This window comes from Mesoplodon bidens (genome assembly GCF_964165515.1).
Source record: "Mesoplodon bidens genome assembly, chromosome: 14".
Lineage (NCBI taxonomy): Eukaryota > Metazoa > Chordata > Mammalia > Artiodactyla > Ziphiidae > Mesoplodon > Mesoplodon bidens.
The window spans coordinates 82,103,785-82,369,659 of NC_138170.1; the positions used below are offsets into that span (position 1 = coordinate 82,103,785).

A 265,875-nucleotide genomic window follows, 5' to 3' on the forward strand; every position below is an offset into this window, starting at 1 on the left:
AGTTGAAAACTAATTCAGGGCCCCCTCAGTTAACAATTACTCGGATCATTTCAGACCCGTCTAAGGAAAAATTAAGAGGAAGGAAGAGACCCAAATATACATGTTGGGAAATAAGGAGAAAATGCTAAGGTGATTCTTTTCAGCTCTACTATTTTAAGATCTCAGATTTTGCTTTACTGACTAATGAAAGGAAAAAGTCAAACTGAATAACAGGAAATGACATATTACGAAATAGACATATAAAATTTAATCCCTTTGGTTTAACATACATCTTCAATTGTACAATTAAAAACAAGACAAAATCGATCCCATAAAACAAAATATAAAATATTGTTTATATGACCCGTGTCCCATAATATCTTATCTTAGAAAACCAGCAATTTAGTTCACATACTTCATTAGAATATTTTAATATAAGAATGTAACTATCAACCCTACTTATACAAATAACCTACCTCCCTGAGCCTAAAGGTACCTGCGATTTTAGTTCCATTACAAAATTACATTTTTTAGGATTTTTATGTATTTCAACTTGCGTACAAAATGTTCCCCTGCCATAGTAACACAGTCTCATAAATTCATGAATGCTTTCTAGGACTGTTAGCATACTAGACAACCAAAGCTTGAAGGTTCTGGAACATGATAAAACAGAAGTCATTTCTCCTAACAGGAAGATCAGGAAGAACTCCGTCTTGAGTTGTGTCCCGGTTCACAGTAACCACAGTACGTGTTCCGATTACTGTGTTTATTCCCTCTGTCAGGTCCACCTGACTGATAACTAGCAGACACAGCAGTCATGAGCTGCAGCAGTGTTTTTTCCTTTACTTCATTTGTTAATCAGTGCTGACATCCACATAATAACATTTGCAAGCGCAAACAGAATCTCTGTCGTTTGGGAAGGTTTTGCTATGCTACCGAATGACTGCTGTGTTTGGGAAAACGCAAAGAAAGCGTCGGAGTGGGTTCCACTAAGCGCAGTATGCTATCTGCTGGGTGTAGGTGATCGAAAATAACTTATCCTCTTGTCTCAAGAAAGTCTTTAAGGTAGCCCTTATCACATCTCTTCACTATATGTACACGGACACCACATGTATATATTATCTATTTATATAAGACAGGTATGTACACATTTACAGACACGGGCCTTCAAGACGTATTGCACTTACATACACGCAGCTTTAGCTTTGATGGACGCACACTGTAACCGTTTAAGTTCTTCATGAGAGAGGCAGTTGATATGTTCAAGAGAGTTGCAAAGGAAGACTTCGGTAACTTGCCCTATTGGAGTAAACATTTACTGGGGAATGAGAGGCCGAGGGAGAAAGGGCGCACCTGGTCCTCCTGGGGTGCCGTGCCCATAACCTGAGACAGTCATAGTTACGCCAAGTCTGACGTGCACTAGTGAGCAGGCCCACTAGCACTGAAGAGACAATATTTTTATAAATAACGTAGCAGATACCTTAAGGTTCCCAGGTAATCTAGTAAATCTTGGAACAAAGTTTTCACTTTTAATGCTAAGTATTTATATCAGAAAATTCAAACATCGTGGTACATGCTTTCTCTGTCATCTGAAAAACGCCAATGCAATATAGTCAATGCTATCTCCAAGCCAAATGCGGCACCATCTCCAACTGGAAAGGAACCCCTTCCACTGACATCCACCCACATTTGGAAGGTGGCTGACCGGGGAACCTACGGCTTGCCAACCCAAAGGCCCACGTGACAGCTTCCCTGAGCTCGCTGGGAGTCGTGGGCCAGGGCGCCCTCAGATCTCGGTGAGCGTGAGTTTGTACAGCCCCCCGGCCTCTTCCATCTGCAGCTGGAAGGTGTCTTCGTTGGAGTAATGCTTCACGATGTTGTCGTCCATGTTCACCAGGATCCTGCAAGGGGGGGGCCAAGACAGACCCGCTCAGTCCTGCCCGCTCTGCCGTCAGGCCCGGCCGTCACCGTCAGCTCTGCCGCTTACTGGCTAGGAGGCGGGAGGCAAACTGCTGAAACCTCCCCATGCCTCCATTTCCATATCTACGAAATGAGTATAACAGCAGTGCCCACCTTGTAAGATTATGGTAGGGATTAAACGAGGGACTCAGGTGAAACACTTACCATGCAGGGCATGTGCTAGAGAAAACACACCAGCCTTGTTATTGTTATTATTTCAGCATGTAGTAATCATTCAATAAACAGCATTTATTATAATGAACAAAGTAAGTCTACAGAGGAGCACTTCACTGGTCCAGCTTTCGAAAGCACATCAGTAAGGTTAACCTACATGATCTGAAGCCAGAGCTCCCTGACAGGTCATCTTCCCTTTCACTTAATTACCCTCAAAGTTTAGCTGACCCACTATCAAGTCCAACCGTTCCCACTAGGCCCATCTAGGAAATTCCATGTGCTTTAGAATTAAGCCAAAAAATTCTTATTCTATACCCTGCTTACGCATGCCAAACAGCACAGACGCTTAAGTAAAACAATACTAAAAATATTAACTTCTGGACAAAGAAGCAATATTCTGCGATTGAAAACATGATCAAGGGCAGGAGGATGGAGTGGGAAGGGCAAAGGTTTTGCAGTCGGTCAAAACAGAGCTTGAGTCACGGCCTCGGCACTAACTCACCACCTGCTCTTGGACAAGCCTCTCAGGCTCTCTGGGCCTCGGCTGCCTCGTCTAAAAACTATGAGTAGTAGCACCTGTCTTAGGGTAACATGAGAATTAAATAACACACGAAGTGCCCAGTCCAGTGCCTGACTCACGACAGGGCTCAATAAATGGCGTAGCGATTGTTGTCATCCTTAGTAAATTTCATCACGTGTTCTGGAATTTGGAGCCACTGCACTGCAGCCAAGCATGGGAAGAACAAAGACTCTACTTGAAAAAAACCCACAAAAATGTCCTGGAAAAGTAAATCAACTTTATGGGATAATTTAGTAAGAAAAAATACATTCTTGCATCAATGCTTCTATAACTGGTTCTTGACCGGGCACAAATGCACGTGAATAACATGAATGCTGTAAAATATGAGCACTATTTAGAGGTACTAAGTACGCCAGTCACTGCTCACCCTTTTTTACACTTCTTGAATATTTTCCCAATCTTGTCTTGGGGAACATCATATTTGTCTGAGATCTGAAAGAGTAAAAGAAAAATAATCGCAAAATGCTGTTTTCATGGCTTGAACAAACAAACAATATATATATTAATATAGTGGTACAGACACTCGACTTTCCATTTCTCCCAAATGCACATGCAAAGACCCAGATGAGAGCCCGTCTGTATCCTGGGGAGGGGTGTTATATGCCTTTGGAGAAAGCTGGAATCAGGTGTTTGTTATTTCTCGCGAGATTACAGATGTCGTAAGTCTATTATATGGCCACAGTTTTTTTTAAATTAATACCTCACAGAGCAGTTTGACATTTCTAGAGAAACGGAGCGTAAAGTACAGAGCTGCTCACTGCCCCCCACACCAGTGAGCTAGCTGCACGTGGTTGTGTGTGGTTGAGCCGACACTGTGGCGACTCAGTCGCCATTAGGAACTGAAGTCCACCATCCACTCGGGTTCCCTCTCTGAGCTGTACGTCCATGGGTTTTGACAAGCGTACAGTGACACACATCCATCTTGTCACAGGTACTTTAAGCAGCACACAAAGCCCTCGCTTTGGAGTCAGACACACCTAAGCGGGATCGGTTCTGACTCACCTTCCACTGGCAGGTGACCTTTCTAACCCTCAGCCTCCTCTTTATCTCACCTCGCCCACCCCAGGACTGCTGTGGGATTAAAACGTGTCCAGCAAAAGCAGGAGTTCATTTGGGGTACAGAATTATGAGAAGGAAAGAAACAATTTAACATCCCACAGCCCAGAAGGAACACCAAGGCCCTGATCACAGCAAGGCCTGCACCTCTGCCAGGGCTGCCCAGAGCCTCTCCAGAGGGCAGCGAGGCTCCGGCCAAGGTGTGGCCCCTCCTCCCTTCATGACCAATGGGCGGTCCACACAGTGTGATGAAATCAGTACGGTACAAACTTTGGGGGTTTTCCTCTCAGGGCACAGGTGCAATCTGTACATGAAGGGGATGGATTACTACAGGACAAACAGCTGATTCAGTTGAGATCAAACGCTTTATCTGCACTGCTGTCCAGACCACTCCCACACTGGGGTCACTGCCCACCCAGCCTCAATCCGAAGAGCACAGCTCCAGGGGGCCCTGAAAATGGGGCCGCAGAAGACCAACCTTCAGATCACTTTCAATCTAACAAAAACATACATTTCAAACCAAATCCAAGCTCCCATCATACAAACAAGTTCATTTCTTTTCTGTACCACTGGAGAGTAATTCTTTGTATATTTATGTGATCCCCGCCCAGGAGATGGAAGACTGTAATGAATTCCTCGTGAGCTGTGAACAAGGTATATTCGGCATAGTCAGTCTCTTTTTCCTATTCTCCTCTCCCCATAATCAAGAGTTTGTGTGATTCTTAAGAAGGGCCGTCAGAAGACAAGGTAAGCCAGAGGGACCCAGGAGAAATCGCAGGAAGCAGAGGGCTACGGGTGGCAGGCACGGGCTAAGAGCCGCTGTGAACGCCGAGCTCCCTGAGGGGCTGAGCGATAGCGCCCCCAGCCTCTGTCCCGCTGCCCTGCTTTAGTTTTCTCCATCGCATTTATCAGTACCTGGCAGATTACACAGTAATGTCTTCGTTTACATCATTGTCTCTGTCTTCCTAACTAGAATCTAAGCTCCATTTGGCACTGTCACGTACCCTTCTAACTCCAGGGCCCAGAACGGTGCCTGGCACAAAGCAGGCCCTTAACAAATGTTTCTTAAATGAATCCAACACACTGCAGTAGTCAGGGGTTGGGGGGGGGCGGCGGGAGAAACCTATCTCCAGCCCAGTTATGGGCGTGCTTTGAGCTCAAAGATCCCGATGGTTTACAGGGGGCCGAGGTTGATAAATATCAAGACACAGTGCTGATTCCCTGAATTTCCCCCTGGGGCAAAGCCAAAATCAGCATGGCACGCTTCTCACATCAGCATGGCACCCTTCTCACATCTCTCTCTGATGTCTTAAGGGCAGGCTGGGGTCAGTTTGCTGTGGGCCCTTTGCTGAGATCCTGCAGGAGGGGTGTGGTCGTCTCTGGTCACACGTCTACATTTTCATGAACAGGCTCTGAGTAAGATCTCGACACAAGTTCGGTCAGGCCCCAGATCAGGAGTTTCAAAGGCAGACCCAGGAGCCACTGTTTTATGCGTGAAGTTTGTAAGATTTTATTCACTAGAATTAACTTTTGCCGGCTTCTAAGTAGTTTAAGTGGCAATCTCCCTTTAACCAAGTCTATGAAGATTAAACTATTCCATAGGTCATCACAAATTCACTCAATTCAGAGGATCAGACATGGCTGAGTGATTACTATCTACCAACCAGTGCACTGGGTGCAGCGGTCGGAGGTGGGGACAGCCCTGCAGCCGCTGAGGACCCTGGGACGTGGGGAAAAACGTGGCACGTGCTGCGGCCACAGCCAGGGCGCTGGGACTCAGGAAAGGCTTCAGTACCACACACAAATCCAGATGGTCTGGTAAGATTTGTTCCAATCAAATTCTATGTAAGTTTGTTTTTACTTTTTAAAGAGGACCACAGAGTTCCTCTTACTTACAGCTTCCATCAGGCCTTTCAAAGACGGAGTCTTGAGCATCAGGGCATCGAAGACTTCTTCCGACTCCTTTCGCACATAGAGCAGCACTGACCCCCAATCGGAAATAAGGAGGGAAAAAGAAAAACACACTTCATTGACAGGAGCAAAATAAGAAAAAAGACCGTGGGCATTGGTTAAAATAAAAGGAGACGTCCACATCAAGGACAGCAAACATGAACCGATATAAAATCTGTCTTAAGGAACGCAGCTTTCAGCTTCTTTTAACTCTGCTGGAAGTCCCGGCTCAAGCCAGGAGCTGGTCTGATGGAGGAACACTCAAGGAGGTCAACACTGATGAGATTTGTTTGAGCAATGTATGCTTTTGACAAATTCAGAGCTCACTTCCCACTGAAAACTCCCACTAGGAAATGTAAACCAACACACCTCGCTTTGGTTCTTCTATCCGGCTCAGCTTAGCGGGAGGAGGGATCACAAAATCGTCTTCTGAGCCATAAGGCCCCCTTTTCAAGTTAGACCTGCAGGTGATCCGAAGTATGCAATTAGTGACTTCACCTTAAATCACTTGCAGAAACAAAAGGAGTCTGGGGGTGTATCGCTGAATCTTAGATTTAAAATGACCTTCGTTCCCTACCTGGTCCAGCTTCCTTATTTCGTGGATGAAAATCTGAGGCCCAAGGAAAGATGCCAAGTGAACCAGGCTAGCACTACGGAATGGCAGAGCTGGGACTACACTCAGGCACCTGCCAGACACCCCGGCTGCTCTTAACACAGCTCAAGCTGCCGGTGCGGGAACGCAGTTTCTTTTCAGGAAAACACTTATGAAGGAGGTGGGGTCTGAGACGTACAGGAAGGTGGTAACAGAGGAGAGGGTGTGTCAAAAAAGGGAGGAAGTGTGAGCAGGAAAATGCAAAGCCAGGCTGGCTGAAACAGAATGTTCCAGAAGAAGATAAATCTAATCTGGAAAATCTTGATCATTCAGCTCTGAGGAATTCTAGATTTTATGTTGCAGTTATCAGGGAATCTGAAAGTTCTGTGAGACAAGAATGCTGTAATCAGTGTGTGGTAGAGATCGGAGGGGACTCCAGGACGTACAAGCAGAAGAACCGGTTGGAGGACTTTGGAGACGGTAGCATAGAACTCCAAAGGGTTAAAATACAGCAGTGTCAGCGGAAATAAAAAGGGGAAATGTTTACAGTATGTTTGGAGAAAGAAGTGAAAAGATCAGAGTGACTGGCTTTCAAAGTCACAAGTTACGCGGTGTTCGATGTTGTGAGGTTCAGAGTAGGTGAGCAAGAAAATAGCAAAACAAACTGAAAATGAACTAAGTGCTTTGCTTCTGAGTAGAGTCATCACTTCAAGAATAGGCCCTTAAAATCCTCCGTCTCAGCTTCCAGCACATAACAGGCCTCCAACGAAAGCACCTGCAGGATTTACGTCTGAGAACACAATGAGTTAAAGAGGCAGAGAGAAGGCCTGTGGCCAATTCGGGTGGGCACGGGGAGCCAGGGTGGCCCAGAGAGGGGGACTGGACCCTCAACACGGTAGAGTGCTGAGCGGGAGGGCTGCTGGTGTGGGCCAAGGAGGGTGCCCCCAAGTGCGGGGAGCAGCAACACCTCAACAGCAACAAGCACACCCAGAGGCCTCCTCTGGGTTTCTAAAGCCCAGTCTCCACAAGGAACCAGGGTTTCTTAGAGAAGAGGCTGACTTGAGGGCCGGAGAAGGGAAAACGCAAGTACCTGGAACACACTCTGTCTGCAAGTGAGGAAGTGCTCGAGCAGTGAGGACAGGAGGGTCGTGTCAAAGGGATCCAGGAGCAAGCTTGAGGGACCCCGTGGCCCCCGGATAATGTGAGCAGAAACCGCGAGTCCATACTGATATAAACATGTAAATGAAGAAATGAAAAGTGGGGCAAGGAATGAGATATTTACAAAGCTACAAAGCACCTCCCCTCAAAACACTTACTACAAAAGGAGAAGAGTAACTCCACAGTGAGAAGCCTGGTAGACACCGCCTGAATCAAGCGATCAGAGCAAACGTCACCAGCCGCGGGGTGCACTGAAAGCGTGTGCCCCCGACAGGACACACTGAGAGCAGGGCCTTGTCTGTGACGTTCCCGCCAAGACGCACCATCTACCCCGACCAAGAAGAAACGAAGGACAGACCCAGACAGAGGGATGTCGTACAAAACAACGGGTCTGTAACCTTCAGAAGTATCAGCTCAGGAAAGTCAAGGAGAGACTGAGGCCATTCCAGATTGAAGGAGATTAAGGAGACAGGACAACTAAGTACACTGTGGGAGTCTGAACTGGACCTTTCCTTGCCATAAAGGGTATCACTGGAACAACTGGCAAAGCCTGGATGGGAACATGGACCGGCCGGTACTAAGGTCTCAATGTCAATATCCTGACTTCTTTACGCAGCAGAACATCCTCATTTGTGGAAACACACACCAAAGTATTTAGGAATGGTGGATGGGTCCCTGGGTCCGCAACTTACTCTCAAATGGCTCAGGAAAAAATGCGTTCTTTGTAGTATAATTATTCTATACGTTTGAGATTGTTTCAAAATAAAAAGAATTTGCTAAAACAAAACATAAATCTTACCCTTCACCCTCCAATTCTTCTGAGGCAATGGGAAGGACCTAAGACCAAAAAAAAAAAAAAAAAAGGTTGCTTTTCAAGAATATGCTAAAATACTTTAGACCTTAAATGAATTATTCCTAAAATGAAAATAATTTTGAATGTGACCAATCTCATACAAAATCCTCTAGCCTTATTTTTCAATGCCCAGATTCTTGGGGATGTCTTGAACTCCTCTAACTCAGGGGTTGGCAAACTACAGCCCACGAGACAAGCCTGGCCCCGTGCCTGCTTATTGTTGGCACACGGCCACACCCATTCATGGCGCAGCGTTTACGGTGCTTCTGACCCCACAGTGGCACAGCTGAGTGGTCACAACAGAGACCGTCTGACCCCCAAAAGCCTACAATGTTTATTATTTGACCCTTAACAGCACAAGACTGCTGACCCCTGCTCACCCCAAAGCTTCTCATTAGAAACTGAAGACGCTGGCAGTGACTTTCCTGCAGAATTCTGAAAACTCATCTGTCTGTAGGAATCTGTGTACAAAGCGCATGGCAGATGTCTCTGGGGTATTTCTCTGAGCTCAGCTCGGCAGGCACGCTCCACTCCACCCACGTCCTACCTCCACTGAGTTTCTGCTCCAAGCAAAGCTGACTGCGTATTTGTTAAATTTCACATTAGTCGCCAAAACACAGCCGAACATGTGCCAATGATGATCCCCTAACTTAAACCGTAGAGAGAGCCCTCAGATGTTCTTTACCCCATTAAGGATCCCACCCCAGGCATTCATCTGGCTTTTCCCTCCTGTCCAGACCCATGTAAGTTAAATTCACAGGATCACAGACTCAAACTCCAAATTCTGTTACTATTCCAGTATCCTTTAAATGAGCTAAGATACAAAGAGATAAATTCACACAGAATTAACTTGCCGGGTCTTGCACTGTGGTTCCACCAACAATGCTTACACACACTTGACTGCAGGGACATCATGTTGCCCAAACCGAACACTCCAAAGAGCTGACACCTAACACTGGCCTGACCTCACGAAGTTTTGGCTTCTGTTTGCCATGAACGATGCCAAAGACTTTCTTTCTGTGGAGTGTCACTTCCTTGCAGCCACCCTGGGATCCTGGTTACCTACGTGAGCGCCCCGCTGAAGGTTGGCGAAGTGCACGTCAGGAATGAAGAGGACGGGCTGCGTGTCGAGATCAATGAAGGGCTTGAAAACCGTGATATCCATTCGTTTGTGAGAGGGAAGCAGTGGTACTTTGACATCAGAAACTTAAAAAAAAAAAAAAAGAGGACACCACAGTCAACAGCTTACATACGCAGACTGGATGCAGGCCAGAGAGCATTTTCCTCACTGTTTAAGAAACTTAAATTGTAGAAGAATATCGAATACAGGTCACGCTGCCTGAACTGAGAAAAATTGCAGGTTATGTGAAGGAACAGGTTGTTTGTATTTGCACTAAAATCAACTGCACATCTTATTAAAATCAGGAGAGAAAAAGCCATCTTCAAGCACACACAGACACACACAACCAGAAGATCCAGAACAGAGGCAAAGCATGTTTAGTTTCTGCCTGAAAGGCTAAAACTTATGATTGTATAAACATAATTTGGAAGTAATTTCACCCTAGCTCTCCTCATTAGATAGTTTGTTCCTACAGCGATGTACGCTTGAATTCAGAACACGAACCCCAACTTCAGACCTTCATCTTCAGAACCGAGCCTCAGGGAGGCTGAGAGTCAGCATGACTATCTAACTCTTATTAACCGAATTACAGACTCCATCATCCCCCACCCTGCGGGGCCTACTGACGAGCTTTCCTAGCCAGTTAGCTGCTCTCTGAAGTGACGTCGTGAGGCTGCAGCGTGACGCCAGCGAGAGAGCCCTGACTGTTGCACTCAGGCCACGTCTGCTGGGCGCCAGCCACGAAGAGAACAGGTGCGGCCGCCCACATACTGTGGATGAAGCGCTGCCCGCTTGCTTTTTTTTTTTTCCTTTTAGCTGAAAGCTACAGGATTTTGTGAACATGAACGCTGGTCACATTAAAAGGGAAAAAGAAAAAAAGCTTTCCCAGTGCCATGTCCAAACAGAAGCCCTACAGATTCTGCAAATGTCAGAATACTCAACATAAGACCACCACACTCATTTGGAATGAAGACAACATGAATTCCAAAGGGTGTTATTTCTTAAAAACCTAGACAAGTTCCAATTTCATCATGAGCTATTCGGGCGGACTGTGTGTTATTTTTCAGGACTGGAGCCAGCAACCTGAAGCAGAACTGACAGCCAAAATCGTCTGAACTCTGGAGAAACTCAGGAATCCTTCCTGCAGTTCCCCAGAAAATGACTTAGTTCAGCCCTCATCTGTCCTTGTACCTGGTTAAAGGAAGCAAAGCTACCACCTCACAGCAGTAAAAAATATCCACTACTCTATCTTCTGCTTGAAACCTTCAAGTCACTGTTCTGAATGGAAAAGGTCTAAAATGCTTGGTGAAAACACTTCTACTTACAGGCATTCAACTGGGAGCTGGGGTCAGTACACTTGCCTTTTCTTTTGCTTTGTTTTCGTTCTTCATCCCTGATTTTCCGTTCAGCTCCCTAGGTCAAGAGAAGACAAGACATGGTTCTGTTTATCTGATCCTCTTGAAAATATTTAACTCTTCTCCTGACCTATGGGGGGAAAATATCTCCTCTTTGGAAATGAGCTGCATTGCTTATTATACTCATGAAGCTTATCACAGTAGTTTCCTCCAAAAAGCCCACTCTTAAAACTATTTTTAACTATATGAAATCACAGGAAAACACTTATTTAAAAAACAAACAAATAGGGGCTTCCCTGGTGGCGCAGTGGTTGAGAGTCCGCCTGCCGATGCAGGGGACACGGGTTCGTGCCCCGGTCCGGGAAGATCCCACATGCCATGGAGCGGCTGGGCCCGTGAGCCATGGCCGCTGAGCCTGCACGTCCGGAGCCTGTGCTCCGCAACGGGAGAGGCCACAACAGTGAGAGGCCCGCATACCGCAAAAAGAAAAAAAAAAAAAAAAAACAAATAGAGCAAAATTCCCCTCGACAATGGACGTGGCCAGGTTAAATGGAAAGTTAAGAAAATCCATTGATGTACCACACACTGGCTTCAAAGACACAAGTGACTTTTCTTGTTGTCTATTAACAAGAAAATGAAAGAAAAAACACAAGTTAACCCTGCTTTGAGTGTACTTTCCTGTATGGGCAATGTGGTCACTGAAAACTGTGATTTTGTCCAAGGACTTGGCATCTACTAAGTGACAGAGAGGACCAACTGTGACTCAGAAAAGCAAACATTTAACTAGAAAGCTGCAGTCACCTAAAAGAGAAAAAGTATGCTCCCAGGCCTACAAAGAGGACACATGTACACCGTGCGCTCCAACCACATAGAGGACGGCAGTGCCACACAGCGGAACCCACAGGCCTGTTAGTCACAAGCACGACCTGAAAGTAAGCAAGCAAGTGCAATAAAAACAAAACTATCCTTTAGTCGTTTTGCTCGACCCACTGGCATTTTTTCTGGATGACGTAGATTTCTTGACAAAGTTATTCAGGTATGAACTTACTTGACTTAAGGTGACTGACTTTTCTGTAAATAAATTCCCTAATAGCAAAGAGAGGCAGTAAAAGTCATCCCACTGATTTTAGCACGACTGTACAACAAAACCACATTTTAAAATACGGAATACAAAACCCCCTTCTGCCTTTTAGAAGGTGTTGCTCCACTAACGTACCAGTAAACATACAACCTGCTTATCAACATTGCTACGCGATACTGAGGCAAACATCGCCTCCCTGACGGAGGAGGACAGGCAGAGATCACCCGTCTCCTCGAGTCGCCGACGGGAGCTGGTCGGTATCTCTCAGGCCCTTCTGACAGTCTAACAATAACTTCATGTAGATGGTAAGTTATATTCCCTAAAACGAAGTTTTACAAAATAGGACACTTTCCTCCTTATTTATCAGCTACATCTACAAAGAATGAGAAGGGGCTTTTGCTTCCACTCAAGATTTACCCTCTGCTCAGAAACAACTGACAGAATGGCAAAGTGCATGAAACAAGGATTCTGAAGGCCCCAGCCACCGCCAGGCAACAAAGAAGAGCAATTCCCTAGAAACGGGAAACCAGCGAGGCCAGACCCCCAGGTGCTGAGCACCCTCCAGAGTTTCCAGGCTGCGGCCCAGGGAGGGATGTCTGGGGGTCTCCACGAGCCAGATTCCTCAGAATGAGAAGGCAGAGGCGAAGCAGAGAGGTCAAGGCAGCAGGCAAAGTGGCAAAGAGGAAAGCTGGGAGAGAAAGAACCCTGGATGTCTTCAGAGGGCCCCACACACTCAGCAGAGCACCGAGAGCGCACGGTGTGAGGAAGCCACCCGCAGCCGGGGAGCAGAAAACATCTGAAAAGACTAGGCCTGGGCCAGAAGCAGTGCCTGATCCCAGCGATCAGACTGGAAAAACGGATAATTCACGGGCACTGGGTAGAAGAGTCAGGAAGAGCTCGCCTCAGCCGTGGGGAAGAACGGCCTGACACTGAGCACTGCTCCAGACCCGCCCAGCAGACCGGAACTGGGAGACCTGGGGAGATCAGCCTGTTTCCAAGGAACTTCACTAGATCTCAGGACAAGGCTCAAGAAGATCCACAGGATGACAGAAACAACCAGCATCCAACAAGGTAAAACTCACACGCCTGGTGTCCAGTGAGATGCCAGGCATGCAGGGAGGCAGGAGACCAAGAGTGAGGAAGACGATCAAACCACTGAAACAACCCAGAACTGACACGGAAATTAGACATGAACACAGTTACCGGAGCCTCAGGCCACGTGTTCAAAAGCCAGTGGACGGCTTCCCTGGTGGCACAGTGGTTAAGAATCCGCCTGCCGGTGCAGGGGACACGGGTGCAAGCCCTGGCCCGGGAAGATCCCACATGCCGCGGAGCAACTAAGCCCGTGCGCTACAACTACTGAGCCTGTGCTCCAGAGCCCGCCAGCTACAACTACTGAGCCCGCATGCTGCAACTACTGAAGCCCGCGTGCCTAGATTCCGTGCTCCACAACAAGAGAAGCCACCACAATGAGAAGCCTGCGCACCGCAAAGCAGAGTAGCCCCCGCTTGCTGCAACTAGAGAAAGCCCGTGCGCAGCAACAAAGATCCAACGCAGCCAAAACAAACAAACAAACAAACAAACAAATAAATGAAACAGCAGATGTCAGAAAAAATTTTAAACGGATAAAAACTTTAATTTCTCCCTAGATTTAAAAAAAAAGAACATGGAGATTGCAATAGTTTGTCTTTTGGCTAAAAAGAAGAATGTGGTATGAAGGAAAGAGATGTGACTTCAGGTCAGAAATCCCTGCGCTACAGCAGATGTAACTTGTCATCTGTAAAATGCAGCACATGTTAAAGCACTGCGGTGGGTAGACTAATGCCCCTCAGAGCTGTCCACGTCTGAACCCTAGAACCTGTGACTCTGTCAGCTTACACAGCAAAGGAGAAGGAGGCTGCTCCCCAGCTGACTTTAAGACAGGAAGAGTATCCTGGGGCACCTGCGTGAGCCCAATCTAATCACAAGGGTCCACAACAGCAGGAGAGCCAGAGGAGCACGTGTGAGGACGGCTCTGAAGATGGAAGGGGCCATGAGCCAAGGAATGCGGGCGGCCTCTGGAAAGCAGAAAAGCAAGGAAACAGGTTCTCCCCTAGAGACTCCAGAAAGGAATCAGTCTTCCAACACCTTGATTTTAGCCCAGTAAGGCTTGGGTCAGACTTCTGACCTACAGAACCGTAAGATGATGGATGTGTGTAGTTTTGAGCCACTAAGTTTGTGGTAATTTGTTAACAGCAGCAGAGAACTAACACACCTAGCACATTATCAGGCACGTGGCCGGTACTTGGTAAACATCGCTGAGCCTGGGTGTTTGAGGGAGTCCTCTGGGCCTGGAGGGCCTCAGGCTCATCCACGTAGGGCCGCATGCTTGCTCTGTGCACCCAGAACACAGGCCAGGATACCAGACCCCTGATGGCAAATACACTGCCAGTTTCCTTCTAAAAATCTTAATAACAGAGAGGTTTTAATGGGATGAAAAGAGGAGACTGGCAAAAGCAATACAGCCCGATATTTCTGAGTGGGAAAAGTCAGTCTTCTTCAATCTTAGTTCAGCAGATGGCTCCGCCCCATTCTTGAGGATACCACTGTCTCCAAACCCCAAACCAGCGTGGGCCTACAGCTTCTCTCTGGATTTAATCCAGCTGAGCCCCCCGCTCTGCACCTGGCAAAAGTGCACATCTCTTCTCCAGAAAAAAGGGCGTCACACCAGAGAAAAGAAATGACACTGACATCATTTGGGCCTGTGCTCTCTCCTCCTGCCTACCTGCTGCTGTCAAGAACAATCTGCAGCTCATTTTCTCCTGCCTTAGTGAGCTGGCTGACCACTTGCCAAACAGCCTGGAGGGAGGTGAGCCAGGGATAACACACGCGCAGAGTCCTCAGACCCAGAGCTCAGGAAGAGCTCCAACACCGCAGCCATGGCCTGCAGGTCCCCGTAAGCTGAGGGGCCACCAAGGATTGGTTGCAGCTGGCATGAGTCCCTGTGTGCCACCCTATCAGACACGCCTGGCAAAATGTGCTCATCGACCCTTCCAGTTTTTCAGTCAAAAGGAGATTATTTTTCTCCCCTATATAATGTGATTTTGCGCGGCTAAAACATGCATTGCTTATTTAAAATAAGCTATCTTGTATTATCAGCAATACATTCTTATTGAACTTAAACAGCTCCTCGTCTTGTCCTGTGAGGAAGGGTGCCCCCTGCACACTGTATTCTAAGTGTCCCTGCCGAGTCGGCAGCCTTACCTTGTCACAGAAGACTTTTATCTGGCAGTACGCCCGATGCACAGGCTTGTTGCTGCGGTTGTTATAGCTATAGGTGTCGATCTGAATGTTGAGAGGCAGCCCCTTCACACCTTTCTGAGATGAGAAATCTGTGCTTAAGCAGTTCACGGAGATGAAAACCTGCAAAGCGAAGAAAAGGTTCTGTAAGCACCAGGCACTGACGGTCAACCTTTGCACAGCTTGTAAAAACAGTAATGTCACTGAACCTGTCCAAATATGTTCTAAATGAGAGCTCAGCTTCTTGGTTCAAAGATTTTTTAAAGAGGCAACAAAGGGTTTACTTTAAAATCACCGTTGGTCGTAAGAATGCAGACCTTAAAGGGAAAAAACAGACAGCAGCTTTGACCCCCTGCCAATTCTCCCCCACAACACTTATTTAGTATCATACGGTGGGGCTGAGGCTGGTTGTCTTTCTTGATGTCATTTTTGAATGTTCCAAATGGTATACGTTCTCTTTGCAGCTGTTTTAGAGCTTGCAACAAACTCTTTGGGGATCCCCCTGTCTTTATATCTATACCACCTCCTAGGATGACCTGTAACATCTATGTCCAAATATTCTGGAATTTAGGCAACCGTTCCTTAGAGAGACCCAGGTGAACCTTGTCCAGATCACGAACACGCTCGGTTCCCCCCACCCCCCTCCCCCGCCGCCCCGCCCCCTATTTGTGATCCTGGATTTTAACCTCTCCACACACCTGGTCACAGGTGTTTTTGAGCTCCCTGTCAATGCTGTAGTTGTAGAATTTATTTCTGATGCATGGGCACCACACAGTGGGTATTATTGGCATTACAGGTCTCAAAACCGCTTGGCGCATTTTAAAGACCCTAGGCCCGTACTCTGGATTCCTGCCAGACCTGCGTGAGGTGACAACTCTGTAGCCCGAACAACCAAAAAGAGACCCGCCACCGTCGTGCGGGGTGCGGCTGGCTGAAGCAAGACCCGAGAGGGAGGGAGACGTGTCCGTTAGCAGAGGGGGGAAGCCCTGTAAGACGGTAAGATAAGAGAGCACGGAGTGGGGACAGGGGGTAAGGAGAAGAGAATTATAGCCACGGGACAAAGAACACTCTCCAGAAGCTGTGCAAAATGTCGAACCAGGGCTTCTATTCTTGCTCTCGTCTATATACTGTTTTTAAGTAGGAAGAGACCAAAACATCCTAAAAAGACTGACAACTTGTCCAAATCAACAGACTGATGAGAAGTCGCCCCTCACTCGCCCCTCCACTCAGCCCTGTCCGCCCTCCAGCGCGGCCCGGCCTCCCCTCTGTCCTTGTCCCTCCTCCTGCTCCTGTCCCCTCCTGTCGCAGGCCGGTCCCCTCCACAGCTCCTCTCTGCTGCTCTCCATCTAAAGGTCCGCCTCAAGGCCCTGCTCCCAGACTGTCTGCATTCAGCCCGCTCTGTGACACGGAGCCAACAGCTGTGCTGGGCATGCACCTCACACACCGGCCTGGTGTGGTGTCCTCAGCACAGCCTGGAGGGCCTGTTATCCTCTGTTTACAGGTGAGGCCTGGAGAGACCCTTTAAACTGCCCCCAGGGTAGAAAGCAAAGGGCTGGGATTCACATAAAAGACTTTCCCCTTCACTCCTGGCTGCCTCTGTTTCCCAAACCAACTGCTTATCCTATAGACAAATCACTTGGCTTTCCTTTACTACCTGGAATGGTTTGCCATTTTTATATGTGTATGTTTTATGTCCCTGACTAGATCGTAAATACTCAGCAGGCTGGGTCCATTTCTCCACTTGACACGGTTCCTGATCTAGGACTGCCTTATCTTACCTATGATTTTTTCTTTTCATTTAAGTAATTTTCAGCAAATAAGCAAATTGCTCTCATGTTTTAAATACATAAATCTAGATATGTAGGCAAAAGTGGCACACATGAATTTCAAATCCACTACAGAAACTTAGTGCTTTGACTTTATATCTTTTCCTATACGTTTTTAAAAAACCGTTTCATATATAATCCATAAATCAAAGTTAAAAAGATAGTCTATGGAATAGATGAAAGGACAAACAGAAAGGCAGACAGAAAGACAATAGTTCACGCAAACAACTGAGTACATAAAGTAAACCAAACCACCACATTTTTCATTTTACAACTAAATGGAAAATCTGAAATTTTCTCCATCATTCCAGGCCACCCGGCTCGATTCCTAACTCAAAAACAGATGCCTGGGAAAGTTACACTTTACCCTCAACAATTCCAGGAAGTCTTTGACCCAAAGTGATGTTCCCTTTACAAGAAGATTTCACGGTAATCCAACCTAAAACCTAACCTGCCCTTGCTTCCCAGTGTCAAGTTTCTATTCAAAGCAGAAAAATAAGCAGGAGCCAGATCCCAGGATCAGTATAAACATGCAGCCTTCAGAAAGACATTACTCTCACTGTTATGATCACTTACAATTGCTTTCTTTTTATTCATGATCACTTACAACTGCTTTCTTATGGACATGCTTCTCCTATTTTCATATCAACTCTTTCTAAACCTGGCGGTGTTCTAAATGTGTCAGAGAGCTTTGTGACCGCCTGGAGGGGTGGGATGCGGAGGGTGGGAGGGAGGGAGATGCATGAGGGAAGGGATGTGGGAACAGATGTATATGTATGACTGATTCACTTTGTTATAAAGCAGAAACTAATAAAAAAAATACTATTGCAAAAAAAAAAAGAGAGAGACAAATAAACTGACACCAAGCATTGTAAATGGATGACCACAACAAAAGCAACAATGATTGCAATTACCAAACATGAAACACACTCATACTATGTCATAATATTGACATTCAGTCCAGTAATCCTCCACTGTAACAGCTCCTTTACTTTGCAGTAAAATTGATTTGTATATTTAAAAAAAAAATGTGTCAGAGAAAGTGTACGGCGTCCCTAACTCAGCATTAAAAAAGTGCCACCTTCTCTAGATAAACACATAAACATACCAGTAAACAGTGAACGGGCTGTGCGGTATCTAGGCCAGGGACACGAGGTACAGAACAGTGGGCTGAAGCCCTGCAGGAGAAAAATGGGGGTGGCACAAGAACAAGCTGACAGTCACAGGGACAGCTGGCCCCGAGGGGGACACGCACGCCGTGTTTAAGCCTCACCCAAAGGCTGGCAAGGGTGCAAGATGCCTTATATATGTTCTAGCAAGAGGTAACGTGGTCAACAGGAAAGGCTTTGGTCTGAACATCAAAACGCCTAAGTTGTGGTCCCAGCTCTGTCACTAACTGTGCAGTGACGTGGGCAAGGGTCCCCCACTGTCAAACACAGGCTTGGATTAGACAACGATCTCTAGATGACTTTCAACTGCAGTCCCAGCATATTTACACTGAAAGACGATGAATCCTATATCCCTACTCTGTATTTCTAGTGACAATAATTTTGTGTAATACGTTGATCAATCACTTTTTACAAATCATGTTCTTTTAAGAGTACCATGTGAAGCTGCCACTTAAAGTTATCATACTAGCTACCTGTATAAAATTAAGACTCTTACAAAGCAGTGGTTCTCGAAATGTGGCCGGAGCATAATCCTGCCTGGGAGCACGCCTACAGTTCCTGCTCCCACGCCCGGGGTGGGTTTCGGGCTCGAGAACTGTCTTATGTCCCCCCTGGGTAATTCTCGTGATCAGCCGGGATAAAAACCACTGCTGTCAAGTAATTAATCTTCTATGTACTTACACACTTTGAGCGATAAAAGATCTCCTTTGGCTCCAAAACTCTGAGGTTATTAAAACGAGTCCCAATATGTGGTTTCCTTTCTTGAAAGAGTTCCGATGTGCTTAAATGTATTTATATGTATCCCATCAGGTTGTTTTTAATTAAAAAAATTTTTTTACAGAGGTACAGCCCTATCAAATAAGAATAATATTCATTTAATCAAAGGAAAGATACAGATGAAAGCATCTGCTCAACTTTGCTATTCAATAAGGTCGTGTAAATTCTCAAGAACTCCTACTTTAGAAGACAGAGACCAGAAAAAAACCTATTAAAAACCTGTCAGACTTTACTTCTTATGTTTATCCCTCATGTGACGTTTGATTTTCACGGGGATTGACGTGTATGGATGAACTGTGTGTTCGGGCGTGAGACTGGCCGGTGGCGTCGTGCCCACGGAGGACAGGTACAACGTGCAAGCAGCCCTTCCTGTTCCTGGGGCCTGGTACACAGCACACGCTCAGCTCACAGGTTTTTAGCAAGAGGAGGAAGATGCCGAGGGTGCAGTGAACAAACACGACCAAGAAGTACAATGCAGACACCTAAAGCGGCTTTCACGTATTTATCTAAACCAGCAGTGGGTTACCTTTTTCTGCAAAAGGGCCTGATAAGAGTTTTCGCCTTTGTGGGCCCCATGCGACCACCCAACTCTGCAGTAACGGTGTGAAAGCCGCCAGAGACGATACGTGTACAGATGCGGGTAGCGATATCTTGAAAAATCTTTATTCACATAAACAGGCCCCTGGCTGGCCAGGGCCTGAGAGCTGCAGTTTGCTGACCCCCCGAGCCACACCATTCTCTAAGCTGCTGGGATAGTAATTGATCCTTACGACATCACAATGTGGTAAAAACAGCGAGGAAGCACCACCTCTCTTTTTGTAATTCAGTACTTCCACGTTCCCCGCAGGTGACCTCCTGAGAAGATACCCGCTATGGACTTCCCCTTAGTGTGACCTTCACCCACACACCCACACTCTTGATCAATGCAGCCCACGCTCGTGGACGGACTACACTAAGTTCTGCTGGAGAAGCTCAGTCAGTGTCTGTGAATCTTTATTTAGGAAGGTGACAATCTTTAATCAGCAGCACCCAAAACAGGGAGAGAGCAAGTGCAGGAACACAAGGCAGAGCTGTGCTCTGGGTCCTGGGGCGGCAACATGGTGGATGTGTTCTGTTCCTCACAGCGTTAACACCTGGGGTGGGCTCTACCTTGGGTGACTTGGCCTTGACTTGGCCTTGGACAACAGGCCAAGTCACCCAAGTCTGGATAAAACAAATGTTCAGACCATACTCATTGTGCAGAGAAATATTTTCTATAATGAGATTACAGAAAAACTCCAATATCACCTACAGAAGGTGGGAAAGAGGTGAAAAGGAAGATGGATTATTGCACATCCAGCTCCTCTTCTATAAAATACACGCATGTGTGCAGCACACACACAGACACACACACAGACACACTTAAAACGCCCTATTTCTGAAGTCTGAGAGTAGGCTGAAAGATACACAACCTTCCTTCTCTAGAAGGACATAAATAAAGATCTTTAAGAACTCAAGTAATGACCTTTTCTCTGTTTTCATACTTCCTTGCCACTTATTTGGAGGAAAAGTTTGATTTTATTCAAATAATTGGAACATAAATCTCAAAAGATGAGCAACTAATGTTCCCATCTAAAATCACTAGAGAGAAAAAAAAAACTAACCACAAAAAACCCTGCTAAACAGGTGGAAAGATGCTCAGCAAGATTCCTCTTTAAGTGTCCAGCCCATTTTTCTAAGACAGTTCCTCATTCTTGGCCGAGAATTCATGCACTTAGAACTTCTCAAAAAATTTAATTTTGTTTTCATGCACTTAGAATTTTTCAAAAGATTTAATCTTGTTTTCAAACCTCAGTTTGAAAATGAGAAAAAAACAACAGAATAAAGATTTACATTATCAAAGGAGTAACTTGTATAGATATTTTCATTCCAAATGTTTATAAGCACAGAACCAACAAGAAATCAGATCTTGAACTAATTCATGATGATTTTTCCAGGAAGCATTATGGCAGCTGCACAATACTGTTCACTAGCCAGCTGCTGTGTCCACTGTTACTCCTCAAATGGAAAGAAAAGGAGAAGAAAGACACAGGGAACTAATCTGCTCAAAACACAGGTCACAATCAGCAGTTCATTTCCCAGTCGGTAGAGTGAAAGCAACTGAGATCAAATGTTATAAACCCCCAACTCTCCTGTTCTTTGGGGGCTTTACCATCAATTCCACAAACCAAGGCACAATTCCAGAAAACTTATGGACTCTCTAGTCTAAAGGGAGTAGTCAGATGTATGAGCTTTGACAAGTGAGTTTCATTTGTTGGGAGATATTCTAGAAATAATTTTTCACCCACCTAATTCACAGAAAGAAAGCATTAACAAAGCACTTGGAATTCATCAGGAAGAAGTTTCAAAAATTATAAGCAGGTGAGTCAGAAGCTAAATGATGAAACTGACTCACTTAAATACACTAGGATAATTTTCATAAACAAAAAGGCTGCTCCTTTTCAAAAAGTTACCACAACAGTAATACTCATTCTATATTATTATTCCTGTACAGGAACCTGAGAGCCAAATAATATAGTTTTAATTTTTTTTCCCACTGAGAGATTTAGGTGGAATTTTACACGTTATTATAACATTGCTTCTAAAATGGTGAAAATCATTTCCTTTGACTTCCATAACATGGTTTTCTCAATGAGTGGAATAAAAAATTTCAAAATGTGAACCTTTAGATTCACTAAGAACATTATATGAACCACTCTTATGACAGCTTGGATAAAGTTTTCTTTTTAATTAAGTTTTTTTAAGGGATAAAGTTTTCATTTGAAGGGCTCTGATTTTTACACTACAATAGAGTAACAAAGCGTAATGCTCGTAAGAGTGAGAGGTCACAGGAGTTCAGCCACATAATGCCACCTCAGTGACCGGGACAACTAAGTCATTAACAAGCTGCAGTGCTTCTCCAGAGTCTGAAAGAAGGGACCCAAATTCTTAAGGCCTTCCAAAACCCAGCTCCAAACTCCCATTCTAGTTTCACACCTCCTTTACAGGAATTTTTACACACACTTTGGGGATCTTTATTTTCTCTGCCCCTCAATTTAAAGTAACTTTTATTCCATTCTCTACTGACATCTCTCTTATAAATAAAGACCTAGTAACAACTGATAGAACTTCTCTGAGATGCGGTTCCCTAACTACCCCAAAAGAATTACAACCCTGTTTTACTATCTATCACACTGTGATAAGTAGCCTTGCCCCCAGCACCCTGTGGCCCTACTGTGAGCTTCTATTTCAGGCCAAGGGCCTGGTATCCACACCCCCGTCACCTCTACTGAACACCTGGTCACTCTGTCACACTGTGATTATAAGTGCTCTAAGCCCCTTGATGGCAGGAATTACGTGTGACCCATTTTAAACATCTCTTCCAGTGCTTAGTATATTTTGTGTATTCTCCTAATGCCTGCTACTACTAAATGGGACTGAGTTAAAAGCTGGTAACGAGAGATAGAAAAACCACAGGTATATAAAAATCCAGCTATTATCTCCGAATCTTAATTTAACAAGCTTCAAATCCTCACAAAACTTTAAATACACACAACAGTGCTCCCCCCCCGCCAAAAAAACAAATGAAAAGACTTGACAAAAAAAAAAGAGCTAATGTAAATTTACATAAATTAACCCTTCTTTCTTCCAGCCTCTAGGAGAGGGCCCTTTAAACAGTAAAATGGCTACAAATCAGGAAAAGAAATGAAAAAAGAGAGACTGCTTCCCTGACATTAGGCAATCACCAAACACCAGTATCACCACAGAATCTTAATCACTTATTCTTACTCAACAATTTTCAGTGGCTCACCACTGCCTATGTAATAGACTAAATTCCTTAGCAGTCAAATGCCGTATGTGATGCAATCCGCCTTTCCAGCCATATTTTCCACCACCGAGAGCAGTACCTCTCAGATGTGAATAATACATGTATCCTTTTTAAAAGAGAAAAAAAAGTTCCTCAACCCCTAAAAACATATCCAATCCTAGTCTGAGAAATATGACTCTATTCAAATAGCTACATAATGTTTGATCACACAGCACCCTAAGAATTCACCTGGCCTTTATCTAGCTCAAACCTAACACCTAAGCACAAACACTAGCACTGCATCCTCCTGGCAGCAATTGGCACCAGAATATACTTGTGATTTTAAAAGTCTAATCACTGAATTGAAAATGCAAAGAAATTCCAACCCCAATATACTTGGTCCACAGACTCCAAGGGTTTGAGACAACTGATTTACAGGGAGACGTCCAAGGTCCTCACTAGGGCACCACAGGGCCTTCAGGATCTGGTCCCTACCTCCCCTCCGCCCACTTGCCTTGGATGTCCAGCCCCGATCTGAGCTCTGTACTCACACACATCAAGTTTATAGGCTCATTCTGGGCTCTGAATGCTCAGCTAGTTCTTATTATCCGTTATGACTCACTCAGGTGTCACCCTTGAGGAACCTTCTCTGATCTTCCTATTCCAAGGTAAGTTCTATTCCTTCGTGTTTACTTTTATCACTGTAAGTAATAGAGTGGCAATCTTCTCCACTAAATTTTGCATTTCTTGAGAACTGGGCCACGTCCCACCCACCTTTACATTCCCCAGGCCTCCTTGCAGTGCCTGGCCAATAAGAAATACACTTCCACTGAATGAATGACCCCAAATTCATAAACTCCAGCCAAATAAAACTACATGCTGCTATGATCTTTGAGTTACATTTACTGTACTCCTGCAATGTACTGACTCTTTGGCCCTCAAAACAACCTATGAAATTGGTTCTGCTCTGACCCCATTTCACAGATGAAGTTTAGAGGTTAGGTAACTTGCTGCCCAAGTTCACAGGTTATTTATGATCACATCCGTCCTCCAAGCAGATCTGAACACCTAGGTCAACCTAGGTCATCTTGGTAGAACCTAGGATACCAAGCAGCTCTTTTTTTTTTTTTTTTTTTTTTTTTGCGGTACTTGGGCCTCTCACTGTTGTGGCCTCTCCCGTTGCGGAGCACAGGCTCCGGACGCGCAGGCTCAGCGTCCATGGCTCACGGGCCCAGCCGCTCCGTGGCATGTGGGATCTTCCTGGACTGGGGTACGAACCCGTGTCCCCTGCATCGGCAGGCGGACTCTCAACCACTGCGCCACCAGGGAAGCCCCCAAGCAGCTCTTTATACATACTGGACATTAAATAAATATCTGTTGAATGAATAATTAAACTGACTCTATATACCCCCTCAATTTGGAAAAGATTATGGAATTTAGAGGCTCACTGATGTATATATAGAGACAGACAGGTAAGTTCTAGGGCAGAGATAAATTCACATAGGGAGCCACGAGGTAATTTTCTACTGCATCTATTCACTTTTATACTTTAAAACATTATCTACAGTGACCATCTTTCCATTACAGAAACTACAGGTATACCTAACAGTCTGTAGTTGATAACTAAGCATGTTATCCCTTCATTGTAGCTTTGTGTCATATTGACAGGTGTGGTAACATCTACAACTTTCTTGCAAAATTAGAGTGCTGCAGCAGACAAATCCCAGTGTTGCTTCCTGCACTGCAATGTCTGGGCCTCAGTGTGTCACAGCACCTCTGCAGACTAAGTAAGCTGTTCCAGGTGCCTCGTTTCCACCTCAATTCACAACAGCTACTCTGTGGGGGAAAAATAAGGAAGAAAAAAGGGCCCATCAAATAGCCTTTGCAAAAATATTCTGCAGCTACAATCTCTCAAAGCATGGTGCCCAGTGCCATCTCTTCCATAAAGCCTTTGACTCCCTTAGCTGAAAGCACCCCTTTGCCCTGGAAATCTAAAGAGCATTTTAAAACCTCCCTTATGACCTGTATCATCACTCAGAGAGTGTCACCTCTTTTGAGGACAGGCTTTCTGCTTGCATCGTCTTTTACTCCCTCCCTCATTGCCTGCAGAAAGAAGCACAGTGAATAATTTGCTGAATGAATGAACGTACAGCTGAGAAAGTCAACTCTCTGCAGCATGACTTCTAGCCAGTCCTTCCACACAGGAGCAACTGATAACTACCCTGCAGAGAATTTCCTGGAAGGATGTTAGACATGAGTTAAATTGATCAATAATGACTGAAAAAAGTTTTCAAGGGAGAATGGTGTTTTGCTCTTTTAAGTCAGATTATATACAACAGACTTTTGGAAAAGTGTCAGCCTACAGAGCTGAGAGTGTGCCTGATTCCCCTGTGTCAAAATTACATGTGTGCACCGTGTATTACGGTGCACATTCAGATAGTTCAAGTGAGTTCTAACTGCTTGGTAAATATACGCAAGAAAAGAGAAAAGATCTAATAGAAGGAAGAAAAGGAAAAAGGAAAATGGACTGATTTAACTATGGAAGACACTTCACAAAGCTGATAACTGAAAAATGTTTTATGTCCCAAGAATGCACTTATCCTTGCTGTGTTCCCTGGAAACATTGACCTTTAACATGAGCATCACATGGTTCAGAATCTGGCTACTCAACACCTTTTAATTCAAGAGAGACAGTGTCCAACTATGGCTGAAGTTCAGGCTCTGAAGATACAGACACACGGTACACAGATGACAAAGGCAAAACCAGGACCCACGCCTCCTGCTCCAAATCTGTGCTCTTGAAACCACAATGACACAATGAAGCACAGAAAGCTTGAAGACGAACCTAACGGAAAAACTGTTCAGTGAAGTAGGGGAAAAAATGACCCCAAAATGGCTGTGAGCAGAAGGTCCCTTGTTGCTCAGGAGGCATGAGGTCAAGGTCCTGTACCCCAGATCACGTGGGGGAGTCTACGCCAAGCCAAGTCCCTCTGTGACTTCCTAACGCGCAAGGGACTTAGAGATGGCTCGGCCCCGTCAGACAGTGGCAGCCGTCACGGGCACCATCCCCGCTGCCTCTGGGAGCCTTTATCATTCTAACCCATTCTAGTATTAAAATTCAACTTAGGGCTTCCCTGGTGGCGCAGTGGTTGAGAGTCCGCCTGCCAATGCAGGGGACACGGGTTCGTGCCCTGGTCTGGGAAGATCCCACATGCCGCGGAGCGGCTGGGCCCATGAGCCATGGCCGCTGAGCCTGCGCATCTGGAGCCTGTGCTCCTCAACGGGAGAGGCCACAACAGTGAGAGGCCCACGTACTGCAAAAAAAAAAAAAAAAAAAAAAAAGTAAAAAAAAAAAATTCAACTTAGTCAAATAAAGAGATCACATTCCTAACCTCATTCCTGGGATGTAACTGATCTGCTAAGTTGAAAGCAGAAGCCCTAGAACGAGTTTTCATTTAACTCTCTTCCATATCAGCCAAAAAGATCACTCTAAAATATTTCTCAGTAGCTTTTCTTAGAAACCTCCTGATAAATGAAATTACAATATGAGCCCAATAACATAGTTTATTCTCACCAAATCCAACAGTGCTAATTAGAATACAATCACCATTTTCCCAATGTGCGTATATGAAGTTATGCCGGTTGAAACCAATGGAGTGGGAAACAGTTTAAAGGAAGAAATCAAGGTCCAATTCTAAAGTCTAATCAGACAGGAACACTTATTGAGCATTATACAGCAGACACAATCTTTTCTGTTGTTGTTGTCTTTCTTTTTTTTTTTTTTTCAGTACACGGGCCTCTCACTGTTGTGGCCTCTCCCGTTGCGGAGCACAGGATCTGGGCGCGCAGGCTCAGCGGCCATGGCTCACGGGCCCAGCCGCTCTGTGGCACGTGGGATGTTCCCGGACCGGGGCACGAACCCGCGTCCCCTGCATCGGCAGGCGGACTCTCAACCACTGCGCCACCAGGGAAGCCCAGCAGACACAATCTTAATCAACATTCCCTCCCCGCCAACCAAAAAAACCCCAAACCAAACAAAGGCTGATTATCTTAGTTCTGTATGAGCCTTGTCGCTCCCCTACTTTCTCCCGATGTGCAGGTCTAATTAGTTAATTAAGCCCCAGAAGGTATCAGAGACTGAGTTATAAACTCAGAAGCAGGATCCAGCTCCACTACTGATTCACCAGCTAATCCTAGGAAAGTCACACTTCCCCACTATTCTCATGACATGAGGTGAGTAAAACATCCCACTACGGAATAACGTCAGCACGAACGAAAAGCCTTCGCACGTGCCGCTAGTATTTGTGTCCTTTCGCAGACCATCAAACAACCATCAAGAGAAAAGAACTGGAAGGCTGGGGCAGCGAGGAAGGGGTGTGGGAAGAGCAAAGCACTAACGTGCAGTCTTCTCACATGGACTTGGCACGGGGCGTTTCCCCAAAGACAAAACAAGGATCCAGTCATCACCCTTACTGTTGCCACAGTGTTGCCTTCCCACGCCGCCCACACGGCAGCTTTAGTTCCTGCAGGGATTGCAGAGAGCCGGGGAAAAGCCCCAGAGAGAGAAAAAAAAGAGAGAGGGAGAAACGTTCCGGAGGCACCTGCGGCCCATCTTCCCTCTGTCAATATCCCACAAGCAGGGCCTGGTGAACTTAAGGACACTTGCCAGATACAGTGATCGGGCACCTGTTGTCCCACATTAGTAGAACATTTGTTTGAAATACGCAAATCTGGATGCAGGTGTGACACAAGGCAAACACAAGCCACATTCCAGCATCTCTAGGCACAGAGGAGGGCAGGGGAGCAGACAGGTCATAAGGGAAGACTTGGCAGGAAGCTGACTTCCAATCAAAGTCTCTAATTAGATACTGTGAACTTTAAAAAGCTAAAGAAAAAGTCCCTGAGTAATTAACGTAGAGTTCACTTATATTTACTACCAGATTTGGAGTCTCGGACGAAGAAGATCTGCCATATAAAAAACCCCTGAACTCCCAGACCCTGCATTGCCCTGAAATCTCTACTCCAGGTAAATTCAGTTATGACTAAAAATGTCTGGGCTGAGTCAAAGCCCTCTGGTTTAGCTTACAAGTAGCCAAACTGGTCGACATGACAGATTTAGAAAACCACTCGAGATGGAATTTCCAGGAAGGACCCAGGAACAGGAGGGTTAATGTGACAAAGTGTCAAAGAGAAAAAGCTCTAGAGAGGACCTCATTGTTTCGTGACATGGGCAGGGTGGAGGATGGGGAAAAACCTGACCTCTCCCCCACCAAAAAAAGGACTGAACAACAAGTTCAAGTGACGGCACTTTTCTAGTGGCTGACCAGACACGGTGCCTCAAATCCGTTTCACAAGACGCAAGTTTCACTACTAAACCGAGGCTTTCTTCAGCTGCCACGTGTCCCCCTTGTCCAACCAGAAACATCGTGACTTGGCCCTCACCCTCAGGTGTGTGCAGTGATAAATGTGTGCTTTGGTTACCTGCAGGTTCTGAAGGTCCACCGGATTCAGGACGGACCTCTTGCCCAGACACTAGGGTAGCACGTGAAACACATTGCAGCCAAAGCCCAATGACGCTCACTTTAAAAGAGAAACCTCCCTCATAATCAGACCCAGAGCAGGTTCTTCAAAGTCAGCTTTCCAATTGCCAAGTGAAGAGTTTATTCTGTATCAGCTAATGAAAAGCATTCTCCACACATTTCCAATCAAGAAAAATTTCTTGTCACTTCCAATACTGATCAAACCACAACTCTAAAGATTATTCATTCCCCATAAAGGAATGTGGCTTATCTTTCTGGCACCAAAAATTTTATTTTTTACCTTAATAAATATGTATTTTCCAACTGCATGGAAGGACACCCCTGGAGTTGAAAGAATGTCAGTTAAGAAGCCTCCTCGGCTACCCTGAGTTTCTCTAGGGTCTAAGGACAGGACACACGGAGAGTCTAGCCTGCACCTGTCTGGACTCTGAAAGTCTCTTACCTTTGTTTGTTTGTTTATTTATTTTGGCTGCTCTGGGTCTTGCGGCATGCGGACCTTTTAGCTGCGGCATGCAGACTTTTTAGTTGCGGCATGCGGACTTCTGAGTTGCGGCATGCAGACTTTTTAGTTGTGACATGCGGACTCTTAGTTGTGGCATGCATGAGGGATCTAGTTTCCTGCCGAGGGATCAAACCCGGGCCCCCTGCGTTGGGAGCTCAGAGTCTTACCTACTGGGCCACCAGGGAAGTCCCTTATCTTTGTTTTAAAAGTAACAATGCTTCCTGGCTTCCTTTTCTAGTTAGGCCAGGGAGGATACACTTTTGTTTTAAATCTCCTGCCTACATTTAATTGCAATTGCAAGTAAGACGTTTGACTCACCTCTCCCCCCTCCCTCCCATTCACACTGGAAATGTAAAGTTGAGAAACAAACCGAACCTGTCCCTGCTTAATGCAACCAAACTGGCTGACACCTTATTTTACTGGAGCACGTGACAGATGCTTCAGCAGAATGGAATCCCTATAAAACGCCAGCAATACGCTCAGTCCAAACAAATTAAAACTTACTCTCACAATGAATTCCAAGTATTATGCTTAGACAAAACAACAAACTGTTATTAAACTCATAAACCTGTATCCCACAGCACACACACAAAGTCTTAAATTCAAGTTACCAGCAGGGTTCCACCCCTCTGACAGAATGAACTCCGGGAGCCTCAATAATCCTCGGCAGGAACCCCATACACTTTTGCTGAGTCAGGAGACAAAAGGGAAAGATACCAGGGCTCCAGCCGGACCCAGGCCCGCCGTGCTCAAGCCTCTCAGTGCTCCAGACAGGCTCTGCATTCTACTTTAATCCTCTTTCTTTTGTAACACGAGCCTCTCCACGACAGAAAACATTTGGCTCCAAAGGACAATCCTGCAGAATGCTTTGGAGTTCCTCCTTAGAGCTGACAGATTCATAATTAAAAGTAAAAGCACAAAGTGCTCTCTCACTGAGGGTTTTCTCCCTCTGGGGAAGGGGATGCTCTGATTTTCTCCTCTCCCTTCTCTGCAGGCCAAGGCACCACGCTGAAGGTGAAACATGCGAAGGAAGTGAACCATGAAGAGATGCACGGGCTGTTGCAATGGGCTCTGTCCCGCCAGAGATACGATCCTGCCACAAGGACAAGGTGCAGTTCCCTCTGCCCGTGAGGACGCTCATCACACCTGGTCCGGAGTGCCTCCTTCTGTGGGTCTGATGAAGACATCGGGAAGCACCGGCTTCCAGCATGGCACGGTGGGACAACTCCCGAGTCTTCAGGTTGTTTTAAGCCACGGGTACAAAATCCAGCATAAAGAAACTCAGACTCCACACCTATTCCTTGTCTGACACTGCTCACTCCAGGTGGAGCTTTAGTGCGTGTCTGACGGCAAGCTCTTTTCTGCTACTATTTAAAACACGAAATGTATGAATGGTAGCTGCACCCCAATCCACCTTCTAGTAAGGATTAGAAGTCAACTCTGGGAAAAACATGTTAGATATTTTGTATCCCTGGGGTTTCATTACATCTTTAAAAGGTCTGCTTCGTACTCATGGAGATCATAGCCACATACAGATGATCAAAGCAATCTTGAGCTCTGCTTTCAACTGCAGAGCCCATTTCCCATATTGTCTAGTTAAGTATAACCACGTTCTATACCATCAAGAGATACCCCTTCCTGTGAGTGCCCCCCTGGATGCCAGGGCTCCCTCAGAGCTGGCTGGCTCAATGTTCACTCGATTCCATACAGAGGTTTCTTGGTTTATGATTTCCTCTCCTTTGTAGGTAAACATCACTCATCCCACAATCAACATAAACTGTTTCCTTGTAGCAAAAGTGGTCTACTTACCCCGGGAATTTATATTAGTGAATCCATAATGCTGCTCTATTAATAAGAATGCTGGGGCTTCCCTGGTGGCGCAGTGGTTGAGAGTCCGCCTGCCGATGCAGGGGACACGGGTTCGTGCCCCGGTCCGGGAAGATCCCACATACCACGGAGCGGCTGGGCCCGTGAGCCATGGCCGCTGAGCCTGCGTGTCCGGAGCCTGTGCTCCGCAAGGGGAGAGGCCACAACGGTGAGAGGCCCGCGTACCGCAAAAAAAAAAAAAAAAAAAAGAATGCTGACACTTTTAAGTATTCCCCCGTCAGGAACACCTTCTGTCCATTACAAGGTGTAGATTCTTACCTCCTCAGGTGATCTCATTTGGATGACCAAGCAGCAAACATCTTCCCACCTGGAGGACTAAGTACTTTCTCACGGGTACTGAGCAGGCAGCAGTGACACGTTAAGTGCGAACACAGAGAAGGCACCTCAGCACACACAGTGCCTGGCATAAAACCGGCATTCAAAGAAGTTAATTCTCTCTGCCTAACTTCCTTTTCCTCTGTTGATTTTAGATCTTCAGGCTTCATATCACCATCCAAGTCTCAAAGCTCTTGTAAACTCTTAGATTTACAATCCAAGCAAAAACGTATACCCTAGTCCACTATGTGCAGCACATCTAGAGTTACTCAGTTGCTTGTGGAAATACTGAAACTGGTGCAGGACAGATAACCCCAACTTATAAATTATCTGTGTCTCCAAAGTTCATTTGCAAAGTTTCTTCTCCTTAGAAACATGATGTTATATTTAGGATCTCAGGCCACAAACGCCTACTTAACACACAATACATCTGAACTACAATACCAGTGTTTCTGCCGGGATGGAGCACAGTACCAGGGACATAGCAAGCACTTGGATATTTGTTGGGTAAAGTTACGAATTCCTGCGACTGGGGGCAAGGTGCACAGCTGGCCTTGGATGAAATCTTTACGTAGTCTAAGTCTGTGTTTAGCTTCCTCCCACCTTCCTGATGTCTCCCCACGCCCAACAATTTCCTAATCCTCTCTTCCGCAAGTGACCAGTGCCCTCCTATCTTACAAACTGTAAACTTCAGCATCTCACCAGAGCACCATATTTTAATGTTTCAAAGGGAACCGCTTCTTCTCCCTGCCAAAACTACCTCAAGCAGCTGATCTCAGCCATAAATCAGGAGGGAAGAAATCTGATTAAGTTATTTCTCAATGAAATGTGAATGTCAGATAAACTATAATTTGTGTAGATATTTCTGACTCTTAAAAAGATGCCTGACCACCGAAACAAATCTAATTTTGTGTGGAGTACAGAAAAATGAATGAAATAGGTCTATACAGTAGAGAGATCAGGGCCGCCAGGGGGGATTGCTTCTAAGATATTTCTGCTTTTCAAAGCAACTTCCTTCTCCCCTGCTGCTTTGAAGTCTAATAACTTCTTTTTTAAACAAGCTTCATAACTTCTTCAAGTCTCCATGGTAACAGCAAGTATATGATTATGCTGGTAATGGAGTGTGTACAGGGACAGGATAAGATGAGTCTAGCTTGGACAGTGCTTTTCCCAAACTAGAACCTAAGCCAAGGTGTTCAAGATTCAACCTGACACATCCTAAAAACAATCACCTCCAAAGAGCAGCAGAAGCTACAGAGAAGATTCTCATGTTGACCCTGGGCTGGAATTCTGGTTTTACTCCTCCTGGCTTGGCCAAAAGGGTATATTAGATATCTTTAATAAGTGGGGGGGGAGAAGGGAATGCCACATGTCTCCAAGAAACGCTATGTTTGTGGGGGAGAATGAACTGGAATTAAGAATCAACAAATGCGTCCTAAATTAGAACAAGAAAGTGGGTTGCTTTCAAAAAAAGAAGTAAAAAAAATCTATACAGGATTCTGCATGTATATCTATTCATTCTAGTTGCCCTGGGGCATCAATTACTTTCAGTGTGAAAACAGAAAACATCAACTTGGCCAGGGAAAGCAAAATATCTACGGACTTAATTTCAACACACGCTTGAAGCTGATGCCTGATATCAGCTTCAAAAGGCAGCAGCCTCATTAAGAAATGACCCGAGCCCCATCTGGGGGCTGCCAAAGGCTTAAAAAATCAAGTCAGTGCTGGGGGTCTGGAAAGGAGAATGAACTGAATTTACCTACATCAGTGAACAATGCTATTAAGGCTACTTAGGACATGCCTCCGACAATACTTCTCTTTAATACAAACAAGCTGAAGGCCTTCAGAGTAAAACCAGCCATTATCCCTACCCCTCATCTGGACTTTCATTACTCCCACCCTGAAGAGTGACACATCAAACAGACAAAGCACCCTGCCCACACGCAGGGCCCTTCCGCCAAGATCTCCATGTACCCCGACAAGTGCTTATTAGTCCTGACGACACCCCAGCAAAGAAGAGAGCTGACCACTGTGGCCTTTTTATGCTCCTAGGCGGAAAGAGGGGGAAAACTGAGCCAGTGAATCAAGGGACCAATCCAAGGTCACAGGTAGGTCAGGAAAATGAACTCAGGACTTCGATGCGCTTGATCAGCTCCTCCACAATTTCTCCATCAGCCCCTAATGGCAAAGAGGACAAATTTCCCTAGCTTGATTTAAGGACAGAAGCACCCGGGGGGCACATGGCCAACTCTTCTTATAGACTTCTTGCACGTTGAGTCCTATTATGATATTTAATTTCAGAATAACTGTAACAACAATTGTATAAAACGAAATGTTTACTTTTCCTTCTACTAGCTTCTCTGTAGTGAATTCACTCTTTAATCAAGCACCAAACTCTGGACTAAGCAGCCCAAAGACGTTTGCATAGGATGGAGGTGGTCAGTAGGAAAACTTTAAGGCAATTACAGCAACTTAAGCTTCCTAACAGACTGGCAGACCCCGCTTACTATATCCTGCACTCTTAAGACACACTTTTGCCTTAGACACCACAACCATAGTAAGAAAGGAAAGTAATTATAATACAAAGTTAACATGGGTCTCAAGAATCCAGTTATATGATTTTTAATAGCAAGGCTAGGTGGGAAAAAATTAAATTCTACAATACTTAGCACCTAACTCAGTGTCTTATTCCATAATTGCTACAATTCTTGTTGAATAAATAAAAGAGAAAACAGAAGAAAGGTTGAGAAAGGACAGGAAGGTGATGGTAACTTTGTACCTGGTCCCTGATATACGAAAGTATTCCTACAACTGCAACCAACAGTAAAGATCAGTCTGACCTGAGCAACTGCCTGAAATTAATGTTTCTATTGTGTTGCCTGAGCTCCAAATTTTAAACTAAGGCAAAAAAAAAAAAAATACCAGAGTGCTAATAATTTAGTGAAGAGACGGGTTCTACTAAAAGGGAAGAAGGCTGTAGGAAAGGCAGCAATGACTGAAAAATCTGCTTAATTTTTCTTAAAAGGCACCAAAACTTCCAAATACAGTTCTCCAAATGACCATCTGAACTGGAGGCAACTCTTCACTTGTCAAAGCCCAAGAGAGAAGAACCGTAAGCAAGTTGTATTCCCAGGGTAGTGACACAAGACGGAGCACTATGACAACCTGTACTCGAGGGCCTTTCTGGAGAAACGACGCCAGCTTCACAGGCCCTGCTCCAATCACCCTTACTACACACCTGGAGGAGGGAAGAGACAGGAACTGATTCCACTCCGCAAAGGAGGAAACGGAGCCCAGAATGAGAAGTCAGACTCGAGGCCAGACAGTGGCTGCCGGCCCTGCTCCGGGAGAAGAGAACAGACAGGGGAGATGGGCGGTTCTGTAACATCTGGGAAAGTGCCATACGTCCAGAACATGTGAACCAATGAAAAGACAGAAAGTGAGAACCCGCTGGCTGAGGAATAGGACACAGGGATGGGCTGAGGAGGGGGCCTGTTTCTTCTCCCGGAGTCCTGTCCTGCTTCAAGCCCCCCATGACCATGGCTGTGACCTGCCTTCCTAGCCTCGCTTGTTCTCCCCACTCCTTAGCAAAGGAGTGAAAACAAGTAAAACTGTAAAAAAAAAAAAAAAAAAAAAAAAAAAAAAAAAAATCGGTTGTCAAATCACTAAGCTCCTCCCACTCCTCCTCAAAGAGCCGGTCAACACAGGAGTCCCTGAACTTTGTTACCTACCTTTGCTTCGTCATTAATGTCCCAAGTGAAAGAAATGGCATTATACGCAATCTCCTCAATGTTACTGATGGTGTTGAAGCTTTCTTTGTAGTCAGCTGTACGAGGGATGAGAAAGAAAGTCGTGGTCTCTAGTTTCCAACGTGAGATTACGGCAGTTCAATGTAAGACTCGGCTTTTAATATTATCACTGCTGGATACTTTAAGAACATTTTGTTGGGTTGAAAGAAGTTCAAAAAAGGAAGAAAAAGAATCACAGGATTTTTGTAATGGAGGCAAGCTTAGACATATTTAAATTGATCCCATTTTGTCCGAATTAGGACACTTAGGTCTAAAAAGTTTAAATAACTGTCCCGAGGCCACAAAACTAGTCCAGAGAATCAAGACTGGAACTCAGTTCTTTTCATTCTTCTGAAAGAGAACATGAATATTACCACAGGCAAAGAAAAGAAGTAACACAAAGATTAAGAGCCATCTTGCAATACAGACAGTGGTTTTACATGAAAATTATATACATGGCAAGAACACGGGTTTTCACAAAGCTCCCTGACTAAATGTGGATTTGCACAGGTCTGCTGCTACAGTCCAGGTGATGAATCTCTGGGTCTACGTACAGACAGAAGAGACCTCCGATGCAGCTCAGCATGGAACTAGGGAAGGGTGTGTATGTTGCTGCACATCATCAGTATTTTCTTTAACTTGGTGATTTTTTTCCCTCCACCTGATTATCATCTCCAAATAATCAGAATCTCTTAAAGAAGACATTACCCCTCAAAAAATGTGTAGACTGAAAAGCAGGACACTCTCACACGAGCTGGCTCTATAGCTCCTGGCCCCAGTGTCACAGGGAAAGCCACCACATGGGGCATATGTCCTCATGAAGGAAGTAACGTTAAGAGCACCGGTTCCAGGAGGCCAAGGACAATGTCTGGAACAGACCAGTAGCTGGCATAAAAATTCAAATGCATGCGGCAGGAAGCTGATCACTGCCAAAAATAACTGGATTTAGAAAACTGGATGCTTGCACCTCTGGGAATAAAAGCAGGCTCCGGAGCCACTTACCTATGTCAATGCATCTTTGTTTAGCCGTGTGCTGCCGCGAGTGCCAGTACTTCCAGTGCCTTAACTGATCTTCCCTGCTTTTGTCCTCGGCAAAAACCACCATGATCACACTCTGTGAAAGAGAATGCACCACAACGTAAAGACACAAAGGCGGGAGTATCTTTTGGAAAACTTAGTTCTCGATTTTGCGGTGAATTCAAACCGCAATTTTAGACCTTAATTTAGATCTGCCTCAGACCTGGAACTAGTGAGCTCTGACCAGCTTTCCCAGAGACGAGAACTGAGAGCAGGACTCACTCGGACTTTGCTGATGGGGTGGTGGATGCCCTCGTTGCTGCTCACTTCCTTCAAGGTGACAGGATAGAACTGGCCTTTGTTCAGGTACGTCATGGTGCTATCTCCCGGCTTCTGTCGGAGTGATTTTGAGGCTTCTAGGGTATATTCAAAGTTGTTCCTAGAAAACAAAAAAACTCACAGATCTCTAATTCACTCTCCTTGAAGCTTCTTAAATGCTTGAGCTCAAACTTGACATGCTTCAGTGTGGATATATGCAGAGAGCAGATGACTAGAAACATCCAACTGACCATGTCATGCTATAAATAGATAGCATTTGCTGCTTTTTCCAAAGTAAATATAATCTTAAGCAACCCAGAAATTCTCAGATCTCTCAGATGTGGGACTGCTAAATGCCTACTAGAAAATCTGTTAAGTGATGCTAACAAATTAGACGTTTGGAGGCAAAGGATATTAATGGTATGAATGAGTGAAAAGCGCTCCAGAAGGAACTCTCACAAGACACGCTACCAACGTGGTATTTACCCAGCAAAGGCTGCAAACAGGAGGCTGGGAGGCCTCTGACTAAATGTGATTTGGCCTGCCAGCACTTTTTTGTTGTTTTTGCTTATAACCTAAATGTACTCAGATGGCACTCCACGGTTGTCCACATTTTCTTTTATCTTATAGCACCACATATATATTCCCCTGAAGTTGTTTAATAACCTTGTTGGGCCAGGGGTTGGCAAATTACTCCTATTTTTATACATAAAGTTTTATTGGAATGTAGCCACGCCCTTTGTTTACACATTATGGCTTCAGTGACAGAGCTGGGCAAAGCTGGTCAGTTGCGACAGAGGCTGTACGGCCCACAAAGCCTAAAATATTTACTATCTGATCCTTTACAGAAAAAGTTTGTTGACCTCTATCCTAGATCCTGAAGGCATTTGAGTTTGTGACTCCTGTACCTTGAGGCAGGTCTATAAGGCAGTCTCAATTCCCATAAAATCCTAGACTTTTAAATAGAACTTCTTTTTTAAAATACAGCACACATAAAAATGCATAAAATGAAATTACACTCCTAAAAAAACTAAAGATGTTTATATATAACTTGGAAAATATTGATATTTCCGGAGTAAGATGCAATTTTGTGACGTATAAAAGAGGTCGTCAGCCCAGTAAACAGTTGACTTCATTTATTTTATCATTAGTGAGACTAATAAAAATATAAAAGCCTTTATCCACCTGATGTTATTCCTAAATTCTCACAGAATTATACACTTTTGGAAACAGAAGGGACCTCAGATCTAATATAATCCCTTCACCTCTTCTCTGAGATTCCATTCTACCACCACTACTACTACCATCATATAAAGAAACCGAAGGAAAGAAAAAGCACCAACACCAAGAATTAGGGAAACATGAAACACAGTTCAGAGTGCAAAATTGAATGCACTAAAGCAAATGTCCTCCAGCAAAGATGTCACCACACTAACTGCAAGAAAGTAAAGTTGAAAGCTGCGAAAGCCACCTCTGATTTTCCAAGATCAAATTAACAAAAAGGAAGTAAGTCGTACAAGCTGAAAGTTAAAAATCAAATTAAAAGACAACTATTACCCAGAAACACTGTCAAAAACATAGTCCTCTGAATTCATGCCAGGCATCCGCAGACTGAGATCCGAGGGGAAGAAAACCTGAAATATCAACGTGATAAGCCACAACGATGTAATTGGTTATCAGGCTCACTAAAATCCAACGTCTGGTACAGCATCAGAGTATGTGGCTTACAGCAACCCACCACTCTTTCAAAATTTGTCTGAAACAAAAATTTTAACTCTACAAAAAATTTTAGAAGAAAATTAAAAAGAAAAAAACATCCATTTATACATCCCTTGATTAAATTAAGACAATTTACATAAGTGCTCCCACAAAGCGCTTCCTTCTTCTCTTTTCCCATCTTTCCCACACATCCCAATTCGGTCCAAACTCTGGAATGTGCAACCGAAATCTCATGACTTTTAGGAGTCAGCTCTATTGCTGCACCAAGTTAAGATACAGTATCAAGTCGGCACCGTGGCTCGATGGGTCGGTGCACTTTCCCAGGAAAGGTTACTATTCTCCTCACTCCGTAAGTGGAGGCGGATGCTCCTTTCCCCCATAGGTCATTAAATACAGGTCCAAACGTCCTCAGCCCCTAACTTTCACTCGAGTGACGTGTTCATCACCACGGAGCCCTCAGAAGTACTTGGAATTAATTGGTAAATGTCACACAATGCACTTGTCATCAAGCTCCACCCGCCTCCCCAACAATGTACCAAGCAAGAAACACTAAGCAAATATATGATAAATCATTTTATATGAAGACCAGTTGCGGGGAGCTTGTTTTGGTCTAGGACAAAAGCCGAAAACAGACTGTGTGTCTATGTCTGCTGTCCGTCCACGGAAGATTATGTATGCGGCTCTCCTTCTCATCCTCCAGCAAATCACTTTGCTGAAATCATAATTGTTAACTCAGCTGCTTGTAAGATTAGCCATGTGCCGTTGATAATAATTTCTGGTTTTATAGGTTTAGTTTACAAATTATACCCATGGACCTTTTCTCTTTAAGAAAAAAAGAAAAACAACTCTTTTGTTCCCAATCCACTGACTTCAGGCTGAGTTTCAAGCTTACATAACAAGGAAGAGGTGGAACCCAATACTTATACAAACACACAGCGTCTTAGGAAGATGCTTTCATTTCCTGTACCTCCTGAACGCCTTCCTTGAAGGTCTCTGAGAAGGTAGAGTCTGGAGTACGCCTTTGAGCGTTTGCGGGTTGAGCACCAGAGCTGAACTGGTCAGCATTCAGGTTCCGGTCGAAAACCACCACACGCTCTGTGGGCTCAGGATGATACACTGCTGGGGGGATCCCCACAGCAAAGCCGTGGTGCTGGGTCTCCGTCTTGATGGAGTGGGTAGGCATCGCTGCTATGGAGACAGTGACTGTGGTGTCAGGAGCTGTCAGATGGCCCCTCTTGTCGATGCCCAGCTGGTTGCCATGGGGAAGGACAATGTTAAATGGCACATTTTTCAGCACTTGCACTCTGTTTTCTCCAGCAGAAATGAGGGGCTGCTCAGTCACGTTTGATATGCTATTTCTTTAAGAAAAGAAAAGAAAACTGTGTTTTCAAACTCAGTGCTGATACAGTTCCTTGACAAATTTTTATTTTCCTAATGGCACTGGGCTACTGGGTCCCAGGCAATAATAATAATATACTTGGTAGAAACCAAATAAACAGGAAATGGCACAACAGCCCATTACCAGAGAAAGGAAAAAAAATGCTTTATAGTTACAGGTCAAGTAAAATCCAAAAGTATTGAGTAAAATTTCATTTGAAATGCTGAGAACTCAGAGCTTTCCTCTACTATATTTTATTTCCAATAATCCTAATAAAATGATCCTATTGTACTAGAAGCCTGAAGCTACAAACGTGATTAACTGGAGCAGTATAGGCTGGTGGTTAAAGTACAGACTCTGCAGTCAGACAATGTAGATTCAAAATCTCTCAGTCACTACGTGCTCATCTATAAAATGGGGATAATGATGGTACGTATCCTCACAAGGTGGTGATGAGGATGAGACAAGAATACACTGAAATGCATGTAACGATGCCTGACACACAAGGGCTCAGCAAGTGTGAGGTACTGGTCCCCAACCACCACTTCTCCCAGTACTAGACTCACTTGCTTTCCCGTTCACCAAAAAAAAAAAAAAAACACCACCCTATGATTACATCGTACCAGCAGATATATTCGTACAAATTACTTTTGGCTTAATAAATATCCTGGGCAACATAAGATGATTTTTAGTTTAGAGTAAAATTGATACATTTTCAAAGCCCCCTCAAACCATATAGGCTGATACCTTTAAGGGAAAAAAGCTATTCGGCAACTTTGCACATTTCATCAATAAAATATTCAAACCTTAAAACATAAGTTCACTCCCAAGACTGTCTTAAAGAAATTTCTTTAGAGGAAAAGGAAAAAGCTATTTAGAAAGCTGTTCATTAAGGCTCCGTAATAGCAAAAATCAGATACAGCCTTAATGTTAAGGATAGCTAGGGTCTGCCTTAAAATACTCTAGCAAAAATAAATAAAATTAAAAAATTAATTAATTAGAAAGTTGGAGAAGAGGGAAGAGTAGATCAAAAAGGAGAAAGTAAGTTGAAGCTGAGTACCTACTGGCTTATACTATTTCTCTACTTTTGTTACGTTTGAAAGTGCCTACAACAAAAATTAAAAAATAAAAGCCATAAGCCCTTTTCCAAATTATGAAGATTAAAACAGCAATATGGAAAATATTTATGAAATATACTGAGTAGAAGAAAATCCTATCTGTGAACATAATCACAGCCCCATAAAATGCGCCTGCACGCCCAAACGGCAAACAACTAAACTGTGAGCACAGGGGGATTCTGAGTGATCATTCTTTCTTCAAAAATGTTTTATTCTTTTATTACTAATAGAACACAGGGCAACTTAAAAGGCACATTTAACTTTTTTTCTTCATGGCTGTAAAGTCAAGCCTTAATTTGAATTTCTGAAAGTTTTAACCTAAAAGATTTCAAAAATAACCTCAACAGGAGTTTGGAATACAGCTGAACGTACTTTATTAAATTTTACTCAGTTAGGCAGTTATTCAAGATCATTGATACTTATTTTTTTTAATGGACCCCCACCATTGCCTTAAGCCACATCCTTCTTAAGAGAACCTAAAAGACAAATAAGCAAACAGTGCACTCACGTGATTACTAAAAACATCCCTTTGGGTGAGGAGAAAGTTATTGTTTTGTTTTCTAGAAAAGGCAACTACACCTAAAGAAACGGGTGACTTCTCAGCAATAGAATCATAATTAGTAAGAGGCAAATCAGTAATGAAATCTGAATTCAGAAATTAAGAGTCCAACTTACCCATCTCTTCCACTAGCGCCTGTTCATTTAAACAAACTTTTGCTTTACTTTCACAGAAACCTGGCATTTTCGAGTGTACTGTTTTATGCTCTACATTAAACATTACCTTTTGCTATGATCTGGCTCTGGGTGCTCAACATCTGGCTTTGCTGTTGATGACCTTCTCTCTCGTGGAACCTGAGATATTAAACACACATGACAACAATTTAGTTCTTACTCATGAAGTAGAGATACGGTCCTTACTTTTCAGTAAGCTCAACCATTCACACGTCTACTGATGCCTACCGAACCCCAGGCTCTGAGGACGCACGATGAATAAGACAGTATCTGCCCTCAAGGAGGTGACAATCTGGTCACCGGGTTGATATGTAAAAACCAACTTTTATTTAGTTGTCAAACAAGTTCAGAATATCCAAAATTTACTTTGTCATGGAGTTTGGGTTTTATCTATTAAAAGAAATGCCTCTGGTCTGGTTCTACCCATTTATCTACATAATGTAATAAAGAAGCTACTGAAAACACAACTGGGCTCTTTCAACATCCTCCCTGCTCTTCTCTGCTACCCTTCCTTTCAGATCAAACGCAAAATCAAAAGGATCAGCCAAAAGGATCAGCCATATTAACAGTTCACTCCAAGGTCCAAATGTTGGCTCCAAATGGTAAATTTCTTTAGATACGTTGGGATTCACGCTGTCTGTTACCCAAAGGACAAATCAAACTCTGCTGGGTCTATTCCTTTTGTGATTCTGCTCCTCTTTGCATAGCAAAGACAGCGGGCAAACATTACTGCAGACATCAACCCAGCTGAGACTTATTCCCAACGTGTACTCCAACACCGCTAAGACGTTTGAAACTGGTTTTCAAGGTGAACGTAGAAATTCTATTCCTACATTCTTATTCTACCCTTAAAGACAAAATAAATTATTGTTTCACGTATTAACAACATGCTTTTAAAGCTTTACCAAAGTTATGATATAAAAATGACTGATAGTTACACCCAAAGAATTGAAACAAATAAGTCAGTTTATTTAAAAAGGAAAATAAATAACCCTACAGCTATTGCAGGAAGGCTGACATACAGTACTACTAAGATTGCCACCCTTAATGGACAGACATGAGGATTTATCTCCTCCTAAGACGTAAAATACTTTTAGGATGACCCTTTATTTAAAATACACACACATACAACCACTGCAATTAGTGTTATTACATAGGTCTTTCTGGCACTAAACTTGTTGGGTTTCTCCCATTCTCAAAAGTTTCAATTAAAAATATGTAACTTCAAACTTCATAATTAATACTTAAGAAACTTATGGTTTTACACTGAGTCAATAAAACAAGCCATAAGAAGAACAGATAATATAAGTACTACTTCAAAGGAACCCTTTGTGGCACACGTCCCAGGCAAGGGTTTCTTCTAGCATCCTTGGTTACTGTGCAAGTTTCCATTCATATTTAAGGGAAAAAAACTTACCTCAGACCTCAAACACAAGCTGGACACATGGCCTCATACCAGAAAACAATTAAATCAATTAAATCTTTTGTTTAGGTCACCCCCCCCATTTTGATAATCAAACTATCTTCTTTGTTTTTTACCCTCTGCATTTTTTGTATTCAGAGAAGAATACAGTGTCAGAATGTAACAGAGGGCAGGCAACTGGTGAATCTGGGTGAGAGTATCTGGGAGTTAATTATCTTGTTATTCTAAGTTTTCTATAGGTTTGAACGTTTCAAAAACAAAGAGATGGTAAAAATAAGCTGTAATATATAGCCATTCCTGGGCTGTACCTTACAGTTCATATATATACGGGCTATGGGTCAGAGAGAAGAATGCCAGAGTGAACCCAGCAAGCAGAGCCTGTCCCCCACAGGACAGCAAGGCACACTGAGTGGGGGGGCTAGGGCACAACCTGAAACCCTGGCTGCAACACGTACTAGTTGTGTGACCTGAGAATCTTATTTTTATCATCTGCAAAACAGGGATAATAGCACGTATTTTCCAGGGTTGCTGGAGGGATGAGAAATCACATTCATTCTGGTAACGTTGGCTAGCACAATACAGGTAATCAGTAAGTGGTAGTAGTATTATTAGGATAATGATGATGGTACAGATCAGGGGTGTCATCTCCAGATATGAACACCATGTAAAACTCCAGGCGGAGAACAGGCTGTGCTTAATTAAGACTAATCCAAATTTCTAGGAACAGGCAACAAAATATATCCTGACCTTAGAACTAGAAAGTCCAAGGCTAGAAAATACGGGTTTTGTTTTTTTCATGAATCCCACAATCAAATCAAATCAAATCAAATCAAATGCTCTGTAATATCATTTAGGGAAAAGGAAACCACTCTGACTACATAGGACTAGAGGTTAGAGCACAGGTCAATGAACCAATGTCCACTCTTGATGGCACTAAGAACTACCTTTGGAAAAATGATCAATCTCATTAAGGCACAGGTAACATCTTCTTTTATGGGAGCTTCACCTTTCAGATAGAGCCAGAACAGCTGGCTACTTTACACATTTTAAAAATGACCCGTTGATTCTATGATTGTAGATTTTCAGCTTTGAACCACAGTAAGTCAAAGTACTCATTAAACTACTTATAGCCACTACAGAAGCAACCTGCATTACATTCTACCAGCAAATTACTGTTTTATATGCTGTTGAATCAAGTGTGCCTTGGACTGATGTCAGGGCTTTTAAACAGCAGGCAACCCCACCTTGTAGTAGTCATAGAGCAAGCCCAGCGCAGCTGCACTGTCTTCATCTCCATTGATGCTCATCATCGCTTTGGTGGCTGCGGTGAGAGGGTTTTCCAGGAAAGACTTCCAGGCTTCATCCTCACTAGTGTAGGAACGACGCTGTGGATAAAGTGCTTCATTCTGAAGAACCAACACTGGCCGTTTGCTTAGGAGAAATTTTTTTAAAAAGAAAAAAAAAAATATATATATATATATATATATATCTCACATCTTTTTCTACTGCAAGTCATCATAAGCTAATTTTTAAAAAGGCAAACAACCAACTCCTTGATGGTCCAATAAAATAGTCCATTGTTTCATCAATGACCCTAGTAAAGTTAAATTAAGACAAGATCAGAAGACAACCCACTTAAATGCAGCCCAATGGGTCACCCAGTAAGATATAAGGTATTTAGGCAGCCAGGGAACCTGCAGTTAACCTGCACATGGAACCCAGGACGCACTACCTGGCACAAAAAAACCCCAAAAGCAAAAGTCAAAAACCCACTCCAAGAAAATGTCAGGCTATGCAAACACTTTACAAAAACAAACACAAGGACAAAGTAAGGCAAAACAGAACATTCACTCTCTTCAGACATATACATCCAGGACTGTACCCTCTTAAACAGAGTATATATGGTTCAATCACCACGCTGGTATATGATATCTCCCTCTTTCTCCCAGTGATGCCATGCCTTAAAAACTACAAACAAAGGGGGGAGGAGGAGAAGACGGAAAGAAAAAGGGCTACTTGGTTTAATCCTCGGGGGTATAAAAGAGAGTTAGAATATTCTACTGATTACCAGCAGATTGAGCATGGAATGTGGCCAAAGGGGACTGTAAATCAATAAGGAGGCACAATTCTCTGGCATGGGAGTTAACTGTTTGTCGTAGAGATAAACACTTACGAATCTACAACAATAAATGCAGCCACTGAACAAAAAGAGGTTCTTAAGGAAATAAGTGGGGAAATCAGTTTTTAAAAATCTTTACTGGTTTTTCATACTGGGCAAGAACTGTTCCACTTTAACACTGTAGTTCGGTGGGAAAAATCCAGAAAAATCAACGGAGAACTTAGTAGAGTCTTATAGAAGATTTAACTTAAAAGATTAAAGCAAACATTACTGATTCCAAAAACTTGAAATGTAAACAGCCTCAGTAACTGTTCAGTTGGTTCTGTTCAGTAAGTCAATAAAGAGAAGTGGAACACTACCTCCAGCAAAATCAAGCAGTTTTTTTTTTAAGAAAAGCTTTTTAAATATTCAGAGCTACTCTGAATTATCACCATCCTAACAAAGCAAATTAAAGGATCAGTTCTCATTGCAACACACAAATGAAATATGTAAATTGCCTAAAGGTGACCTACCTACTCTAAAAGTGAATGTAGAAAGATTGATTATCTTCTCAAGTAATCAACAAGGTTAGGGTTTGGCAGTCACCCAGGCCCTTTAAAAACAGATACAGATTCAGAAAAAGGAGAACATCTTTGAAAAAAAGGGGGAAAAAAATCCTACAACTTAATGTATCCTCAGTCAAAACTGTCTTATTTCAAAGCCAGTGTTTTTACTCCTAAAGTCCTAGGAGCTCACATTTGGTAGGAAAAGTTTTGAGGTGGTATACTATTTTAGCACAAACACGATGGGCTGTTCAAAGCACATGGTTGGTTTACAAATGAAGACTTTCCACAAATCTCAAATTAAAAAAAAATTATGTAATATATAAAGGGGCATTCCCTGTGCCATCAGGAGGACAGAACAGCTACTGAACCAGTGGTAGCTTGGGGGTGATTTGGTGTCCTACGCTATTATTAATAGTGTAAGAGCTACTTCCAGAAGATTAAGACAGCACTTGGCTCATTCAATTCCCATAATGCTAGTTTTTCAGCCTCCCTTCTTCTCCCACCCCCATCCCAACTCTGCACAAGCAACAGAAAATAAATATTTTTTTGCCACTGGTTTTGTTTGTGATCACCCTGAAGGTGTCTTACATTTCCAAACTGTGCCTAAGGCCAAAATTGGAGCTCTGGAAATATGCCTTATCTAAACTATAAGTCAAGAAATAAACACGAAACCAGCTGCCTTTTTTAGTCTACTTCCTCATGACAGTCAGGCTGTTGTTAGTCCCTAAAGCCTCATCACTGCCCTCTCCCTGAGTCTTAAACCCTTCATCAATGATCTCTGGAAGACTTCTGAAATACAGTTCAAGCAATAACTTATCTGCATATTCTACACCACAAGATTAACTGAAATTTAAGTTATTCATACATAATAACATCTAAACCTCTCATCCACAAGAAGAGCACCCTTAAACAAAGTGATTCTCAGCAAATAATTATAAAGCTGGGAGAGTTACCCCTCTGCTCTGGACTTACTGATCTCAAATACACTGACTGGTCTGGTGCGATTTACTTGGGGTTTTTTGGGGTTTTTCTGTTTCTTCTCTTTTTTGGAGCAATTTTATATTTACAGAAAGGCTGCAAAGAAAATACGGAACTGTCCCTCACCCAGTGTCTCTTAATGTTAGCGTCTTACATTATCGCCTCACATTTGTGAAAATATTTCTTTAATCACGATCGCCAAAAAGCACGTTAGTAAGCACAGTGCTTTCTAGTCTACCATCCTGATTTCAAAGTTCCATCCTCTTGATATTTCTGAGCATTGCTAGTTGCAATAATCTGTAATTACCATCAGTGAGGCAAGTGGGAAAAAAAACTCCTGCAACAAATTTCTCAAGCAGGGAAAAGAAAATGCCAGGACACCCGGAGCACTTCCACTTTCCCCTCAATTTCTCCTTTCGGAAGTTCTAGCAGCCTGGCCGAATGACACGGCTGAGCGACAGAGATTACCTGAGAAGCTCTCCCTTTCCAGCCGCGGAGCGCGTCCCAAAGAGCTCCACTGTCCCCCCTGAGCGAAAACGCCCCGGTGGGGACACGGGGCCGCCGGCGGGCAGAGCCCCAGCCCGCGAGCGGGGCGTTCCGAAGCTCCCGAGGCGCACCCGGGCCACCGGAGAGCAGCAGCGGGGCGCGCCCGTGGGGTGGTCCCCCAGACCAGGACGCGGAGGCCGGGAGTGGCGGTTCCTCTCCGGAGTCAAGGCCCCCAAGGCAAGGGTCCCCTCAGGGGTCTTCGGGGGAACAAAGGCGGCCGGGGGTGCGGACAGGCAGACGCCGCGGCGGAGAAGTAGGCGGACGGCGAGACGCGCGCCGCCCGCCCTCCCAGCCTGGCACCCCCGCCTCCTCGCCCGGCCTCGCACCGGCGCCCCCCGCCCGCCCGCCAGACCTCGCACCCGCCCCGGCCCTCGCCTCGCCCGCCCGCCCGCACCTGCCTCGCGGCAGGTGCGGCCGGCCGGCCGGGCAACAGGGGCCCGGCCGCACGGCCGGACTCGCCCGCCGGCGCCCTCACTCACTTGTCGTACTCCTGTGTCATCGTGCTCGCTCGCCGCTGCCGGGCCGCAGAACTGGACTTTCGGGTTGGGACAGTACACCCGATCCGGGGGGAGGAGGAGGTGGCGGCGGCGGCGGCGGCAGATCCAGAGCGGCGGCCCCGACGGGCTGGGTTCGCTTTTCTCGCTTTGAGCCGGCTCCGCGCGGGCAGCGAGCACAGGGCGCCCGGGCTCGGCCTCCTATTGGCTGGCGGCGCGCCGGCACGGGGCTGGGCCTCGGGGCCGGGAGCCTGGCGGCGCTGCCTGATTGGCCAGCGCGCCGGGGCGCCGGGGAGGGGCCGAAGGGAGGCAACGGGGCCGAGCGGCGCGGGCGGGGGCCCGCCGCTCCGCGTGGCCGCGTCAGTGTGGCGCGCCCGGCGCTCGTGGCCTCCCTCCTGTCCGGACTGGCAAAGCCGCGAGGCTCCCAGTGCGCACCTGCAGCCCCTCGGCGGTCTTCCGCGCTCCCACGGCAGGGCGGCCAGGCGCTGCGTCCCCGCTCTGCGCCACGGTCACGGCCCTCGGCCGCCCACCCGCGGGACGGGCCGTGCCCTGGCGCCGCCTTCCCGGGCGCTGGGCGCTCTTCCTTCCCCGCCCGCCCGCCCACCCAAACCACCCGCTGCTCCACTGATGGAGCTTCCCCACCCGGCGGCTGTGCCCCCCCACCGGTGCCCGTGGTCCGCCGCTCGGCTGCCTCGGGCACCTTCCCGCCTGGGCGCTGTGGAGCGCCCCGCCCTCCTCGTGCCCCCGCTCACCCTTACTTACAAGGCTCTGGCTTTTACCCGAGGAAGCTCAGATGTCTCCCTGCTCGTCTTGCCCACCGACACTGTCTGGCTTTAGAACCCCCTGTTCATCCACTTCAGATTGTCCCCTATGTCACTGGAAGACTGCCACAGTCTCCTAACCCGTTGTCTCCCCCGCCCCCGGTGCGGCCAGCGTGGGTGCCCGTGGCGTGGTCGCCCCAGCCTCGCGGGAGCCGCCTCCGTCCCAAGTGCCTGCCCCTCCCCTCTCCTGGGCCCCACCTCTCTGGACGACCCCACCGGTCCCGAACTTCCATCTCTGCCTACGTCTTAGCCTTCTGGGAACCACATCCCGACTTCACCCGCCACCCTGCACTCTCCTCCCCGACTGCCGCCCCTCCCGGCACCCCTAAAGCCGTCTCACTCCTCTCACCAGCCAACTTCCATGCATTTCCGCCCTTACTTATTCCTGGCCGCAGTTGTCCTCCCTGAGCCGAAGCTCCCTTCTCCAGGGTCTGCTCTTCATTCAACAAATATTCTATGCCAGGCACTGTTCTAGATGCTGGGGATACTGCAGTGAAAAGAGGGGACGAAATTTCCTGCCTTCTTCCAGCATCCTTCTTGCTGTAACAGACGGTAGACAAAATAAATTGTATGATATGTTAGAAAGTGGCCACTGCAGGAGAGAAATAAAGCAGAGCAGGCAGCTGGGGAGCAGGCGGTGGCCTCGGATTTGAAGACTTGAAGGAGGTGAGGCCTTCAGGAGGTGGGGGAGGGGTGGTCCAGGCAGAGCCTCAGCCCTGGGGAAGGTGGGGACGCCCGGTGGACAGCAGGAGCCCAGAAGGGCTGGAGAACAGAAGGACAAGGGAGGTAATGGGGGCAGGGGACACTCCCTGTGGGGCTTAGGTGCCCTTGTACAGTCTTTGGCATCTACCGAGTGAGATGAAGCATTGGAAGTTTTGGAGTAGGGCAGTGACATGACCTCACTCCTGTTTGAAAGTAAATAAGCTGGCTGTTGGGTGGTAGGGGACAAATGTGGGAGCAGGGAGACCAGGCCAAAGATACTAGTCGCTTGGCTTAGGGTGGTAGGGTGGAGTGGTGAGAGGTGGTCAAATTCTGGATCTATTCTGGAGGTAAAACCAACAGGATTTCCTGAAAATCGGATATAGGGTGTGAGAGAAAAAACAGAGAGTCAAGGACTACAAGGTTTTCAGCTGAAAACTGAAAAGAATGCTTGGCCATCATTGAGATGGGGAAGACTGCAGGCAGAGAAGGTCTGGAGGAGGTCGGGGTTTCATTTTGGTCATGTTCATTTCAAGGTTTTTATTAGAGATCCAAGTAGATGTATCAGCAGATGGTTTGATATGAGCCTGGAGTCCTGGGAGAAGTCTGGTTTGAAATGACCTCCAGGAATCATCAGCACAGAGATGGTATTGAGAGCCTGGAGATGGGATGCATCTCTGTGGCAGAGAGAGAGGAAAGAATGGGACCAACACTGGAGGAAAAGGAAGCCAGGAGGAAGGGTGGTCAGCCAGGTCCTGTGCTGCCAGGAGGCTAAGGAAGATGAGCATTTAGCAGCATGGAGGCCATTAGGGCCTTTTTTCAGCACCAGCTGGTCCCTCATCCACTCCCACCAACTTCCTGCTGCCTGTTCTCTAGGCCTCTTGGGACCTAACCCGGCAACCACAGACGCTTCTCACCATCAGGCCCTTCTGCCGTTTCCAGTTTCTGTCCTCTAGCCCTGGGTACCACGCTGGAGCCAGGGAGTCTGTTCTTTTTTATTCTTCACTATCTTGTTTAAATAAATTATATTTTTAAAGTGGGCTAACTTAAAAAAATTAAGTAAATAATAGTACAGGTGGTCCCCAGATATGGTGCAAATCGGCAGAGTTGTGACACAGACGTGACTCAAGTTGGGAAACAATGTCTCTTTACCTCATCCTTCCCTCTTCTTCCTCTAATCTGTCTCCAGATGTGGCCAGAGTGACCTTTATCAAGCACAAATTTTAGATCGTGTCACCTTTTACGCTCAGGATAAAGTCCAGACGCCTTAGCGTGAGTGTGACTGAACAGCTCCGCCCACGCTTTTGCAATTCTGCTCCTGCCCCTGCTCTGCTCTGCTAAGGACACTCCCTGCCCCCCAGCCCCTGCTCCCCCTCTTCCTGCTTGGCAAACTCCACTCAAGCGTCCAGGCTGGGCTAGGACCCCCTCCCCTTCCTCCAGCTGTCCTCCCCGGCCTTCTAGGCTGGGTTAAGTGGCCCACGTGCACCCACGGTACTTGTGCATCACCCCATCACCACACTTACCACATTCTGTTTGTAATACTCGATTTTCTGTTTGCTTCTGTCTCCACCATAAGTGGGAGCTTTTCAAGAGAGGGCAGGGACTGTACTGCTTTCATTTTACTGTCCCCAGCCTCCTGGTATTCACATAGAAGCTGTCCAGGAAGTGTTCACTGGATGGGTACATTCCTCTGCAGGCATCTCTTCTGGCCCTCAGCCTCTTCCCATCTGGACCACATCGGGGATTGGCTTAAATGACTTTCCTATTGCAGAAGACGCATGACCTCGTGCTTCAGTCCCACTGCCTGATACGCGATAGGCACAAAATAAATATGGGATGAATGAATAAATATCAAACCATAAATCCAAAAACAAGAACAGTAAAGGCCCGAGGTTATTAGAACTTAGATGTACTAATAAAAAACATTGGGTCTATTTTGTAAATCTGAGTATTGGCTTATTTAGTTTGTCTCCAAGAGCTCTCTAAAATAGAAGTTAAAATACATATCTATGAGCTGTTGGCAATACCTTCCTTATTTTAAATATTTTTACTACTCTTAAAATTATAAAAATAATACATGCTTATAGTAAAAAAAGGAGAAGGAAATGTAAGCAATACAGAGGGTTTAGAGCATGGAGTTGCTCCCTCTTCCCTCCTGTCCCTCTCCCCAGAGATAACCACTGTTACCAGTTTTCGTAGAACTTTCCAGATATTTCATATGCATCCACAAACATACATGTTTTATTTTCTTATACAGTGGGATGCATACTGTGCCCAGTCCTCCTCAGCTTGCTTGCTTTCACTTACTATAGGGTCTTGCACATTTTCCATGTCAGCACCTATACATCTACTGCACCTTAAAAATGGCTGCATATTATTTCTTCGTATGGATGTATGATAACTAGACCCTATGAGTAAGCAATCCATGTTTTTTTTTAATTAACAATTCTTTTTTAAATTTTATTTATTTTTGGCTGCGTTGGGTCTTCGTTGCTGCATGCAGACCTTCTCTAGTTGCCGCGAGCAGGGGCTACTCTTTGTCGCGGTACGTGGGCTTCTCATTGTGGTGGCTTCTCTTGCTGCAGAGCACAGGGTCTAGGTGCGTGGGCTTCAGTTGTTGTGGCACACAGGCTCAGTAGTTGTGGCTCGCAGGCTTTAGTGCACAGGTTCAGTAGTTGTGGCGCATGGGCTTGGTTGCTCCGCGGCACGTGGGATCTTCTCGGACCAGGGATTGAGCCCGTGTCCCCTGCATTGGCAGGTGAATTCTTAACCACTGCGCCACCAGGGAAGCCCCTGGGTCCTTTTTTTCTTAAGAGAAGGAGGATCTTTGAGGTAACTTCCCAAGTCATGGGCTTCAGAATAGGAAACGAATTTTGGGCCCCTCTCCCGTAGGAGACCACCTGGTTTTAACAGACTTGTGGAAGTAAAGAGGTGGACCGGGAGGTGGATTGGGAGAGTCACAGACCTGTGTTCTAGTCCAAGTTCTACTGACCTGCTGGTGACCTCAGTAGAGTCACTTCTCTTTGGGCCTCTGGAAAAGGATGAGGTTGGACAGGTCATCTGGTCCCTTCCAGCTCCAGTGTCCCCCAACTCTAAGAATGGTTGCTAAGAATAGTTCTGATCTTAGCTACCCACAGTTTACAGACTGCAGTCCAAGCTCCTAAGCCTGGCATTCAAGTTCCTTCCCAATTTGGCCCCAACCTACAGTTCCAGATTTATGTCCCAGTTAAAAGCCCCCAGTGCCCTGGACCCCATCACAGAGTTCCCTGAATACATCCTGCAATTTCAGGCCCCGGGTTTCCTGTGCTGTTCCTTCTCTCCACCTCACCACCCCTGTCCTGCATCGTCTTTCAAGGCCAACTTCCAATGCCATCTCCTCCAGGAACCCTTCCCATCCCCCAGCTCCTCAGCTACCCCTGAATAACCACTCATCACGAGCATCTGTGCCTTTTAGTTAATTCAGTTTTGCATGAGTTTGAGGGGATGACTTTAAGTGCATAAGATCTGGATTCAAATCTCAGATCTGCCTCCTGTTTTTACTTTAAGCAGTCTACTTCACTGCCAGTCCCCAGTTTTCTCAACTGTAAAATGAGGAAAACAGTATCAAGTTTTGCAGAGTTACAAAGGATAATGCAGTTACAGAATCTCATGCAATGCCTGGCTCAAAGGCCCTGAATGGTTGGCTTCCATCTTCTTTAGAGACCAGCAGGGCAGGAACCCTGTCCCATCCATCCAAGCACTTGTTTGTTGGCCATGCGACCTAACTGTAGCCTGACCAGCCATGTGCAGGGCTTGTCACAGGCAGGGACCTCACCCTGAAACAGCCCATATTGAAGGGCACAGCCTCCATGCCTGACATCCAAGAATCTGTACCAGCCAGTTCACCAGAGCCATTGTGTCTCACCCCGTTTGCCAGTGCCTCCTGTGAGATGAAAGTCATCCACGCCGGACAAATGGGGTGTGGAAGGGAGGGTGCGGAATCTCCACCCTTGCCTCCCAGCTCTGTGATTTAGGAGATTCTGGAACCTCTGAGCCTCAGTTTCCTCAACTGGAGACTATGAGAGATCCCTATCACCAAGGGCTGATAGGTTTGTTTTGTTTCATGAAAAGTGTTTCAAACAATGCCAGACCTATTAGAACTCAATAAACATTAAATGTTCCATCTCCCCATTTCCCTCACTGTAGTATAAGCTGCTTAAGGAACAGAAACTATATGTCATATTTTTAAAAATCCCTCATCATCTAGCGTGGGGATGAGCCCATTACAGAGGACCAACGATTGTTGTTTTTCAGGATGGTAATGACACAACCTCCTGCAGGTAGCTGGTGCTCAAAGCGATCACGTACCTGGGTCACCTGATTCTTAAAGCAACCCTACGAGGTAGAGAGGGTTACGCCCATCTTGTAGATGGAGAAACGAGGTCCAGAGAGATCAAACAATATTTTCAAAGTCTCATAGCCAGTAAATTCGGGACATGAACCCAGGCATCTCGTGTCCAAATCCCACACTTTCCCTCTAGGTTGTGGTGCTGCTGCTATGTGAGTATTTCTGCCCGATATTCTGGGGTTTCGCCTGTGGCCCCGTCATAAAACAGCCTGGACACTTCAAAGGTGGCAGGGCCATGGCTGGGGCTCCTTGTGACAACTTCTGGCTTGGGAGATGGTGTTCGATTGTTCTCTAGGTTGATTCCCAAGCACTGACTCTCCACGTTGTGGTCTCCACACACTCTCTTTTCCAGTGTCTTCAGTGGCTTTGCTGCAAACGTGCTTTTGCTCTTGGAGACTCTGCCCCTAACCCCCTTGGCCACCTGTTGGGCCAGGATGACTGTGGTCTCAGGTGAGTCTCGTCCAATACCTGGCCCTCCATCCGGACTCTCTCCCTGTCTCTGAATGGAGGCAGAAGGAGCCATGTCAGGTTGGGTGTCACCCTCCTTCTGACAACTAAAACCCAGATATCTCACATTCTTTCTTATGGCTTCACTGTAGATCAGTCATTCCAGTGAAGGCTCAACAGTTGCAACAGGAAACCTCTCTTGCCTGTGACTAACGCGGAATGAGGTGGAGCCATGATGCTTCCTGCCAGTTCAAGAAAACGCCACAGGCAGCGGGGCTGGGAGGCCCTGGCTCTGCTTGCTGGCTCGCATTTGCATATTTTACTCTTCGAAGAAAAGGTGTCTAGTGGTAAAACGTCTTCAACTATAAAATAATATCCATGTAAAGCTGTAGCATCTCATCAAATTTTAATACAAGAGATATTAATCTCATAGGTAGGAAACAGGGAAAGGGATAGTCACTTGCCCAAAGTTGACGTTTCATGAACTCGGTTTTTATGTGTAGATACACTCACTTTTGTGTATCTTTTCTACACCATGAGACTATCAATCCCAGTATCTGGAATTTTGATGTACATCTGTTGGTGGTAATTAGAGAAAGGAAGATTCAGAGATTGAGAAAAGGAGAAGGGAAAAATCAGGAGAACTTTGCGACAAGCATCAAGAAAGAAGGAGAAGTAGAAATCAGAATTGTTTTCCATGAGGGGAAAGGGACTGGTGTGTGTTTGGTCTGAAATGATCGTGGGCATCACTATGGTTGTATTACTTGGGAATTGGGAGACAATTGAGCATTACTTACTTAGGTATCCTTCAATCCTTTTAATAAAAGTTCCTCAAAGTGTCACCAAACTCCATGGGACTCTACTCTGGGGTCACTGTGGGGATCAGCAGATGAGGACACCAGCTCTGAGAAAAGAAATCAGAGGCTCTAACAAGTAGATGGAGGACCAGGCAAAGCACAAAAAAATGCTTTTTAGTATACATATGATCCTTAGGAAAGCAAAACCGATGTACAGGCATCTCACTGAAAATGTGTAGAAGAGAAATCCTGCAAAGTTTCTAATGAGCTATGGTGGTAAGTGGAAATTAATTGTATAAACCTCATTATCACCAATTAGATGTGTAAAATCTCCTAAATATGCTTCTTCTATGGCATGTTACCTATATCATTTTATCTTTGTGAACTCTATTTTTCATATAAGGTCTCAAGTGTCTTAACCTCAAAATCTCCCACCCAGCCCCAGGTGTATAGGTACATACTCCACTCACTGTCTGGCAGTCAAATTGCTCCATCTGGAGACCAAGCCATGTTAGCACGAATGTTGTAAATGCCCTAATGAGACGTGTGCTCTATGCATTGGGAAGGATGGATTCTGCCTGGGAGCCGAGGTGGGGAAAGTGGAGGAGATGGCATTTGAGCAGGGTCATCCAGGAGGAATAAAGGTTCTCCTGAGACAAGGGCAGACACGCCTGACACAGAATACAGCACGAGAAAGGTGCCGAGTGTGAGGGTTCAGGAGCCCCTTGCCCGAGATGGAGGGAGAAGGGGCAAGACGTGGGACAGGGAAAGTTGTGTGGGAGCCACACTGTAGTGGACCCCAGGCCACCCCATTGGGTTGCAGGCAGCAGGGAGCCATCAAAGGGTTTTGAGCCTCAAAGTGCTATTAGATCTATTTTTGGAAAATAACTGACAGAGGAATGAGAAATGTTTGGAAAGGTGAGAGGTTTTGCAACCTACCAGGAGGAAGGAGATGAGGGCCCGAGGTGGGCGGTAACTGTGTCGACGGAAGACTGGACACTAGCCAGAGAGAAACTCGGTGGTGGACCTACCAGGGCTGAGTGACGGATGAGACGTTGGCGGTGACAGGTAGCGAGGGCTGGCGACATATATCTTGGGTGGTTAGCCAGTGGAGCTGTGACTGAGACCGGAGCACAAAGGACAAACAGGCTTGGGGAGGAGGCTGGGAGGAGGGGGTTGGTGAGGAGACACTCTTCTCACATATGCTAATGTTTCCTTGTTTGGAGTAGCATTGCGGTTCCTTAGATGCCAAACTGACATCACCAGGGGTTGAGGTCTTCCAGAGATAGCTCTGTAAGTTGGTAAAGCCCACGGATTCTGGAGCTAGGCTACCTGGGATCGGAATGTCTCAATGTCCTTATTTGTAAAATAATACAGTACCACCTCATCCGAGATGATGAAAGGATTAAAAGAGGCGATTTGGGTCAAGTGCTTAGGACAGTGCCTGGCACATTCTGAGTACTGTATAGAGAGTGGATGAGGCCACAGGCAGACTGTGGGCAAAAGTCATGTCCATTTCTTTCCCGCTTCTGTCTTAAAAGTACTTCAGTTTGATTCCAAACCAACATTTGGAAGGCAGACAACTAAGTTCATTCATTAAGTAGTGATCATTGCACTGTGGTAACTGATAAGAAAGTAGGAAGCTTTTTGTAATTTTCCTTTTTTTATCATCATTACTTTCATCAAAGACATTTATTAAACAAACACTGGATGTAGGGTTCTATATGGAGCCATGAGAAATGGCCCCCAGTCTCCAACTTCCTGCCTAGTTAGGACACCAGGACACACGCTGAATCAGGCTATACTAAATGCCAAAAACAGGAGGCGCTGTGGGTGCAGAGGAACTGAAAGAACGGAGCTCCCCTTGATGTCTTTTCAGACAGAGGGACGACTGAAGTAGGCTGGGGTCGGGGAGGTGGAGGCAGGTGGGGGGGGTAGTCCCTACCCTCTGCGCCTGGGGATGGGCGGTGGGGTGCCAGGGGATAAAATGCAGACTCTGAGTCCAACCCACCCACTCTGATCCTCAGGCAGTGGTGAGGAGGGGGCAGGCAGGGGAGCCCCGTCTTGATCAGACGCAGATCCCTGGGCTGCACTTTGAGAAAGACGTTGTGGCTAGATGGGCGTGGCGAGGGGCTGGCCCCTGCCTGAGGGCCCCAGCAGGCTGACTGCTTAGGGTGCCAGGGACCCGAAGCAGAGACCTTGCCAGGGAGACTTTTATTTCTGGTGTGAATTTCTAAGAAGAGAAAGGTGAAAGTCAGTAAACATGTTTTATAACATTTTCTTATCCTCTAACATGGTAAAGCACACATTTTTCCTACTTTAACTTTGGGAGTTTTAAAATCCAGAGACCATCTTTTTCATTTTAGGTAATGTTTAACTTAATCACTTAATCTGAATTAACGTGGACAACAGTGGTGACAAAAGATAATTACATTTAAGTGGTATTCTAACTTAAAAATTCCTTTGGGAATATCTGTGAGTCACCCTGTTCAACTCAAATATCCATAAAACATGTACCTTACATGTTTTATGGATATTTGATATTCGATAATTGTTCCAGAAGGAAATCATTGCTGCAGAGGGCAAAAGGCCAAGTCAGCTAAAATAGCAGGTTCTTAATTTATAGTCAATAAAGGACTCTTTTGTAAGTTCTTCTCAAGTCATAGTGTATTATCAGGTAAGTCTGGCACTGAAGTCACTTTATGCTTAAATACTTCACAAGGGAACATACACTAAGGGCTTCTTTTTTTTTTTTTTTTTTTGCGGTATGCGGGCCTCTCACTGTTGTGGCCTCTCCCGTTGCGGAGCACAGGCTCTGGACGCGCAGGCTCAGCGGCCATGGCTCACGGGCCCAGCCGCTCCGCGGCATGTGGGATCTTCCCGGACCGGGGCACGAACCCGTGTCCCCTGCATCGGCAGGCGGACTCTCAACCACTGCGCAATCAGGGAAGCCCTAAGGGCTTCTTGAAAACATTTTGTGAGACAATACTGTGTGAACTTACTCGGCTTTCAAGGATGCAAAGGCATTTTAAATTTTAAAAAGTCACCGGCTAAATACTCAAGATAAAAATACACACTTTTAAACACTTTTAGCTATCTGCAATATTTAATAACTCAACAGAATTTTATAGCCACCATACTTTGGAAATTCTATTCAAGGTTTTCCTTGAGACTCGGAAGTAATGCTTCTTCTTTCCTTCTAAGCAGTATAGCTCTCTGTGTCAACACAGGGTGGAATTAGTACTTCTTTTTTCCCCCTAGGTGGCTTTGTGCCAATGGAGGGGGGAAAAGTCCCAAAGAGATAACAAAGGACCATAGACACTCTGCAGGTCAGTGTTCGGCCTCCTTCCTTTGGGCTATAGAAGTGCCACTTCTGAGTGGCAGTGACAGGTCTGCTGCTTCCCGGCCAGAGGGAAATGCTACCTACCCTTCAGGTGAGATAAGGCTCCTGCCCTGGGAACAATCATTATGTTCCCATAACAATGTTGATTGATCCCAGGCAAGAGAAGCCAAAGCTGGCAGGTAGGAGACACTCCCATTCCTTTTAAGTCTAACACAGAATCTCACACTGCCTAAAGAAACCTGCATTTTTTGAAGGATTAAAAAACAAAAAACCCCAAACCAACAGAACTATGTTCAACATGTATGAGCTATTCCTGTAGACTAATGAACTGTTTGGGACACTGTTCTGTATTCTCGTGGGAAAAGACGCTCATTGTATTTTCACCGGATTTAAATTTTTAAAGAAAAATTTTAACACGTTTAAAGTTTTTGCTTTAATCTACTGTGATGAAACCTTTAATTGCTGTAGTTGTAGATGGATAGATTTATCTAAATACATCAAATGAGAAACCGTGTAAAATGTTCAATAAGTAGATAGGTGCTTAATGAGTGTGTTTCACAGCTGCACTTTCCGAGATGTTTTGATGATCTAAGACAACTAAAAATACGAAATTTAACTCAATTTCAGCACATGCATGCTATCTTTGCATGGCCATGAGCTTAGACTGATCATTGAGAGACATAAAACAATTTGAAGATGTTTTTTCCCAGAAGTATCTGCTGTATTCTATTTTCACCCCCTAGAAGTATCTGATTTCACACTATTACAATGGTTACTGGATCTGAGACCATGTGAAATCCTACTTGGTTCTACTTCCCTTTAGAGTGGTCCCCTAAATTGTAAAATTATGTTTCACTGCAGTGGTAAGCAATTTAATTAAAAACAAACAAAACTAAATGAGATTTATGCATAAAAGAGATTCCATCCAAATCAACAAGTATCACAGGTCACTCTAGTGGCAAAATAATTTATTAGTTCCCCTGAAAGGGGAATCAATTTGAAAAGATTTGATTTCTGCTTCTGGCAGGGGCAGCCTGCCCAGGAATCCAGTTCCTCCACGCCCGAGCCTTCCAGGGGTGTAGGTCTCTTCCCCGTCAATGCTCCTTTTAGGCTCTATTTGTACATCCATTATGGCACTTTGCCTACTTCTGCCTTATTTCATAATCATGTTCCTTTGCAGTTTAGAAATAGCTGAGGCAAGTATTTAGGCAGAAAAGGCTTGAGGAGACCACCTACAGGGTGCCCTGTGCCAACGCAGGTGGGCTGATGGCAGCACAGAAGGAATGGCTGCCCAGCCTACTAAGGTGCCCTGAGGGTTGAAAGGACCCAGAAGTAGCTCCCAGCGAGGATATGGAAGGCGGCTGTTGGAGCTGAGGGCCCCTGCCACGTGGACAGCCCTGAGGCCAGTGGTTCTCACACTATAATACGAAATTTAACTCAATTTCAGCACATGCATGCTATCTTTGCATGGCCATGAGCTTAGCCCTCCAGGTGTATCAGAATCACCTGGAGCGCTTGTTAGCAAATTCAACTCTTTACTCAACTGAAGTACCATGGCACTTCAAATCATGGTGTTGATTCCATAAAATTCATATTCAAATAATTTTCCAGTTCAGATCTTTGGAGAGTAATGTTTTAAGTTATAGAAAGACATGCTTCTTATATACTCCCCCCAGTCCCACCCCTGAGCAGTGTTGTCGCTTGTTTCAATAGTTCGTCTCTTTTTATAGCTAAGTAGTATTCCCTTGTATGGATATACACCACATCCATTCACCTGTTGATGGCCATTTGGGTTGTTGACTTTTTTTGGTGACCTCAAATAAAGTTGCTAAGAATATCTGTGTACAGGTCTTTGTGTGGAAAATGCTTTTATTTTTCCTGGGTAGACACCTAGTAGTGGAATGGCTGGATCATATAGTAGATATATTTTTCACTTTTCAGAAACTACCAACCTGTTTTCTAAAATGGTTGTACCATTTTACATTCCCATCAGCAGTTGGGAGCACCAGTTGCTCCAAATCCTTGCCAACACTTACTATGGGCAGTCTTCTAAAATTTAAGCCATTCCACTGTGTGTGTAGTGGTATCTCCTTCTGGTTTTCACTTACTTTTTCCTAATAACTAATGATGTTGAGCATCTTTCAAGGGCTTATTTGTTCTCCATGTATTTTCTTTGGTGAAGTGTCGGCTCAAATCTTCTGCCCATTTTTAATTGGGTTGTTTGCTTTCTTATTATTGAATTGTAAGAATTATTTATACAGGTACAAGCCCTTTGTCAGGGCTTGTTTTTGGCAAACGATTTTTTTGCAAATATTTTCCCCCAGCCAGTGGTTTAAATTTTCATTTTCATAAGTGTCCTTTGAAGAGCAAAGCTTTCTCAAAAAGAGATAGATAACCTGAATAACCCTATAGATATTAAACAAACTGAATTTATAGTTGAAAACCTTCCCACAAAGAAAACTTTCCCAATCCAGACCCAGATAAGCTTCACTTCACTATCTGCTAACAAGTTCCATACACTTAAAAATATTGAGACAGATTGCTCAAAGCTATAGTTTTCAGCACCCACAAACTGAAAAAAAATAAGGTTTTGCATGCATTTCAACCTTACGAGTTACATTTAAGCCTAATAAAGAAGTGTTACTTCTCTGAGTGAGTGTGCTCACATCTGAAAACTACTCAACCACAGGAAAAGCTTATCCACCTACTGCCTGGAAGGGAAGAGGGGGATTACTGCAACAGTAATGGCATGCACTGAGCACCTCCTATATAAAAGGAAGAACCCAACACAGATGCTTCTGGAAAACAAACAAGAAGAGAAGGGGATGCTTCATAACTCATTCTGTGATTATAGCATTACTCTGATACCAAAACTGGATAAAGAAATCACAAGAAAAGAAAGCTACAGAACAACTTTCCTTATGAACATGGATGTGAAATTTCTTAACAAAATTTCAGCAAATTAAATTCAACAGTACTTTCAAAGGATAATAGATCATGACTAAGTGGGGTTTATCCTAGGAATCTAAGGTTGGTTTAACATTTGTAACTCAGTGTAAACTACCATATTAACTGGCTAAAAAAGAAAAACCTGCATCTCATAGATGCAAGAAAAGCATTTGAAAAAAAAATCAACATCAATTCCTGACCAAAACCTCTCAGCAAACTAAGGTAGGTGGGAACTTGCCCAACTTCCTGAAGAGCATCTATGAAAAGCTTTTCTCTCTATACTAACTGCCTAGGAGACCCCATCTAGTCTCACTGTTTTAAAATATTACTTATATGCTGATGATTCCTATATTGAAGAACTGAAGCTGATCCTTTTGACATAGGTTGGATCACATCTTTCTTTTGCTCAAAAATGTCCAGTGGCTTCCTGTGACACACTTGGGACAAAAGCCAAAGCCCTTATCATGGCCTTGAAGGCAACCTCTTCCAAGCCATCTGTTACCTCTCTCCCCTTCAACCCCAAAACTCCAGCTGACCCAAACGATTTGCTATTCCCTGAATCCATCAAGCATACTCCTGCCTCAGAGCCTTGGCGTGTTTCCTCTGCCTGGAATGATCTTCCTCTGGATGGCTACATGGCTTGCTCCCTTGATTGTACTTCATACAGGTTGGTCTCAGCTCAAATGTCACCTCCCCAGAGGGTCCTCCATCAATTACTTTTTACAAAATGGCCCACCTGATCACTTACCCTTTACTTTTTCTTCATTGCACTTCATTACCCCAAATATTATTTAATTGTGGACTATTTGTCCCTGCCCAATTAGAATAGATGATCTTTAAAGGCCTTGTTCAGTCCTGTACCTCCAGGGTCTAGCATGTACCTGGAACATACAGAAGTTGCTCAGTAAGTGTTTATTGCATGAATAAATGAACTATGAATCAGAATGCCTCATTTTCCAATATCCTCACCAGGTATTATAAACCTTTATAATCTTTGCCAATCTAATATGTGGGAAATAATATCTCCATAATTTGTATTAATATGAGTGAGGTTGAGTATCCTATCATGTTTTTTAGCTTGGTCTTTGTTGTTGTTTTTTTTTTTTTCAGAAAGCTATCTTTTCATATCCCTTGTTTGGCTTATCTTTTTCCTACTGCTTTGCAAGTGGCATTGATACATTAAAGGAATTATTCCTTTGTCCATCATATACTACAAATATATTTTCCCAGTTTGTCATTTGCCTTTGACTTTGTAGTCACATTATCAATCTTTTCCTTTTGGTTTCTGGTTTTGAGACATCTTAGAAAGTCCTTCCCCGATCCAAGATCATCACAGCATTCACACTTGTTTTCTTCTAATACTTTACATATGTATATATAAAAGATTATAATGTTTAGATCTTTGATCCATCTGGGATTTATTCTGGGATATAAAGAGTTAAGGAAGTGATCTAGTTTAAAAAGAAAATTTAGCTTTAAAATACAATGAATACAAATTCCTGGATACCATTTACACATTATTATTTTAACAATGAGAACATTCATAATTTAAAAAATAAATTCAAACAAATTTCATCTGTTTTCTAATATACATTTTAAAAATTTATTTATTTATTTATTTATTTATTTATTTGCGGTACGCGGGCCTCTCACTGTTGTGGTCTCTCCCGTTGCGGAGCACAGGCTCCGGACGCGCAGGCTCAGCATCCATGGCTCACGGGCCCAGCCGCTCTGCGGCATGTGGGATCTTCCCAGAACCGGGGCACGAACCCGCGTCCCCTGCATCGGCAGGCGGACTCTCAACCACTGCGCCACCAGGGAAGCCCCTCTAATATACATTTTAATAAGTGGTTTGATATATATATTTCTATGAATGTACATGCTTGCAACAAAATTCTATTTTTCACCAGTCTCTGTAATGTTATATTACAATTTGACATTACTGTCACTATTAAAATATTTTCCCCAGAAAGTTTCCATTTCATTTTTCTCAACATTTTCTTGCTTTCCTGGATCTTGAAGATTTCTTTTTTGTTGTACTGTATTTTGCTTTAAAAAGTCTCTTTTCTATTAAGCTCACTTCTTCATGGAGAAGGGAGGTCTTTATTCTTAGCAAGAAGGAGAAGAGATTTAGTATAAACTGATAACTCAGAGAAAAATTCGATTCTTCATAGGTTGTCACATGCTTACAATAGCTAGAAGGGGAAGAAAAAGGAAGACACTACATTTAAAGGTCTTTCAGAAACGTATGCATCCATCCCTTGAACATCCCCCAAATAACTTTAAAAAGATGTATGGTTAGGCTTAAAATAGTACTCTGAGCTGGAAGAAAACAGAACAATTTGGAAGGAATCCTAAATTTTATAAAGAAAAAAGATTTCAGCACTGTCCCTGGCCACCATGAAATGGGACACAGGTGGTACAGAGCCAGGTCTCATGACTTCTTCCATTCCAGGTGGGCCCCCCTCTTCTTACCATGGTCAAGGCAAACAAAAGCAGACAGGGAGAGATTCTGGACATATTTTAAAACAAATGGAAGAAAAAAAGTAATCCCCAACTCCCATCCAAAAGAAGACACCAGGCTTAATAATGTATGTTGCAATTCTGTATGAATTATAGAAAGAAGAGTTTACAAAGCAATTTTGCTTATTTTAAAGTAGTAGAACCTGAATCTGATCAAATCTCTCACTACCATCAAATCTCTAAAACACTAATTAAAACTGCTAACTAACTCTATCAATCTCTAACTCTATCAAGGTATAAGCAGGGGGACAGGAGAACACCTTAAGTGGTATCATGGGCTGTAATCAGTAAAATCTAGACTATGGGAAACTGTACAGGACACATGACCTGGATTACTCAATAAGTAAACTGCAAGGGGGAAAAAAGAAGAGATAAAGGGGGAATTTATGAATTAAAGCACTTAAGGGATATCTCTACCACCTGCAGTGTATGGACTTTATTTGGATTCCGAGTTATTTTAAAAATTACGTGACAGGGCTTCCCTGGTGGCGCGGTGGTTGGGAGTCCGCCTGCCGATGCAGGGGATACGGGTTCGTGCCCCGGTCCAGGAAGATCCCACATGCCACGGAGCGGCTGGGCCCGTGAGCCATGGCTGCTGAGCCTGCGCGTCCGGAGCCTGTGCTCCACAACGGGAGAGGCCACAACAGTGAGAGGCCCGCGTACCACAAAAAAAAAAAAAAAAAAAAATTACGTGACAATCGGGAAAATCTAGACGTTGGCTGCATGTTTGATGAGATTAAGAAATTACTATTAGTTTTTTATGTCTGATTAATGGCATCATGGTTTTATTTTAGAAAATTACAATGTATGGGATTTTCTTCCAAATAATCTGGGAGCAGAGCGGTGAAGGAGTTGGGGCATGGGGGAAGCAAGTCTAGCCATGTAGACAACTGCTGACGTGGGGTGGCTACGGGTACAGGGGCGTTCAGGATACTGTGCTCTCTACTTCTGAGTGCAACTGAAATTTTCCATGAGAAAAAGTTGTCAAAAACAAGTGAACAGTACAGAGAGGATATAAACGTATAGATACTATGATTTATATAACATATATGGCCCTAAATTCCTGAAGGAATGTTTCTATTTGCACCACAAAGTTTGCCACCCATCAGTTGTGACTATGGGTAACTACTCTTGGTTCTTTCATCTGTAAAATAGGAAAAAATAACAGTACCACCTCATAGGATGGAAAAGAGGATTGCATGAGAATATATATGAAGCACTTAACCAATGGTTGGCACATAGTAAGGGCTCAAAAATGTTCACTTTCCCTACATTCCTTTAAAATTGATTTTTAAATTTTCACTTAAAATCTTAAGCCTATTTTAGTAATACACAAAAAAGCTAATACCCTACTATGTTCACTAGTAGGAAATTTAAAAGCCTCAACTGTTTGTGCATTGACTGGTTTAATGGAAATCAAATATAAGTCATTTATGGTGCCCTCTTGCTTTTCTTTTTTTCTAATTTTTAATTTTAACTATATTAAGAGAGATTCTTTCAGACAAAATATTACCAACAAAAATATTGTTCTCTTGCCTAGGGACCATAAGGAAAACTCTATTTTTACAACAGAAAGCTAAAAAAAGGTATACGAAGTATCTGCTGCAGTAAGACTTTTTATTTCTAAGTTGAATCAATAACAATATCTTTTAAGGATTACATTCCTTATCATAAACTCAGAAAGTTTAAATTTTCCTAAAGTTTTAAGTGATAAAACCAAATATAATATATAATCATTTAAATTCATCAAGATTGTTGGCTCCGCCTCAGAGAAGAAGGATAAACACCTTCGAGTATCTGAAGTGCTCTTGCAGCCTCTCTCTGCTTAGTTCTCGAGGCCTGAGTGTTCTCAAAATTATTTTATAGTACAATGTTTGTCTCTTCTGAACCCGCAAAAATGAGTCCTTCTGTGTAACAAAATTCTCCATGTAGCTGAAGATCTGCTCTCTTAAGCATCAAAACATTTCATTGTGACCATTTTGGATGGAAATCTTTTAAAACTGAGTTATACATTATTTGGTTATTATTAAGCAAGGTATATTCAGCATGTTTGTTAAAGCCTTTACAATCATATTGTGACAACCTGTCCACTTTTATTGTGGAAATATTAGAAAAGACAGGTAAGGAAAACAAATCTAGAAAGGATGCACACAATTTGGGCACACGCTCTGTGTTAAAGCTGAGACATGGTCTGGTTTATTTAGTTCTGTGGAGCTATTGTGTGTCATGAATGAACTTCAGACCACTGTAATTTGAGTTCTTTTGTCTGCTTCTGCTTCTGATGCTGGTTCCTCTATTGTTTGTCAAATGAATATCATTTATATTTGCTGTCAAGACGCTTATCAGCAGACACCTCTCAGTCTCCTGCCTACTCTGTTTCTTTTGATGATGAGGAATTTGGAAATCAGACAACTCAGCCTGACAGAACACACCTCCAGGCAGAGTGAGCAGGCTCCGAGTGAGCTTTCTGAGAAAAGTGTATAAGCTTTAGTCATGGACTTAGTGACCTTTTTGTAGGTTAGCTGAACCCTTTTTTGCTTACTCTGTGGTTCTAGGCTATGGTCTAAATAGGCAAGGTGATTCAACGGATGATTTTGGCGCATAAAATCATGGGATCATAAAATTATTCGTCTACATGGTTTGGTGTTTAGCCTTGTAATTCCTACAGAGAAAAATATCTTGGTTGTTTCATCTCCGACTATACCAAGGTCTATTTGTAACTAACTATCTTTAATTACAGTATTAAACCCATGAGGAACATCCAAAAGTCCACTGATCGTGCGATGTGAAAAGTGTAGGGTACAGGCTCCCCTCTAACTTCCCCAGGCTGACTCTGCAGACAGAACAGCACCAGCACGCCACGTCCTGACTTCCCGGTCCTGTGTGTGGGCCCCTGTAGCGGGACAGGACTACAGGCTTTTCTCCACCTCTCGACGAAACCTTAAATCTTTTTTTTTTTTTTTGCGGTACGCGGGCCTCTCACTGTTGTGGCCTCTCCTGTAGCAGAGCACAGGCTCCGGACGCGCAGGCTCAGCGGCCATGGCTCACGGGCCCAGCCGCTCCGCGGCACGCGGGATCCTCCGGGACCGGGGCACGAACCCGTGTCCTCTGTATCGGCAGGCAGACTCTCAACCAGCGCGCCACCAGGGAAGCCCGAAACCTTAAATCTTAAAAAGCCATTGCACTGACTGCTCAAAGGCCTGTATCACCCCAGATGCGGAGCTGACCGGAGGTTGGGATTCTGGCCCTTCGTGGTTGCTGTTAAGACAGTTATACTCCTTAACCAGTCTAGACTCAGCTAAAGTTTTTTTGAGCAGTAAATTTTAATACAGATAACTTCCTTTCATTATCTTCTACTGTATTTTCTACATTTTATTTATCTTGACTGATACTCAACTCAGGAAGTTAAACTCTTCAACAGAAAACTAGTTTTGTTTAAAAAAATGACCATAGTTATCATTTATCGAGTATTTACTATGTGACAGACACCATACATTTCATTTAATTCTCATGAAAACCCTATGAGGCAGCTTCTATTTTCGATTCATTCATTCAACAAATACTTGGTGAGCACCTACTATGTGCTACGCACTGTCCCAGTCTCTGAGAGTTTTCATTAAATAAGACAGAGTCCCTGAACTCAAGGACGTGACATTCTAGTGTGTGTATAATAATATAAATAAATATATAATAATGTAATAAATATATAATAATATGTTATATATATATAATAATATAATACATTCAATAGTGACAAAAGCTATAAGAAAAAGAGATAGGCAGGGGGGTTAGAGAGTGATGAGCTGTGTGTGGGTGTGAGGGCGGAGCTGTGATATTTTAGACAGGATGGCTAAGAAAGGCCTCTCCGAGGAAGTGAAATTCGAACAAAAACCTGAAAGAAGTGAGCCCCTGTAGACACATGGCGGAAGAGCATTCCAGGCTGAAGGTACAACACGTGCCAAGGCCTGCGCGGGGAGTGTGGCTGGCAAGCTCCAGGAGCGGCCAGGAGGCCGGTGTGAACCTGGGTGGCGAGCACGGCAAGCGGAGGAGTGGGGAGGGCAGAGAAGAGCGGGGCTGGCCGGCCCCACGGGGTTTCCTGACTTTACTCTGAATGAGATGGGAGCTGCTGGAGGTTTTGAGAAGGGGAGGGGGGTCAGTACCATACCCTGCTTTTACAATCAGGGCAAACAGAGCCGTAGAGATGGTAGATAACCTGCCCACATGAGTGAGCGGCAGGGCTGGGATATGAACAGCTGGATTCACGAGCACGTCCTCTTAACTATGGGAATGTGCCTTACAGACAATTCCTATGTCAATGTGGGAATGAGATTAGTATAAAAATATAAGGTTACAATCAGAAAAGTCTTTATAATCTAAAACTTCGCCCAGCTTTATTGAGATATTACTGACATACAATGTATGTGAGTTTAAGGAGTCCGACATGATGGTTTGACACGTGTGTATTGTGAAATGATTATCACCGTGAGGTTAGTCAACACCCCCATCCCTTAAACAATACTCAGTGTGTAATTCTGAGTGTCCTGATTCTAATTCCAACAAATAACTTATCTGGCTCTTACTACAACAAACTCCTTTAAATTATACATGGCCTTTTTTTAGTTAGAAAAGAATACTACTTCAGGCCAAACTAGAAGTTTCATCATGTTTTTTATCCTGTTCTAAGAGCATCACATACCTTTTACAGAATTTCTGAGTACTCAGCCAATAGAGGGAATTCTTGGTCATCAGTGACTGGCCTTTCTGCTTTAGGACTCCCTGGAGGCTATGCCCATGGAAACAAGTTCTATCACTGCCCTCTTCGGTCCAGCTGAACTGAAAACTTGAAGGGCTTTTTTTTTCAACAGTTGGTGTTGAATCAACCAGTGTGCTAAATTGTTTTTGTAGACTCACGACCATTTCTGGAAATGAAGGAAAAAAGAAAAGGAATAAAATAAAAATGAATGTTAAATCACGAATAAAGTCTGTAGTTTACTTGATAGTAATGTACCAATGTTAGTTTCTTAGTTTTGACAAATGCACCATGGCGATATAAGAGCATAACAGTAGGGGAAACTGACAGTGGATGAGGGATGTCAAGGAACTACTTAAAAAGGCTTTAAAAAGGTGAATTTTATGTTATGTATATTTTACCACAATTAAAAAGAAAAAAAAGAATGAACAAAAAAACCTAAAGGCAGTTCTCCAGATAAAGAGTTCTGAAAACCATAGATATATGGCATTTCAGATTTTGGTGGAAACTTAAGCTCTGTTTTGAATAATGCAATGTTCCTGAAATAAATAGATAAGATTCCTATGGACATTTCTTGCAGAGGATGATGTCTCTTTGGATGTGCATTGGAACACTTCCTAAAGAAGTGAAGAAAGTACATATGCTTTTACTTTTCAAGTTAAGATACTTAGCTTTTCTACAACTGTGTTGTTACTGGGCGTTAACAAGAGGAAACGCAGCTCACCCCTTCTTTTATATACCACTGATCTGTCAATCGCTGAGTGGTAGAGTGGCTTTTCACTTTTCCACAGATACCTGTACAAGGTAGAAAAACATTTGGAGCAGGATGGAGAATAAATGGACCTCAACACATTTCAAAGAAGTTTCTCTAAAGCAGTGTCTGAAATTCGTGATACCCCGTGTAATAGCTCTGACTTAGAATGACCTACTGACACATGTCTATATAGAGCTCATGACCTAGGAGTAGGCAAGTAGCACTGAAGGAGGCAGCAAGGCCACAGAAAGATAGGCTCCTCCCCAGAGTCTCCCAGATGCCATAAGATCCCAAAGAAATGATTAATTACATCAAAATGCAGAAACAGCTTCCCTTACCACAGAATTCCCTTGCTGTCTGTTCTCATAAAGTGGAGCCACCTAAGAAATAACTGTTCCTCCCTGTCTTTGGTCAAATGCCCCTCTGCTGAGGATGAAGTTAGTGGTACTTCTGATTCTGATAACCTGTACAAAGTTAACTGTAAGTGCCCACCTTCTGAGGTAGAGGTGTAATCATGGTTAACAGGTGATGGTCTTCCTGAAAATTATGGGTGAACTAAATTTTAATGAACCATGTCACATTTAAAATATTCAGAGAGCTTCTCATTTGTGATTCTTTCAAATATCTTTTTGTTATTTATTTTATCAAATAATAAGTGACAACATACTCAAGATAAAAAATCTCTTAATAATAAAGAAGTTCCCTAAACAGTCTAATCCCACGCCCTAGATAAACCCACTGTTAAAAATTCCTTGTGAATACCTAATCTAGATAGATTTTCTTATGTATTTATAATAAACGCCCATACAGGTGGCAATTATGCTATAGTCAAGGAGGCACTCTTACTTCCTTGGGGTCATATGCCCAGAAGATGGGATAAGTGGGCAATCTAAAATGATAATACTGTTTAGATAGTCCTTCTTTAAAAATTTACTTTACTTTGTTTACCTCTTCCCAAAACTACAAAAGCTACAAAAAACACAGGTCCACTACAAAGTCCTAACATTTTCTCCAGAATGCCACAAAGCCCTGTATGCTTTGTTTGTCCAGTCTCCCCACGTGATTTGTTTCCCCACTGTTAGAAATTAAGGTATAATTTACATGAGGTAAAACTGACCCTGTTCAGTGTACAGTTCCACTAGTTTGGATAAACACATACAGTTGTGTAACCACCACGATTAATCTACAGAACAGTTCCACACTCCAAAAATCTCTCATGCCTCTTGAGAGTCAACCCCCTCCATACCCACAACTGAAGTTGATCTCAGACAACCACTGATCTGTTTTTTGTCCCTATAGTTTAGCCTTTTCCAGAATGTCATATAAATGAAATTAGACCATATGTAACCTTTTGAGTCTTTCATTAGCATACTGTATTTAGGATTCATTCATATTTCTGGATGTATCAGAAGTTTGTTCCTTTTTATTGCTGAATAGTATTCCATTTTACAGATATGCTACTGTTTATCTGTTTACCAGCTGAAGGGCATCTGGGTTGTTGCCAGTTTTTGGCCACTGCGAATGAAGTATATATATCTACATATATTCATATATAGATTTTTGTGTGAACTTAATCTTTTGCCCATTTAAAAACCTGAATTGTTTTCTTACTGTATGAGAATTCTTCATATATTCTAGATGCAAATCTTTTATCAGATATGTGATTTACACATATTTTCTCCCAGCCTGTAGCTTCTCTTAACAGGGTCTTTTGAAGAACAGAAATTCTTTCTTCTGATGAAGTCTAATTTATCTTTTTTTTTCTTTTATGAATCATGCTTTTGGTATCATATCTAAGAAAATTTTTGCCTGACCTAAAAGGCTGCAAAGATTTTCGGCAAGTGCTTTGAAATTTTCCTCCATGTTCTTCTCAACATCTCCATAGAACTGGAAGTCATCCAAGCAGTCTCTAAAGGGGTTTTTAGGCTTTCAACTACTGTTTATTAGTGTTTTTCATAATCCCATGCATAGGGACCCATGCTTAGTAACTTCTATCTGACAATATGGAAGATGATGTCCAGAAGAATAGAGAGGAAAATTAGAAACTTATGTCAACAATGGAGGTGGGGTTGGGTAAACCAGGTAATCAGCGCGCACTGGGGCTCTGTGCCCACACGTCAGTCAGCAGTGACTTACATAAGTTACCTCGCTCAGCCCAAAGCACATACTCTATGAAGCATCTTGGTAATGGATCCCCTGGACAAGCTCCTCCCTGGGGCCTGGTGTCTGTCTGGAGAATGCCATTTTGAAACTAGACGTACTTTCTTTGGTCACTAAATTCTCCCTTAAAGTAGCTAAAAGTCAGGAAGTCTTAGATGTGCAAGTGATTGTAGCACTGCAACATGAGTTTGGGCTCTAATAGCTATGTCTGAAGTGTAAGCTGTTGCCCAGTTTGAGTTCATGAATGCCTATTTGCTACTGAGACGCCCAAGTGGCATGGCCCCTGAATACCTAGCCTCGCAGTATCGGTCAAGACAACCCCAGCTGGCCCCCAAAAATGAAGGTCCAATGGCTGATTCTCCAGAACAACCTAAAAACACAGGATAACCTTCTGTTCTTGCTGCTACTCTTATACCTGCTGAGATCCAATGACTTCTCCAACAAGGACGAGGAAGGGCCCACCCAGTTCCCCGGGTGCCGGCGGCTTTCATTAGAAGTTCACCTCCCACCTCCTCTCCATCATTATCCAACCTGAACAGGAAGAAACTGCTCACCTTCTCCCCTTTTTGGCAAGGATCCTCTCTCCCACAGCACTTTATTCATCCCTGTAAGTCTGTTTCTCTGTTTAAAAGCTCTCCTAAATTTAGAGGAAAAATAATCTAATTCTACCGGCAGAAACTGAAATTTAGTTCTTAGTTAAAGAGTATAAAGCAGGCATTACTAGCCCTATTTTGTTGATGAGGAAACTGGAGCTGAATGAATTATCATTTTAACTAATTTGAGGAACACTGACTTTTCTCAAGAGATATAAAATTACTTGATCAAATGAGTACTACTGTAAATTTACATAAAATAGAGAGATGTTAACTTTTTCTTCAGTCTCACAGAGACTCCAAGTTCTAAGAATAGATATAAAACCGTTCAAATCAGAGATCTATAGCAATGTACCCTATATTACATAAGATAGTGTCTCTGAAAATTTATGAGCTAACTATGTTTTAGTGCACTGAGGCTAAGAACTTAAGTCATTTGCCCACAGTCAAACAGCTGGCTGTAACACAATCAGGATTCAAGCCCCGCACTGTCTGTCTCTAACGCTAGGCTCTTTCCACTCTACCACAATGGACCCACATCAGAATGAGAGCTCAAAGTCAAACAGTGAGACTGACTGAATTAAGTATACTACTGTCTTTCTGCTTTCCTTTGTTTTGATTTTTATAGGGAACTTTATTTGGGGGGAACATTCCAATTACATATGTCACAGGTTGACATTTGTAATCTTTGTAATATTGGGAAGCACAGGTGGGAAATGATCCACTCTGAGAAAGGAAAGAGGGAGGAATATCAGAAATGCAGGAGAGTCATGCGAACCATAAAAAGTTGATGACTAAGTACAATATGGTACCTGGATTGGATCCTGGATCAGAAGGAGGACATTAATAAAAAAGGACATTATTAGTTTAGTTAATAGTAATAGAAAGAAGAAAAAAGTTAATTTGGATAGATGGGTCAATAGTTCTAGAAAAAATGTCACAGTGCTGGTGAGTCTAAACTGATGAAACTTCAGCTTTCAGATGTAAAGTAACAGACTTGAAAATAAAGTAGGTAAATCTAAAACTAGAAGAGATAACATACTTTGCCCTGGCTTCCTCCCATTTTTGTTTTTTTTCATCAATAGCTTTCTTCATAACTTGGTACCATTTTCTGAAATCAAACCATGGCTTATCTGAAAGAAACGAAATCCATGATTATTAACCAAATATGTCACATTATTATAACACACACTGTTCCTCTGAGTCTCCACTCACTGATGTGACTCAGCATTTATATACCAGCCCTTGGAGATTACAGAGGGAGGTGCTGCTGTATCCAAGCTCTAACACAACTGCTGAGCGACCTGCCCTCACTCCCTTCTCTGAGTCCCTACCTGTACTGTGGCCCTAACTAAATTATACCAAAACCAAAAATGTCTGCTTCTCCTAGATTTGACTATTATCCCCCTGAGAATAGAAGACATATTTTGTTTATGTAGAAGACTACACAATCAGGCCTCTTCCTCCTGACCCAAATCCCAGCACAGTGCCTGGCACAGGGCGGTGCTCCAGTATGCCTAGGAATACATGAATTAAGGAACAAACGGTGGCTGTATGTGTGCAATGGCACCAGGCTTCTAGTTTCATCAGCTCCTATTTCTGTTCTTCCTAAGCCTAATCCAAATCCAAAGACTCTAGAGATAAGTAAGAAAGTAGATTGCATTGGACAGGTGGAGTGAGTGTGTGTTCAAGATGTCAAGGTGAGATAGACAACAGAATTGAATACATAGTCGAGCCTAAAACTACACTCCTCACTCTTTTATTCAATCCATGTGGGGAGATGGGAAGAGTAGGGAGGAAAAAAATGAAATTAAAGGTAAAGCAGGAAAGAGGCTTAGAGAGTGAGGAAGTTTGAAGAAAGGAAGGCTGACAGAAGGAAGATGGCTGAGTGAAAGGCTGAATTTTTTATATATTCTCTAATGAAGATAGTCTACCTTCAATGTCTAGTTAAAAATCTTTCAACTGGCCAATATAATCATTACTTATGGCCTTGTAGGCCACAGAGCAACAGAGCCACAGAGGACAGGCAACTACCAGAAGAGCTACAAGGAAGAAGGAAAACTATAACAATGAATAGAACACAAGGTTCTTTGACCTTAACTGAGTCGTAACTTCTTAAACTCCTCATCAGTGATGTGGGAAGGCAGGGGACAGTGGACAGTTAGGGAGCAGAGAGAATGGGGACCACAATCCCTGCCCTGCTGACACTGTAGGTTTATTTTGAGGGTCACAGGAAGATAATATGTCAAAGCATCCTTTACTCTAAATGTCTACACAGTCTATGAAGGCCCTTTAACGTCAGAAAACATCTTGTCCAACCTTTTACTCTATGTAGGAGCCAACATGAAGCAATGTGCAGAAAGAAGCATGCTGCACATATTCGGGAAAGAACACACAAACTAACTGCCACCATTAAATCTAAGCTCCTGAAACCAATGAACATATATGTGGAATCTTAAAAAACAAGTCAAACTCATAGAAATAGAGTAAAAAAGTGGCTGCCAGGGGCTGAGGGGTGCAGGAAAGAGGGCGAGATTGGTACAAGGAGACAAACTTTCAGCTATAAGATGAATAAGCTCTAATGTAAAACATGGTGACTATAGTTGGTAATACTGTATTGTATACCTGAAATGCACTAAGAGAGAATGTAAATATTCTCACACATACAAAACGGTAAATATGAGAGGTGATGGATGTGTTAATTGACTTCATGGGAATCCTTTCACAATGCAAACACATCATACTGCTACAATGTACACTTTAAATATCTTACAAGTTTATATGTCAATTATACCTCAAAAAAGCTGAAATTAAAAATAAAACAATGAACATAAATCCTAGTGAGAACATTAAGAAACTGGAATTGAATGTAAGAATTCATGCATTTACCACACTTTATTAAGTGGATATTAGTCCAGTCACTCTGCTAGATATTAAAGATACATTTAAAAAAAAGTAAAAAAGATATGGCCCCTCCCTCTAGAAGCTTGCAATCTACCTACTTGTCTGCCTGTCTGTCATTTACACAGCAGTCACTATGCGGCAGATACTCCAGGCACTTTACAAATACTGGCGGCCTAACAGGGATAGACATGCTTAGTCCGCTAGTTACGATTCAGTGTTTTAAACAACTAAGAGAAGTCTGGACAGGAGTGGCTGTGGCAGGGTCATCGGTTCTGGTTTGGGAAGAGGTGGGCTGGGGAGTGGGTGTGAAGAGAGGCTGAAGAGGGCATTTATGTTGCATCTTGAAGCATGAAGGTGGACTTGCCAGGGATAGAAGGAGTTAGGGGGTGAGAAGGAAGGAACACTTCAGGTAGAAGGACCAATGTGAGCAAAGGTTGAGGCACTGGAATAGACGGTACACTCACAGTGCTGCCAGGAAGTTCACGGTCTAGTATGGCTAGTGAGTAGGAGCTGGGAACTAAAAAGCAGGCTGGCCTTTACACACAGTAGGAAGTCACTGAGGTTTTTTAGTAGCCTTGAGATATAATTAAATAATTATACATATAAAACATTCTGGTACAAGGTACAATTTGTATATATGTATATGTATATGTGTATGTGTGTATTTCTCAAAGTTTCTTCGCTGTATTTATTGTATCTTTTAATCCACCATTTACAATCACTTTGAATTTGATTCATAAAAAAAGTAAGTACCTTCTTCATTCTTTTCATTATGTTTCTCAGCAATATTAGACAAAGACCTGGAGATACAAATAAACAAATCAATTTATTTAGAAATCATTTATTGGAAGACAGTTAAATTTTGAATTCTTCTGAAGGAAACGTATAGAACAGTACTTGAAACTGATGCCAACTTTTAATGGAGAAGCTATCACTGAAACAGGGAAGGAGACACTATAAATACTGCCACTCTTTGTTGGCATTTTAAGACTCTTTTACTTTCCAAAATAATCTTTGAAGACACGTAGTGCCAGAAGCCTAAAGGTATACAGATGAAGTGCTAACTGACCCTTTAGGATTTGTGTATGATGATTTAAAACTCAGGCATCAGTAGAGCCGTGAGAAACATGTGTGTCCACCTAAGAATAGGAAGAAAACATGATCCAAACAACCTACTAAGGGAAAATGAGATCTCTCACAACTAGCTGAGTCAAAATGTTACATAAGAAGTAACTGTTGCTACTAGTCAATGTTCTATTAACACCTGAGAGTCTCTATTTTCTACTGAGATGTAGCATATGGATTCCTTTACCCTGAAGAATTAGGTAAAAACAATACAATTGTTTCCTCATAAAATCGACATACACTTACCATTCTAAATTGTCATCCAGTAAAAAGAGCAGTTTCAATACCACTACAATGACAGCTACAGCTTGTACATCATATTTAACAGTTTTTGCCTTTTTAGCTATAGGATCAAATGTTAGAAAATCCACTTCTCCCATTCCAGTCATTTTTACCACGTGGCAGGTCAAATCATGCATTTCATCTGTTGAAGAATAAAACAGTAAAATGTGAATTAAATTCTCCGGCTAACTAGACTACACTAATGTGTATATCTATGAGATAAGCTTATCTTAAAATATGATACTATGCTAGAACTCTGAGACATACATTTTGTAAATAAAATAAACCAAGAAATGATATTTGTATAGAAAAATGAACGGTTGAATGCTAGCAAGGAGTATCTTCTCCTATTTTCACTTCCCCAAACATCTGTTATTTATAGGATACATCTTGCCACCTAATGCACAGCCACACATCGTTTTTCTATTGTTTCATCCATGTTTCTTGTCTGTGTTTCGACAGCAATTTGCATTTAGCTGAAACTGACTCTCCTGTAAGACCAAGAGCTTCTCTAAAAACGCACACTCACTCACCAGCAGGAAGCCTGGCTAGCACACTGGAAGCCTGATGTGCATCTCACTAGCTGCACTGCTTTCCCAAAGAAACTATATGCTCAGCACAGACTGCATCTATTATTCAAGGCTGAATAATGTGGGACTTGGAGCCAGAAAATCTACGGCCTATGTATTTAGGTTTTCTAATCATTAGCTTTGTGACTCCAAATTAGAGTCACCTAACCTCAGTTTCTTAATTTGTAAAATGGGTTATGGTGAGGATAAACATTCAATAAGATAGCACAAGTGAACATATTTTGAAAGCTCTAAATTACTAAGCAAATTTCTTTACTCACTAATTTAAGTACCTAGGATGTACCATATTCTATTTTAATTAAATTCAAGTAGAATGGCTATTATTTATAAAAGCATAATAAATTGTATTGTACTGAATCTCCTACATGCATTCAGTCATTATATCCTATTGATTCTATTCTCTTAATGTAGTATACAATACTTTAATTTTATAATAGTATATATAATATTACACACAGCATATATATTACCATATATAGTATATAGTATTATATATAGTACATATTATTATATAGAGAATTATTACTATAAAGAATGGCATTTATTGAAAAATGTCTCCCCTATTTATTTAAAATTAATTATCTTGAAACTGTTTCTCTTATGCCAAAAGTACAGAGTAATAAAAAAGCAAGTGGAAGACATTATGAGGAAGGACGCCAGGACAGCAGAGAAAAACTAAGCAGTACAGGACGCTGAACTGAGCATTATGTGGAAAGAACACCAGCTCTGGAATGGGACGGCTGGGTTGAAGTACGCACTCAGCCATCTACCAGCCAGGCGTCGCTCAGCTTGCCCATGTTTCATCTGTAAATGAGAATACCCACCTGCCCCCGCTTCCCACCCTCACAAATGAGGTAACATAGATGGAGGCACTTTGGAAACTCTCTAATAAAGTTCCCCACAAATTATATACTGATTGTGAAAGCTGCCAGAAGTTCTCTCTGGCAGGCTCCTCAGTCCCAGTATGAGGGACAATACTAAGAAATGTGTTTGGAGTTCACTCAAAGCCATCAAAGAGGCAGTGCTTACTCAGTAAGAGTGTGTGTGACATGCTTGCTAAAACCTTTCTCCCGAGTTCAGAGACGACACTGTCATACGTAAAGGCACTGAGGAGGGGCATTTGTTGCCCCAGTGTGCTTAAAACCACTTTTAGCTTTCCGGGAAAGGGCCAAATACACAGGTTTCCTCTTTTTGATCAACAGCACCATAGAACTGATGGTACTGTAGACAGCAAACTTTAGATTTTGAAAATGGCAACATTCTAGAGGTCTTCTTATAATCTTACGGGTGCTTTGTCAATCAATGACACATGTTACAATATAAATCCTAAGGTGTAAGGACTTCCCTGGTGGTGCAGTGGTTAAGAATCCGCCTGCCAATGCAGGGGGCATGGGTTCGAGCCCTGGTCTGGGAAGATCCCGCATGCCGTGGAGCAGCTAAGCCTGTGCGCCACAACTACTGAGCCTGCGCTCTAGAGTCCGTGAGCCACAACTACTGAGCCCACGAGCCACAACTACTGAAGCACATGTGCCTAGAGCCCGTGCTCCGCAACAAGAGAAGCCACTGCAATGAGAAGCCCACACACGGCAATGAAGAATAGCCCCTACTCGCCGCAACTAGAGAAAGCCCGCGAGCAGCAACAAAGACCCAATGCAGCCAAAATAAATTAACTAATTAATGAAAAAAACAAAATCCTAAGGTGCAGGGACTATTACATGTTAGTCTGTTGATCTATTTTGTGTGTTGTTTCCCCCCCACAATTAAGTAATACAAACTCAGTACAGGACATTTACAAGATACATAAAGGTAGAAGAAAGGAAAAAAGGCATTGCCATAGCTTAGAAATAGCACTTCAATATTTTGGTATATTTATTTCTAATATTTTAATGAATATTTTAATTTTATGTAGCTATGCTTATATATAATTTTATAATTTGGCCCATTTCATTTTTTATTATAACAAACATTTGCCATGTTTTATATACTCTTCACAAACATGATTTTAAAAGCTGCATAATGTTCCACTGAATATACATAACATTGTTTACTTAAACATTACCTTTCTGTTGGATATTTATTTCTAATTTTTCAGTATAAATAAGCAGGTCAATAACATTTGTGTATAATTTTTTTTTCTATATTTCAAATTATTTCTATTGAACAGTTTGTGAGAAGTAAAATTTCTCTATCCTGGTTCTTTTTAATACAGTCTCCAAAAAGGCACTTAAACATATCAGATGCTAGTAGTGTCTCTCTGACTATTATAATGGTTTTAATTCTACTTGTTACTCTCAGGAAGAGTTAGGTAAGAAATAGTATTAAATCACACACACTGGTCAGAAAATACTGCCACCCTCATCTCTGTCCAACAGCAACTACGTGAGCTACACACTTTCCATAACCCAGCCCGTGTCAGTTACGTGTTGGTAATTCCTTGTATTCCTTCCATATCTTAGCATTCCCATTATAAGCTCAGGATTTTGGAGTATATGAGAGAACACAGGAGCTTTCCATATTTTGAAAGAACCATCAAAAAAGTAAATGAAAAAACCAAAATCCAAAACAATAATCTGATTTATGTAACATGCCAAGGCGCAGAAATCAGACTTTACAAATTCTGGAATCTTTTTTTAAAAAATTAATTAACTTATTTATTTTTGGCTGCTACGTTGGGTCTTCCTTGCTGCGCACGGCATTTCTCTAGTTGCGGTGAGCGGGGGTTACTCTTTGTTGCAGTGCGCAGGCTCCTTATTGCGGTGGCTTCTCTGTTGTGGAGCACGGGCTCTAGGCACGCGGGCTCAGTAGTTGTGGCATGCAGGCTCAGTAGTTGTGGCGCATGGGCTCTAGAGCACAGGCTCAGTAGTTGTGGGGCAAGGGCCCAGTTGCTCCGCAGCATGTGGGATCTTCCCGGACCAGGGATAGAACCTGTGTCCCCTGCATTGGCAAGTGGATTCTTAACCACTGCACCACCAGGGAAGTCCCCAAATTCTGGAATCTTAATCAAATAGCTGGTGACTTCTGAAATCTTAACCAGAGACGTACATTCCTTAGCTTAATAAATGATGTATTTGGGGCTTCCCTGGTGGCGCAGTGGTTGAGAGTCCGCCTGCCGATGCAGGGGGCACAGGTTCGTGCCCCGGTCCGGGAAGATCCCACATGCTGTGGAGCGGCTGGGCCCGTGAGCCATGGCCACTGAGCCTACGTGTCCGGAGCCTGTGCTCCGCAACGGGAGAGGCCACAGCAGTGAGAGGCCCGTGTACTGAAAAAAAAAAAAAAAAAAAGACGTATTTGAAAAGTTTAAATTACTTTTTTCCTTTTCAAAAAAAATTTTAAAAGTACAGACTTAATATTTACATTTGCATATATATGTTACGCCAATTTATGTTTATGTTTATAGTTAAAATTATACCATACATACAGTTTTACATATTGCTTTTTTCATATAACATATGTATTTTCCTCCCCTATTAAAAATACATTCAATCACATTTTTTATATTGCTTAAGCAATAATATAGTCACATCATGTTTGTATTTTCTGTTAAGAATAGAAATCCTGAATTTCTCACATTTCTAGTTTAGCAAGAAATTCAGGAATGGATTCCATCGGCAGATTCCATTCGGGTTACCTGTATCTTGGTATAATGTGAACAACAGCTAGTAAGGCTGTCTTCACATTCTGTGTTTCATCCTACCAGACTTGGAACTCAATTTCTTTTAGGGACTGGAAATAGCAATATATTAGCAAACAACAAAAATGTTACCATAGATTAACTTCTGGGATTTTTTTTTTTAATTTTTTTAAAAATTTATTTATTTTTGCTGTGTTGGGTCTTCGTTTCTGTGCGAGGGCTTTCTCTAGTTGTGGCAAGTGGGGGCCACTCTTCACCACGGTGCGCGGGCCTCTCACTATCGCGGCCTCTCTTGTTGCGGAGCACAGGCTCCAGACGCGCAGGCTCAGCAGTTGTGGCTCACGGGCCTAGTTGCTCCGCGGCATGTGGGATTTTCCCAGACCAGGGCTCGAACCCGTGTCCCCTGCATTGGCAGGCAGATTCTCAACCACTGTGCCACCAGGGAAGCCCCTGGGATTTTTAAAATTAGAATTCTTTATGTAATAATTATGCTTCATGCAAATGAAGAAGTGCTGCTTTTCTGGGGGGAGTGGGTGCCTAGGTAATTAATAACTTATACTGAAACATGTGTTACTTTACTTGTATTCAGCAAACTTACTGTAAAAACCGAACATATTCTCTCAAACTTATCCCTCACACCAAAATAGAACTCATTATTTCTGAAGTGTCCTTTTACCCATTTTAAATGGTCCAAAATATTTTAAGAAAGGATTTTAAAATTAAGCTTCATGTTACTATGGACCCCGTCAGGTGACTCTAATAGTCTCTGATTTGAGAAGATGCAATATATTGTTCATAATAATTTAGTAAGTCAAAGCTTGCTCATTATATACATCACTCACTTACCAGGGAGATTGACTTCCATCAAGTATTTCATACACAAGATGTTTGGATGAAGATAGCAGTCTTCAGTTATGTCTGGAAAACGTGGCAAATCTAAAAATATGGCAACTTCAATTATTTTTTTATAGATATCTTCATAGTTAGGCCAAGACTGGAATGAAAAAGATAGTCAAGGTAGCAATTTTTGCAACACAAATTATTTTAAAAACTACTTTCTGATTTTAAAAGTAATATGGGGACTTCCCTGGTGGCACAGTAGTTAAGAAGCTGCCTGCCAATGAAGGGGACATGGGTTCGAGCCCTGGTCTGGGAAGATCCCACATGCCGCGGAGCAACTAAGCCTGTGTGCCACAACGACTGAGCCTGAGCTCTAGAGCCCGTAAGCCACAACTACTGAGCCCGAGTGCCACAGCTACTAAGTCTGTGTGCCTGGAGCCCATGCTCTGCAATAAGAGAAGCCACCGTAATAAGAAGCCCATGTACCACAACGAAGAGTAGCCCTCGCTCACCACAACTAGAGAAAGCCCATGCGCAGCAACAATGACCCAACGCAGCCAAAAAATAAAATAAATTTAAAAAAAAGTTTTTTAAGTAAAAAACAACAAAAAAATAAAAGTAATATGTATTCATTGAATAAAATTTGGAATGTAGAGAAAAGCACTAAGGGGAAACGCCCATAAATCCCAAATTTCCTCACCAAGCAGTTTTAAACAGTAATAGTGGTAAATTAAAATCTATCTGGCTCATAAAACTCTTACTGGCCTTACCCATGGTATAGTGAAATCATTACTTCTTGCCAATCATGGAAGAACCTGGTATACAGCTGCAACCCAACTGGAGTTACAATGTCGTCATAATCACTCCAAAGCACGACTTCCCTCTCACCCTCCTTCACCGGCACCCTCTCACCAATCTTCAAATTCACAGCTAACAGATTTAGCTCAGTGTTACATAATATTCACATGCTTCTATGCGAGAGATGACACCAGGGTTTAAGTCTAATAGATAAAAATGTGCAATTCAATCTTCTATTTTCCCACATTAAGAGCCTATAAGAGTGTCTTATAGAATTCAGGAAAATCTATGAGCTAATATTAATAAATTAATTCTCTTCACTTTAAGATCACCCTTGTAGTTTATTGGGTATGCTACTTATATTTCTGCAATTTCCAAACATTCTTCTTATTAATACTATATATAATTTTTCCTCATTTACTCATCCACTCACATAAAAATATTAAATTTAGAGTCTATTCTATGCAAGATACTTTGGGAAATATAAAGATGAATAAAGTGATCTCTTCAAGGAGTTTATACTCTAGAAAAGGGATCAGGGTACAAAAATAACTATAGAATAAGATAGAAAGTTTTCGAGTACTACAAGCAAGATTTTTTTTTTAAGGCTTATGGGATTTCAGAAAAACTAACATTTCTGATACGGCAGGACCCCATTAAAACTAGGCCTAAATACAAACATTCTGAAACCTGTTTGGCAGTATCTGTTAAAGTTGAGTGTGGACATATTCTACAGCAAAGCAGCTCTAGCTACATATACCCAACAGAAATGTGCATGCAGTCCATGAAAAGACATGCACTAGAATATTCATAACACTATTTGTGAAAGTCCCAAGCTAGAAACTACCCAAATGCCATCAGCAATAGAGTAAGTACAAGAATAACTACCTAGTAAATTTTGATACAGTCTCACAGTGGAACATTATACAGCAAACAAATGAATGCTCTACATGCAACAGTATGAATGAATCTTCAAAACATAATGTTAAAAGAAGCCAGATGCAAAAGAGAATGACTCCATGTATGTAAAGTACAAAACTTAGCAACTCAGCACCGAACTTCTAGTCCATACGGTTAGAAGTCAGGAGAGTGATTGATTACTCTTGGAGTCGTGGAGGTAATGACTGCAAGTGAGCATAAGGGTGGAGCTCCTAGGGTGCTAAGGTTGTTTCCTGATCTCGGGGCTGGTTCAGGTTATGAAAATTCATCAGGTTGGGTACATGTGTGATATGTTCACTTTTCTGTAGGTATGCCTAGTTAAAAAAAAAAAGTGGTAAGAGAGAAAGATAATATCAGTTCAATAAACTATTTTGTGTAACAGAATCACTTCATACATCGCCTTGTAGGAGAAATAATCTAACTGGCAAATTCAGAGTTGGAAAGACCTTTGAAAGTATATGGTCTAACTTTACAAAATCCCCAGCAGGTATATGTCTAGCCCTTCTTATAAATCTCCAGTGATGGGAACTCAATACCTTCCCTGAAGGTAGTCTATTCCATTTTTAATGGGTTTAATCATTAAAAAGTTCTTCCTTATTCTAAGCAAAAATCTGTTTCCCAACAATTTGTGCCAATAATACCATTATGTCATGTCTTGCCCATTTTCTAAATGTGTGAAGGTGTTTGGAAGCCAACTGAAGGAATGAGTATTTCTCTGTTAAATGTTTCTTTGGTACATTCAGCTCATATGCAATTATAAAGCACAAGGAAATGCTTTATAATGGTACAAGAGTATGCTTATAGGGACTTCCCTGGTGGTTCAGTGGTTAAGAATCCATCTTGCAATGCAGGGGAAGCTGGTTCGATCCCTGGTCTGGGAACTAAGATCCAGCACGCCACGGAGCAACTACGTCTACGTGCCACAACTCGAGAGCCTGCACGCCGCAACTAATGAGCCTGTGCACTGCAACAAAAGATCCCGCATGCCACAACTAAGACCCGATGCAGCCAATAAATAAATAAATATTTTTAAAAAAGAGTATGCTTATAGAAAACAATCAAAGCGTTAACTATGCCTGATTTTACTTTGCCTGAGGTTACAACCTTTTTTGTATTGTATTTATTTTGATACCACTATTTCAATGTCTAAACTCAAGTTTTATGAGAAAAAAAAGGCTTTCAATTAGCTATATTATTAGCATATGATTAATCTGTAGCTGAAGAATACAAAGTAAATTTCTGTCAATCCAAAATAGCAATGTGGCCTTTCAAGTCTTTTTTTAAATGTTGAGATACAGTAATTCTACCTGTACACTAAAATACTATTAATTGTATTCTAATCTGTGAAATTAAAAGAGAAAAAAGGAAAACATATATTCTCAGTGACTTTTGGCAAAAGCTTTTTTCTTTATAAAATTAACTTATTTAGACATCTGCTGCATTTTGCACAAAATCTGAAGCATCTTTTCAAGTTAAAACAATTAACATTACTGACAAGATTTATGGCAACCCTAATCCTTTCAAATAATGGAGGTAGGAGATGAAATTAAGTACTTTTATCTGCAAACAAAACAAACACTAGAGCAGTGAATGTTCCCCTTTGAAAAATAACCATCTCAAAAACCCAATTTAATGGATGATAAATTCATGACAAGTAATTGCAAGGTCATTAATGAAAAGGAATCTGGTAAGCTAAAAATACTTAATATATGTATAAAACATCCACAATAACATACGCTCCCTTCCGCCTCCAACACCACTTGAAGTGGTGGCCCAATTGTCCCTACAGGGCTGGCTATGGACTAACCTCCCTAGACATCTGCTCCTATTCCAACCAAGGCAGGCCACTCTTGAACCACTAGCTCAGCAAAGTATCCAACCTTGGGCAGAAGGCTGGGAGTACTGTTACACAGCATCGTTTTAGAGAATATGATCACAGTGTCACATTTTTCTTTCTGTCCCATTGTCCTTAGCCTGGAGAGGTGAATCAGGCTCTAATTTTGACAAGATTGCAAAACATGGACATATAATAATTACAGTGAACATTTAATGACTGCGTTAGAATAGTCTTACTTTGACTTTTAGAAAATGCATGCATGTACAGAACACACCCAAGGAAAGGGTCTCAGAGAAGCTGCTGGGTCTTTGTATTTTCATTTGGCATGGGGAATCTCTGATTTATTAAGTAGAATAAGAGGACTACCAGAATCCTGTTTAAAACTTTGCATATTTAGTTAAGGTATAATAGCACTTTGTTTTATACTGGTCTTTGGTAATCTGTTAATTAGTGTTTTTTTTTTTTCTTTTTTTTTTTTTTTGCGGTACGCGGGCCTCTCACTGTTGTGGCCTCTCCCGTTGCGGAGCACAGGCTCCGGACGCGCAGGCTCAGCAGCCACGGCTCACGGGCCTAGCCGGTCCGCGGCATGTGGGATCTTCCAGGACCGGGGCACGAACCCGTGTCCCCTGCATTGGCAGGCGGACTCTCAACCACTGCGCCACCAAGGAAGCCCTAATTAGTCTACTTTTTACCTCAAATTTTTTGTAGAATAAGATGTAATAACAAAAGAATGACAGAGGCAGAGATAAGAAAACTAGTCTGTACTGCTCAAAGCACCATTACTATCAGTACCACTTGCAAGATGCTTGCATAAAATATTCCTAGATCCCACACCAGACTTAATAAATCCATCCCTAACACTAGGACTAAGAGTCTGTAGTTTAAACAAGCTCTTCACAATATTCTTGTGCGAAAAATAAAATAAAATAAAATAAAACGAAGTGGCTCTCAACCTCATTTTTCTTGTAGCCTGGAAGGGACCCTCAGATGGTTTTACTTCACAAGCTTGATAAGAGAAGCACACCCACGAATTCCAGTGATGGTTAAGACGTTGTGGGAAGCCAGGAACAAAAGAACACATCAGCTGCTTTCTATTCATGCTGCCTGGCAGTAGTAATTCTGGGAGGGAGTGGGAGTGAGGGAAACTGAGAACACCTGTTATCATTACACTCGCCTTAATTTCCCTCAGGTCGATTTCAAACCTGTTAGATTATTACTCTAACAAAGCTTGCACAAACAATCCCAAGAGCTACACACGGCCTACAGAGCAAGATGGTGAAAAAATCTAGAGTTTGAAGACTCAGAGTGTTATCAAAACTTGATCCAACAAGACAGTCATTTGGAGAGGCTGAAAGAGTGACTGACAGCTCTGGAGGAGTCTTTTTCTTCCTTCAACCAACGGGCCCTAGTTTCACAAAGGGTGTAAGATTGCTCCAAGGCAAACTGAATCATCATGGCAAAGTGCCACGCAGTGGGTCTGGCTGAACCAGCATTACATCTTTTCTTTTTACTCATTCAGAGAGGATGCTGTTGATCAACATTCAAAATACTGGAGATGTACTTTGGAATGAATTTCCAGTTTCCTCTTTATTACTTCTTGCTGAGTCTAGTGAGGGATGATGAAATGACTAATTCTTGAGAGGATGTAGAATTACTGTCAAGGACCATGGTGGAATAACATGTATGTTACATATTAACTGTTAAGAAATTGGTCTGTGGGTTTTAAAATACATAAAAATAAAGAAATTCAAGGCTGAAAAGATAGAAGTATCCCTACTGTGTGTTAAGCCATCGGCAGAATAAATTCTATCTGTAATAGAGATAAGTGTGTCTAGGTCCAACCTTGGTTCAAGCAGCAATTTGACTATTTGGTACTCCATATGGAGATGGTATCCCTGAAAAAGAATAGATTTTTAGTGTATTCTACCAGATGACCTGAAAGATTTTTGCTAGAAGTAACTGATGCTTCAAATCAGCACCACACTTCAGAAACTTGACTCAAAAATAAAGCAGCAGAAGAGGCGGAGCCAGAAAAAGGAGGAGGAGGTTATCTTTAAATTGAAACATGGACCTCCCTCGTGGTGCAGCGGCTCAGAATCCTCCTGTCAATGCAGGGGACATGGGTTCGAGCCCTGGTCCGGGAAGGTCCCACATGTCACGGAGCAACTAAACCCATGTGCCACAACTACTGAGCCTGTGCTCTAGAGCCCAGGAGCCACAACTACTGAGCCCGCTCACTGCAACAAAGAGTAGCCCCCGCTCTCCGCAACTAGAGAAAGCCCGCATGCAGCAACCAAGACCCAACACAGCTAAATAAATGAATTAAATAAATAAATAAATTTATTTTAAAAAATAAATTAAATAAATACGGAAAATGAAACAGCTACCTACCAGGAGTTGGGAATCACAACTCAGAAAAAGGAGATGGTTGGAAATACTAAAACTTAATTTGCACACCTGTCTCCTCTCCTGAACTTTGCTCTCAAGTCAGGGTGATGGCAGGAAGACTCAAACTCTTATGGCCCGCTTGTCAGAAGAAACAAACCACATCAATACTCTGTACTCTGTATTCCATTACCCTATGTTTTAAAGTGAGTTTTGTCAGATTTGTTGTTAGTGGGACAGAGGGGCCCACTTAATTAACAGAACAATTTAATGGAAAGAAACAGTTCACACAGGATCAAGGTTTAAGGGTCGTTAAAGCTTTTTTCCCCCTTCCCTTTGATTTGTTTTTAAGGTGTGCTCAACTTTCTGGAATAACAAAACCAAAACCAAACCAAACACAGAAGAAAAACAGTCCTCAGCAGCCCACACACACAAAACCCCACTGGCATTATCTTCATCACCATCTCCTAGAACAATTGCACCCTTTTTCATTTCTGGTGGAGGTACAGCTGCTGAAGAAGCCAAGACTTAGTAGAGAAAGCTAAGACATGGAAGGAGGAAAGAAAATGCTGCCTTTGTTAATGAAAAGCTGTTTCCACTTAAAAGTTTCAACATACTATGGAATAGTGAATGCGCTTTTGTAAGCAAAGGCAAAGCATACAATGAAGAAAAGCTGCCTGTCAATTAAGTAAACAGTCATTTGAAGACATCCCAAAACTTCTCCATTTTTCTTGAAAAAGTCGGGGAGGGGAGGAAGGGAATATGGACTACTACTAGACATGGCTGAGGATGCGTCTACAAGGTATAGTAAATATGACACATAGGGCTTCTAGAGTGCTATAGATTTATTTAATTATAATACTAAGAAATCACAAGGCTAATATGTTTTTTAAAAGACCACAAGGCTATAATAAATTGTTCTAGCATGCATTAAAAATGGAGTGCTTGGGAAAGCACTTTATTGAATTTCACAAATATTCCAGTGAGTTTATTTTCCCTCATGAAGCAATGCCTTGAGACAGGTAAGGACAAGCTAGAGTTTCTGTTACACAACAGCAGGCTCTTGTGATAAACCTGATTACAATACCCTGTCAGAGGTGAACTTCCTGCTTTGCTGTTAAAAAAAAAAGAAGTACAGTGCCTCACCCTTATTCTTAGTGTTGTTTTGAAGCAAAGATTCAGCTGAGAAAAAGCTAATGCTACATGCACCTGTTAACCCAAACTTAAAACAAGACTTCCCATTGCAAAGGAAAATTAACAAGGAATAAAAATGTCAGAAGAAATGACAAAGCACTGTAATATATTATTCACGGAGGAAGGATAAAATGAATTCCACATGCATTATGATTCACAAAACAATTCAATTCGCATTTTTAGTCTGCTAGAATTATCTTAATGGCTGTAAATCTATCAGCAGTAGCAAAAAATACTTTTTTATATTCAAAGTCTAATCTTCTGGAAGTTTGTGGTGAATACATTATTTTATGTGAAATACAGTCTTGGTCCTGGGGATGAGGTCATTTCAGAAACATGCTGTCGACTTGCACAGACCAAGATAAACCTTATGAATAAATACGAATTTATGAACTGATGACCAACTGAACAGGAGGCAGTTATTTGTTTTGGCCCCAGGATCAGAGCTGGGAAAAACCTGAGTCCTCCTTCTTAAGATGTGCCTGTCCTCCAAATATTCTGCTGACTGTGGAATACTTATGTTCAAGTTTCACATATCTGTACTAAAGCAGATTAAAAGCTGTTATCCAAAAGAGTAGACAATCCCCAAATAATTTTGATTTGATTTTGGCAGGGTTACGTGATTATTTTTGTAGCAGGCTAATCTTTGTCATTATTCAGCTTTCCTTAGATGAGTATAAAACTTGGTTCTCATTCCTCCTCTTGGGAAGCAGAGGTAGGGGGAGAACTGGGCTGAGCATGCTGGGTACTAGGGGTGGGTATTGGCAAGGGATCAAACTAAATCACAGATAATTCACATGAAATCACTGGTTTCACTTAGAAAACATGAGGCATGATTCTCCTAAAACAAGTATCATCAATGTAGCCTCAAACATACATTTTCTGACTAGAGTAATTTACTATTGGTTTCAGTATATTGGTGAACAGTACAAATAACTGGTAAGATTATTTATCTCACACACTGGTTTTCATGAGTGATACTGACACACCCATAACTCAGTTTTTTAAATGTCCTTGCTTATAAGCAGAAGTTATATCCCTTACACATTTACCACTAAAATATCAGTGGAATGCTTTTTAATTTTTTCAATCAAATGCCACTATTTAATAGCCTCTGGGTATATTATATAATAAATACAAAAGAAGCAGCCTGGATGTTTACTACTTAGGTGGAAAAAAATCCCCAACAAATCTATTTGAAATCTTCTCTAAATAAAGTATTTAAACTAATTCTGTTTTTCAGCTATTTCAAATCATTTAACCAATAAACACAGAGCTCTTACCATGTATACATAATTATTATATATTAGGTCTTATGTATGATAAAATAGAAGCATTACACATGATTCCTACTCTCAAAGAGTAGTTAGGGATGCAAGAAATATACAAACAAACCCGACTGTCACACCTGCCAGTGTGCTCCTTCTCTAGTCCTCCCTCTGTGCCTCCCCCGCCAGAGGTAACTAGTATCCTGAATTTTGCTTACCATAAACTTATTTTTTTTTAAAGTTTTATCATGCACATAAATATATTTATATAAATATATTTAGCTTAACTTCTTTTGTGAGCTTAACAAAAATGATATCATACTGTATGTAGCTTCCTAAGTCTTGCCTTTTACACTCAACAGAATGTTTCTTAGAGTCATTCCTGTTGCTTGTGGCTGTAGTTGATTCATTTTCATAGTTGTTTAATATACCATGTCTGATTATGTCACATTTTATCCGTTTTCCTGGATAGACATTCAGATTGTTTTCAGTTTTGTTGTTTTGTTTTTTCATTACCTAGCTGCCTTCTTTAGCCTTGAATCCCCAAACACAAAACTCCATCAATAGAAAACTAGTCAGGTAAATTGTGGCATATCTATACTGTGCAGCTCCTAGAAAAATAAAAAGTTAATAAGTAAATTGCAGTTATATAAGAGAATATCCCTACTCTTAGAAAATATTTAGGGATGATGGGCCATGATAAATGTAACTTACCCTCAATGATTCAGAAATAGAATTACATAGATAGATACATAGATAGATACATAGATAGGGAAGAACAGCACAAAGGATAAAATAAAATATTAACAAGAGTTGAGTCTGGGTAAAGGATATATTTTTATTTTTGCAGCTTTTCTATAAATCTAAAATTATTCCAAAATAAAAAGTTTATTGAAAAAAAAGCTCTCTAAGATACAAGTGAAAAAGGTAAAGTGCAATAGTTACTGTTACCAAGACATAATCTCATAGATTTTTATGCTTATACTTTCTATCAAAATCTCTACAAGAAATCACTCCCCTATTTTACATACCCCGTCCCCTCAACTCAAGATTAATTTAAAAATAGTCAACAAGAGATTATTACTAGGCAAGTATTTCATAACACTCAGCTAAAAAGCATCTGAATATTGACTCTATTTCTAAATGTCTAAAAATGAGTATTTAGAACAATTCTGTTTCTGCCCTTAAAGGATTAACTACTATGGGAAACTACTACGGGAATTGACTTCCCATGATAAACACAGAACTGGAAAAAATATATGAAACAACAGTTTTAGGCATCGGATAACAGGAAGCACAGGACTATACAATCGCTGAGAGAAGAGAAACAAATGGCCCCAGATTACTGCCTGGAGGCAGTCTCCAAGCTGTACTGCAGGGAGCAGGGAGTGAAACAGGGCCCAGTGGTCTTGCTGAGTTAAGCAGAGAGAGATTAGAGTTCCTGGAAGCTGAGGTGGCTATAATTTGCAGGCAGAGTACCAATGAGGATAAAACTGCAGAGAGAGAGCTCTGGAGGTCTGCAAAGGGGTCCTCTCAAGTCTTTGGCTGAGTACCAATCTGTGCATGTGTGAGAAAAAACCCGAGGCCAGGGGAGAAAAAAAAATCATTGGATTTTTCCAATGAATCCAAACAATTCTCAGAGTTTGCATAAGGCACCAGCTGGAGTGGAGAGACTTCATAATACTGGGGGCTCTGGGTAGAGTCTTCCAAAGTGACATGCCTTAGTAGTGGGGCTTCCTTAGTCTCACAATATAGGCTCTGGAACAGCCATTAAAAAAACAAGCTTCTAAATGATCAAACTGATATCTAAGTTACCTAATCATACACCAGAACAAAAATCCAGTATTCAGCAACACAAAATTCACACTGTCTGCATCCAATCAAAATTACCAGGAATGCAAAGCAGGAAAATATGGCACATAATCAGGAGATAAATCAATCAACAGAAACAGACCCAGAAATAACAGAGAGAACAGAATTAGTAGACGATAACCTTAAAGCAACTACTGTAAATATTGTCAATAAACTGGAGGATGTAAAAGAAAACATAAACATAATGAAGGAAACGAAAAAGATAAGACTAAAATGGAACTTCTAGAAATGAAAAATACAGAATCTGAAATGAAAAAATTACTAGATGGGTTTAACAGCGAATTAAGACATTCAAGAAGTAAAGATCAGTGAATCTGAAGATATCATCGTAGAAACTATCCAAAACAAAACACACTGAGGAAAAGAAAAAGAACAGAAGCCTTAGTGAGCTGTGGTCTAACATGTAGTTGGAAGGAAGGAAGGAGAGAAGGAAGGAAGGGAAGAGAAAGGAAGAGAAGAGAAGAGAAATCAGACAGTCCTGTAGAAAGAAACATTTTTAAAGTGCTGAAGGAAAAAAGTACAAACCCAGAATTCTATACTAGTGAAAATGTTTTTTCAAAAATGAAGGCAAAACAAAGTCATTTTTAGACCAAAAAGTGCCAGAAGAATTCACTGCCAACATATCTGTACTATAAGAAATGTTACAGGACATTTTTAGACAGGAAGAGTGCCAGAAATGGCAAAATGTGGGTAAATATGAAGTAGTTCTTCTCATTTTAATTTCTTAAAAAGATAAACAACTTTTTAAAGCAAAAATAATTCCGACGCATTGTGGAATATCTAACAGGTAAAGATAAAATGTTTAACACTAAGGGACAGGAGGAGGGAAGTGGAAATATATATATTCTTGTAAGGGTCTTACACTATAGATGTACTGGTATATTATTGAGGCAGACTGTGGTACGTTAAAGATGAATTTTATAAACTCTAGAACAACCTCTTAAAAAAATAGAGGTATGGTTAATAAATCAATAGTAGAGATAAAATGGAATCATAAAAAAATCTTAATTCAAAAAAAGCAGGAAAAGAAGAAACAAGAAATTAAGACTAGATGGCACAAATAATAGTAAGATGGTAGAAAAACAGAACAAAAGATCATACAATGAGTAAAAGGCCTAAAGCACTGTAGTTCCAAGTCTGAGACTACCACCTGCATGACCTTGGCAAATCATTCTACCTGTCTGAGGTGTTTACTCACATGTAAAATTGGGAAGATGGTGAACCATACTCATGCAGGGGTTTAGTAAGGATCATAAATGTCTCCTGAATTAAACTGAAAACAACGTGAAGGTAGTGAAGGTTAGGAAAGCCTATGAAAATAATTCCTTAAGTGGGTAAATGGAGGATAATATTTAATATATATTTAGTACACTGAAAACCTTCTGATGAAGAGCACAGGGAAAATAACCTTTGAGTACTATAAATAGTGATAAAGACTCATAATTAAAAGGACAGAAGCGCTGCCATTGGAGACATCTGAAAAGAGATCTAAAAGAAGACTAACACAAGCAAAGGACTTAAGATAGTGCCTCTTGAGGGACTTCCCTGGTGGACCAGTGGTAAAGAATCCACCTTCCAGTGCAGGGGATGCGGGTCTGATCCCTGTTCAGTGAACTAAGATCCCACATGCTGCGGGGAAACTAAACCCATGTGCTGCAACTACTGAGCTCATGCACCTCAACTAGAGAGCCCACGTGCCGCAAACTACAGAGCCCACACACCCTGGAGCCTGTGCCACAACTAGAGAGAGAAAACCCACACACCACAATTAGAGAGAAGACTGCACGCTGCAACGAAAGATCCCGCATGCCTCAATGAAGATCCTACGTGCCACAACTAAGACCTGACGCAGCCAAAAATTTAAAAATAAATAAATAAATAAATTAAAAAAATATATGCCTCTTGAAACAACATAATAACTTTCATCTCTTCTCTCCAAAGCAACATAGTGTGCAAATAACAACAAAAAATACTGTTTTTTAAATTTGGAATTACCTAAAGGTCTCTATATAAAACTTTTAGTCTCAACAATACACCTATTTGCAATGCACACACCTAACATTATAGCTGTATTTTGAGGATTGCGTAACCTAAAGGGTTAGATGTAGCCACATAAGGAAAACAAAAAATAATAATTCTACTCTTCATTAAATTATGACTAATGTCCATATTTCAACAGAACAAAAACTAGATGACATTTTTAAAACTCCAACACCAAATAAGTCAGGAGAGGAATATAAATCACCAAATTACTCTTGTGTCTTATAAGTGACTACAAAGTAAAAAGAAAATAACATACCTCTATAGCAAAGATTCCTTTGTCACGCCCATATAATTTCATCTCTTCTGGAAAATGCTGAAAAGCATTTATATAAGGAATATGTTCCTCTTCAACGAATCTATATTTTTAAAAAGAGTTCCAATAAAAGATATGTACTGATTTGGCAAAGTAAACAAAAGAGGTAAAAATGTATTTCAAAGACAAGGTAAGAATCAGTTGAGTATACTGTATATCCTACATATATGTAAGGATAATTAATCTGAAAATATCTATTATTCTCTGTACCCTTGTGTGGAGAAAACATTTAGTTGATTAATAATCTCGTAAGTTTCTGCCCCAATAGACAAAATATTTCTAAAAAGTGTGTTTATCTTATTTGTCAATTTACCACCAGGCTTGCAGACATGGCATTCCTTCCTCCTATCCCTAGCTCCTCTCACATGATTAGCTCCTACTCATCTCTTAAATCACTTATTCAGCGAGATCTTCCTTGATCCCTGTTTTCCTTGTTTGAATACCTCCTTGCCCACCATTCGGTCTCCAGTACCTATGACAGTGCACGGTAGGTGCCTGTCACTGGAAGAACCATTAAACAAAGGAACATTTGTTCACCACTCCATCTCAATGTCTGGTACATAGGAGCTGATCAAATATTTTGAGTAAATTATTGAGTTTGAAGAAATTAGCACGTATATATAAACAAACACTCATACATACTTATTTACAATTCATTCATTCGCTCAACAGCAATTTATTGAGTACTATATACCCAACACTATTCTAGGCTGGGGGATACAGCAGTGAACAAAACAGTAAAATATTCTTGTTCCCATGGAGTTTACATTCTAGTGAAAAGAGAAAGATGACGAAACAAATAAGTGAAATTTATAGTATGTCAGATAGGAAAAAACAGTAAGAAGAAAAATAAAGTAGAGAAGAATAGAGAAAGAGGGATGGGCACAGACTAACAGCATCCCATATACCCCTCCTAACCAACAAACCACTACTCCAGGCACATGCCCTGGAAACAGTCTCTACTTATAATATTATACTTTTCAAAAGTTTCAATCTGTGACAGACTGGAAATTTAACAAATTGGCTCTTCATTACAGGTAATTTAAGAAGCACTGCATTAGAGGAAAGTTGTGTCTGCCTGTAAAACATATCCTGAACCCCTTCACCTCGTTCCATTTCTATTACCACCACCCTCACCCAAGCCACTACCCTCTTGCTTTAAGTATAGAAAAGATCACCTGGTCTCCCTGCTTCCACCTGTGCCTGCCTAGAATCCACTTTCCTCACAGGTGCCTGAGTGATCTTGAAAACATTGGTCAGATTATGTGTCTCCTGCTAAAATCTTTACTATCACCCTTAAAGCCAGACTCCCAGTGGGAATGGGGTTTCCTTTTGGAGTGATGAATATATCCTGGAAATAGAGGTAATGGTTGCACAACCTTGTGAATATACTGAAAACCACTGACTTGTACACTTTAAAAGGGCGAGTTGTACTGTATATGGACTATACCTCCAAAAAAAAAAAGATCCAAACTCCTAACTTGGCTTACAGAGACCTCCATCCGGCCGCTGTTTATTATCTCCCTGTCCTCATCTTCCTGCTCCTCCTCCACGTTCTTACTCCCATCACTTTAGCTTCCTCGGCTCCTTGATCACACAGAGCCTGAAACTGCTTTAGAGCCTGGCACTAGCAGCCTCCCTCTACCTGGGACGCGTGTACTTCAGACGTTCAGCTGCTGGTTCTATTTTCAGCCAGAGTGCAGCTGAAACTCCGCCTTCTCAGGGAGGCCTTCCCTACTAACCCGTCTACTCTCTATCATATCAACCTACTTCAGTCTTCTGAACAGCACTTCACTGTCCGATCGGGTTTGATTTGTGTATTTGCACATCTGTTTCCTCCTCTAAAACTGCACGAGAGCAGGGACTTGATCTGTATATGGTTCACAACTGTATTTCAGGCGTCTAGACTCTAGAACACCACCTGTGTATAGTAGGTATTCAATGAATGTTTGTGGAACAAATACATGTTGGCTATTTTTATTTATTATTATTGTTATTGTTAGGTAGGTAGGGTTCTTTAAAGGCTCTCTAAGGGTTATGAGTTTATCCTAAGGACTACGGATGCTGCTAAAGGATTTAAACAGGGAAGGGACATGCAGGATCAGTATAAAATGTATGGGTATTGGGGCCAGGCTAATAATGTATTCCCTTCAAATCAATGTTCTTTAAGTAGTTTTTCAATAGTAGTTCTCAAACTTTAGCATCCATTACAATCCCCTGGAGGGCTTATTAAAACAGAGACTACCAGGCCCTGTCCCCAGAGTTTCTGATTCAGAAGGTTAGAATGGGTCCAAGAATTTACATTTCTAACAAATCACCGGGTGATGCTGATGCTGTTGTTCGCGGGACTACACTTTGAGAAGAACCTGTGACTTAGAGCTCTTTTCTAAGAAAAGCAGAGAAAGGGGATCAGTGGTGAAGTCTCTTCTCCTATTGCTCCAAGCAGTTAAACTGGGTCCCAAATTCGTATGTCCCACAGAGCAAAATAAAAGCCCTCCAGCTAACTAGATCTAATCTCCTCGAAGGGAATTCCCCTCGGAGGGGGAAGGGAGGGAAGAGGGAGGAAAGGAAAGAGGGAGACAGAGGGGTGGGGAGAGAGGCAGAAGGAGAGGGGGGAGAGAGAGACAGACAGACAGACAAAGGTGCAGGATCTTACCCCATCCTTCCAACCACACACAATATTCTCCCTGAGAGGAATTTTCGGGCAAACATTACTTTCTCCATCTTGTGAGATTTCTAGGAGAGTTGCGTTACCCCCTTACAGACGGCCCTGCGCAGGATGGCTAACCCTGTTATCCAGCTCCAGTGACATGATTAGACTGCTGTTTCTATTATGATCCCTCTGGTTTTCAGGAGGAAATGGACAGGGGTGGCACAAGACTCACTTGGAAGGCTGCTAAGTAACCCACGTGAAGATAGAGGGAATCGGGGAAAAATCGTTGGAGAGTTATTTTGGAAGTATAATTGAGAGGACATAATGATTAACTCTACGTAGAGAGAGGAAAGAGTCAAGGATGAGCCTCAGGTGGCTTATGGGATGCAACGTGGTGCAGGTATTTACGAAGAAAAGAAACACTAGAGGAGGAGCTGGACTGAGGAGAAAGATGAGGAAGGAGTGTCCAGAAGGCAGGTGAATATATGAATATATGGGTCTGGCCCTCAGTAGACAAGTCTGGGCTGGAAATCCAGATTTGGGAATCATCATCATATAGATGGTAATTAAAGCCTGGGGAAAGGATGAGATCACCCAATGAGGGCATACAGAACAAGATGAGGTTTCTATTTATTTACTTATTTATTTTATTTTTTGGCTGTGTTGGGTCTTCACTGCTGTGCATGGGCTTTCTCTAGTTGTGGTGAGTGGCGGCTACTCTTCGTTGCAGTGTGCAGGTTTCTCATTGTCGCGGCTTCTCTTGTTGCAGAGCACGGGCTCTAGGCACGCAGGCTTCAGGAGCTGTGGCACGTGGGCTCAGTAGTTGTGGCTTGCGGGCTTTAGAGCTCAGGCTCAGTAGTTGTGGCATGTGGGCTTAGTTGCTCTGTGGCATGTGGGATCTTCCTGGGCCAGGGCTCGAACCCATGTCCCTTGCACTGGCAGGCAGATTCCTAACCACTGTGCACCAGGGAAGCCCCAAGGTTTTTAGCTTAACAGTAAAATTCACTGAATCATGGACTCTCTGCATGTACTGCTTTTTGTGTTTTCTTTTAAACATCTTTATTGGAGTATAATTGCTTTACAATGGTATGTTAGTTTCTGCTGTGTAACAAAGTGAATCAGCTATACTAACACTTATAACCCCATACCCCCTCCCTCTTGCATCTCCTTCCCACCCTCCCTATCTCACCCCTCCAGGCGGTCACAAAGCACGAGCTGATCTCCCTGTGCTATGCGGCTGCTTCCCACTAGCTATCTATTTTACGTTTGGTAGTGTATATATGTCCATGCCACTCTCTCACTTCGTCCCAGCTTACCCTTCCCCCTCCCCATGTCCTCAAGTCCACTCTCTAGGTCTGCGTCTTAATTCCTCTCCAGCCCCTAGGTTCTTCAGAACCTTTTTTTTTTTATATTCCATATATATGTGTTAGCATACAGTATTTGTTTTTCTCTTTCTGACTTACTTCACTCTGTATGACAGACTCTAGGTCCATCCACCTCACTACAAATAACTCAATTTCGTTTGTTTTTATGACTGAATAATAGTCCATTGTATATATGTGCCACATCTTCCTTATCCATTCATCTGTCTATGGACACTAAGGTTGCTTCCATGTCCTGTGGTCAGCAATGAACATTGTGGTACATGACTCTTTTTGTTTGTTTGTTTGTTTTTTTAAAGATCTAGTCATCTGTCCATTATTCTTCATTTCTACTTTTTTCAAAAATTTTATTTATTTATTTATTTTATTTATTTTTTGGCTGTGTTGGGTCTTCGTTTCTGTGCAAGGGCTTTCTCTAGTTGCAGCAAGTGGGGTCCACGCTTCATCGTGGTGCGCGGGCCTCTCACTATCGCGGCCTCTCTTGTTGGGAGCACAGCCTCCAGACGCGCAGGCTCAGTAGTTGTGGCTCATGGGCCTAGTTGCTCCATGGCATGTGGGATCTTCCCAGACCAGGGCCCGAACCCGTGTCCCCTGCATTGGCAGGCAGATTCTCAACCACTGCACCACCAGGGAAGCCCCACGTGACTCTTTTTGAATTATGGTTTTCTCAGGGTGTAAGACCAGTAGTGGGACTGCTGTGTCATATGGTAGCTCTGTTTTTAGTTTTTTAAGGAACCTCCATACTGTTATCCATAGTGGCTGTATCAATTTACTTTCCCACCAACAGCGCAGGAGGGTTCCCATTTCTCCATACCCTATCCAGCATTTACTGTTTGTAGATTTTTTGATGATGGCCATTCTGACTGGTGTGAGGTGATACCTCATTGTAGTTTTGATTTGTATTTCTCTAATGATTAGTGATGTTGAGCATCCTTTCATGTGTTTGTTGGCTATCTGTATATCTTCTTTGGAGAAATGTCTATTTAGGTCTTCTGCCCATTTTTGGACTGGGTTGTTTGTTTTTTTGATACTGAGCTGCATAAGCTGCTTGTATATTTTGGAGATTAATCCTTTGTCAGTTGCTTCATTTGCAAATATTTTCTCTCATTCTGAGGGTTGTCTTTTCTTCTTGTTTATGGTTTCCTTTGCTGTGCAAAATCTTATAAGTTTCATTAGGTCCCATTTGTTTATTTTTGTTTTTATTTCCATTTCTCTAGGGGGTGGGTCAGAAAGGATCTTGCTGTGATGTATGTCAAAGAGTGTTCTGCCTATGTTTTCCTCTAAGGGTTTTATAGTGTCTGGCCTTATATTTAGGTCTTTAATCCATTTTGAGTTTATTTTTGTGTATGGTGTTAGGGAGTGTTCTAATTTCATTCTTTTACATGTAGCTGTCCAGTTTTCCCAGCACCACTTATTGAAGAGGCTGTCTTTTCTCCATTGTATATTCTTTTTTTTTTTTTTTTTTTTTGCGGTATGCAGGCCTCTCACTGTTGTGGCCTCTCCCGTTGCAGAGCACAGGCTCCGGATGCACAGGTCCCGCGGCCATGACTCACGGGCCCAGCTGCTCCGCGGCATGTGAGATCCTCCTGGACCGGGGCACGAACCCGTGTCCCCTCCATCGGCAGGAGGACTCTCAACCACTGCGCCACCAGGGAAGCCCTCCATTGTATATTCTTGCCTCCTTTATCAAAGATAAGGTGACCATATGTGTGTGGGTTTATCTCTGGGCTTTCTATCCTGTTCCATTGATCTATATTTCTGTTTTTGTGCCAGTACCATACTGTCTTGATTACTGTAGCTTTGTAGTATAGTCTGAAGTCTGGGAGCCTGATTCCTTCAGCTCCATTTTTCTTTCTCAAGACTGCTTTGGCTATTTGGGGTCTTTTGTGTTTCCATGGAAATTGTGAATTTTTTTGTTCTAGTTCTGGGAAAAATGCCGTTGGTAGTTTGATAGGGATTGCACTGAATCTGTAGATTGCTTTGGGTAGTATAATCATTTCCACAATGTTGATTCTTCCAATCCAAGAACATGGTATATCTCTCCATCTGTTTGTATCATCTTTAATTTCTTTCATCAGTGTCTTATAGTTTTCTGCATACAGGTCTTTTGTCTCCTTAGGTAGGTTTATTCCTAGGTATTTTATTCTTTTTGTTGCAATGCTAAATGGGAGTGTTTCCTTAATTTCTCTTTCAGACTTTTCATCATTAGTGTATAGGAATGCAAGAGATTTCTGTGCATTAATTTTGTATCCTGCTACTTTACCAAATTCATTGACTAGCTCCAGTAGTTTTCTGGTAGCATCTTTAGGATTCTCTATGTATAGTATCATGTCATCTGCAAACAGTGAGTTTTACTTCTTCTTTTCCGATTTGGATTCCTTTTATTTCTTTTTCTTCTCTGACTGCTGTGGCTAAAACTTCCAAAACTATGTTGAATAATAGTGGTGAGAGTGGTCAACCTTGTCTTGTTCCTGATCTTAGTAGAAATGGTTTCAGTTTTTCACCACTGAGAACACTGTTGGCTGTGGGTTTGTCATATATGGCCTTTATTATGTTGAGATAAGTTCCCTCTATGCCTACTTTCTGGAGTGTTTTTATCATAAATGGGTGTTGAATTCTGGTTTCATTTTCATTGCTTGTGATTGGTCTGTTTATATTTTCTATTTCTTCCTGGTTCAGTCTCAGAAGGTTGTGCTTTTCTAAGAATGTGTCCATTTCTTCCAGGTTGTCCATTTCATTGGCATACAGTTGCCTGTAGTAATCTCTCACGGTCCTTTGTATTTCTGCAGCGTCAGTTGTTACTTCTCCTTTTTCATTTCTAATTCTATTGATTGGAGTCTTCTCCCTTTTTTTCTTGATGAGTCTGGCTAATGGTTTATCAATTTTGTTTATCTTCTCAAAGAACCAGCTTTTAGTTTTATTGACCTTTGCTATCATTTCCTTCATTTCTTTTTCAGTTATTTCTGATCTGAGCTTTATGGTTTCTTTCCTTCTGCTAACTTTGGGTTTTGTTTGTTCTTCTTTCTCTAATTGCTTTAGGTGTAAGGTTAGGTTGTTTGAGATTTTTCTTGTTTCTTGAGGTAGGACTGTACTGCTATAAACTTCCCTCTGAGAACTGCTTTTGCTGCATCTCATAGGTTTTGGGTCGTTGCATTTTCATTGTCATTTGTTTCTAGGTATTGTTTGATTTCCTCTTTGATTTCGTCACTGATCTCTTGGTTATTTAGTAGTGTATTGTTTGGCCTTCATGTGTTTGTATTTTTTACAGTTTTTTTCATGTAATTGATATCTAGTCTCATAGCGCTGTGGTTGAAAAGATACTTGATACAACTTCAGTTTTCTTAAATTTATCAAGGCTTGATGTGCGACCCAAGACATGATCTATCCTGGAGAATGTTCCATGAGCATTTGAGAAGAAAGTGTATTCTGTTGTTTTTGGACGGAATGTCCTGTAAATATCAATTAAGTCCATCTTGTTTCATGTATCATTTAAAGCTTGTGTTTCCTTATTTATTTTCATTGTGGATGATCTGTCCATTGGTTAAAGTCCCCTACTATGACTGTGTAACTGTGAATTTCCCCTTTTATGGCTGTTAGCATTTGCCTTATGCATTGAGGTGCTCCTATGTTGGGTGCATAAGTATTTACAATTGTTATACTTCTTCTTGGATTGATCCCTTTATCATTATGTAGTGTCCTTCTTTGTGTCTTGTAATAGTCTTTATTTTAAAGTCTATTTTGTCTGATATGAGAATTGCTACTCCAGCTTTCTTTTGATTTCCATTTGCATGGAATATCTTTTTCCATCCCCTCACTTTCAGTCTGTATGTGTCCCTAGGTCTGAAGTGGGTCTCTTGCAGACAGCATATATACGGGTCTTGTTTTTGTATCCATTCAGCCAGTCTATGTCTTTTGGTTGGAGCATATTTACATTTAAGGTAGTTATCGATATGTATGTTCCTATTACCATTAATTGTTTTGGGTTTGTTATTGTAAGTCTTTCCCTTGTGTTTCCTGCCTAGAGACGTTCCATTACCATTTGTTGTAAAGCTGGTTTGGTGGTGCTGAATTCTCTTAACTTTTGTTTGTCTGTAAAGGTTTTAATTTCTCTGTCGAATCTGAATGAGATCCTTGCTGGGTAGAGTAATCTTGGTTACAGGTTTTTCCCTTTCATCACTTTAAATATGTCCTGCCACTCCCTTCTGGCTTGCAAAGTTTCTGCTGAAAGATCAGCTCTTAACCATATGGGGATTCCCCTGTATGTAATTTGTTGCTTTCCCTTGCTGCTTTTAGTATTTTTTCTCTGTATTTAATTTTTGACAGTTTGAGTAATGTGTCTTGGCGTGTTTCTCCTTGGATTTATCCTGTATGGGACTCTCTGTGCTTCCTGGACTTGACTGACTATTTCCTTTTCCGTATTAGGGAAGTTTTCAACTTGCATGTACTGTTAATCGCATCTGAGAAAAGCCTTGTTATTTGGTTGATGTGGCCAAATTCAAAGGCACTATCCTCATTTACCAGAGGCATTTTATTCAATCAAAGGGCCTAGCACCTATAATGAGGATGATGATGAAGGAAACACAAACAAGAATAACCAGCAGTGAGTTCTTATTATGTGCCAGGCACTATGTGCTTTTCATGTAGTACTAATTATTGAAAGTAGTCTTAAACCCTCTGAGGTAGATATTCTTATTAGCCTCCTTTTACCAATGAGGAAACAGAGGCAGAGAGAAATTAAATAAATTACTCAGGGTCCTATAACACATAAGTGGCAGAGCCAGGATTTGAACCCAGGACTCTGGTTCTAAATCTGTGCTCTTAAAATCACTCTACACACTAAAAAAACCCTCAAATGTTATTATTTAGAACACATATTAAGCAAGGGAAAATTAACACATTAATGATTTTGGCACATCTTCTATTTAATGAGAAATTCTTACACAGAACGCCATAATTTATTCATTAAGTATAAAACGCGGCAGATTACCTTGAAAAATGTAAATGCTGACTATCTACATAACAGGTTCTTTTAATAGCTTTGTTTTTAATTTTGGCTTATAAACACAACCTATATTTTAGCTCTTAACAATACCAATGTATGCTTTTGTGTAACTACTAATAACATTTGCCAATGTAAAGGTCATCTGTTCATCTTCTCTCTCAAAAATGAAAAACACTTAATAATACTACTCAGGTAATTAAATGTCACTTTTCATCTTCAAAGCACTTTACTCACATTAGATAATTAATTTTCTAATACCCCATTGTAAGATTAATAGTATTATTTCCACTACATAAATAAGGAAACCAAGGAGATGAATTATTAGCCCAAGGAGAATTAAATTTCAGAGTTAGAATTCAGACTGCCCAAACTGTCCCTTCCTTAATTTAAGCCTCCTTGTAAAATCCAAAATAACCAAGGTTGTCTCCTAGCGCACACAGGTAGTCAGCAGAAGCACCGTTATACGAGAGGCCCAGCTCACCTCAGAAGGTCCGCAAGAGTGATTGTCTCCCTCTGCCAAAGCAGTGACAGGTAGCAGAAAGCTAGCGTCCGCGGCACAGTCATCTTCACAATTCCCTTCTCCTTTCGCAGTGAATACTCAACTCCGTCAAGAGATCCAGAACAGACAGATGCCGTTTCTAAAAGGACAAAGGGAGATTTTTAAAAGTACAAGCAACTATTTTGGACAACAAAGAAGAAAAACAGCAAAATCCAAAGAGGTATTTTAAATATCTTTAGATTACTGATATAATCTTTACAAAGAACAATTTGGCAATAAAGAGCAATAACGATTCAGAAGAAAATTTGGTTCTTTGTGGGAGTCGGATGAGCTGAGATTCCAAGGAGGGATTTGTCTTGTTTGAAGTTTTGTATAGTTAACAGGAACAATTTTCAAATAAATAAAAGGACAAACAATTACAAAGCCCAAAATGTGTAATTCCTTTGAGTCACACCTCAACTCACATGTCCCTTTCTCTGAGAGGCTCTCTAAACACTGGCTAAGGCAGCGCCCCCTCCCACTCCCATCCTCCAGGCATCCTCCCCCACGGGGCATTATTCCATCCTCAACTCACTCATTCCACAAATACTTATCCACCACATTCTTTGTGCCACTCCTCTAGCTCTGGGGAAATGACAGTGTACAGTCTCTCATCTCTCCTAAAACCTATATACTAGTAGTGAGAGACAGTAAATAAACGCCCCCCCCACAAAAATTTGCAGACAGTGGTTAAGCACAACACAGACGACTAGCACTGGAGCGGCATACAAAATGATGGGAAGGGAAGAGACGTGCTATTTTACACAGGTGGTCAGAGAAGCCTCTTTGGGAAAGTGACATCTGAGCAGAGACCTGAATGAAATCAGAGAATGAGTCTTAAGGATCTGGATAGGAACACCAAGTACATTAGCAGAGTCAACCTGAAGGAACATCAAGGAAGCCAGTGTGGCGAGAGCACCACGGGTGAGGAGAAAGTGTTAAGACATGACAGGAGAGAGTAAGAACCATATTGGTTCAAAGGGCTTTGCTGGTCATGATTTGTACTTTAGATTTTCTTCTAAGTACATAAGAAGTTTCTGGAGAGTTTTAAATAGAAGAGCTACATGATCTCATTTATGGTTTTAAAAGGTTCCTCTGGCTGCTATGAAGAGTGGAGCTGGGGAGGGCACATGGGAGACCACGATTCCAGGTCGACAAGGACGGGCACTTGTACTGGAGTGGCGACCCTACAGATGGTGAGAAGCGGCTGGATTCTGGACATATCTTGAAAGCAGAGTCAAGAGGATTTACTGATGGACTGGATGTGAAGTATGAGAAAAAAAAGAGAAGACAAGTAGGATTCTAAGGGTTTGGGACTGAGCAACAAGAAGAATGGAGATGCCAGTTACTGAGACGAGGAAGATGGCAAAAGATCAGGTTTGACAAGAGAAATCAAGATATCAGAATTGCACAAGTGTAAGATTTTATGAAGCATACAAACAGAAGTGTTGAGTAGGTAGCTGAATATAAAAAATCCTATAGTTGAGAGGATGGGCAAGAGATAGGAATTTTAGGGTTGTCAGGATATAACTGGTGTTTAAAGTAAGGCGTGAGGGTAGATTAAAAAAGCAGGATGAGTAATGACCCTGAGAAACTCCAGCCTTTCTTGGGCAAAACCTCTCCAAATTATCCCTCAAAATCCCCTTTTCCAAATCCTGTAAATCCTTTCTTCATCGCATTTATCAGGAACTGAACTTTCCTTTCTCGTGGTTGCATTTCCTGTCAGCACCTCCCGGTACACTCAAGCAGCCTGAGGACAGTCTTGCTCACCACTGCGTCCACAGAGCTCAGAACAGTCTCTAGCATGGAAAAGGAACCCAATAAATATTCGGTGACAAACGGTCTAGCAGTTCTACTTCTCAGATTTCATCCTAGTGAAATGATTTTAAAAACACGCAAAGATTCAGGGTCAAGGCATGTTGTGGCAACCCTGTTTATAATAAGACAAAAATTTCAAACAACCAAGTGACTGGAATAGAAATGTGATTAAGTAACTCCATGCAAGGGGGCAGTCCATAACGATTTACACAATGCTTTAGATCAGTGGTTCTCAAGGTACAGACCCTGGAGCAGGTATATTAGCATCACCTGAGAACTTACTAGAGCCGCAAATGATTGAACCTACCAGTCTGTGGTTTAACAAGCCCTCCAGGTGATTCTGGTGGATGCTAAAGTTTGAAGACTACTGTTTTAAAGGAATATACAAGGACACAGATTTCCATAAAATATTATGTTAAAACCTTCTATATATATTATATATATAACAACATGTAGGGACTTCCAGTTAAGATGGCAGATTGAAAACATACATTAGGCTCTGTTCTGTCGCACGTCAATTATAAAGAAATTTTCAAAAGATATAAATACAGGAACAAATAACATGGAAAAGGAGACAACAGCAATAACATTTTAAAAGCTGGAAAGCAAATGGATGGATGATCATTGCCTTAGCAGTGCTGAGAAAGCTGGATTCACAGCCAGCAGGGGGGGAAGCCAGAAATCAATCTAATCTTCCCCTGGGGACCTCTAAAGAAAGTTCAGGAATCCATTAAATCAGGGACCCCCGGAAACTGAGTGAAGTAGGACTAATACTGGGAGGATAGCTTGAAAGTCCTATTAAGAAGAAGTTAGGCACCCAGACTTCCCCCCAGACTCCATGCGGCCAAATGGCTGCTCCCCAATCTTGCCAGAACACTGGAAGTTTCTCCTCTAGAGACAGTAAAACAAAGGGCTCTCTGGGATAGGGCGTCAGTCACATACACAGTTGAAGCAGGGGTATGTTACTGACAACAGGAGGATTAAGAGAACGTTTACATATTGAGTACTGAGACAACTCCCTCCTCCCCCCGAGGCCTTTTTCCCACCCAGTTCCCAGAACAGTCAGGGTTACAACCTCCAAATGGAAAATCTGATCAGCTAAGGGGGAAAAAAATTAAAGATGACAATGCTGAAGGTTCAACTAAGAAAATAAACCGAGCAGAGCTGACAAGATTACTCACAGGTACAAAGTTTCAATCAACTTTTCAATCTCCATTCTTAAACAGGACTAGCCTTCTTAGGCTTGCTGAACACTTGAAGAAATCCTCTAATATAAACAGGCAAGGCCAAAACAAATTTTCAAATCAGTGGGAAATAATATTAATATCCTCAGCAAACTAAGAAAAGATGCTCCACAAAAATGAGGGAGTGAACCAAGAGGGAAGATGAAGTGAGATCAAGGAAATAAGAAGTTTACCAGAAGAGAGGTGACCGAATCCTTGGAACGGTGGTAAAGAGATCTGCTGGGACACAGGCCTAGAGATACATCATTCTAGACCAGAGCAGCTCAGAAGCTCCAGAAAGTCTATCACAGAAGATGGACGTGACAGAATGCCTAAGGAATTGAGGGATTTTCAGAACTGAGGGGAAGTGCGGAGACACGTTAGTAATAAACTACAGGTTAGTAATAAATAAATAGAAAACTAACCAAATAACAAGACAACGATCAACGCTGGAAAAACCAAAAGATATACAGAAAACGTAACCATAGTAAGCTATGTGGTTCAGTTCTGAATAGCATTTATACACTTACAATTTAAGCACCAAAAATTGATCCAGTAAAAAACTGTATTGGAAAGACAGAGAATGAGAAATTCACAATTGTGTGTGGGTAACTACATGGGCAGGGGGGCAGTGAAGGACGAGTGAAAGAGCTAAGGCTTCATCTTCCCTAGTGGGAGCTTAATCGCTAATGTCCAAAACCAGAAATCAAGATGTAGCACTAGAAGCAGGCGACAGGGATACGCAGGTTGCAAAAGAGTTGGAAACGAAAGCCTGTTGGAACCAGGACATCTCGGGGAGACAATGGACTGCAATTTATTTTTATTTGTTATTTTTGTACTTTATTATAACAAGTCAAAAATTTACTTGAATTAACATGCATGTAGAATTCTGATTAAAAAAAATTAAAGAATGATGACATAGCTCACATTTTTGCAAAACAAAATAATAAAACTCTTTCCCTCTCTCTATATATACATGAATAAAAAACCTGAGCTGGGACGAAGTAAGAGAGTGGCATGGACATATATACACTACCACATGTAAAATGGATGGCTAGTGGGAAGCTGCCACACAGCACAGGGAGATCAGCTCGGTGCTTTGTGACCAACTAGACGGGTGGGATAGGGATGGTGGGAGGGAGACGCAAGAGGGAGGAGATATGGGGATGTATGTATACTTATAGCTGATTCACTTTGTTGTACAACAGAAACTAATACAACATTGTAAAGCAATTATACTCCAATTAAAAAAAAAACCTTTTGGAGTATAGTAGAATAGAGTGGCAGTGGTTATTCTGGGGTGATACAATAACTGGTGATTTTATTTTCTTTATGAATATCTGCATTTTTCTGGCCGCACCGCACAGCTTGTGGGATCTTAGTCCCCCGACCAGGAATTGAACCCGGGCCCCGGCAGTGAAAGTCCTAACCACTAGACCGCCAGGGAATTCCCATGAATACCTCCATTTTATAGTTTTGTAATAAGAGTTGTTTGAATAGTTACACTTAATGTAAAAATGAAAATAAGGCTCTAAGGATCATCATTTACTAAAAAACAAACATGCAAACAAAAACCCCTAACATAGGTAAATAATCACGATGCTTTATTTAAAAGGCTTGGATGGGGGTACTTCCCTGGTGGTCCAGTGGGTAAGACTCTGCACGCCCAATGCAGGGGGCCTGGGTTTGATCCCCGGTCAGGGAACTAGATCCTGCATGCATGCCACAACTGAGAGTCTGCATGCCGCAACGAAGATTCTGCGTGCTGCAACTAAGACCCAGCACAGCCAAAATAAACAAACCAACCAACCAAATAAATAAATATATTTTTTAAAATAAATAAAAGGCTTGGATGGTTTAGAGTCATAGTCCTCTGGGACTTTGTGAGCCAGGCTTGCCTGAAAGCATGGAGAAGGCAACTCCAGAGATTCCATGCTGCCCAATTATCCTATGATTCTAACTTCTTTGGACACAAAATGTAACTTACTGATATCTGTGTCATTGTGCAGTCCAACAAGAAATGTAGATATGCTGAAGAAAACAAAACAAAACAAAACAAAACAAAACAAAACAAAAGAAATGAGGATATGCTGATAATAGGAATTTTTAATCTTTGGAGGGCAAGGGGCTTGCAAATAAGCACTTCATACTTCTGAAGTGTTTTGTTGAAAATTTTATATAACCATGCTTAATGCAGATTTCAACAATCCCTAACACCAGAGGTTTTGGAAGCTATCTCTCAAAGAACTCTGTCAGCACACATCAAGATTCTAGCAATCTATAATAAATTCTTGGTCTGTTCTTTGAGCTCTGTCTTCCACCACTTTTTTTTTTTTAAAGGAGTGTGGAAACTAAAATCATGAATAAATGCTTTCAGGAGGTCTATATCTGTAACCTTAAATATATTCCTTGTCTACTTTAAATTATGGAATTAAATCAGAAGGTAAGACACATGTATACACACACATAATATGGTACGTTTTATTCAGCCTGCTGTGCTGAGAAATTGGGCGACTTATCTTTGACTCTTGTCTATCTTACCTTATGGCTAAGTTCTGCCATTTCTCTGCTGCAACTTTTCTCCAAAAATTCTGAGCCCACGCCTGTCTTTATGGAGCTAGCGTCCTTTGTGGATCTACTTACTGTTTAGCTCCCTTTAAAAATCACACCAAAAAACTCATGTAGAGACGATGTACCTTTTTAAAAATTGCACTAAGATTTCATTTAGTTTACCTTTCTCCTTGCCATATGATTCAACAAGTCATTCTTCCTTGCAAGGCCAAGTTTCCCTCCTTGGAATATGAAGAGATTAGACCATTTTTAAGATGCATTGCCAGCTTTAAAATTCTAGGTAGTCCGATTCTCATCGTACCTGATTGTGACGCTTTGATGATGGGGAAAGGCTTCTGAGTGCGGACGTCAGGCTGAGATTCTGCTCCACTTTCAACAAAAGAAGCGCAGCTCAAGTCACTCAGCAGCTCAGGCTCACTACCCCAGTCTGAATGACTTGGATTATCTTCTAATACCTATTTCGTAAAATAGTATAAATTATGATTTTACAGGAATTTACAACATAATTAATTTCCACAAACATAAACAATTCCTGAACATCACAAACACCAGAAAAGGAACCACTCTAGAGACCTGCAGCCGTCTGCCCAGTCCCTGCGACCGAAAGACCCTGACTTCCGCATGTGCTCCCCAGCAGCTCCCGGCAATGCTTCTTGGAGAAGGGCTTCAAAAAGCGTGAGCAAGGAAACAGGCAGACATGTCAGGCCTCCTTCTCTCTGTAACTAACACCTCTCTTGCAGCTCCAGTATCAACACCAATAAAAACATCAAGCGTCAATAATGACTCCAGGCACACTAAGGCTTGACAAGGACATACTATCTCATACCCTTGCTTAATTTTTCACACATGTATTGTTGGAGTGGTGGTCAGAGTGTCCCTAAGAAAGGTCAGCTGGCTGGCTACCTAAAGGCCTCACTGACATTACCTTGGGGAACTGATCACAGTCAAAAAGCCATGTTCTCAACCACGCAGGCCAAGAAACTTGATCTTATTATGAGGAGATAAAGCTCATATTAAAGAAAATCACGAGAATGAGACAAAAAAAAAAAACAGGGACAGGATAATGCTTGTGTGTTCTGTCAAGCACATCCCCTCTGACAGGCGAGCCCACGAGGGGCCAGGCAACCATAAAGCTGGATGATAAGCGGAGACTCTGAGAAAACCGAAGCAATCCTGAGGAAACGTCCACAGGCTCCCGCAGGCAACCATCTGCCGGCAGCTCCACCACGCGCTCTGCCCTCTGTCGGATTCTTCTGGTGTGCTGTCCACGCTCCCCTCTAAAGCCAGTGTCTCCCTTTGTGCACTCGATCCCACCCCCTTTCCACTCAAAGATGAGCACTCACTTCTATTCCTTCTCCATCAAGAATTTCTTCTTTCTCCTGTATCATTCCTATCAGCGCACCATCATGAATTCCACTTGAAGAAGAAAATTCCCCTTGACTCCAGCTACAAGGCGATCTCTCTGTACTTCTTCGCAGCAAAGTGCCCAGAGAGAGCTGTCCAGACTTGCTGGCTCCAATTCCTCTCCTCTCCATCCCCCATTCCAGGCGGAGTTTTGATCCCACTGCTCCGCTCTTCGACTGGCAGCCCTCTCCCTTCCTGAGCTGGAGGCAGCATTTCTCCCAGTGGATCATGCCCCTCCTCTTGAAACACTCTGTCCCTTGGTTTCTAGAATGCCCCCTTCACTCCCTAGGCTTTCCTCCCACCTCACCAGTGGCTCCTCAGACTTCTGTGCTGATTCCTCCCTCTTTTATCCCAGACACCTTAACCCTAGAGTGGCCCAGAGCTCAGTTCTTGGTCCTCTTCTCTGTCTTCACTCCTCAGGGATGTCACCTGGGCTTGTGGTTTTAAAAACCATTTACTACATATATTGCTTTCAGTTCTAAAACGCACTCCCATGTCTCCACATTTTAACATCCCTGAAATCAGGATGTGTCTTACAATCAGTGGCATGTCATGATTTAATTTGCAGCATTATCTTTTCTTGGAAGTACTTAAAATGATGGTGCATCTTACAAACAATGGCATTTTAGTTTTGATTATAGTGTAAGCTGCCAGCTTCTAAATTTACATCTCCAGCCCAGACCTCTCCTCTGAGCTGAAGATTTGTATATCTGAGGATGTGACGTTTCCTCTTGGATGTCCAAAAGCTGTCTCAAACTTATGCCCAAAACTGAACTATCATTATTCCTGCTCCACCTGCTACGTCTTTGCTTTTTTATTTATTTATTTATTTTATTTTTGGCTGCGTTGGGCCTTTGTTGCTGCGCACAGGCTTTCTCTAGTTGCGGCGAGTGGGGGCCACTCCTTGTTGCGGTGCGCGGGCCTCTCGTTGTGGTGACCTCTCTCGTTGCAGAGCACGGGCCCTAGGCGGGGAGGCTTCAGCAGTTGCGGCATGCAGGCTCAGTAGTTGTGGCTCGCGGGCTCTAGAGAACAGGCTCAGCAGCTGTGGCACACAGGCTTAGTTGCTCCACGGCATGTGGGATCTTCCCGGACCAGGGCTTGTTGAACCCATGACCCCTGCATTGGCAGGCGGATTCTTAACCACTGCGCCACCAGGGGAGCCCCCACCTGCTATTTCTAAACTTCTTGTTCTTAGGACCTATTTCTTTCACTGCTGGGTCACTAAATTCTCCATGTGGAACCTACGAGACCCCAACCAAACAAGGAAACACTGGGCCAAGTTTCTAAGCTGTTAACAAAAGTCTGTCAAATAGATTCAGGATCTCTTCCCAGCCCTGGAGAGTAAGTATCACACATAAAACACATCAAAGCTTACGAAACCCACGTTTCTCAGCAGTGGAATCCTCCCCTATCCCAAATAAAATGATCCATGGCACACTTACAAAGCACTAATAGCAAACTGCTAAAAATCTAATTGCTTTGACGGATGGGGGTGGGTGGTGAAACACCCAGATGATAACTGAGCTGAAGCTTGAAACACCAAGTAAAGGAAGTAGGTGTTCCAAGCAGAAAGAATAATATATGCAAAAAAGCTTTTAATAGCACAATGGTAGAAACTCCTTAAGCTTCTATTTAGAAACTTAACCACAAATTTCTTTGTTTTCAACTGGTCAAATAAGACGTCAATGTCTTATTTGGGGTCAGTGTCTAGATCAGTGACCCTGTCCTTCTGGACTATAAAGGAAACCTCTTCACTGAAAACCCTCTGACAAGCATCAGAAACCCAGGTAAGGTTGAACCTCATCTTCATCTCCACCTTTTGCTAGACATGTTTTCTGGTCCCACTTTTCAGATTTGTGACTTACCGTAGTTTTCCTTCTACTGGTATAAACTGGGTTTTTACAATATGCCTGCTTGCTCTTCTGAAGGTAGCGCTTCCAAAAATTATGTAAAACTTCATTCTAAGGTAGAAGAGAAATGAGTGGTGCTTCAGGTTATGATGAAAAATATACTGGCCCATCTACACCACAGAATCTCTACTCTCCTGTACTTTACATACAGCTTCCAGCTAAATGTATTCTTACCTTTCTTACCTAAATTTCCTTAAGAAGAAAGATCATTTCAATGTCAGGTATGCGGGAAGCATGGAATAAATTCTTCTTAATCTTAGATTTTAGTTCCTTAAAGTCACCTAGTTGAATCCCTTCCTTTGACAAGTTAAGCAAATTAAGATTCAGAGAAAGAAAGTAACTTACATGTGACTACACTTCCAGTTAGGGGCAAAGCTGCTACTGGGTCCAGCGACCTACTGACACCCCTCCCTCTTACTGCTCCCACCCTCATCCAAGTGAAAGTAAAACAAAAGAAACAAAACAATTTTTCCATTCATTCATCACCTACCTGCTAGGTACAAGGCATCCATAAGCTTTAACACAATCCTGCAAGATAGCTATTATCTCTTATTTTACCACTGAAGAAACTGAGTAACTTTGCCAAAATGACCTAGCCAATAAGTAGAAAAGCCATGAATGGGATTTGGAGTCGGTCCTGATTCCAGAGCCTGTGTTCTGGCTGTGCCATTTAACTGGTCAGGTCTAAACAGTTACACTCATTGGTTAATTTCAGAGAAACTGTTTTCAGGATTAATCCCGATGAAGCAGGTAGAAGGCTACACAGGTATAAACCCTACTGAAGCTATTTGGTATAACTAATAGAAACCACTTATTGAAAAACACTTATACACAGGATGACTATGCAAGGAGAAACGAGATTCACAAAGCCCAGACTACCAGTCATATTACCTAACGCCATGACTGTCATGGGTAAGGCTCAGAGTCCATTTAGGCCATGCACTGGCCTACGGGTCATTCTGCCAGCCTGCCACAGACACTGGTTTGAACAGCAAAGGTTACTTTATGAATCTCTTCTTGGTGACTTCAGGAGACATTTATCTTTCTCCCTTTTCTTTTTGCTCTTATTTTCATTTATGAGCATACTGCTATATACTGTTGTGTTTACTCACTGCACATATGCATGAAACCCTCTCTCCAGCTAAGCTGAATCCAGCAGCATCACTGTCATCTGGAAACTTGTTAGAACTGCAAATTCTTGGGCCCTACTCCAGACCTACTTAATCAGAAACTCTGGAATGAGGTCAAGCAATCTGTGTTTTAACAAGGCTTTTAGGTGATTCTGATACACACACACTCAAGTTTAAAAACCACTGGTTTAATGTATCGCTCCACAAAGTGCATTCTCTGGAACTCAAGTCCCGATGGATGCTTCCCACACATATACATGCCAAAGGATTTTGCTCTCAAATTGTGAATACTGCATACTACATCCCCTAGGAAATTAAAAAGCACATTAACACATAAAAGGCACCAATAAGTGGGCAAAGTTATTTGTTTTACTTTAACCCAGTGTTCCCTAAATACCTGAAGACTAAAACCTTATTTTCTTTTGGATGTATTACTTATTTCTATCCTGTAGAACACACTTTAGGAATTGCTGGTCTAGTAAAAGGATTAAAGCAAAATCATCAGAAAAATGATTCTTTCTCGTAGGCCTAATGTGATTACTGATAGCCCTCCTTAGTATCACTCTAAATCTACTGTTCTTCAAACAACAAAATGTAAAGCTAACATCTAGGCACAAATGGACTTACCTTTAACTCTGGGCCTACTCCAAGGGTCTGTAAGGCTTTTGCTTGTTGATAAAGTATGTGCTGAAAACCTTCGCACACATACCAATCCCAGCCTTTCTCTAAATGACAAATGACAGGTTTCAGATATCTGCATTCCTAACTTACTAAATGTAATGCTGCAACATAGTTACAACTGCGTTTTATACACTTCAACTGGAATTTTTTCGTACCCCTGAGTAGAGTTTCCCTTCTTATACTCTCTTGCTTCCCATCTGGCAAATCTGTACATAAATGCTAAAGCTAAACATCATTTTTATAATTTATCAGATTTTAAATATTTTAAATTATCTATAATTTTTCTGAAATGTTAATGTCAGAGACAGAAAAATGAACAGTCACATTAAAAAAATGAAACAAGTTTTATAAATGTATGCTGCACTGAAGAATCCTAAATGAAAGGATACTCAACACTCAGCCACTGCTTCTATGACTCCTCTGGTCCAACTCACATGGAAGGGAACAACGAGTATTTGGAGAATGAATGAACAAAAGTGAAGATGTGAAGCTCCAAGATCGCAGGAAAGGGCAATAAGAATATACAAAGAAAACAAACTGCTCAACGGCATTCTCCTTTTCTCAAGATGGTTCTAAGTTCTGGGGTGAAACTGAAAGCAAGGAAACTAAGATTTATTGAGCTCAGCCTAGTTACCAGGTGTTTTAAGTAGGTTATTTTCTTCCAACCTCAAAACAACCTTAAGAGATTGTGACGAGAACTGCCACTACAATGGACAAAGCTACATGTTTAAATAAAACTACCAGTTGAAGAGAATGTTAAAATCTGTTAAGAGCCTTATGTTTTACCCCTCCCTACTGGACAAATACTGTAACTCTTTGAAAAATATGTTATGAGCGCACAGCTTCTGAAGTCTGTTACCATGACTCCAAGAGGTTCTCTCCCCTCAGAATGTCACAGGACTCCCATGCCCCTCCCTTACCTCAAATGTCACAAGGCCTCCCCACCCCTGCTGACTAACGCACTTTCTGGAAAGGGTCTTAGCTTGTATAGGAGTAAAACAGGAAGCCTGTAATTTTGACGCTTCCCAAAGGTGAGGGAGTTTAAATTCTCCAAGCTCTATCCATGTGTGCCCTCTCCTTCCTGAACACTGCTCTGACAAACCGATAAAGTCGTATTCTATATTCTCAGTCTTGGTTCCTATTCTATATAATAAATGGTACTACATTCTCACTTTACAGATGAAGAAACAACTAAGGACAAAGAGGTTGAATATAAGACTCAACATTTAATTTGAAGCACCTGACGTTCCTTCAGCAATTTAAGTTTAAAATATACAATTTTAACTATTAGATAGGTCAAGTCCAAATTAATCAGGTTTTACTCTAATAAAATTTAATTAAAATTAATCAGGTTTAGCCTAATAAAAATAGTCACTACTAAAGGTTAAACAGGAACATGAGTTGGCATTCAGGCAGTCTCTCTGTTATTCATCTAAGAACAGCAATGTATTTCATATAGATATTTCATTAACATTTATATATATATTTCATGTGTGTATCCTTAAAGCTACCTCAGATAGAAGAGTCCACCATTACCATTAGCCTAGTTTCAAACCTGAGAATCTGGCCCTAGGCAATTAGTCACAGAAATAAAAAGCATCAGCTAAACTTAACCTCAGATTCTTCTCAATAATGGTTAATTATTATGTACTCACTGGATGAATGAAATAGATTACCTTTCAAAGCACACCCATGCTGAGCTTATTTTAAGGGAAAATAATTTTCCTTATTTTAAAAGGGTGTGTTCAAAATTCAGTGTGAGAAATGGATTTCTGAAAGCTGAATATCATGTTTAACTTGCCTAACCTGACAACTCCACAGCTGATTCATTTCAGAAAATAAGCATTTTTCTTTAAAAGCACAGAAAATCATATAATAGATAACAGATATAAAACAGAAAAACATATACCAACACACAAAAAGAAATATGCTACCTTTGCTATTATTATTTTTTGCATAATAGTTGCTCCATTGCAGAATAAAAAATGGACATGTTTTAAGACATCTGCTTCCAATTTTACCATCAATAATTATCCACTCTAATTCTACTTTGGATTACCGGCTTAAAATTCTGGCAACTTCTTTAGAATCCATTTAAAATTCCATTCCTCATCCCCAAATCATGAAAGTGAAAACATGATTGAAAAATGCTAAGCACATATGAAGAAAGAGCTTACCAAGTTTTCGTTTTCTTTTAAGTCCCCGGTTGATGGCTTGTATTTTAGTATTAGGAATAGCCCCAGTGTTTATAACTTCCCTAGATCTCTGCAGGAAATAGAAGCAGACCATTAAAAAGACCATAAAAAGATAGTTTTACATCTCCTTAAATATACTGCCAAGCATGCTCTGGGATGTATAATGAACCAGATTGTGAGTGCCAGGACCAATGATGGTAATATTTTGGGAAAATTAGATAAAGTGTAACATTCTGGTTAGCCTTTATATTGCTTTCTTTTTTCTTTTTTTTTTTTTGCAGTACGCGGGCCTCTCACTGTTGTGGCCTCTCCCGTTGCGGAGCACAGGCTCCGGATGCGCAGGCTCAGCGGCAATGGCTCATGGGCCCAGCCGCTCCGTGGCATGCAGGATCTTCCTGGACCGGGGCACAAACCCGTGTCCCCTGCATCGGCAGGTGGACTCTCAACCACTGCGCCACCAGGGAAGCCCTATATTGCTTTCTGATTCAAAATTCCTCAGTACCTAAAACTGTGCCAGGAACACAGTAAACACTAAATAAATGTATGTCAAGTGAATAAACTTTTATTTGAAATCAATTTTTAATTGTTTGAAACCAATTGTAAAGTCAAATTTATTCACTTTTTTCTCTATCCAAAACATACTTTGAAATTAAAATAACTTCTGTATTCACTGTAGTCAGCAATGCCTAAGCTACATAGATTAGTTTCATCCTACTTTTCTATGTGTTTGAATAATACTCTAAAACAGCTTTATTTATGAAATTATAAAAGAGCTACTTTTATTCTTAATCAAACTTATAGGATTTTAGAATGACTAAATGCTGAGTACAGTTCATCCCAACGTCTTCAATTCCAAGTTCTCTCAAGGGCTAGTACCTAAGATTCTGGTTCTCTCACAACCAAAATATAAAAGAGTTAGGTCTAAATGATGGGGAAAAGGTGAAGATTTTCAACCAACAGGGAACATTTATAGATTTGTCCAAATTTAGAGATTTGGAATGAAATTTATCTTCAACTTTCATTAAGAACAAAAGAAATGTCTCTAACAGGATTTTTGGAATACATCCTCTCTTGTTAAAGAAACCACATTCAAAGCAGTTCTGGTGGACTGGGTTGGCCACACTGAGAAAATAAGACATGTCAGAATACACACCAAAGCAGTTACCCAGCAAAAACAGGTAAAACCTATAAAGAGTAGGCAAGAAAAAAAAAAAAAAGGGCTTAAAATCTGGATTAGACAAAATGTGAAATAACTAAAAGCTAGAAAAAGCTACATATACAAACTGAAACTGTAACTAATTAAATTACTGAATAGTTATATTGTGGAATATTTATAGTCAATTAACACGTCCACAAATGTTTAGAATAACACAGGACAGTATTTATTAAGACAGAAGATTCAGTGGTACCCAACCACATTCCCTTCCCCTTCTCATACACAAAAAAAGAAAAAAAAAAGAAGACTAAATGGAAGCTGTCGAAAGAAATGTTGTATGTTGAGATCACTGATAATTTTAGCTTTCATTTTCATAATTTCTAAATTTTCTACAATGAATCTGCTCTTATGATCATAAAAATCTATTAAACTCACACAATTCTAGCATACACCTTTATTAAATACCCACAAAATACTTCCGAGAATGTCTATAATATAAATTGGCTAGATTTAAGACCTGAAAATTTTTTTCCTGTAAAAAATCAATCAAGATAACATTCTAATTCCTTTATCAATTCAGAAGGCCTTCTTCCAGATGGTGGAGTATCTAAAACATGAGAATTATATACAGAGTAAGTTGAAGGGCAATGAAAGGAGCAGAAAAACAGGGCAAGTTGTGCCACAGCTTCCACTCTTTGCATGTGCAAACCACCATCTCGTTGGCCGTTCCCCACCCACTGGATTTCCACACCGCCACGCCACACCCCCCGCTCTCCAGGAAGGATTGATCGCATCACACTCTATATGAAGACAATAAAGCCAAGAGAAACCACTGAAGTTATGCAACACAGAGCTCTGCCTATCACATGGGAGGCACTGAGACAGGTTCTGCGTCTGTTTAAAGATGGTGCCCACCCTCAAGAATGCTACATTCTTGACAAGTTATCCATACAGGCTGATATCTTTCAAATGTGGAAACAGTGGTATTAGGGGCTTTCAAGTTAAAAAACGACTGCAGCAGATTTTATCAGACAGAAACAAACAGAAACATTATCAAAGACAGAAATAAAAGAAAGCAATTAGTTAATGTAGTTTAATTTCTCCAAAAATAGTATATGCTGACTTCATCTGCTAACGATAAACAGTCCATTTAGACACATCTTCCTTCACCATGTTTACATTTGTACTGCTGGTACAAAAGCAAAAACTATTAATGCCTCAATATACATCAAAGCAATCTGCACATATTTAAAGTGTACAAGTTGATGTGTGTGTATGTATGTATATCCTCGAGACCATCACCACAAACAAGGTAATGAACATATCCATCAGATCAACAATTTCATCGAGTGAGTACATCATCTTCTTAATACTCTGTGTGACCAAATGGGAAGCAGACTGAAGAACAAAGACTGTCTCAAGGAAAAGCTCTTGGGTGATTGAGTTGCAAGCTAAATTAACCACTTTTCTCAAGAAAACTAGTTTTTACTTCAGACATTTTGTCCAGGCTTTTAGTTGTTTAAGGTGGGCTCCTGTTACTCCATCTTGGCCAGAAGAAGTTCACACAGTTACTTATATTTGTCCCAAATTTACCTTTCTTATATAGGCCTATACAGCAAAGGTAGTATATCTGTTCCTTCCTGGCTCTGTAGACTTTGAGCAAATCCTTTTCCAGAGAGCAGAGTCCTGGCATGTTTAGCCTGTCCCATAGCAGGCTATCCACACACTTGATTATTTTGGTTATACTGTCCTGAAGGTGTGGTAACCAGGAGAGGACCTAGCACTCCCAGTGTGAAGGGAGCCTCATTTACCAAGGTTCCACAGGACAGCAGGCCAACCTCTCCCTTAAGAGACAGGTGTGGTGGAATAAAATGACAACTGGCGTCGAAAGCCTGAGGTTCAAGTCCTGGCTCAGCACTCTATCCATGTGACTATGGCAAACTCACTCAACTGATGAGCCTTGCTTGCCCCATCTACAGATAGGTGTAATAGTATACACATCTCACAGGTTGTTATGAGGAGGGGATGAATTAATGGATGAGAAAACACTCTGTAATGTGTAAGGCACTGTACAAAGATATAATGACGATGAAGCACATTTCTCATACTCCCAACAGTCTTTCTAACATTCCGTCTTCCAAACCTCTAAGCTACCACAATACATTAAAAACTCTTAAATAAGTGGTAACTAATAAAAATAAATGCATCATCTTGTAAGTGCAATTTTAATTATTTCCCCTTATATACATACTACACAGTCTGAATCAGGAAAACATTTATATATGTGGCCCAACATAATTTCAAAAGCTCATCCTAAATCTACCTTACAAAGTCTTCAACACTTGTGTAAGCATTTGAGGACCGCTTACACTCTTCATATTTGGACATTGCCTGAGTAATAAAAACAGATCAGTTTTGGGGGGACCTATGCCACATATTAGGCTGAAACTGCAACTTTTAAAGCACAAGCAAATTCATAAATGAGGTCTGTTACTTACTTCTGTAACATTGTGGCAAGAGGTGCAATAATATTTGCCTTCATCAGTGAGACCCCAAGAGACAGCAGCACACTGAGAACAGCGGTCTTTGAACTCTTTCTGCAGGAGAAAAGGAAAACCACATTCAATACAGTGTACCTAAGCGCTGCAGTTCTACTTAGAGGGTTCCCTACCATTTTACTCTATAAATAAAGAATCACTGAGAATAGAAAATATACCAGAGGGATTATCTATAAACAAGAAGAACAGTTCAGTCTGAGCCATTTGAAACTGAATTAAACTATTAAAGAAATGTTTCTAAAATATGCAGTGTGTGAGGGTGAAAAAAAAAAGACAAAGAAGACAAGGTGGTAGGGGTAAAGTGGGGGAAAAAAAGATGAGTAAATAAAACTCCTTGAACATGCTGTGAGGAAAAAGATGATAAGATTCAAGTATAGAGAAGACTTAAAAAATAGAAGTAGCATACCATTTGGAACTTCCTCCAGGACACTAAGAACACATACCCACCACAAAGGAGCCAGAGTTTTACTAGGGTTGTTTCAAGTTTCGATTTGTTCACTCAGCAATACAAGGAGTACCAACTATGTATGTACTAGGCACTTAACTAGGTGCTGGGGATTTGAGGGTGAGCAAAACAGACAAGACCCCTACTCATAACTATACACGCTAATGGTGAGTTCTAATTGCTAATCTCATTAACCTAGCATCTACAGACGTTAACCCTCATTCAGTAGACATTTATTGAGCGTCTACAAAGAATAAGGCCTTCTGTCACCATAATGCTTCTGTACATACATAGACTGGCACCAAATTATCCACTTGCAACTCTCTGGTGCGTGAAATCTTATTATTGTTGATCTAATTACCGACTGCTCCTCTAACACCATCAAAGAGTGGCGTTTTATGAAGTGGGTCAAAATGCATGCCAACTGTATTTCAACAAGTTGGTCAAGTTTTCAGTGACCCCATGTGGATAACTATCGTAATCTTGGAGTGTCCCCAAACCCGAATTTGGAATTCCTGCACAGGCCATGGCTAAGATTCGCAGAGACACCGGCAGGGGTTACTTGGGAGCATTCTGGTTCCAAGCACCGCCTCCCTCGCCCAACCTCCAGCATCAAAGGGAACTTCTGGATGGTCCCGATTAGAGGAGATGAGCTACGTGGGTGGCCACCCCACAAAACCCACAACTTCAGCCTCCTCCCGAAACACACCCACATCGACCAACACCTCACCGTCCCTTCACCCACAACCTCACCCAGCCAGAAACTCCAGCCTCTTCCCCCAAAGCGCGGGCACACGCGGCCCGCCAGCCCCGCCAGCCCCATCCCTGTCCCTACGCCGCAGCCTTCCGCCCCGTCCCCCTTCGGCCAGTGGCCGCCCCCACAGCCAACCGGCGTCCTCCACCCCTACTCCTCAGCCTCCCTCCCTTCCCGCCCCGCCGCCCGGCTGCGCGGCACTCGGCCCCCTCACCGCCTCCTCCAGGTCCATAACGCCGCCGCCGCCGCCGCCGCCGCCGCCGCCGCCGCCGCCGCCGCCGCCGCCGCCGCCGCCGCCGCCGCCGCCGCCGCCGCCGCCCGTTACCCCGGCAGCGAGAGCAGCTTCCGGGAGCGGCGGGAAGAGCCCTCCGGGCGGAAACAGAGACCCTTGACTTTGGATTTGTCTCTTGCGGCGGTGGGAAAGCTTCCGCTAGCTCCGGGATGAAGCGACACTAATCCTGCGTCCCCAGACAGCATCCCTTTCCTAGTCAAGGTAACTAAAACCAATCAGTAAAAAAGTGGGCGGTGCCTACTGCTGAGAGGATTCAGTCTCTGTTCCGACAGCCGTGCCTTCCCGGCAGCTCTCCTGCTTTCGGGCTGCGAGGGGGGAGCGGTGGCGTGGACTCAGAGCGCTCGGGGCTCTCCACCGGGTTCTGGCACAAGAGAGGCACCGGGTTCTGGAGAAAAGAACACGTGGTTGAGTTAGAACTGGGTTTGTGATCATGGCTTTTCTGCTTCTTTGTGCCTCAATTTCCTCCTCTGTAAAAATTAGCTGTTACCTGTGGGTCCCTCGCGATGGAGCCTCACATGGTAAATGCTCATTAAATTTAGCTTTATTGTTGTCCCTTCATTGGGCACTTTCATTTCATTAAACAGGCGCTGTTTTAGGTCTTGGGGATTAAGCAGTGAACAAAGTAAACAAAAATTCCTGCCTTTATGGAGAGACGAAAATACATAAGGAGAACATAGGGTATGTTAAACGGGCATGAGTGCCAAGGAGAAAAATAAAACAGGAAAGGAGAATGGGAGCCATACTGTGGTTTCAGTTTTAAATGGAGTGGTCAAGAAAGGTCTCCCTGAGATGGTGACCTTTGAGGCAAGGGAGCAAGAACCATGTTGGGAACCTCATTCCCTGCAGAGGGAACAGTGAGTACCAAGGCCCTAGTCCTGAACCTCATGCCAGACCATTTAAGGATCAGCAAGGAGGTCAGCGAGTGGCTGGAACAGCGAGCTAAAGGGAGAGTAGAAAATGAGGCAGGGGCAAAATACAGCTCCAAGGACTTAGACTTGGAGCAATTAGAGACGCCGTTGTGGGAGTTACACAATCTTACATGTTTAACAGATTACTCTGGCTGTTGTGGGGAGAGTAGACTGCTAGGGGGCAAACGTAGAAGTTGGGAGGCAAGTCAGGAGTCTGTTACAATAATCCTGGTAGCTTGAACCAGGTAAAAGCGGTGGAGACAGTGAGGAGTAGACAGATTCTGGAAATGTATATTTTGAAGGTAGAACCATAAGGATATCTTGATGGATAAGAAGCCCATCAAAGCAGCTATGGAGGATGAAGGGAGTCAAGGATGACTTCAAGATTTTTGTCCTGAGCACCTGGAAGGGTGAAGCTGTATTTGACAGAGCAGACTATGGGTGGACCAGTTTGGGAGGGGGGTAGAGGAGGAATCAGGAATTTGACTTTGGACCTGTCAAGTTAGAGGTGCTTATAAGACCTCTAGGTAGGATGAGAAGGCAATCGGATATAGCAGTCTAGCATTCTGAGGCAGGTTCTGGACTGGAGATATATATTGGGGATTTATCTCTGTCTAGGTGGTATTTAAAGTCATGAGAGTGGAGGAGACCACCAAAGGAGTAGCTCTGTATTCACTCACTCCTTATTCACCCGTCAATTCATTTCTTTTGCAAAGTCATTCAACACCCACTATATGGCAGGCACTGTGCCAGCAATTGGGAAATGAGAGATAAACAGGACAGGGTCCTTGCCTTCAAGAGGCACCCAGTCCAGTGGAGCATTCAGTCTTATTATTTTAATCATGGCATTAGATAAATGCTCCTCTCCAGCTGTGTCACCCAGGTCATTTACCAGGCTTGGCTCTGAAGCTTCAAACTCTTTCCAAAAAACCTTACCCATCTTCAAAGCATTAAGTATTGTCATATGAATAGCTTGATTATAAGCCTCTAATTTTCTAGGCAAACCCTGATTTCAAATGTTGACATTTTACAATGGGAAGGGGGCACTGCTGAATGCCCAACTAAATTGGAGTTAGTATGTTGAACTGAAATATGAGCACCATGGCATCAGGAAGTTTCGTCTTTTTGTTTATTGCTGTATACCCAGGGCCTAGAACAGTACTTAGCTTATAGGATGTGATCAATAAATATTTGTTAAATGGATGGATGACTTTGTAAGATTTTTACATATATGCAAAATAGTTTAAATAGATGACATGTCTTGATTTGAGACTTTGGACATGTGGTTGCACAGAAATGAGTCACAGATTTTCCCAGCCATTCCTTAACAGAAAATTGAGTGTTTTGAGCAAAGTCAGACTCCTTGAAAGAAAATGTCTTCTTAGATTGTAAGACTTAGATGACTATTTCAGCAGAGAAGCTTTAATATGCATTTCTTAAAACTGGTTCACATGCCATTGCTGACCTGTCAGATTGGCACAGATGATTTTTGCTTAATGGAAATAATCAGTGGCAGAAGGGCTCAGTGAGATGGACTCTGTCTTGTACTGCAGGTGAGAGTGAATGTGGGCATATTTCTTGAAAATAATTCAGCTGCATAACAGGTGATATGGTGGAGCAATATTGAGGCAATGCCAAGAAGAGGAAACAGGGAAATAAAATTAGAATGGAGATAATAAACCCTTAAAGGGATTGAAGAGTCCCTGGGCCAAGATTGATATAACACCAAAGCCTGATTGAAGGTATTAATATATCTAAAGAAAGAATGTGATATCAGCAAGAGATGTATTTAGCCCTTCAATCCTAACAAAAGGAGGACCTAACCATAGCAAGGACCCCCACACCACTCTTATGCCCACACAGTTAACGTCCCCAGGGTACCATACCTCTTAAGTGACAGACACAGAATCCAACACACACTATTACTCAATTCTGCCTGTAGGGAGAGAGGATACTGAATATATAGGATATTTTCTCTGGGTATAGATTACTGGATTAGCAATTGTTCTTTCAGCTCTCTGAAGACATGGTTCCATTTCTTCTAACTTTCATTGTTTCTGTTGAGAAGTCAGCTACCAATGTTATCAACTATATGCTAAGTAACTAGAAAATTCCCAATTGTTTGGAAATTAAGCAGTAGACTTCTAAACAGCCCAATCAACTGAGCAGTCACAATGGACTGACAGAACATTTTGAACTGAATAAAAATGGAAATGTATCATAGCAAAATTATGAAATGCACTTAAATCTGGAGGGGAAGTTATAGCCTGAAATTCATGGATTAGAAAAAAGAAAGGCTGAAAATCAGTGATAGAGACATACATCTCAAGAAGTTAGAAAAAGAAGGTTAAACCAGATAATAATAATAATAGAAGGAAGGAAATTAAAAAGAGGAGAGATTAATAAAAGATAAAGCAAACATTCAGTGGGGGGGGGTCCACAAACTAATATTAACTCTTTAAAAAGAATCATAAATTCAGTAAACCCTGGAAAGACCAATCAAGAAGAAAAGCAAAATTAACCAATATTAGAACAATAAAAGTGACATCACTACAGATACCATAAACATTAAAAAGATCATAAGAGGATACAGCTCTAAGACAATAAATTTGAAAATGTTGATGAAAGGACAGATTCCTAGAAAAACACATAACCAAGAGCTATGCAAGAAGAAATACAAGATTTGAACAATCTTATATCTATTTAAGAAATTGACTCTATAAGTAAAAAAAAAAAAAATTTCTCACAAAGAAAACCTCAATCTCAAATGGCACAGCTGGTAAATTCTACCAAAATTTTGAGAAAGAAATAACACCCATCTTACACAGACTATTCCAAATAATGAAAAAAGAGAGAGCAGTTACCAATAAATTTTGTGAGGCTACCTTAAACTTGACGCCCAAATCTGACAAGGATATTTCAAGAAAAGTAAAAATTAAAGTCCATTCTCTCCTCAGAGCAAATGAAATATCAGCAAATTGAATGCAAGTCCTTTGCTGTATTCAGCAAATATAAATAATAAATAGAACAGTAAATCAAAATGACGTTGGGTTTATTCTAGGAATGCAAGGTTGGTTTAACACTGAAAAACAATAACAACAACAATCTAAATAGTAATCCAGATAGTGTGGTGCAAGGATAGACAAAAGATCAATGGAACTGAATACAAAGTCCAGAAACTGACCCATAAATACATATAAGATAACCTGATTTTCAACAAAGGTGCTGCTAAAATTCAGTGGGGAAAGGATTGTTCTACAATAAATGATTCTGGATCATTTGAATTGAATTCATATGAAAATTATTGACCCCCTATCTCACACAAAAATTAATTTGAAATGAATCACAGACCTACATGTGATAGGTAAAACCATAAAGCTTCTAAGAAAAAAAAAAAAGTAGGTAAATATCTTTATGGCTTAGGATAGGATAGATTTCCTTAAAAGATCACAAAACAGCACTATCCATGAAAGGAAAGATTGTTATATTGGACTTCATTAAAATTTAAAATTTTAGTTCATCAAAAGACATTGTTAAGGCAAACAAAAGACTGAGAGAAGGTATTCATAATTCATATATTCAACAAAAGACTTATCTCCATAACAAAGAATTCTTACAAATCAATTAAAAAACAATTAAAAATAGGCTAGACTTGAACAACTATTTCACAAAAGAGGACAGCTAAAAGAACAATAAATACATGGAAAGGTGCTTAACATCCTGAGTCATCAGAAAAACGAAAATTAAAACAACAATGACAGGGGACATGGGTTCGTGCCCCGGTCCAGGAAGATCCCACATGCCACGGAGCAGCTAGGCCCGTGAGCCATGGCTGCTGAGCCTGTGCATCCGGAGCCTGTGCTCCTCAACAGGAGAGGCCACAACAGTGAGAGACCCACGTACTGCAAAACAAACAAACAAACAGCAGTGAGATGCCACCACACATCTACCAGAACAACTAAATATTTTTAAAAATTTGAAAGTGTCAAGGTTCGCCAAGAATATGGATGAATTGGGTCTCTTCTACTTTACTGATGGGAGTATAAATTGAATATTTTGGAAAAGTCTTGGAAGTCATACTAAATCTGTGCTAATTATGACCCAGCAATTCCACTCCTAGATATATACCCAAGGTAAATTAGTGCATATGTTCACCAAAAGATATGTACAATTATTTTCATAAACTTTTCTTTATAATAGCCAAAAATTACAAACAACCAAATGTCCATCAACAGGAGAATGGACAAGCAAATGTGATTTAGTCATCCAGTGGAATCCAGTACAGCAATGAAGAAGAATGAACAACTGCTACATAAAACAACATGAATGAAACACGATGACATGCAGAAGAAGCCTATGGTGAATTTAAAATGGCCTTAAATTTTTTGCCATTTCTCACATTGGTTCTTGAAGTAGAATGTGATGTAACAAAAACCTAGGACTTCCCTGGTGGCTCAGTGGTTAAGAATCCACCTGCCAATGCAGGGGACATGGGTTCGAGCCCTGATCCCACATGCCGCGGAGCAACTAAGCCCATACACCACAACTACTGAGCCTGCGCTCTAGAGCCCACGAGCCACAACTACTGATCCTGCATGCCACAGCTACTGAGGCCCATGCGCCTAGAGCCCATGCTCCGCAACAAGAGAAGCTACCACAATGAGAAGCCCATACACCGCAACGAAGAATAGCCCTCACTCACCACAACTAGAGAAAAGCCCACATGCAGCAACGAAGACCCAACGCAGCCAAAGATAAATAAATAAATAAATATTTTTAAAAAACCAAAAAAACCTAAAACATGTGCCCAGATCTAATCCTGTCCTAACACATACCCCTTAGACAGCAAAATACCAGAGAAAAATTTTGAGCACGCATACCCATTATACAGATATGTATTTCTGTATATATTATATACATGCAGGACTGTTCTAGTGATGTATATTATAGAACACTCATAAATATATAAAATAAATGTTTATATGTTTATTGATAAAGTAAATAAAAATTTAATTTACTTATTAACAAAATAAATAACTTTCCTTTCAGTGAAAATACTAGTAAGAGTTATGTAATTAGAGTTCACTAGTCTTTAAATCTTGGCTTAATACTGTAATGCAGTGATTTGTAGTTTTTGTTCTAAGTTCAATTTAATACTTCTTTTTAATGGCAGTCATAACAGAAAAAGATACCTCACAAAGATGCATAGAACCAAGTGTTTTCATAACAATGGACACATTTGCAAACATCTAGTCTCAAAATGCTCTCTCCATAGCATGTTACTTCGAAAAAAGCAGTTACTTTTTAATGCATTAAACAACTGAGTGCCTAGCTTGTGCCAGACACATTTATTTATTTATTTATTTATTTATTTATTTATTTATTTATTTATTTTTTGCTGCGTTGGGTCTTCATTGCTCTGCGCGGGCTTTCTCTAGTTGTGGCGAGCGAGGACTATTCTTCATTGCAGTGCATGGGCTTCCCATTGTGGTGGCTTGTCTTTGGTGCGGAGCACGGGCTCTAGGCGCGTGGGCTTCAGTAGTTGTGGCTTTCAGGCTCAGTAGTTGTGGCTCACTGGCTCTAGAGTGCAAGCTCACTAGTTGTGGTTCACGGGCTTAGTTACTCCACGGCATGTGGGATCTTCCCAGACCAGAGATTGAACCCGTGTCCCCTGCATTGGCAGGCAGATTCTTAACCACTGTACCACCAGAGAAGTCATCAGACACCTTTTAGATACAGGGAGGAGATAAAGCAATAAACAAAAACATCTCTACGTCATGAAGCTTACATTCTAGCTGAGGGAGACGCATAATAAATAAATAAATAATTATAAAATATGTCAGATAGCAAAACACTGCCATAAGGAAAAAGAAAGCAGAATGCGAAGATTGGGGGTGGGTGGGAGTTGCTATTTTAGACAAAATGGCCTAGTAAGGCCTCTCAAAGGTGAAATTTGAGAGGAGACATAAAAGAACTGGGGGAGTGGGACTTCCCAGTGGTGCGGTAGATAAGACTCCGCTCCCAATGCTCCCAATGCAGTGGGCCCCGGTTCAATCCCTGGTTAGGAAACTAGATCCTGCATGCCGCAACGAAGATCCCGCATGCCACACCGCAGACTTGGCCCAGCCAAATAAATAAAATAAATAAATATTAAAAAAAAAATAAAGGAACTGGGGGACCTAGCCATTTAGATTTGTTGGGGGTTAGCACTCCCGGTGCAAAGACCTTGAGACAGTAAGGTGGTCCTTAAAAAGCCAGGAGGAGGTGGCAGAGGGCAGGAGGTCAGAGAGGTGGCCGGGCCAGGTCATGAGTAAGGTCTTGTGGTTAATAGTAAGGACGTTAGAGTTTATTCTCGGTGAGATGGAGAGCAGGAGAGTGACGGCTGCTGACTCATCGTTTAGAAGGGTTGCCCTGGGGGTCTGGAGAGTAGATTGGAAGGGGCTGGTGGAGGGGCAGGGAGATCACCTTGGAGGCTACGGAAATGACCCAGGTGCGGGCTGCTGGTAGGGTGAGGGTGGTGATGCTGATGAGAAGTGGTCACCTTCTCCATAGATTTCAAAGGCGTAAGCAAAAAGTCTTCCCTTACGGGAAGGGGTGTGAGGAAAAGAGAAGAGTTAAGGATGACAGCAAAGCCTGGGGTCTGAACCTACATAGGAATGAAGTTGCCGTTTTACTGAGACAGGGAAGACTTAGGTGCGGGCTTATGGTAGGGTTTGGGGAAAAAAATCAAGAGTTCAGTTTAGAAGATGTTTAAGTTAGTGATGCCTATTTGATGTCCAAGTGGAGGTGCTGAACGTGCTGTCGAATAGATGTTTGACGCTCAGGGGAAACATAGAAACCGGAGGTATAATGTGGGGAGTGAAGAGCCTGGCTAAGGTCATCAAGGAAGGGTCTGAGAGTAGACAGAGAAAAAGATGTGAGGACTAAGACTGGGCGGTCCAGCAAATGCACGAGGAGGGGCCAGAACGAGGACCCGGAAAAGGACCCTGAGCCAAATGCCTGGGGCGTAGAAGGGTGGCCAGGAGCGTGCGGTGTCCTGGATGCCAAGTGAAGAGAGCGTGTCCAAAAGGACAAGCCCTCAACTCTGTCCAGTGCTCTGGAGAACTACAGTAGGACAGGGACCGGGGGCTGACCGGCAGATTTGGACAGTGGTGCCATCAACGACCTTGACAAGGAAGCCAAATAGCATGTGTTCCAAGAGTGTAGACCTCACTTGTGAGGAATTCTGTTGCAGACAGAGGCAGGGGAGCCGCAGCTGGTAGGCGATGTAAAGTCCAGAGAGACTTTGGTCTGCTTTTGTTTCTTTGCTTGCTTAAGACGTTTATAAGCTGATGGAGGGCTTCCCTGGTGGCGCAGTGGTTGAGAGTCCGCCTGCCGATGCAGGGGACACGGGTTTGTGCCCCAGTCCGGGAAGATCCCACATGCCGCGGAGCGGCTGGGCCCATGAGCCATGGTTGCTGAGCCTGCGCGTCCGGAGCCTGTGCTCCGCAACGGGAGAGGCCACGGCAGTGAGGGGACTGCGTACCGCAAAAAAATAAAAAATAAAATAAGCTTATGGAAATGAACTGTCAGAGAGGGGAAAATGCTGATGCAGAAGAGACAGGGCACGATTTCAGGGGGCTTTCCCTGAGCTGCGAGAGGGGCGCGGGATATGCGGCCCAAGCAGAAGGGTTGGCCTTGTAGGCAATTCATCTGTGAACTGAGAGCGTGTGAGCAGGCTCAGGCACTGGTGGGAATGGCTGGAAAGGCTTTTCTGACTGTTCCGGTGAGATGGGAAGCAAGTCATCAGCTGAGTGGGGTGGGGGCTTGTACGAGGTCTAAGGAGGGATCGGAGGTGTAATAGCTCTTGGAAATGGGGGAGTTGTGATCGTAAATATAGAGATAAGGCGACTCAACACATCCAGCCATTCAGCTGCTCGCTTGGTTAAAACATCCCATTTACTCCGAAGGGACAAATTAGGTGTATTCACAATTCCAAAAATATCTGCCCGGCAGTATGCCACTGACAGCCACTTGTTATCACATGTCCAAATCTGATACTTGCGTTTTGTGTAAAAAGAAAAAAAAGACAACTCATCTGCAAGTCTGACAGGTCTTTTTAGTATTTTGCCATGAGACAACCAACAACCTTCGAGGTGGAAAAAGGACTTTCATGGATATTCAGCCCATTACAGGTTACGGTCACAATCCTGTGGCATCTGCAAGGTCTTGTGTTTATAGAATTAGCCAGATCCATGGCCTCCTGCAGTGATGTGCACACTTCTGCCTTCAACCTTTGCTGCCACTTCCTGCTAGTGCATGAGGCCATGGATGGATTTCACCCACGACATTGTAAGCAACCATATCTCAGAGTCCTTTTATTATTCTAGTCAAAGCAACCACTCTTTCATTGGTTATATGGACACAATTTTACCCGAAATATTGCTTTTGTAAAAGAAATTATTTACTGTTGAGAATATACGCTCTCTGGTGCATCTTCCCATTAGCAGCTCCTCGAAAGTAATTCTTTCCCTATTTCATTTTTGAAACAATCTAGTGACTACCATGAACAGGGACTTGTTAGAAACATCTGTATTTTATCCAACTATATAGCAAACCTTCAAATTGCAAACCTGTGTAATATGTTCTCATACTTGTTTCTTCTAAATTTTCAGCATTTTCTACGTCTTCCAACGTTATTTGTTGTCTGTTATTTCAGCCATATTTATTACAACAGAATAGAAAACTGATAACTATAAAATATAACTTTAGGGTGTAGATAGATGCTTTAGAAAACGCAGCTGGGTAGGTATATACCATGACTGGGTGGGGTAAGTGCACAGAATGTTTATGGGGTCATTAGGGAAACCTCTCTGAAGATGGGCCAGGTGAGCCAAGGTGGGACTGCAGTGGGAACCATGCGGGACTGTGGGGGACTGTGTCCCAGGGAGAGCGACAAGTCCCGAGATGGAACCGGGCTTGGTTTGTTTGAGGAACAAAAAGGAAGCCTGTGTGTCTGGAGGGTAACAGGTGAACAGTAGAGTCGTTGGCCTCGGGGTCAGATGCTGGGCAAGGCCCGATTGCTGACTGCTGAAGGTCTCCTGGACCCACGGGGCTAATACGAGGCCAGTACACCCTTACAGCCCCTTCTGCGTATTACACCAGGCGTCCCTGGTGAGTCCTGCCTCCTGGCCACCATCACTGGCTCCTACCAGGGAGGCGGGAGGGGACTCCCAGTGGATCAGCCACGGCTGCCTTGTCCTGCCTGCTTAACCCGGACCTGTGTGTGGGGATAAGAGGCTTCACAAGATTCTGACTCAGAGAGAGAGCAGGGAGAGCCTGGGGGAGCGGAAAAATGGGGCCCCACATAGACATAAGCCAGGGGTTGGGGCTCCACTGGGAGGGCAGACACTCCCACCCCAGGAGTGGAGGAAGGAAGGGCCTGAGGACACCAGGGTGCAGCCCCCACTTCTCACCATTCTTACTGAAATTCACTTCCGCCTAAGGGCGTGCATTTGTTAAAACCCTCCACGGGTCTTCCGGTCGGTCGAGGGCACTAACAGCACTGGTATCCTTAGTGAGTGAGGGCCAATGCATATGTAACGTTTTCTGGGCCAAACACCAGTCTAAACCTGTTAACTCCTTTGAATATTATCATCAGCAGCAGCCCCATTTTACCGACAAGAAAACTAAAACAAAGAGATTTTAAATTTCTGTAAGTGGCAGAGCCAGGAGTCAAAACCAAGGAGCCTAGTGGAGAACATAGCCTTGGCCACATGGCCCTCTCTGGAAGGTCAACCTCGTGAAATACGGCAAAATACGGCACTCCACAGTGGGTCCCTGTGGCTTAGCCAGTATTAAGATATTGACTACGTTGAGAACCTTAGGTGATATTGTAAGGCTCAGAAAATGTTTGAATATAATTACTCTTCGTTCAACAGAAGCTGAGGGACAATTCAGTACCGCAAACAATATTGTTTTATTAAGAGAAATTCTGTATTTCAAGACCACAAGTGACCTAGTGGCCACTGATTTAATGGGGAAGCTATTGGAGGAGTTTGATGTGTTTCAGTCTGTCAAATCCTAGCCCCAATAGGGACATTATTTAATTAGTGAGAATGTATCAAACCAAAGATCACACGAAAACCAGAAATGACTTAGAAATTATTACACTGATTTGATGAATGCTCTGTGTCTCAACTTACATCATCTGTAAGCAGTTTTATTATATTAACAGATATAGTTTGGTTTATTTAGAAAATAGAAGGGAATGTATTTTTAAGTTGTGATTTACATAGAAACTTATACATAATATATATTTCCCTACCAGTTGTTAAATATGAGTATGTTGAATATTTCTTCTGAGGCCATGGAAGGTATTTCAATTTAATTCTAAATGTGTTGAGAAGTCATTGAAGTATTTTGAACAGAGGAATGACATGCTCTAATTTATTCTTTTAGTTGTTATTCAGGTCTCTGTATGGGGAACAGCCACAGATCACAAGGGTGGAATGAAGATGGCTAATTGGGAGTGTCGACTGAAAAACCTAAAAGTTGCTGAGGACTTAAGCCCGGAGACAGCCTCTCACGTAGCTCTGAGGGATTTCTCCAAAGAGGTAAGGGAGGAGCCAGGATATATAGGAATTTTTGCAACAAACAAACAAAACCCCAGGTAGTCGGAACATCAAAAGATTACTGTTAATTAAAGAAAAACCAGAATCTCAAGTTAATGCATTTAGCACTTTTCTACATATGGGCAGATGCAGGATGCTCATTGAAATCATTTCTTTGATATGCACCTTAGCCATCTGGGGCCAGTATCCTGCTCTCTCCATCCTGGACACCCTCCGGGTGCACCATGGTGGGGTGGGGTGCCTGTGGTTGCTGATGGCTTGATGACCACAACATCCTTTGTTTACTGATATGGCAGGCGACATTCTCTGTCCATAGGAGGCTGTTACAGGAATCCAACCCAGACGTGGGTGTACTTGGATAAGAGCACCATCGTGGGCAATGGGATATAGATATACTTTGGAGGTGGAGCCAACAGTGGATTGGGTGTAGTTGTGAGAAAAATCCTGGGGCTCTAGGATAACGTAGTGAGGTGAATGGTGGAGCAGACATGGTTATGAGCAGGTTTGGGGTGAAAATCAAGATTTGGGACACCTCAGGTTTGATATGTCTGTTAGGAATACAAGAGGAGACATTACAGATAAATGAATCTGGAATTCAGAGATGGTCTGGCTGGAGACGTGGATTTGGGCGTCCTAGTGTCCAAATGAGATTTAAAGCCCTAGGACTAAATGAGAACACCTGGGGAGTGAGGGCAGCGAGTGAAGGAGAGGCGAGAGCCGCAGGCTGAGACGCGGGCTCGGTGACGTTTAGAAGTCTGAAGGGCAGAACAGTCTAGTAAAGGGAGTAGAGAAGGAGCAACTAAGGGGAATGAGGAAAACGGGCGGAGGACGGTGACCAGAACCACGTGAAGAAAGTGTCAAAAAGAAGAAGCGTCAAATGCTATTAAGAGTTAAGCATAAAAAAAACCCCACAAAAATAGTTAAGCATAGAGTTGAGCTTAGCACAGAACTTAGCAAGATGCACGGCACTGACAAGACGGTTTTAGTAACGTGTTAAGGATGACAGTTGAATTGGAGTGGGCTCAAGGCAGAGCCGGAGGAAGAGGGTAGACCATCAGTAAAGGCCTGTAAGGAAGAGCAGGGAGGTACAGAGAGGGTAAGAATGTGAACTGTTGCAGCGGGTTTGTTATGTGACTGGAAATGAAACATTGACTGGGGTGGGGATCAAAGTCCTTGAGTGGATGAGAGGGACAGATCTGACCCCAGATGAGGCCACCCTGAGGGGCTGCATTGTTCTCACCTGACCAGGCCATGGAAATTCCTGGAATGTGGCCACCTCTCAGCCAGGCTGGGCGCCCCCCCCCCCCCCGTCTGCCGGGTGTGGCCACATCTGAGCATCGGAGCTGGTTCCACTGCCTCCTCAGGACCTTCCCCCCTCCCCTGGTGTTGCCAACATCCCAGGGCTTGGAGCCCAGGACAACTCAGCTGGATTTTAGTTAAGAGGTTCTGCTGAGTGTGGAAGTAGCTAAATACTATTTCTAGGAGGCGACAGAGCAGAGACTCTGCAATCAGGAGAGTAGATTTGAATCTTGGCCCTGAAACTTACCTGCCAGCTGTGCGACCTGGACAAATCACTTCTCTGAGTCTCAGGTTTCTCATCTGCAATGTGGAGATGATAACTTTACCAAGACGCCTTCTGAGATTGTGAGGTAGAAACGGGATAGTGGATGTGCAAAGGCTCCGCCGAAGATCTGTAAGCTGGGGCGTGAGGTACAAATGCCATAAATTGTCATGAGGCTTCATTCACTATATCATTCCCCCATTCATCTCACAAAACAGGCACAGCTTGTAGAGGAAGCATTTCTTGGGACACATTCCTGGGCACTCCTCTCTGTGGGTTTAGTTTTCATAACTAGACTTTTAAGTTTTTTTAAAGATAAGAGCAAGTCTTGGCTCCTTGTGAGAGCCTCCAAATTTCATTACAGACATAAATATATCACGTCAAGGTCACCAGCTGAAAGGGAGGGGAGACGTATTATTATCTTCAAAGCTTTCTGGGAACCTATTAAATGCTAATAACAAAGCACTGGGATAGTCCAGAGCGCAAACACGGTTCTTGACGCCTGTCACATGCATGAGCCTCCTTTCTCCCTGGGCGCCCATCAACATTTCTGCTGGAGGAAGAGAGAATCAAGTGTGTCCCCGAAGAATGGACCCTCCGAGTGCTCCAAGGCCTGCTAGCGGCGGCCTGGCCTATCCATAACTGAAGCTGAAACCCCCTGTGTTTTGCGTAGTGCTAGGGAGAAAGGTAAAGAAATGAATACTGGCTGGGTACAGAGTGTTTGGAGCTATAAAAGGCCCATTACTCAGGTTATCTCATCATTGAGCTGGGAGGTAATCGTTCTCTCCTCATCAAATTGGGAGGGAAATTGAGGCTCAGGAGGTCACACTGGGTCACGTGGCCAACAAGAGCCAGAGGGGGACACTGTAACTCATTTCTCCCTGCTTCAAAGCCCACTCTTTCTGCTAACAGAGTAGGTGCTTCATAAAGGTTTTCGTAGTGAATGAGTGAGTGGATGGATGAATGAATAAAGTCCTCTGGATGCAAAATTGCCTCTTGTCAAAGGACATCAACACCCAGAAGGCACAGCCCCAATTAAACAGAAGCAAAACAACCTTGTAAGTTTCATGTGAGGTACTCAGAGTGTGGCCTAAATAACTCAGGAGTTTCCCAAACTCTCGAGTGATAAGATCACAGGCAAGTTGCAGAACCTGTTGGGGGCTGGTTTCTCCGTTTCTAATCTTGGGGCAAACATGTCTTGCTCCTCCCTCCCCCTTCCAGGAAGCAGAGTTAACAGAACACAGGCGTTTGTAGCTCTGGCCACGAGCCTTAAAGTCCTTGAAAGATGAGTCCTGGCTTGCGACCCTCCCATGGCCAGTACTGGCTACCTAACTCATGGGGCCCAGCACAAAATGGAAATGTTATGCCCGTGGATTGAAAATTAATAAGAACTTCAAGGCAGTGACCTCAGAGCAGTAAACCGAGGCTGGGGCCCTTCTGAGTATGGGGTCCCATGTGACTGTACAGGCTGCACACCCACGAAGCTAGCCCTGCCTGTGGCTGTTGATTCCAGAGAAGGGAAGAAAAGATCTTAAAAGGAGATTGGTGGGACATCTTGGGAGCACCAAAAAATAGGACATATCAATAAAGTCACCATGGAGATCAGGTTCTAGTTTCTTGAAAGACACAATTTCAGACTAGAAAGAGTGTTAAAATTCATCTAGTAAAGACAAATATCATATGATATCACTTATTTGTGGAATCTAAAAAAATAGTACAAATGAACTTATTTACAAAACAGAAATCGAGTCACAGATGTAGAAAACAAACTTACGGTTACCAAGGGGGAAAGGAGGAGGATAAACTGGGAGATGGGCATTGACATATACACACTACTATATATAAAATAGATAACTAGTGAGGACCTACTGTATGGCACAGGGAACTCTACTCAATACTCTGTAAGGATGTATACAGGAAAAGAATCTAAAAAAGAGTGGATATATGTATATGTATAGCTGATTCACTTTGCTGTACACCTGAAACGAACACAACATTGTAAATCAACTATACTCCAACAAAAACTAATTAAAAAAAATAAAATTCATCTAGTACTAGTCTTCCATTTTATAGGTCAGGAAATTGAGACCCAGACAGAAGCAGTGACTTGGGGAGTCGTGGAGTACCACAGAGAAGGCAAATCCTCTCTGAATCTCATTTAGTCTCCTTTTCACTGAAACAAAGCGCAGGCCAGATTGAATAATGCATTATTTTTTTTTCTCCCCATCCCCACTAAAATAACAGTAAAATAAAAGGGTTAAGTCCACTACTGTATAGCACAGGGAACTATACTCAATATTTTGCAATAACCTATAATGGAAGAGAATGTAAAAAGAGAATATATATTTATATATATGTGTGTTTAACCAAATCACTTTGCTGTACACCTGAAACTAACACAACATTGTAAATCAACTATATTTCAATAATTTTTTTTAAAAAGTATTAAGTCCACAAGGACCAAGGAAATGGGAGGAGAGGCAATGGTAATTGAAGAGGCTTTGAAAGTGGGCATGTGGGGTAGGAGGACTCAAAGACCAGAAATGGGGGAATTGAGTGAAAATCTGAATACTGCCCCTCCCCGTTCCTAGAATGCCAGTAGCAAGTTTTATATCCCCCCCAAGGCAGGAGATAAGAATCTTCTCTGGAGTAAATCCCAGAGACTCTACCATTTGGGATTCTTCACAATGAGCTGGTTTGAAGTTCTGTCCTATTAGACTGAAGCCCTAGGACCCAAGTCTGGCTTATGTGCAAAGAGATTTCTAGGCTCCCAAGTGAGAGCCGATGGCTAAGTACCTCCAGACACAGGGGAAAGCTTCTAACCTGAAGACAGAAAACAAAACAAACCAAAAAAATGGGAAAAAGAATTGGGAGGATCAGAGACAACCTCAAACTGACAGTCTCCCTGAAAAGAGTGGGGATGATCTATGAAAGAAGAACCAGAAAGCTTTGGGGAAAAAAAAAAAATAATCCACTAAATAAGGAAAACCTCTAGAAAGTTACATATATGACTCAAAATAAAAATTCAATATAAAAAGTAGGGCTTCCCTGGTGGCGCAGTGGTTAAGAATCCGTCTGCCAATGCAGGGAACAGGGGTTCAATCCCTGGTCTGAAGATCCCACATGCTGCAGAGCAACTAAGCCCGTGAGCCACAACTACTGAGCCTGTGTACCACAACTACTGAAGCCTGCGCGCCTAGAGCGCCTGCATGCCTGGAGCCCCTGCTCCGCAACAAGAGAAGCCACTGCAATGAGAAGCCTGTGCACCGCAACAAAGAGTAGCCCCCGCTCGCCGCAACTAGAGAAAACCCACGTGCAACAACGAAGACCCAACGCAGACAAAAATAAATACAAATTTTAAAATCTAAATAAATAAATAAAGCAAGAGGATAAGTCTGAGAGGTTAAAAGCCACCTACTAGAAATGCCAGATAGAGAGCCCAGGGAACAAAATTGTGAAGGAAACTTCTCAGAACAAAAGCATGAGTTTCCAACTCAAAAGAGCTAGCTCAAGGGATGGGTCTAGCACAGAGAATGAAAAAGACCCATGGTCAGGTACACCACGGTGAAGTTTTTGACTATCAGGGATACAGAGAAGATATTATAAACTTCTAGAGAGAAAAAGAAAAGGATCAGAATCAACGGACCTCTCAACAACACTTTGGGATCTAGTGGACAATGGGCCAATGCCTTCAATATTCTAATTTATATCCTAGACTTCTATATTCAGCCAAACTGTTCATCAAGTGAAGACAGAATAAGATATTTTCAGACATGCAAGAACGAAAATCATTTACTTCCCTTGTACCTTTAGTGAACTACTGGAGGTAGTGATCCAATAAAATGAGGGAGTAAACCAAGAAAGGAATACATGGAATCCAGGAAGCAAGGGATCCAAAGCGCAAGAGGCAACATGAATCCCCACAATGATGGTGAATGGAAATTTCTGGTTGCCATTGGTACGGCATACAGTTGAAATTGGAGAACTTGGAAGGAAGACTCTGAGAAGAAGGTCTCTAGGAATAAGATGAATATGATATATTTGAGATTACAGAAAACATTATTAATAGAAAGGAAGCAGGCTTTATTGGGATATTAGGAAAAATTAAATGTGTAGAAACTCAGGCACATGGGAAAATGAGTAACTCCAGTAAAAGTGAAGGACTGAATAACTAAGGTGTTAGGGGGTGGGCAGAGAGTTCGAGTGACGCTCTAGTGAATGACATTTGCACAATCATAATTAAATATGTCCTGACTGTAACTACGTTGTGGGGATAGGGAAGTGGAAATGGGAGGGTGAGGGAGATCTGAGTCCTTACTTATCATTGTAGGGACTCAGTGGTAGTGTCTCCAAATGTAAATTAATCATCAAGAAATAGGGATAGCTCCAGTCCATGGTTTTTAATATCATCTGTAAGACTTCCAAGTTTAAAATGGTGAAGGAAAGGTGTTCCCACTTCTTTTTTTGCTCAAAAAAAACCAAGGAAAATAACAAGAAACACAAACTCTATTCTTGACGCTTAGCAGACGTTGCACATCTGAACCATTAAATGTGAACCACTAAGTGGCTAGAATAATGACAAAAAAGTGAACTAAGATGAATCCAAATGCCAGTAGAAGTATAATTTATTTATAATAGAATTCACCAGTTTTAAGTCTACATGATGAATTTTGACATATGTCTTTAGTAGTGCTGTCAAAAATATGATTTAGAACATTGCAGTCAATCCCCATCCCCAATCCCCGAACCCCTAGCAACGACTGATCTGCGATCACCACTTCAGATTCTCCTTTTCTAGAACTTCATATAAATGCATATAGTATGTAGTCTTTTGTACCTGACTTTTTTCACTTAGTAATGCTTTTGTGATTCATCATGTTGTTGCATGTATAAGTAGTTTATACCCATTAATTGCTGAGTAGTATTCCATTTAGGTATAGATTTTTCTTTATCCATTTACCAATCAATGGACATCTGGACTGTTTCCAGTTTTGGGCTACTCTGAACAAGGCTCTTATAAATATTCACGTACAGATCTTTGTGTAGGCATATATTAAATATTTTCACTTCACTTGAAAAATACACAAGAGTGGAATTCCTGAGTCATATGGTAAGTGAATGTTTAACTTTGTAAATAAATGCTAACCCATTGCTCCACCTTCTAGCCAAACTTGGCACTGTCAGTCTTTTAAATTCTATCCACTACAGTGGATATGTCGTCGTATCTCCATTTGGTTTAAGTTTGCATTTCCCTAACAACTAATGATGTTGAACATCTTTTCATGGGCTTATTTGACATCAGTGTTTCTGATAAAATGTTCAGATCTTTTGCCTAATTTTAATTGTCTTGTCTTAATATTGAGAATTCATTACATATTGTGGACATAAGTCCTTTATCTTGTGTATGTTTGAAGATATAGTCTCCCAGTCTGTGCCTTGCCTTTTCTTTTCTTTCTTTCTTTTTTTTAAAAATTTATTTTATTTATTTATTTTTGCTGTGTTGGGTCTTCGTTGCTGCGCGTGGGCTTTCTCTAGTTGCAGCAAGTGGGGGCTACTCTTCCTTGCGGTGCACGAGCTTCTCATTGTGGTGGCTTCTCTTGTTGTGGAGCATCGGCTCTAGGGTGCGTGGGCTTCAGTAGCTGTGGCACACGGGCTCAGTAGTTGTGGCGCATGGGCTTAGTTTCTCTGCGGCATGTGGGATCTTCCTGGACCAGGGCTTGAACCCGTGTCCCCTGCATTGGCAGGTGGATTTGTAACCATTGCACCACCAAGGAAGTCCCGCCTTTTCTTTTTCCTAATTGTGCTTTCAAAGAGCAGACATTTTCAATTTTGATGAAGTCCAAGTTATTGATTTTTAAAATTTTATGTGTCCTATTTTTAAAATCTTTGCCTAACCCAAGATCACTAAGGTTTTCTCCTATTTTTTTAAAGGTGTATAGTTTTAGCTCATTTTTGTACATATAGCCACCAATTTTTTAGCACCTTTCGTTGAAAAGATTATCCTTTCTTCCATTTAATTGTCTTGGCATCTTTGCTAGAAAACCAATTGACCACATATATGTGTGGATCTATTTCTGGACTTTCTATTTTGTTCCATTGGTCTATATGTCAACCTTTACTTGAATACCATTCTATCTTGATTTCTGTCAGCTTTATAGTAGGTCTTGAAACCTGATTGGGTAAGGCCTCCAACTTTGCTCTTTTTCCATGTTATTTTGGCTATTCTACATGCTTTGCATTTCCACATAAATTTTAAAATTTGCTTACTAAATTTTTCAAAATAACCCTGCTAATATTTTGAATGTCATTGTGTTGACTCTATAGATTAATCTGGGGGAGAATTGGCATTTTAACAATACTGAATCTTCCAGTCCATGAGTATGGTATATCTCACCATTTGCACTCATCTTTAATTTCTCTCAGTAATGTGTCTCAGAGTACAGTGATTGCATATATTTGTTAACTGTATCCCTATTTCATAGTTCTGTGCATGTGTGCTTGTGTATGTGTTTGAGAGAGAGAGAAGAAAAGGGAGGGAGGTAGAGAGTTTCCTTTATGTTCCTAAAGTTGAGCAAAAGAAAATTGGTTAATTAAGGATTGTGGTTAGCTGAATTCCGGTTAAGTAAGATTTTACTGTATTTGGCATTCATACTAATAGCTCTGATTATGTCACACCCCATGTTCAGAAACCTTCATTGGGAAATAATTATGGGATGTGCTCAAAGAATGTAGTATCAATTTACAAAGGGAAAAATTGGAAACAACTGAGCAAGCTGATTAAGTGATGCTATGCTCTTACCTTGCAGCCATAAAAATGACATTATGCAAGTGTTTTTCAGAACGGGGTCAGGGTGTCTTACAGGGTCAGGCGGGCATCAGGGCTCATAATAACTCATGTTCTGATCACAGTAGTTCTACTTATATCCCTTTTGGCCTTTGAGGTTCCTGGTAGGATTTTGTTTAAAAACAGAGTTCCAGTGCATACAATGTTTAAAAACCATTATTGCAAAAGAATTTTTAATGACCAAGAAAGATGTTAATGGAATTATAATCAGATGAGAAAAGAATCTGTGTTTTATGTCCCTGTTTGGGGAAAAAAGAAATATGTGTACAGAAAAAAATTGGAAGGTTATACATGTTTCAAAATATTAATAGCAATTACATCTGCACAGATTGTGACTTATTTCTGAATGTTCTCATATGTATTTTTCTAAATATGTACAGTGTAAAGTGTATTGTTGTTTAATGAGAATAGAATAAACTACAAATTCCTTAGCGTGTCATTCAAGGCTCTCCACCATCTGATATTAAAGGTCTTTCTAGATTCCTCGGTAAATCTCAGCTCATCATAGAGTTACAAGTTTAGTCTCGAAGAATTACTCACCGTTTCCTGAACACGCCCTTCATTTCCCTGTCCCCACACCTTTTCTCCAGCTATGTTCTTTCTTTTTTTTTCTTTTTTTCTTTGGCTATGCTGGGTCTTAGGTGCGGCCGGCAGGCTCCTTAGTTGCGGCTCGCCAGCTCCTTAGTTGTGGCATGCATGTGGGATCCAGTTCCCTGACCAGGGATCGAACCCAAGCCCCCAGCATTGGGAGCGTGGAGTCTTAACCACTGTGCCACCAGGAAAGTCTCTCCAGCTATGTTCTTAGTCCAGAATTCCCTAATCACAGACCCACTGGCGTTTAACCCATTCAAAGTGAATGTGATAAAATGTACATTAAAGGGGAAAAAAAGACAATTCAAAGCTATATAGAGAGTATGATTTCAACTAGTTTAAAAAACACAAAGAAAAAACTGGAAGGAGCAATGTAAATGATTTATAGAGGTAGCACCTCTGTATCAGGATTATCAGTCTTTTGTTTGTTGCATTTTATTACACTTTCCAAATCATCTACAATGACCTATTAAAATAGGAAAAAAGGAAAATAATCATAGCCATTCAAAGACCTATATCAAATGCTAATCCCTCCAAGAGCTTTTCACAAAATAATAATAATAAATTTTTTAGATTCTCTGGCCTGTGTCTCCTAACAATTTCACTGTATCTGTGTGTTGCATGATATAGTATGAAGAGACCTGAATCTGTAGGCAGAAGACCTGGGGTTAATCCTGGCCTCTCCTCTTGCTGGCCTATACTTGGCAAATTGCCTTACCTCTCTGAGTGTCTGCTGCCTGCCCGGGCTGTAGTAAGGATTAACTGAGACAACATGAATAGGCTCTGTAAACTGTAAAGTGCTTTTCAAATGGATGCTGTCTGATTCTCCCACGAGGCTGAAGTTCAGTCATCCCAAACTATCCACCATAGGCGACACTCAACAAAAGGCTGTTGATTTAAATCTTCCCACAGTTCCAAAAGAGAGCAAAAATCTCTTTGTATCCTGAAATGTTACCAGTAGACTGGGATTTAATAAAGGCCTGTGCTCCGGAGAGGCTGTGAGTTTCGTTTTGATTTCCCTTTGCTGTTCCCAGGACCTGTGGCCTTAATAAGCCATCCAGTAATCAGTGGGCTCCAGCACAGCCTGGGGGTGCTATTCAGTGTTACTAAAAATAAGAAATTACAGGCCAGAGCAATACTTACACTGAAGATGGCTCTGGGTTTATGACACCTACCCCCAGGAGTTAACTCCTTGAACTGCATTCAAGCCCCTAACCAAGGGACTTCCCTGGCGGTCCAGTGGTTAAGACACCGTGCTTCCACACACTGCACGGGACATGGGTTCCATCCCTGGTCAGGGAACTAAGATCCTGCATGCTGCAATGTGGCAAAAAAAAAAAAAAAAAAAGAAAGAAGAAAAAAAACAAGACCATAACCAAGAATGTTACAGAGGATTAAGCGTTTGTATTTGTGAGCTCAGAATGAACATGTCCAGATCAAAGCCTGCACTTACTAGAATATTCATTCCAAGGGCAAGGTGTGGGAGAGAGAGTATAGAACTGCAAACCAGAATTCCAGTCCCAGTGTTGCCACCAGGGCCATGTGTCCCTGAGTAAGTTCTTTCTTTGCTCTGGGCCTCAGTTCCTCTATCAACAATGCGAGCATCTGGACCAGCCTGCTTCCAGCTCCGGAGTTCTCAGGTGTTAGCATCCCTCTCAGCTTAGCTTCCCAGTGCTCCAGCTTGTGCCCTGCTCTGGGGACCCTGCCTGTGTGACCTGGTGCTGGCATATCCTAGCCAGGGCCTCTGCCTTGTCCCCAGGCACACGTGACCCAGGCGGGCTGAAACTCTGATGGAAGCTCAGTGAGAAGGATGGGCTGACTTAGGGCTTGAATTGACTTCTCAGACTAAAATCAGACAGACGGGGGAGGCACATAAATACCAGCCAGATGGAGGCTCCATGGAAAGTAGACCCAGGACCTTCTGAGGCTTTGCTTTTGTAGGGGAGCAAGGTCTTCCTTCTACCTTCCTAGGGTTTTTCAGCTGGCCTGAGAATTAAATTGACATAAGACAGATCAACAGGAGAAAAGCATACAGATTTATTTAACAGAAGTTTTGTGTGACATACGAGCCCTCAAAAGGACATGAAGACCCAAAGAAGTGGCAAAATCTCTGTGCTTTTATACGAGGTAAAACAGAGAGAAGCAATGGCGGGAAAGAGACTAAAATAAGTGGGTAGGCTAAAGGCAGATAAGAGTTATTTTAACAAGACACAGAATTCTGTGGTCTCACCTGACCATTCTTGATGATAAGCATGCTCCTGTCTCTCTGGTGTAGGGAGGACATCTTACACATGGGAGTTTCATCTCTTGCTTTTTAAAAAAAAGGACAGTCAGGGTGTTCTTGTATCTGCTGTTTTTTTTTTAAGTGCCTTTAACTCCAAATGGGTGATATGCCAGAGTGGCATATTTTGGGGTGGTGTGTTCTGACCTCCTCCTTGAATTGATGGTGCTGGACTAGATTTTTTGTAACAGCAGTCGTTGTATGGGGCCCTGGCCTGTGCTTGGCACTCTGCAAAGCGCCTCCACACACATTGCCTCGTTGTGCAAGGAGTCTCCTTACTCTGAGGCTACAGGTTGGGAGATTTCCCCAAAGACAGAGTCACCTGTGGGGAGTCAGGGCCTGCACCCCGCCTCTCCCCACAGTACTGTGGGCCATAGTGATCATGCGGTCACATTGGGCAGGCACTTTTTGCCTTTAGTCATTCAATCTTTACAACAACTCAGCAGGGGGATAGGTTTCACTAAGGAGAAAACCAAAACGGAGCAGTGGAGTAACTTCCCTAAATTCATGCAGCCAGTAAGTGCATCTAAGGGCTGGAACCTGGGTCCGTCTAAGTCGAGTCTGAGCTCTCAACCCCTCTACCCTGCCCCCACCCCCCAGTGCCTGGAGGAGCAGGAAGGTCTGTCCAGGAGCCAGGTTTCTGATTCTGTGCCTTCGTCTGAGATTTTCGTCTGGGCTTCTGGAGGAGCCGCTCCTCTTAGGTTTGCTCTCACGATCTCACCTTTTCTCTCCTGACCCCAAAGCCGGAACCACGTGGCATGAACTGACTCTCCTCTGCGTGACCCTGGACAGGTCCCTTGACCTCTCTGGACGGGGCTTCCTGGTCTGTGAAGGCAGAGGAGAGGCACTGGATGCCTGCTGAGGGCCCTGTGCTCCTGTGTGTGCTGGTGTGTCCCCCTAAGACCAAAACCCGTGTGAACAACACAACCCCAAATCCCTGCTCTGCTTCTGAAGTATCGTTGGAAGGATTAAGGAAGAACAAGGATCCAGACGGGTTAGGAGTCAAGTAGGCCCTTGAGACCCAGGAGGCCTGCATTCTAGAAACTTCTAAAAGTCCCAGATTCACAAATGCCAGTAGAGCGCACGATTTCTCCTAACAACAAATGCTGAACACTAGAACTGAAAACATTCCCGGGACCCCTTGGACCTTTAGTGAGCACAATGCTGCTGCACAGGAGCCCCTGGGAGACCCCCAGCTCTGTGCCCAGCCACCCAGTGATGTTTCAGAAAGGACATGTTACCACGTGTGGTGGCTTCCAGGGTGGCTCACGTAAGCCAGACTCTGAAGGCCAGAAACCACCTGGGAACCTTTGGGCCCCAGAGACTGGACATCCTCACTGCTAGCAGCCAGGAAGCCTCTTGCAATACTTCTTGCAATATTTCTGTCAACTTCAACATCTTTGCACTCTTCCCTGGGAGACACTGCAAATGATGAGAAGACATTTCTGGGGTCTCTCACCATGTAAACTGGGTGACCCCAAAGAGGGACCCCAAAGGGGGAGTTTCTTTTCCCTGCACATGGAACTGAGAGTGAATCACAGGAAAAAACATGATGTGCCTCAACACAAGGCTTTGAGATGAAAACACACACGTGAAAACACACACGTGAAAACACACACGTGAAAACACACACACCGGCTGTCTCGTAATTTCATCCCGTTCAGTTTGACAAATATTTTTCACTGCCTCTGCACAGAGCTGTGCAAAATACCAGTGGGCCCACCCCAGGGAACCTCTAGATGCTTTTTCGTCCCATCATCACCTAACCTTAGGTGCTTGTGATGGTTCCGACTTTTCAGAATGAGAAAACGAAAGTTGGACAAGAGAAAACGACTTGTCCAAGATAACACCATTCATAAAATGGCTAATCCAGAATTTTAACCCATTTCTATGTGTCTCCAAAGCCTGAGAATGAGTGGAAAGGAGAGGGTAGTTTTCTATAGGTATAGAAAACACACTAGAAGGAAACACGGAAATGTGAGCAATGCTTCTTTCTGGTAGTAGGGCTACAATCATTTTTTGTGTATCCTTGTGCTTTTCCATCTTCCAATTTTTCTCTGACCTTGGACCTCAGGTGCAGAGGATGGCACTAAACGTACTCCTCAGTCCCTCTCTAGCTTTATTTATTTATTTATAATTTTTTTTTAATTTTATTTATTTTTGGCTGTGTTGGGTCTTTGTTGCTGCACACAGGCGAAGGGGGGGCTACTCTTCATTGCGGTGCTCGGGCTTCTCATTGTGGTGGCTTCTCTTGTTGCAGAGCATGGGCTCTAGGCACGCGGGCTTCAGTAGTTGCAGCACTTGGGCTCAGTAGTTGTGGCACAGAGGCCCTAGAGCACAGGCTCTAGGCACGCAGACTTCAGTAGTTGTGGCACGTGGGCTCGGTAGTTGTGGCTCGCAGGCTCAGCCGTTGTGGCTCACGGGCTCTAGAGCACAGGCTCAGTAGATGTGGCACGTGGGCTCAGTAGTTGTGGCTCGCAGGGCTCAGTAGTTTTGGCACATGGGCTCGGTAGTTGTGGCGCATGGGCTTAGTTGCTCCGCGGCATGTGGGATCTTCCCAGGCCAGGGCTCGAACCCATGTCCCCTGCACTGGCAGGCAGACTCCTAACCACTGCACCACCAGAAAAGCCCTCCAGGTTTATTTAAATGATGAACCAATTGCCTTTATCCCCAGACCCTACTCCCGCTCCTCCCTCCCCTCCAGACAACAACTCCTCTACGTGTTAGATGTGTATTGCTTTGTTAGTACTCTTGTAAAATGTATTTTGTTTTGTGTATTATATATTTAATTTACCTAAGAGAAAAATCTCATTTTGTTTATCACTTTTAAAAATACTCAGTACTAAGAAAACAATTTTTTATTCCAGAAAATTTCCAGCTTTTAACAGTCGAGAGAATAATATAGCACCTTGTATATCCATCACCCAGCTTCAGCTATTGCCAGTGCGTGGCCAGCCTTATTTATCTGTACCTCCTCCCATTTCTTAACTCTTTGGATTATTTCAAATCAAATCCCGCACATACTATTTCACCTGCAAATATTTTAGTCTATATATTTAAAAGATAAACACTCTTTAGAAAAAATAAAACTATTATCGCACATGAACAGAATTAAAAATAACTCTGTAATTTTTTTTTTTTTTTTTTTTTGCGGTACGCAGGCCTCTCACTGTTGTGGCCTCTCCTGTTGCGGAGCACAGGCTCCGGACGCGCAGGCTCAGTGGCCATGGCTCACAGGCCCAGCCGCTCCGCGGCATGGGGGATCTTCCCAGACCGGGGCACGAACCCGTGTCCCCTGCATCGGCAGGCGGACTCTCAACCCTGCGCCACCAGGGAAGCCCAACTCTGTAATATTATTAAAAACCTAGTCAGTATTCATAGTTTTTGTCTTAAAATTTTGGGGGGGGTTAAAATTTGTTTGTTTGAATTGAGATCAGTGAGGTCCATACATTGTGATTGTTTGCTATGATTCTTCAATCTCTTCTAATCTAGAGGGGTGTCCTCTATTTTATTTTCCTTGCAATTTTTTGCAAGGAAAAAATCTTGTCAAGTTTCCTACACTGTGGGTTTTGCTGATTACATCCTTCTGGTGTTGGTTTACATGTTCCTCCGTCCCTGGTCTTTCCTGTAAATTACTAGTTACATCTAACAGAGTCCAGTTGTTTTGTGGGTTTTTTTGTTTGTTTTGTCTGGACAACTTCCTAGGTGGTACCATCAGGAGGTGTGTTTGTCTGGTTCTCTCTCTTTGGTGGTGTCAGCCATTGGAGATCATTGCCCAGATCCATAAGTCATTAGGGGTTGCAAACTGGTGCTTGTATTAGTCTGCCTGGGCTGCCGTAAAAGATTAACACCACAGACTGGGGGCCTTATACAACGGAAAGTTATTTCCTCACAGTCCTGGAGTCTGGAAGTCCAAGATCTAGGTGCCAGCAGGGTTGGTTTCTGGTGAGACCTTTCTACATGGTTGCACATGGCTGTCTTTTTGCCGTGTCCTCACATGGCCTTTCCTCTGTGAGCCTGACGAAAAAGAGATCTCTGGCTTCCCTTCCTCTTCATATAAGGACACCAGTCTGTTGAATTAGGGCCCCACCCTTATGACCTCATTTAACCTTAATTACCTCCTTAAAGGCCCCGTCTCCAAATACTGTCACAATGGAAGTTAGGGCTTCAATGTATGAATTTCAGGAGGACAAAATTCAGTCCATAACAGTGATATTTTAATTTCTATCATTCTTTCTTTGTGTATTTGTTGGAATATATATATAAAGAGAAATGTTCCTTCATCACCTATTTGGTTTAACTCTGAACTACAGTTCATTTCAGAAAAGCACGATAATTACTTGATTCTTTCCCTTTATTTATCTGCTTTCAAAATAATGAAGCAGTTTCCTTGTATTGTCTAAAAGCAGTCAATCCTTTTTTGTCTGCTTGTTTTTTGGCATCATTATGAACTCATGAATATAAACACGTTCGATTGGTTTCCACTGTGGTTATTATCATTATTGGTGCTCGAAGCATCCCATCTTTGGCCAGTGGGAGCGTCTTCAGGTTGGACACTGAGTTCTTTTAACATGACTTTAGTGTCCTCATCTGGTTCCTTGAGCGTCTGGTCTGACCTATTTAGACCTGGAATCAATCAATCATGGTGTTCCCCAGAGATGCCTCCACAAACAGGGCCACAAAGAAAGTCCCTGTGAGTGTCCAGGGGTGGAATTGCTGAGTTATGTATTAGATTAGATTAAATTATATTAACCTAATTTAAGAATCTGGTTAAGGAACCAGAGTAAGAATTTCCAACTCAATCCAGAGGAACGGCTGGACGAGTTCCCACTCCCACTGCACACTTCGAGGGGTTCTGCCTCTCCCCTCCCTGGCTCTTGGCTCATTCAGCCCTTTGCTGTGGGAAACCAACCTTCTGTTATTCTGGTTTCCTTTTCTGTGATTATTGATGAGTTTAACAGCATATGCTTGCTTGCCTTTCAGAGATCTCTTTTGTAAAATGCCAGTGGATCTTTGGAATAGGTTATGTTGTGTTAGGTAAGGAACAGTTTTATTTTTCTCCTTATAGTGAGCCAGTTTTCCCAATACCATTTACCTTTAAAAAAAGATCTATCTTTCCCTTATTGATTAGTGATGCCAAGTTATATTAAATTTGCAAATATGCATGAGTCTGTCTAATTGCTCTGCTGTATTGCATTGGTCCATTGGTCTCTTTTAGGGCTATTTTTATTACAATGGCTTTGTAGTAGTTCTTAACTTCTGGTAGGGTAAATCCTCCCTCTTTGCTTTCCTTTTTTAAAGATGACTTACCTAGTCAAGGATCTTTTTTACTTCTATGAAAATTTTAGGGTAAATGTCTAAGCTCCTGTAAAAAAAAAATCCCATTCTTTTAATCTGGAAATTTCTCCGCCTTACTTTTTTCATGACTGATACATTTCAAGAATACAAACCCACTGTTTTGAGAACCTCCCTCAATTTGCATTTGTTGGATTGTTTCCTCAAGATTTGATTCGGATGTCTCAGTTTTGGCAGGACCGGCGCGTAAGTGCCACTGTGTTCTTCTCAGCGGGTTACACCAGGAGGTGCCTGATGGCAGAGTGTGTCATCACTGTTGATGTTTACTTAACCACTGGTAAAGGCAGAGGCAGTGTGCTCTACCTTCTCCACTGTATTTCTCTACCATAAAGATATCTATCTTTTCTCTTTGTAATTACTAAATCATCTCTGGGGAGATACTTTGAGACTGTAAATATCTGTTTACCCAACTATCTTTTACTCAATGATTTGAATATTCTTGTTTGAATCAATTACTCAGTGATGGTTGCAGAAGGTTTGCTTTCTAACTCATCCCTTCCACATTTGTCATCTTTCCACTATGAAGAAGAGCTTTCCCATCTCCCCCAGTTTATTTGTACGTCGGTTTCATTTCTAGGATCACTGTGGACTCATGCATTCTTTTTGATTCAATATGTTATAATCCATTATTGTCATCATTCTTTTTGCTGCTCAAATGGTCCCAGATTTGGCCAGGGGCATCCTCTTCAAGTGGACTTGCTCAACGTCTTTTTGACATGTCCCCACCATTCCTATATCACGCCCTTCCTGACTTTCAGGCATAACAAAAAGTTCCAGGCTCATCTTGTGCTTTTCCCTTCCCAGCCCTAGAGTCACCCATTTATCCAAGGAGTCCTGTCCCTTTTGGTGGAGAATAGCATTTAGAAACCAAGATCTGGACATCAGTGTGCTCGTTGCTGCTGAGGTGACATAGGGGCTGAACTTGGAAATTGATTTTTGAAAGCATGAATTCATTCTGAAATCTCTCATCCCAATCCAACACTACAAGGTTTTTCATTACTGTTATGGATTGAACTGTGTGTCCACAAAAGATGTTGAAGTCCTAACCACCCCCCCCCCGCCCCGCAGTACCTGTGAATGTGACATTATTTGGGAAAAGGGTCTTGGCAGATGATCAAGTTAAGATGAAGTCATTAGGGTGGGCCCTCATCCAGTGTGACTGGCATACTTATGGCAGTAAGTCCTTTAAAAGTGGATTTATCCACTTTTAAAAAGGGGGAACTGAGACACATACAGGGAGAACAGCTTGTGAAGACAAAGACAGAAATGAGGGCAATGCTTCCATAAGCCAAGGAATGCCAGAATTGCTAGCAAACCACCAAAAGCTAGGGGAGAAGTCATCTCCCTCACAGCCTCAGAGAGCACCAACCCTGCTGACACCTTGATCTGGGACTTCCAGCCTCCAGAACTGGGAAACAAAATAGTTCTGTTGTTTTAAGCCACCCAGTTTGTGGTACTTTTTACAGCAGCCTTAGGAAACTAATACACTCACCTTTCTCTGTTCCTTACTTATGCCTCCTTTCTCCCACAGTGAAAACTCTGGCTCCTAACAATATCTCATTTTCTCAGTCTTATGATACACAGTAATTGTCTCAGAATTGTTACACTCGTATCTCTACCAACCACAAAATTATTAAGTAAAGTTAAAGATTCTTTGCAGTTCTTTTTGTTTTTATACGAAGGGTATAAAGTCAAAGTACTGCATTCAAAGCTACTTGGATTAGTTCTTTTTTTCCCTCCCTTTTCTTATGCGGTTATGTTATCAATTTGATATATAGATCAGTTTTCTTGTTTTGGTTTTATTCAGTTTTAGGGGTGGTGACCTCCCCATTCATACTGAGGGAATTTTATTTACTCAACATGTGACGCATTAACAAAGTTCCAAAAGTTTGTCAAAACTATGCAGAAAAAGTATATTCAGAGAAATATCATTCTCTTTCCTTTCCCTTTCACTCCATTCCTACCCACCCCTGTGGGTAATTAAATGTGGTTTCATTCGTTTCTAGTTTACCATTCTTGTGATTTTGCAAAAATAAGCAGATTTGTATGTATTTTCTTATTTCTCTTTTTACACAAAAGATAACATACAGTGTATCACTCTATTTTTCTACTTAATGGTATGTTCTGGGAATCATTCCATAAGAACTTTTAGAACTCTTTCTCATTCTTTTTTTTTTTTTTTTTTTTGCGTTACACGGGCCTCTCACTGTTGTGGCCTCTCCCGTTGCGGAGCACAGGCTCCGGACGCGCAGGCTCAGCGGCCATGGCTCACGGGCCCAGCAGCTCCGCGGCATGTGGGATCCTCCCGGGCCAGGGCACGAACCCATGTCCCCTGCATCGGCAGGCGGACTCTCAACCACTGCGCCACCAGGGAAGCCCCTTTCTCATTCTTTTTTTACAGCTGCCTAGTGTTCCATTTTGTGGGTGTACCACATTTAATTCATGCAATCTCTGATTATGGGTACTGAGGCAGTTTCCACTATTTTGCTATTACATATAATGTTGCAATGAATAATCATGCACATATGTATTTTCATAAAGTTGGAAATAAATCTTCAGGATAAATTCCTGGAAATGGGATTGCTGGGGCAAGGGTTAAATCCATGTCTACTTTTATTCGGTATTGTCGAATCATCCGCATAGGGCTTTACCCCTTTGATTTCCACCAGCAATGCCTGAGAACGCCAATTTCTCCACAGCCTCTCCATGTGACGTGCTGTCAAGCGTTTGAATTTTGGCCAACCTGATGGGTGAAAATGGTATTTCAGTATAGTTACAATTTGTATTTCTCTTATGATGAGTGAAGTTGAACATTTTTTTACTACGTTTAAGGGCCGTTTATTTCATTTTTTGTGAATTGTATATTCATGGTTTTTGCCCAGTTTTCTGTTAGAACTTTGGTCTTTTCCCTCACATTTTAAAGAGTTCTTTAAATATTAATCATATTAGTGTTTTATCTTTGATATATATATATATATATTTTTTTTTTTTTTTTTTTTTTTTGCGGTACGCGGGCCTCTCACTGCTGTGGCCTCCCCCGCTGCAGAGCACAGGCTCCGGACGCGCAGGCCCAGCGGCCATGGCTCACGGGCCCAGCAGCTCCGCGGCATGTGGGATCCTCCCAGACCGGGGCACGAACCCGTATCCCCTGCATCGGCAGGCGGACTCTCAACCACTGCGCCACCAGGGAGGCCCTGATATATATATTACAAGTACTTTCCTTCAGTATGTCATTTTGACTTTGCTTATAGTGCTTTTTGCCATGTAAAAGTTTCTTTTCTTTCTTTTTTTAAAAAACTTTCCTTGGATTTATCCATTTATTAAACTTGGATTTATCCATTTTTTAATTGAAGTATAGTTGATTTACAATGTTGTGTTAGTTTCTGGTGGATTTGTCTGTCCACTTTTAAAACTGCATCTGGATCTTTTTTTTTTTTTTTTTTTTTTTGTGGCATGAGGGCCTCTCACTGTTGTGGCCTCTCCCGTTGCGGAGCACAGCCTCCGGACGCGCAGGCTTAGCGGCCATGGCTCACGGGCCCAGCCACTCTGCGGCATGTGGGATCTTCCCGGACCGGGGCATGAACCCATGTCCCCTGCATCGGCAGGGGGACTTTCAACCCCTGAGCCACCAGGGAAGCCCTGGATCATATTTGAAGTGTTAATGGCTAAACAGTAATAGCATCCCTGTTAGATCCTAAGCAATCAGAACACTTGCTTTACTAGATTTTTGCCAAATGCCAGTCATACTGGACTGAGCTAATCTACCCCTCTTTCTGAAACTATTATGGCAAATAATTAAAATAATACTTCCTCTTATTTTTTTTAACTTATTTATTTGGCTGCGCCGGGTCTTAGTTGCGGCCCGCGGGGTCTTCGTTGTGGCGTGTGGAATCTTTTAGTTGCGGCATGCATGTGGGACTAGTTCCCTGACCAGGGATTGAACCCCGGGCCCTCTGCATTGGGAGAGTGGTGTCGTAACCACTGTACCACCAGGGAAGTCCCAAGACTTCCTCTTACTTCATCTTGCTGGGCCACAAATTGTCCCTTGCTCCGAGTTCAAACTGTAACCACCTTCTAGCTACAGTAAGGGGGGCCTGGGGCAGAGCCAGACACTAACGGTGGACCAGCTGGTTGACGTATTGTCACTGTGAATTAAGCAGGAGACGGCCTTGGGAATCAGAGGAGTCCTAGGGTCCAAGGGAGCTGATTTTACTGGTCATGACGGGTACCTATTTCTCTCATATGATTTGAGGCACTTCAGAAGGTTCCTACCTTCCATATTTGGTCATCTCCAAATACGGGCCTGCCATTCTGCCTGAAATTTCACTACGGGTCCCCACTTTGGGCTGAGACATTGAAACAGAAGGATTATGTGCGTATACATACCTGCTGGTCCAGAGGCACAGGGTGGTCGTGAGCTTATCAGCTCCCTCTTAGCAGAGCTTGGAAAGAATGGGACATAGGAAGGTCATGCTTTGATAGGAAGACTGAGCCTGGGACCAAGGGTGGCAGAGGGCATTGAGGTGGGAGGACGTGCCCTCGTGTGAGCATCTAGAGAAGGATGTGGAGCTGAGGGCGCAGACACGGGGCAGAAGTGTCAGGACAAGGGGTACCATCTCTGGGAACGGTCCATCTCTGCTCCACTTCCTTGCCCAGGTCCCCAGTGCAGGATGTGGCTTATTCCCTAGTGACCCTGCCTACTCCCCCCACATGCAGCCAGAGTGATCTAGAGCCTTCCAGAGGCTCCCTGTCACCTTCTGAGTCCTAAACAAACCCCTTTCCCCGGCATTCAAGGCCCATCTCTCCAGGTCCCTCCAACTTTGCCCACAGACCTTATGAATCTTCTCTGAACAAAAACATTGGAATGGGCAAAGTGACAAGGACAGAGTATTCATGACAACTGGGGACTGTGATGTAAAACCAGGACCTTGCTCGTACATCTGGGTTCAGGCGCAGCCAAGGTGGGAACTGTCTCAAACACACTTTCAAACCTCCAGGTCCTCCCTCCGTCTTGGGGGTCCTTTCCCCATCCCTGGCATCACCAAGGCCCCGCATTCTGAAAGGCTCCAGGATGCCCCTCTGGCAGAAGCTGTCTCTGGTCCCCCGGCCCTAGCCCGCAGCAAGTGCCCCAGCTGCCTTGCTGAATTCAAGCTGTCTGAGCACTTGGCCCTGAGGGAGGGGTGCAGGCGCCACCTTGTGGCCCCAAGCGTTTATGGCACTGAAAGCTGACCCTGGATGGGAGAATTGCTGTGGATCCCAGAGCTTGAGGGCCCAAGACCGTGGGTGGGAAGACGGCATGCTCCCAGCCTGCCTGTCCTGACACCCCAGCCCCACTAAGACGGGTCACCGGGGTGCCCCGGGCCTCCTGACAGGGAAGTTACTTTTAGCGCTTGGAAGGGGAAGGTCCCACTGGTCTCATTCCTACGGGTCCTTATGTTCCTCCATCCCCGTCCCCCAGGTCTCACCAGCTCTGAGGCTGCCAAGTGGGGCTGCAGCAGGATGCTGTCTTGTTGGGGTGCCATGCTGTGTAGGAGCTGCGGATGAGCTTGGCGTGCAGAGAGGCCCGGGTTGAGCAGCCTGCCGTCACAGGCACACCACTTGATCTCTTGGGGCCTCAGATTTCCTCTTTGTGAAGAGGGTAATGATTTACACCACGGACGTTCCTGAGAGTTGGAGATATGGACATAGACTCTTGGCACTTAATAGGTGCTAAAAATGGCAGCTTGTGAACTTGAGTGGTGGCCAGGCACCTTCTCCAGGAGCGCACTCCCTGCCCTGTCTGGGGGACGTCTCCCCTCAGTGGTCCTGGGTGCCCTCATTGCTACCCTCAAGCCCCTGTTGGGCATCAGTTACTTGCTGGCACGCCCACCAGCTGGGAGATGGTGCATGGCAGGCAGGTGCAAGATCGGCTGCCACAGTGCCAGGCACCTGGTACGTGCTCAGATGGACACGTGGGTCAGATGTGACTCCTGACCTGGGGGCTGTGAGACCAGCGTAAAATGGACGAGAAGGTTGCCCTCAAGTCTTCTAAGAGACGGTCAGTGAATGAAGTTGGGGGGAAAGCACTCCCTGAGTTTCTCTCAGGAGGACTTGAGGGTCAAGGTGCCAGCCAAGAGACCAGAGCTCTGCCCCATCCAGTCAGAGCAGCGGGGCACCCACTCCATCGCAGGAAGGTAGCTAGAGAAGACGGGGCAGCCCCCACGCGCCCACGGGCTGCCTGAGCTGAGGCCTGGCGGGACGAGCGCGTGGGTCTGCGCTGGCTCCAGGAGAGAGGAGCCTCGAGCCGGGGCTGTTTCCAGAGCTTTCTGGAAAAGGGGATTGCACTCCCTTTCTGTGCAGAGCTTTCTGAGTCCACAGGGAAGAGGAGAGACCGTGGGGTGGAGGGCGGACACCGGCTGGGCTGCAGGGCTCTCGGGCTTCAAGTCCCCGAGCGGGTTGACCTCGCGGGGAGCTGGGCGGGCTGAGCCGGCCGGGCCTCCGAAGAGGAGCACCCAGCGGGCACCACGCAGCCCCACCTTCTGCATGGTGCCTTGGCCATGGTGCCCAGACGTTCCCGGGGCCAGGCAGGCTGCAGGGCTGGGGCTCCGGATGCATTCTCGGGGCAGCTGGAGAGCCACACTTGGCTGGCCTCCCTGTGGATGCTGCCCAGCCATACAGCCCTCTCCGGCCAGCCGCCTGGTCCCAGGAGGAGATGAGGGCAGAGCTCTAGCAGGCAGTTCAGATACCCCTGTCCTGAACCCCAAATGTGCTGGACCGTTCCCAGAACTTTCCACAGAGCAAAGGGGAGGCCCCGGTTAGCCAGGAAGGAAATCGCCTTTCCTTCCTTCCTCCTGCTTGATTCACCTCAACAAACACTGACCATCACCCGCTCTGCGCTGGGCCCTGTGCTGCCCCGAGGGCTCCCGTGATGACAGGGTGCAGACGGGCGGGCAGGTCCTGCAGCGCAGCCCCCTCCTGGCTTGGTCTGAGCCCACTTCCTCCAGGAAACCTGCCCGTGCACCCGTGCGAGGTCGGTCGCTTTGAGAGCCGGAAGGCACGTCCGACTGGGGTAGAATCTCACGGCCGCCTCCCAGGGCCGGGGGGCACAAGAGACTTCCCTGGGGTCTGGTCTCTCGCCCCTCACTGGCTTCAGTCCTTGGGTCCGAGGCGGGCGGAGGGAGCTGTGAGTCTGGTCAGCACCTTCTCCGAGCTCTCAGGCTGCGCGATCCCTGTGGCCTCCCTGGCTGGCGCCCCTCGGCATGGCCTGAGCTGCGTCCCTCCTCCTGGGCCTAATCGGGCCTGCCACCTGGAGGCCCAGCTCCCCTCAGACGGTGGCCAGGATGTGGAGAGTGCTGGTACAGTCACCCACACGTAACAGCAGGACAGTAGCAGCGGGCATTAATCATGACACAGGCGACATCTGCCAGGAACGGGCTGGACCCACCTGAGATGGAGACTGAGGCTCCGAGTGGTGCAGTGACTTGCCCGTGGCTGCCCAGCTGATGGGGCAGGGCCTGGTGTGCTCCCAGGTCTGCATGCTCCCTCTGGCCAGCCTCAGGGCTTCCCACACTTTTCTAAGTCAGGGAGGGTGTCAGTTTCCTAGAGCTGCTGTAATAGAGGGCTTGAAACAACAGAAATTTATTCCCTCCGAGCTCCGGGGGCCGCAAGTCCGAGATTGAGAGTACCAGGGCTGTGCTTCCTCTGAGACTTTTCCAGCTTCTGGTGTGGCCGACGCTTGGTGCTCCTTGGCTTGCCCTGTGTCACCTCAGTCTCTGCCTCCGTCACCTCTCCCTCTGTGTCTCCATCTTCACGTGGCATCTCCTCTTCCTAGAAGGACATCAGCCATACTGGATTAGGGCCCACCCCCATGGCCTCACCTGCAAAGGCCCTCTTCCAAATAAGGTTACATTTGCAGGTACGAGGGGTTTTGGACAAGAATATATCTTTGGGGGAAAGGGGGACAACTCAACCCACAATCGAAAAGAAACTGAGATCAGGGGCAGAGCCTGAAGCCCTGAGTTCCAGGTTTGAAATTTCTTTAGAATCTCAAGTTTCATCTTAAAAATTCTTGTATTTCATACATTATTCTCTATTTTAAATTCATGTTTCTTTTCATAGGAAATATTATTTTTTCAAAGTTCTGACACTTTGGTGAGGAGGAACATATATATCCTATGGCTTCACGAGCCTTCAGGACATTTCTAAATTTCCTCAAGGGAATTTATATCCCAGCTGGAAAAGTATCAACCAGCAGAAATTCATTTAATTCCCTTAAAAACCCAGAGAGGCAGATATATTTAACCAAAGAGGAAACTGAGGCTCCCAGAGGTTCATGATCTGCTAAAATCACACCATAATGGACTTCGGTTCTTCTGGCTCCTAGATCGGCTCTTCTGCTGTAAGCGTGTGACGAGGGGGTGGCGGGGGGAGGGTGCGGAGGAAGAGGCGTGTGCCCTTCCCCACACGCCCACATGTGCAGGGAGGGATTTTTGTACCTGTTGTGAAGTTCAGTTCCATGAATTCTGGCACATAAACATAGTTTGCTACATAAAACCATAAATTTTTCATTAAGATAGAAAAGAAAATCCACCCCCACCGCATTCAAATGTTACACTCGCAAATACTCGTGTTAGAAACACCCTTCAGTGTTTGCTGTGAGAAGGGGCAGTGTTCTTCATCAGCTCTGCTGGTTATTCAGTGGTTATTTAGAAGGTAGTTAGTGGACTCTTGGCACGGAGAGAGTTGTTTCCAGCAGCTGCTGTGAGCGGCTCTAAGTGAAAGTACTCGTGTTAGGTGCGTGCCCACCCGGCTTCACCCAGCCCCGCCCGTTCACCCGGTCACCCACCCTCCCTCCACGTAGCAGACCTCTGCTGGGCATCACTGGATGACACACGCCTCTGCCCGCAAGGAGCTCGTGCACTGGAGCACAGGGGCCCCCGACACGAGACATCCTCGTACCCAGGAAGGAGCAAGGGGGAGCCTCGGGGGCTGGGAGAACAGCCCCGTCCGTCTGCCAGGTGGGCCGAGTGTGCATGTGCGTGTGCACGTGCGTGCAAGTGGGCAGGTGGCAGCCCCAGAGCTGCCCATCGGCTCGGTCTCACCTGGCATCCATGGCCCCGCCCTGAATCCACCTCCTCACCTCCAGGGGTGGGTGAAGCCAGGACACCCGTTGCAGACGTGAGCACCTGCCCAAGCCAGCCCCGGACGCCAGGCTGGGACCCCTGACACCCCTGCTCTGCCCAGGCATTGGGCAGCCTGGTCCTGGGCCCCCCTTCCCCTGTTTGCTCCCAGAGGCCGTGGCCCTGGTCTGGGGCTGTGTGAGCATCTCCTTGTTTTCACCCACAGATCCCAAGGGTTCTCAGGAGGATATGCTAGAGGAAGGAGGTAATTAAGGCGACACCCATGCAGGGTGAGTCTGAGGTCTGCTTGGGAGGCTTTCGGTTCTTAGTTGTGCCACCCCGTTGGCTGAGGGAACACCAGCTCCTACCTCTGAGTATCATGGCGCAGAGCGCCGCGCTGCCTCACCGCAGACACTGTTGTAATCCTCTCTACAGGGATTGCTTGTTTCCCTCCCCAGAGAGGTTAAGTGACTTGCCTGGTGTCTCCCAGCCAGGAAGTGGTGGAGCAGGACTGCCTGCCATACGCTGTGGCGTCTCGGCGGTTCCGGCCCCTTGGTCCTGGCCCGGGAGAGGATCTCGGGACACAGTGCAGACGTTTCTCACGGAACCAGCCAGTGCTGCATGTCAGTGAGAGAAACTGGACCGGCCACAGTGCCCACCCCTCCCAGCTGCCTTGTCTGGGTGCCTGACACTTCTCCACTTGAGCACCTTTCCTCTGTGTGGAGTTACCTTGTCAGCATCCTTGGAGAAGCAACCCACGCCGCCACCAGCACTGGTGCAAACAGAACCTGGCGTAGATGTCCAGGCTGGTCCTGGGTGGGAACGGCATCCCTGGTCCAGGATCTCTCTGAGTCCTCATCTCTGTTGTGGATCTGAGGTTCCAGGGGAGGAAACTGAGGCCCAGAGGGGCTCCAAGAGATGCCCAAGGTCCCCCCACAAGTAAAGGATTGACGTTCAAGTCTTTAACGTGCGGTGATGACGAGGGCATTTGTAAGTGTCTGAAATTGAGACGCTCCTGGCACACCAGCGCCGAGGCTGATCTGCTGGGAACAGATTCTAGTAAGATGCCCCCTGCAGGCTGGTAGCAACTCTTTATGGCGAGAGGAATACGGCAGTAATACTACGCACTGCCGCCGTCAAGGGCCCTCCCGGCACAGTGGTGATCCCAAGCGCTTAGCACATAGAGATTGTGTTCGGTCTTCAAACAACCCTGCAGACAGGCCTTCTCATTTCCCAGTTGCGGACGTGATGGCGGCAGAGAAGTTACTGATCTGACCGAGACCACCCATTGGTGTGGGGAGGATCTGGTCCTGACCCCACAGCTTTTCAGTTGCACCCACTCGTTTTCGCTGCATGATTAGGAACATCCTTTGCAAACATGATTATTTGTATCTGCTCTTATACCAGACGCTGGGCTGAACCAAGGGAAGAGGTTTTGTCCACACCAGGTGCACGTGGGGTGCGGCAGGGGGCAGCCGTCGGGCGCCCGGCCGGGGACGGATGTGGGTCCTCCCGCCCCCCCGATACGGTCCTACTTGTCCCTCAGGCTTGCCGCTCAGCAGGCCCGTCCTTCCACCAAAGACCCCGACGGGGACGGCGCCAGCCTTTGTGAATGAGGAGGGAGAGGGGTCGACAGAGTCTCGCGGGCAGCGGGCCTCTGGGGTGGAGGGTGGCGGTGAGGAGGCGTGCCCTCTGGGTAAGGTGAGTGTACCTCGGGCCAGTCTGGGCAATGCCCGGAGCCTGAGGGGCACTGGGGTCCAAGGCTCCCAGAGGAGCAGGGAAACTGAGACCCCAAATGTGTCTTCAAACGTCTGTGGACCCATCTGCTCAGCAGCTCCTCCTAGAACAGCTGCGTGCGCAAGCACGGTGGCCCCCGGGCTCTGGGAGCCTCTTGCCGGGGAGCCGGGCTGGGGTGAAGGGCGTGGAGCAGGGCGTCCACTGGGGCTTTACAGGAGGCGGCACCAAGCTGCACGCACAGGGGGATAGCAAAGAGACGGTCTCGTGGAGAAGAGAAGCCATAGAAAGAAGACCTGCAGCACCGAAAGGGGTGGGGAAGGGCCGCGGCGCTGGAGCAGGGCTGGTGCCCATCATCCTGTTGCTGGGCTCCTAGCTGCCGTCAGAAGCAACCCAAGTTTTAAAGAGAGCATGAACCTCTGAGAAGAGAAGGTGACGTGTGTATAGAGATAAGGACGTGGGGTCAGGGACAATGGCCTCGGCGGCCACAGCTCCTGAGCCAGGAGGGAGCAGGCGGCCACTCCAGCCCCTCGAGATCCAAGCCACAGTGACAGGGCCGTGCTACGTCCAGCTCGGAGGGCTCGAAGGGAAGCTTCTAGGCAGGAAACTCTGTTGGAACAGCCACCAATCAGTCACTGGCCGAGGGCCACCCCAGGGGACTGAGCAAGTGCTGGCCAAGTGGCTTCAAGAGCCCGAGGTCGGTGCTCCCAGGAGAGCTGCAGGCGAAGCCACAGGGAGCACCGGCAGCTGACGCCCAAGAGGGGTGCCCGGAAGGAGTCCCAGGGACCCGGGTGTCTGGGTGGAGCCAGTGTCCAGCACAGGGAGCGGAGGTGAGGGAGGCCCAAGGGCCGCGCGGACTGCTCCGCGGGCGTCCGTCGACTTGCTTCCACTCCGCCTTCATCCTCTTTCCCTCCCAGCCCGTCTCCAGTGCTGGGCGTCTCAGGCTCAGATCCTCCAGACACTCTGTCTGTGGCCCCCGGGGATGGGAGAGGATGGTCTCCTGGCTGCATGGAGAGCGATACCCACTGTGCGTCCAGGTCTCTGAGTAAAGACTTTCCATCACTCTCCTCTTACCAGTGCCAGGCCTCCTGTGGTTCCATCGACTTCAAGAGCTTCAAGGGTCTGCGATTCCGCAAGGCAAACTTGACCCTGACCGCCGCTGACCCGCTCTGCAGGCCCTTACGTGTAACTTCAGCACTGCTACCTCCGTTACCTTGGCTCCATGCGCTTCCAGGCGGTCTGTGAACTCTCACTGCTGTTGCTCCTTTGTCTTTGAGCCCCCCTCACTCTATGGGGCTTGGGGAACCACAGGTGATAAACACACGGGCCAATCTGCAGTTGCACCGGGAACCAGGCTCTAACTATTCACCCATCAGCTTGCCTGGGACAGATGCCAGCCCCGGGGTCAGAGGCAAGACTGGTGTTGGGGCTTGGATCCAAGGTTCTGACTCAAGCAGAGACAGGGCTTGAGTAAGAAGTCAGGGTGGAGGGCGGAGGCTCCAGGGGACTGCCAGGCCCGCTTGCAAAGTGGCTGTGCAGGCTGGCCAGGGCAGGGCACACGTAAGCTGGGGCTTTGACTACAGCAGGGTGACCAGGCAGGGCTGGCCTCAGAGGCCAGGCCTCAGGCTGTAGGGTCAGGAGTCACCGTAGGTGAGGAGGCCCGGAGGTAGATGGTAAGCAGCAGAGCTCCAAGGGCCCCAGAGCGGAAGGCAGGGCATCAGAGAAGACCGGAGAGATGGGCTGGTGAGGCTGGTGGGCATGGCAGGCAGTGTCCAGACACCAGGGCCGGGCAAGTGGCGCCTCCCCCTGTGGTCCGGGCTGAGGATGGGCCCCACTTTGGACCAGAAGCTGTCTGTCCATGGCCCCCAGTCAGGATGGGCCGCAGCACCGTGGCCTGGGGGGGAGGCTAGGCAAGGGCCCTGGGTTAGGGTGGAGAGGCCAGTGGGCCCAAAGTCACAGAATGGAGAGAAAACGAGACAGACTCTCCAAGGGCTGGCGAGAGTGTCACTCTGGAGGAAGCCGGCCAGTGGCAAGTGGATAAAAAACACATTCCTGGAGGAGCTCAGAGACAGGGGGACTGGGGGGAGGCTCTCAGAGGAGGGCTGACTGAGTCAGGGGGCCTTAATCCTCATCTCTGAGGGCGCCACGCGGGGAGAGGCAGCCTGTGGTGAAGGAGCGTTCAGCCAACGCCATCGCAGGCGGGTCAGGGCGGGGCAGTGCCCAGCAGGCCCCGCTCTCCCAGAAAGTTTGCTGCAGGGCCCAGGCCTCCGAACCCTAAGGGACATATTTACCCACCAGGCCTCTGGATGTCAGCCTTGCAGGCTCAGAACCGGATTTGCCAACTCGGCAAGATGGATCCATCTCTGGGGGAAGGGCTCACATTGACCGAGCTCACGTGACTGATGGATAAAATGTCGATTTATCAATAATGAATGTCATACGGACCAACTTTTTTTTTTTTTGGCTGTGTTGGGTCTTCGTTGCTGCACGCGGGCTTTTCTCTAGTTGCGGCAAAGGGGAGCTACTCTTCGTTGTGGTGCGTGGGCTTCTCATTGCAGTGGTTTCTCTTGTTGTGGAGCACGGGCTCTAGGCACACGGGCTTCAGTAGTTGTGGTGCACGGGCTTAGTTGCTCCGTGGCATGTGGGATCTTCCCAGACCAGGGCTCGAACCCGTGTCCCCTGGCAGGCAGATTCTTAACCACTGCACCACCAGGGAAGTCGCTTGTTGAAGTCTTGAGGAGAATTCCTTCTTCTTGCATTTTAAGTTCTGGAGGCCAGAAGTCTGAGATCAAGGTGTCAGCAGGGTTGGTTCCCTGTGAGAGGTGTGAGGAAGGACATGTTCCAGGCCTTTCTCCTTGGCTGGTAGATGCCACCTTCGTGCTCACGTGGTGTTCTCACTATATGCAGGCCTGTATCCAAATTTACCCTTTTTATAAGAACACCAACCGTATTGGATTAGGAGCTCACCCTGCTCCAAAATGACCTCATCTTAACTAATTACATCTGCCAGGACCCCATTTCTAACTAAGGTTGTTTTCCGAGGTCCTGGGGATTAGGACGTCAACATATGAATTTTAAGGAAACACAATTCAAACCATAACAGAGACTGAATTCAAAGGAGGGTGGAAAACCAGGTCTGGGCATGGCCAACAGCCGTGACAGTTCTAGAGGCTTCAGAGCAGGAATTAAAAGATCTGATTTAGAGCCCACACAGTTGGGCCAAGCAGCTGCCCCTTAGCCTCTTGAGAGGACTGGCTCACCATGCCCAGGTGCTGTGTCTCTCTCGTCAGAATTCGAATCGCAGCAGGGAGCAGCTGGCTGGTCTAGTTGAGCCAAGAGCCTGACCCCTCAGCCTGCGAGGGGGTGGCAGGAGACAGTGGGGAGCCGAGGACAGGGCCCTCCGAGGTGGGCCCTCCAGACCGGGACCCACGTGGAGGAGTCACTCCAGTGTGCACAGGGGGGGCGGCAGGGAAGAGGGAAGGGGGCAGAGAGCAGGCCTTCCAGCCCTGCCTCTTTTAAGTGGCTTTCACACCCCTGCTGTGATCTGTGTGCATTGATGTCCCGGCCTAATTCTCAGAGAAGGTTCACAGATGTGGACTCTGAAGCTCAGAGGTCTGGCCGGGAGCCTGGAGGCCCAGGTGCCCCTGACTCCACCGGGGAGCCCTGGGCCAGCCCTCTTTCATGGGGAGCATTTGGGCCAGGTGAGCTGTAAACACCTTACAGCCCGAATGTCTGCACGGGTAGCGTGTGTGGAGCAGTTTCTACAGCCCCTGCGTCCCCTCGTCCTCACGTCCTCCTACGAAACTGAGGCAACAGCCTCCCAGCATCGGGGAGGGAGCTGGGGCCATAGTTCCAGGAGGGCTGGCCGGGGGAATGCGCCAGGCTATTTTTGCCGAAATCTCGGCTTCTGCACACTTGTGCCGAATAGAAATACGAAGACAGAATTTAGGAGGAAAGAGAAAGTGTAACTTCACTCTTTGCCAGGCAAAGAGGGAACACTGCAGCATAGCGCCTCAGAAGACTGTGCCCCCGACCCTTCCAGAGGGTAGTGAGAAGTTTTATAGCAATAGTTCAAAGAGGGCGTGATCAGCTCACGGACATTTTCTGATTGGTTGGTGGGGAGGTAAGTGGGAGTCGGCATCATCAACCTTCTGGTTCCAACTGATCTGGGCTCTACATGCTTGTGGGCAGCATACCTTCATTAATCGTTCACTTCTCCCACCTGGAGGGGGTTTCAGCATCTGCAAAACAGCTCAGAGAGATCGTCGTGTGTACCCATGGGTGGGGCGCCAGCACTTGGCCCCAAGGCTGCACTATTGTTTCTCTTGGCTTTGTTTCTCCCTGGTCTTGCATTCCCTCCCTCCCCTAATTAACAACTGCTTGAATCTGCCCCTTGGAACTCAGGGAAGGTTATGGAGGCTGAATGAAGCTTGTTTCCTGGAATCAAAGAAATGGGGGACACAGACTTCATGCCCAGGAGCCCCACAGGGCCCTGCTCGGTATCATCTGTTGGGACTTCCCTGCAGGGCCCGAGAGGAACCCGTGGGCATCCCTCCTGAGTACACGGACCTTCCACCCGCCGGCCCAGGCTAGGCCTCCCGGCAAGGTCAGCATCCCCGTGCGGCCCGGACCCCCATGCGGTCACTGATGGGAGGCCTGGGCCAAACTCTTCTGAACAGCGAGCTACCAACATGCAGATGGCCTTGGGGAGTGAGAGATGACCTTGAAGCGGAGGTGGGGTAGAGACTGCCGCCCCCTGGCCCTGGGTGCGTTCCCGCCTCTGCCTGGAGGGGCCTCGGCTGGCGGCCAGCTTGCCACCTCTGGGTGCAGCCACAAGCTTGAAGCCTGTTGTCTGAACAGCCACAGGGACTGGGATGTCTTTGAGGAATCACGGAGAGAAGGATATCCAAGCTACAGGAGCCTTCAGCTAGGAAATAAGGCTCCGAGAAAGGCGGTACTTGGACAACTGGACAAACCAGACACTGGGCTGGTTCCTGACCTTCACACTTCTGCTCTCCGAGAGTTCCTCAAACTGGGGTCCCCTGGGTCTGCTTGGGAGCCTAGGAATTCTTTACAAAGAAGACGTTTAATCGGGTGTTTGTAACCTAAGAAAAATCTAAAAGGAATACGATTTGCATATTCTGGCTCATCCTGACAAACCTCTAATAAGTGGGGACAGCCATGCGCTGTCTGGGGCCCAAATCACGTGGGGCTCTTTGAACTACTGCAGGCTGGTGAGAGAAGGACCCAGAGAAGCTGGATGATGTCATGGCCCCCGGCTGGGGAGGGCGGGCAGCAGGGAGGGAAAGGCAGGCAGCCCCAAAGAGGAGCCAGGCCTGCGGCTCTGCAGGTCTGAGGTCTGCGGTTCCCGCCAGCCTCCGGCAGCTCCAGGGCGTGCAGCTCCTCTGACACAGCCCCGTGACTCATGCCTCATTTTGGCTCAGTAACTGGAGCCAAGCCAGGGGCAGAATTTTCTAGGCTGTGTGGCAACAACATCAGCCATCCTGAGAGAACTGGGTGGGCCAAGGTTGGGGGCGGGGCTTGCAGCAGAGGTTGGGAGGCTCTGAGTGATCCCCAGGGCAGCAGGGACTGTGCAAGAGTCAGAAAGAAGAAACCGGCCCCGGACACACGCAGAGCCCCTCCTTCCAGGCACATCCATTGCGTGCCTCCTACCCCTTACCCCCTACCTAACACGGTTCTTCACGCCCTGCCCTGAGGACAGCCTTGCGGGGAGGGGCACCAGGAAGCCCACGGGTGGATAGGCAGGTGTCCTCCCACGGCTGGTCAAGTTTCTGCGATATTGGTCATGGATTCTGTTTGGGCCTCTGAGAAGCTGTGCTTTGCCCTGCCCTGGAGGTGTTGACAGAGTGGCCTGGAAATCTGGGTCAGCAACAGGCAAGCCCCGACAAGTGGCCCCAGTGTCAGGAGAGACTTAAGAAAGCGTGAGCTCAGCTGGGGACCGAGATCCCACTGTGATGACACATCTCATTTCCGGGCCCGCCCAGAAACCCTTTCTCTGGAGGAAGCGTGGTGTAAGGGAAGGGCCGGAGCTTGGAAGTCTGGCTGTGGGTTGTCACAGAGCCCTCAGTTCCCTGGGATTTGGACTGGAGCATCTCGGGGTCCCCCCTGGCTGACCCTCTGGCCAGTGACTTCCTTTGAAGCTGGCTGACTGGTGCTTCAGCCAGCCCAGGACGAAGGAGTAAACCCTCACAGTTAGTAGAATCCTTACCCCCTACCCGGCCCCAGCCCCAGGACAGCCTAGACCAGGGCCATTGGTCCCCTAGGGCCACCACCAGTGGGAAATCCCAAAAGGACAGGGAGCTTTAAAAGGGGGACAGGCTCTCAACTGACTTCATTTGGAGCCAGGCTCCAAGAGGCTTAAGAAGGCTTTAGGGTTCTGCTGGCAGTGGGTATGAAAATCCCTTTGCTACAAATGTTCTGAATTTCTCTCATCCATCCATCCATCCATCCATCCATCCATCCATCCATCCATCCATCCCTGCCTGCTTGTCTGGCCCAGCTGATGTCCGGCGAGCATCCTAGCACAGATGTGGCTGCGGCAGCTCCTCGGCTAGAAAAGCAGTGGTCCTGACAGTCCAGCCACTTCAGCCAGCCCCAGGCAGCACCACAGACTCAGAACTTGAGATATCGTCCACCAGGGATGGAGCAGGAGGCCTGATGAGGACACAACTTACAGCAATGGGGACACGATTCTACCTCAGCACAGCCTGGACCTCTGCCCCGAGAGCAGGGAAGGGCCAGGCTAAGGGAAGTGTAGCCTTACACCGAGGATCCCAAGTCCCTAGGTAGGAGAAACGTGCAAAAGCTGGGATGAGGAAACCAAGACTTAGAGGGAAAAAAGTGCCTGGCCCAGAGTCACTCAGAGTCAAGGTTGACCCAGGAACCTGGAAGGGGAGGGAGGAGAGGAAAGAAGGAGGGGAAAGAGGAAGGGAAGGAAGAGAAAAGGGGGGCTCTGGAGCTGAGGCTGGAATTAGCAGGGGAAGTGCAGAGATGTCCTAAGCCCCAAGCCAGCTTGCCTGGCCTTCTCCTGTCCAGAGGTCCAGTCGCTGGGCGCTCAGGGACCCACACAGCCCCACCTTCTCCTGGTGGCTAGGCCTGTGTTCCCGCTGCTGTGTGCGCCTGCCCTCTGGTGGCAAGATCTGCAAGTGCATCACCACTGTAGGATGCAAATCCGTTCAGCACCTACTGTGCACCAGGTGCAGAGCTGGTAGTCAGAGAAAAAGGAAAATGGCCCCAGTTCTGAGAGCGCATGGATTAAGGTGGAAGACAGAGGAGAAAACAGGCCACGATAATAAAACGAGGAAGGGACTTACACTGGGGAAGTTTGGGGTGTTACAAAATAGGGCTGGTTTTAAACGGGACAGCCTCAAATCTGGGAGTAGGAGCCTTTCCCAGCAGGAGGCACCACCAGGTCCGGGAAGATTTTGCCAGCCTCCACTCCGGAGGCCCTAGGCTGCCCAGGAGGGGTGGGAGGGCCCCAGGGGTACTCTCCAGTACTGGTCTGTCTGCGGCCAGAGCCCCAGAGCCAGAAGGGACGCCTGGAAGAGGTTTGTGACTGTGTCTGCAGAGGAGCCTTGGGGCTGTGGCGTGAGGGGTGGAGAGGATCCCAGTCCTTCTCCCTGTCTGAGCCCAGCCTCACACTAGACAGGCCTCGGGGCCAGTTAGTTAAGTACCTGGGCTTCGGAGCCAGACTGTCTGGGGCCTCACGGCACCATGTGACCTTGGGCAATCCCTCTCTCCGAACTTCAGTTTCCCCATCCGTAAGATGGTAATAAGGCAAGTGCCCACCTCTGAGGGTGGCCATGGGGGTTAGACACTGGCACAGGAAAAGCACATGGAACAGTATGTGGCACGTGGTAAGTGCTGTTTACACCAGTCCTTTCTTTTAAAAGTGTCCCCTCTCGGGACTTCCCTGGCAGTCCAGTGGTTAAGACCCCACCTTCCAATGCAGGGGGCGCGGGTTCGATCCCTGGTCAGGGAACTAAGATCCCACATGCTGCACGGTGCGGCCAGAAGTTTTAAAAATAACTAATAAAAGTGTCCCCTCTCTCGCTCTGATGCCAGACAGTGCCCATGGGGCAGAGACCCCAAAAGAGGTGTCCCGCCCGAGGACACTGGCTCTGCTGAGCCTGGAACCAAGAGCTGGGCACAGGCCTGGGTGCTGCAGAGACTGTGCCCTGATTCCAAGTGCCCTCGTGTGATTCCCCAAGGCCCGGAACTGCTCTCCTCTGGGAGGGCTGCTCTGGATTCTCCCACGGGCCCTGTGGGCAGCTGCAGGCTTATTTCTGAGCTGCATCGTCCAGTTTGCATGAAAGCATTGGCTACAAGCCACACATGTATTGAACTTGTCTATCTGGGGGCAAGCTCTCAAGCCTCACCACTCAAAGTGTGGTTTGATGCTAACCAGCAGCATTGGCGTCATGTGGGAGTGGTTGGAAGTGCAGACTCTCAGGCCCCGCTCCTTACCTACAGACTCAGGATTTTCTGTAGGTCTACAGAATTTTCTGTAGGTCTACCTACAGAATCTGCATTTTAGCCAGAGCCCAGGTGACTCACATGCACATTACACCTTGAGGAGCAAGAGTGTCTTAAGCAACGGGGCTAAGGGGGCAAACGAATTGCAGGGTGATGCACGTGCCCACTGAGCCTTCCCTGGGCAGCACCCCTGCCAGGGCCCAGAAATTCCAGGGATGTTGGCCAAGTTCAGAGCCTCCTGGCCTCCACACAGCCCAGGCAGCGCTGGCCAGCGAGTGCTGAGAGGGACAGAGGCACACAGGCCCCTGTGAGCCCAAGTCTGCCCAGGGGGCGTCAGGAATCCGAGCTGAGACTTGAGGGGAAGAGTGGAGTTGGCCAGGCAGAGGGCGTTCCAGGAAAGGGGACAACCCGTACCGATTCCAGGGCTGGCATTTTCAGAGGAGAGGACCTCGCAGACCTCATCCTAACACCGTCAAGCCCTGGGGCAATCGGAGGCCCACATCCTCTATAGCTAAATATTTTAAAGCTATAAATCAAGCTCACAAACTATTAAATAAAGTATGTTCCAGCCTCTTACCTTGACAAATATGCCTTCACGAGGGCCTGCAAGGCCAGGTTCAAATTTAGAATTTTGGGCCTCCTTGGAGTTAGACACCAAAACGTGATGGTATGGGGGAGCCAGTTTTGCCTGCCCCCTTCTGCTCCCCCCGACTGCACCACAAGGATACATGCATGCAGGCACACGCGTGCAATCGGCCCAGCCTGCCCATCCTCACACCGCTGCCCCCACAAACAGCTGCCTCCGGTGGCCTCCAGGAGGACAGACCCCAGGAGCAAGTCCTTGGAGTTCCTGGAATTGGAGGAGGGTGACTCTGGGAGGGCGTCTCCTTGACCCCATCGTGGGGGGGGGCCCAGCTGGAGAGGCTCTGTGACAATGAAACTGTGATACCCTCTATAAGATACACTTTAATTTCAGGGATGTTAAAATGTCAACAAAATGTGCATTTAAAAATTTTTTTTATTGAAGAATAATTGATTTACAATGTTGTGTTAGTTTCTGGTGTACAGCAAACTGATTCAGTTATATGTATATAACTGATATATATATATATTTTTTCATATTCTTTTCCATTATGGTTTATTACAGGATACTGAATATAGTTCCCTGTGCTATACAGTAGGACCATGTTGTTTATCTATTTTATATATAGCAGTTTGTATTTGCTAATCCCAAACTCCTAATTTATCCCTCCCCCACTCCCTTTCCTCTTGGGTAACCGTAAGTTTGTTTTCTGTGTAAGTCTGTTTCTGTTTCGTAAATACATTCATTTGTGTCATATTTTAAATTTCACATATAAGTGATATCGTATGGTATTTGTCTTTTTCTGACATACTTCACTTAGTATGATAGTCTCTAAATCCATCCATATTGCTGCAAATGGCATTATTTCATTCTTTTTTTATGGCTGAATAATATTCCATTGTATATATGTGCCACATCTTCTTTACCCATTCATCTCTTGATGGACATTTCGGTGGCTTCCATGTCTTGGCTACTGCAAATAGTGCTGCTATGAACATTGGGTGCATGTATCTTTTTTTTTTTTTAATAGATTTTACTTATTTATTTATTTATTTATTGGCTGCATTGGGTCATTGTTGCTGCGCGTGGGCTTTCTTTAGTTGCGGCAAGCAGGGGCTACTCTTTGTTGCGGTGCGAGGGCTTCTCATTGTGGTGGCTTCTCTTGTTGCGGAGCACAGGCTGTAGGTGTGCGGACTTCAGTAGTTGTGGCTCTTGGGCTCTAGAGCGCAGGCTCAGTAGTTGTGGTGCACAGGCTTAGTTGCTCCACGGCATGTGGGATCTTCCTGGACCTGGGATCAAACCCATCCATGTCCCCTGCATTGGCAGGCAGATCCTTAACCATTGAGCCACCAGGGAAGCCCCGCACATATCTTTCTGAATTATAGTTTTCTCCAGATACATGCCCAGGAGTGGGATTGCTGGACCATATGGCAACTCTATTTTTAGTTTTCTTGAGGAACCTCCATACTGTTTTCCATAATGGCTGCACCAACTTACATTCCCACCACCAACAACAAAAAACATGTGCATCTTATATTGGATGTCCAGCAGCCTTCTGATTCCCTGGCTGTGAGAGTGTTTTTAAGCCTAATGTTGCACTGAATCTATAGGTCAATTTACATGTTATTAGCAATATTGACAATTTTAAACCTTAATGATGTTAAATCTTCTAATCCACAAACAAGGGATATCTTTCCATTATTTAGGGCTTTAATTTCTTCAAATGGCATTTTGTAGTTTTCTGTGTAAAAGCCTTGCACTTCTTTACAAAGCCTTTTTACAGTTATTCCCTCTTCAGAGCCTTGAAAACCCTCTGTGACATAGAGATCACATTCTGTACATCAAAGATGCCTCAACTAGTAAGTGACTGAGCTGGGATTTAAATCCCCCACCCGCCAGCAGAGCTGGGCCTAGACTTGCTCTGCTGGGGGCCGCTCGTTCCAGCCCCTAACTGCATAGGGACGAGACATCTGTCCTCTATCCGGGAAACCTGCTGACCTGGTGACAGTCCCTCTGACTTGGAGGGGGCGTTGGAGGGAGGGCCAGGGGCAGGACTGGCATGAGATGCTCAGGGTCAGGGAAGGAGGGTCCAGGGGAAGGTCTCACACACAGGCTACAGGCAGGGAGGGAACCTGTTTGGTTGAAACAGTGTCCCCAGCCCTTGGCTTCCATGAAAACCACCTGGGCGCTTAAAAAGTTCCCAGCATCCAGGCTCCACCTCAGACCAATTAAAGCCGAAGCCTGGGAGCAGGGCCAGGGAATCCGTGATCTTAAAGTCACCCAGGTGGGGCTGCAGCTCGGTGGGGGGAACCGCCGGGTCAGGTGGTGAAGTTGGCCGTCAGCCCTGACCCATCAGCTCTGCCCCAGCACACACTGAGGCCAGCAGAAGAGTCCAGACTTTAGATCAGACAGACCAGGCTATAGTCCCGGGTGTGGATCTTGGTTCCATGTCACAGGTTCTGTGACCCTGGGTGCTTGACCTCTCTGACCCTCAATCAATTAATCTGTAAAATGGAGACAGTTATACCTACCTTGAGAGATGGGATCTGTTTCTCCTCATCTTGAGCCTGGACTGGCCTGTGACTGCTCTGACCAGCAGGGTACAGCAGAAGGGACGCTGCACCAGCTCGGGGTCTAGACTCACAAGGATTGGCAGCTCCCCCCTCCCTCTCTTGGGCCTCTTACCTGACTTTTCAGGTGAGGAGAATGAGGCTGAGAGGTGACTTGCCCAAGTAAAACTATCAAGCGCTCACTGCCTTCCTGGCTCTGAGGGAGGAAAAGGCAACATCTGGGGCAGCAGATTTGACCAGACTTTCAGAGTTTGAGTCCTGGCTCGGCCAGTTCCCAGCTGTGTAACCTTGGGCTGCTAGATAACCCTCTCTGTGCCTATGCCACTTCTTTTGTAAAATGATGATAAATGGTTGCCCCTCAGGGCTGTTGCAGGGGTGAACTGGGAGTACCCTGTCTTGACGCGGTGGCTAACAGCTACTGTTGACAGGGAGGCTCTGCCAGCCCTGGCCTGGAGGTCATTAGGGGCCTGGCCGCAGCTGTGCTGATCTGGTGGCTTATTTTTGAGGAAGAAGCAAGACCCAGCATGGAAGCGCCTGGGAAAACCCCCTATTTCCCACTGGTCCCCTCTTCTCCCCTCTGGAGACAACAGAGCCATCCAGGGGGTGTCAGGGTGGGGCAGGATTTCCCCCCTTGGGACAGACTCTCACTTCCTCGGCTTGCGTATCAGAGCCAAGGTTCAAGTGTCGGGCGGGGCTGGGGAGGCAGCCCTCCTCCTGAAGCCAAGGGCACGTGACCCCATCTTTTCCTAGGGGTGAGCCAGATGCCAGGTGGGCCTCCTGGCCCCTGGATGCACAGGTCACCTCCTCTGGGCTCTCCCAGTTCTGAGGCCTGTGGAGGCACATGGTCCTGCCCAGCTGTGCCCGGTTCCCAAGAGCCTCGGGGCTCTTGTTCCTCATGCGAAAACCTCAGACCTCTGTGCTTCTCCCTGGTGAGCACGTCTCCCTGAGCAGCACCGACCACCGCTGCGTGGAGTCTGTATTCTCACTGTAGCACGTCGGTCACATCTCAGATGACAGTGGACAGAATCTGGTGCCCAAAAGGGCCTCAGAGATGATCTGATCCAGCCCTTGATCAGAAAATTATTTTGATTGTAGTCAAATATAACCGTGATTTACCATTTTAACCATGTGTAAGTGTACCATTCAGTGGTGACTGATTTTTATAGCTGAGGCAACATTCATTCACATGAAATTCTCAGCAGAAGCCTGATATAAAACTGTCCACGTACTGCAGCCTGTGAAGGGCTGGGCCTCCACCGCCCCTGCAGGAGCAGGGAGGGGGCAACGTGCAGGGCACGAGGGACAGAGGCGGCCCTGGCCGTCATCCCCGCCACCGCCCCTGCTCTCCATCAGGCAGTTGGCCCCCTCGTCCTTGCCCTCCAGGGCTGGTCTGACCCGTGAACACCCCGTCCACTCGGGGAATCATGGCCTGCAGTGCCCACCGGGACCTCCAGCCACAGGTCAAGGCTCTGTGGACAGTGGCTTATGGCAGGTCTGGGTGATGGACGAGGGGATGCTGGGCCTGAGCCTGCCAGATAGGGACCAGGACAGCGGGATGCTGTCTAAAGCACTAAGGGTGGCCCATTCAGTGCCAGGAAGGACCCGCTGCCTGGCAGAGCCGCCCACAGAGGCACAGTTCTGAGATGACTGGGCAACCGTGGGGCTGTGAGCTCAAGACACAGGCCCATGGGGGAAGGAGCCTGGCCATGGGCCAGCCCCCAGGAGCCCCGTCAGGCACGCTTGGACTGGATGGGACACGTTGGCTCCGTCCGTGAGATGTTGGCACACTGCCCATCTGGATGCATTTCTTCTGAGTGAAAAGCGGGTCACAAGTGAACCCCTTGGCTGAGGCCTTGCGGTCCTCTGCCTCTGCCCAGCGGCGGGAGGCGCAGCGTGAACAAGGAGGGCCCTTCGGGGACGGAGGGAGGGAGGGGGGAGAGAGGACCCTGTGTCGCTGGTGGGCAGGAGGGCATCCAGCTGCAGAAGGAGGCTTTAAGTCAGGAGATGTGATGACTTTGTCCTCCACACAGAGGGCCCACCACGCTCCCCTCCCTCCAAAGGCTTGAAGGAGGAAAACAAGGAACATAGGAGACGTTCTGTGAAGAAAAGCAGATGAACAAAGCACTTACAGTTCAGATGAGAAGGCTCCAACGTGAGTGAGCACATCTGCAGCCTGAAATCCCACAGCTGGGCGGTGAGGTGCTGGAGCTGCCACTGAGACCTCACATCCTGCCTGCACCGCACCAAGAGCAAGTGCTGGAACTTCGCAGAAAGGTCGCGGAGGGGGGAATTTACCGCGCAGAGGTAGAGAAGAAGCTCCCAACGTGCGTGGAAACATCAGCCTCACGGTCACTGGAGTGACCTCCTGCAGGAGGAGACGGGAGAGGGGACAGAAAAGAACAAGCTCCTTCCCTCCAGCAGAAACGTCTCACCTCTTCTGAGAAGGAAGCTGGAGAAGAGTGGGCGCCAGCTCTTCCCACTGAGGGGAAGCCCAGCTAGTGAGAAGCGGGGGGGACGCGGACACCAGTCGCGGAGGCAGAGGCCCGGGGCCGTGGGTCAGCAGGTCCCCAGGGCAGGAGGCCGCTGAGCCTCCAGGACTGAGGGACCCGGCTCACTTGCGGGGGTGATGCCACATTCGCAGCAGCAGCCCTGCGGGCCTAGAGACCTTTACCCGTTTTCTCTCCTAAAAGCAATTTTGATCAATAGTTTTTAGTTTAGTTGCTGTTATTTAATTGATACCGCACCTGCTCTTATTGGAGTTTAATAAAATTGTGTTTCCTAAGACAGTGTTCTTCAAAGATGGATGATTTTGATATAATCATTACAAATACATTATTTCCACGTCATTGGACCCTCTAGAGTTAGATGGGATAAGTATTGCATTTTGATTGAAACAAAAGGTCCACTATTACTTAACCTGTAATTGAACTTGGACACGCCGAGATGGAGACACGTGAAAAATAAATCCATTTCTATATTCTGGGGAAAAAAACCGATGAGAGTGGGCTCCTGCCCAGGGTGTCTCCTGAGGGACGCCCTGAAACCCCGGAGCTTTTCCACGGATTTAACCCTTCACGTTGCAGGTGGGGAAACAGAAGCGATTTCCCTGGGTAACCCTGGGAAATTCATGGCAGCACAGGTACGAGCGCCATGTCTCTTTGTTTCCAGTCCAGCTTTGAGCCACGAGTTGCTCAAGAAGAATAGGCTTCTCGGCACCCACCTGTAATTCTAAGAAAATTTAATCAGCTTCCTGGCGCTTTCCAAAAAGAGCCAGCTCTTTCTACCTGTTTGCAGCCTGGCCTGACATTACCTTGGCAACAGCTGTCAACAGACATATTGCCTCCCCGGGCCTGTCATGTCCTTTACACCAGACATGTGTGTGCCCAGGTGAAGGGCAAAGCAGTTGGGCCTCGTAGACCCGGCTTCGGGGCTCCTTTCCGCTAAGATCTGCTTATTTATAACCCAAAGGAAATTTGTCCTAAAAACAGGATTTCCGTGCTCGCTTGGCTAATTTTCTTTTTATACTCTATAAGGACTTCATGGGGAGAACCTTGCCATTGGAAGAGGTTATTTTTAACAGCAGTATTAGGCTGACATCCTAAAAATGGGATGTTACAGATCAGTAGGAAAACCCACCGGACCTCACTGTCCAGAGGAGAAAAGGAAAGCCTCTCCAGGAGAGCCAATTGCCCAAAGTCTGTGTAATTTATTGGCAATGCAGGACTTGAACTTGGCTGGAGTCCTGGTTGCCTTTTAGGGGCTTGGCATTACTGCACGTCTGGCTTGCTGACAGCGACGCTGTGTGGGTGCTGTCGTCCCAGGGGGTGGGCACAGGCTTGTTCGTGGCCTTTATTAGAGATGGAGGTACGTTCTGGGGGGTAGATCCTGAGTCATCTTCCGGGGACCCCATTCTCTTGCTCCCAACTCTGCCTCCCCTTGTCTCCCAACTGTCCACCACGGGCTGGAGGCCTGGAATCTCTAGGGTTTGGGCAGGGGACGGACTGAGTGAGGTGGGCAGGGTGGGGCTGGTGAACTGGCCATCTGTCCCCACTCGGCCTGCATGACATCGGGGGCTGGAGCTTTGTGTCCGTTCCTTCTCCCCTCAGTCAGGATCCGAGGTCCGTTCTGCTCCCAAGGCTCCTCCTGGACCTCCACAGGCTCCATATGCGCCCCTGGTGTCTGGCTGCACCCCCAGGTGGGAGGGGGAAGGCTTGACCTCTCCCCTCTTAGGTCTCCAGCTGGGCCTGAGGATTCAACTGACCTCAGACAGATTAACAGGAGAAAAGCATGCAGATTTTTACCTGTACATGGGGGCCCTACAGGAAAACAAAGGCCCAAAGACGTGGCAGAGCCTAAGTGCTTATATACTAGGTTGGATGAAGAAAGGAAACTGTGGACAAGGAACGAAAACATCTGGGGAGGCTACAGGAGAGAGTTAGTTCCACAAGGCCCGTCTGTACGGCATCCCCCTGGCTTGACTCCCTGTCTCTGATGATGAGTGTTTCTTCCCCTTGAAACAGGGACCCCATTTTGATCTGCCGGCAACAGGGACGCCTTCTGCGGCTGGGGACGTGTGACGACCCACAAAGACCCCTTCCTGGGGGACACCTATTAGAATAGGCAGGAAAGTAGATTTCCCAACCGCCATCATGGTCTGCACCCCTGGGGAGAGCTGTGGACCCCGCTGTGGACCAAGGACAGGTGCTTGCTCCTGGTCACCCAGGCTACCAGCTGGGTTCCTCGATTTACTAAAATGCTCACCTGTTCGCTGTACTGACTCCCCGCCCCCCGACCAGAGTGACCTTATGTGCGTGGTTGACTTTTCCATGACTTTCAGGATGCAACTCAGGCAGCATCCCCCCTGCAGGCAGCCTTGCTCTGAGCTAAGAGGAGATGTGCTACAGGGGAGGGGTGGGTGCAGAGAGCCGGGCTGAGGTTACTCCAAAGTCACACTTCAGAGCCCATCCAACCCTTCATTGGGACTCTTTGGAGGGTCTCACTCTCACCACTTTCCAAGGCTGTCCTGCTCAGAACACCTTCCCCCTGCTTGTCCTGGAAAAATTCTGGTCTTTCTTCCAGAACCAGTAGCTGAGGAGCCATTTCCACGAAGTTGAGTTAGGTTCCAGTACTAGACAGAGGTCCTATTTTGGCTTTCCATCATGAGTCCCCCTTTCATGTAGAGCGGTCCCCAGTTCCTGCCTGCCTCCCGCTGTGGGAGCAGGGAGACAGAGTTCCCCCTCTTCTGCCCCTGGCTGCAGGGCTCGCGCTGTGGTCCAGACCGTGACTCTGTCATCAGTGGTGGAGGTAACCATGCTGGGGCCCAGAGCCGGAGACCCAGGTGGTGACAACAGCATGCTAGGTGGTCACCACTGCCTTTGGCTGATCTCACTGGGGCTCATTTGATTCCTGCCTCTGACTTTTCGCTTCCTATCTATTCTGTGAGCCTGCTACATCCTTAAAAAAGTAACAACAGCAAAACAAAAAGCAAAAGCAAAAACAAAACAAAAGCCCTTGTTTGCTGAAGGCAGTCAGAACTGATTTCTGTTTTTGCAGCCAAGAGCCCTGATGGGTGGAGAATCCTGCCCGGAACTCTGGGATCCCGTGTGCTTCTCTGAGGTGGTTCATACATGCAATGCTTCAACAATAATAATGGCTGATTCCTCGAGCCCTTTCTGGGAACTGGGACCTTGACAAGAGTTCTCGCATCAGGTCTCGGGGGCCTAAGATCTACAGTGATGTCCGCGGGCTCTGATGGAGCAAGTGGAAACGGACCAGAATTACTGGAGGATTTCCCAGCACGACAGTGTGTAGTGACGTGCTGCCTGGGTGCCTAGATCCCCCCGTCTCAGTCCCAGGGCGAGAGTGCTCAGTCCCCAGCGGCCAGCAGGTCCAGTCCTGTCCCCAGGGCAGCCTGCATCTGTGGTGCCGAAGCAATGGCCAGGCATCCTTTGACATTTCTTCCATCGAGGAGTGGAGTCTGCATCCCCTCCTTGAATCTGGGCATGCGCTGGGACTGCTTGGCCATGGATCGCAGCAGGAGGAAAGCTGCCCAGGTGTCTGCGCCGAGCCTGGAGAAACCAGTGGCTTCCGTATGGCCCTCGTGGTGCCCTCTCTCCGGGAGCCCTGACCGCCCCATGAGAAGACCAGTCATCCTGGGTCAGCGTGGATGTGGTCAAAATAAACAGCAGATATGGCTCAGGGCTGCGTCCTCTGTTTTTGTTTATGTCGCACTAAGTGTGTTGGCCCCTCCGGGGGAGCAGGGGGAGATAGGATGGGGTGTGTCAGGTGTCACAAAGGGCCTCAGCAGCCAGGCTCAGGCTTGGGGACTTATCCTATTGACAAGAATGAACCTGAGCAGTTTCTGAGCGGCAGGTTGGGAGTGATCCCAGTGGCTCTGAGTGGGAAGGTCACGGGGACGGGGCAGCAGGGGCCAGAAGGCAGGTGAGGCTGGTGGCCAGGAAGCCAGTTGGGGCTACTGGAGATTTGGGGACATCTCTGCGGAAGAGACCGGGAAGGAGGCACCTCTTCCCCGAGCCGTGACGGGCTCAGCCATTCTCTTAGCCTGAAATCCTTCATCCTAGTGATTCCTGAAGTCCCCGATTCAGTGATTCTGAGAATTCATGATTCCTTGATCCCACGACATGAAATGCCCGTGTTTCTCCAGTTGTGTGATCTGGTGATTCACAGAACCTCTCCCCCGGCGACTCTAAAATTCTCTGATTCGTATACTCTGCTGAATCAGCCCTTGCAGTTCCTGCCAACCCCTGGCCCATGGCTTCTCCTGGGAATTGAGGAAAGGCTGTTTGTTTCTGTCTTTTCTATTCAGACAGGTGTCGCTGGGGGGCCTCTACCTTCCTCTGAGGTGGCTGAGATGGGGATCGTGCAGGTGGGGAAGATCCCGGAGTCAGCTGGAATAATGCGGAGTGTGTGACCCCCGTGTGCCCTGGGTACCTGAGTGCTGAGGCAGGAGCACAGCCCCACCTTCGGGGGGAACTGAGAGGTGCTCCTGACCCGGGGCCCGTCACCCACTCTGCTCACGCCCACCTGCTGGAGCAGCACCCCCAGGACTGTGGTCTCCCTGCAGAGCCCTCCAGAGACAAGCACCTGGGGTGGGGTCGCACCTTTTCTTAAGCCACAAGCTGGAGTCACCCATTGGCATCCATAATCACTGCAGTTGACAGTAGAACTGAGGACATGGGAGACAAGCAGAGTGGCCTGTGGATTTGGGTGACAGGGATTATGGGGGACAGGTGAGGGGTGCTAGTGGCAGGGCCACAGAAATGAGAAGCCTGGATCAGGGGACTTGGATAGGCCTGCTGGCCCTCAGGGCCCCCAGTGCCATGAGGTGGTCTTTATTCTTCTCCCCCTCAGCCAGCCTCTCGACATCAAATCCTGGAGATGAGGCCCCCGTGCCAGGTTGTCGTGAGGCCCAGTCAGGGAAACAGGGAAAGCTGTTGCCACTGCGTCTGGGACTCTTGCTGTCAGTTTCTAGTGGCTCTTTTCAGGGCCGTGCGTGGCCCTCTCTGTCAGCCAGGCCTCCCTGGCCCTCCATGTGCACGAGTCTCCCTGCAAGTGGAGGCTGCTTTGAGATGGTATCAAGAGAAGGATGCAGTGTGGGAGGGAAGCCAGGCCCACCTCTAATCCACATGCCCCTGCTGGCCCCTCCTTGGCCAGCCTTGGGGTTTGGGGAGATGCTCTGAGTTGGAGATGAAATGGGCCACAACCATGGTCACTGTTGGTTATGAAAAGTGGGGGAGACATGATCCAGCATGCATGCACGCCTGCATCCATCCATCCATCCATCCATCCACAATTTATTAAGTGCCTACCGTGTCTGAAAGAGTGCACCCCACCCTCATGGATGACTTTCTATGCCCCTATCCTGCTCTGTTATTATTTATGCCTTTGTTTATCTGTTCACTGTCTTTCTCCCCCACTAGAATTTTAATTCCATGAAGACTTTGTCTTATTCACCACTGCATCCACACATCTAAAATCAAGCCTGGCACTTAATAGGTGCTTGAAAGCATTTCTTCAATGTATGAATTTAACCCCACTCCTGCAGAAACCCTGGGAATAGGTGTTATTATCCTTCATTTATAGATAAGGAAACAGGCCCAGAAAGGCCAGGTGACTTGCCCATGGTTTCATTATTAGTAAGTCGTGACCTGGGAGATGAAGCCAGGTTTCCAGAGCTGGGTCTAACCCTTCATACTGCTCCACGCTTCATGAGGAGGGAGAGATGGGTACAATGACTTCTCACCGGTCCATCGAGGGAGGCTCCCTGGAGCAGGGGGCCACAGGCAATGGAGGGTGGGTGGGACGTCCCCAGGCAGGGGAGTAGGTAAGGACAGCCAGCTGAGGAGACTTCTTTGGCCAAGGCCTGGGGGATAGGAGTGTAAAACTGGCCTCTGGGGCGAGGAGGGAGTCCTTGCAAGATCCAGCCAAAAGCCTGCCAGACTTCTCGGGAGCTAGAAGCAACCCTCCATCCCTGCTGGGGGCTCTCATTAGGACATCGGTGCTGAGTCTAGCCTGTCCTTGTCAATCAACTGACAGCAAGACATGTCCCCAAACACCTCTCGCTGAAAGGGCCTTTCTCCCAGGTTGTGGGCTCAGGGGCACCTGTGTCGTGCAAAGTGGGCTCCCCCTGGGCCCAGGAAAAGGGTCAGCTTAGCCAGGCCTGGGCAGACAGCCAGCCGGCCTGGGAGCCCTGCTTACACTCTCCCTACCTACTGGACAACACCTTCCCCGCCCTGGACCTCAGCATGCCCATCTGTAATCGAAATGGTTACTGCAACCCTTTGTCACCTGTGATGCCGGTGACCTCTCCCAAAGCTGACTCTCCTGTGCATCTCGCTGCAGGCGAGGTATCTTCTCACATTGGACCCGTCCTTTGATCATCAGTAACCCAGTGAAAGAGGTAGGGCGGGGTCAGTTATCTCCATTTTCTCAGATGAAGGAACTAAGGTTTGAGAGAGAGAAAGTCGTCGGCCCACTGAGTCAGTGAGTGGCATGTCCTGGTCTGGAATCCCAGCTCACCCCTCTGCGACCACGAGGCCGGAGACTGCAGTCAGAATGGTGTCATGTTCTGATCCCGCTGGGGTCCCTGGCCAGGGTGTCCCTTTTTGAGTTCTGCTGTCACGCCACCCTCTGCCCACCCCCAGGGGAGAGGCAAAGGCCCCCCTAAGTACACCAGCAGTGACTCCCCTCCTCTGATCTAAACCCCACAGCCACGTGTGGGCCTCCACACTGGAGGCTTCTGAACTGCCCTGTCATTGGGGCTGTCCTGCTGTTCCCACACTGCCCATCCCAGGGAGGAAAGCTCGGGCGAACTTACAACCTGACCTCATTTCCGGGAGAGATTTCTTTAACCCAGAGAAGCTAAGCCTAGCTGGCGCTGGGCATGGGGGCATTCTCAGGTGGGGAAAGCAGCTTCTTGGGGCCAGACTGACTGCATCAGCAGTGGATTCTCGGGGTAGATGCAGGGGGACCACAACTCTGGCCCCTGGTGGACAAACACCAAGCCCTCGTGGAGGCCAAAGCCTTTGTTCCAGAACTCTGGGCTCATTACTTCCCTTTGCTAGGCCTCCCTGCCTACCATGCGGGGTAATAACCCTTCCCCAGGCTGTCCAGATCCAACAGGACAGACGAGGCAGGGAGAGGGGGGAAGGGTGCGGGGTTCTAGGTGGCGACGCAGACCTAGATTTCCGCCCTGGTTTTGCCACTTACTAGCCTAGTGGCCTCGTGCAGGTTACTTAATAATAAATACTATTCACCTGCTAGGATTGTTTGGGGTCAGGGGGGTTAATTTGATAGAAAGCACTTGGAAGACTGCTGAGCTCCCCAGGGGGCTGCTGTGTTAGGGGTTATTGTGACAAGGTCCCAGCAGCCGAACAAGCAGAGGGATTAAGGCTCTGAGCAGCGTGATGGTTCAGGGCCGGACAAAGGCTCAGGGCATGAAGCCCTTCGGAGATGCAGATGCTAAGGACGGGCTCTGGGTTGTAGGGGAGCAGAAGGAGCCAGGGCCAGATTGGGATGGCTTCTGGTTTGGGAGTTGACCTTGAGCTGTGGGTACCCTTTTGGGTAAGCTCCAGGGAGGGGACCAGACGTGACGGTCGTCGGATGAGCAGGGAAAATGCACAGTGACGGTACCTGAGAGCCTCTGCAAGGCTGCCTGTGCCTGTGCGGAGGGCTGTATTCTGAGACATTGCCTTGGCTGGCTTCCCTGCAGGACGCTGGTCCTGGGGGAGCTGTGCTTTGTGAGGTAACAGAGGAACGAGGTGGGGGCTGTCGTGGGGTGGGGAGAGCCCCCGAATGCTCGAGCTTTAGGGCGCAGGTGGAGACTCGAGAAGCTCCGAGATCCCCCAGGAGGAGAGTAGGCCTCCCCTCACCCGGTGCTCCCTCCCTCTGTGCCTCTCGGCCACCTGGTTCCCTGCCTTTTCTCTAAGGCCTGTCCCAGAGGGACAAACATGTCTGTAGGTTGTGGGCCCACTGTGTGTCAGGTCTGGACACGGACACTGGACCACCGAGGACGCAGACTCGCTGAATTTTCTCAACAGCTCCGAGAGGAGGTGTCATGACCCCCGTGTGCCCACGAGGAAGGGGAGGACTTGGGGGATGGGCATCTGGCCGTCGCCCGCTCACCATGTTGCCCAGGGCCCTGGGGCTCTGGCCCAGCTCTCCCAGCAGGTCCTGTCCCCTCATGCAACAGATCTGAGGACAGGTGGGGATGCTCAGGGTTTGTGGCCTGTGCAGGGGGCGGCTCCCACAGAACCCTTCAAAGGCCCTTGCTCTGGCCCCTGCTCCCATGTGCTACTTTTAAAAAAAAATCTAGAGTGAAAAAGAAGAAAGTTTCTATTTTTGATAAGACACCAACGAAATGAAGGCTTTTAAATTATTGAAATCCAGAAATAAATTATTTATTCAGGTCAGCCTTTCATTTCACGCACATTAACCCCACCAGCACACTGTCACGAATTTGCTGAGTGTCCTGGCAAGTCATTTACCCTCCAAGGACCTCGGTGTTCTCTTCTGTAGGATGGGTCAGGGGCCGGCAGGGGGCTGGGTTTCCCAGGTGCTGGAGGAGACTGCCAGGAGCCAGAGCAGGCCTGTCTGTTCCCTTCACCTCTCTTCATCCCGTACCCTTGGCCTTCACGGTCAGACCTTCCCTGAGCAGCTCAGGTGGGTGGGAAGGGGAGGAGCTATTATTAATAATAACAGTACTGCGTGCCAGCCCTGCACAGTGGTTTACTCATCCAACTTATTTATCCCACAACAACCCTCTAAGGTGGATAATATTACCATCTCCAGGTTACAGATGAGGAAATTGGGCACCGAGTAGTGAAGTGCCTTGCCCGATATCACCCAGCTTGGAAGTGGCACAGCTGGAGTTCAAGAGCAGGCAGCCTGGTTCCCACACTGACTGCTGCAGCACACGACCTCGCCTTGGGTGTGAGTGAGGCCCTCGGGAACCTCCCGAGATGACTCTTCTTGCAGGTGCCGTGCCTGTTCTCTCTGCCTTTGCACTTGCTGTTCCCTCTGCCTGGGGTGCCCTCCCTGCCCCAGGCCAGCAAAAATGTCACCTCCTCCAGGAAGCCCTCCCAGCCTCCCTCTGTGCTTCCACAGCATTCTCCCACATCCCTGTGAAAGCCCTTACCCGCCGAATCGTCCTCATTTACACACCTGTCTCCCCACCAGACTGTGGCCTTCTTGAGTTCAGGGACCGTGTTGGATGAATTTCCACAACCCCAGCACGGTGCCTGATGTAGACCAGTTGGTGTTTGTTGAATGAATGAGCGAGTGAGTGTCTGAAGGGATGTGACTCCCTTGCCCATGGGGTAGGGTTGCGGGTTGCCTTAGGCCTGGCGCTGGGAAGACCCCTAAGTTTACCATCCCTGGCATTCCTGAGATTGTTCTCCCACCAAGAGACTCAGCTTGGCGGAGAAGACATTGGGTTTCCATGGCAACGGAGTTTTTTTCTGCCCGAGCAAACATTTCCACAGAAATCCCAATAGATGCCAGTGGGTGCAGTGGGCACTGCCCCTCCTCCCACATCCTGCACCCCTCCTGCCTCCGCAGGGCTCGGAGCCCAGAGCCAGCCCTTCTCCTTCTGTGGGTTTCCACTGGGTTTCTCACAGCTGCCCTATTTGAAGCTGCTTGCCGCTGTGCCAGCTTCGCCCCACAGCCTCTCTGGGTGAGGAGGGGGAGCCCTGGCCCCAGGCTGTCGGCATCAGGGAGTGCAGCCCCACCACCCTCAGACGGGAAACCTCGGCCCAGGGCGGGGAAGCAGAGGGCTTCCACTCCCTGCCCTGGCTTTGCGCTGCCACCTGCAAGCCCCCCCTCCCCTCAGACACGGGCGCCTGCACCTCCCCCTCCCCCAGGGCCCTGGGGTCAGGGGGCCTCACAGGGCTCACCTGGCAGAAGCTGAGAGGCCTGAGAATTACAGGGTGTCCGGCCTCAGACCCTGCTGAGCACCAGACCCACTGCCCTGCAATCCCGGTTGAGCCTCTGGGGGTGGGGAGGAGGAATGGGGCAAGGGCACTTGGTGGTAGGAGCTCAGAGAGGCCCGTGGCTTTCCTGAGGACACGTGGCAGAGTGGCAGAGGCAGGATCCGAGCTCCGGTCTCTCTGGTGACAAGGCCAGCCTCTGCCCACTCTCCGGCCAGGAGGGAGCCCACTTTCCCCACCTGGAAACGGGGTAGACGCCCGGTGTGCATGTGGGGCAGCGGCGGGTCAGTGGAGGGTCCAGCCCGAGGACTGAGAGCTCGCTTGGCCCTGGAGACTACCAGGCCAGCAGAGGGGTGAAGTGACTTCGCCCAAGCTCACAACTGGTGGCCCAGGGGACGGATATGGGACCTGTCAGACTCGGACCACTTCCGTCTGTCCACGTCCCCCCCCTGCACGGCTGTTTTCCCAAAGCCAGTGATTACCTCTCACCGCCAAGCCCCAGCTCTGCTCTCCCTGTGGGCTTTGCCTCAGCTGTGGACTCGGCACAACTGCCGGTGAGGGAAGAGGGCAGGGGTGCGTGGCCCCGAGGCAGGGACCGAGGCCCCGTGGTCTGGCTTTGTGCAGCCAGCCGGAGGCCAGCTAACAAGCTCATCGTTTCGTGCCCAGGCCTGCCACGCGGGCAGCTGGTCCTGCCATCCCGGATCACCTCAGCCCCCCACCGGACCCCAGGAGTCTGCCTCCCAGCCCGGACCCTCAGACGCCTGCCCTCCCTCCCTCCTGTAGTTGATGGATCTGTGCTTGGGCCTACGGTGTCCCGCCACCCACATGGAGCCGGCCTCCCAGCCTGGCATGTCCAGCTCTCATCACCATGGCGACACTCACCACCCCTGCGCAGGACCACTGTGCTCAGCTAACCCGTGGCCTGTCCCCTGCCACTGGCCACCCACTTGGGTCGGGAGACACCCACACCGCCGCTCAGGCCAAGACTCGGAGCTCACTCGTGTTCCTGCCTCCCCCCCACAGGCCAGAGTGACGGTGTGCGTGGGTGTGCAGTCCGACCCGGCAGGGGTGTGCACAGGCATACGTGTGCACACGTATAGGCGCAGGTGTGGAAAACACTGACAGCTCATCCGACTCTGGTCTGTGGGACTCTGGGGCCGCCGGCAATGCCTAATTGTGTGTCGTGGGTCCTCTGGGGGGGTAGTCTCTGTCTGTGTGCCTGCACCTCATCAGGTTTGCGTGTCTGTCTGTCTGTCTGTGTTTGTGTCTCCGCCAGGGAGGGCAAGGGAATGTGTCAGAGATTCTGGACAACAGCTCCTTTCACTACATTTCTCCAACCGCTGGAGAAGGACACCCTCTCCTCTGGCCCGTTCTCCTAGGACGTTCAGGACCCAGCAGTGGCTGATGGGGGTGACCCACTTACCGTCTTTGCTGGGCTCTCCCCTGGGGCCAACAGTTACACTGGACTTTGGCCCTTGGAATCCACATAACCTTCTCTTGAGGCACCACCTGATTCCATTTTCCTATGCAGAACACAGAAGCTGTAGAGAGGGGACCAGGCAGGACATTGGGAGAAGGGGCACGGAGTCTTGATTCTGTGGACAGCTGGCCCCGTGACCTTACGCAGGACACCGTGCCTCTGGGCCTCAGTTTCCCTGTCTGTTAATGAATTCTTGTGGACTTTCTATCTGGATCATCCAGAATTCCATCAGATGGCAACTGTCCCAATACGTCTTCCTCTCATCTTCACGACAGCCCTTGTGGGTCGCCTGTTACTAACCCTGGACGATAAGGAGGAAACTAAGCGCAGAGGATGCTGGTGGGATGGGGGCCCAGCCGCATCACCCTGACCAGAGCCTTTGCGCTTTCTCTCACCCACTGCCCCCCGTGCTCTGCCCGCAGGTTCCAGGGCCAGGATGGGCCCTCTGTGCCACCTGCCACAGCACAGCCAGCCCCTCACGGACACCAGGGCAGGGGGCTGCCACTGACAAAGGGCACCCACCGGCCCTGCTGGGAGACTCCACCTCACCCTCACTGTGGACAGGGCCAGATATCAAAGAGGGGAGTGTGGGAAGGCAAAGGAAAAAGACAAAGCTGTCAGGCTGCCCTGCGCTGGTGAGTAATGACGCATCGAGTTCTGAGATCAACAGGCAGGGCTGGGCTCCAGGGCCATATGGGGATGAGCCTCAGAGGTGGAGCCGGCAGGCGGGAAGGGCTGGCGGGCACTGGGTCAGGTGGCGGAAGAAGGCCCCGGGCTCCGTGCAGGGCAGTAGGGCAAAGTGGTCACCGGACACTTGTTTAAATGTGCGTCCTGGTCCAGCCCGTCTGGGGTGGGATCTGAGTTTCTGCATTTCTAACGAGGTCCCAGGTAATGCTGCTGCTGCTCCCATGGTCTGGGACCGCCTTCTGAGTGCCTGAGTGTGGGCTGAGAGGTCACACGAGCCAGGTTTGAACTTGGATCTGGCCCTAATTAGTTGTATGAGTGGGCATGTGAGTTCCCAACTCAGCAGGCCTCCGTTTCCTCACCTATAACGTGGGGATCATAATAGTACCTGCTTCAGGGAGGCGGTGGTGAGGGTTCAGAAGTTAATCTGTGTTAATCTGTGTCAAAGCCCGTCGATGGTGCTTGGTGAGTGTGTATTATTCTACAAGGCCGGGCTGGAGAATGTGTGCTTTTCTGCTGTGGAGAGTGGGTCGCTGTTAAGTGTTAAGTGGGGAGGGACGTGACCGAAGTCTCACTGGAAAGACTTCCTCTGGGCGCTGCTGGGACCTGAGCTGGAGGTGGCGGCCGGGCCTGGGGGAGCCGCGTGGGGCTGTCTCAGGAGGGGTGTGGGTGAGAGAGGAAACGGAGTCTGGAAATGGTGGATGGGAGGGACGGAAGGAGAGAAGGGGCAGGAAAGATGGACGTTTCCGAGGTAGATCTAACCGGAGGTGGCCTGGTAGTTGGCGTTGCGGTGCTTGGGTTCTGCTGTGGCCGCTCACCACTTCCACTCCTCAGCCCGGCCCAGCTGACTATATTGACTATATATATATATATATATTTTTTTTTCTTTTTTTGTGGTACGCGGGCCTCTCACTGTTGTGGCCTCTCCCGTTGCGGAGGACAGCCTCCGGACGCGCAGGCTCAGCGGCCATGGCTCACGGGCCCAGCCGCTCTGCAGCATGTGGGATCTTCCCAGACCGGGGCACGAACCCGTGTCCCCTGCATTGGCAGGCGGACTCTCAACCACTGCGCCACCAGGGAAGCCCTATATTGACTATACTGAGTATATTTGGGAGCACAGCAGGCAGAATTCTGAAAGAGGCCTGCCTGCTGGTTTCAGCCAGTCTGGACACCGTAACCTTGACTCCAGCTCTCGAGAAGAACGCCCCTGTGCAGAGGACTATCTGTAACAACACATTTGGGGGATTCGTAGGGAATGATCGAACCAAACTCCAGAAGGAAACATAAGAGTTTGTGCATGTGGGTATGAATATGTACACACATCAAGAGTATAACAGAGTGGGCCTTCCCTGGTGGCGCAGTGGTTAAGAATCCGCCTGCCAATGCAGGGGACACGGGTTTGAGCCCTGGTCCGGGAAGATCCCACATGCTGCGGAGCAACTGAGCCCGTGCACCACAACTACTGAGACTGCGCTCTAGAGCCCATGAGCCACAATTACTGGGCTCGCGTGCCATAACTACTGAAGCCTGTGCACCTAGAGCATGTGCTCCACAACAAGAGAAGCCACTGCAGTGAGAAGCCCGAGCACCGCAAGCAAGAGTAGCCCCCGCTCACGACAACTAGAGAAAGCCTGCATGCAGCAGCAAAGACCCCATGCAGCCTAAATTAATTAATTAATTAATTGATTATTTTAAAAAAGAGTACGACAGCGTGAAGTTTGGTAGCAATTCCTGCTTTTTCCCTTCAAAAGAATTGAAGGCAACTGTAGCCAGTGTGGTGAAACAGGTGTTTTCTCTTCTACATGCAGCCCTGTTCTGATGTCCCACATTTTGTTGGTCCTGTCCTGGGGGTGTTTCATTCTCCATAAGTCTTGGGCCCCAGCTAGCCCACAGGGGCCTTTTGTGTGAGTTAGGGAAGGGTGTCCCCTCTGGACAGATACAGCCCCGTGGGCACATAGTGTGGTGAGTGGAAGGCAGACTGGATTCTAGTCCCCACTTGTCCCTCAGGTGGGCGCCCTTGTTCAGTGGACAACCTGCACAACTGTATGTGTCGTCTCTGCACACGGACCACACAAGCTGTTCAGGAAACGGACACTGTAGAACATTCTTTAGCTGTAGAAAATGCTCTATCTGGGCATCAAGCTCAGCCCTTTAGCCCAGGTTCTTTCTTCGGGTGATTTCTTCTGGGCCTAGGTCTCCCCTTGTTATTCTCTGCACCCTGCATCTGCTGGCTTTAGGCTTTAACTCAGGGAAAGGCTGCCTATTGCTGCAGCTCCCTGGGCTGCTCTTTGGGGTGAGGGCCCCGTGTCCACATTTTCTTTGTTGATGGTATTATCTCCCTAAGACAGGTGTTTAAAATTGCTTCGGGCTGGACCAATGATTCTTATGGGGGGGTCTACGCCGAAATGGCATTATTCTGCTGTGCAAGGCTGTGACTGCCTATTGTAACACCAGTACACATCCCCACCATTCAGAAGGGTTAGTCTGCACCTCATGCCAACATCATGCCAGCCACAAAGGGAAACCTTTATTCTTTTCTCTAAACTTTCTATAATACCACAGAGCTTTTACAACATGAATTATTTTGACTAAACCAAACAAAACATAAAGAAATACCCTTTTGGGGTACGGTTGTTTAACCAGACGAGATCTACCTAACTGCACCAGAGTTGTCTAGAGCCAGACTGCCTGGGACCAAATCCTACTCTGCCACTTATTAGCGGTCATCTTGGAGAAGTCATTTAACCTCTCGGTGCCTCAGTTTCCTCATCCATAAAATGGGGATAATAATAGTACCTACTTCAAAGGCTTGTTGTGGGGACAAAGTGAATATACGTAAAGCTCTTGAAACCACTCCAGGAACATGGTCAATGCTGTGGGCATGTTAGCTCTTGCTCTGGTGACCAGACCAAGAGGAGAAATTGGTCAAATGCCTTGTTGAAATCCTGATTCCGCCTCTCTCCAGCCTTCTCTGGTTTCCACACTCAGAATCAATTCCAGCGTCTTCTGGGTTTGTTTTACATTTTTTCTAGTGTCTCTATCAAAGCTCCCAGGACAGTGTCCATCACTCTGTGGTGCTAATGGTAGCCCACGTCCATTTGCCCAAATAGAAGCGCTCCCGGCAGGCAAGGACCCCCTCCTTCATTTTTGCATCCCTCATGGCAACAGAAAGCCTGGTACGAAGCCAATGCTTGATCAAGGACTGTCGGCGAGTCGGTGGCTGCATGACCAAGGGCATCCTTTCTTGTCTTCACCCCCCACTTCCCTCCTGGCACCAGCAGGTCCTCAACAATTTTGTTTGAATCGAACTGAATTTATTCTGGAAGCTTGAGACCACACATCCTCACTGAATGGGTGTCTTGGAAGCCCCAGAAGGTTATGGGATTTTTCCCCAAAGGGTGCAGTAAAATCCTGAAGGCGAAGTGGCCCTTCTGCCTTTCCAGATGGACCAAATGCGAGGTAGAGATGTGTCCAGGAGTCTTCCACCCACCGTAAGATGTTCCCAAGTAGTTGGCAGAGACGTTTCACATTTAGATTACCCTGCCGAGATACCCACTGCCCACCTTTCTGGAAGCATCTAGAGTTTCTCTCTGGTGCACTCTTCTTCTAAGTGATAATTCTAGAAACCCATTCCTTTGTCTTTGGCAATAACAACCCAATTCCCAGGACTCCAAATGGAAAATAACAGCCTTAATTTCCAGACTCCTGGGGGGAGGAAAAGCCAGACAGAATCCTCCCAGCTGTTAAGGTTCTGTCTGCATCAGGCCAAATGCATCAAGCCCAAATGACTACTTGAAGTGTTATTAGAATTCAGGTTGCTCCATCATCACAGTTCTCTCTGAGCTGGGAGGCTGGGAAAAAAATAAGGCAGATTGTGTGCCATGTGCAAAAGCTGGACCAGGGAGCCTCTGAGATTAATTACACCTGGTAAATCCAATGTCTGGGAGCCCCAGGGAAGTGCTATCTGGGGGAAGCATAAACCAGGCTCCCCAAAAGGAAGTAGAGATGAGCTCCATTCCACTGTGCAGACAGAATTAATGCTGCTTATCAAAGCCCTTCCTCATCAATATAAAGTTGGATTTCTATTCATCACCAAGGGCCATCTGCCTAGATACAAATGGCCTTACCGAGCTGGATGATTTTAGTGCAACGTCTGATGGAGGTTGTGGGGAGCAGACAGCCCATGCCAGTAGATTTAACAAGCACTGGGGCTTTTTCCTTTGGCTCTGAGGCTAAGTTCATTATCCAAGGAACAAATGGAATATGAAGGCTGCATCAGCGCTGCCAGAGACCATAAGAAATTTGCTATGAAACAGAGTTGGTGCATTGTTCAGCTGTGCAGAGAAGAAACTTGGAAGCAGAGAAGGTAAAAACAAGGGTGGGAACCCAGTTACACGGCTCGCTCTGTGATTTTCTGCAAGCTCATGTTCACGTCTCTCACCACTTGGTGCTCAGCCAGAACACAGACTTCCTCAGTTTGCAAAGAGCCCTCTCTGACCCCCATTGCACAAAACCATCCGAATTAAGAAGCAACTCCCAACCAAAATGTCCAATAGTTTATTCTCACCTTCACTCTTTAAGCAACAAACAAGAACCACCTGACTTCTTCCTTTCTTAATTCATATGCCTCAAACTCAGTCAACCAGTACCTTCTGAACTGCTTCTCTCTCCCGACTCTCCCAAACTCGCTGTCCCTCCTGTGTTCTCTCTTCCAAAGCTGGGACCCTCGGAGCCCTCATAAAACCCTCACTCACTCGGTCACTGCTTATCCATCCTGCCTGCACGGGAGGGTCACCTGGGTCCTTTCAGGAATTACCCACGTCTCCTACACCACCCAGACCAATTCACTGAGACTGATTGCTGGGCCCAGGCGTCCAAACCCCTCCAGGTGACTCTCTACTTCTCTTTACTCGCCCACCCGGGCACCAGGTCACGTAGACCTTACCTCCTGGGCTTTTCTCCTCTCTACGTCCCCTCCCTCCCACCTCTGCCGTTCCTGTAGACAGTTTGCACTTTTCACCTGGATTATGACAATAGCATTCTAATCAGTCCCTCCCAACCCCAAGTCACACCTCTCTGCCATCTCTCCTCTATTTGCTGCCAGAATGATTTTTCTCCAGTGCACAACAGATCTTGTCACTGCCTTTCTCACCCTCCCTCCCTTCCCCCCATTTTCTAACCATCCACTATGACCAGGACCTCTTCTAGGTCTAGAGAATTATAGGGTGGAACAAAAAGACATCTTAGTCTCTGCTTTCTTAGAAGTTATATTAATATTTGCTCGGAGGAAATGCTAAATATCAAACTATATCAGTAGGGTTTTTTTGTTTTTGTTTATTTTTGCTGTGCTGCGCAGCTTGCAGGATCTTAGTTCCTGGACCAGGGATCGAACCTGGGCCATGGCAGTGAAAGCACCGTGTCCTAACCACTGGACAGCCAGGGAATTCCCATTAGTTGTTTAATAACAACTGTGTTGTTATAAAGCAGAAACTAACACACCATTGTAAAGCAATTATACTCCAATAAAGATGTTAAAAAAAAAAAACCTGTGGTTCATACCTGGAAGAAGTAAGGGGTAATATGAGAATGTTTTCCCTGCTTAAAATCTCCCAGCAGCTCACATACAAGACTCCTGGCTGAGGGTTAAAGCTCAGCTGTTCCCATTCTTATGTGCTACTTAAGGGCCGTCTCACCAAACAGCCCCTTCTCTGAGTACACAACGCTCTCGTGCCTGAGCCTCTCTCTGCTGCCTGGATTTCTTTCCTCCACTTCTCTTGTCCAACTCAGATGTCACCTCCTCCAGGAAGACTTCCCTGATACTCCCAGCATGGATTAGTCATCTTACTCTGTGCTTCCAACCTCCTTCTGCCTTCCATTGTCCTTACACTTTCCCTATCACATTGGAGAGGTCTGTTACGTGTTATGTATCTGCCAGGGCCCCTGAACCACCATTGGACTGGGAGTGCCCCAGAACAGGACAGTCTTTTAACCGTGCTTCTAGCACAGGGCTTGAAACACATTCAGTGAATGAATGCAAAATAAAGCTAACAGTATCTGATTAGCAGGAACACTGAGAAAATTCCAAGGAAAGGGGGAAATTTTTGTTTATTTATTTATTTATGTATTTATCTATCTATCTTTGAAACTTTACTGAAGTTCTGGAGATTGGGAGAGTGAGTCTCCTGGCGCCCTCTGCCTCTAACAGGAATGCTATAGTTGAACCCTGACAAGCTCTTAACCAGGATGTGAACTTAACATAACAGAAGGAAGTAGAAATATCAGGCTGGAAAAACCCGAATGAACTTTTTGGCCAACCCAATAATACTCTAGTAATATTTGTGTCTTGGATCTCATATTACTACAAGTCATATTTATGATAAGTAAATAGAGTTATTAAAAATCAAATCCAATGTAAATACTTCAGAAGCCTTGCTCCCTGGTTTCAAAGCCCTGTTGATGTAAAGAAACCCCTAGAATAGGAGCCACACAGTCCCTTTATACTCACAGTCCCTGACACGAGATTACCACGTATGTGGGAGCAGTTTGTAAACCATGGGCACTAAACAAATGTCATTCATGAAATGCAATCCTAAAGCAAATAAGTAAGCACACCTCTTTTGCGTAATTACCCGTGTTTAACCTTAGGAGTTGCTCACGGCCAGGAACACCCGTTGCCCTAACCCGCTGGCTAAGTCACCCAACCCCAGGTTCTGCCACATGCAGCTACACCCCACCTCTGCAGCCGGTGGGCCTGACCTCAAAGAATTCTGATCAGGGGCTTCCCTGGTGGCGCAGTGGTTGGGAGTCCGCCTGCCGGTGCAGGGGATGCGGGTTTGTGCCCCGGTCCGGGAGGATCCCACATGCCGTGGAGCGGCTGGGCCCGTGAGCCATGGCCGCTGAGCCTGCGCGTCCAGAGCCTGTGCTCCGCAACGGGAGAGGCCACAACAGTGAGAAGCCTGCGTACCGCAAAAAAAAAAATACTACTAATAATAATTCTGATCAGGTCGCAGTGACACAATGTCCGTGAGAAGTAAATTGAGGATTATTTAACCAAACTAGTATCTAGAGGTCAAGAGGGATAGGAGCCCAGTGGCCCAGCTGGTGTCACAGAGGCTGCTGAAGGGACACGGGACGTCAAAGGCGGGCCACCGAGGGAAGTGCTTCAGGTCTCCGTCTGTGTCTGGCTGGAGAACCTCAAATGTGGTCACGATGGACAAGGCACAGTCATGCGGACCAGGCCAACCTGAGCGTGAGCCCCAGCTCCATCCCTCCGTCACGGACCAGCTCCATGGCCATGAGCAAGCCGTTGGGACTGGGCCTCCCTTTCCTCACCTGTGATAGGAGAGACTAATACCGCCTACTTCCTGGGGCTACCTCGACAGGGAACAAGAGAATGGCGTGGAGGCCGGCCTCTCTGCGGGACCACGTCAAAGGTCCAGTCTTTCTGTCTGGTCCCTGAGAGATGAGGGCGGGGGAGGGCACTGGAAGGACAGCCACGGCTGAGGTGGGCGCTTTAATCACAGCTCTGCTTCTCACAGCCCGTTGAAACGAATCTGTGCTTATGGCCTTGGAGATTTCAGCTGCCCTCCCAGGTGGATGCTCCAAATCTATTTCTCATTGGACTGATTTAGGAGATGCTGCTAATGGGTCGCTATGGTTTCTTTATTTTCTTGTGACCGAGAACAAATTAACCCGGCTTAGGAAGAGTTCTTTCAATTATGTCCCAGCGAGAGAAAAAGTATGAGAAGGAGCCAGTGCTTGAAACGCGGAGGAGCTGGCCGACCTCAGAGGCAGCCTCGTGTCTTCAGGAGGACGGCCGGAAGAGCTATCGAACCCACTGCCAAACCCAGGGACGCTGATGCAGCCCCTCCAGCCAGCCCGGTGTGGACCCACTTCCTGCACACCCCTCCCCAGGCCTCCCAGCCTCCCTTTCACGCATTCATTCAGGGCCAGATACTGACGTAACACTACTGTACCAAGAAAATAAGTAGGGCGGGCTGGCCCGGGAATATGGGCGGGGGTGAAATCTTCAGCAGAGCTGTGAGGGAAGGCTGAGTTAGAAGCGACAGCGAGTGAAGGCCCGAGGGAGTGGGGACAGAGACAGGAACGGCTGTCTTTGATGAGGCCAAGTCCCTGGGAATGGCCTGGTGGAAGGGCCGCCCTTTCCTCCCTGGCTGCTGAGGACTGAACATGTATTATCTCATTAAACCTGAGACCCTGTTGAAATCTCCATACCACGGGGGAAGGGGGGGAAGGGATAAATTGGGAGATTGGGACTGACAAATACACACCACTCTATAGAAAAGAGCTAACTAATAAGGACCTACTGTATAGCACAGGGGACTCTACTCAATACTCCGTAATGACCTATATGGGAAAAGGATCTCAAAAAAGAGTGGATATCTGTGTACGTATAACTGAAGCACTTTGCTGGACAGCAGAAATGAATACAACCTTGTAAATCAACCATACTCCAATAAAAATTAATTTTAAAAAGTAAAATCAATAAAATCTCCATTTCACAGGGCACGGTGATGGGGGACTAAAGCCCAGACAGAAGAGGAACCTGCTCAAGGTCGCCTACCCACTAAGGAGCAGGGCTGGGATTTGTCCACTTATACCCGTAGCACCGCACTGCCCCCGGAGCCTGGGGAAGACACACCTCCTGACTCCCCATGCCCGGATGCCGCACTTGGCAAAGACAGGAGCGGAAACCTCTTCTGGTTGAGGTTATCAGGGAAAGCTTGCTAGAGAAAGAGGCATGTGGGACAGGCCTTGAAGACTGTGTAGGATTTCAGTGGTCAGGGATAAATGAGGTACAGGGAGAAGCGGACAAATGCACGAGAAAGGCCTGTGCGGGGCAGTGAATAAGCCCAGTAACGGGAGTCACAGGGGAGCTGAGCAGGGAAGCGGTGGGCCAGAGTGGGATGGGCTTGAGCGATGCAGACACGGCAGATCCACTGTCGGTTCTGGTTCCGCATCTGGGTTTCGCTCACACGGCTGCCTGAGATATCTCGTGTCTGTGGACGGTGACAGCTCCCGAATTTCCACAGGAGGGTTGCCCTGGCCTCCACCTGCCCCTCAGCGCTGCCACTGTCTGTGGGGAGGGCTCTGTGCCCAGACTCGCCCTAAACAAGGGCGGGTTCCTCGCAGCATTCAGCGCCAGGCAGGCCGGGTTCAGAGGGGTCTGTGCGCCTGTGTGGGGTCCCGTTCCCCTCCCCTGCCTTCCTTCCCTCACTCTCTCCTTGTTGAGAGCTGGGGTGTGGACAGGTGTGTAGTGGCGCAGGTAACAGCAAAGGTAAAAAATAAAAGCCAGCTCTGTGTGAGCAAGTTGGGAAAACCGAGGAAGGTTAGAAAACGTGGTGTCCGGGGTCTGCACGGGGACCTGCTGAGGGCTGGGCGCGGCCTGGGTCCAGATTTCCTGAAGATGGAATTTCGGGGAGCAGGTGTGATCCTGGATTGATACCGTGGCGGGCAGTTCTGGGGGTGGATGGGGCTCAGGGGCAGCCCTGAGAAATGTAACTCAGCTGTCTGTGCTTGAGGGGCGGTAGCGGACAAGAACCAGGAATGGAAGAGAAGAGGGCCCTGGAAGCTCATCTCCAGTCGTCTGGCGTCGACACCATAGCCTTGTGCTGCCGTGGGCAGAAAACCTCTCGCTTTGATGAACTTGTCATAAAGTAATATTTTTTTTGTCTCCCATCCTGTATTAGTTTTCTAACACTGCGGTAACAAAGTACCACAAACTGGATGGCTTAGAACAACAGAAATTTATCATCTCATTTCCCCTTCTCATAAGGACACCAGTCATATTGGAATAGGGCCCATCCTACTGACTTCATCTTAACTAATTACAGCTGTAATAACCCTGTCTCCAAATAAGGTCACATTCTGAGGAGCTAGGGGTTAGGACTTTGTATTCGTTTTCCAGAGCTGCCATAACAAAATACCACAACTAAAACAACAGACATTTATTTTCTCACAGTACCTGAGGCTGGAAATCTAAGATCAGGGTGTCGGCAGGTCCGGTTTCTCCAGAGGCCTCTCTCCTTGGCTTGCAGACAGCCGTCTTCTCTCTGTGTCCTCAAGTGGACTTTCTTCTGTCTTTGCATTCCTGGTGCCTCTGTGTGTCCTAATCTCCTCTTCTTATAAGGACACTGGATTGGATAAGGACCCACAGAAACAGCCTCATTTTAACTGAATCACCTCTTTAAGGGCCCTGTCTCCAAGTACAGTCACCTTCTGGGGTACCAGGATTAGAGCTTCAGCATGAATTTTGGGGCACAATTCAGCTCATATCAGGCTTTAACATATCTTTTGGGAGGGACGCAGTTCAACCCATGACATATATCATGTAGCATGGTCTCTTTTTTCCTTCGAGCCTCCAACACTTTCTCAGCTCCCATTCTGTGCCAGGTCCTGTGCTAGATGCTGGGGATACACAGAGAGAAGCCAAGAACCAAAGTGCTGTCCTTCAGGAGCCCCCAGTTTGCAGGGGGAGGCAGACCGGTCATGATGGTGGCACGGGTGATAACCCCAAACTAGAGGCCCAAATGGAAGGGGCTATGAGAGCCCAGAGGGCCAAGCTAGCTCTACCTGGGTCAGGGAAGGGCTGGCTGGGAGTCAGGGCTGTGCCTGCAGAGGCTCTGAAGCACCAGGGAGCCTGGTGCATTCTGGAAACTGCAGGTGGTGACATGATAGAGCACAGGGCGGGGAGCGTGGGGAGAGGAGCCCAAGCAGGTCCAGCTGCTGGGGTTTAATGGGTGACTGTAGGCCTGGGAGTGAGCTGGCCTGATCTGACAGGTGATCAGAGTGTCTGAATGAGAGAATGAACAGATGAATAAAGACATGAGTCCATTGGGCTCACAGACCGTGCTAGATATTACAGGTAATTCAGAACAAATGAAAACAACAGCCGGTCTCCCAGAGGCCAGGAAGGTTAAGTACTGCGCCCAAAGTCACCGTGCCAGGAGCGGGCAGAGCCGGACTATGAAACCACACGGATGGGACCCTGCAGGCGGCCCTCTACGCGGTGCTACCTGCACAGCCTTATTCTCCACCCGGATTCGTTTAAGACCAGCGCTTCACAAAAAGAGCCTGTGAAGCCTTGGTGCCCGTGCAGGGGTAAGGGCAGGGGATCAGGAGGGGAGCGGGAATGCCTCTCTCCCAAGACAGTGCCACTCTGTGTGCTCGTGGCCTTGGGCTGGCCTCAGCTACCACTCTGACTCACAGCTGCTTCCTTGCTGTTGTTTCTAAATTGTGGGTCAAAGGCCTTTCTCTGGGGCCTTTTCAGGCTCCTGTGTGACCATCCATACTCAGCTTTCCTTCTTCCCCGCCCGGCACTCCTGCAGGAGCCCCTCCCACCTGCCCTGAGCTCCCGCAGTCCTCCTGGCAGAGCAGCGCGGCCCAGAGCTGCGGCTGCCGTGACCCCGTCAGCCTGGATGGCATCTGTGACAGGTTCTCCTGGCTAAAGCGTCTCTTCTGGCTCAGAAGGCTGCTTCTCTCCCTGCAGGAGTCTGCTCTGGTCTCCATGCCCACACCGTCTTTCTCTGAGCAGGGGATGCCCGGCATGACCTCCCGCCCTGGCTCCCGGTCCCTCTAGCTGGACATGCTCCCGTCTTTCCTGGGATCCGTTCTTCCATCCTGCGCCCACGTATCTTCATCACTCCCCAGCCGGTCCTCCCCTATCCTCCAGCATATAACTGGATCTAGCAAAGGAAAGGGGTTAGTATTTGTGGTAATTACACCTCACGTAGGCACGTGCTCTGGAGTTCATACATCTCAGGTGAGACTCACCGCAGTCCTGTTAGATTCATGGGCTCAGAGCGCCGTGCTCTGTGTGTGTGCACATGCGCCGTGCTCTATGTGTGTGCACACGTGAGCGGTAAAGAGTACTGATGTTCACTGAGCACCTACTGTGTACCAGGTGCCGTGCTAAGCCCTTTCCTCCAGGCATGTGTGTACATGGGGGCAGGTTCTAGCCTGAGCCAAAAGAGTGCCCTTGCTACTCAGAGCACACTTCAGAGACTAGAGAGGCAGCTCTAAGACGCACCTGTTTGGCAGGAGGGATTGAGGAACCCCTGGATCCTGAGGGAACCCCAACTAGGCGGGCAGGCTTGGCCCGGAACAGAACCCGGTCTTTGGGAAGGACTGACTCCAAGCCGGGGTGCAGTACAGCTGCACAGCATAGCCTCCAGCCCAGGCTTTGGGGGCTCAGGTGTGAACCCCGTGGACATAGTGACCTTGAGGAAGACCCAAATGTGCCATGGTCACCAACAGTTCTTCAGAGCCAGAGCCAATATTGCTTTGGTCCCCAGTAGAATGCCACAGAGGGCAGGGACACTGGCCACCCCAGAGGATGAGGCGCCGTCTGCCTCAGCACTGGGACCTCCCACCAGCAGCCCCAGATGGTGTCCAGAGGGGGCGGAGCCTCTGGGGGAGGGGGAGGGGAGGAAAGGGTCCGAATGTGAGCCTCAGAGACAGGGGCTGGGAGACAGAGGAAGACTGGGCACCAAACATCACTGCGGGCAGCCCGAGTGGGCGCTGACAGATCTCCTCAAAGGGTCTTGAATGGTGTAGGGTGGGGGGGCTCTTACAAGCGTCAGGCAGCTGTGGTTTAGCACGCGGGGCCTGGCCCAACTGCCAGCTGGCTCATTTCCACAGCGGACCCAGGACACGGGCATCTTCCCTTCCACTAAGGCTGGGAGACGCTCGGTCACCTGTACAAGGTCGCTGGTCTGACAGGTGGGCAAGCTGGGATTTGAACCATTTGGAGGCTTAAAGAGAAAGAGGAAATTCTTTTTTTATTTTATTGGTGTATAGTTGATTTACAGTGTTGTATTAGTTTCTGCTGCACAGCAAAGTGCTTCAGTTATACACATACATATATCCACTCTTTTTTTGGATTCTTTTCCATATAGGTCATTACAGAGTATTGAGTTCCCTGTGCTATACAGTAGGTCCTTATTAGTTATGTATTTTCTACAGCGTAGTGTGTATACGTCAGTCCCAATCTCCCAGTTTATCCCTTCCCCCCATTTTCCCCCCTCATAACCATAAGTTTGTTTTCTACATCAGTGACTCCAGCAATCCCACTCCTGGGCATATATCAGGAGAAAACCATAATTCAAAAAGATACATGCATCCCAATGTTCACTGCAGCACTATTTACAATAGCCAGGACATGGAAGCCACCTAAATGTCCATCAACTGATGAATGGATAAAGAAGATGTGGTACATATACACAATGGAATATTACTCAGCCATAAAAAGGGAACAAAATAATGCCATCTGCAGCAATAAGGATGGACCCAGAGGCTGTCATACTGAGTGAAGTAAGTCAGACAAGGACAAATATCATATGATGTCGCTTATACGTGGAATCTAAAAAAAAATGGTACAAATGAACTTATTTACAAAACAGGAAGAAGAAATTCTTGAATAAACCGTCCTAGGCAAGGCTGAGGAGCAGGCAGACAGTCAGAGAGGAGAGAGGTCATCTCTCAGGGTCTGGCGTGTAAGCTGGGCCAGCCTTAGCAACAAGTCCCCTCCGTCCTGAAGGGGAGCCCGCCGTGGTGTGCAGATTCCACGCTGCCATAGCTCCGTCTGGGGTTGGACCTGTGAGAATCACGACGAGTGAATGAACAGACTTAGTGAGAATCCAGGCCCGAGCCAACTAAGCAGCATTTACTAAACAACCGTGTATCCCAGATGCTTCCCTTTTTTGTCTGTCTGCTTTTTTCACTGTGAAGTATCCGCTTCGTTGTCTCTTAAGACTTTTTTTCTGATACGTCCTTGTGGAGGTATAACTGACATCCACTGACCTGCACACATTCCGAGTGCACAATTGGACGAGTCTGACATATAAACACCCATGAAGCCATGAGCACCAAAATGTGCCTGTGCCTCTCCATCACCGGTCCCTCTCGTCCCTCCCCACCCCTCCATTTCCAGGCGGCCACTGGTCTTCTTTCTGCCACTAGACATTAGTTTGCATTTTCCAGAATTTCAAACAAATGGAATCGTGCAGCATGTGCTCTTCTCTGGCGCTGGCCAGGTGATGTCTGACTTTTTAAGGAACCGCCAAGCCGTTTTCCAAAGTGGCGGCACCATTTTCCTTTCCCGCCTGCAGTGTGGGAGGCTTCCAGATGCTCCACGTCCCCGTCAGCCCTCGAGGTGCTCAGTCTTGTCCATCTCGGCGCCCCCGCAATGGGCATGAGGTGCACCGCCCGCATTTCTCCGGTGACCCGGGGGTCGGGGAAGATGCTCCGCTGTCATGGTCCGGCTTGACCCCGCGGCTGCCCTGTGGGCTGGGCGGGCTGACCCCGTCAGGCACGGAGGCAGCTCCGGCTCCGCACCCGTGGTCACCACAGCGGCTACGCGGCACAGCCCCCTTCCTCCCTCTCGCTCAGCTTCTGTGCACGTCGTCCTGCGCCGGCACGTCCTCCGGCGCCACCACGTCCTCCTGCGCCGGCACGTCCTCCGTGACCCCATGAACTCTGAGCCGCGCTGGGCCTCCAGTCAGGGCCGGAGCGAACGAGCTTCTGGAAGGGGTCCGTCTGCGGGGACGAGTCAGTCAGGCTCCCCGCGGCCCCGTCTGCAGGAGCAGCACACACGTCAGCACTTAGCACAGAGCCCGGCCGGCCGCCTCCCTCCGCGGAGAAGGGCTCCCTCGCCTCTGCGTTTCCGCACACTCCGCCGCTGGGCTCGCGAGCCAGGCCTCCTGGAGCTCAGGCAGCTGGGACATCTCCGGGGGCCGCGGGTCCGCAGGCGCGCGCGGCCCAGGCATCCTCGGGGTGTAGACAGGCCTCCTCAGACCCAGCTGGTGTCGGAGGAGGAACAGCCGTCAGCTGGGCCAAAGGCCCCTGAAGGTCTGAGGGAGATGCAGACAGTGGCTCGGGGAGGTGGGAGGAGAAGGCGCACGGCGCCTCTCCCCAGCCAGTGGCCTCCTACCTGCGGCGAGGGCTCAAGACGAAAGGCGAGAGGCGCCCATTTTAAATCAAATTCAGGCCTGGACCTTTGAAATTCCTGGACCGAGCCCATTTTATCAACTAAGAGCCACCAGAAAGGCCACAGGACTGGAGTGTTCAGAGGGGACCAGGGAGAAGGGGACAGAGGGAGGAGACGCTGCCTGGTGGTTTCGTCCCACGAGTCCAGCTCATGCGGCGCGTTGGTCAGCTTTGGTCTGAAGGAACGAGGCCAATCGAAGAGCTCCTGACAGGTGTGCCTTGGTCTCTTACCTGTGCGACTCGCCTGGCTGGTAAGTGGTGGAAGGATGTGACCCAGACCTGTCCACCTCAAAGCTCCCACGTGTGTCTGTCTGCCTCGGAGGGAAGCTTCCTGTCCAGTAAGAGGAGAAGGCCATGAATGCAGCTAAAATAAAGCAGGATTAAGTAAGTGCTACCATAAAACCCACAAGCTGGAAGCTGCCCTAGAATAGAAGAGGAAGCCATGTCTGAGGGTGCTGGGGAAGAGTAGAAACCAGGGAAGGCTCCCCTGAGGAGGTGGCGTTTACACTGGGTCTGGAAGGGAGAACGTCAATAAGCAGAGAAAGGAAATAATTTTTCATGGGTTTTTTAAAAACTGTTTATTGATTGACTGATTGATTTTTGGCTGTGTTGAGTCTTTGTTGCTGTGCACGGGCTTTCTCTAGTTGCGGCGAGCGGGGGCTACTCTTCGTTGCGGTGTGTGGGCTTATTGCTGTGGCTTCTCTTGTTGTGGAGCACGAGCACGGGCTTCAGTAGTTGCAGCCCGCGGGCTCAGTAGTTGTGGCTTGCGGGCTCTGTAGTTGTGGCTTGCGGGCTCTAGAGCACAGGCTCAGTATTTGTGGTGCACGGGCTTAGTTGCTCTGCAGCATGTGGGAATCTTCCCGGACCAGGGATTGAACCCGTGTCCCCTGCGTTGGCAGGCGGATTCTTATTTATTTGTTTGTTTGTTTGTTTATTTGTTTATGGCTGTGTTGGGTCTTCGTTTCTGTGCGAGGGCTTTCTCTAGTTGCGGCAAATGGGGGCCACTCTTCATCATGGTGCGCGGGCCTCTCACTGTCGCGGCCTCTCTTGTTGCGGAGCACAGGCTCCAGACGCACAGGCTCAGTAATTGTGGCTCACGGGTCTAGCTGCTCCGCGGCATGTGGGATCTTCCCAGACCAGGGCTCAAACCCGTGTCTCCTGCATTGAAAGGCAGATTCTCAACCAGTGCGCCACCAGGGAAATCCTTTCATGGGTTTTTAATTTACTTCTTCCAGTAACTCTCCCCTCATCCCCCTTTGATGGACTGTATTGGGAAGGAGCTTGAACAAAGCCGGGCCTTTTTCCTTATCTAGATTTTGCCATTTCACATGAAAAAAAAATCACCTCTAATTTTCCTCCTTGGGAAGCTTTCTTCTAAAACACTCATCCGTTCAACGGCTATTTATTAAGCACCAACTACATACCAGACACTAGTAGCATTTCATGGTTTGACCCACTTAACCTCGACAATCCTTTGAAGTGGGTACCAGTATTATTCCCATTTTACAGATGAGGAAGCTCAGGGACACAGAGATTAATTGCCCAAGGCTCCTGGTGAGTAACTGGCAGAGCTGGGATTTGGGCCCAGGTAGTTGGGCCCCTGAGTCTAAAAGCTGGACCATCACCCTCTATTGCCCTTTCTTTAATAGAAAACTCCGGGTGACTGGCCATTTGGAAGGGAGGAGAAAATGTGCCACCACTATTCGGCTGGTCTCCCGTAAGCTGACGCAACACTTCCCCGTGTCTGAGGCGGCTCCTTCTGTGCAGCCACAATTAGCTTCATGGCTCCAGCCTGTGGTCAGAGCATCTGCTCCCACCACTTATGGGGCTAAATTGTCAGAAGAGGGAAAAACCATACCGCAGGCGTGGGGCAAGGAAGGGCTGGTCTCTGCCTAGGCCCCAGGAGCCGCCTGGGGAGCTTGGGCTCCAGAAAGGCCTCTAGCACAGGCCAGCCTGACTTCCCCTGAGGGACCTGCAGGACCCAAGGGATGAATGAACCGAGACTCCCCATGGCCACCCTAACATGAGTGTAGCTGGTCATCTCAGCCTCCCGTGACCTCTCCCTGGCCCAGGTGCTCCACGGGGTCCTCCCAGCCCTAACCCCACATGCGCAATCAGTCGTCTGGCTTCTGCCACGCCCCCCGCGTGCTAACCTTCCGGCTCGCACCCCATCACCTGAGGCCCTCAGCATGTCTTACCTGAACAGCTGCAATAACTTACTAACCAGCTTTCCTGTCTCCAGGCCTGCGACCCCGTAAATCATCTTCCAGCTCCCAATTCACTTGTTAAAGTGAAACTCATTGTATTGCTTCCCCACCTCAAGAGCCTTTGGTGGCTCCCCAGTAACCTACTGAAATAAGCATTAACTGCTCAAGTTGGCAGTCAGGCTGGCACGCATCCATCCCAGGCCACCAGCCTTCACCGGCACAGAGGAAGTGAGAAGAGCATGCTGCAGGCTTAGGGGTCAAGTCCCAGCTCTAGCACTTGCCAACAGGGTTACCTGGAGTAAGTCCCGTAAAGTCTTGGAGCCTCACTTTCCTCATCTGTTAAGGGGAGAAAGGAAACAACCTCCCAGACTTGCTAAGAAGAGTAAATGGGGAGATGCATGTAGGTGCTCAACAAATGTCCCCTCCTTCCCTCTGTAGAGAGGTGTCCATCGGCTGAGCTGCCTCTGAAGCAGGGTGAGGACAAGGCAGGTGGATTTGGCCAGGGGAGATGAGTTCCCCTCTGCGCTTTCATATTTACGTAAAGAATTTCACAGGTTTTTTCCACAGTGAAATTAGATCCTGACGCATATTCAGGGAACTCCCAGCAGGTGTTTCTCCAAGAACAGAGAGTGGGGGGGGGGGGACACACCTCCAGTCCATCAAGGCCGCAGGCGCTGAGTCACCAGCCCGGCCCAGGCACAACCGGCACCATCAGGAAAAGCAAACAGTATCAAATCCACGAGAAGGCCATTTACTGAATTAATGGGGGCAGGGAGCCCAAGCCTGTTCCTTTCCCAGCTTGGAAGGTCTGATTTGCCCAGGAAGGCATGAATCGTGGAGGAGCCAGTGCAGATCCCCTGGCCTCAGCAGTCCTGCCCTTTCTGTGCCACGGGCCCCTTTAGTAGTCTGGTGACTGCCAATATTGTTTTTGAATGAATGAAATAAAATATATAGGATTTAAAAGGAAACCAATTATATTGAAAGACAGTTGACAGAGCATGCGCAGTATGGTAGCATAGGAGTGTCATTAGGGACACATTAGATCACAGGATAGCAGCGGACACCAGCCTTGGCTTGACCGTGTGATGGTGCAGGCACCCTGGATTTGGAGCCGCCCATAACAACTGTCATGCTCTCCGAACATATCTGTGACTGCACTGGTGATAAGGACACTAATCGCTATTAAGTGCTTTGGTTTGTTGCCCACATGCATGATTGAAAGAAATGCCAAATTTCAGTTTGAGATTAGGGAAATTACAGATGCATTTTTTCTGAGTAAGATTATAGAAAATACTGTGGCCTCTCTGTTCTGCTCTCTCTCCCCATCTCGTGCACCTATACATACACAGATATCTCACTCTGGGGGAGCCAGTTGTCCTGAGAGACTCTACGTGGAGTCTGGAGGTGCTCAGGAAGGAACTGAGGACTCCAGCCAGTAGCCACTTGAGTGACCCTCTTGGAGGTGGGTCCTTGAACCCTTTCAAGGCTTTCGATGATGGCGGTCTGGCCAACAGCTTGACTGCAGCCTTGTGAGAGACCCTGAGCCAGAACCACCCAGCTCAGCCACTACCGGATTCCTGACCCTCAGAAGCGGTGGGAGAGAATAAACTGTGGATCAATAGATAGTACATCAGCCTCTGATTTCTCACTACGCCGCCCGCAGCAGCCCTGAGCACTCAGGAGTGCCGGGCCACCATCCCTGTGTGCACCCAGCACATCCAGGCACAGGCAGACATTGCTAAGGACCTCTGGAAGTAACCGAGGACGAGCATCTTTGAGGGATGCTCGGGGGCCTCCAGGTGAAGGCAGACCAAAGAATACGATTTGCTACAGAACGGTGCTAGTGATCGTTTTTGGCAGGTGCTCTCTGGCCAGGGAGAATACGAATCTCACATCTGCTAAGTGCACTTCTCAGTGTAAATTCTCCCAAAGTTAAATATTATGAACTTCTAATAGGATCCAGGTTTATCTAATATTTATGGAGCCCTTACTAAGTACCATGTACCTAATCCTTACAAAAGCCCTGTGAGGGATGGCTATTCATCTCACTTTTGGATGAAGAAACTGAGGGTCAGAGGTAAAGGAATTTGCCCAGTTTCAAAGCTAGTGAGTGATAGAAAAGGAATTCAACCCAAAGTCTTTGGATTCTAAGTGGCCTTTCCACCATACCACGCTGCTTCCCACAGGGCAGGAGGGGTCAGAGAGAGGGTGGGGACGTAGCATAGCTCTCCCCAAGGTGCGGGGAGAAGGACTCAGTTCTGGATTCATTAGGATCTCTACTGGCTCCCTCTTGAATCCTCTCTTCTGCTGCAGGAAAGAAGACAGGAAACTCACAGGTGCGTGGAGGCCCGTCCACAGTAGGCTGAGGGAGTGGCCCTGGAGATCACAGCAGGGGATCCCCAAACATTCAAAACATTTTTATTTATGTTAAAATAATACATTCACATAGTTAAAAAATTCATACTGTATACCTTTTCCACTCCTGTCCTTCAACTAACTATTCCCCTTTCCCAGAGGCAACTAAGCAACGCAAGGTTTCTTGGGTACTTGTATTAGTGTCCTCTTGCTGCTGTAACAAATTGCCACACATTTAGTGGCTCAAAATAACACAAATGTATTACCTTTTAGTTCTGTAGGTTGGAAGTCTGACACAGGTCTTATTGGCTAAAATCGAGATGTCATGCATTTTAATTTAAAACTTAAAAAGCAATGTTGCACGTTCAAATGTGGTATATACCTAATTTTAACCTACTGAAAATGTGCAACCTATTAATTGCCCTGCTTCACGACCATCATTTATTTTTAAGGAAATAGGGTGCATAGCATATAACAAAAGTAACTATTGCCTTTGTCCAAGCCCTGTCCGGCACCATAAGCAACAGAAGGCTAAGGATATATGTTGATCTAGCAATACAGATATACAGATATCTATAGAGAGCATAGATATATAGATCCATATAGACATGGAGGATTTAGGCCTCACCATATCCTTTGCAGGTGCTGGAAAGTTCTGTGAATAGGTCTTCATCACACATCTATTCATTCAATCTAGAAACATTTATGGAGAACCCACTATAAGCTCCATGCTAAACCTGTTGTACCAGATTTTTTGCCTTAAGTCCTTGTATTTTGTACCTTTCCAAGTGTGGGTTATTTGTATCAGTACTATATTGGCAGGTTAACACAGATGCTCTATTTTAAGAAACGAGTTCCAGTCCCAAATCCACAAATAAAGAATTATTATAATAAAGTTTAAAAAAAAATCACAGCAGGGGCTTCTGCCGGGGTGGTGAAAGGGAGGCGAGGGTCACAGAGGACATCACCCTCCAGTGGGACAGGCACCCCACATTTGGAGTATGGAGACCCTTTTGAGACATTTTATAGCACTTTGACATCAAAGCCCCTCGTGATGATGATTGTGCTGTTAGTATTCACCATCTGAGAAAACGTGCAAGCATGAAAAGCCATGATAAATTTAGTAATGCCTTTAAAAAACTACCTTTTATTAAACACGACAGCTTCTACAGATGTGTTTAAAATAATAAGTACAGAGCCAGGCTTGGAAATACGCCAGTCCCTCAAATGTGTCATTCTCTGCCCTTGGGAAGAGACCCTGGTGGCAAACACATCTCCCACCGCTGGGTACCACCAGACCAGGAGCCAAGCGTCTCGGTGCTGAAGTGCTGCCCCTTTCCTGGGTGGTCCAAGCCCGCCTCAGTGGCTCTGCAGTGCCGGAGGCTCCTCCATGAGGGAGGTTGCCCCGGGAGAGCAGCTATTCCTGCAGCGCATTTAAGGCTCCCAGGCAGCCCTCGACTAACTCAGGCCCCTGTGGATACCCTGCTCAGCCTGCCCAGCGGGAGAGGAAGCCCAGAGCCAGCTGGACTGGCCACCCGCTGCCATCTCCCTGACCCCCTCTTTCAGTGCTCGGTAGTGACTTCCCTGAGGCCCCTTTCAAGGCTGGCATCACTAACCTCTCCTGAGGTCCGCAGCTCAGAAGCACGTGTTCAAGGCCCTCAGGAAGAGGGGTGATCTGACTGACTGGAGAGATTTTAAAAAGACTGGAAAGGCGGAGCCCCTTCTTTCTGTTTTAAATTTATTTATTATTTATTTTATTTATTTTTGGCTGCACTGGGTCTTCGTTGCTGCACGCGGGCTTTCTCTAGGTGCGGCAAGCGGGCGCTACTCTTTGTTGCGGTGCGCGGGCTTCTCACTGCGGTGACTTCTCTTGTTGCGGAGCACAGGCTCTAGGCACGCAGGCTTCAGTAGTTGTGGCTCACGGGCTCTAGAGCGCAGACTCAGTAGTTGTGACGCACGGGCTTAGTTGCTCCGCGGCATGTGGGATCTTCCCGGACCAGGGCTCGAACCCGTGTCCCCTGCATGGGCAGGCTTCTTCTTAACCACTACGCCACCAGTGAAATCCCAGAGCCCCTTCTTAAAAAGAACGCCCTGGCTTCACTTTGGCTCGATCCTAGAGAGACCACCATTAAATTGTCCATATTTGTGTATTCATTTTGCGGAAACCCAAATTCAAACACAGATGCCCACAGGGGAATTAAAACCTTAAATACTCACGGGTTGTGGAGCATATCACCCTGGAATGCAAGGTTCTTGGTGGGGGCAGGAACCATGTGTGAGTTGTCTTTGTATTTCCATGCCTGCCCCACAGCAAGGGCTCCGGACCTGTTGGATGGATGGATGGATGGATGGATGGATGATGATGGTTGATGGATGGATGGATGGATGAACGAACAAGGAGTGAAAAATACACAAATAGAGGGGGGAGGAAAATCAAAGAAATCTGTGTCCTTGCTTGTTTCTGGGAAAGAAGCACGCTGCTCCGGACCTCCCACCACGTTTGTGCCCGGACAGTGGGTCCCAGGACCTCCTCAATGGCGTCGGCCATCTGTGCAGAGAAACAGCTGCCTGGGCCCACAGGCCCGAATAGAGGTCAGGCTGCCTCCGCTTCCGGAGCACGCACCTCGCCTGGGGAGTGGTCCCAGGGGGCGTCCACAAATAGCAGAGCAGTGCAGGACAGGGACAGGGAGCCCTGGGGTGAGATCAGGCCCCCCCTCCTTGGGAGGAAGGGACCTACGGGTCAGTGAGAGGGCTGGTCCCTTCCTGGGGCTGGGAGAGTCAAAGGTGCCGGCATTCCTAAGAGAATCAGAAAGCAGAAGAGCTGGTCTGTAAAAGCAGGGCCTGGGGCCACCGCTCCACGGGCGGCTTTCTGGAATGGGAGCCGAGAGCCAGCGCAGGCTTATCTCTAATCTGCAGAGCCAGGCTTGCAGATAAGGGAAACCTCACGCCAGGAGATGCCGCCCTCCCTGGCTGCACAGCCCCAGGACGGAGCTGGGAGAGCCTCTCTTCCCCCTGCTGCTCCCCTGGGGCCTCCACCTGCCTACAAGCAGAGCGAAGGTCATGTGAGGATTCCTCTGATTGTTCAACTGATGCAGTCGCTGCAAAGGGACAGCGAGAGCCGTCTGACAGGACCATGAATCTTTCAGTGCGGTCCGTCTACGACAGGAAAGGAGGCTTTCACTCCCAGGCCTGCCAGCCTGCCTGAGGATGCGCTGAGGATGCAGACCTGTTGGTCACCAAGGCCAACCAACTGGTTCCCTCTGAGTCTTAGTTTCCTTACTTGTAAAATGATAATAACCCCTTTCTCGTAAGGTTATGATGAGAACAAGAAATAAGGTGGGTGTGTCCGGCCCACACGCCTCTGGCTCGCCTTGCCTGCCCACAAACCAGAAGCCAGCTTCATCCAGGTATCCCTGTGCTTCAGGAGAGGCGGTGCCCCTTCCCAGCTCAACAGCGTGGGTCCTGATGGGTCTAAGCCAGTTATGGCAAGCCCATTTCATCTCAGTGGGTAGTTTATGAATAGGCGTGTAATTTTATTCTGGCTAAGGGGCCAGGAGGGGAAGCATCTGGGGAAATTTGCGGATGTTTCCTTCATCTTAAAAAGAACCATAAGGAAGGGACTTGCTCTTTTGATGGCCTTTGGGTGTTGTTAGGTAAGGATGTGATACTGGGAGCTGCTGCAGCCCTGTTGTAACGTAAAGGGATAATACTGGACAAAAAAAGCCAAGAGGTTAAAGATGGCAGAGCACAAAGGTGAAAAGAACCCCGGGCCTTGGTGGCAAAGTTGAGCTGTTGAATTAACTGCCCTTGGCATGTTCCCACCCTGGGACATCTTGTTAAGTGAAAGAATCCTATCCTATGGTTCAATGCACAGTATAGTGGTGGTCCAGAGTGTAGGCTCGGAGCTAGACTGCCAAATCCAGGCTCTACCACTTATGACTTTTAGCATGCTTCTCTCTCTCAGTCTTCTCATCTGTAAAATGGGCATGGAGATAAAAACTATATCTACTTTACGAGATGGTTGCAGGATTAAAAGGGTTGATATGTTGGCCATTATTATTACAAGCCATTTGGAGTCTTTTCTGCTTTTTATAGCTGACAGCATCCTGATATAGTCAGCGCCGAGCACTGAGTAGGTATCCAATCGGTAGAAGCTGTGTCCACTACTTACTAGATTGAAGGAATGTGTGCTTGTGTGTTTGTGTAAAAATGGCAAAAATGAACAAATGAGCTTCTCAAGGCACAAAGGCTGGCACTGGAGAGGCAGGGGGTTGAGTAAGGGGCAGCTCAGGAGCGACCTGTGAGGAGTAGCAGAGGACAGTCCTGTGCCTGCACCACGAGCAGGTGCTGCTGGCCAGGACTTGTTCCCTGTGCGTGAAGGCCAGGCAAGCTCAGACGGGAGCAGAGACCATCCCATAAGCAGATCCAGGCCTCTGTGGAACTGGGCTGGGGGGCAGGGATAGCCAGTGCTGAGCTGGAGCCAGAATGGGGAGTGAAGGCCCAAACAAAAAAGCCTTGGTTTCCAGTGAGAGAAATACTCTGGCATTGAAGTATGAGAAGGGATGTAAGGTGGACTAGAAGGGAAGCTGGGAGCAAAGAGGAAAGCTTCTGGTTATGGGGGACCCCCACCCCTGAATCAGAAGGAACTGAATACTGAAAACCTCTCCCAGTGACAGGAGCCACTGCGGTTGAGTCCCCATTGGCCAGAAGGCCAGCAGGGGGGCCGTTATCTTGGACTTGGAGGAGGCTCCGCAGGACCACAGGAGAAGACAGTGCAACGCAAAAGACCTGTGCAGCGGCAGCCTGGGCCAGTCCCCAGCCCAGCGTGCGATTCAGGCCAGCCCTGGACTCAAGACTCACCCGCGTCCAAAGTCGCAGAGAGGTTTCTGGCAGACTCTTGGCTGTTCAAGGAGTCCCAGAGGTTCATATCTTTTCAAGGAGAAGGAGGAAAAATGTGACCCCGTCCCTGCTCTGCACCCTACGTTCCCCCACAGATCAATCGCTTTATAATGCACAAATACAGTAAACAGTGACCGACTCTGAAAGAGAAAAATGAAATTTCCTTAACTCCTTCTTTATTTCTGGCATTGGAAAGACTCAACCCAAGTGTGGTTAGTTAAGGAAACACTCTACTAACGTCTCTGGGAAGGACATAAAGAAGGTGGCGGCCCAGCAAGGCCTCCTGTGGACTGGGACTCATCCAGTGACGATCAGAAAATTTCAGAGAGTATGGAATTTAGGACCAGACTGTTCCTGAGTCATCCAGTTCAGCACCTTTGGCTGCCATGTGGGAAGAGGAGCCCCAGAGAAGTAAGCACCCCAGGAGCCCAAGACACCCCGGGGGTATCTAGCCCAATAGCGGAGGTGACTGAAGCCCAGCAAGCTTCAAAGATTGACCTCAAGCAGCTCAGCAGCCTGGGGCGGAGGGTGACCAGGTCTCTGAGTCTGAGGCCCTTTCTTCTTTACATTCCTCCTCCCCAGTTCCTCACCTTCCTGTATTATTGAGAAATCAACCCACAAATGCCTGTCTCCTTCCCCATCCTATGCAGACAGTATTCCAGACTGTTACAACCTCGAATAACCACCCCTTCGGTTCCCCGAGTGAACATTTCCATTTTTTCAAAACTCTGCATTGAAGCAATGGTTTCACAACATCAGAATTATATGTTTTCAAGAGCAACTCCTGCAAAACATGCAATTTCGCGAAGAACATTGGTGCTTTAGCAATGACTCCCCTACCCGATTAGAAAAGCAGAGTTTGGCTCCAGGGCAAGTTGAGATTTTTAAACCTTCATGACAAATTTGCATAAACACTCTCTTTTAAAATGAAAATTGCAAAGGAAAGCCCAGGCTTCAGATGACAGGCTCTGCTGTAACGCAAGGTTCACTGAAACTCAGCTCTAATTTAAATGTTTCTCTTTCCAGAAGACGGGTTTGGAAGAGCCTTCCGGCTATACCAGACCCTGGCAGAGAAAAGGAGGCAGATTTTTGGAGCCAAAGCTGGTTCTTGACCAGCCGCAAGTCTCAGATTCAGTCTTAGACCCCTGACGGGCCTTGTGGGCCCCTGGAGCACAACCCCAGCCAGTGGTTTCTGGGCAAGGAAGAGCCCGAGGACTCACCTGGAGGGCTGCCTGGGGTGAAATGGGGGACATGGTGGCCGCTGACAAAGTAGCTCATGGTTTGAGCCTGTCCAGGAATGAACAGAGTTGGCAAAAGACAGGAGAAAGAGCACGTTCTTGGATTTTTGTGAACCTAAGTTCAAATTATTGGCTAAGGACACCTTATTGATCTGTGACCCTGGAAAAGTCACTCGTCTTCCCTGAGGCCTCATTTAGCACCTCTCTCCAGTGGCACTAACAATACATGCTGTGGGCATGTTGTAATAACAGAGATCACAGAGACTTCGCCGTTGCGGGGAGTGGACAGCGTGATTCGGGGGAAAGTGGGGTGGCGAAAACTCTCAAAGACTGGAAATTAGTGAATTCAGCTATGGGGACACCAGAATTCCCAACCTGCTCATTATTTGACCTGAATTCTGTTCCAAACGTATATGAGTGTGATGTATTCCTCACTGGGCTTCGTAGCACCGTGATGAGGACCAGATGTTAGACTCTTTTTAGAGGGTCTCTGGAGGCAGGAGGGTAGCAGTGTCCTGAATTAGAAAGAGCGCTGAGCCGCGGGTCCAAAGAGCAGGTGTGACATCCACTCTGGTCTTAACAACTGTGGCCTAGACCTTTCCCATCTCTGGGCTTCACGCCTACCTCTGGGGCTAGAACAGTGGTCCTCTATCCTGGCTGCACATTAGAACCACTTGGGGGGCTTTAAAACAATATCAGTGCCCAGGCCTCATCCCCAGAGGCTCTGATTTATCTGGTCCAGGGTGGGGTGCCGGCAAGGGCATTCCCAGCTGATTCTAATGGGCAACCTGGATGGAGAACCCCGAGACCTCCATGCCTTCGAGGCCTCAGCTTCTCTGATGCCCAGGAAAGATAAGATGCGGAGCACAGTGGAACAGGCCCACCTGGGAGTAGACTTCAATACCATTGTCTTGCTGTGTGGCCTTGGGAAAATCACCCTCCCTCACTGGGCATCAGCTTGTCCCACCTGCACAGTGGGGAGGGGGAAAAATTCAGTGCCAGTTTCAAATGATGTGAGGCCATGCGTCTGGCAGCTCTGTGATCCTGAGACCCAGACCCTCCACCACAGTAGAGACTGTCGGGCCCCAGCTCAGTTTCCCTGGAAACCCAGGCCCAGAGGTTCCGAAGACCTGTGCTCTGTGAACTCCCGTTGATCTTTCCCTGAGCCTGGGAGAGGCTCGAAGGGGAATTATGGATAGTGCCGCTGTAAACATTCCCGTGCATGCCTTTTCATGAACATAGGAACGCATTTCTATCCAGGAGTGGAACACCTAGGACGCGGGATATGCGTGGATGCAGCTTCAGAGGGAAAAGCCTCCTGAGAAGGCAGCATTTGAGTCAAGGAGGGGAGGGAGCTGCCCTGTGATGTACGCGGAGGAGGGTTTGGGCAGGAGCCGCCAGGGCCAGAGCTGGGTCCTGGGAGCCTGGCCATGTGCCCAGGAACCGGAAGATGGCCAGCGGCTGGACGGAAGTGAAAGCAGGGGCTGAGACGGAGGAGGGGCCCGGCTGACTGCAGGCTGCCGGCTGCGGTTAGCCTGGGGAGGAGATGGTGAGAGTGAGCTCAGCACTGCTGCTCTGCGCAGCACATGCTGAGATGCCCGTTAGACAGCCCAGTGCGGCGTCTGCAGACACTGCGGAAATGAGTCTGGAGTTTGTGAAAGGGGCTGGATCAAACGGTGACAGCGCGTGGACATGCTAATGGGAATAAAGCACTAGAGAGGAAAAGTTGATGCAGGCGACAGAGGAGAGGCCGGGGTCTGGTGCACATCTCTACCTGAGAAGGAGCGTGGACAGGTCGTGGGATAAGGCTGGCGGAGGAACGGATGGAGATTTGGAGGGAGGAGAGGGCTGAATTCATCACCAAGAGAGTGGAGGAGTGACTGGGTGGGGGAAACAGTGGGTTGCCAGGTAACTCAAGCATTTAGTGGTTTTGAATGAGGGTTGTGTGTGATTCAAGTTTGGCGGTTGTAGATTACAGCTGTGATGACCGAGAGGTCATCATCACTGGTGGTGACAAGGCTAGATTTTTTTTTTTTTTTTTTTTTTTTTTTTTTTGTGGTACGCGGGCCTCTCACTGTTGCGGCCTCTCCCGTTGCGGAGCACAGGCTCCGGACGCGCAGGCCCAGCGGCCATGGCTCACGGGCCCAGCCGCTCAGCGGCATGTGGGATCTTCCCGGACCGGGGCACGAACCCGTGTCCCCTGCATCGGCAGGCGGACTCTCAACCACTGCCCCACCAGGGAAGCCCCGACAAGGCTAGATTTTGACCATGGAAGCAGGGGCTAAGGTAGGGTTCTTTCATTCAGCAAACATAGATTAAGCACCTTCTACAGGTGTAGACCCTGTGTAGACCTGTGCAGATTAAGCACCTGTGTAGCCCCTCGGTACTGAGTGGTGGCTAAAATAGACACATCTACTTCCAAGTCCAGAATTTTCTGTCACATGAGTTTCCATTAATCACAGCCTGGCATTGTACTAACAACTACCATTTACTGAATGATTACCTCATGCCAGGATCTAAGCTAAGAAAATGTCCATACTTTATCCAACTTAATTTTTACCCCAAAGAGTTTTCACTTCCAAAATGTTACGACTTGGGCATTTGACCTGGACTACTTAAAGCTGTTTCTAGTTTGCCCGTTTTTTGAAATAGAAGTGGGGTTGGATTAAAAAGTTGGTGGAGAAACCAACCACTTTCTACAGGTGGCCCTGGAGTGGAAGGACCTTTCACTGCAACGAGTTCTCATCCTGGAAGCTCCAGGCCCTTCATGACGCTGAACCAAGCTGGTCTCCCCACTTGCAAATTATTTTTTCTCTAGGAGTTTTTCACTGCAATGTCTTATTTCTGTTTCAACTCATAAACTTTGGGAAATGTCCTATATTTGAACCTGAAGAAGAAACCCAACTTTCTATTCTTTCTCTCTACTGAAGAGGACAAAATAGGGGACACTAGTGAGCTGTGTGACTTTGGACAACCTCCCTACCGTCTCTGACTCGATTTTCTCTCACCTCCTCCTGGACTTGGCCCGGCCCTCTTTGCCCTTCTCCTATGCACAACTCTTCTACGCTTCCGGTTAGATCATCCCCATCAGCACGCAGCACGTGCTGACATCTCCCATATTACAATTTTAAACCCTATAAACAACAGAGACTGACTGTGTAGCAGAGGGAAATATATTCAATATCTTGTAATAACATATAATGGAAAAGAATCTGAAAAGGTATATATATATATATATACACCGAATCCCTTTGCTGCATACCTGAAACTAACACGAGATTGTAAATCAACTTTAATTTTTAAAAAAATCTCTCTGTAGCTTCCTTCTCACTCTCTAGTCCCCTTCAAGGCAAATGTCCAGAAGGTGTTGTCTAGGCAGGTGTTTCCACTTCCTAATCCTCTAATTCACTCTTTGGAGACCTTGCTTCCACACCAAGCCTGCTCTTGTTGAGGTCACCAGTGACCTTCACATTGACCCACCCAGTGGACAAGCCTCAGTCCTCTCCCACCTGAACACTCAGCCCCACTCGGCACAGTTGACCGACTTCCGGGGTGCCGCCCGCTTGGAGTTTCCCTCCTGCTCCTCGGGTCCAGGCCCCGTTTATTGGCTGGATCCTCCCCTCTCCTCTTCCTCTAGATATTGGGGTTCTTCAGATCTGGTCCCAAGCTCTCTTCTTTTATTCCTTTTCAACTCTCACCCTAGGTAATCTCATCAATTCTCATGTCTCAATTGCCATTTTTAGTTTTAATTTATTTTTTGGACTAGGTGATACACACAGTACGACATCTTTAAAGTACACAAGGCTTACAATGGAAAGAATGTGTCTCTCCCTTTCCTGCTGGCCACTTCCCAGAGGCGGCCACCGCTCCTAATTTCCTGTGCATCTTTCCAGAGATGTCCTGTACTTTACAGACAAGTGTATATATTTCTCCCCATAAATAGTCCATGTTACACAAAGGTCCTGCATGTGGTGGCCAGGAAAACGTGCCCACCAGTCTCCTGCTGCAGGGAGTATAGTTGGCTGACAGCCCAGCTGCTGCCCTCTGGATCCGCTGCCTTTCTTCCCTGAGGCCTGGCTTCCTTCAGGGTATTTCCAGCTGGTGACTGCCAGCAGGGGCACCTAGGCAGGCCTGCTCCTTCCATGAGACAGGAAACTTCCCTGGACAGGCCGCTTCGACGTGGGAACTCCCCATTAGCCTGGTGGAGACTTTCTTGCCCTGAGCTGACATCAAGATGCTTCCTAACTTCTCACCCTCCTTCCTTCCTGCTCTTCTCCCACGAGTGTGAGACCTGCACCCAGTCTGATGGCTGCCACCACCCCTACCTTCCCCTGATCCCTCCCCCAGTAAGTGTTTTGTGCTCTAATCCCATCCTGGAATTGGCTTCTAGTGGGACCAGAGCTATCACATTGCTGAACTATCATATTTCTCCCTTAAAAATATTTTTAGAGAAATTTCCTTTTTTAGTATATATAGAGATTTCTCATTGTTTTCTCTGCTCCATCTTCTTCTGTAACTTATTTAACCAGCCCCCTACCAATGGACACTGAAGTCGTTTCCAGTCATTTGCTAGCAAACAGTGCTGTGGTGAGCACCCTTGCGCACACGTCACCTCCCCAGGTGCGAGTTCAGCTGGAGGATAAACATGCAGTGACAGCGGCAGGTCACACCCCAAGTGTGACAGGGTGGCCAATTGGCCTCCTTAGACGTGGGAACAAGTCACACTCTCAGAAATACAGGAGCTCGAAAACTTGGCCGCTCCCTCTGTGTCCTGGCATTCTCAAACGCTTTGATCTTTACCAACCTGAGAGATGAGAAATGGTATCCCTTGTAGTTTATTTTCCATTTCTCTTATCACAATGAAGGGACCTCTTTTCATATTTTTAAGGTCCATTTGTGTTTCCCTCTTGTGCAGCTGGTTGTTCATAGCCCTTCCCTAATGTCCTGTAGTTCGTTAGTCATTTTCTGAATGATCTGTAGATGTTTTTGTTGATTTATATTAGCATTTGCTCATTATGCCACTTGTTTAGCTATTTCTTTAACTGAACTATAGTTGATTTACAATATTGTGGTGGTTTCAGGTGCACACTTGCTTACTTATTTGTTGTTTTGGGTGGGGTTTTTTTGCTATAACTAATAAAAACAGTGTCAATTTTACTGAAAGGTTCTTCCTTGATTTGCTCATGTGCATGATGAGGATGGGAGCGTGACTCGTTACCCACGTGGGCTCACGGGCCCCAGTCCAGGGGCACAAGCACCTCACCAGCCTCTGGGAAAAAATCCTTTTCTTTCTTTTGCTCCTCTAACCCCCACCCCCTTTTGTTTTTTTTTGTTCTTCTAACCCTCCCAGCAGCTGGAAGCCAATTCCCTTTATTAAACTCCCTCTGAAGTGCCTAGAATGGTTTCTGCTAACCTGGCACTGGACTGGACGCCGACTGTCTTTGTCAGCTAGAGCTGCTGTAACAAAACATCTCAGAGACCAAGTGGCTTAAACAACAGAAAATTATTTCTCACAGTTCTGGAGCCTGGGAAGTCTGAGTTCAGGGTGCCATCCCAGGCAGGTTCTGGTGAGAGCCCTCTTCCCGGCTTGCAGACAGTCACCTTCTCACTGTGTCCTCAGACGGTGGCGAGCCAGCGAGCTCCAGGCTTTCTCTTCCTATTGGAGCACTAATGCCATCCGAGGGCTCCACCCCCATGACCCCCGTCTATACCTAATTACCCCACCTCCATATATTATCACTTGGGGATTAAGGGTTCGACATACGAATTTGGGGATGGAGGCAAAAACATTCAGTCCATAGCGTTGACTGATACACTTAACTGAGAACAAAACGTGCTTTGTGATTTCCCCCGACTTCATCTACTTTGCACATGCTAGTCATACGGCCTAAGGTGCCCTTTCCCCTATTCTTTCCCAAGTGACTCATTCTAACCATTCAGCCCTTTAGCTGAAACGTCACCTCCTTTGAATGACCCGCCCTTATCCTACTATCTAGATAGATTTACCCCACAGACACATTCATCTGTACTCTTTATCCTGTGTTCTCCCTTCACTGTGCTTGTCACGATTTGTAATTATTTTGTTTCTTTATTTCCATGGCTCCCCACAACCCTACACTAAACCATAAGGTGCTTGAGGGCAGAGTCTGCTTCATCATTGAAACTCCAAGGCCTAGAACAGTTCCTGACACAGGGTAGGTGCTAAATGAATAAATGACTAGAGGAAACGCTAAGGATGGTAGACATAAATTGAGATTGTGGATGTGGAGTGCTGTACGAACACAATATAACTTTGATATTGTTTTTAGCCTAATTATTATTGGCCTTGTATTATTTCTTTCCACTCCTTCCACGGTTCCCTCGGCCCGATGACTGCTCTAAAGATTGGTGAAATTGGTCGGTTTTTTCCAGGGACTTCATTTTCTCGCGTGCACACCTCTCAGGGCTGAGCTGGAGGCGCAGCTTCCAGAGGTTACCATGGCAATGGCTTGACAAGAGAGTCTGGTAGTTGCAGCCTCATGTCTGCTGGTGGAAAGGGCAGCTTTGGGTGACAAGGGCCTTGTCCATGGACTTTGGGGTAAGGGGGCAAGGGTGCTGCAATCTCCTCAGGGGAGCCTGGCCCCAAGCCTGTGGTCTCCACAGCTGGGTGTGTGTTTTTTTGAGAAATGGGAACAGAATACCTTTGCTTCGGCAATTGCTTTAGCAATTAGTGACTGATGAGAAAATACAGAAGGAAGCTAGAGACCTAGAATCAAATCACTTGACAGGCAAATAGTTACCGGGAGGGCAGGAGTCAGCCAGCTCCCTCAGCTAAATCTATCCCTACCTGTTTTTTTAATTCAGTTAAAGATTCTTTCAATTCTATAGTGCTTTACAATTTTCAAAAGCTTCACACACATGATTTCACATAATCCCATAATAATCCTTTTCCCCACTACCTCTATATTGCCCCTGCCCCCTCGGTAACCATTAGTTTGTTCTCTATATCTGTGACTCTGCTTCCTTTTTTTTTTAATTTATTTTTGGCTGTGTTGGGTCTTTGTTGCTGTGTGCAGGCTTTCTCTAGTTGCAGTGAGCGGGGGCTACACTTCGTTGCGGTGCGCGGGCATCTCACCGTGGTGGCTTCTCTTTGTTTCGGAGCACGGGCTCTAGGCACGCGGACTTCGGTAGTTGTGGCATGCGAGCTCAGTAGTTGTGGCTCACGGGCTCCAGAGTGCAGGCTCAGTAGTTGTGGTGCACAGGCTTAGCTGCTCCGCGGCATGTGGGATCTTCCCGGACCAGGGCTCGAACCTGTGTCCCCTGCATTGGCTGGCGGATTTTTAACCACTGCACCACCAGGGAAGCCCTCTACTTCTTTCTTCTTTTATTCACTAGTTTGTTGTATTTTTTAGGTTCCACATAGCTGAGTAGTATTCCATTCTATATATATGTACCATATCTTCTTTATCCATTCATCTCTGGTGGACACTTAGGTTGCTTCCGTACCTTAGCAATTATAAATAATGCTGCTGTGAACATTGGGGTGCATTATCTTTTCATACCTCTGCCTGTTTTTGTAAATAAAGTGTTATTGGAACTCAGCCATAACCATTTATTACATATGGTCTCTTTGCTGTTTTTATGCTACATGGAAGAGCTGAGTATTTGCAACAGAGACTTAATGGCCCACAAAGCCTAAAATATTTACTAACTGGCCATTTACAGGAAAAGTTTACCAACTCCTGGGTATGAAGTTTTTGAAGGTCGGGGGAGGAGAGAACCAGAGATAGTTTATATGGTCTTCTACAGGTGCTTGTGTTTTCTTTCTGAATGCTATTTCGCGGTGGATTCTTTAATACATTATCAAAGTTACTCTTCACAGCAGTTCCCTTTTACCTTTTAAAATTAGAGGAATAATTAGAGTTGCCAGGTGTCTTAGTTTGTTCTGGCTACTGTAATAAAATACCAAAGACTGAGTGGCTTACAAACAACAGAAATTTATTTCTCATAGTTCTGGAAGCTGGAAGTCCAAGATCAAGGTGTCAGCAGGTTTGATGTCCGATGAGGACTCACTTCTTGGTGCACAGATGGTTCCCTTTTGCCGTGTCCTCACTTGGCAGCAAGGGCAAGGAAGTCTCTTTCATAAGGGCACTAATGCCATTCACAAGGCTTCACCCTCATGATCTAATCCCCCCAAAGACCTCACCTAATACCATCATCCTGAGGGTTAGGATTTCAACATACCAATATGGGGAGAGACACCAACATATAATCTACAGCACCAGAGTTAGCAAATATTGCATGGAACATACTTATTCTAAAAACACCTATTCATTGTTTACCTGAAATTCAAATTTAACTGGACGTCCCTTATTTTAGCTGGCTATTGATAACACGCTCAAGATGACACAGCCAGTAAGTGGAAAAGCCATTATTTCACCCAGGGCTTAAAGCTTTAAAAAATATGGATATGGGCAGACTGTGAAAAAGTCACTGGCTTAGAAGGCAGAACCAGAACTCCTGGGCCCACCACGAACAAGCTCTGACCAGGGGAGAGCCGTTTAACTCTCCAAGCCTCAGTGTGTCATACTCATAAAATGGGACAATAAACCCATCTTCTGTATCTCCCTGGTTAAGAATAATAGTAAACTTCTCTAGTCCTCTGACGGATGACAGTGTAAGAGGGAAAACATCTGGGGGCCCCCAGAGGGGAAATCTCTTGTCTTTCAGAAATACCTCCAATTCTCCAAAAACATCTGGAAAAATTTTCCCCAGAAACGTTCCCCAGAGCATTCTCCGTCTTCCAGATCTGCAGGGCTCAGCAAAGCATCTGCTAACCACGGAGGTGTGGACCTCATTGTTCCCTGATCGCTGTCGGATTCCTAAGTCGAGGTGCCCCTTGTGCGGGGGAGGTTGAAGTGACCCCTGACCTCAAGGTCGTCACAGCACTGACCCAGGGCCAGAGAGGAGTCAGATGCCAAGCCTCCCCCTGCGCCCCTCCCTCTGAGGGGGGAATGCACTCTCTAGGGTGGAAATCCCTCAAGCTTGGCCTTGGCCGCTGCAGCTGAGCGCAGGGAACCCCGGTAGCGGTCGCTAGCGGGAACGAGTCCCTTGGGATTCTGCCTGGCAGAATCACCTGTGGAGTTTTCTTCCATTGGAATAAACCTGAGTCCCTTCGTGTGGCCTTCAAGGCCTCCATGGGATAGAAAATGTTATCCCCATTTTGAAGCTGGAGAAACGGGTGCTCCGAGAGGCAAACGGACTTGCCCAACGTTTCCCGCTCGTGATGGGCACAGACAGGGCAGGCCGAGGTCCCCACCCAGAGCTCAGCCTCCCAGAGGATCTAGGGCCCGGAAAACTCACATGTGCCAAACTGGTTCCCAGGGGTCCAGGGTGGGCTGCTTCGGGCCTCCGGGAGCCGCAGAGCTCCTGGCGGCAGGACCATGTGTGATGGGTTCTAATGAGGCTGGTTTATTATTTTTTAAGTTTATTTTGGCCACGAGGCTTGTGGGGTCTTAGCTCCCCAACCAGGAATCGAACCTGTGCCCCCTTCAGTGGACGCGTGGAGTCCTAACCACTGGAGCACCAGGGAAGCCCCAAGGCTGGTTGAAATAGAGCGCCAGAGGGGTGCCACAGTCACCTCCCACACCTGGCAGGGAAGCATCTGGAAGCTCCCATTGCTGGTGAATCAGAGAGACGGCCCCTTTACCAAGTGCACATTGAGGGCGCACGTTGAGCTCAGGGGACACCAGCTTTGGAAGCAGGTGAACCCGAGTCCTTCCCCAGCTCCTCTGTTGCTGTGTCCAGCTGTTCCACCTTTGTGGCCACCTGACTGCTCCATGCTTCTAGTTAGGATCTAAGACAACGTGGAGGGAAACCACTCCGCCGACCAGGGACTCACAAACGCTTCTTTATTATAGAGATTTTACATGTTCGCTGCAGATAAACTACAAAAATAAGGATAACCAAAAAAAAAACCACATAAAAGTCACACATAATCTCACACCGAGAGATTAACCATGTAACATGTTTGTGTATACCCGTTAGAATTGTGTGTGTGTGTGAGTGTGTACACTCTGGAATATCACTTTGGCTGGCACTTAAGTAACCCATCAAAAGAACATGAATCCCCCACCATTAGTTCTGTGGGTTACATCCAATCATTTACTCCAATAGCCAATGCTATTAGGGGTGAGCATTCTTGTAAATAAATCTTTGAGCATATTCTTAATTATTTAGCATATTCTCTTAGAAGTAAAGTTTCTGTGGCGAAATGTCCTTTTATGACTTTAATGTATATTTCCATATTTCTTACTTTTGGTTTTATATGCAAAACTGTATTTTCTTGTTATTTTTAATTTGCATTTCTTTTATCTCTAATGTGGTTAAGGTTTTATTTGAGTGCTTACTGGCCATTTACACTTCTTACCCTGGACATTTTGTCCACTTTTCTATTAGAATATTTTTCCTGATTTATTTCTTTTTTAAGTGGTTTTTTTTTTGTTTGTTTTTTTTTTTTTTTTTTGCGGTACGCGGGCCTCTCACTGTTGTGGCCTCTCCCGTTGTGAAGCACAGGCTCCGGACGCGCAGGCTCAGCGGCCATGGCTCACAGGCCCAGCCGCTCCGCGGCATGTGGGATCTTCCCGGACCGGGGCACGAACCCGTGTCCCCTGCATAGGCAGGCAGACTCTCAACCACTGCGCCACCAGGGAAGGCCCGTTGTTGTTTATTAAAGGCTTCCAGGCAGGAAAGACAGGAGCGGAGCCATGCATGAGGCAGGTTCAGACGACACTGACTGTTCCTGCAGACGCTCCCCACAGGCCTCTGGGAATATCATTAAGCACTTTCAAAAATAAATCCCCCTCCTCTTTCTGAAATGACCAAGATGACTTGCCAAGAAGGGCCCAGGCAGCAAGATGAAGAAAGCAGAACTGGAAATAGCAGGCGCAGAGGCACGTGCTCTGGGCAGCCAGGCTCCTGGCCGTGTCCCCATGTCCCTGTGGCTCTGTGGTCCTGAGCAGCGTCCTGGCCTCCCCAGTGTCACCTCCCACTTCGGGCTGGGTAGGAGGGTCATGCGTTTCTGGGGGACCAGTTCTCTTTCCAAAACTGCTGACTAATAAGGAGCATTTAAAATAAGAAGCCTGCTGCTTAAAACAAAGCTACAGCTGAATTTATTGAGCCCCTGCACCAGTCCCTGGATGTCCCCTGGGGAATCAGAGGGAGCAAAATAGAGCCCCTGCCCTTGAGAGGCCCCCAGGCAAGACGAGAGTCAATAACAAATACCGGACACCAGTGCCTGTGATGGGTCTAAGAGGAAGGGACACGTGGGAAGGAGCATCCGGAGCTGGGCAGTCAGAGGGCTAATAGCAGGCAGTAGACAAAGGGAGTAGGATGCAAGAACGCAGGTGTACCCCAGAGGTGCAGTCCTGCTGGAGGCTGCAGGGCAAGGCGGCAACAGGGTGCAGGATGTGGGTCTGGCGGGGCCGGTGGGACCAGAGGTCCAGGGCCTGAGCTCAGCAAGGACTTAGGCACCAGGGAACCACTTGAATGTAAAGCAGGGTCAGGTTTGCATTTCAGGACTATAGCACCAAGGGGCAGCGTGGGCTGGACCCAGGGGGCTGGGCAGGAGATGCTCACTCATCTTGCCCTCTCCATAGACCTGGAGCTCCCCCAAAGGTAGGACAAGGCCTTTCCTGTTTCCTTGATACCAGGTCATACCCAATCACGGAGCAGGTGATGGATAAATATTTACTGAATAGACACATGAGTGACATGAGTGAATGCATCAAGTACACATTTAGACCAATATTTTCTAAAATAAATTCCCAAACCAGAAGATTAATTGCTCAAGGAGGGACAAACTTGCTAGTTATTTACTTAACTGCTAGTCTGGGCCGAGTCCTCACATACGGGATCTTGTCCAGTTTCACACAAGAACCCTCCCATCCCCACTTGACAAATGCAAAAACCAAGACTCAGAGAGTTTACTGTTTTGTCAGAGACCTTAAATGTCATGGCAGAGACAAAATTTGAAACCAGGTATTTTTATTATCAGGTCCACTGTTCTTTCTAACACAGAACGCACACCTGCATGTAGAAACATGTGTTCTGCATCTCCATTGTGTGGGCGGGAATGTGTGTGTTCACCAGCCATCCTCTGAGAGTTTCCGTTGAACCGCTGTGTAAATGGAGGTGGCTCAGCCCTGAGGGATTCACGGGAAGCCCCCGCCTGAGGTATCATCAGAGATAAAACCAAACGCACATCCAGAGAACCCGGGCCGGCTTGGTTTGCTAGGAGCAGAGGCTGCTCGGCTGAGGGGAGCATGGATGCTCCAACAGTTGTCTGCAACTGCTTTTCAGCTGGAATGTTTTTAAATAAAGTGATTTGCCCTCTAAACATGCGTGTTTCCAACTAATCTCCTTTCTAAGCAGGACGTGTCATCACCGGGGATGACAAACCACAGCAACGTCCAAATGGAAGGGGTCACTTGGGCCCCTCTGGGCCATGCTGCAGGGCTGTCACGGCAGGAAGGTGGAGGCACTGCAGTGACAGGGTGGTGGCCGGAGTGGCCTCTGTGACGGGAACAAGCTTTTGTCTCTTAGGGACACAAAGCTCCTGCGAGCTTGAGGACAGACTTGAAGCCTTGCACGCTATCTGCCCTGGGTTCTCGGAGGCTTTCCAGAGAGCACCCTGTGGTGACATTGTCAGGGCCCCAAGTGGGGAAACTGAGGTAAGCTGTCACCCGGCACCTGGCCCAGAGCAGGCTCTGGCTCCTGAGAATCCTCCCCACGGCCCTGAAGTGGCTTTGGCCCCCTCATGCTACACGGGGGAGCTGAGACGCAGCAGGACCTGGTCACTCGCCCAAGGTCGTGCAAGCAGAAAGTGGCAGAGTCAGGACTCCAACAGGCTTAGCTGGGTCCCAGGCCCTGGCTTCTGGGCGTCGAGTTGAGAGGGCTAGGTCCATGCAATCCTGTGCCAAGTTCACCTGCAATATACTCGCACTCCGTGGAGGGCCACAGTCTTTTATCTCTTTTGCTCTCTGCTGTGTCTCAGTTTTCTAGAAACATTCCTGGCACGTAGTAGGTGCTCAATAAGTCTTTATTGAATAAGTAACTGGTGGTTATCATTTTTCTTGTTCTTGTCATTTGGTGAAGAGTGTGGGAAGAGAGCTGATGAGGAAGGTGCTTGGTCTTTCAGAATCCCCAGAAGCGTGGGAAGAGGTGGACGCTGGGGGAGAAGGGGAGGCGGGGAGCATGGGCCTGGGCTTCCCGTTATCACATCACCCAAGCTGGAGTCACAGGCAGCAAGTCCGATCACGGTCCTCCTGCTGAAACCCCTTCGATGACTTCCTGTGGGCTCAGTGACGGCCCTTACTTAGCACGGCACTCAAGGCCTCTGCAAATGCAGCTTTGCTGCCTCTCTACTCACACGTGAGCAGGAGCCACACGAGGTTACTCTCCTGTCTTCCAAACACAGGCACGCTCTTCTGGCTTTGCTCACTCTGTTCTCTACTTTGCGTCTGTCAGGTGAGCTCCTACTCATCCCTCAAGGCCCAGCTCAAATGTCCCCTTCTCTGCCACCTTTTCTGTCCTATCATGTACTGGTGCCTCCATGTCCCTCTGTTCTAGCCCCCATCCTACTATGTAGTAGCTATTTGCCTCTTCTGTCTCCCCATCACAGCCTCATTCATCCTCGTGGTCACAGAGTATGGGTTCAGTGAGCGCCTCTTGAATAACTGGGTGGATAATGTTGTGATGGGAATGCCTGCGTGGCTGGGAGGGGGTGAGAAGGAGAGGAAGAAGGGGCCCCTTCCCAGTGGGAAGTGCTGTGATACACGTTGCTCAGATATTAGAAAATTTCGTGCACACCCTTTCCACTCCAGCTGCCAGCTGCCAAAGCCAACTCTTCAAGGTTTGAGTTATCGGATGGACCAGGCAAACCCAGGAGCAGAAATAGATGTTAAAGTGATTTACAGGCTGCAGAGACAGAGCCTGGGGGGGAAAGTTAAAGGATCCAGGATTGATTAGCCCAGGAAGGGGGAGCAGACGGGGTTCATCCTGCCGGTAAGGAGCCTCCTTCACAGACGAGCTCAGCCCCTGGGGATGCAGCATTAAGGCTCCCCGGCAGACCAGCCTTCTCCCAGGGGCTGTGCCTTCTGCTGTACAGCTTCTCACCCTTCCCTCCTCCGCCCTCTGGGCCCTTCTAGCCTCTAAACGGGGCTGTGGAGGAAAGCATGAGGACACACTTTACACCCCAGCCACCACGTACCAACAGGACAAGCCGCTTCACGTGCTGGCTCAGACACGTGCTCAGTAACGGTCAGTTTCTCCCCGTCTCCTCCCTCCTCACCACTCCACCCCCAGCCCGCCTGTCCCTGCAGCTGAAGAGGCACGAGGGCAGCCTGTCTCCCCTCAGGCCAAGCCCCAGAGGCCATCGTTTCAGAGAAGAGGCGGAGAGAGCCAGGGCAGAGCGCACCGCAACACCCTCCTGGGCCCCCGGCACCCAACACGCACCCACCTTCTCTCCATGCACACACGTGCACACACACGCACACGCAGCATATGCACACGCGTGTGCACACGCGCACACATGTACGCACACACACGTACGTATATGTGCACATGTACGCGCACATGTGCGCACGTACACACGCGCGCCTGCTGCTCCTCAACTCACCGAGCTCCCCCGTGACTCTCCTGTCTCCCGTCTAGACCAGGAGCTCCCTGAGGGTAGGGACCATGTCTCGTTTTCTGTTTTCCCCATGCCTGGCATCCGACAGGCACCAGTACATGTTTGGTGAATAAATTAATGAGTGTGAGGGACGAGCATCTTGCTCCGTGGTGGTCGCGGTATTTGATGTGTTCTGTGGGATGAAAGGTACATTAAAAACTTTTAGAAAAGAGCTGGAGAGTTCAGGAGGCAAGTGGAGGTCTCTGAATCTCATGGCCTTAGGGGTGGCATCACGGAAAGAGGCTCTGGGTTTCTGGGGACGGAAATAAGGGTTTTTCTGCCTGCGTTATCCCCCTCCCCCCTCCCCAGCAGAAGAGCCAGCAGCCTAGGTCCCAAGCTTTGGAGGCCTTTGTTACAGGCCCCAGAGTTCTCTCCTCCCTGTCCTTTGTTTCCTAGTCTGCTGGAGGAGGGTGGAGAAAAGGGGGCCCCAGGGGCCAGGGAGGGGTGGGAGCCAGCGGGGGTCATAGGACTATAGGGTCCTGAACCTGCTTGAAGACCCTCGCCCTCAGAAGGGGGCACACAGGGAGGCTGGGCTCAGGGCCCAGGACGCCAGGCTGCAGGCTCAGAAGCAGTGGGGCCTCGGGCTGTGCTGTGCAGCTGGGCCAGTGGACATCTCAGCAGGAGCAGTGGGGATTTTGCACATTGCAGGGGAGGGGTGAGGGCCCAGGAGTAACTGACAGCTCATTTCTCCCAGCGTGGCAGGTGGGTTGAATTTCGTTTAGGAATACACACGCTCATAATCAAGCCTCACACAGGTCACCCACGATCCCCTCTCCTGAGCAGACGGGAGGCTGGGTGTGGAACAGGACCCTCGCCTGGGTGACAGCTAGAGAGAAGCAGGGTTTGTGTTTCTCCTCACTTTGCAGGCATATCCTCCCTGGCAGCAGGGCAGGCCCACATTCCCAACCTGATTCTGTCCAAACTTGAGACTTTCTCCTAGAAATGTCACCAAACTCCCCTAGGATCACCCTCCCTGTCCTGCTCCAGGAGCCCAGGGCATCCCTGGAGGAGGTTTCCTGCCCACTCTTCTCTGATCCTCACCTGCTCCTGGAGCCCAGAGGTGGCAGGGGGTGGGTGGCATTCAGAAGAGCCCCTCCGGGCTTCCCTGGTGGCGCAGTGGTTGGGAGTCTGCCTGCTAATGCAGGGGACACGGGTTCGGGCCCTGGTCTGGGAGGATCCCACGTGCCGCGGAGCGACTGGGCCCGTGGGCCACGACTGCTGAGCCTGCGCGTCTGGAGCCTGTGCTCCGCAACAAGAGGCCGCGATAGTGAGAGGCCCGCGCACCGCGATGAAGAGTGGCCCCCGCTTGCCACAACTAGAGAAAGCCCTCACACAGAAACGAAGATGCAACACAGCAAAAATAAATAAATAATAAATTAATAAAAAACTCCTTCCCCCAACATCTTAAAAAAGAAAAAAAAAAAAAAAAAGAAGAGCCCTTCCACTTGTCTGAGGCTATGCAGGCTCTCAACAGTGGGCCAGGATCTGACCCAGGTCTCCAGACTCTGAGGTCTGGCCCATCCTGCTGCCCTGACCTCGACTGCTGGGCAGCTCAGGTTGCCCCAGAGAGACCAGTGAGCTGAGACATGGGATGGGGAGACTGGGGGACACTTGGCTTCCCAGCTCTGGGCGTCAACTGCTAGTTACACTTCCCACTGGTCTTTCCACTCCGGGCAGGCTGCCTGTGTCTGTGTCCCTGGTGGGAGAGGGTGTCAGTCAAAACGGGACGGTAAGCAGGGCTCAGGGACCCTAACACATGGGTGTTGACAGTCAACCACCCAAATCCTCCCTGGAACTAGCTGCTCAGAACTCAGTGCCAAGAGCCATGGGTGGGTGGCACTCAGGAACCAGAGGTAATGGCCTCACCCCAGGCAGCTCCCTCACCCCAGTGAGCAAACCCACAGTATAAGAGCTTGTGTACATGTGACTCTGGCAGAAAGAGGCCAACCAAAGCCTCTGAACTGGGTGTGGTGGGTGTTGGCGGCCCAGTGGTGGTGAGCGGTGGTGACAGGATGCCTCGTTTCCCTGGCAACCTAGTGGAGGCTGTTCCACAAATACCAGCCAGTGGCTGCTGCCGCTGGGCGGTCAGCCAGGAGGACTGAGATCTGAGATCCGAGTCTGCCCGGCTGCCACCAGGTGCAGGGGGGCCCTGGCCCCCTCCTCAGTGGCCGTCCTCTGTGGTTGGTTCTGCGTGTATTTATTTTGTCATTCAGCAAATCCCTTACATCTCTGCGTACCCATCTGCGCATCTTGGTACAGCCTCTGCCGGGAGTGTCCTTTCTCCTTTGACTGGTGAACTCCTCCTCCAGCCTCAATGTCCACTTCAAATAGCCCCTCGTATGGTCACATGACCACCCCGAGGTAAGCTCAGGACAGTCAGTGGAAAAGATAAGCTTTATTCAGAAGGCCTCAAGGAGGGTCTAGGTGATCAGATCAGGACAGAGGGAACAGGTCAGGTCAAGGACAGGACTTCGGGGTGAATAAACCGTTAAGACTCTCCATCAACTGTCTTTAGAGGCATCGCAGAAGGAACACTACCTTGCCCTGACTGGGTGGCCTGGGACAAGCCCCTTTCCCTCTCCAAGCCCCAGGATCCCCTTTCCTAAAATGGGGACATCAGAGAAGGTAATGCTTAAAGGCCCTCCCAGCGCTGACAACTTCATGAATCTGTGATTCTGGGGTGCCCTTTCCTCTCTCTCTGACGGTTACCTGTCTTCCTGGGGAGCTTACATCCTACCTGTCTGTCTCCCAGGCCGGCCTCTGTCCCCCTGGCCTCAGCCTGAGGCAGGGCTGTCTTTGCTAGGTTTTCTAGCGTGGGATCCACCGGCCGCTGTCCCCGGAGAGTCCCACAAGTCTCCCCAGTCTACCTGGGGTCTCTGCCACTTCCACCCTCACTCTTGCCAGGATTTTCTCAAGGATCTACAACAGCTCCTCACTTCCTTTTTTTCTCAGATTCTCTCCAAACTCTTTCCCCGGCCTCAAAAGGATTTTACTACTTCTGGGGTGGGAAAACCACCGTGTGGTTAATGGCGTGAACTCCACGCTCTGAGGCCTCTGGACTTTGCTCATGTTACTGAAACCCGGCTTCCGGGAAAAGACGGCAGAAAGAACATCTAGTCTGACTCTCTCCCGAAACCTCACTAGGGCTGTGGTAAAGAGATCCATGTATGCACGTGCACGTACACACACGCACGCATGCACACGCCAGGAGAGCAGACCACAGCAACGTTTGAGAAGCTGGGAAGCAGGTGGAAGAATGGAACTGGCTTAGCAGATCCCAGAAAGTGAAGTGTCAAACCCACAGGGAAGAAAACTAAGAACTAGAGTTGTGCGTCTCGGAATTCTCAAGGAACTAGGAGTATCAGGAAACTTTAGAACTCGGAGTAAAGGCGTGGCTGAAATGAGGAGGATTAATCTAAAGGAGCCAAAGAAGGAGGTGGGTCCTGAGGTCCCCTCCATTCCTCACTAATGGGCAACTGCCCATTCCCACCCCAAGGGAAGACTGGAGATTTACACCCTGGAAAAGGGTAAAAAGTGACCCTTTGGATTGGAGGATATGGGGTCTCACCACAAACAGCGGGGTTAAGTTAATGTGGGAATTCTGAATGCTAAGGTCATACCCCCAGGCCCCCTGCCTGAAGCCTGGGGGCTAAGTCTTCACTCTGGGGGTGGAGGGGGGCCGCTGGAAATATCCTCTCTGGAGAAAGGAGCCCTGGTGAGCGTCTGTTCTCACTCGTGCATTCAGACCACACCACGACCCATCACCATGACATTTCAGATTACTGTGGCCCAAGAGAAGATCCTACCAGCTTCCAGAGAGAGGAAACAAGTCACATTGAAAAATCGAGGCACGATTTTGGGTTCTTACAGAGACCCTGGAAGCTAGACGACCTTTCAAACTTCAAGGGAGAGTGACTTATGATCTAGAATCCTATAAACAGTGAAACACTTTGTCAGGTGAGAAGTTAGAACAAGGACGTTTCCAGACACGCAAGAACTCAAAATACTTGCCTTCAATAACTCTTCTCAGAAACCTCTAGAGAATGTGGTCCCTCAAAAGGAGTAACCCAAGAAAGAAGAGGCCACCGGACCCAGGAAACAGGTGTCCCGACACAGAAGAGCAGCAGAGGAAGCTCCTCTGCAGAAGCCAAGACAGAGGCCGGGCAACAGCTGAGCTTGGGACACGGGGTGGCGGGTCCTGATCAGGGCGGTGAGGAAGCGCTGGAGAGACGGGCTTCTCCAGGAAGATGAAACCGAGAGAGCCCCAGACACAACTGGATGTCTCGGGAAGACCCTTTGACAACTGGCAAAAAGCCTGGAGTGGGGGCTTCCCTGGTGGCGCAGTGGTTGAAAGTCCACCTGCCGATGCAGGGGATGTGGGTTCGTGCCCCGGTCCGGGAAGATCCCACGTGCCGCGGAGCAGCTGGGCCCGTGAGCCATGGCCGCTGAGCCTGCGCATCCGGAGCCTGTGCTCCACAACGGGAGAGGCCACAGCAGTGAGAGGCCTGCGTACCGCAAAAAAAAAAAAAAAAAAAAAAAAAAGCCTGCAGTGGAATTGGTGATAAATACACGGAAAATCAGCCTATGAAACAACACGGTGATTAATTTCAGGGATACCAACGCTCTGTACAGAGAAGGAAAAGGAGTCATAGTTCACCACACTTTTTAACTATAGAAAGTGTTTCCATGGCTTAATAATATAAAGAGTGGCTGGATCTAAGCAAAATTGCATCACAGTTGAACGGGGACCAAGGGGTATGGGAAGGGCTCACACATCCCTGAGGAGCAGCGGGTGGGAAGTCAGGAGACAGTGTCCACGTGGAAAAATTAAACAGTGAGTGTGCACGCGTGTATCTGAGACACAGAGGCCAGCCCAGATCCTCGGGGAACAAGATTGGGAGTGACCGCTTCAGGGCGGGAAACATGGGCAGGAGGGTCCGGGACTCCTGTCGTGTTTTCACAACCCACCATCTGGAGCACTGTGCCCCCTTAGTAGATGCAGTGCGTAAAACTGAAAGCACAGGGGAGCGCGCGGTGGCTGAGGCTCTTGGCTCGGGTGAGGTGAGCCCTGGACAGCGCGGAGGGGCACGTGCCGGTGCACTGGAATCTACTTTTGGAGCCTGAGTTGCCAAATCACAGGCTTCCTGAGGCAACCTACAGCGCAGAGGCCCAGAACCAGTGAGAATCCCAAAGCTTTTCAAGTCCCACCCTCAAGGACAATGACGGGAACGCAGCAGCAAGCAGTGGCAACTTTCCATCCTGGCCTCACCGTGGACGGCGGTCACCCACACCTGATGCAGCCCCAGGTCCCAACCCGCCCCGGCCTGGCGCCCCTTGGGTGCTCTGAACGTTTGTTTGAATTCATGTCATGGACAAAATGTTGAGCTAAATTTGATCTCAAACCTGGTGTGTTGGGGGGAGGGTAGGGGGGTGGCGTAAGTCTTTTTAAGGCCATCTTCAGGCTGTAAATAACAAAATAAATACACATGTGCGCTCTGGCCCCGGACTTACCGCTTCTGATCCTCACGTCCTCTAAGGTTGTATAAGGGAGGCTTTTTAATTTTTCTCTTTGCCCAGAAGGCAAAACTCAGAGTCTGGGAGGTTCAAGCATGAGCCCAAGACCACGGGGCTCCTTGTGGAGCCTGAGAAGATATTCTCAAACCCCCCCAGCTGTGCACGGGGCATTTTATTTATTTATTGCCTTTTCTTTCACCTTTAATTTCTGTTTCCATCGGGCCTCCCAGAACCCACAACAGGAAGGAGGGAGGCTGAGGCGTCCAGGCACTGGAGACGGTGCGTACAGACCCCAGTGGAGCCATCAGCTGGCCTGCCCAGCTGCACCGTCTCTCCTCACACAATTCACCTGAGACGGGCTCAGGAAGCAGCTGAGGGAGGGGCTTCCTTTACACAGCCAGCCGGCATCAGATCTGGAGGGAGAGCAAGGGGATCCCATCCTGGGATCTGAACCCTCCAGGAGGGACGGAGCAGAGAGGAGGGTCAGGGGAAGCGGGAGCCGACATGGATCAAGCCCTGGGTCTGGGTTAAGCTCTCCACCCAGGCTCTTGTTTAATTGTCACAACAATGTTATACATAGGAAACATTACCCCCATCTTCCAGATGAGGAAACTGAGGCCCAGAGGCTCCCGACAGGCCAAGCTCACCCAGCTGGGAAGTGGGAGGTGGCACAGCAGGGCCCTTCCCACCTGCCCACACTGACAGACCAGACTGAGGTTGCTGGGAGTCAAAACTGCCACGTGGGGCCTGTCCTGGGTGTCGCAAGGCACACCTCAAACTGCAGAGGGATTGACTCAAGAGAGGGCGTTAGCTGGTGGCGGGCCTGTGGGAGCTCGGTATTTTTAGTCATTTTGTCATACAGACCAGGATGGATAGATGGGAAACCACAGGGGCTGGCACAGGCCTCGGGGTGAAATCATGAGCCCAAAATAGGTGGAGCCGAAGCCCTCTGACGCCTGTCGTGGAGCCTCTGCACTGACAGGCCACACACACACTGGGTTCTTTTTTTATTTTTGTTTTTGTTTTTTGTGGAGGGCCCCAGACCTCTTTTAGAAGGTATTAACTCAAAGGATGTTTGAGCTGGCAGGAACCTTAGAGATTGCAGAGTCTGATCCCTCTCTCTGTGATTGGGGTCACCGAGGCTGGAGAACAGGGAAGTTTCATCTAACTGAGCGGCAGCGTGGGGACCCATCCAGGCCCCTGGGCTGCATCCTCTCCCCCATGCCCCGCTGCCTCCGCACCAGCCTCCTGCCCTGGCTGCCACCCCATCTCAGGGGCGGGATGAGGCAGAGTGTGGAGCCTACATCTGCCACACAGGGAGTTAGAAGGCCCTGGGCTTGGGGACTGTGGACCCACCGCTTTCCTTTTCTTGTGATGCCCATTTCTCAGATCAGGATGTTGTGGTTTTTCATGAGATTCCAAGCATACAGCATGTAAACACGACTTCCTGCTCCACCGACCTGGGGGTGTTTCTGGAAGGAAGGTGGTGTACACGGTGGCGTAGGCATCCCTGCTGGAAGCCCCCAGTCCCTCCTTCCCCCGTCCTAGCAGAACCAGATGGTGTCAGGTACCCGCTCTCACGAGTGGTCAGCCCCCAGCACCATGGGCCTCAGGACAATGGTAGTGACCTCATTCCCCTGGCTGGTCACTGTTCAGCGTGGGCTTGTGACACAGTTCTGGCCAATAAAAGATGAAAGGAAGTCTGCAGGGGGCTTTCGGGGAAGGCTCCTCCATGATTAAAAGGGATAAAAAAGCACATGGGAAGGAACAGTCCCTGGACACTGTCATGAAAACGTGACAACTGAGTCCATTATAGCTTTACCGTGAGGGGCTCAACTTGAGGGCAAAAGACAGCAAAGCAGAGAGAGGAAATGAACTTGGGTCCTTGTGGCGGATCTTGCCTCTGACTGCTTGCCATGTGAGATCACAGACGCGTTTACCTTGGGGGCTTTTAACATTTGAAGCCCAGATCATACCAGATGCTACCGATGAGTCTGAATAGAAGTACACGGTAATTTTATTTTTAATGCCAAGACTGACTCAGGATTTGGATCTCCTTGTGACCCTTTCAAATGATGGTGCAACCTCATTAATCCAGCAGCTTCCCTCTTTTATTTGAACTTCCTGATGCAGCCTTTTAGCGTCTCACCTGCTCCCAGGGCCTACGTGTCATGTTCAAGGTGTATCACTCTTAGATCATGAGGTCAGGCATCATGACGATGCCAGAAGACATGGTGAGTGCGCTTTGCATAACCCAGCATTGCTGCTAGTCCTTGGCAGTGCTGGGCACCAGACTGGGGAAACCTGTTATCTGGTCCGTCCTGTGTGATCTCCTCTCCCCACCTCATGGTTCCAGCATCTTCCTCGTGGTATTCCTCACCTGGTACCTGCCCTCAGATGGTGGGCGGGATCGAATTCCGTGCAGGGGCTCAGAAGGCTCAATTCTGACTCTGCCACAAATTCTCTGGGGAGGAGCCATGTCTCCAGTCCGAGCCTCAGTTTCCTCACCTAAACCATGACGGGGTTGGGTTATAGCAAGTCCTGCTTCAACCAGGACAGCTCTGTTTATGCCTCTGGGTTTGATCTTATATCTGCCCCAAAAGATTTAAATTCACTGGATGAGATTACCTTTAAGGGTCCATCCAGATCTAATGTCATTTTCTACCCCACGTGGGAACAATCTAACGCAAAGGGTGCACCACAAGTATCCACAAGGCAGGGCAGGGGATGTGAACAAGTGAAGAGGGCCCAGTGCAGGCAATAGGGAACGGTGAGGACCGAGGTAAACGTATGAGCACGGACAGCTAAACGGACCGGCTGTATTTTAGTTGTTGCCTTGAGGGGGTTCATAATCAGGGCTCCCAGAGTTTCTGATTTTTCGAGAGAAACCAGAAATCTGAACTTCTATGGGAAATATTGGGGCTCAAGCCAAATGAAGGAAATCCAGCGTGTGGGCTACCAATTAGCAATCCTTCGTGTGCAGGGCGACTCCCAAGCAGGACTGTTGAGTCGAGGGATGAATCGAAGTGTAATTGGAGTGACTGTTTACTCAGTGTCCCTTGAGTGCGAAGCCCTGGGCTCTGAGCTTCACGGGCAGCATCTCATTCCCTCCGCGCCACGACCTGTGACCTCTGGGGATGTTGCCAGAGTCTGCCTCCCACCCCGCCCCCTCCTCATGAGTCAGTTTTGGCCCCTGTGAAGCCCTGCAGTTTGTCTGTCCCTCCCAGAGGCAGCCAGCTCTGAGCTTGTCCCTCAAACTGAACCACGGAGTTTAATCTGGGAGAGGGCTGGAGTGGGGGCCTATGAACATGGGGTGGAGGTGGTGCAGCAGTGGTAGGAGGGAAAGAGCGGTGACAACGCTGTCAGCACCTGTATCGTCAAAGCAGGGGCCCACCTGTCAATGGCCTTGACTGCACTCTTTGCCCAAAAGGCCCAGGTGAGTAGGTGTAGTTTGAAGGCAAGAAACTGGGAAGGGAAAAAAAATCAACAGTTACTGAGCACCTCCTGTGTCCCAGGCCCTGTGCTTTATGTATGTTACTTCATTTAATCCTCACAACAGCTGATGAGGGTGATATCCCCATTTTACAGATGAGGAGACTGGGGCTCAGCGGGTGGAAAACATCAAATCCAGGCCAGAGGTCTGGTCCATTTAGCTCCAAAGCCTGTGCTTTCCACAGCATGAGCTGCCCTTCCACATCCCATCGCGGACGGGCGGTACAGTTAACTGGACTAACTACAGCGCCTGTCAAGACAGATCTTACTGCGCTTGGCTCTTCAGGGGGGCAAAACAGTGCGGCCTATTCCATGTGTCTGCCCACCAGGAACAGCGAGGCCGCAGCGTACAGCCGCCCGCTTTCCTGGACAGTGTGTTTCTTCCCCCTGTTCTCGGCGAGGACTGGCCCCAGCCCTGTTTGCTCCTGTCCTTCCTGGCTGGTCCCCCATGATCAAGCCGGGAAAGGCAGGTGGTTGGAACAGCAGCATGTGTGTGTGTTGAGCTTGTGACTGTAACTCTGGGTGAGTGTGTCTGTCTGTCTGTCTGTCTGTGTGTAGTTAAACTTGATGGGGAGGGGGTGAAATTAAAATGTGTATGTGTATTTATGTGGCTAGGTGCCAACTCTGTGTGTGTGTGTGTGTGTGTGTGTGTGTGTGTGTGTGTGTGAGAGAGAGAGAGAGAGAGAGAGCAAGAGAGAGAGAAACCTAAATTTGTGTGCATGTTTCTGTCTTTCTGTCCTTCTGTGTGGCAGTGCGGCTGAATTTCAGCTCAGACCCCTGTCGCTGGAGCAGCAGCTCCTTCGAGCCAGCGTGAGAAGTTTGGCAGCCCTACCAGGCTCCTCATAGGAATCCTCCAGGATTAGCTGTTCATCTCCACTGCTCTCCTCCCAGATGGGTCCGGACAGGTCTGGATGAACATAAATGCTGAATCTCCTGTGGGCCACGTTTCTTCCATAAGATTCCCCTCTTGTCTGCTTTAATGAGCAGAGTGAGGTCAGACTGAGGCCTCATTCAGGGGGCTCCCCTCTAAAACACAGTGCCCCGAGGCCGCCTTAGAGCCCCGTGCTCCTGGGACATCAGGGTCTTGGGAAGTCAGCAATACACTTCCTGGCAGGGATGGAGGTCCTCCTTAGGCCCTCTCCACTGTGGCCCCAGCCTGGAAAGACCCCCGTGCTCAATGGGCACGGATCCCAAGGGGCAGACATGACATCCCCCTGTGTCTCTCTCCCAGGTGTCACTAACTAAGGGACCCTGGAGCCAGTGCCTTTCCTGCTTTTGCCCTCATTTCTAACGACCCTCAAGTTGTACCTGTGACAGGGGCCCAGAGGCCCACCTTCTCAGTAGATTTCAAGCCCATTCCTCCCCAGGAAGCCCCTCAGGCCTGGGGAAGCATCTGGGGTGTGGAAGGAGTACTTGCCTTCACCTCCAGACCTGCCTCCGCACTCACTGGCTGGGGGTCTCTGGCCAGTGGGCTCCCCGAGCCCCTCTCCTCCCCTGAAGCAGAGGTTAGGTTCCCGTCCACCTCAGCTGAGACAAACAGCTGAGTTCTGTGCAGTGTAAACTCTTGGTGAAAGAACTTTGCCCAACTTTTTCTCTATGGTGTATGTAAAATACCTTTTGCTTTTTGTTGTCTGCACAAGTTTCTTCTGGTTAAAGGTACTATATCCTTTTTCAGTGTTTACTTTCAACATTTCTGAACTCTTATGTTGTAGATGTAAATAGGATAGAGTGGAATTTTGTCTTTGATCCAGTCTCACAATCTTTAACAAGATTATTCAATCCCCTTTAACATAGTTTCTGATTTATTTCTGGTTAAATATAACATTTTTGTCATAATGGTATTGTAGTGCTATATTTTAAAGTCCTTCTCTGGTAAAGATACATCCTAAAATATTTATGAATAAAATGATGTGATGTCTGGGATCTGTTTTAAAATACTCTAAGAAGAAAAATGAGGGAGGCAAATGAAACTAGATTATTAAGTGTCCAGGATGATGGGTACATGAGGTCCATTATACTGTTATGTCTATTTTTGTGCATTATTTAAATTTTTTATAATAAAATATTTTATTTAATCTGCCATCTTATTTTATAGTTTCTAATTGTCCTGCCTATTCTGTTTCCTTTTCTCTCATATCATGCCTTCCTTTAGATTGATTATTTTTTAGCATTCTACTTCTTTCCCCTTACTTATTTGGAAATTACATATTCTGTTTGAATTCATTTAGCGTTTACCTTTAAAATTACAACCTGCATTTCTAGCTTAGCCGTATTTTTACTCTGCCCCCCACCTTTAACTCCATTTACTTCTCCGTCAGTTTACATGCAATTGTTGTCATGTATTTAAAACCCTACAGGACATTGTTTTCGTTGCCAGATACAGTCCGTGTTCATTTAAATTGATCCACATATTTACTAGTTTCTTCGTTCCTAGTATCTTCTTGCACTTCAGTCTTTCCAACTGGAGTTATCTTTCTTTGACCTGAAGTAGATTCTTTGGAATTTCCTATAGTGTAGGGCTTTGTGTGACAGACTCTCTTAACTGTCCTTGCATGAAAACAGCTTAGTCTTTATTCTTTTTTAAAAATTTTTATTTATTTTATTTATTTATTATCTTTGGCTGCGTTGGGTCTTCATTGCTGCGCGCGGGCTTTCTCTAGTTGTGTTGACGGGCTTCTCATTGCGGTGGCTTCTCTTGTTGTGGAGCACGGGCTCTAGGCGCGCAGGCTTCAGTAGTTGTGGTGCATGGGCTCAGTAGCTGTGGCTTGTGGGCCCTAGAGCGCAGACTCAGTAGTTGTAGCGCCCGGGCTTAGTTGCTCTGCAGCATGTGGGATCTTCCCGGACCAGGGCTCGAACCCGTGTCCCCTGCATTGGCAGGCGGATTCTTAACCGCTGCACCACCAGGGAAGCCCTAAAACAGCTTAGTCTTTATTCTTGAAAGATATTTTGTTGAGTGTAAGATTTGAAGTTGGCAATTATTTTCAGCATATTGAATTCTATTGTCTTCTGGCTTTTATTGTTGCTTTGAGAAGTCAGCCCTCAGTCCTAGGGTTGCTCATGTGAGTTTTCCCTCCAGCTGCTTTTCAGATGATCGCTCCTGGTCGTTTTTCTGAAGTTTCACAACGATATAGCTAAGTGCAGATTTCATTTTATTTTTCCAACATGAGATTCATTGTGATTCTAAAGTTTGTGGATTCATATCTTTCTTTTATTAGTCGTGGAAAATTCTTAACCATTAGGTCTTCAAATATCACCTCTGCCACATTCTTTTTCTAGGATTCCAATTTTATACGTATTAGACTTTCCCACTCTTTCTCTTGCCTTTTCACCCTGAATTTTCCATCTTTCTGCTCTTCCGTGTTGCTCTCTGGAAAGCTTCTTCTAGCCTATCTTACAATTCATGAATATTCTCTTCAGCCATGTACATTCTGCTATGGAACCCATTCTTATAGTCTGTTTGTTTGTTTTTAACCTGCGTTGGGTCTTCATTGCTGTGCACGGGCTTTCTCTAGTTGCAGCGAGCGGGGGCTGCTCTTCGTTGTGGTGCGTGGGCTTCTCATTGCGGTGGCTTTTGCACGGGCTCTAGGCACGTGGGCTTCAGTAGTTGTGGCTCGCGGGCTCTAGAGCGCAGTCTCAGTAGTTGTGGCCCACGGGCTTAGTGGCTCCGCGGCATGTGGGATCTTCCCGGACCAGGGCTCAAGCCGTGTCCCCTGCATTGGCAGGCGGATTCTTAACCACTGTGCCACCAGGGAAGTCCCCATTCTTATAGTTTTTATTTCAATTATTGAATATATTTATTTCTATTTGGTTCTTTATCAAATTGGCTCCATGACTTTTGATAGTTTCCTATTCCCTGAAGATATTTTCAGGCCTGCCTTTATTTTGTTAAACATAGTCGGCATAGTTGCCTTGTAGTCTGGTTCTTGCACATGGAGCCTAGTTTCCTTGAAAGCCTGGTTCTCTAGGACTCTTCTAGTCATCGTATTTTAAAAATTACTTGTGGGAATAATTTGCCAACCATGATAAAGATACCTTCCCCCAGAGAGGATTTCCATTTGCTTTTCCCATACCTGAAAACATTACCAAGTTCAAGGCTTGAGAGTTTATGACCCAGGGGCTTTTCCACTTCCAGATTTTAATTCTGTGTCTCTCACCCTCAAGAATCTGTCAAACTTGGGTTTTAAATTTCTGGGTTTAGCAAATGACCTTGGTACAAAAACATCTTCAATTCAGGCTTAGCTCTCCAAATGAATGTTCCTTTCACTTTGGATATGGTTGTTCCTAGCTGTCTTGAAATCTCTTTAATGCTTTTATGAAGATGCATCTTAACCATATTTTTTTTGGTTCCTTTCAGTAGCAGAATTAACCCAGATAAGCTGCCAACCGTTCTGGAAATTAGAAGTCCTTTTGAATTTTAGACTCTAGATTCTAAATGTTTATCCTCGAGCAGTGCTTCACAGACATTAATGTGCGTACAAATTACCTGGAGATCTTCTTAAAATGTATACTTTGACCTAGTAGTCTGGGGTAGGGGTCTTGGACTGGCATTTTTAACAAGCTACAGAAATGCTGATGCTGCTGGCCCATGGACTGCTACTCTGAGTAGCAAGGCTATAGAAAACGCTTTCCCAGAAAACACTGGGAATCTGTAAGTTCCTAAAGCAGGGCTTCTGAGTTTCCTAAATGCGTGTTATAAAATCAAGTGTCTCTACTCTCCTTCCTCCTTATCTGGAACCTATGGACTTAAATTTATACTTACTTTTAACAAACCTTTATCTGGTTTCTCAGGAGAGAGAAAATCAGGAGTATGTGTGTGTGTTGGATATTGAGGAGGGTCTGTCAGACATGGAGATAATTTGGATCTTTGGTCCTTGAATGACTTGAGCTGCCTCTTCTGGCCAAAGCAGGGTCAAGTATAACAAGTAGCCTCCAGGTTTAAAAGCTCATTATCTACAGCAGCAGTCTTCAAATTTTTTGGTCTCAAGACGTCTTACTCTCTTAAAAATCATCAAAGAACCCATAGAGCTTTAAATTATGGAGGTTATATTTATCAATATTAATTCAGTTGGAAATTAAAACTGATAAAGTTTTAAAATATCTCTTAATACATTTTAAGGAATAGTTACCCATTACTGTGAAGGTAAATATGTTTTTAATGAAAAGTAATTGTGTATTTCAAACAAAAAAAATTTAGTGAAAAGAGTGACACTGTTTTATATTTATAGCTGGAGTTTTACACCATTTTGCATTCAATCAATTGTGATATATTGGTTTGGTTGAAGTATTTAAAGAATAGCTGGCCTCACAGATACGTAGTTTGAAAAGAGGAAGATTTTAATGGTCTTTTCCAGATAATTGTGGATATTCTTCTTTAACATTACGTAAATTCTCAACAAGTGGTAGCTTCTTAAAGATAGTTGCAGTGTGGAATCTGAATCCATATCAATACACTTTTTATACTCTGTTACATTAAAATCCATTACTCTGTCATACTTTGAATGGATCTTTTATCTATGCATGATTTTGTAACAATGCATTTGTTGTTTGGAAAATATTGGTTCGTTGAGTTATACAGAGCTTCCAAATGTTGACACATTTCATCATATAATATTAAAAAAAAAACCCATGTTAATCTTTAACCATATCTCATCAGTCTTTAAGTCCTGGGAGGCTATCAGCTTAAGGTGGCAGATACAAATTTTCCAAATTCTAATTTCACTGGAAAACTTGCATCTTCTCATTGGCAACAAATACTGTCAGTTGCTCTCCTTGAAGTGACAGGCCACTTTGTTCATTTTTGTGGAAATGTTTGCCAAACATCCAGGTCAGAATAATCAATCATCCCTTGCCTATCAGTTGTTCTTTTCAAGTAAAAATGATGTTCCATGGAAAAGGCAGCCCATTCATCTTGCAGCTCCATCACACAAGTGCTTTTCTCCAGACGACCACCGCATTTCAGTATGCATAAAACTGCCTTACGATTATTTCCCTGTTCTTCCCACAGAATGCTAAAAGGCCGTGTCTTTAAAGAGAGAGATTTAACAAAATGAATAATTTCTACTGCCACTTCAGGGACATTCTTAAGTGCAACTGGCTTCTTTTTTCCACTGGGAGTGCAAGGTGGTGAACAATGGCCACTAGAACAGTTTGGGGTCTCTGTCTGCTTTGATTCGTGCACCAGCAGATGACCCAGCATTGCTTTTGCATCCTCAGGGCAACTGTCAGCACAGAGAAAAAGGCAGAACATCTTAGTATTGGTATGACAAGACTTTTGATTTCAAGGACTCCCTGAAGGGTTTCAGATTTCCCTAGAGATTCAAGGACCACAACTTGAGAACCACTGATCTAAGATTTTTGTAAAAGATGGTTAATCCTACTGTAAAATATGCCACTAACAACATAGAAGCAATGAAGTAGAACTGTATATTCTCACATGGGATTTTTTCCAAGTCAAATTTAATATGTAAAAATTAAAATTTAAAAAGCCATGGGATAATAGTATTTTATATACTACAGCATTATCGCATTATGTTAAAAAATATATACGTGGTCTATATGACACATATACCATACTGTTTGTAATTATAATTTGAAATTAGTAAATGATAAATAGTAATTAGTTATAGATGTATGATACATACCATACTGTTAGTCATATCTTCTGGGAAGCTTCAAGCTTTCATTGATATGCCTGTATTTGAATCTATTATAGTAACGTATTCACATGTTGCTTCTTTCCATGACTAAACAATTTTTTAAGATGAAAGGGGGGGAAAGGAGCTCATTATCTCAGCTTAACACCTCCTCCCTTCAAGGCTTGAGTCTGGCAGGCCTCAGGAGGCAAACCAGCCCGATTCTCTGCTACAGCAGCTCTTTCCCAGGAAATCTTCCCACATTTGTTCCTTCAGGAGGATGAGGTGGCCCGGGGGTTGGGTGGCAGGTGCAGAGCTGGTCCCCCGGTAGTGTGATCCTGCCTGGAGGGCCTCTAAGAGGCCAGAGGGATGCAGCACTTTCTCTTTCAAGGTTTACAAGCAGCCTGGCTTTTCTCACTTTGGAGAGGAAGGGAGCCATAGGGAGAGAACTGGGTGCTTTTTCCCCTTGTTGTTTAAAACATTTGCAGAATCTGTAGGGACAGAGGCAAGGTAACGCTCCAACCTTGACCTCCGACCTCTGACCTCCGACCTCCGGATGGCAGCAGGTGGCTCAGGGGTTGGCGGGAAAAGGCTGGACTGAACTATCTCCCTGGGGGTGGAGCCATGGGAGGCCCTGGAAGGAAATTTGCTCTACAGGTGGAGCCTGATGTCTGAAGGGGCCTCAGAGACCCCAGGTGCAGAGACAGACTGGGTCGAGGTCCTGACCCCACCCCTTCAAGATGGTGAGATCCCAGACCACTGACTTCATCGCCCTGACTCTCAGCTTCCTCATTGGTAAATGAGGATACGGTACTCTCAAACTCTGTTGGTGAATATAAAGGAGGTACTGTGTGGACAGCATCAAGCAGAGTCTGGCACATGGCAGACAGCCATTAACACATGAAGACTATGCACTAACATAACGTGGGGAGAGTCTCACTGGGGTCTTGTCGTAGACGGGCCACTTTGGGGGGAAGAGGCCGGAGGCTGGCAGGCAGGAGCAGGGCGATGCTGGCAGGCGCTGGGGCTCTCGGCGCAAGTCAGGGGTTGGGACACTGAGGAGCCCCCGTAGAGATGGAAAGACGAGTGGCTAGAGGGAACCAGAGCAGGAGGAAAGTCACCAGGAAAGAACCCGACGCAGGAAACCAGAGAGCTCGGCGGGTAGCCTGTCCTGGAGGTGGGCAGGCAGGGCTGCCCAGACTCTCCGAGTGCTGCCCTGGCCTCAGCATCTCCAGTGTGGCCGTGAAGGCAGCAACGCAGCGTCCTTCCCCATTCCCAGCCCTGAGCCCGGGGGCTGTAAGGAAGGCCAGAGGAGGTGTCAGTGAAGGTCCACCTTGTGTCCACCCTGTGATGTCCCAGTCCCCACGTGCTGAGGCCTGGCTGTTGGGCCACAGCTCCCCAGACTCTCCCAGCCTCTGACCCAGACCGGCCCTAAGGCCTGGGCTGGCTTCTCCTTCCTGCTCAGGACCCTCGCTGTATGTGGAGGGTACAAGTAATGAGTGCCACGGATGTTTGTTTATTCTTTCATTTATTCACTTTTTTGCTTTTTTTGGCCGTGCCGCACGGCATGTGGGATCTTAGCTCCCCAACCAGGGCTCGAACCCATGCCCCCTGCGTGGAAGCCCAGAGTCTCAACCACTGGACCTCCAGGGAAGTCCCTTATTCACTTCTTTTTAAGAAGTATATATTCTCAGAAGCTGGAAAAGATGAATAGATTTGACTACTGTATTTAAAAATCTGTGTGGCAAAGATAAACAATAAAGGAAGAAAGGAATAAAATACAATAATAAGAGATCTCAGAAAAAGGAAGGAAGAAAAATTAAACAACAAACTGAGGAAATTTTATAATATATATGAAAACAGACTAATTTCCTTAAAATATAAAAGACTTCTACAAATCAAGGTGAAAGTGAAAAATAAACAAATATGAAAATGGGCAAAGGACAGTGTAACTAAGCAGTTCATTACAAAAAAATTAAAATAATCAAACTACAAAAAAATACAACTTTACTCATAATTAAATCAGTGCCAGTCAGAACAGTGAATTATATTTTCCAGACCGATAAAAATCACAAAGGTTGATTATATTGTATGTCATGATGGTAAGAGTTTCTAGAAAAAGACACACACTGTACCTAGGAATTTAATACGTTGCCATCTTTTTGGAGAGCATTTGACAAATTCCAAATGCTTTTTCTATGTCCTAGCAGTTTCATTTCTAGAAATTTATCTTATAACTATCCCTGCACAAGAGCAGAAGAGTGCGTATTAAAAGGAAGACTATTCATGCTGCATCCTTTTAAATATCAAGGGAAAAAATTAACTTAAATATTCATGAACACAGGATTGTGTATACATTTTTCTACACTTACATTATGGTATGTTATGCTGCCGATAGAAAGACTGAGGTGGATCTATACACACTGACGTGGAAAGCTGTCTAAGATACATCAGTAAAGAGTGAGAAGCAAAGCCAGGGACGGAGTGCATCACATGACCGGCGGTGTACGCATCCGCTCACAGACTGTGCACCTTCACACCGTAAATATCCGGAAAGGCCTCTGAGGAGTAGGACTGAGAAGTGACAGGGAGCATTATTTATTTTTTGCTTTAGACCCTTCTGCAATGTTGGAATTATTTTAAAACCCAGTTTGAAATTGTTGCTGAGCACCAGTTCTGGACTTAGCACCATGTTAGACCCTGAAAGAACAGAGATGAAGGTCACACATGCTGACCTGGAGCAGCCCCACAGTTAGGACAGGAATGCAAACAGGTTGGGTACAACGTTTTGAGAGTGACAGAGTGGGCACAGCCTTCTGTGGGGAGGAGAAGGGGTAACCCCGTTTTGGAGGAGCTGGTGTGTGGGCTGAGATCTGAAGGTCAGTGAGGGCAGGTGGACCCAGGCTGAAAGAAGAGCGCACACGGAAGCATGGAGCCCCGTGGGCAGGGTGCTATGGCCGTGGGTGTGGTGAGAGGCATGGTTGTACAAGGGACCAGAGCACGTGGGGCTGGGGGACCTCGGCCCAGGGTGGGTAGCTGCCCACCTGCTTCACCAGGAGTTCTGAGGAAGGAGTCATTGAGGCTGCTCAAAGTGGAGGCCTCTTGGGGGAAGAAGTTTCTGGCTGCTTCTGGCACCTTCTAGGATTGTTGGAGCAAGATCCCAAACTCCATCTCTTTCTTGGTTGGGTTTTTTTAAGTCTTACTGTGATGGGGAGGGTGTGAAGGGCTGAGGAGAGAGAAGCCAGAAGTGGGGATCGGGTCATCTGACTTACTCCTTGAAGAGGACGTGTTTTCCCAGCTGACCTGGTGCTGCTGTAAAGTGAAAATTGCTGAGAGAGTGGGCTCCTGGGTGTGCTTATAACAGCTCCTGCAGGGGCCTAGCTGTGAAGGCTGATGAGCTCCTTCTTCACCGCTGTCCAGGAGGCCCAGGGCCATGTGGACTAGCCCCGTGACCGCTCGGACACGGAGGAAGGATCGGGGGCAGAAGAGCAGGTGACAACGTTTGCAAACGCGTGATTCCTTTTCGTTAATCTCTTCCCGTGTTTCTGTCCAGGCTCACTGAGGGAATAAATCATGGGTGATGTCAGCAAGCCCAGGGATTCTGACTCCTGAGTCATCCTCAAGGGAATGGGGCATCTGGTTAATTGAATTCTGTGGCTGCATTTGAGTTACCACAGTAACATAGGATGGATGTTCCAGGGCTGAGAGCATTAAGACATTAAAAGAGTGCACTTAACACTCCCGCTCCACAATGGGGAATCAGAGAACCCAAGGAAACCTAATAGCTGGCAAAGCCTGACTCATTGTAATGGGCATCGGTTTTCATTGCCCGGGATTCTGGGCCCCAGACCTAAGAGGTGCTGGAGTTTGGGCTGAATCAACCGCTTCACGCATGTCTTGGTTCGAAACCCTTCATTGACTCCCGAGTCATGATTGCCAGATTTAGCAAATAAAAATGCAGCATGCCCAGTTAAATTTGAATTTCAGATACCCAATTAATACTTTTTTAGTATAAGTATATCCATGCGCAAATATTATTTGCTGTTTATCTGAAATTCAAATTTAACTGGGCATCTTGTATTTTATCTGGCAAACTCTATCTCTCCACGGCTACAACTTCCAGCCCAAATTCTGGCATCCAGTTCTCAAGGATTTAGCCCCTTTCTAACTTTGCAACATCGCCTCCTACTCACCGTTCCCTTTCTTGCATCCAGTTTAGTTTGCGGACGAACTTAACTACCTTCTATGTGTGGCTTTGCCTTTTGCTTTCTTGCTCCTGGGCCTCTGCGAACGTAACCCCCTTCCCCCTCCATCTGAAATGCCATGTCTAGTGCGCCATCGCTGATCCCCGGTGGGGCAGAAACTCTCTCCTCTTTAAACGTCTTCGGTGTCTTTTTGAACGGGCTTCTGCAGGTGAGGAGGATGGCTTCTGGCTTTGTCTGTCTGCCTCCTCCTTCTTCTGGGAAAGCACCCTTCCTTTTGAGAAGTGCTCCGCCACCTCCAACCCCTTGATTCCAGCAGGAATTTCCATGCTCTTAGTGACGTGATGGCCATAGATGATTAGGCCAAAAGTGGACACCTGATCTGAGCCGAGCCTATGAAATCCTTCCCTAGGCATTTTTATGCCTCATCTTTTCTGGCCCCCAGCCCAGGTCACACCTCAACACCTGTGCTCAGCATTGAGCCAAGATCACCAAGGCTGTCAAGGATCTAATCAATTCACCTATAAGGATCTACCGTGCTAATTGCCCTACCGTGTAAGATCACCCACTTCCATGGGACCGTGGTGATAGAAGAGGCCCCAGTAGAATGGGATAAGCACTGCCCTGGGGATCCAGAGAGAGACCTGGGCTTTATTTGGAGCTCGGCTGCTAACTCCCTGCAAGACCAATCATCTCAACAGACTGCAAACTCCTTGAGAGTGAGACCTCATCTTATTCTTCTCTGTAACCTCAGATGCATACACTTGGAAAGTGTTAGATAAATGGTAGACGGTGGTGGTGGTGATGAAGATGGCAACAATGACACAGCAAGTCGCTGCCTCTCCCTGGGCCTCAGGTTTCTTTACTAGGAAATTGGGGGATTGAATTTGATGAGCCTTAAGAGCACTTCCAGTTCAAATAGTCTATCACCACCAATGCCAATCCTAAACGACTCTGAGAAGTGCCTTACAACATCGACCGAGCATTAAGCCAACGTCACAATTGCTGTCAAAGACAGAACCATTTTACCTGTTAGGGCCCATATGCAAAGGGTCAACATGTGCTCCAAGGTTTTATAAAAATGTATGCAATCAGAAAAATGATACTGACTCATGAAGATGACAAAATCAAAAATGCTAAACATTTCATTAAAGAATTATACCAACTGGTCATCCACCACTCGAGTTACAGAGTTATATAATTTTATTAAGTTTCAATTACAAGAATTAAATATCCTTAACAAAACTCAAAATTAAATATTTAATGTGGTTCTGTGAAAGGCACCATCAAGAGAATGAGAACACAAGCCAGACTAGGAGAAATTATTGGCAAAAGACATATCTGATAAAGGGCTATTATCCAGAATAAACAAAGAACTCTTAAAACTCAACAGTAAGAAAATGAACAATCCAATTAAAAAATTAGCAAAAGATCTGAACAGACATCTCACCAAAGAAGATGTCCAAATAGCAAATATTAGCATATGAAAAGATGCTCCACATCATGCATCATTAGGGAATTGCAAATAAAAACAATGGTGAGGGACTTCCCTGGTGGCACAGGGTGGTCCCAATGCAGGGGGCCCGGGTTCGATCCCTGGTCAGGGAACCACATGCATGCTGTGACTAAGAGTTTGCATGCCACAGTTAAGGAGCCCGCTTGCTGCAGTTAAGACCCGGCGCAACCAAATAAGTAAATAAAACAGTGGTGAGCTATTACAACACATTAAATAGGATGGCTAAAATCCAAAACACTGACAACGCCAAATGTCGGCAAGGATATGAAACCACAAGAACTCTTACTCATTGCTGGTAGGAATGGAAAAACGGTATAGTCACTTTGGAAGACAGTTTGGTGGTTCCTTACAAAACTAAATATCCTTCTCTCATATGATCCAGCAATCATGCTCTCATGCTCCTTGGTATTTACTCAAATGAGCTGAAAACTTAGGTCCACACAAAAACATGCACACAGATGTTTATAGCAGCTTTATTCATAATTGCCAAAACTTGGAAGCAACCAAGATGTCTTTCAGTGGGTAAGTGGATAAATACACTGTGGTCCATCCAGACAATGGAATATTACTCAGCACTAAGAAGAAATGAGCTGCCAAGTCATGAAAAGACACGGAGGGAGACAAAATGCATATTCCTAAGTGAAAAAAGCCAATCTGAAAAGGCTACATACTGCATAATTTTCTAACTATATAACATACTGGGAAAGGCAAAACTGTGGAGACCGTAAAAAAAAAAAAAAGAATATCAGGCCTTCCCTGGTGGCGCAGTGGTTGAGAGTCCGCCTGCCGATGCAGGGGACGCGGGTTCGTGTTCCGGTCCGGGAAGATCCCACATGCCGCGGAGCAGCTGGGCCCGTGAGCCATGGCCGCTGAGCCTGCGCGTCCGGAGCCTGTGCTCCGCAACGGGAGAGGCCACGGCAGTGAGAAATCTGACATCGGGGAGTGGAAGGTGAAGTGGGAGCCAAAGTGTGGCTGGGGGGCTGCCTGTAGGAGGGGGTGTTATACAAAGCGGGGTGCCGCAGAAGCTGAGAGGAGGCTCAGAAGCCTTAGAAGGGGCTCAGAATACACTTTATTCATTCATTCATCCATTCATGAGCCTTGCAGCTCCTTCTGTAAAATAACAGCGTTCAACTTGAGAGTCTTCAGGACCATCCAAAGAGTCTGTGAAATATTCTGTTGGTGTTTTCTCGGCTGAATGAAACTCTTTACTTTTTGGGTAGAGTTAATATCTCCTTTTGTATTCATGAGTAAACAAAACCTTAGAGCGTTGAAGCCAGCAGGGCATAGCGTGCAAATTTGCTGATTGTAGTGTCAAATCTACACATTCTAAATCAGCACCTGCACCCAGGCCTCAGCTTCTGCCAACGGCCCCCAAGAAGGAACTGCCAGTCAGCAAACCAAATGCTCTGACGTGGGCTGGCATCAGCCCGAGGAGAGCAGATGCATGTCAGTCTTGAGCAGGGGCGGGGTGTGGCCCGTCCCAACAGACCTCACCTTCCCAGGCTCCCCTCCAGGAAAGGAAATAGCAGCCACAATATACCTTTGCCAGAACAATTTATACAGAGGTTTCTTGCACTTTAGACTTGGCGCTGGGCTCTGAGAGTTCAGCTGCAGAAAACTGTGCCCACGCTATGGAATGAACTGTTCAGGTTCACCCCCTTACACGTGTCTCAGGACTCAGAAACATACATAAAAATAAAAACATCACTCCAGATATAAACTTACATCTACGTACACATGTAAAATAAAAACATCACTCCGGAGGGAGTCTGGAGTTACCGGCTCATTTCGCCCCACCAGATAGCACTTAAATCCCCACCTGGGAGCATCTGTAGTCTGCCCTGGTTTTGGCCCAGAGAGCTTTTCTCATCACTCTCTTTGTGCTTGATCCATTCCAGCCCCACCAAGTCCATGCGGTTACAGTGCTCATTGGTGTCGACAGTGTTAACTGCGGAGGGGTCTCATTCTCTCTGTCCACCAAGTTTTACCCACCATCCCCTGATCCTGGATATTTCCATTTCTGTTCATTACTGTGGGACCCACGTGAAGCTGAAGTGCTGGTGGGGTCTGTCTCCAGGCACGCTCTCCTAATGGGAACAATCCTGAAAATCTTCCTCTAAAAATGGCTGTCACAGCTGCAGGGCTTGGGCAATGTTTCATTGACCTCTTTGTCACTAAGCAGGGAAAAGATTCATTCCAGAGCTGAATGGAAGACCTCCCTCATCCTTGGATTCTTCTTGTGTTCTGTTACCAAATGATCTCTTAGTTGGAACAGAGTTAAGCACTGTCCCCATTCTACTTCTTGCTCCCTAGGGTTTTGCAGCGTGGCGGTTTCACACCTGGATCACCTGGGGTATCCTCTCTGCAGTGACCCATGTGGTCCCAGCAAGAAACTCAAGACCCTGATTCAAATCTTCCCATGGAAGTCTCCTCCAGACCCCCAAACCCCACAATGACATATTTGGAGTCTTTTCTTTTTCACTCAGATGGGCATCTTATCCAAATGAAAAACAACTTCCTAAAGGGGCCAGTTAAATGAACAGATCAGACCATGTTTAAATAAGATTGGAGAATAAATTAGTTTTTGTCACTCATCAGTGGGTGGGGAGTGGAGGGTGGAGGGACTTCGGGAGAAAGACCGTATTCATCATGGAAAACATAAAAATTGCACTCACTTTGCACATTCAAGTGGTAGTGAGTTACGTTCTGTCCTACTCAAGTTGTGGACTAGATATCAGTCAAACAGAAGAGACAGAAAGCTATGGGACCGAATGAAATCTTGGAAATGGACATAGAGAGTTTGCATAGATCAGTAGAAGACTGAGACAACATCTTGAAAATGCCCTTGAATTGTATCAAGCAAACCCGATAATCCTGCAGAATTTGGTATCCTGTGCGTATATCCTGTTACTGCTAAAGCCACAGTTAATTGAAACATCTGCCTTTCCATCTTACACGAAGCAGGGTACCTGTGCACATTTCCAACAGTGACTGGCACTTTGCAGTAATCAGCTCGCCATCACTAGAGCCAACAGTACCGATTGTGTGCCTCCACTGTCAGAGACCAGCCAGTAAGCTGAGGACAGGCCAGTACTTCACAACCTGTATCATTTCGCACCTTGAAGTTCCTGTGTCAAAAAGGCAGCATTTGGGGCTTCCCTGGTGGTGCAGTGGTTAAGAACCTGCCCGCCAGTACCGGGGACACGGGTGCGAGCCCTGGTCTGGGAAGATCCCACATGCCGCAGAGCAACTAAGCCCATGCGCCACAACTACTGAGCCTGCACTCTAGAGCGAAAACCCAACGTAGCTAAAAAAAAAAAAAAAAAATTCCGGGCTTTCACTGCTGTGGCCCAGGTTCAATCCCTGGTCGGGGAATTGAGATCCTGCAAGCCACACGGCATGGACAAAAATTTAAAAAAAAATAAATAAAATAAAAATCACCCACAATTCTGCTACCCTAGCCCAAAACAGCCCTTTTCCATTTTGCACACGACCTTACACACACACACACACACACACACACACACACACACACACTTATATACCCTTGTAATCAAATGTGCATACAATTTCGTATTCTCTTTTGTTTCATTAAGAGTGTATCAAAAGCATTTTCCCACATTTTCATAATGATTGTTAATACTGGCTACGAACAGTTTCATCATGTGGCATACCATAATTTACACAATTTATGTTTTGGCTTCAAAGCAGAAGCTGTGTCTTACCTACCCTGTAGCTACCATGACACTCGGCCACAGTAGGTCCTCAACAAATGTCTGTCAGAAAGCCTTGTGTCTGATCAATAATCAATAGTAGGACAACATCAGCGTTTATCTTGGCCTTTGTCAGCCTCCGGCATCATCCCATTGCTGCTCTGCTTACTGACACTGGGTCTCCTCCCTCAGCCCGCTTCTCACTGCTGAGGGGGGCTCAGAGGGGCACAGGCGGTGACTGGGCTTGCCTCAAATGCCCACCCAGATGCTGGCCAAAAGCAAGCCCAGGAGCAGGGACCACTGAGAGCCACCTGAAGTGGGAGGTACCAGCTGCCACAGGGCTGTGGAATGTTCTGGGCCGTGCTGTTCTATGTTTAAAAGCAGCTGTACCAGTGACCCAGTTCCATGGTGTGGTCTCAGCCATGACTGTGGTCATTTCCCAGAGCTCTTCACTCCTGAGCATTTTCCACACCTGGTTCTGTGACCTCCTGGCAAATCTAAAAACTACTCAATATACTGTCAATAAGTCTCTCTTCTACATCATTAGCCTGAGTCTGTTTCTGTTGTTTGCAGCTAAGCACCCTGTCTGGTTCAAGCCTCATTTTCTATTCCTACTGAAACCTGTCCAAGAAAGAATTAAAAATCTATTCCTACTGAGGCAGAAAAATACTGGCTCTTGTTCATCCAAGGCTTTACTGCTTACGATATTCTTCTTTGGTTATGCACTCTCTCACTTGATTTAAGTCAAAGCATTCTAACATATGTTTTTATTATATCCAACTTAAAGATAAGAAAAACAGGTGGCTCAGTGACTGGCCCAGGGTCACACAGCGATTCATCAGGTCTTCTAACTCAAAACTCCACGTCTCTACACTCATCAAGCCACTTCCCACCTGAACATCCTCCGCTTCAGGTATCTCAGACAGGAGGGAATAACGGGGGACCAGGAGAGGCAATACAGAAGGGGGAAGGCTTCTCAGAAGGAGAAATCATACCAAGCAGGTAGCGATTTGTGCCACCGAAGGGAAAGCGGTCCTGTGTGTCCACACTCTCCCGCACGCGCACACACGCACCCGCCCAGCGGACGGCTCCCCCCTGCTTTCCATTACAAGGTGCTAAGCCTCACAGGAATTGGTTAGCAGCCACCCAGCGGAGCAACGCACACCTCTGATGAGCTTCTATTTTTGTGATACCAAGCGCTCCATCCATGAGGACTTTAAAAGGTACACACGCAGCAGAAATGACTCACACGTGGAGACTCTAGTGAGGTGAAGTGAGCCAAGCTCTGCTGCTTTGAGAGCTCTGTGCGAGGGGCAGCCAGACACGTCTCCTCCCACTAAATGAATAGTGTGCTACCTGCAGGCGGAGATATCGTCAGCTTTGGAAGGGCTTAGATACAAATCCAGGGAGGGTAGCTCCAAAATGGGTTACGGGAAACATGCGAGTAAGGCTCCTGAGTCTCTGAGGTGGAGTCCTAATGTTCTGAGGCACAGAATAGTAGCAGGTCCCCCGCCTACACAATGCCAGTGACAGATGTGGTGCAACAAAGCACACAGCACCTCCCAAGAAGCCGACGCGCCAAAAAGAAAAAGATAAGGAACCTGAATCTAGCCAAGCCTCTAGAGGTAACCATCCCTTACAGGACATAAGGAGGTGTCTTAGTTCGGGACCCACCAGGAAAAGGGCCTGGGACAAGGATTTGGGTGGAGGTGGCTTGTTTGGCAGATGGTCTCAGGAAGAAGTGAAGGAATGAAGAACGTAAAACCTGGGAGAAAAGACAATGAAGTCTGTGTGTTAATAATAAAGGGTGGTTACCTTCCATTAGTAAATTAATAACAAAGAACCAATGAAAGACGGATAACTGGGGACCCTCTGAGGAATTATCTAGAACATGCCTCAAAATAATCCCACCAGAGGGTGGGGAATTTATCTGTCACTGGTTAAGGGTTCCCAGAAATGTTAATTCTCCCCCTTGACCTCCCCTCCTCCACACGATGTTTGGGAGAAACCCAAGAGGCAGATAAGCAGAGTAACGGCTGCAGTGTTTCGTGTGGGACCACAATTATCATCATTTAAGCTTCACTGAAACCAGGCGGGTCCAAGCCACATGGCCCAGTGCATCACAAGCATCTGCTACCCCGGGATAAGGGAAAGTGCCAAGTGTCATGAGGTGCGTGCAAAGCCACACCCAAAACGTGGGAGATGTCTGCAGGACCCATGACCTGGCTTCTACAAATAAACAGTCTTTTAAAAATAAATAAATAAAAAGAGAGCCACTTAGAGATTAAAACAGACATAGGGACGTACCAATCCAATGCCACACATACTCTTTTAAGAATCCTTGAATTCCCTGGCGGTCCAGAGGTTAGGTCTCGGCGCTTTCATTGCCGACAGCGTGGGTTCAATCCCTGGTTGGGGAACTAAAATCTCGCCAGCCATGCGGCACAGTCAAAAAAAAAAGAATCCTCCTTTGAACAAAGCAACTCAAAAAACCTCTTTTGATACAAGGAAAATTGAGTCCGGTGTCAGTGTTAAGGTTATATTAAGAGATTATTGTTAATTTTGTTAGTTGCAAAAATGGCATGTAGGGCTTCCCTGGTGGCGCAGTGGTTGAGAGTCCACCTGCCGATGCAGGGGACACGGGTTCGTGACCCGGTCCGGGAAGATCCCACATGCCGCAGAGCGGCTGGGCCCGTGAGCCATGGCCGCTAAGCCTGCGCGGACGGAGCCTGTGCTCCGCAACGGGAGAGGCCACAACAGTGAGAGGCCCGCGTACCGCAAAAAAAAAAAAAAAAAATGGCATGTAGTTGAATTTTTTTTTCTCTTAAAAAGTCCTTTCCTTTTCAAAATCTATACTAAAGTCTCTGTGGTTGAAATTACATGATGACTGAGGTTTGCTGTAAAATACTCTAGCAAAAAGTGTTGGTGGGAGTGTGGATGAAACAAGAATAGCAACATGATAATTGTTGAAGCTGGGTGATCGGTATATAGTGGTTAATATGCAATTTTCTCGTGTTTTGTGTAAAGAAAATGTCTATAAACTAGTGTTAAATTTGGAAAGAAAGAAAGAAAGCGGTAATAGGCTCAGGGAAGCATTGATCTATCCACTGCTCATTTACGGAGTAGCTTTTCTGCATGTCCAAAGTGACTGGAACAATCTCTACCCTGTATGAGTTCAAGAAAGCAAAGTACTCAAACAGTGCATGCACATTCAGTAGTTCAGTGACAACACTGGACAACTATAGGTGGTCACTTCACAGCAGTGATTAATTCACTTCTACAAAAGTAATTGTGAAATAATAATAAATATATATATTAGTCTCTGTTCCCAGTTCCTGACATAGAGCTCCTAAGTCCCTTAGAATTTCCTGGAGCATCTTTTGTTCTAATGCGATGGCTCCGGGATAGCTTCAGGAAGGGGGTGCTCACCAGAAAGACCCAGCCATGGTTAGAAGCTTTCAGCCCTACCCCCTATCCTCCAGGGAGGGGAAAGGGACCAGGACTGAGCTAATAAATGATCATTCCTACATGGGGAGCGTCCATAAAAATCCCTAAACTATGGGATTCAGAGAGCTTCCAGGTTGGTGAACGCATCTATGTGTTGAGGGGGTGATGCACCCCAGCTCCACAGGGACAGAAACGCCTGCACTTGGCACCCTTCCAGACCTTGCCGTATGTACCGCTCCTTCTATCTGTTCATCTGTATCCTTTATTATATAATAAATCACGTAAGTAAGTGTCTCTCTGAGTTCTGTGAGCTGTTAGAGCACATTATGGAACCTGAAGGGGGCTTATGGGGACCCCCAGCTTGTAGCAAAGTCACACGGAAGTGGGGCTACCTTGCTGTTGACCTCTGAAGTGGGAGCAGTCTTGTGATATTGAGCCCTTAACTTCTGGGGTCAGCGCTCCCTGCAGGAAGTTAGTGTCAGAACTGAACTGCAGGACCCCGACTTGGTGTCCAGAAAGGTGGAGAATTTGTTGGTGACACATTTGGGGTCAGAAGTGTGGGTGTGAGTGTGGGTAGAGGGAAGAAGGGTTTCTTCTTTTAGTAATATTAACAGGAAGTCCTTGAGCAACTCTGGATTGAGTTGCTTTTCCCGCCACCGGGAAAAGACAGACAAGTTATGGGACGCCACCGCTTCCCCCAACTGGGATCCCATAACTGCCTGCAGTAAAACTTTCCTTCTAAAGCCCTGTTTGAAAAAAATCCTATCTGATTTCTGATTTTTAAGGTATCTGTACATTCTATTAGCTAATAAACAGTATTATTTAGTGTTTTGAGAACTCCTAGAAAAAGCAGAACTGGGTGGTTAGAGGTTGAACAGAGAAAGAGCAGGTGGTGTTTTGGAAAAGCTTCACCAAGGAGGGGCTGTCAGAAGCATGCTTAGTGGCACCTCAGTAAAAAAGCTTTTAAAAAGGGAAGTCACTGAGCACCCACTATGGATCTGACGGCCTTGTTAGCCTCTCTGGGTTCTGTCTAGGAACAGAAGGAGAAGGGGAAGTGAGGAGGAAGTGCGAGTTCAGGGGAAGGGGCTGGGGTGTGTGTGAGGGGTGCCCGCCCCTTTTCATAATCTGTATGAAAAGTCTGTTCTGTTCTGTTCTTGGGTGAACTCCTTAGTCCATAGAACTCTGAAAAACAAAGCGTTTCACAGACACCCAATACAAGCAAGGAAAACATCTCCCATTGTCTTTTCAGTGATGTGCTCTTAAAAGGAAAACTGATATCCAACAAAGATTGGCCCCAAGCGCTGAATCTATGTGAAACAACAAATGCTTTAAAAAAAAAAAAGGCTTTGTAAGCAGAATACAAACTTGTATGTTCACTGTGATTACCCGTGAGTATAAAATATGCTGCATATAGACAAAGGCTGGAAGGCAAATGTGAAAATTAAATCAGTCCTGTGGCCAAGGGGTGGTTTATTCTTCTTAAAATGTATTTAATATTTTTATCATATGTGCAATAACAAAAGACTTTGCTATTGTGTAAAGAAGTTCATAATGTGAAATACAAAAGCTCTTCACACAATAGTATAACCCAAGATGCAGCCGCTGGAGTCCCTGGGAGTATTGCTGCTTGGTTGACCATGTTTGACCTTGACCAGTCCTAGTGATGGTCACCATAGAGATAGACAGGAAGAGAGAGGGGAGGGAGAAGCCTCTTCACTGGGCAGTTTTGCCCATTGCTTGTTATTGTAACATTTTGAATGTAGACTGTTCCCTACGTCTCCATTTTTGCAGGGATTCCTCTTCAGAGCAGAATCAATTAAATTCTACAGAGTTCACTGAGCACCAACTAAGTGCTGGGCCCCAGGGGCACAAAGAATAGTAGGACAGGGTCTCTGCCCTGTGAGACCTCACACCCAGTTCAATCCTTGGCAGTTTCTGGAGGCTGTGGAGTGCAAAGTCACATGGTCTTCGTACACCCCTCTCCTCCCACAGCCTTCCCCTTTTGCCCCCCTAAAGGGAAGACTTCCAGACTTAGAGGCCCTCTCTCTGCATCTTGTCCATTGCACCTAGCAACCAGGCAATGCCAGGCACATGGTAGGCGCTCATTATATATTGGGTTGGCCAAAAAGTTCATTTGGGTTTTCCCATAAGATCTTACTTCCCCGAACAAACCCAAACAAACTTTCCAACCAACCCAATATTTATTGAACAACTTTCACCCCTGCCTCAAAGCTAACACCCGCTGACTGGCTGCATGACCTTTGGGGAGTCTCCTGGACCCTGACGTGCATCACTCATTACAGCTCAATGATGAGATTGTGGGATCTGGGGTCTTATCCTTGTATTGCCAAGCCTGGAAAGATGAATTGCTGTTCCAGGGACTCAGCTGAGGCCTGCTGAATTGGCTCACCTTGACTCATCCTTGGAGGAGGCTCAGCTTCTTGGTGGGCTTCTGTGACACTGTCTCACCTACTCAGCCCCTTACAGGTTACACGGGGACTGTTCAAAGAAGCCACTGCAGGAGCTTCGCCATGAATCCAAACTGCTCTGGCCGCCTCCCTTCCCTTGTTCCTGTGTTTGTTCTCAGAATGTTCCTCCCTCCTGGGTGGACCAGAGAATGAAAAGAAGGCTGTCTCAGGGGCCCGAGGGAGAGCTGTCTTCCCAGGACATGGCCAGAGGGCAGCTGGTCATCAGGAAGCCTCTTTCAGAGAGAGATATTGATGATCAGCTCTAGTCTCTCTGTCTCTTAGAAGACAAACAGAAAATTTCAGACCTAAGCTACTCCAGAATTTAAAAACCACAGAGCCCAGAATGTACCTCCTAACTTGTCTCCAAATCTTGCTGAGTAATTCTCCAGGCATTTTTCCCCCCACTAGATGCAGAGAACTATTAGGAAATAAGGCTTGTATATTTTATTCTTATCCCTGGACTGTATCATCAGCTTCTGGAGAACAGGCACTGTGTTTTACTTACAACATTCCTGGCACTGGCCATAGCACTAATGCTCAGCGTTTGCTGAATATACTGAGCGCCCACAATGAACTGTGTACTGTGCAGAAAGGAAGAGTGGGTGGATGGACAGGAGGATGGGAGGATGGATGAGTGGGTGGATGGATGGGTGGACGGATATTTGAGTGGATGGATGGATGGATGGTTGGATGGATGGGTGGATGGGTGGATGGGTGGGTGGGTGGGTGGATGGGTGGATGGGTGGGTGGATGGGTGGATGGATATTTGGGTGGATGGATGGATGGATGGTTGGGTGGGTGGGTGGATGGGTGGATGGGTGGGTGGGTGGGTGGATGGGTGGATGGATATTTGGGTGGATGGATGGATGGATGGTTGGGTGGATGGGTGGATGGTTGGATGGATGGGTGGATGGGTGGATGGGTGGGTGGATGGGTGGATGGGTGGATGGATGGGTGGATGGGTGGATGGGTGGGTGGATGGGTGGATGGATGGGTGGATGGGTGGATGGGTGGTGGATGGCTAGTAAGGCACCGTGTCGGGAAACAGATGCACAAATTGGGAAATCAAAGGACAGTTTAATTAAGAACTATTTACAAAGTGGTGGGTAAGGGTTTAGGGCAATCAACAAAAGATGGATGCAGTTCCAGGGCAAAGGGAAAAAATGATTACCAGAACCTAGAGGGAGTAGCTGACAGGAGAGGAAGATGTGGTTTCCAGTAGAGGGAAGTAGCCAAACAAGGGAGCAGGCCAGAGACCTTGATCTCAGCTCCTCCTGATATGTTCTGGGTTGAATTATGTCCCCCTAAAAGATGTGTTGAAATCCTATCCCCCAGCACCTCAGAATGTGAACTTATTTGGAAATAAGGTCATTGCAGATGTAATTAATTAAGATGATGTCATACTGGATTAGGATGAGCCCTTAATCCAGTGTGACTGGTGTCTTTATAAGAGAGGAGAATGCCATGTGAAGACAAAGACACACAGGGAGAAGATGGCCATGTGACAACAGAGGCAGAGATTGGAATGATGCACGTACAAGCCAAGGAACATCTAGCAGAAAGAAAGAAAGAAGGAAGGAAAGAAACAAGGCCTGGAGAATTACTTAGCAGCAGGCCTAGTCAGTTTTAGAGATGAGGAAGTTTAGGTTTGCAAGGAGTACCTATGCAAGGTCCCCCAGACAGTAGGTGGCAGAGCCAGAGCCAGAAACTCCTGTTGGCACAATCTACACCCCATTGCTCCCCAGTGTGGCACCCTGGGCCCAGGCTGAGTATGGGAAGATAGAATGTTCTCTCCCACGCATGTCACTGGCATGCTGGGTACAAGTGAGGCCAGCACCAAGAGGATGCCATCCACAGCATGTACTTGGCCTCCCAGATGTCTGGTGTCCCCATAAGTGTGATGGGTAGAGAGGAGGGCCTTCCGTAAAGCCCTCTCCAGAGCTCTGCAGGCCTCCAGCCCAGGCCTCCTTGGGGCGAGGAAACTAGCCCTCCAGACAGCACCTCCAGTCACCGTTGGACCTGGCAGGGGAGGAAAGCCAGTGTGTATTTTACACTCTCAACACATCTCAATTCGAGCCATCCACATCTCAAGTGTTCCTGTGGTTAGCGGGAACCATACTGGACATTGCCCCTCCATACCCCTTTCAAAAGTAAGGCTCAGGGCTTCCCTGGTGGCGCAGTGGTTGAGAGTCCGCCTGCCGATGCAGGGGACACGGGTTCGTGCCCCTATCCCGGAAGATCCCACATGCCGCGGAGCGGCTGGGCCCGCGAGCCATAGCCGCGGAGCCTGTGTGTCCGGAGCCTGTGCTCCGCAACGGGAGAGGCCACAGCAGTGAGAGGCCCGCGTACAGCAAAAAAAAAAAAAAAAAAAAAAAAAGTAAGGCTCAGAAAAGCAGGTAGCTTTCTCAAAGTCACACAGCTAGTAACTGGTAGAGTTGAGATTTGCATTTTGTCTGTCTGACACCAAACCTGGGCATTGCCTACTGCCCCACACAACTAGGATGCCTAAAAGTCAACATCTGAGACCAGTGCCAAGCGTCCCACATAGACTGGGCAGAGGTGCCCACTGACTTCTAGTTAAAAAGATGGCTCCTGGACTTCCCTGGTGACGCAGTGGTTAAGAATCCACCTGCCAATGCAGGGGACACAGGTTCAAGCCCTGGTCTGGGAAGGTCCCACATGCTGCTGAGCTACTGATCCTGCGCTCTAGAGCCCATGAGCCACAACTACTGAGCCCACGTGCCACAACTACTGAAGCATGCGAGCCTAGAGCCTATGCTCTGCAACAAGAGAAGCCACTGCAATGAGAAGCCCATGCACCTCAACGAAGAGTAGCCCCTGCTCGCCTCAACTGGAGAAAGCCTGCGTGCAGCAACGAAGACCCAACACAGCGAAAAATAAATAAATAAAATAAAATTATAGAAAAAAAAGAATTTCTGAGTTTAATTGTCTGCAATGAATACTTTTTGCTATAAAAAATTCCTGACATTAATATTTATTGAATACCTACTATGTGCTGGGAGAGAGACAAACACTGTCCCTGCCCTTAAGTTAGGGAAATATCAAAGCATGTAGTGAACAGCGAACCTCTTCTCCAAGACACTAAAAGATGTAAGGACCTGAAAAGTAAGCTATATAGGGTGATATAGAACCTCAAGCCTCAGCCAAAGTATCTTCAGATCTGTGATGTTTAACCCCAGTGAGCAATTTTTTTTAAAGCACCTTAAAGATTTTTCCATCAACAAATATTTGATTCTGTAATCAATTGGTCAATTAGGTACATGTCCAGCCCTGTGGATCTTGCCAACAAAGCAAGTGATCTAAAACTAGACACCGTGAAAAGGAAGGCACGTGCCTCCCTCAGGCAGAGAGAGCCTAGCCCGGTGGGAACAGACAAGGCTAAAGCCATTTCCTACTGGTGTGAGTTTCAAAGCTGCCTCTGACTCACGTCTTATCCACTGTCTCACCTGCCAGTCTCTTCTCAATCAGCAGAGTTCACACTGGCCCCTGCTTTGTCCTGGATGCAGCCCCGCACCTACTCATGCACCGGCTATGCAGCCAGCACAGAGCTCAGGGTGTCCCGCAGTCCCTGTGGCCTGGCCACCCAGGGGAAAGCCTCATCACCCAAGGCTCTAGATAAGATTCTGTGCCCAGAACACACCTTTCAAAAGGGCACCAGGGGCTTCCCTGGAGGCGCAGTGGTTGAGAGTCCTCCTGCCGATGCAGGGGACATGGGTTTGTGCCCCGGTCCGGGAAGATCCCACATGCCGCGGAGCGGCTGGGCCCGTGAGCCATGGCCGCTGAGCCTGCGCGTCCGGAGCCTGTGCTCCGCAACAGGAGATTCCACAACAGTGGGAGGCCCGCGTACTGCAAAAAAAAAAAAAAAAGGCACCAGAAGGGGAGCTCCAAGAGCCGAGGAAGGCAGAGAGAGGCTGGCGTACAGGCTCTGAGAAAGAACAGGAGATAGACGGCTGTGGTCCAAGAGACGGTAGAGCGAAGAGGGCTTGACTCCTGCACCTCCGGCGCTCCCACACCCGGCAGGAGATGAGACGTCTCAGCTGCTAAGGCAGACTTGGGCAGGGTGCCTGGAACCAGAGCAAGCTGGGAGAAGAAATGAGAAGCAGGGAGGATGAGGCGGGCAGAAGCATCACGTGCAATGTTTTTCCTGCAGAAAAGCTGAGGCTGAGCCTTCACAGAGGGACAAAGACCATGCAGGGAGCACGCAAGTCCTTCCTTTCAGAACCACAAGGAATGGACAATTCCATCTCCCTCCAAGAGCTCCTGCAAAGCGCAGGGTTTCAGCCCTGAAAGGCCTCGGAGGAGATGCTGCTGACCATCATCATCACCATCAAGACCACAACAATAGCCGCGGAAACCCAGCACTTACTGTGGGGCAGACACTGCTGTGCTTTGTACAAATCAGCTCATTTAATCAACAACCACTTTACTGAAGAGGACACAGAGACGCAAAGAGGTTAAGTAAATTGCCCAGGGCCACACTGCTGGTGAATGGCAGAACTGGGCTGCAATCCAGGTTTTCTGAGATCTACTCCAGACCCTGTGTGTAGTCAGCTGTCCTTTGAAGGCAAGCTTCAGATCATTTTTCCTAGCACAGCAACTGTTCTGAATTGCCACTGCACATGTAATGACCACAAACTCCTCTCGTAAATTATTTCTCTTTAAGAAAATCGATCATAGCGTGCAATGATCAAATCCATCCCAAAGTCACCTCACACATCCTACAGTAATGATATGGGGCTGTACTTTGCCATCTACATAGGCTGTAATTTTGAAATATTTGTGAGCCGATAGGGTCAGAGGGTTATTTAAAAATCAGTTTTATAGGATTGTAAATCCTCTCTCTCTTCCTCACACAGGAAGGGGCGTGGAGGTCAACATAGAGAAAATAAAATAGAAAAAGATGCCTAGGAGTAATCGACTCCACCATCTATCTAATCAATATCTCTGAAATGTCTTCCCTGTCCGTCCACCACTATCGCCGTTGCCCCGGTTCAGCCTTCTCAGTTCTTCTGGAGTTTTCTGCCACCGCTTCCTACCTTAAGTCTTCTAAGCCATCCTTCATACTGTAGGCAGAGGGATCCTTCTAATTCCACTAGGTCATTCTCTTGCTTAAAAGTATCTGATGATACAGACAGAAAGCAGATGGTGGTTGCCAGAGCGGGGGGAGGGGGAGGGGGAATGTGTAGTTGTAGTTTAACAGGCACAGAGTTTCAGTCTGGGAAGATCAGAAAGTTCTGGAGGGCTTCCCTGGTGGTGCAGTGGTTGAGAATCCGCCTGCCCATGCAGGGGACACGAGTTTGATCCCTGGTCCGGGAAGACCCACATACCTCGGAGCAAGCCCGTGCGCCACAACTACTGAGCCTACGTGCTGCAACTACTGAAGCCCGTGAGCCTAGAGCCCGTACTCCTCAACAAGAGAAGCCACCGCAATGAGAAGCCCGTGCACCACAACAAAGAGTAGCCCCCGCTCGCCACAACTAGAGAAAGCCCACTGCAACAACGAAGACCCAATGCAGCCAAAAATAAATAAATAAAATAAATTTATGGAAAAAAAAAGAAGTCCAAAAGTTCTGGAGATGGATAGTGGCAACTGGTGCACAATGATGTGAATGTGCTTGATGCCATTGAAACTTACGTTGCAAAATGGTTAAAGTGGTCAATTTTATGTTACATATATAAATTACCTGAAAAATAAATAAATAAAAATAAAGATGATTCCTGGTGTCTCAGGATACAATACCCCTTCCTCAGAAAGATATTCAAGGATCCTCAGAATGTGGCTCCACTCTTCATTAGAAACCATATCCCCCCGCTTTCCGTGCCTGGGCCACACACACACCACGTCCCACCCATTCTGGTTCCCAAACACATCACAGCTTTTCACGATTCCTTGCCCCTGTCTATGCCTCTCTCTGGAGGGCACTACTTCCTCCCACCCCCCGACGGCTGAGAACATCTTAATCTTTAAGACCCATTTAAACCAGGTCAGAAGCCTTCACATCCCCGCACCTGCACCAGCAATGACCTTCTTCCCTAAGGCACAGGCCCTGTCTTTGTCCCCTCGGTCTCCGCAGGGCCTCACAGACACTCAATAAATGTTTGTTAACTATTAAATGAATGAGATTTTTGTCTCCATCCTGGGGGAGATTTACAAGACATATATAAATGAAGCAATTCATTTCTAAAAAGTATGATGCAATCTAGAGGTGAAATAACATCTTGGACCAGAGAGGGATCTTTGTGGATCTGGGAGGAGGTCCAGTTTGAATGGAGACAAGCCTTCCAGGTAGGGGTGTCAATGACAGCAAAGCACCCTCCCTCTTTTTTCCAGAGAGAGTAAGATGAGACCCAGGTTAAGGCTTTCCTCAGGCTCCAACTTTCACATGCCCCTTTCCCCCACCACAATGGCTTTTGCTTTTTTCCACCATGCAGACCCGAAGTTCAAGTATAATTGCAAGGGACATGGGCTATTTTGGGGCCGCCCAGCATCTGAAGCCCCTCCCTTTGAGGAATTCCTCACTTTATGAATCTTATTTGGGGGGGGGTGGAGGATTATACACCTTTTTGGAAGGTGTATATTCCAGATACCTACCTCCTAGCTTGTCTTGTAGCAAGATATGGCACTTAACTCAGGCCTGGCCAGACACCCCCGACTCGGATTTTGAATCTAGAGCAAGTGACCCAAAGAAGCAGGGGTTGTTGTGGAGAATTCTTTCTGGGGGAAGTGGCAAAGCTTCTTTGGATTTCCATGAGGGTGGAGCCAATGCAGGCTCCAGGGTCCAGGGTCCAGTGCCCATGGAGTCAGAGCAGTAGGGACTCGTGTCTGGGGTGCAATGGAGGAAGCAACAGGAATCCCTCTGGTCGAGGTCTGCAGTGGGATTTTGGCCGTGTTTCGGACTGCACGCTCTCTCCAGTGCCCACCCATCTTGGAGGCCTGGTTCTCCAGCCTTCCTCACAATTGGTAAGAAGTAGTGGTCTTATATTTAAGTCAATTAGAGTCAGTGTCTGTTACTTACAAATAAGGACTCATGTAGAAACTAACCTTGACCAAGCTGGTCTTCAGGAAGGGGAAAGGAAGTACACATTTTCTGAGCACCTACTAGCACCTACTAGCTAACGTGGCTAAACATGCTTTTATGTGTGGATCCTCTGAGGACCCTGAGGACCCCTGAGAGTGCAATGGGGCTGCCAAATCCCCGCCCCTTCATCATCATGTCCAGGCTGAGTTTCAGCATCAGCCCCCTAATCCCTGACCCTTCAGGGGCTGCCTGTGTGGCTAAAACTTTCGAAGACTCCAGACTGCCTACTTTGGTCCGGAGAGCTAAGTTCTTATTTCACCGACTTCTTGTATGTTTTTTCATCTCTCTTGTTCTAAATCCATTGGCTCAAGAGCGACAGGCTGCTGCCTTTTCCCCTTTATTTCAGGAAGCTTGCCCGACAGCTGTAGCAGCTGCTGCTACAGCATTCTGTTTGAACGCATTTTGGCAGTTCGGCTGCTCTACGATCCTTCAAAGGGGTCCTGGGCTCATCAGTCTGACTGGCATGTCTCTGAGTTTCAGAACTGGGAGCAGGGAGAGTGGCTGGGGATCATTTGCTCATTAACATTGATTAGAGCCCTGGCAAACCGTCCAGGCACCTCGCGGTGTATTAAAAGCCGAGCAGGGCAGCATCCGCTCCTTCCTTCCAGGGACGGCTTTTGATGGAACAAGGTTTTATGTATTTTGTTTAGACGTAGGATGCCCCCAAATTTCTAACCTGGGCTTATCCTGGTTTAAGGAAATCCGGAAGAGAAATTGTCCAAATGAATCAGGGGGTTATTCATATTCAAAAGGGTCTTTCCTCTGCCAAGTTTCCTTCACTGGTTTCTCTTTATCAGCAGGCCTTCTGGTGCCACTGGGAGTTTGTTTACAGAGCTGGACAGGACTGAAGGGAAGGAGGACCATCAGAGGCTGCCTGGGGCTTCCAGCCCCTCCCAGCTAGAGTGATGGGTGCCTCCAGCTGGGGCCGGACTCCAGCCAGAGCCTGTGCTGCAGCCTCCGTTCACCCTGTCCAGTGGCCAATGTGCACTTGCTCGTGACTCCTCCTTCCCTCCCTTGTTAATT

General features: G+C 46.4%; 2 protein-coding genes and 1 long non-coding RNA gene across 5 annotated transcripts; 1 reads left to right on the forward strand and 2 right to left on the reverse strand.

Annotated features, from left to right (window-relative positions):
* Positions 1-344: 344 nt before the first annotated feature.
* Positions 345-47,209, reverse strand: GRHL1 (grainyhead like transcription factor 1). The gene is made up of 16 exons (XM_081254139.1): positions 47,139-47,209; positions 43,716-43,902; positions 41,098-41,168; positions 38,788-39,178; positions 37,659-37,735; positions 36,066-36,222; positions 35,769-35,880; positions 34,710-34,804; positions 15,101-15,259; positions 10,747-10,834; positions 9,368-9,507; positions 8,248-8,285; positions 6,068-6,159; positions 5,645-5,730; positions 3,060-3,124; positions 345-1,880 (listed from the first exon to the last, which is right to left on the reverse strand). The coding sequence occupies exons 1-16, from the start codon at positions 47,156-47,158 to the stop codon at positions 1,766-1,768; spliced, it is 1,893 nt and encodes a 630-aa protein (XP_081110265.1). The 5' UTR covers positions 47,159-47,209; the 3' UTR covers positions 345-1,765.
* Positions 47,210-62,075: 14,866 nt separating this feature from the next.
* Positions 62,076-121,080, reverse strand: TAF1B (TATA-box binding protein associated factor, RNA polymerase I subunit B). Of its 2 annotated transcripts, XM_081254858.1 has the most exons (15): positions 121,032-121,080; positions 119,559-119,657; positions 115,887-115,974; positions 113,656-113,753; positions 111,854-111,949; positions 108,886-109,039; positions 102,916-103,072; positions 93,341-93,440; positions 80,755-80,902; positions 75,652-75,829; positions 75,034-75,080; positions 72,419-72,509; positions 68,594-68,664; positions 67,816-68,038; positions 62,076-62,791 (listed from the first exon to the last, which is right to left on the reverse strand). In XM_081254858.1, exons 1-15 carry the CDS (start codon positions 121,047-121,049, stop codon positions 62,587-62,589), a joined length of 1,773 nt encoding a protein of 590 aa, XP_081110984.1. In that variant the 5' UTR covers positions 121,050-121,080; the 3' UTR covers positions 62,076-62,586. The 2 variants fall into 2 exon arrangements, with proteins under 2 accessions (XP_081110984.1, XP_081110985.1); XM_081254859.1 differs by lacking the exons at positions 108,886-109,039; positions 111,854-111,949; positions 113,656-113,753; ... (1 more) ...; positions 119,559-119,657; positions 121,032-121,080 and adding an exon at positions 108,001-108,032.
* Positions 121,081-121,169: 89 nt separating this feature from the next.
* LOC308627942 lies at positions 121,170-186,264 on the forward strand. 2 transcript variants are annotated; one of them, XR_014017473.1, is made up of 3 exons: positions 121,170-121,310; positions 132,458-132,612; positions 186,092-186,264. It is a non-coding gene; the product is annotated as an uncharacterized lncRNA (long non-coding RNA). The 2 variants fall into 2 exon arrangements; XR_014017474.1 differs by lacking the exon at positions 186,092-186,264 and adding an exon at positions 173,774-174,473.
* Positions 186,265-265,875: the final 79,611 nt, after the last annotated feature.

Coding starts and splice junctions, on each gene's coding strand:
- TAF1B (XM_081254858.1), bottom strand. Junction 109,040..111,853: donor CCAGTAGAAGGAAAACTACG/GTAAGTCACAAA, acceptor TTTACGAAATAG/GTATTAGAAGATAATCCAAG. Junction 80,903..93,340: donor AAGGAATCTTTGCTATAGAG/GTATGTTATTTT, acceptor TTTTCATTCCAG/TCTTGGCCTAACTATGAAGA.
- GRHL1 (XM_081254139.1), bottom strand. CDS start 47,158: ATGACACAGGAGTACGACAA. Junction 6,160..8,247: donor GAAGAATTGGAGGGTGAAGG/GTAAGATTTATG, acceptor GATCACCTGCAG/GTCTAACTTGAAAAGGGGGC. Junction 5,731..6,067: donor GATAGAAGAACCAAAGCGAG/GTGTGTTGGTTT, acceptor ATTGGGGGTCAG/TGCTGCTCTATGTGCGAAAG.